Source organism: Pseudochaenichthys georgianus, chromosome 5 (genome assembly GCF_902827115.2).
Source record: "Pseudochaenichthys georgianus chromosome 5, fPseGeo1.2, whole genome shotgun sequence".
NCBI lineage: Eukaryota > Metazoa > Chordata > Actinopteri > Perciformes > Channichthyidae > Pseudochaenichthys > Pseudochaenichthys georgianus.
In genome coordinates this window covers 21812643-22043713 of record NC_047507.1, presented here as the reverse complement: position 1 = coordinate 22043713, position 231071 = coordinate 21812643, and the positions used below count along the sequence as shown (strand labels likewise).

At 40.1% G+C, this 231071-nt stretch overlaps 14 protein-coding genes and 5 long non-coding RNA genes across 32 annotated transcripts; 12 read left to right on the top strand and 7 right to left on the bottom strand.

Moving 5' to 3' along the window:
• Positions 1-11456: 11456 nt before the first annotated feature.
• Positions 11457-22320, bottom strand: c1galt1lb (core 1 synthase, glycoprotein-N-acetylgalactosamine 3-beta-galactosyltransferase 1, like b). Of its 2 annotated transcripts, XM_071203139.1 has the most exons (5): positions 21796-22320; positions 21231-21500; positions 20058-20722; positions 19661-19800; positions 13765-13910 (listed from the first exon to the last, which is right to left on the bottom strand). In XM_071203139.1, the coding sequence occupies exons 2-5, from the start codon at positions 21451-21453 to the stop codon at positions 13865-13867; spliced, it is 1074 nt and encodes a 357-aa protein (XP_071059240.1). In that variant the 5' UTR covers positions 21454-21500; positions 21796-22320; the 3' UTR covers positions 13765-13864. The 2 variants fall into 2 exon arrangements, with proteins under 2 accessions (XP_033938752.1, XP_071059240.1); XM_034082861.2 differs by lacking the exon at positions 19661-19800 and having other exon boundaries at positions 11457-13910.
• A 676-nt stretch (positions 22321-22996) lies between these two features.
• os9 (OS9 endoplasmic reticulum lectin) lies at positions 22997-35870 on the bottom strand. Of its 2 annotated transcripts, none has more exons than XM_034082728.2 (15): positions 35671-35870; positions 35097-35279; positions 31464-31527; positions 31311-31387; positions 29311-29409; positions 28447-28648; positions 28004-28159; positions 27748-27860; positions 27338-27398; positions 27045-27127; positions 25873-26064; positions 25536-25737; positions 24961-25128; positions 24354-24463; positions 22997-24163 (listed from the first exon to the last, which is right to left on the bottom strand). In XM_034082728.2, the coding sequence occupies exons 1-15, from the start codon at positions 35836-35838 to the stop codon at positions 24026-24028; spliced, it is 2016 nt and encodes a 671-aa protein (XP_033938619.1). In that variant the 5' UTR covers positions 35839-35870; the 3' UTR covers positions 22997-24025. The 2 variants fall into 2 exon arrangements, with proteins under 2 accessions (XP_033938619.1, XP_033938618.1); XM_034082727.2 differs by having other exon boundaries at positions 27748-27863; positions 35671-35869.
• Positions 35871-48981: 13111 nt separating this feature from the next.
• On the top strand, positions 48982-63074 carry b4galnt1b (beta-1,4-N-acetyl-galactosaminyl transferase 1b). Of its 3 annotated transcripts, none has more exons than XM_034084099.2 (12): positions 48982-49240; positions 51347-51407; positions 52925-53147; positions 53282-53458; positions 54136-54242; positions 54974-55011; positions 55096-55276; positions 56554-56646; positions 56771-56958; positions 57631-57771; positions 57994-58231; positions 61263-63074. In XM_034084099.2, exons 2-12 carry the CDS (start codon positions 51404-51406, stop codon positions 61478-61480), a joined length of 1608 nt encoding a protein of 535 aa, XP_033939990.1. In that variant the 5' UTR covers positions 48982-49240; positions 51347-51403; the 3' UTR covers positions 61481-63074. The 3 variants fall into 3 exon arrangements, with proteins under 3 accessions (XP_033939990.1, XP_033939988.1, XP_033939989.1); XM_034084097.2 differs by having other exon boundaries at positions 51306-51407; XM_034084098.2 differs by having other exon boundaries at positions 48982-49277; positions 51306-51407.
• A 3140-nt stretch (positions 63075-66214) lies between these two features.
• Positions 66215-106905, bottom strand: arhgef25b (Rho guanine nucleotide exchange factor (GEF) 25b). Of its 4 annotated transcripts, none has more exons than XM_034082580.1 (18): positions 106453-106905; positions 100423-100641; positions 96850-96918; positions 85409-85728; positions 85217-85321; positions 78471-78598; positions 77987-78053; positions 77789-77892; positions 77559-77628; positions 72175-72264; positions 71983-72075; positions 71689-71739; positions 70741-70818; positions 70459-70650; positions 70202-70382; positions 69221-69426; positions 68313-68453; positions 66215-67062 (listed from the first exon to the last, which is right to left on the bottom strand). In XM_034082580.1, the coding sequence occupies exons 1-18, from the start codon at positions 106835-106837 to the stop codon at positions 66976-66978; spliced, it is 2586 nt and encodes an 861-aa protein (XP_033938471.1). In that variant the 5' UTR covers positions 106838-106905; the 3' UTR covers positions 66215-66975. The 4 variants fall into 4 exon arrangements, with proteins under 4 accessions (XP_033938471.1, XP_033938472.1, XP_033938473.1 ...); XM_034082581.2 differs by lacking the exons at positions 100423-100641; positions 106453-106905 and adding exons at positions 97674-97818; positions 97921-97960 and having other exon boundaries at positions 96850-96925; XM_034082582.1 differs by lacking the exon at positions 106453-106905 and having other exon boundaries at positions 96850-96925; positions 100423-100548.
• A 1724-nt stretch (positions 106906-108629) lies between these two features.
• Positions 108630-118483, top strand: LOC117446429 (activin receptor type-1B-like). The gene is given in 9 exon segments (XM_034082585.2): positions 108630-108739; positions 110673-110918; positions 112066-112332; positions 112961-113191; positions 113335-113502; positions 114389-114545; positions 114667-114791; positions 114902-115032; positions 115930-118483. Coding segments are annotated over 9 exon segments (1545 nt in total). The 5' UTR covers positions 108630-108645; the 3' UTR covers positions 116056-118483.
• A 372-nt stretch (positions 118484-118855) lies between these two features.
• On the bottom strand, positions 118856-128782 carry prkag1 (protein kinase, AMP-activated, gamma 1 non-catalytic subunit). The gene is made up of 13 exons (XM_034082586.1): positions 128495-128782; positions 127346-127397; positions 127148-127248; positions 126979-127060; positions 126829-126887; positions 126252-126297; positions 126101-126155; positions 123947-124073; positions 122559-122724; positions 122414-122451; positions 121935-122081; positions 121467-121566; positions 118856-121064 (listed from the first exon to the last, which is right to left on the bottom strand). Exons 1-13 carry the CDS (start codon positions 128501-128503, stop codon positions 121054-121056), a joined length of 993 nt encoding a protein of 330 aa, XP_033938477.1. The 5' UTR covers positions 128504-128782; the 3' UTR covers positions 118856-121053.
• A 1049-nt stretch (positions 128783-129831) lies between these two features.
• Positions 129832-134669, bottom strand: rhebl1 (Ras homolog, mTORC1 binding like 1). The gene is made up of 8 exons (XM_034083201.2): positions 134250-134669; positions 133330-133401; positions 133157-133224; positions 132447-132529; positions 132076-132132; positions 131930-131977; positions 131653-131734; positions 129832-131533 (listed from the first exon to the last, which is right to left on the bottom strand). Exons 1-8 carry the CDS (start codon positions 134299-134301, stop codon positions 131441-131443), a joined length of 555 nt encoding a protein of 184 aa, XP_033939092.1. The 5' UTR covers positions 134302-134669; the 3' UTR covers positions 129832-131440.
• Positions 134670-136208: 1539 nt separating this feature from the next.
• LOC117446657 (zinc finger protein Eos-like) lies at positions 136209-142265 on the top strand. Of its 4 annotated transcripts, none has more exons than XM_034082973.2 (8): positions 136209-136330; positions 137412-137469; positions 137579-137683; positions 137968-138222; positions 138767-138934; positions 139041-139190; positions 139478-139609; positions 140160-142265. In XM_034082973.2, the coding sequence occupies exons 2-8, from the start codon at positions 137430-137432 to the stop codon at positions 140999-141001; spliced, it is 1692 nt and encodes a 563-aa protein (XP_033938864.1). In that variant the 5' UTR covers positions 136209-136330; positions 137412-137429; the 3' UTR covers positions 141002-142265. The 4 variants fall into 4 exon arrangements, with proteins under 4 accessions (XP_033938864.1, XP_033938868.1, XP_033938866.1 ...); XM_034082974.2 differs by lacking the exon at positions 136209-136330 and adding an exon at positions 136761-136836; XM_034082977.2 differs by lacking the exon at positions 138767-138934.
• Positions 142266-144927: 2662 nt separating this feature from the next.
• Positions 144928-146808, bottom strand: LOC117446658 (small ribosomal subunit protein eS26). The gene is made up of 4 exons (XM_034082978.2): positions 146715-146808; positions 145466-145643; positions 145254-145384; positions 144928-145022 (listed from the first exon to the last, which is right to left on the bottom strand). The coding sequence occupies exons 1-4, from the start codon at positions 146715-146717 to the stop codon at positions 144987-144989; spliced, it is 348 nt and encodes a 115-aa protein (XP_033938869.2). The 5' UTR covers positions 146718-146808; the 3' UTR covers positions 144928-144986.
• Positions 146809-147895: 1087 nt separating this feature from the next.
• Positions 147896-150087, bottom strand: fkbp11 (FKBP prolyl isomerase 11). The gene is made up of 6 exons (XM_034083222.2): positions 149732-150087; positions 149582-149644; positions 148825-148912; positions 148662-148695; positions 148429-148499; positions 147896-148146 (listed from the first exon to the last, which is right to left on the bottom strand). Exons 1-6 carry the CDS (start codon positions 149855-149857, stop codon positions 147938-147940), a joined length of 591 nt encoding a protein of 196 aa, XP_033939113.1. The 5' UTR covers positions 149858-150087; the 3' UTR covers positions 147896-147937.
• A 3246-nt stretch (positions 150088-153333) lies between these two features.
• LOC117447170 (ADP-ribosylation factor 3-like) lies at positions 153334-158844 on the top strand. The gene is made up of 5 exons (XM_034083828.2): positions 153334-153408; positions 155247-155499; positions 155601-155711; positions 155795-155919; positions 156430-158844. The coding sequence occupies exons 2-5, from the start codon at positions 155352-155354 to the stop codon at positions 156589-156591; spliced, it is 546 nt and encodes a 181-aa protein (XP_033939719.1). The 5' UTR covers positions 153334-153408; positions 155247-155351; the 3' UTR covers positions 156592-158844.
• A 4435-nt stretch (positions 158845-163279) lies between these two features.
• On the top strand, positions 163280-184548 carry erbb3a (erb-b2 receptor tyrosine kinase 3a). 2 transcript variants are annotated; one of them, XM_034084174.1, is made up of 29 exons: positions 163280-163637; positions 169274-169431; positions 170957-171143; positions 172159-172284; positions 172759-172824; positions 173125-173243; positions 174099-174240; positions 174685-174798; positions 175118-175235; positions 175340-175413; positions 175671-175761; positions 175915-175929; positions 176473-176684; positions 177491-177623; positions 177790-177883; positions 178856-179010; positions 179095-179148; positions 179242-179383; positions 179715-179834; positions 179925-180023; positions 180276-180461; positions 180571-180726; positions 180893-180968; positions 181285-181431; positions 181735-181832; positions 181972-182172; positions 182273-182341; positions 182731-182992; positions 183412-184548. In XM_034084174.1, exons 1-29 carry the CDS (start codon positions 163547-163549, stop codon positions 184215-184217), a joined length of 4311 nt encoding a protein of 1436 aa, XP_033940065.1. In that variant the 5' UTR covers positions 163280-163546; the 3' UTR covers positions 184218-184548. The 2 variants fall into 2 exon arrangements, with proteins under 2 accessions (XP_033940065.1, XP_033940066.1); XM_034084175.1 differs by lacking the exon at positions 175915-175929.
• Positions 184549-185426: 878 nt separating this feature from the next.
• Positions 185427-194500, top strand: pa2g4a (proliferation-associated 2G4, a). Its single transcript, XM_034083459.2, has 13 exons — positions 185427-185625; positions 186973-187101; positions 187254-187359; positions 188087-188156; positions 188267-188359; positions 189696-189759; positions 189932-190010; positions 190148-190226; positions 190339-190472; positions 192678-192772; positions 192860-192987; positions 193080-193133; positions 193224-194500. Exons 1-13 carry the CDS (start codon positions 185544-185546, stop codon positions 193284-193286), a joined length of 1176 nt encoding a protein of 391 aa, XP_033939350.1. The 5' UTR covers positions 185427-185543; the 3' UTR covers positions 193287-194500.
• Positions 194501-195537: 1037 nt separating this feature from the next.
• On the top strand, positions 195538-197222 carry LOC117446720 (uncharacterized). The gene is made up of 4 exons (XR_004552170.2): positions 195538-195597; positions 195698-195724; positions 196204-196226; positions 196909-197222. It is a non-coding gene; the product is annotated as an uncharacterized lncRNA (long non-coding RNA).
• A 1056-nt stretch (positions 197223-198278) lies between these two features.
• On the top strand, positions 198279-199896 carry LOC117446933 (uncharacterized). Its single transcript, XR_004552181.2, has 3 exons — positions 198279-198363; positions 198843-198865; positions 199583-199896. It is a non-coding gene; the product is annotated as an uncharacterized lncRNA (long non-coding RNA).
• A 1085-nt stretch (positions 199897-200981) lies between these two features.
• LOC117446932 (uncharacterized) lies at positions 200982-202609 on the top strand. Its single transcript, XR_004552180.2, has 3 exons — positions 200982-201068; positions 201547-201569; positions 202296-202609. It is a non-coding gene; the product is annotated as an uncharacterized lncRNA (long non-coding RNA).
• A 1168-nt stretch (positions 202610-203777) lies between these two features.
• LOC117447150 (uncharacterized) lies at positions 203778-205395 on the top strand. The gene is made up of 3 exons (XR_004552203.2): positions 203778-203859; positions 204342-204364; positions 205082-205395. It is a non-coding gene; the product is annotated as an uncharacterized lncRNA (long non-coding RNA).
• Positions 205396-206477: 1082 nt separating this feature from the next.
• On the top strand, positions 206478-208013 carry LOC117447244 (uncharacterized). The gene is made up of 3 exons (XR_004552209.2): positions 206478-206567; positions 207049-207071; positions 207700-208013. It is a non-coding gene; the product is annotated as an uncharacterized lncRNA (long non-coding RNA).
• A 7571-nt stretch (positions 208014-215584) lies between these two features.
• Positions 215585-229653, top strand: crbn (cereblon). 3 transcript variants are annotated; one of them, XM_034083457.2, is made up of 12 exons: positions 215585-215779; positions 216298-216505; positions 217062-217186; positions 217326-217528; positions 218978-219127; positions 220701-220863; positions 223427-223489; positions 223595-223679; positions 223822-223937; positions 224982-225046; positions 225861-225992; positions 227435-229653. In XM_034083457.2, the coding sequence occupies exons 2-12, from the start codon at positions 216433-216435 to the stop codon at positions 227616-227618; spliced, it is 1359 nt and encodes a 452-aa protein (XP_033939348.1). In that variant the 5' UTR covers positions 215585-215779; positions 216298-216432; the 3' UTR covers positions 227619-229653. The 3 variants fall into 3 exon arrangements, with proteins under 3 accessions (XP_033939348.1, XP_033939346.1, XP_033939347.1); XM_034083455.2 differs by having other exon boundaries at positions 218975-219127; XM_034083456.1 differs by lacking the exon at positions 215585-215779 and adding an exon at positions 215904-215961 and having other exon boundaries at positions 218975-219127.
• Positions 229654-231071: the final 1418 nt, after the last annotated feature.

The window sequence follows — 231071 nt, the reverse complement described above, 5'->3', positions numbered from 1 at the left end:
TGATCTTATATTTGTCCTATTACACTTGCATAATTTATTGAATTATACAATTTTACCTGAATGTATGGACCTATAGCAGTGTTATCAAATGTATGTGTATACAGTTAAATACATATTTTAAATCAGTTGGGGACACCTGGGGACACCTGTTGAGCCTGATTGTGAGTGTAGCCTACAAAAACCTTTTATATTATAGTGTGCTAATATCTTCTCTATGAAATTCACAATGAGTTGATATGATAAGCTGGAAGTGCTGCTGTGTTTATGAGCAGTGACCATTACAAGGCACACAGTGGAAGCAGGCTATCACAACATCCTTCAAATTAATCTCGACGTGTTTGTATTAATGTAAAGTCATTATCGGGTGATAAAAAAGCTAAGACACACTGTTGAACAAACAGGCTGTGCTTGTTGCGAGGAGTCATACCGATTGAAAGGAGTTTAATTATAACATTGGGGGAGAGAGTATAGTATCTGTGAACCTAATAGATACAAATACCATGCAAAATACAACATTATAAACTTTAATTATATAAAAAGCATTAAACTTGTAAAATAAAAGTGTGGACAGAGGAATTCTATTTTGGAGAACCATTGGTAGAATATGTTTTGAATGTGCAGAAAGTCTCAAAGGAGGAGTGAAGAGTGAATCGTGTCTGTATGCTGACTTAGCAGGGATGTGTACTGAGTAATATGAACACATACATCTGAGAGCCTTTTTGCATTATATTCCATTATATTTTCATGTTTTGAATTGTCATTATTAATTACTATTCATAACTAAAGAAATGTCCACGATACAAAACCTACACCATGGTAAAAACCTTTAGTTGAGGTTTGTCAGAGAACATTTGTACATACAAAGTGTAGGAAAACTAACTCAGCCTAGTTATGTGCAGCCTTTGGATCTGATTTTCATTTCAGAGTGATGGAGAAATCCCCAAACTGCCGCTGCTCTCTCACCTCGCTGGTTGCTTTAATCGTCCTGGTCTTATTTCCTCTGATGTCTGAATGTAAGGTGGACACCTACACATCACTGAAAGAGGTAAGACGAGACACATTGATACACAAAGTATGGTGAGTTATGACCTAATGCTTCACGTAAATGTACTTAACCTTACATTCTGTTTCTTTCACCTGCTCTATTTTATTCAAATGTATCGTACTCTGTTTCATTTGAACTATTTTTATTTTTGTATTATTATTATTGTTATCTCATGTCCTTTATATAATATGTTGCACTGTTGGAGGAGCTCGGGACCTACACTCTTAAAAATGCTGGGTTATTTCTATAAACACATTGCTGGGTTGATTTGGCTGGGTCATAATTATGGGTTATTTGGGTACTGTAAACACACTGGTGGGTTGTTCATGCTGGGTCAAAGGGGTTATTAGGGCTTCAATTGCAGTTGAACACCTGCCTGGGTTATTTTTAACCCAGAGGTTGCTTTATTCATTTTCCCACTTCTGAATCATTCTGGAACCATCTTTTTGTCATTTCTCACAACACAAGGTATGTAACCTATATTTTATCCCTATATTTTACCTATATTTATATAATTATACAATTCTGTAACTTATTGAATCATTAGTAAGTGATTTTGAAAAACCACTACAACCACAACAGTGATTTTTCAAAACCACTAATCAGCCAGTGATTTCACAGAATCACCAGTGTTCTTGCACACTGTAAGACCGAACATTACAAGCTTCTGAAAGCAAATTGATTGTTTTAACTCAAACATTTCAAAAAGTTAATTCACTGCTAATTTTCTGATGACTATGAACTGATTTATTATTGTGTACTGTATACAGTGTTCAACCACTTTGGGTCATATTGGTAATAGTCCTCAAACATCTTTAATGAATCTGTCTGACGTTGGTCTGACGTCATCACGTATGTGCTCCGCCCCCGACGTGCCGACTCCGAGACGTTCTATCCATAGATATATATAAACACTAGATGGCTCACACGCGCTGCTGGCCAATGGAGACCGACGTTGCCACTTGGTCGCCATCTTGCTACAGGCAGTGCTCTCATTCATAACATTATGGTTTACTATTTAAATAACCATAGCTTGCTCAATTTTCAACCGATTTTCAAACGGTTTGGTTTTTTATAAACATCAAAGATGTAGTTATGATACTGCATACTTATAATCATGGACTTTCATATGAAAATAACATTAATCAGATAAAGCAATAGCTATACACACACACAAGGTATTTATATTAAATATTTGCCGGTGTATATATTTCCATTTATTTTATTATATTGTCAATATTTAAAATAAATTATAAATAAATTATAAAATTAAAATATTTATATATAAAAATCGGTCTCATGTTACCACTCTGTAAACCAAGAGTTGTTAATTGAGCAATGCCTTAGCTTGAAGAACAGGGACACAACTAATGACAATAGCATATGTTGGTATATTATTTAGATATTCACACCTTTATCAGAAGAACCAAACCAACATAAAATGTGCTCACAGACAGGCCAGTTCTGTCTAATTTATCACAATTATTTTTTACATGAGATCTTCATATCATCCTAGTTTTGTATTTAGTTTCTAGATTTGTAAACAAATCCAGAACCTTTGAAATATGTTATTGAAAAAAGACCAAGAATAATATAAACTGTACCATATGTCCTTCTGTAGTCCATTTGTGGTTTGTCTTGACTCACCCCGGCTGATATATCACAAAATCCACTGTTTAAATTGTTCCCTATATTGCCCCTATGCCCCTGTAAGGTGTCCTTGGGTGTTATGAAAGGCGGCCCCCCAACATAAATGTATTATTATTATTAAGAAGAACAACTTGGTGTGGTGTGGAGGGGATGTAGGAAGCAGGAGCAGGTGGGGAGAGATGGGGCTTCAAGGTTCAAGGTTATTTGTTTTAAATGTGTCTTGCACACAATAAAATAAAATACAGTATAACACAAAACCAATAAGACACACGGTGACACATGGCACACTAACAATCAATCATCGTCCAGCCTCAGCTTTGGTATTCTTTCACAACCATGTTATGGGTTTATTAGACTGAGCAAACATAAACATATGTGGTGATCCCACGGGTTCTTGTTTGCAGACAGCGGCGATTGGAGCATCCGTAGGCTGCACAAAAGTCCGGCATGGTCAGGTACTTCTGTAAACACAAAGCCAGCAAATTCCTGTATCATAATGCAAGATGTTTTTAACAAGCCAAACCACTTGGAAGAAATCATGTGTAACTTAAGTTATGTTGAAAAGAAAGAGCAGTTCTGCCTCTCCCACTGGTGTAAAGTTGCTGGGTGAACTTTGTAATACTAGGTCTCACTGACAGCCTCTTGTTATTAGCCAGCTAATAAATACAACCACATACACAAAGAAAAGCTGCAATTTCAACATGTCCAAGCATCCTGTATCATAGCCATGCTAATAATGTTTATAATAAACCAAACCGTTTGTAAATCAGTCAAGATTTCAGCGAGTTAAGAGTATTTTTGTGCAGATCACTCACCTTACAACAGCTACCATAACGCGAATCAGAGTAACTGTTGACTGTAGCAAGATGGCGGCCAGTCAGCTACGCTGGAAAATCTCCCATGAGCCATCTATTGTTTATATATATCTATGGTTCTATCCTTCACCAGAGTCCGCCCGCCATTATCTGCTCGCCTCTGTTGAAATCGCTCAAACTTTTAAGAATACTTTGCCCACCGTGCTCTCACTGCCGGAATCGTGATCCTTTTTAGGCCGCACTACTCTGGTGAGTTACGTCTTGCCTTTGCACAGTATTTAAATGATGTGTTATTCATTTCTGCATATAATGCACTTTGTGTCGCATGGTGTGTTAGTTTGATTTGAGCTCTTGTTAGCTAGCCTACATTTAATATCTGCCTCACTTGAAAAACGATTTAACTTACTTGTAAGACAGTATTTGTATATTGTTTTAAGTTATGTTTAACGTTTGTGTTGCAATAGTTTTCTGGAAAAGTCGAACCTAAAATGGCGGCAGGCGGCGCGTTTTCTTTCTTCTTTTTGTTACCGCATGTTATTATTAATTTAGAGGATTTACGTTCATTTGATCCACTACAATGTACCATAACCGTGCGTTCTGCATGTTTGTAAAAGCAAGCTAACTTGAAACACTAGACTTCATTTTTACAAGGTAATTTATACCCCCCAGCGTTTTCAAATACATGTAACTCAGCAAAGGTAACGATCGCACAGTGATGATTTTAATAATTCTATAATATGTGGAATTTCAGCTTTAATCTGATATCTTATCTTGGTTTCGTGAACAAGAACCCCTCGGTACCGACGGCTGCCGGATTTAACAGATTAATAGTCTAGTGTTTCAAGTTAGCTTGCTTTTACAAACATGCAGAACGCACGGTTATGGTATAACGTTAGTGGATAAAATGAACGTAAATCCGCTATGCCTCTAGTCTAAGTTAATAAAACATGCACAGACATGCATGCTGTAACACAAAAGAAGAAAAGCGCTCCGCCTGCCGCCATTTTAGGTTCGAAAATAGTGTTTCTCAGATCATTTTGTGAAAACTTTGCAACCCAGCTAACCTTCAATGTTTTTTCTCTTAATGAAACTGAAGCAACTGGCAGATATATGGCTTCTTCAATCTGGTAAGCCTCACAATGGAGAGAAACTGTGACGCTGCGAGTGAAGCCTCGCAGCGGCGCAACTGTGGCATGCCATGGGCCCCTACACACACGGCGGCGGGCTTGTCTGAAGCTCGACCAACAACCACTTGCATGAATATCCCGCCCAGGACACACAAGCACGCGGTTTGATTGGCTAGAGCTTGTACTGGCATATGATTTGATTGTCACAATGCAGTTTGGCATAGCGTAACGTCACTCCATTCAAAGTGAATGGAGTGAAGTTACGGCCCCTACACACAGCGGCGTGCGTTGACGCTTCTGCCCATTCACTTTGAATGGGGTGACGTCACGCTTAGCCGAACTGCATTGTGGGAGCAAAGCATAGCTTTCATGTGATTGGTTGTTGGTCTATCTTCAGACATGCCCACTGGCAAGTGCCGCCGTTTGTAGGGGCTGTTACGGCCCGTCTACACTACAGCGTCGAGAGCGTCGAAAGCTCCAAGCAGCTCCAAGCTGCCCATTCACTTTCAATGGGGTGACGTCACGTAGCCGCGCTTTTTCGCCGAACTGAATTGTGGGTAGCCGAGCGAGGCGTCTCAGGCGACCCAGGCGACCAGAAGTTGAACATTGTTCAACTTCTGGTCGCCTGGACGCCGGAGTAGCCAGCGCCAGCCAATCAAATCCCGTTTCCCAAAATCTGACAGCTGAAGCGCTAGCCAATCAAACCGCGTCTAAGCTGGGAGAGATATCCCGCCGTTCATTTCTATATTTTCAAAAAAAGTCGGAGGAGAAACTAACTATCGCCGTAGCGAATCACCCGGTTTTGTATGATCAGACCCTCTTCACCTCCCGGGATACAAACCGGAGGAACCAGGCATGGAGGGAGGTGGCAGAGACAGTGGGGGAAACTGGTAGGTTTTCGCCTGTTTGGGGAGTTTATATATATATTGCTCGCATAAAATCCCCGGGGGTTTTTGCTTTGTATGTCGGGGGCGGGAGATTCATGTGATTGGTTGTTGGCCGTGTTGCTTGAATAAAATCCCCAAGCTCCAGACACGCCCAGCTCCAAGCTATTTTTGGAACTGTAGTGTGGACGCTCCGTTACACTGTAGGTGCGCCGCGTTTGGGGGTGCTGCAGCCCCTTCCCGCGTCCATGTTTATTCCACATTGTTACTAAAATGTGAATGAATATTTAGTGCTCAACACTGAAATTATATTTGTGTTGGCCTGTGAATATTGTTACGTTTTCCAATGGCTTGGAAATGCAAATGTTGTGCTGCTGTCTTTGATACAAGGGCAGAGTTACTTGAACATTATAACATTATTATTCCCTTGATTTAAAAGTTAATGCAGACTACATGTCCTCCATTTTCAGAGCCTGTTCAGGAAGAAGGCGGCAAGGAAAGGAAACTGAAGTTCTGGATCAGCTATTTGCCTCCTATGACCTCCAGGTGAGTCGGTTATGCCTCTTGGTGTTTTGTTCTCATACTAGAGTGGATTATCTTTGTCAAAATGTTAATCTCTTCAGTCATGGAAGAGCACTTTCTTGTGATATCAATTGTTGTGTGGTTATACTGTTTAGCATCCAAAGTAAAACAAAGATATGTTCTCACACTCAGGGAGCAAGGTGACGTCCATGTCCGACGTACTGCTGTCCTCCGTGCTTTGCCTGCATATCTGCATGAAGATGACTCCACGTTTCTGAGGCTGTGGCATGTAAGTCAGCATAATAACTGTTTTCAATGTATGTGACAGATCATCCAAAAATATAGTTTATCTTGTTACATTGTTTCAGGAGCTCTATCGCATGTAGACAATTATTTGAATTTTTATAGTGAAAAAAATTATAATAAATGATAGATTGAGTTTGAAAAAGTATGAACTGTCCTGGGGCCTATACTGCGAACCTGGTTCAACCTAACCTGGATATGTTTGAGTTAGCCGGTTGGCTTAATCCAAAACATACGCGCTCTCGCTAAACTCCACTTGATAACCGCTGGTTATCAAGTGGATCGCTCAAGCCAGCCGTGTCCTATCTAGTTAGGTGCGCGTTCACATGAAAGGGGTGGTATCTGGAGCATTCGACCAATCACAAACATGGAGAAGCGCACTGACAGCGCAGCGTCATACTTCCTGAATGAAAAGTGAACTTTAATACTAGTCAAAAATGAAGAAGTTAAACTTTAAACATCCATGACTTAAACACTTTATCCAGGATAAAAGCCACATAGCTGCACCTGCAAGGTGAATACAGCTGGTAAAAGAAAAAGTGTTTGAATGCGTACATTAACAGGTTTATGATATCACTGCCCCGTCTAAAACACGATCTGACTTCAATTACATTTGTCTCGCGTGTTTCGTCAACTTATGTGTTGCTTAAAATAATACTTCTGCATACAGTATGTGACACTGTGAGTGTTGCACGGCCAGATACGGCTCAGCTGACTCAGATAATAAAATATATGATACATTATGAAGTGATATGCCGCGGACTGTACTTAATGTACTCTGATCCGGTTACTTATGTTGTGGCCGATATTTAAGTAAGCTTTCTTAACGCTAATGTTATAATAGTCAGATTGCTCTGAAGATGGGAGGTGATATTCTATTCATGTTCACGTTCACACAGTCGGTGATTTTTGCCGGCCGTCTTTCCTGCGACGGCAGCTTTTCTGTATTTCCTTTCTCCTGTAATATGACTTGATCGCTTTAAACTCCGCACACTGAGCTCTGATTGGTCAGCAGGCGGTGCTTTCACTGAGTTGAGCTCTTAGCCTGCAACCTAACCTGGTCCCGACCAGGTTAGCTGCTTAGCATATATTACCATGGAGATCTAGCCTGCTAAAAAGAGAACCAGCTTCGTAGAGTTTTCCCTGAATTTAGCCGGCTAAGCGAAAATCCTGCTTCGCAGTATACCCCCCAGGTGTCATCAAAGCTTGATTCTGTCACTGAGGTGTTAATCAAACATTATCTCTTGTGTTGCTCACATCCCGTTCAGGGTCTAGTTCCAAGATTTGAATATTGCCATAAGAATTGTAATTATTGTAAGGTACACAATGGACATGTTGAATATAATCTCCCTTTACTTCAACACTTCAGAAGTGTTGAATATGATTTCTACTTTAGGATTTATTTGAAATTAAGCTCTTTAGGTTTCAGTGTAAAAAATGGGCTCACGTGATTTAATAAAATACACAATCATGAGGGCTTTCTTTGCTGCAGCATCAGTGTTCAATACAAAATCATTTCTAGTGTTCCCCATATTTTTTGTGTAGTAGGGAGAGATTATACTGTAAATACATATTCAGTTGCCAGTTTATTAGGTACAACTAGCTAATAGTAACAGTCTAATACAGTGATAAAATAAATCCTACCCATATGAAGGTTATAAATGTTTTTTTGTTGAAAGCATTTATGTCAACTGATTGGTTATTTTGGAGGCTGACGTTTCTAGTGCTGTAACATTATGTTGTGCAATGCTAATAGGCGTTTCCTTAAACCCACATTATGCACAAAACATACGGTTATTTGATGTTATGTGTCGCCGATGTATTTTTCAGAAAACACATTTCTGAGAGAGGCAATTTGGGTAACGTTTATCTGTTCTTGTCATCAGGTGGAGCAGTCTGATGATCCAGACACAGAGGACATCGCGGTCGGACTTCTGATGATCGGTGCTAGGTCAACAGACACCACACTCTTCTGCCCAGAGAGCATCGCTGTTGTCATTGAGGGTAACGGAGTTATGGAACTCCCCACACTGGCTGCCGCATTCATCCTGCTTTTTGCACTGACCTTTGCCCTGCATCTGAGCTACCCAAAAGACTTGGTCAACACTTTCGACTTCACCCAGATAGTGTTGATGGGCCTGAGGAGGGGACCTTGAAGCCCAGGGTGTTGAGCCTGAAAAAGCTTTTGGCAGTTTAATCCTACCAACAAAGTTGCACTTTAACAATCACACACACACACACACACACACACACACACACACACACACACACACACACACACACACACACACACACACACACACACACACACACACACACTGTTCTCCTCTGTTTACATCCTGCTGCTTTACATCTGTGTTCTGTTGTGTTTATTGACAGTTTTGTTACGGTTCAGCTTCAAGTTGAAGGACTGTTCGTAGATGTTGTTTTATACTTTTATATGTATTGGGTCTTTATGGTCCATGTGTTAAATTAATACGCAGAACTGTTCCTGAAAATTGTGTTCACTCATAAGTGATGGTTAAAATACGCACAGATATTTCTCAAGGCTGTTTTTAAGGTGTTTTTTAAATTTATTTAAGTGTTAAATATATTGAATTTGTATTGTGCTAAAATGCATTGTTCTTTTGTAGTGGAAATGGATGTTGGCAATTTGCCAAAGCTGTTCAAATTATCAATAAATGCATTTTTATATATACACGGTGTGTTTGGAGATAATTCATTATACATTATTATTATATTCTATTTAGCCCAACAATGTAGTTAATTTCAATCACTAGCTTGGGTCAAATGAACAACCCAATGTATGGTTTATATTTATTTAACCCAGTGATGTAGTTAATTTCAATCACTAGCTTGGGTCAAATAAACAACCCCCGCACATGGGTTAAAATGATCCAGCCCAGCGTATGGGTTAAGACAACCCAGCGCGTGTTCTGTCCTATAGTGACTCAGCAGCTGGGTTATGATTGGGTTATTTTTTAACCCAGTAGTTTTAAGAGTGTAAGATTGTCATGGCCTTAACTACACTGTAGCTACTGTGCACATGATGATAACACCTTTGAATCTTGAGTCTTGCAATGTTTTGTATTTTAGGCTAAAGACATGGACTATGGCAGCTTTGTGGGTCTGATGGGGCGGAGAAGTGCTGCTCACCCAAACAGTGAGTTATGTTTTGCAGGAAACACCTCTCTTAGTTTCTCACGGACACTGGATTTATTTTGGCAGGTGACATAAATACCTTGATGCCAACAGTTCACATTATTAACCAGAAGGAAAAATGTGTCTGTAATGACCTCAAACTTTAGCGATTTGAATGAATGTTACATCACTTTTTTTGTTATGTGTTTAGTTGTCGGTTTTACAACTTTTTGTTGGTCACGACTCTTTTTAAGATGCTATGTGTTATTATTATCATTATTATATTTACCTCATTCATATTATTATAATTGGTCTTGTCCTTATCTAATGCAGGACGCATGGCGCACACTCTCGCTGATCTGGTGAATCACTGGTGAGTGGCACCTGAACATTAGTATCCTGTGTATCAGGTTGTTCACTGCTGACAGCACTCTGAATAGAGGACTTCTAAGGTGCTGATATATATCATATATAATCCAATCGTATGAGTCTTATTCAAGTTTAAATCAAGGAAATCTACTTTCCTAAATCTCCAACATTATTAAATCATCATGTTCATCACATGGAAGGACTGATCCGAATCTGAAGCCAAAGGAGTCTGCTTCACGGCTGCTGATCTCTGGTCTGCGCTGTGCTACGCTTCCTGGCCAGATTAAACATACACAGTATAAATGTAGCTTCCAGTTTTTTCCAGTTTTTTTCAGTTTTTGTCACCGCTGAGTGACGTTCAGGCACTGTTTAGTTTAAAGCAGGGGTCGGCAACCTTTTTGATATGAAATGCCATTTAAAAAAAAAAAGCAGAGCACACATGTTATGATATTAGGGTCATGCAGAGTGAGATGAGATCGCTGTCCCTTTGAGAGAGAGAGAGAGAGAGAGAGAGAGAGAGAGAGAGAGAGAGAGAGAGAGAGAGAGAGAGAGAGAGAGAGAGAGAGAGAGAGAGAGAGAGAGAGAGAGAGAGAGAGAGAGAGAGAGAGAGAGAGAGAGATGTGGCTTGTGCATGTGTGTGGATGGTTGAGCGACAGTGAGCGAGCGTGTGTATGTTTCTGGAAGTGAAACGAGGCAGCAGAAAACAGGTCTGTGATGTATTTTGTGAAACAGAAGAACAGCTAAATAAATGCAACGAGCTCCCAAGAAGAGCTCGCCTCTCTCCAGTCATTTAAGCTAAAGTGGGTTATTGAACCTGAAGCTTGTTGCTTCTGCCCTCCTCGACTAAGGTCTGGGAGCCGACAGGAAAGTTCAACACACAGATGGCCAGTCCGCCCCTTTGTAGCATATTATTTCGATGAGAGATGAGCAGATCGCCACTGGGCTTTCAACTAAATACCAAATACACAGCCAAGCAAAAACTGCGGCATTTGTACAGCTCCTTATGGGTACTGCAATTAGTGAAGTGCTTTCCCCCGTGGTGAAGCGATCAGCTCTGCACCACGAAGGAAAGCGGCAGAAAGTCACCTGGAGATAAAGAGAGCGGGGCTGCGCTGCGTGCATGGCTTCCTCCGAAAATACAATTTGAATATTTTGCAAACTTATTCCTAGTGTGCCACTGGTTACGGTGCCAATGCTGGCACGCGTGCCAGGGGTTGCCGACCCCTGGTTTCAAGGCTATAAGAGTTATCTGTGTTTGACAACGAGTGACACATTTCTGTTCTTCGTGTGCAAAAGGAAAAGCGTTTCCGTGTTCCAAGGACTATTTACAGATAAGGAGCGGTAAACAGTTCAACTCTCGACTACAGTAGGCTGAGGTAAGCGCCTGTTTAACACTTTCCATTCAGATAAATGAGAAAAACAAATGTATTGCTGAACCTTTTTCTGATCTCGCTCTCTCTACTCGGGTGTCAACGCTTTCTGCAGTGCGACATGTAACGCCACCTTGAAAGTCCTATATTAACCATGCAAGAATTCATTTCTACCGTCACTGGAAAATGATCTGAGATGTAATATCATGTAGAGTAATACAGAACAAATGTACAATCAAATATGCATTTATTTATAGTGATTAAAGTACCATTGATTGAAAATGATACTGCACACTGATCTCATGTGCTGACACTCTCACAAAATCATTTACACACTAAACTGTGTCGACTCAATTAAGACTCCAATAGCAACATAAATACTTTTCAAATATAAATACAGTAATGTACACCTTTCCCTTGGATACAATTTAGATGTAGTAGATTGTCAAGGACTGAATGTGTTGAATTACTAGCATCAGAAACCAGAGGTGGAGGTTTGAGCACCAATCTCAAATTCTTTTTAAAGGGTGCCATTTTGAATACCATGTTGATTTGGTTTAAACTGGACAGGTCCATTTTAAAATAAAGAAAACTGAACATGCTGTGTACTCATGTCCAGAAGGTGTGTAAACACGTACAAAAGGCATGTTGATAGGCATTAAATACCTCGTATCTTAATATGTGAAGGACTACACGAAGTTTAAGTGGTTAAAAACACTATTATAAACACTCAAAAGTGCATTTAATTCTCATAAATTGACAAGTTGTTCTGTTCGAATCATCGCTGCATCCTGCCTGATTCCTGAAGCCAGTTTCTGTATTTGGTAGTTGCTTTATCACACACCCAATTTAATTAATTGTTTGGTTACAAAGTAGTAAAGAACCTGGTAAAAATAGTGTTAAATATACACAATGTACTAACTAAAAAAAACAAAGCTGGTCCACCCAACATTGGAAAAGAAATTCACAACTGATGAAATTAAAACAAAACATTAAAAGTGTCCCTTCCAAAAAGCGGCATCTTGAACAGTAATCGCTGGCTTGCACAAAGGCCATGCTCATTACATTGGAAGGATTCAGGAAAACTATCGTCCATCTGAAAGCATCACTCTCATCATGGTACAGTCACAGTGCTGCTGACGGCTCATACACTCCCACATTTACAAGGCACAAGCTGATGAGTCCTTTTGGGGGAGATGAAGGGAACTGTGAAGTGTGTGTGTGTGTGTGTGTGTGTGTGTGTGTGTGTGTGTGTGTGTGTGTGTGTGTGTGTGTGTGTGTGTGTGTATCCACTGACAGCTTCATGGAGCACGGGTAGATAAGTGTGCAACATGGTTTCATTCCATAAAAGAAAGACATTTGACAAACTGCTTCCTTGTGCTGTGAAGGAGATCCAATCACTACAGATGGAATTTAGGTCAAACTAACACAAGGTCGGGAACACACACACATCATGAACGTTTAAAATCAAATGAACATACAGTTAGAAACAAACAAGAAGCACCCGGATTCGTTACTTCCTTATTACTCATAATGACACCTACATTCTGACCAGCCTGCCTTCAGTCTGACATCATCCCTCTTTGAGAAATCTTTGGCTGGCCTGTTTACATTTCGTCCTGTGGACCATTCATTTAAAACATCATGGTCACATCATGCATGTTAATTAGCCATTGAGAAATAGGAACTAAACTGCTCTTCTGTTGAAGTTAACTTTATGTCTATAGTTTGTGGGGTTTTGGGACGGGTGTCATGTGTTTTCTTGTTCCTTTTCTATAACACTTGAATGCAGCGTGAAACAAGTTTGGGAGGCAACCAATTGTGACGGTTCTGTTCCAAAGAAACTCCTTAACCTAAAGTCAAAAGACTTGTTTGAATGATTGTACAAGGTGAGGCACTTGGATTTAAATGTAATTGAATATGTATGATAATAGCTGTCTTGTTAGCATAAGACATATAATTGGGTCTCATTGTCTTCGAAGGCAGATAGTTATCAATGAAGTCAAACAACCCCAAACCAATGTCTTGCTGCAGAGAGTGTCAGAACAGGTTGTCTTCCGGGGTTGCAATAGTCAAGGGTAAAACAATGGGAACAATTTGAATGAACTGGTTTTGTGAAATACTTGGTTCCCATTCCAGGTTCCCGTGGTTTAAAAAAGTGCTTTAGTAAGTTTCCAAATAAAAGCAGTTTAAAGAAAGCTATTCCAAATTTAAAAAGAAAACGTTAAAAAACACCTAAAAAAAACAGAAAACTAATTTAAAAGACATAAATCACCTCGTATCCCTAAGACCAGTCTTTTGTGCACAATTCACATTAGAGCAGTCCATCAGCAACGCATTCGTATTTGGGGACATTTTAAATCTAAATGGACTGTTTTTTTACCTTCGTATTAACCAGAAACATTCAGAACGGCAGGAAGAGGATCTGCATCCTGTTTCTTGTCAGTATTGGACGGATCGCCCCCCTCCACCATTACTTTCTCCCTGGAAATGAGTTCTTCTTTACTTTCTGCAGCACCCAGCAAACTTGACTCTGAAAAACTGTATCCTAGCGGGACAGGGGGCTGGTAACGGTATCTGTAGCCATAGGCACGCAGGTGATATGTGTAGTACTCCATTAAATACATATGTAATGCATTTACATAGTGGAATGACACGGACACATCCGAGCAGCAGTTTGGACCCTGAGGAGGAAACAGAGAATGTGGTTATGAAAGATTATGGAGACAAATCACCACATTTATGAGCGGTGTTACCTGAAGTAAAGTACCTGTCAACACAATTGATAAATATCACATTGCATATCGTTTCCACACCTTCTTGAACATCAGATGTTCAAGCACTTTTGTTACGCCCCACAAAATGGCCAAATTCCCAGAAATACAAGTACCCAACATGTCTTGGTATGAGAGACACAGACCAAAGTTAATTAATGTTACAACACTGAGAACTTTCAATGATTTCAAAGCCTTGTGGTGAATGTGTGGCTTTCATTGTTACTGTGGCTCATACAGTTTGACCACAGAATATGCTAAGGTCAAAACTCTCTATGACAGCATGTTTTTATCCAGATATATCCAGTTAGAGTAAGAACAAAAAAATAAATAATCCTAGTGCTGGACGGTGAATCTCCAAAATGTCATAACACTGCACTTCAAGCAGCCACATTTCCTCTAAAAGAACTGACAGCAGTAGCAGGAAGAGGGAAAACTATAGGTTACTTACGTAACCCCAGGTCTCAGAGTAACATGAAGTGAGATGTCTCACTATGGGATGCGCCTCATCGCGGAGCAAACAGAAGCATCAATCTCATTACGCCAATCCTGATTGGCTGGTGATCTTGACGTCAACGTCAGGGGAAATCACCCCCTATAAGTAGCCTGCGCCACGACGCATGCGTCATTCAAAATAAGCACCTCTTCTCGCCTTCACCATAGCAAGGAGGGCCGTCTGGTGAGACATCTCACTTCATGTTACTCTGAGTACTGGGGTTACGTAAGTAACCTATAGTTCTCATTCATAACACTCCGTTCGATGTCTCACTATGGGATATTGTAGCTCCCGTATTGCCAGACGAGCTTATCTCGAAGATCACCGATCAACCAGAATTTAACAGGTGGAGTCCCGACTCAACAAGGTGCCCAGCACTGCTCGGGCCACGCTTGGAGCGGAGACGTCCAGCCTGTAAAAGCGGACAAAAGTGAGCGGCGAAGACCAGCTTGCCGCCGCACAGATATCCTGGATGGAAACACCCTTGAACAAAGCCCAGGATGTAGCCAGGCCCCGAGTCGAGTGAGACCCGAAGGTGCTTGCAGATTCTGACTCGGATAGGCCAAAGCAATCGCCTCCACGATCCAGTGGGATAGTCGTTGCTTAGTAACAGGCTTACCCTTGTGAGGTTTAGCCCAGGACACGAAGAGTTGGTCATTAAGACGAAGCTCTTTTGATCTGTCCATATATGTGTGTAAAGCCCGGACTGGACACAATAGATCCTGCTGCTGCTCCCCGGAGGAAACCAGCTGCGGAGGAAATGCCTCAATGTCAATCGGGGTACACGAACCAACCACCTTTGGTGTAAAGGTTTGCGTTCCAAGAATGCAGGGTTGTTGGTTGTTCCTAGAATCTCTAAAAGTACAATGGGAGCCAGAGCCTTTTCTTATCAAGCTCCACATTTGTGGAATCAGCTTCCAGTTTGTGTTCGGGCGGCAGACACCCTATCCGTTTTTAAGAGTGCGCTTAAGACCTTCCTTTTTGATAAAGCTTATAGTTAGGGCTGATTAGATTCAGCCCCTAGTTTTGCTGATATAGGCTTAGTTTGTCGGGGGACATCTTACTTCTTCCTTCTCTCTGTCTGTACCTGTGTATTCTCATGTTCCGATTAACCCAGCTTCCCCACATTTATTTCTTTTTGGTGTATATATACGCCGGGATCCGGAGTCATGGATGATCCTGCGGTCCTGTGTCCTGGATCGCGAGCGCTGGATCTTGAGTCGTGGCTGTGGTCCTGGATCATCGGTCCTGGATGGATATCCTCGTGGATTCATCTTCCTATTATACACACATGCATTTCCAAACATATGGACTTCCTATGTTGCAAATGTATTATCTTTTCAATTTACACACGGCATCTATTGCACATCTGTCCGTCCTGGGAGAGGGATCCCTCCTCTGTTGCTCTCCCTGAGGTTTCTCCCATTTTTCCCTTTAAACTGGGTTTTCTTCGGAAGTTTTTCCTTGTACGATGTGAGGGTCTAAGGACAGAGGGTGTCGTATTGTCATACTGATATTCTGTACACACTGTGAAGACCACTGAGACAAATGTAACATTTGTGATATTGGGCTATATAAATAAACATTGATTGATTGATCGTTTGCCCTGGGGCGAACTGAGTGCATGAGGGATGTACAGACAGTGCATGGATATCACTGACCCGTTTAGCTGATGCCACTGGACGCACTGGAAAAGTCGGGTGTAGTGCCACTACGCATTTCATAATAACCAAAACTCTCCGTACGCCGTGGCGTTCGGGGTTTAGTTTTATTATGAGGCCCATGTTGAGCGGGTGCTTTACGAGGACATTTTCCTCCGTAATCTGACTCCGCTCGGTGGGCTTTATAGATAAAACCCTTCTTTCTAGGAGAGAGAGAACCTCTCTCTCCAGAATATGGGTTGACTCTCTCTGGGTTTGTGAAAACAGATAAATTATAACTGTTTTGAGAAGCCCAGGCAGACGTCGTGAGTATCTCCTGCTGTATGCTCCTTAGAGCCAGCTGGGATGTCACTCTTACGGCTCCGGCCGGCACTCCGCATGCGCGTGGCGGTGGTGCCTTCACAGACCCGTTTATTATCCACCTTTTGAGAGAGGCCGTAGCTGCTCTCAGAAGGGGATTTATAGTTAACGGACTGTTTATTGTTTTTCTTTTCATTTTCTTGAGCTGCGCCCTTGGCCGAAGCCTGGATGCGTCAGCGGAAAATGGTTTATTTAAACAACAAAGATGTGACGTGTTTTATGCGGACTTGAGGATGACGTTGAGGCATCTCTCGAGGCGGCGGGAACACATTCACGGAGGGGAGAAGGAGGGGCTGTCACGCCGCTCGCTTCTTCTTCCTCGACTGCTGGCCGAAATTCTGGGTTGGCTGAGTCTGAGCTGCAGCCGGAACCGGAGATTTTCTTGACCAACTTGCCTTTGTCTCCAGCCTGGGCTGGAGACTCTGGATGGGCTGCGACCTCTGCGTCTTCGGTGTTTTAAACCGAGCAGAGTTCGAGGCAGCTTGGGTGTCGTGAGTATCTCCTGCTGTATGCTCCTTAGAGCCAGCTGAGATGTCACGCTTACGGCTCCAGCCGGCACTGCGCATGCGTGTGACGGTGGTGCCTTTACACCTCCAGCCGGCACTGCGCGTGGCGGTGGTGCCTTTACAGACCCGTCAATAATCCGCCTTTTGAGAGATTCCGTAGCTGCTCTCTAAAGGGGAGAAAATTGGCGGGCTGCTTATTGGTTTTATTGATTTCCTTTTCATTTTTTTGAGCTGCGCCCTCGGCCTGAAGCCTGGATGCGTCAGCGGCAAATGTTTAATGACAGAGGAATCAACCAACGTGTGACATGTGTTTGTGCGGACTTGAGGATGGCGTTTAGGCATCTCTCGAGGCGGCGGGAACACATTCACGGAGGGGAGAAGGAGGGGCTGTCACACCGCTCGCTTCTTCTTCCTCGACTGCTGGCCCGAAATTCTGGGTTGGCTGAGCCTGAGCTGCAGCCGGAACCGGAGATTTTCTCGGCCAACTTGTCTAGTCTGGCCGCAGCGCGCTGACACACAGCTTGTAGGTCCATACTGAGACAGGGCGAAGCTGGTGTGCTATCGCCCGGGAGAGCAGCCATCGCTCCCGGCTTTGCAGCCTGAGCCGATGACATGAAGATGTCGTCTTCCTGCTCATCCGAGTCAGACAGGAGGAACTCAGAGGTATACTCTTCGTCCTCCATGTAGTCTAACTCCAGGACATCTTCCGCGGGTGAAACCCTGGTGAGGTCCAGCCGGGAGCCCCAGCTTGGTATAGCGTGGGGCCCTGTTCCCGCGTTTCTTGCCGCCACCGGATCTCGGCCTGATATGACGCGGGATTCCGGTTCTGCGGGTGCCGCTGTCGGTGAGCCCCAGACCGCAGTGAGGGGCTCCATCTCTGCGGCAGACGCCCCTGTGTCTTGTTTGCCGGTCGGCAGATCAGTGGACATGAGGGGGTCCCGTCCCGACAGGCTAGCTTGTTGTGCTAACCTTCGGTGGAGGCTCTTCACGGTGAGGCGGGCACAATGTCCGCACGAGCCGGGGTTGTCGATGGCCTCCTGGGCATGTTCCAGCCCGAGGCAGGACGAACAGATCTGGTGTGAGTCTGTGCCTGACACTTTCAACCCGCAACCGCAGCGCCGAGCCTCCGAATTCCTGACTCCTCTGGTGTGAGGGAGAGAGGCGTCCATCTCGTTCGCCGTGAGGCGTGGAGAGGGCCCGCTCGTAACAGGTACGTCGAGAAAAAAGTGTTTACCGATCTGTCTTTAATCCGGGGGGAAAAGGACAGCGTGGGTCTTTTTCTCTCAAGGATATTACCTGGTATGGTAATATTCCTGTAATCCTTTTCTCCTACGCGGAAGAGAGAAGAAAAAAGTGTCCTCGCTACCGTGGTGTCGGCAGTGAGGGGAAAAAACACAAGCTAGCAACTGGTGTGTTGCTAACTTGAAGTCAAAACCTTACCTTAACTCCAGAGGAAGAACGGCGAGGTTGACTATAATACTAACTGGTGTGTTAGTATCGTACTCTTCTGCGAGGCAGAATAGGGTAGCCGGCTAACGCCTGTCGACCGAAATTAGCTTTGGTTCAGTCTGTGGACTGTTAAGCTAGCCCGGCTACCATTAGAGATGTGCTCTGAAGCGAGAAGAGGTGTTTGAATGACGCATGCGTCGTGGCGCAAGCTACTTATAGGGGGTGATTTCCCCTGACGTTGACGTCAAGATCACCAGCCAATCAGGATTGGCGTAATGAGATTGATGCTTCTGTTTGCTCCGCGATGAGGCGCATCCCATAGTGAGACATCGAACGGAGTGTTATGAATGAGAACATGATCTGATCTCAATGTGGACAAACTGGATACACTGTAGGGGTGCACGATTAATCGAAAAAAGATCGTGATCTCGATTCATACACCTATGCGATCTCATTTCTAAATTACGGCGATCCTATGACGTCAAGCTGATTTTTTGGGGGGATTTGTTTACATTTTTTAATTATTTTGCTTCTGAATAATACCAACTTGCAATGTCAATCATACTTAAATGATGTAAGGCAAATATACTCTATACATTTAACATTAAAGTACCATGATCGCATGCAAATGGTAGTGTTCTGTCTGTCTCTCCTCCTCTCATGCAGTGTTAACGCTGCAGCCACTGGTGTTGCCAGTTTTTGCGGAAGGAATAAGCAACCAGCTCTATGAAAACAAGCGCAAAAGAACATGAGCACTTTAAACCTATATATGTCGGGTCTACAAGCTCACAACCGCAACAACCATTATTACTTACTACCAAGAAAGATAAGCCCAATTCAGTCACCTGAAACATCGCCAGCGTACGAAGACAATAATACAATACAGTGTGTGTGTGTGTGTGTGTGTGTGCGCGCGCGCGTTGGAGCTATGTGCAACTCAAGGCATATGCTCGAACCGGAGCAGCCTGGACGCTGCAATCATGTTGCTGAGTGTGCTGACTTCTCCTACAATGTCCCGCTGTCTGCTTCCTGCATCAAGTCAAGTGCTCGGCGCAGTTGTGTGGATAGAGCGCTCCTCTGTTTTCATTTAAACGGCTCCTTATATCCGTTAGCGCAGCTAGCTAGCACCAGATGCTAACAACAACAATGCACTAAGGTCTCTCTCTTGCTCGCTCGGACCACACGTACACACACCCTCCCGGTCCTCCAGATGGCCAGTCGGTGCCTGCCGGTGAGCGTGGAAGTGTGGTCTGCCACAAGCGGGCGGCAGGAGCAGGGCTGTCAGCATCAGCTTGTAGATGGTATTTTAAACTCGATGCGCTCTGAAGCTACGGGGCGGCCGTGGAAAAAAAATACACATGCGTTAATCGCGTTAAAATAATTAGTGGCGTAATTTTTATTTTTATTATCGGTTATCGGTATTGGTCTTGAGAAGCAGGAAGTTATCGGTATCGGTTTCAAAAAACCAATATCGTGCATCCCTAGTTAGTATCCTTTCAAACATTAGTAGAACTGAAGTTGCGTCATACAAGTGTGATACCAGGTAAACAGAAAGGAGAAATTGTGCAATGTTTGCTGCACTTGCCTCAGTGATGGGGTAGTAGCAGTAGCTCCAATACCAGAAGCTCTTAGGAAACTTGGAGGTGAGGTGCTGCTCTGGGACAAATGGGTGAAATGTCTCTCTGTGTGACGAGTCTCTGGAGTCCCCTGCCAGCACCCCGACTTTCTCCATGCACTGCCCCATTGCCAGGTCCTCTACAGGGGTAGTGTGAGTGCACACTTTGCTTTTAAATCCTTCGACATATCGCCGCAGAGCCTCTCTGCTCAACACATAGCCCGCTCCTCCACTCATGTAGCCCTGCTTTGTGTAGGGCTTGAATCTTCGGCCAAAGTAAATTGGCTCTTCTGGCGTGTGGTTCGCAAGAATCCACCGCAGGTTGTCTACGACTACGTAGGTGTCATCATCTGCCTTGAGGAACCAATCCGCCTCGTGGGCATGATGCTCATAGGCATAATGGAAGGCCTTGATCGTTTTCCAGTACAGTTGGTCCCGACCCTCCTTTGTATTTAAGCCCACTGTGGGGAAGTCCGGGTCATCTTCAGAGCTCATGAAGATCAAAATATTGCAGTGTCGACTCCACGTGGACTTCACATGACGAGTCTTCTTTTCCAAGTTCGTGGGTCCAGTCATCACCCAGCAAAGAATACGCACCTTTTTGTATAGCTCATCGGCCATGCTGCTGTCCTCACCTAGGAAGGACATATAAACATTAATATGCAGTTGGGGAGCTTATTTGTGAGGGGTTCTTATTACTTTAACAAAAATATTGGAGAATTCTGTCAAGATACTTTCAATCTTTAATTTCTATACAATAACAAATGGATATACAAATCAGCTTAGAAGTTTTGCTACAAGTTAAACTAGTGTGTTTGTTACAGGAGTGCAGATTAGAGTATTAGTAGACTTTTTTTGATAACTTTAGCTGCTTCCTAAGTGCATAAACAAGAAAAATAGCAGGCCTTGTAAAAAATATATTGGATAAAATACTTTGTAGCTAGACTTTACAATAATATCGTTCTTTACTTTAGAATAATTCAGTTTTGTAATACAGAACTGGACAGAATGTACAGAGCAGGCTACTATCAGCCTACAGGCTGAGAACAAGGAAGCTCAAACCTGATAAAGTGAGTCAATATGGTTTGGCTAAAAAAAAAAGTCGTTGCATTATTGTACACATACAACGTCCATGTGGCGTACCTTTATGATGAGGGTGTTTCAGGTTGAAAAGAGCAGACCTCTCCTTCTTCCATACTTTCGTATCTTCGTCATTTAACTGTTGCTGGTTGTCAGCAAGGAATTTATCAGATTGCTCTGTTGACAACATTTTCTCCAACCACACCTGCCGCAGAAACACGTACAGAGTGAGGGTTCCCACAGCGAAACCCGCGCAGAAGGACAGTCTGGACCCAATGGCTTTCATGCTGGACCGGTGTCTCTCTGTCTGTCAGTCGTTCAACTAGGCAGGTGCTGGGTGAGATAATGAGGGAGAAAGACTTATACACGTCACGAGTTTCACTACAATGGCCCAACGTTGGTGACAAGTATCAGGCGCCACTCCCAGTTTTATTATTTGTACAACTTTTGTCCTTGAGACTGCCATGTGAATATCCAAATGTCTGTGTTCTCGTGTTTGTAAAGAACTGTCTTTTTGTTTCCTCATATTCAGCTCCTCTTGTGCTGTTACCTGAATATTCTGTATATATTGTCAAGACATGTTCGACAGACAAACTTAAAAGAAACAAACAGTTAAAAATAAACTCACCAGTGGTATTGCAGACACCATAGCAGCTGGGTGATCTCGCAGTTACTTCATTTCAACAGGAAACATCAACTTTGAAAAGCGAAAGCTGAGCCAGGTTTTGCCTCGACGTTTTTGTATCTCTCTCCGCTCAGCTAGCCACACCAAAATGCTGCCAACAATTATCGCAGCAAGACTACCACAACGCCATATCAATAATCTTCTGGATATACAAAAAACACGACTGATAACAGCAGTTATGGTCTTCAGTTCCTGGCCTTGGTGTTATCGTTAGCTAGCTGGCTAGTCTGTTAATTGTCTCGACACTGCTAACTTCACTGCTAATCCTCCCTGTCGTGTCAACATAGCGGCTAAACGTAACGGAGTTATTCAGCTCACCGCGAAAACTGAAACGACTGTTAAATGGATTATCTCAGCAGTGTAAATAAACAGCCTTCAGACTAATACCAATATAAAAGTGCTCCAAAACGCTGCATAAACTACATCTAACTTATCTGACTGACTGCTGTCTAACGTCCAGTAATAAAAAAGTTCTTCCGGTCAAGTCGCGTTATTTCAAAATAAAAGCGTAAACGTTTCCTCCAGAGAAAATCAATCAACAGCTTCGATTCATTTGTCCACATTCAATATCTTGAATATTCACCATTAAGATCACACACTTTGATAGCTTTTAACCAAACTATGACCTGTAGCCAGTGATATAATAACTACAAGTCAGTTTGTTAATATTATTGTACTCTATACTTCTACTCTATTACATTTCCAAACATATCCACCAAGCAGTATACCACTCGGCTCCATGTTGACACATGTTAAATAATTGCATTTAACATGCAGCACATTTATAATTGTACCAAACTATGAAAACATGGTGTTCCTTATAGTAATATAGTATACATCTTTGTTTGTTAGGGACAAGTTGAAGGGTTTTAAACCATTGATATTTCTGTTTACCTTTAAGTTGCATGAAGGAACTGGATCCTGCATCCCACTCATGAACAAAGTCTGGCTGGTTGTTTTTTACTTGGCAATAACATGCAAGAGCAATCTACATGATCTGATAAGACAAATAGTCGGTTAAGAAAAGCCAATATACTCTTGACGCTGGTTCCCTACGGATCAAATGCCTTATTTGTGTTTGATAAAGTTTGTATTGACTTAGTTACATAGTGACCTTGAGTTTCATAAAGGAGATGCACAGTCACAAATTTGAACACAATTTACTCTGATAACTCAAGCCCCACTTCATTTGTGTTAATATACAACAAATCAAATATCATCAAAAGATCTGCACGCAATAATTATGTACATGTTGAATTACAAGTTATCACAATTATTCACAAATTATACAAAGTCAGCCCTTAAGTACACCTTTGAAGGATCCATAGAAAAGTTTTGTGTGGATTTATTATTTTTGATACGCTGAAACTGATTGAAATTGTTTTCGTTTGCTAAATAACATTCTCATCAGAAATTAAAGTACACACTTGAAAGATTTGACCATCCTAGACTCCTTTTTCTTTTGAATACCTTCAACAACCCAGGACAAATGAAAAGAAACATTTTCATTAAAGAACCTTGTTCTAGGGATATGAAGTGACACAGCACTGTACAGACACTGTAATCCCCCAAATGCAGCAACTGAAAGTAGGAAATTAACTGTGAACTCTTTAGTATTTTTTCGCTTTTTCCATATCCAGACAGGATCAGTAAATACTGAAATGAACAACCTGTGCATACACTCCTCCAGTTTGTTGAGGCATGCGTAAATCCTCCTACCTGTGTCCATTAAAGGTAAGGACTTTGTCAATAGCAACCTAAAAAACTAATGTAAATTATAATTCAACTTTAAACAGTGTGCTGTTGATAACTTCAGATGGAAATGCTAACATTCAGTACAAATTAACTGAAATATAAAAAAAATATGTAGATACTGTCCATCGCCATCTATCAAAACTGAATCCCATCAGAAAGGGGAATAACTTCATTCAGTTGCACAGAACAGCTGAGATGTTGCAGTTTTATCGTGCAACATTAAAATGGTGGCTACAACAGAACATATTGCCTAATCAAGACACAAGGACACATTTTCTGAATGTGCAAATAGGTGAGTTGACATTATCCACCAGGTTTAATAGCAGTAATTTAATCCTTTGGGTGGCTGCGCTTCAGAGTTCTCCTCCCTGTAGTTCTCCACAAGAGTTCACCTTCACAAAAGGTGCACTGAATGATCTCATATGTCCAGGTCGTCTGAGTCAGTAGTGCTGGATGACTGGGACTCCTCCTGGGACTCTCCCCACACAAACCTATAGTTGTTCTCCAACTCCTGCTGCCTCTTCTGCTCTTTGTAAACCTCTTCTGTGCCTCCAGTCTGGAAGATGGGTGGAAAACATGTTTTTAAAAACAACCACAGCCCTACCGACTGAATGCTGAAAATAATTACCTAGCTTACTCTACAGCACATAACTGCTGGTACAGTAAACACAGAATTTCAGAGCATAATTCTCTAAAATAAGGTTTTAAATTAACACCAAAAAAGTAATTATCACTTCTTAAATTACCAGGAGATTTATGAGGAGCTCTCTGAAGGACTTCGTATCTTCTTCAGTCAGCCACTGATCACCTGCGTCCTCTGCATTTTTTCGTGTCAAGATCTTCACCTCAATTTTACCTGATAGAAAAACAGGGGGGAAGGTAGGCTTTCCAGTCAAACAAACGTACTTATAAGTGGCTCAAATCTGTGAAAAAAAACAATAAATCATAATGAAGAATGGCACAAACACAACAGTGGATGAAAAAGAAAGGACACAGATGGACCCAACTTTGTATTTCCCTTTGTCTCTAAGATAAGCTACAGCTATTTCCCGCTACTACGAACTTTAATGTTGCTGTTCTTAAATTAAGAACCTCTAGTGTTCACATCTTTTATCATGATCTTCATAAAAGCATGCATTTGCTGCCAGCATAAACAATTAAGGACCCCTTTCAGGTTTTAAGCATGAAGTTAAGCATCTTCTTAACAGCTTAACTTTGTAAAAACATAGATCTGACATTTGTTGTTTTTTTAAAGAATAGAAAAGTACAGAAATACCATGTGCTCAAGATAACAGATGGAAGAGAGAAAAGGCTGTGAGTGTTTCGGCACTCCCCCCCCCCCCCCCCTCATACCTTCTGCCTTCAGTCCTGCTTTCTCTAGCTGTTCTTTAACCACGTCCTTTATGTGCTGCCACTGCGGGTCTCCTTCGCCCATCTCCTGAACTTTGACCTCCCCATCAGGGCTGCTGCCCGTCTTATACTTAGTAATTTTGATCTTAACATGGTCGTCATCCGCTTGGTCTGGGTTGACGAGACAGAAAGAGGGACAAACAACACAGTTCACCTCAAAATCCCATCAGCAGGGCCACAGGATGGAGGAGGTAAGAGCCAAGAATGTGTAATCTAAACATTTTTGAACCGTCATAGATTTATAATTCTGTGATAGTTTATCAATTTGGATGTAATCACTGATTAAAATCACCCACATATACATCAATGGCAGCAGAGAAAAGACCACTAACTATGCTAAAAAAGAATAATCTGACAACATAAATTCTCTGTGAATCATACTAACTCCATGTGTGCGTATATTTTTGGATGGAAGATCACAACAAACAACTACAGTACATGTGAATGAAACATGAGGAGGATGGAGACAGTGTGTACAGATGTGAACATGAGCCAATAAGGGCAGGAAGCCGGGTTACCTGGCTGTTTTGGGGCCAGGCTGGGGCTCCCCCTGGTGGGGTCGCTGGCTCTTTGACCTCCAGCTGTTTGCTGCTCTGGATCCTGCACCTCTTTCTCTTCCAAATGGTCAAGTAACGTGTCCAGCGTCGTCTCCAGTGTCTGTGTAGCTTGAGTTCGATCAAATTCCCCTTTAAGACCTTCTGTCTCTAATTCCTGCTGAGCCTATAACACAGGAGAAAGCCAATCATGTCAGAGTATTGGTAAATCATGGTGGCAGATCTGGCTTATAACATGTTACTATTGTTCTCTTAACATCAATCTTGGTGTTAACATTTCATATTGTCTCTAGCGGGAAACCTCATTAATGATGTTGTCAAAATCCTTCTGCATTTCCTCCTTTATCTCTTCAATCTTTTCAGAGGGCACTGAGAGGTCCGCAATCTCATCCTCGAAGTCCTGTAGCAAGTGTTCATCCTCGCCCAGCTTCTCGGTTACTCTGCTGCTCTCTGCCGGGTTCTCTCCTTGACTTTTGGCTTGATGTTGTGCTTTCTAAAAAGAAGAAAATTATTGATTTGAAAAACCCGTGATCAGGGGCCTCATTTATAAAGCTTTGCATAGGATTCACGTGGGAAGGTTGCTTACGTAGGACAAAGAAAATAAATACGCACAAAAATATTCCGATTTATAAAACAATGCGCACTCACGTCCTACGCCGGTTCCCCTTTATAAATCACAATCAACTCGAAATGCGGCGCAGTTTTTGCGGGCTTCACGTAACGCCCATATTGGCCTATAAATAGTCAAAGAAACGCCCCATATTAATATTCATTTTGACTGACTGCATGAAGAAGATCGCAGGTAATGTAATGTAATAAAATGACGACAGAACAACAGAGTCAGATTTTGGTTCTTTTGGGGAGGTGGAGACTAATCATATTGTTTGGTGGATGCAGTTTGAACCAGAGTAGCAGCATGGAGGTCGGATCGTTACCAAGATAAATAAATAAATAAGTGATCCGAAATAAGTTAATGACAAATTACACATAATCTTCCTCAGGCAGTGTGTCAGTGTGTTTGTACCGGGGACAGGAGACACCCCCCATGATGAGAAACTGTAAGAAATGATCGGGGAATCCCTCCGGAGTGGAGTCATGACGACTGGATCTACATTTGTATTTTTTATTTGGTGGTTTGTGTTCCAGCTGTCGATCAGCTGTGCGCAGCGTCTCCACTGCAGCATGTGCATCTCAACCCAGGCATTTGTTTAATCATTTTAAGATTGGCTTTAATCAATTTGTGAAAATGAATTCTTCATATATGATAAATGAGAGGTAACATTCTATTTATGGTATTATTCCCACATATTTCTCTCCATTCTGCCAACGGTGTTGCAGTTTCTCGTCCCTCCCGTTTTTTTATAAATCGCAAAGATTGCTTAGAAACTGGCGTATGCCATCTTTTGAGCGTACGCAACGTTTATAAATGAGGCCCCGGTGAGTAGTGATGTTTTAATCTGGGTACGTACTGACCTTCCTGTTACTCTCTTTGAGATGTTGGACAAATTTCATCAGGTCTGCTGGGTCAGTAATGATTTTAAAGTTGAATTTTTCGACTGAAAGAGACAAAAGTGAAGAGAGAAAAGTCAAACACTGAAAAAAAAAGTGTGTGTGTGTGTGTGTGTGTGTGTGTGTGTGTGTGTGTGTGTGTGTGTGTGTGTGTGTGTGTGTGTGTGTGTGTGGTGTGTGTGAGAGTGTGTGAGTGTGTGAGTGTGTGAGTGTGTGAGTGTGAGTGTGTGAGTGTGTGAGTGTGAGTGAAGTAGCACCTTCATCACCCTCATCTATGACTTCATTGTCTGTAAATGAGTTATAGCCGTCATCTGCTGCCTGTGTGTAGAAAACAAAATAAATGGGGTTAGAGTTATGGAGTGGGGAGATGAAGTGACCTACACCCTCTAGTGGTTGAGCTCAGGTTGGAGGAAAAATGACCTGTAAATTAAAGAAAAATATCATGTCAACCACGTTAAGTGGATTCACACATCATTCATTGAAAATGCATCAACTATGTGTCAATTTTAAATATTTACTCCAATAAAATTAGATTTAAAAATATCCTGAGGATTATCCATAGAAGATAAGCAGTGTTTTGACATTGTGAACATGATAAGGCTAGCCAGCTCTTTTATTAAGCATCATTAAAAAAAGGACTACTGACTCTAAAGCTGTATTTCTTTACCTTGTCCTGTTGGGACTCTGTTGTTTTTGAACTCTCAGGCTTTGAAACTCCCTCCCAGAAGTCAGAATCTTCTGCCTCCTCTGACCCGGCCTTCTCAGATAAACCAGCAGTATCTGCTTCAATATAAAAGCACACACAAGGTTTACATTTCTCAAGACAGAAACACAAATGCAGTGCTTATTTTTCTGTTGTTACTTGACATAATACTAAAATACTTTTGATTGTATTTTGCATCTTGTGTAAAAGAAAAGAAAACCTGTATTGTCTGACGGGCCCAGGTCATCACTTGGTGCAGGTGATGTCTCCTCTGCTGTTACCTCCACTGCTCCATCTGCCCCTTCATTAGCAGCTAACATCTCATCGAGAGTCCTCAGCTCCTCTGAGATCTGCTCCACTTTACGCTTTGTGTCCGCTGGGAACCGACAGAGGGAAAGAGGAAGGAGGAGAAAAAAGAGCAATCATGTCACACATTTTTTATAGTTTTAAAATTAGACAGTTGAAGATTTTCTATATCAAACACCTTTTATCCACAAATGTAAGTTGAACATCTTACTTATATTCCTTATTGCTATATCACACCAGCATCACACTGTTAAATACTCCTTTCCCACATTATATCCTGCTCCAACACATTAAAGAATGAAAGCAAAATGTTCCCTATATGCTGCGTCACTGGCCCCCTCATTTTTGTCAACTCACAGACTTGAGCCTTGACGTAGTCCATGTACTGCTGGGCGCTCAGAGCTGGCTGGCACACAATGCCCTGGGGCTTGGCAGTGGACGGAGGCCGCAGGAACGGATGCTGGCAGGTACGACTGGTGTGAACTGTCAGAACATAGCGGCACGACTGAGGCTCGTCCACTCGGGCGATGTAGTCATTAGAGCCTTCTTCACACACAAACTGGGAAAAATGAAGTCAAATGAATGAGTTGTGTTTAGGAAGATCACTTGGTACAACATGAATCATTTTCAATGGGGTTAGAGTTTCTGTGAATCTTGTGTGTGGACTTCTCCCTCATTTATACTTTATGATCACCCAAAAGTTCTTAGAAACAAATTCATTAAGTATATCCAGAATTTTGTTTTTTTGCCATGGCTCAATCTTAAAAAGTCTCTATTAAAACACGTGTGATTTTATTACAGAAACATTGATGAGCTTTGGAGGAATGCGTTTGGTGTCCTGAAAAATAATACACAGAAAGATCATTCATGTGTACACACAATTTATCTTAATAATTATCATAGCCTAATTCTATACCAAATAGTCACAGTAAATGGCAACCAGGCTTTAATTACTTTAGCTATTGCTTCAGAAAGTAAAAACAATGAATACTGGAGTAACAGATACATTTTCTCAGTTTCTGAGATTATTTTTCTTTTTTTCTGCTTCATAACATGTTGCTTTTTGTTTATATTATGTACTTGTGATTTTTCTCTTAAGTTAGTTGATAAATAATTACCCATACTCATGTCAGTGTCATATCAGCCTTATGCACACAACTTCAAATACAGTTTTAGCCAAAGAAGAAGGGTACAAATCTATCCTGGATTCAAACGTCTCACCCGGACTTCAGTCTCTCTTGGAATTCCAATGAGGTCACACTTTGAGCCATTTCTATAGGACTGGCTGTGGTAGCGCTTCAGCCTGTGCTGTTTCGAGACCTGGGAAACAGAAATTATCATGATAAGACTAAATGTGATGCTTCTGATGTTCTTGCACTTCCAATGATTCACAGAAAGTCATCATTACTGAAACCTGTTAAGCCCCAAGGACCCCCTCGGCGGGTACTTTTTTTTTTTAGGATAGAGGGTGTCGTTTTTTTTTCTCATACTGATATTCTGAACAATCTGTGCTGTTGTATTTGCTGTAAAGTGTCTCTACTGTAGGCTATTTTTTTTATATGTACAGCACTTTGGCTCGACCAAAAATAGTTTATAAATGTGCTATATAATTAAAACTTTGATTTGATTTGAAAACAAAACACAAGTCTCATAAGAAGCATCTAAATGACCCCAGAGCGAAAAATGCTAACGGACTTTGGCACAGAACTCAAGATAAAATATACCCTTATTACTTATCGTAGCTGCACATACAAGATATCCGATTAAAGCTGATGTTCCACAGATTATTTAGGTATACATATCGTTACTGAGTGATCCGAACTTGCGACAGGGGAAGCAAACACAGACATCACAACACGTACCTTTACGTAGCTTTTACGGGAGATCGTCTCACCTTAGCTGTCAATCTGATCAAAAGACTTGTTCAATGGCATTAAAACGAGAAAAAACGCGGCTGAATCGGTTAATCCATAGGTTGATAATGTTTCTGTGAAATATTTTTTTTCATTTATAATCCATAATTCCATTTTTATGTCAAAATCGGAGAGTGAAAGTCAGCTTTTGGTTTTGGCTATGCGTCAGTCTCACACACACACACATTACCAAATAAGGAGTATGTGGGAGTTCCCCTCGATTCCATTGGCTCTGACGGTTAGAAAGAGATGTCAATCAGCAAAATCGAGCAAGGGGGGGCCAGAGATAGGTCAAATCCACCCAAATGACCCCAGAAGTGTTTTTTTTTTTGCTAAACCTCTCTAAAAAGGTCAAATTTAACTTGTTTTGCATCAATCTTGATACAGGGTACTTATTATATGTTGTAGTTTGGATTCCTAAAGCTTTTAGTCTACCATCCCATCGTTCAAGGGTGGTTTTCACTATAAGTAATCTTTTTCTTTTGGACGGACACAATCATTTACTGTGTTCAATCTGAATTTACTTTAAGATAAAAACATCTATATTGATTCTGACACTTCTACATCCAACTCACAGGTGTAACCTTGCTTTGAGAAAAAAGATTATTAATTTAACCCTTTCAGAAGGGAGGATATGGTCATTTGTTCTGGGAATGTCATTTTCAAGCCTGAGACCTGAAAAACAGGCTCGGGGCATAACAGGTTAAATCACAAAACACATTATTTGAAGGGCAGGCTTGGGTTGCACCTGCAGCTCTTTGCATAACAAATCACCAGCAGAAGATAAACACTCCTCCTTAGACATGCAAATGTTTAGCAAATACAATAGTGATCTCATATGTTTGTCTGTAGCTTAAAGATGGAGGATGATGAGTAATGACCATGTATTTGGTTGGAAAACAGAGAAAAACTCTTCCTTTCTATCAAAAGAGGTCAGGGACTCAACCATTATGTGATGGGAAAATGTTAAATGAACACCCAAGACAGTTGCATGTGGCGGTTTCCAGTAACCACCACCACATAGGGTTCAACTAATATCATGTAGGGCTATCCTTGACCTTAGAAATTCTTATTCAACTTAAAATACGATAGTTGATCAATTGATGTGTACCCGTAAAAAAAAACCTCTAAAGCACAACTTTAAACTTGTGTTCACCAGAGAGGTGCTTATAGGTCAACTGAAATAAGTAATTTAGCATGAATTTCCTAATTAACCCAAAATAACTTTAGTCTAAAAAGCTGAAGGCCATTTAATCATGCATCTGCTATTTAAATGTAAAAACCACCACAACATTAAGACAACTTTACCTTAGCTGTGTCATTGCTCCAATCAAATTCAGATTCATAATGACCCAGGAAGAGAATGTCCCCTTTGATTTCTGTGTCTGAGGAGAGAAGAACAACAGCCGTCAAAGCGATTCTTGAGAAACACAGATAAAAAACATCAAGGTCGGCTCTTACCTTCAAGGTGGTACTGTCTGATATGCCGACCATGGCAGAACTCATACGTCCACCAGTCCTTCGTCTGCGGCAAAACAAAGACAGCAACGGTTTAATAAACATTGATTAACGGACATATTTTCCTTTTCATTTATAGTACTTGCCCAGTGTCATCTACAGTAAAATTGTTAATGCTATAACAATTTGACATACTCTAACAACTTGTACTGGTGTGTACAACATACTTTCTAAATGTGTTGACTTGTAAGCTAAGTCAATTTGTAGTGCTGATTACAAATGTATATGTCAGGATGGACGAGGACTATTAAGCTAGTGTGTGTTTGTGTTGAAATGATAAAGTCAAGTTGTATGTTGAAAATACTTACAAAATACTGTATCCTCTCAATGCAAGCGCACTAGACAGCTATTTTATATCAACAACTGTACCGTTTAAACAATTAAAGGCTGTATTAAGTTCCTGTTGTATTGATACATCAGGGTTTCCCAAGGGGGAAGAGTCAGCAGATGCATATAGCCTGATCAGCACTTTAGTCATAAGAACATCAGCCACGGTTGTAAACAAAACAATAAAGGGTTTTGGTATGTGAAACATCAACTCTTGTTTTTTTCATGACATCTATTGTTTTAGCTTATTACTTAAAATGAGGCTCTAATGATATACTGTCTCCAACACAATCACAGTCACAATGGCATGGGTAGTAACAGTAGTGGCTTGTTTTAACGCAGCCAGACACAAGTATCTAATGAGGTGTTAAGGACAGTATGTTATTGGGAAGTGGTTTGAGGAACTAATTAATATCCTGCCAGCAACCTGCTTTTTTTAAGCCTAATTTGTTTTGGAACAAAGACTTGGTTCCCTACAGTCACACTAGACAGGAAAGCTTGTTAACAAAAAACAGACAGCTTAATTTCCAGCGCTCAATACCCATGAGTAAAGGAATCAGTGACGCCCTTCTCAAGAACTAAACAAAGTTGTGTAATCTTCAGTTTCCCTTTTGTTCCAACAGCAGGATCTCTGTGGTAGGAACCTTAACTAAACTCTAGAAATTAAACAGTGAAAACATTAATCAGCACTAGATAAACTTACTTGTGTAGCTGATAATGATTTATAAATCCAATCCAACTTTATTTATAAAGCACTTTAAAACATCCAGACCAAAGTGTTGTACAGAGAGATACATACAATATAAAATCACACAGCTCAGCTCACAAAACATGAAAATAAGTATAAAATCACATAAAAGATACGAAACACAAAAACAAACAAGAATAAATGTATCAATTACAAAATAAAAATAAAAACAACCATATAGTACAAACAATAGACCACTGAAAGCAACATTCTACTTGGTCGTTCCACAGTTTAGGGGCAGCAGCAGAGAAAGCACGGTCCCCTCTGCGCTTAGATTTTGTTTTTGGCACCCTCAGGAGCAACTGATCAGCTGACCTGAGAGTGCGAGTGGGCATGTAGCTGTGTCACAGCTCAGCGAGGTAGGGCAGGGCCAAGCCATTGAGGGCTTTAAAAGTAAATAAAAGAGTTTAAAACGGAATCCTCGAAAGAACGGGCAGCCAGTGGAGTGAAGATATAAATCAAGTTAATTGTGTAAAAGGTGCCATACAGAGAAGCAACTCAGTGCAATGAGTAAGAGGAATGTGGTTGTCCTGGAAAGACCACATGTATGAATATGACTCAGTTGTAGTGGCTGTGCTCAGACTTTGTATCCAGATATATCAGGATTGTGTTAACAGCAAATCCAATTGTGACTGGTTGATGTCAACACCAATTGCATTATCCAGAGGAAACTACAAGCACTTAACAGATTTATGTTCTGCCATACACTTGGATATAAGGACTGTGTTTTCTCAATGTTATCTTGAGTTCAGTATTGACGGGAAAACCCAGTTGGAATTGTATGGCATGTATTTTCCTTGTATGTTGAATTACATGCTGAAAGTTGACAGAGGTTGTAATAAAAAGGTTTATCTGGTGTACAGTATATATAGGTTGATGGTTTTTATTGTCAAAATGCAGTGTACAGACTCTACCTTTTTATGCTGTATGCTTCTTTGTTCTTGCAGAAAGTTGTGAATGGATGTGCACTATATCCACTTTCTTTACACCAGGGGGGGTATACTACGAAGCAGGATTTTCGCTAAATTCAGGGAAAACTCCGGCTTTCCGGTCCTACGAAGCTGGTTCTCTTTTTAGCAGGCTAGATCTCCATGGTAACTTATGCTTAGCGGCTAACCTGGTCGGGACCAGGTTAGGTTGCAGGCTAAGAGCTCAACTCAGTGAAAGCACCGCCTGCTGACCAATCAGAGCTCAGTGTGCGGAGTTTAAAGCGATCAAGTCATATTACAGGAGAAAGGAAATACAGAAAAGCTGCCGTTGCAGGAAAGACGGCCGGCAAAAATCACCGACTGTGTGAACGTGAACATTAATAGAATATCACCTCCATCTTCAGAGCAATCTGACTATTATAACATTAGCGTTAAGAAAGCTTACTTAAATATCTGCCACGACATAAGTAACCGGATCAGAGTAACATTAAGTACAGTCCGCGGCATATCACATCATAATGTATCATATATTTCCTTATCTGAGTCAGCTGAGCCGTATCTGGCCGTGCAACACTCACAGTGTCACATACTGTATGCGGAAGTATTATTTTAAGCAACACATAAGTTGACGAAACACTCTCGAGTCAAATGTAATGAAAGTCAGATCGTGTCTTAGAGACGGGGCAGTGATATCATAAACCTGTTAATGTACGCATTCAAACACTTTTTTCTTTTACCAGCTGTATTCACCTTGCAGGTGCAGCTCTGTGGCTTTGATCCTGGATAAAGTGTTTAAGTCATGGATATTTAAAGTTTAACTTCTTCATATGTCTAATATTATAGTTGACTTTTCATTCAGGAAGTATGACGCTGCGCTGTCAGTGCGCTTCTCCATATTTGTGATTGGTCGAATGCTCCAAATACCACCCCTTTCATGTGAACGCACACCTAACTAGATAGGACACGGCTGGCTTGAGCGATCCACTTGATAACCCGTGTCGTAGGACCGTTTAGCGACAGCGCGTATGTTTTGGATTAGGCCAACCGGCTAACTCAAACATATCCAGGTTAGGTTGAACCAGCTTCGTAGTATAGGCCCCTGGACAGCTACATTTATTTGTTTAAAGAAAATCTGCTGGTTATCTTTTAGATTAATTGTTGGTTGCTCATAAAATGTCAGAACAAAGTTACCAAATTGATGTCTTTAAAAATTAAAATATTGGTCCTTATTTTCTGTCATCGAATAGTTGACCAATTGTTTAAATTCTTATACAAACAAACTAGTTTCATACTGCAAAGAATATACTACACATACACAATTTACACCATCAACTATGGATTGAGTGGTCACTGATCACAATGGTGTGGAAGGGTTTTGACTCAGTCACACATTTATTTACACAAGTATGCTTCCTTAAAAAGCCAACATACATAATAGTGAAAGTCGTAGTCAGTGTCTTACAGTTTACATCAAAGACAGCTCTATCTCGGATGGATACAAGTTTGAATTAGTTTCTAAACAGCATATGCATTTGATTATTGGATCCCCCAGATAAGCAGTAGAGAACTAACCTTCACCAGACACTGGGCACTGTGCATTGGACTGAGTAGTTCCGGGATGTCCGGCCCAGTGTACCCCTGTGATTCCGGCTCAGAGGCTGAGTCCTGGTGGAACCGGACGGCCTGGGCTGGAAGTCGACACTCATACAGCTGCTTGTACTTACTGGACACCATCATCACCTCCTCTGCCTTGGTCTGAAGGAGAAACACGGTCAGCTGCAGCTTCTTCAAGTGTGGCAATGGCATACATTTGCACCTTATCCTCTTAACTACCTTGTTTTGAGACTGTCTTCGTGGTTAGTCTTTCATAATGTAAAGAAGTTGCAACTAGCTGAGTGTGTGGGATGTTGTGTTGTGACAGCTGTCAACAATGGTTGCTGCGTAGCTCTCATAGAAATACCTTCAGAATGTACGTGTTCTCCTACATTTAATGTGTACAACTTAAATACAATTTCTCAACTAGCTAAGACACAGGTTATTCAATACTCGCACTAGTAACATTAAAGGAAGATATTGTACGAGAGCTAACCTACTTTATGGCTAGCAAGCTAACGGTTGGTTACCTTCCCCAAGTACCCTCACTCACCTGCCCCAACATGACGGGATCGGGAAGAATTTGAATCCCATATTTCATCTCATTCAGCTCTTCTAGATTCAAGAAGGCTGGGACACAGAGTGGACAAATCAACAAGAAAACATACAATCTGTTTAGCCACCGTACCAAGGAAGCAGCCATGATAGACTCTCTCATCATGCCCCCATTAGTCTGAGAGAAACAAAACACAGAACGCCTGACTTGGAAGCTGCTGATTGGTCGAGATGAGACGTGCTGCTCTGCCATTGGATAGTTTGCATGTCAGTCAATAGTTGAGTGTCCAGGGGTGAGCTTAGTTTACAACACCGGTACAGAGTGAATGGGCGGCGCCTCCACATTTGTGACACAAAAATCACTGGCCCTGTCTCAGGTCGACTATTTTCATTTCCTCGCACCTCGGTCCTCGGTCTTACCGGAAGTTGATTTGAGTCACTCCTCAGTTTAAACTGTGTTTTGTTTCAATTAATGTATCATTTAGTTACAAATATGTGATATATCTGAACAACAAAGTGGTCAAAAATCATTTTATTCATTTATTGGAAACATTTTCATGATCGCTTTTTTCGTTTTATATTTTCATTTATTGTCATTTCCATTCAGTCAGTCATTATGTTTGATTGCTCTTTTTCTGCTGTGTTTATTGTGTTTGTTGTATTTTGTTACTGTTACTGTTACTCTGGCACAACAATTTCCTTCCGGATGAATAAAGTCTTATCTTATCTTATCTTATCTTATCTTATCTTATTAAGTGCTATTAAAATGTTAATGTGCTACATATCCACACAAACAAACAAAGTGTGCAGTCCAATGAATGTTAATCTAACTGGGTTTTGATAGATAACATATCTCTTTTTCTTCTCTCAATTATTTTATTTCTATTGTACACTCGAATCAATATTAATCAAACTATTGTTCGTTTATACATTTTAAGAATGGCGTTTATCTTTTTTGAGAATGAGTTCTTATTTGGTTGATACATGTTTGTGTCAGTAAATGTGTGGCGGGGGTGTTTGTGAAAATAACGGGGACAGGGCTGCTGTCAGACGATCAGCTGTGCGGCGTCATCACAAACGGACGTCGCTTCACGTGACGCTCCGGAGGAAAGGACGTCCCATTGCTCTTAAAACTCATTTTCCTGCTTCTCCTGGTTTCAATAGAGGCTTCTCAATTCTTAAATTTCCCCTCCTCGACTCCGAGGAGGGGAACCGAGGAGAGAGGAGGGGAAGCAGCAGACGTTTAAAGAAATGAGAACTCCTCTCCTCTGAGCGGTCATATTAAAGCGACGTCCGTTCATTATTACGTGGCAACAGCTGCATCAGCTGTCGAGTGTTTTGTCATAGTGCTGTATTTTATAATCTCTGTTACATCAGCTGAACATTGTTCCCCCACATATTTACTTTGAATTAATTGAGAGTGCGGCATAATGATACAATAACAGGCTACAGATGCGGACACACACACACAAATATATTTATATAAATATATACAATTTAAAGTATGAGAGCACTCTCATAATAACGTAACACAATCAGAGACTGGATATATCCCCCCCTCTCTCTGGTCGCTGAAATGGGGAATTGAAATTACGGGCCAAAAGTTGTATTTACAAGTATTAAAAGTAAGCAGAGGACACCAAACCAACTGAGACCCGTCTGTCCGCCGCATCTACGCACTGTACAACACACACATACTCCTACCACCAAGGGCGGACTGGGGGGAAAAAGTAGCCCGGGGATTAATTGACAGACAGGCCCACTTAATGCGCGTCATGTATCGGCCAGCCGGCGACGAAAGTATGTTACTTAACAAAAAACCCTATGCATTTTATGTTATTTTGGACAATTATTCATATAGTAATCACATTACCTGAGCCCTTCAGTTGCCTAGAGCAAAATAGTTACGGCATATATTTAGTGATTTTAATGTTAACAGATCATTAATGCAATAACATTTGGACCCAATTTGCCTGACTTGACACATGGAATAAAACATGGGCCTGCATCCTCAATGTGGGTGAGACAATTTAACAGGGGGTGTGGGCAGGTGGTGGACCTCACCTCCTCTAGGGGGGTCCGGGGGCAAGCTCCCCCGGGAAGTTAAATGCATCAATCTGGTCCATTTTGAGAGCAAAATTAGGGACTAAATCTATGGCAGTCAGTAGGGGCTTGGACTGTGAGCCGTAGGGTCGCCGGTTCAAGTCCCTGACCAGACCTATTTGGAGTGTGGACTGCTACTTGGAGAGGTCCCAGTTCACCTCCTGCCCTGCCGTGGTGCCATTAAGCAAGGCACCGGACATCCCCCTTCCCCCCTCACTCCCATTGCTCCGCGGGCGCTGTACAATAGCTGCCCACTGCTCCTAGTACTAGACTCCTAGTACTAGGATGGGTTAAAAGCAGAGAACAAATTTCACTGTGTGCTGTGTGCTCTGCATGTGTGACCATTAAAGAGGGTTTCATCCCTCCCAATTCTTCTTTTACATTACATTACATTGCATTTAGCTGACGCTTTTATCCAACGCGACTTACAATAAGTACATTCGACCAGGAAGACACAACCTTGAAGAAAACAGAATCATATAAGAACATCAGGTTTCATAGAGCCAAACATTTCAAGTGCCACTCAACTGGCTTTAGATAAGCCAGTCCTTTATTAGTATATAAGTGCTCTGTTAGCAGTTATTTGTTAGTCATTCTATCGCTCGAAGTGGAGTCGAAAGAGATGAGTTTTCAGTCTGCGCCGGAAGGTGTGTAAGCTTTCTGCTGTCCTGATGTCAATGGGGAGCTCATTCCACCATTTTGGAGCCAGGATAGCAAACCCACGTGTTTTTGCTGATGGGAACTTGGGTCCCCCTCGCAGCGAGTGTCTTGAAGTGAATTCTAGCAGTTACCGGAAGCCAGTGAAGGGAGCGGAGGAGCGGAGTGGTGTGGGAAAATTTAGGAAGGTTGAAGACCAGACGAGCCGCTGCATTCTGAATGAGCTGCAGAGGTCGGATGGCACATGCACAGGCACATTCTTCTTCTTCTTCTTCTTCTTCTTCTTCTTCTTCTTCTTCTTCTTCTTCTTCTTCTTCTTCTTCTTCTTCTTCTTCTTCTTCTTCTTCTTCTTCTTCTTCTTCTTCTTCTTCTTCTTCTTCTTCTTCTTCACACCCATATAAAACAGAACTGTAAACAGATTAACTTTTTCTTTCAACATTTATTTGAACAGCAAGTGGAGGCAAAAGTGACTGCACCCAAAACAATAAACCTGCTAGCTATAGCCTAAACTCAGTAACAGAATGTGGGCAACACGTTCTTCTCCACAGCCGCGCGACCTCTGAGTCAGACGTCACTTCCCCCTTTTCTATCCTATGGGTACAGCCGTACAGCCACTCCCCCTGAACCCTGTTGTAACAACATAATACACTTTTTGGGGATGCAGCTTGGGATGTGAGGACATGGCTTAGAAAGGGCGTGTCGCCTTCTGTCCTGCCAGTGTTGGCAGGACATTAATTAAAATGTCGAACTCGGACTTCATTTTACGGACATTTCGGCCAGGGGTGTAGAGCTATATTTGTTTAAGCAGGAGAGTGTGTGCACCAGTCTGCCTTGATCTATGTATTCATGTCTGTGACTCTCACAGTATCTGCTGCCCACAGCTGTTTTATAGGAGGAAAACCTCCTTCACTTCATGAAATCTCTGCAGCACCAGGAGGCAGCGGGAGGGTTAACTCAGCCTCTGAGAAGAGGAGCACGCATAACAAGGTTATTTTAAATGTTGTTTGAAGTAAAATGTTAACTATCCGTGTTATATTCACTTCAGATGAATAGTATCAGAAAATGTCAAATAAGAAACCAAAGTATATCAGTAGGTGATTCTCTTTGCCATTGTTTTCATCTAGTCTATACTTTTACAACAATTACATTCTTGGTTTTGGTGGGCCACCCCAAGATTGTGAGTGGCCCCATTTCAGTCATATACGTTCGTTGCCTGTTAAGCCCCACAACACTTTAGGCTTTAGCCTGTTAAGCCCTGAGCCTGTTTTTCAGAACTCAGGCTCGAAAATGACATTCCCAGAACAAATGACCATATCTTCCCTTCTAAAAGGGTTAAATTAATAATCTTTTTTCTCAAAGTAATGATAAACCTGTGAGTTGGATGTAGAAAAGTCAGAATCAATATAGATGTTTTTTATTTTTAAAGAAAATTCAGATTGAACATGGTAAAAAACTGTAAATTATAGTGTCCGTCCAAAAAATATGTTGTACTTATAGTGAAAACTAACCTTGGATGATGGGTTAGTAGACTAACAGCTTTAGGAATCCAAAGTACAACATATAATAAGTACCCTGTATTAAGATTGATGCAAAACAAGTGATATTTGACCTTTTTAGACAGATTTAGCAAAAAAAACCTCTTCTGGGGCCATTTGGGTGGATTTTCCATATCTATTTTCCATATCTCTCGAAGGGAAATCGTCCTGCACACACTCATGTTAAAAATCTGACATCTCAAAACCGAAAAGCAGATTTATTGCTCATGGATTATCAGAAATCATTCAAAGTGACACAGACACATTGGATTAATATATGGATTAACTTCAGCAGCGTTTTTATCGTTTTAATGCCATTGAAGACCACTTTTGACCAGACTACCACACAGGTGAGCCATGTTAGCGTTTCTAGCTACCTAGCTCCATATGTTTTGATGTGTGTTCTTGTCATTATCTCCGATAATTCGTATAATTGAGTGATAATGAGGGTACCCTTCAATTCTGTGTCTCCTCACGATGTGAAACGATGCGTTGAGATGTGCAGCAAAGATAAATAATAAGGTTTTGTGAGTGAATTTTGGTGCAGTCATCTGTTAGCATTTTTCACTCGTTGCTAATTCAGAGGCTCAGCGTTAGCATTGTGGGGGTTTTTTTGAAAAAAAAATTAAAATGATCAGTTAGATGAGTTTCTTTCCGTTCCATGGATATAAAACATTCATAGTTTATTAAATGAACATGCCCTCAGATACTGTTTTCTGCAAGATATTGCAGGAGGCCCCCGTTACCGGGGTCTCTCGGGCTTAACAGGTTAGTGTGTTAGCTTTAGGTAGCAAAAAACGGAGATATGCTTACCTTTAGCTGTTATTCTGATCAGAATGTGTGTTCAATGGCATTAAAATGAGAAAAACGCTGGAAGACCCGGAAAACAGGCTTGGGGCTCAGTAAAGGCTGGCTTGGCTTCAGGTATAATTCGTCTGTAAACACACTGGCAGATCTATCCTAGTTAGCGTTAGTTTAGCTTGCTAAGCTAACGTTAGCTGATGTCGGTATGCTGGGCTGGTGTAATGCGTAGGCTACTATTAATCACTGCTGTGTGTAATGTCAATTTGCAGAAAATGAAGAGAGAGTCAACAGATATCTCTTCTTATTGTAAGAAGAAGATGAGTAAAGGAGAGACAGAGCTGGCAGGGGAGCAGCAGCATGGGGCTAGTGAGGAGATGGCCATACATGCTAGAAAGTACATGTGGAACTCTGTTTTGTAAAAGTGAAACTAAAACCTAAGTACAGTTTTATTAATGTGATTGTGACCTTTGTAATCATTTAAGTCTTCAAAATAAAACGAGAATCTATGCAGTTTTTCCTCTTCTGTGTTCTGAGGTTATGAGCCGACCATTAGTCAAGTTTGTTTTCATAATGTTCTGTATGCTCATTTCAAAAAAGGGTAACCAGTTTGTTTATAAAGTACAAATATACATTTTCAAAACAAATGGAATACAAGCTATATGTATTACTCTCACCACAGTGGCCTAATCTAAAAGGTGGTGTTTTGTATCATTTATAATGTTTTGAATTTGCTATAAAGGTCAATAATAGATGGTGTTTTTGTGTTCAATCACAGTATGTATTTACCATGTTATACCCCTTGTGTGTTTGGGTCCTGTTGAAATAAAATAGTCATGTTTTAAAAGTTGATTTAATAAAGTCATGTCAATCATCTTTGATCCCAGTGTGACACAAACAGCTTTGTTCAGTCTAAAACAAGTTATAACCTAGAGACATAATATAACTGAAGAACATGTTGTGTTGCTGTTGTGTATTGTATGTGTTGAGAATGCTGAACATTTTGTGCCTTACAATAAAGGAACTTGTTTAAATTAAGCTGTATTTGTCTTTTTTAAAAGGAAAGAACAACTAGCATATATAAAGAACAAAACAATACATCACCAACACATGTATACATAACACAAAACAAGGTTATTTTAAATGTTGTTTGAAGTAAAATGTTAACTATCCATGTTATATTCACTTCAGATGAATAGTATCAGAAAATGTAAAATAAGGGTGCGTTCACACCTGCCTTGCATAGTCCGGTTGAATCGAACCCTGGTGCGTTTAGCCGCTTGGTGCGGTTCATTTGGGTCGGTGTGAACACAATCCGAGACCTCTTAAGTGAACTAAACAACCGGACTCTGGTCCGCTAAAATAGGTGGTCTCGGAGCGCTTGCTTGCGAACTCTGGAGCGGTTCATTGCTGGTGCGAACGCAGTCCGCACCAAAACATAGGAAGCGTAGTATTTACGTGTCACAAGAACGCGGATATCTTCAAAAATCTTGAGCGAAAGAGTCTTTCAAGACATCCGCGGTTGTTTAGTTAAAGAGTGAAGAAGAATGAAGTGTTGAACAGTGTTGTGTAAAGTAAAAATTCTCCGTCAGCTACATAAAAGTAAGAACACCTGTCGTCGGTGAAACGCCCTCCTTACTGCAGAACGTCTCTCATTATATGTGTTATAATGTTTTTTAACGGACGTTGTCTGATTATATAATCATATGCGCGGGCCGCTAGTGTCTGTTGATCTCCAGATTAACAGCAGCATGAGAATAACCTTCCGAAAGTGCCGATGCTCTATGGCGGAGGCTCCGGTAGAAATTGCCGGGATTTGCGCTTTTAGCCCCTTAATGTCTGACCAATGGTTGAACTGCATTTCCGTACACATGACTTGTGTTTAAAGTTTATAGTCCGTTTGAGTTTTGCCAGTGTGAACGCAAACCGAACCTTCTGAAAAATGAAACAATGTAACAAACTGTGGTCTGGTGCGCACCAGAAAACTGACTATTAGGTGTGAATGCACCCTAAGAAACCAAAGTATATCAGTAGGTGATTCTCTTTGCCATTGTTTTCATCTAATCTATACTTTTACAACAATTAAATTCTTGGTTTTGGTGGGCCACCCCAAGATTGTCAGTGGCCCCATTTGGCCATCCCTATGAACAATCTCTGGAGGCGCCACTGCGCAGAAGAACCAGCATTTCAATTATTATAATACTACAAGTGAAAATATATGTAAGTATTGATCATTTGTGTTGTTTGTGCTGTACTATACGGTCTGTTTCTTTATTGTGTTAAGTGAGAAGTAAAGAAAAGCTGTGCTATGAAAGTTAGCTTTTGCTACCTTTAGATCCATAACAATGCAAGCTAAGTAGCCTAATAGCAGGGACAGTTAGCTACAAAGCGAGCAGTGAGTGAGCGTTCAGACACCGACGCACACACTCAAACGGACTCGTGTGCCTGACTCTACCAACAGGCTTTCATGATTCTGTTTAGATATGCAAGTATAGGCCATGATAGCTTATTTTATTAACATGCTAATTTGATATGAAAATCAATGGAGGTTGAGTTAACTTTGTAGGAAAACCTACCGTCCATGATGCCCCTGATAGGCCTGTGACAAACAGCCAAAAAGGGCTTTAGTTTTCGAGATACCGCTCCCGGAGTTAGGACAAAACACAGCTTACTTTTTCCTCATCTCTAAGGCCTCCCATACATGAAATGGATTGTTGTATAACATTGTTTTACTGCAAAAGTGGTGAAATTGATATATAAAGTTATACACCCCAAACTAAAAATAAAGCCTGGCCGTCTGGGGGTTGAGGCATATAAACTCATGTAGATTCAAAACTTGGCATACCTGAGCTCAGGACATCCCTCTGCATTATAGAAAAGAGTGAATATCAATATCTTAATGTAAATTGGAGATACAGTCATTTGAACACATACTTACAATAGGCGGAAATGTAAATCTATGTAGAATGTTCTCTTTACTTTGTAGTGACTCTGACATGAATTGCCATAGCAACACATATGAGGGCTTGTTGGAAAGGTGTGGTTCTACTGAATCAGCAATAATAATTGTGTAAAGGTAGCTTACATACTCATGGAGTTATGTCACTAAACGTATAAGGTGTCCCAAATGGGGAAAATATGAAACAGTCCTAATTAAATCTATAGTATCACCAATTAGTTTTATTTTGACTTCACTTATCAGGGGTGGAAAATATTAACAAATTATCTTGAGTAGAAGTCCCTAAAAGGTATGACAACTTGAGAATTGTTAATAATAATAATAATAATAATAATAATAATAATAATAATAATAACCCATAATTGTTATTTTTTTAAGTAAAATATTGCAACGAAGAGAAAATGCAAGCCTAAAATGCAATAGAACTACTAACGAAGTAGTAGTTGGACATCAGCTCGTCGCGGGCAATGTTGGTGGTCAGAAACTGATCCACTAAGAACTGCAACACCTTGATTTTACTCTCAAGAGGACCATAAGGATACTCATCCACTTCCTGATAGGGCAGAACGTGATGGTACTCCCGGTCACTCTCGCAGTACGCGCGCAAAACCTCCGGCCACGTCATGCCGTCGATAAAATACAGAGTGGAGTTGACGCTGTCTTTGAGGTCGGCGGGGGCAAACGTGGTGTTGGAGGTGTCTTCTTCACGTAGGATGACCTTCAAGAGGGCAATATGTGTCTCTGCTCACATTGTTTATCGACGGCCCAGCAACTCAAGCTTATGCTCCTCATAACAGCAAGTCATTCAGCTCTGTAGAGAATCAAGAAGTTATACTACAGTATTTGACTCCACCTGCTTTATCTGCATCTCATTGCCTACGTGGGTTTCTTCACAAACTGACAGGTAAATCATTGCAAATATTTTTGGACTGTGAAAAGATGGGACCTTGTCAAATAAAATGGCTAATTAGCTAACTGGAAAGTGACCTAGCTTAATGTTTCATTAATGGAACAGAGCCTGTCCAGTAGCCTATATTCACAATAGAGTAGACTCTGTTTCTCCTGGCTTAATTAGTATCACTGGTAACTGTACAAATTCTGAAGTGTATCTTTTTTCTTTTTTTCCAATTTTACCAGAATGGAGAGTGATGTACAAACAGTGGATGCAAATCGTTGTATCATCTGTGGTAAACATTTTGAAAAAGGGAAGAAACAAGATCCATATGTCAAAAATCCCACAGCAGAAGGCCTCCAACGTATACTAAATGTTGCTCAACAGAGAGATGATGATGTTCATACAACTCTCTCTCCATATACAGATGATACACTTTCGTTTAAAATAAAGGTATCATATCATCGATCATGTAGAGCAAACTACTCCAGTAAGACCAATATCAGTGAGCAACAAGTTGCACATGTTGAAAGTGAGAGCATATCTGCATCAGTCTCTTCAAGAAGACTGAGTAGGGTTGATACATTATCGTTTGACATACGAAGAGATTGTTTCATTTGTGGGAGGGTCAGATCAAGACCAGAACCTCTGACAGCCATTATGACTGGTACAGGTAAGAGTACCCGAGACAAGGTCCTTCATGCAGCATCAGAAAGGCTTGATGAAGTTGTACATCTTCGGCTGCTCTCATATCCGGATCTCTTTGCATATGATGCCAAATATCATAGAAGCTGCCTTAAACACTATATCTCTAAACTAAATATAGCAGCTGCCAGACGAAAAAAAGAATCAGAACAGCAGACCAGTATCTATGAAAAAACTTTTATTAAGCTCACTGAACTCATTGACAAAACTGTTTTCTCAAAATAATTGAAAGTGACGACCCTCAACTCCTTGGCTGGGAGGTTTGATGACATACTGAAGACACTGAGGTCTGGGGAAGAAGATGAGATGGTCCAACACACTAAATACAGCTCCTGGAAACTGAAGGAAAAGCTCTTACTGCATTACAAGCACAGGCTGGTATTTGTAGAACGAGCTGGACAGTCTGATTTGGTATGCTCTGAAAGTGTGCCCATGGGATTGGCAATGAGAGCTGTACATCTCGAAGACAAGCCAGAAGAGACAACAGCTTCTACAGCAGACTGTGAGACACAACAGCAAAGTCAAGGTCTCTCTGACAGGCAAATACTACATAGAGCAGTGATCGACTATCACGTCTACATTGCAGCAACTATGTACCAAACAATGTTGACTTTGTGAACTGGTGTGTTGATTCAAATGCTCCCAGAAATTGCGAGACCTGTGACGAGGAACCAGCTTTGAAGGACAATCTGCGTGTCATTGCAATCTGCCATGATCTCATTGCACAGTGCCGTCACATCCATACACCAATCACACTGGGACTTGCCATTTTGATGCAAAGAAGAGGCACTGGCTCAGTGTCAAATGGCTTTACATATACATTTAATAGATGTTATTATTATCCACCTTTTTGTTTTATGTCCTTTTATTTAAAACATTCTTTGAGACTTGATCTTCTGGTTCAAATTTCAATAAATGTAATTTGTATAATCACTCTTTTGTCTTTATTCTACATGAAAATGTTAGAGATTACATTCAAATCTGTTGATTATTCATATCTTCCTCAGGCTAGGAATAGTATGTAGAGTTTTTAATGCTAAATGTATATCATTTTCTCACAGGATATAGAATGAGACAACACAGTTTGTATCCATTGTGTATGAATGCTTCAGCTCTTCAGACCAACATAGTAAGATGTGAGCATGTTCCTAATTGTGTTGGTATGCAGCCTAGGTCAGGTCTGTTTCATAAAGCAAATATGCCAATTTTATATTGTAGAATTTGTAAAAATTAAAGCAGTCTTTAATTGTTTGTCCTAAACATAGCAATATATGCTTTTGAAATGTAACATGTCTTTGAAAAAAAAATAGTATACAGTTTATATTGTGCATCACCTTTAGCTTGAAAATACATAGATGTGTTTTTATTTTATCTATAAAATAAATAAATAGACAGACAGACAGACACTTTATCAATCCCAGATTGGGAAATTATTTAACAGCAGCAGTGTGTTCAGGTATTAAAATATTTAAAGTTGGAATAAAGTATAAACTACACAACACAAGTATAATGCACAGCAATCCATAAGAGAAGTCCGATATGTTCATGAAAACTCCTCAGGAGACACCGACACTAACGTGGCCGAGTGGACTACGGAGTTTGCTGCATGAGTTGCACTGTATGATCTGTGGTGTAGTGCAGGTTCCCAAACTTTTTGTGCCCAAGTAAAAATCTCAAGGCACACCTATTGTGCAAAATAGCCCTTATAACACGTGTTATCACTCATATCATGTAAAATATCTGTAAATGTGCATAATTATTTACTAATGCCAAATAACATGTGACAAAGACAACTATATTACTCATGAAATATTTATTAACGAAAAATTTCAGAAATTAATTTGAAACTTTATCAAATTAGGCTTCATCAAAGTAGCAACACACTCATTTAAACCAGACAGGTCACAACATTAAAAATGAGGCAAAGGAAACTCAGCAGAAATTCAGCACAGAGAACTGTCGATGCAAGGAAGCTGCATTGTCCATGGTCCTGAACTACAAATTATAAATGTAACATTTCAGCAATCAGCATTGAAACATGTGCTATTGTAAATATTTTTGCCACCTTACAAATTAGTGAGATACATGTGCCTGTCGGGGTGCACAGAATTTTGTAATCCTTGGTGGCACTGAGGAGAGGGCCACTCGCAAGTCCTGTTCAACAGAGAGCCGTGACCTCCTGTTGTTCTTCATGTAAATCAGAGTAGAGAACGCCAACTCCAGAGATGGGGTCGTTACTAAAACAATTTAATATATTACATATTACTTTAAAAAAAAAAGTAATATATTACACTACTTCGTTACTATCTACATAAAGTAACTCGTTACTTTACTCGCCAAGCACGTACGAACTGCGCATGCGTGAGTGGCAATAACTTTCCTTACCAGCAGGCGGCGGTAGTGTGTATTTGTAATTCAAAACAGGCAACAACCGAAGACAGAGAAGAAGAACAGACTACGTGATATAAACAAACAACAAATAGCGTGTGCGGTAGCTTCACCTTAGCATGTGTTCTTTGCAGGTGTTTGTTGAGGTTTGACATGGTGTTTACAGCAGTGGATAACAGCTTCTGGCCTAGACACAGTTTGCACCTCACCGTCACATTCCTGTCTATTCTTCGGACGAACTAAAAATAATGGGCATACCTCCATCCCTCGAAAGTTATCACTGACTCAGCCATGTTTATGCAGCACTGCACGTGGAGATGTGGACGCGCAAGTCGCGCAGATTACGTACATATAAACCTACAAAGTAGCCTACTGATATAGTATGGTTGTCACAAAATCCCACGGCACACCCGGACTTGCCTCACGGCACACCAGTGTGCCGCGGCACACCGTTTGGGAACCACTGAAAACTGAGTAGCCAATGAGGACACACCCCTGAAAGTCCCGCCCACCTGGGATGTTTGTGTCAAAATCTCAAACAAAAAATGAGGGAGCGCAAACGAGAAGAGCTGCAGCCAGAGCAAAAGTCTGATCATTGAGAAAGAAGAAACAAGAACTGCAAAGAAAAACCTATGTTAAAACAAAGAAAAAATACTTATAGTTTACATGATTACACAAATGATTTGATTGCAATTCATAGTTTTATTTTTGAAATTTATTTTATTTTGCTTGACTCAGTTCTTTTTCTTCTTTTAAACTCATAGTTTTGCTTTATTCTGAGAAAGTGTTGCTTTATCTTTGATACAAAACTAATCCCATAAATATGGAGCCAGGCTGTCAAAAACATTCACTCACACATTCCCACACATTATACCAGAAATACAAAGACAAACATTACATTACATTTCATTTAGCTGACGCTTTTATCCAAAGCGACTTACAATAAGTGCATTCGACCAGTGCTTTGTTAGTATGTAAGTGCTTGGTTACTACTAGTATCTAAGTGCTTTTTATTTTGTTGGGTTTTTTCATTTTATTGCTCGAAGTGGAGTCGAAAGAGATGAGTTTTCAGTCAAACACACTAAACACAGGGCTTTATTCATGACACCCACACCCACATGTACACTATTGTTGAATTGGTGAGCTGGTCTACTTTTGGAACATATTTCCAAAATAGCATGCATGACTTTGCTGAGACTGTGCATGATTGTATACACAGTGTGTGGAGTGTGGTCGTGTATGTTGCGGTCACATGTCGGACCATGATGAAGCTGCTGCTCGCTGATTGACCGTGTTGAGGTGCGCCGCTCCACCGCGCTGCTTCTGCTGCTGCTGCTGCTGCTGCTGCTGCAGGGGAGCGTCCGTCCACAGCCTGTAGTGCTGCGATGTGCGGTCGCATTATTTATCTCCTGGCTGCTCCATTTTACCACATCTAATCACATTTTCCAGACCACAGAGATACACGTTCACAGGGACGACCTCCGTGCAGACTGGAGGAGAAACTAACACGTTGTGTCGTTGAACTGAGGTGAGCTCCATGTTCTCAGGATTTAACCGGAATAACGGTAATTGGCCTATATGTCTGTTTTCGGCACGTTATTTTTGTCGGCATTTCCGTCTCGGTGACTGTTTCTATACAAGGCAAAAACATGAGAAGGAAAGAAAACCGTGAACAATTGCATGAAAGCAATGTTATCTGCGTTTTGGAGGAGATTATGATTTAGCACACAAAGGAATGTAATCGAAAGACACATCAAGGAACCTTAAGTGCACGGTTTTTTACCTGCCGTCGTATTCACGGTAAGGCAGGATAATAGGCCTGTCTGAAAGATATGATATGCAGCAATTTAGTAATGCAGGACAGATCATCGCATCACTTTGACATTTCTTCTTATATGTAAGAATGCAGGTCAGTAAGGGGATGTTGATCATGCAGAATAAAATGCGGTGATTTAATATTCAGAATTTGAATGAGGCAACAAATCTGTCACGCGCGTTTTGGGAGGGACCCCCAGAGCTCTGAGCTCGAGCATGTCTACAGCTGTCCTCAGAGGCTCGTTTTTAGGTTAATTAAAAGCAGCACTGCCACTAATGTACGTTTATTCTGATCGGCCTCTGGAAATTACCTCGTGACTTATATCATGGCTCACCTCCCTTGATCGTCCGGTTACCGAATGTTAAGGGTGTTTTCTTAACAGCCAGTCATCAGCTGTGCTAGGTAATGCCAGTAAGAGCTACATGTGCGTGGTTACATTTAGCTTCACAGAAAATAGATCAAGGTTAACGTTGAAAAAAAAACGATTGCTGATGATGGTCCTTTAATAATTCCCTCAAATGCTTCCTTTTATTCTATGGTTGAGTTTCTTTATGAATTGTATGGTCTGATTGTGATCATGTATATCTTCTTACACCAATCAGCATTTGAATGGTTTGTTTTAAGCACTCACTTCTTATTACATTTTGCACATTTGAGGATTTACAGTATGTGAAGCATATTTGTGGATTTCTATGGTTTCAACTAATCATTTTTATGTCATGTTCATGTACAGTTCTCTGTTTAATGTGTTGGCTAAGATAATAAGACATCATTATACTGTAACATGCAATGTATCTAGGCAAGAGAAGGAATCCTGAGTCTAATAGTCTGATTAGATAGTGAATAATAGTACTCTATAATCCTATGCGATTGAATGAACATTTCCACTTTAAGACATCCTTTATAGAAATACATGAAAAGATCCACATGCAAATTGCTGCCTGAAGTACCACATGTCTAAATGTCACCCTTTTCTGAGTCGACCCGGTGAGAGAAGTGGCAGGAGTTAGTTAGTTTAATATAAGAAACTAGGTTATCCAAAGCCAACATGGTGTATCCTCCATACAATACTTGAAGATTAAACATTTCCTCTGAGGGATCAGAGCACAGGGCCACAGCAGCAGGCTGTTTGGCTTCTTCTTGTGATCGTATTGATTTTACCTACAACAAACCTAAAACAGTCGACCCCCAAACCCTGCTGAATTTCCCCTGAGGGCTGTAGGACCACTCAACTAGCTAATGAAGCACCATATGGCTGCTAGCCTGGGTTTCTAAGTGACTATGAAATTGCCTCATGCAGTTTTCATACAATGCTTACTTGTCAGTCCCATTATTGTCGACCGGATAACTCAGGAGGGAATTTCTTGAGATGTGCCACAAACGTCTACTTGGACATCCTTCCCTTCCACTATCTGTGATATCTATTTCTGTGTCTTTGCTTAGTCCTCCCAAAGACGATGTGATAGATTTAAAGAAATAAAATGTGTGTGCCAGAGTGATTATGGGTGCAGGACTGTGGAGATTGGTCTGGCCATACAAGACTAAGAATTAACTGATACAAACTTGGTGTTAAAAGGTCACTATGACCTCACATCCGTCCCCTTTCTGTGACAGGATATCTCAGGAGCACCATGAGGGAATTTCTTCAAATTGGCACAAGACTCAGTTATGAACTGATCAAGGTCACTGGGAGGTTTTTGGCCATAAGTCAAGAACAAATGGGCTACTGATGATTCGCTATACTGTATATTCTAATAATGTTTCTTTTTGTTTTCAGATGGGGAAGGTGCTAACTAATTTCTGTGACTATTTACATAGTTTCTGGAGATGCAGGTTCCTACGGAAGATGCCCTTTCACTGACTGGATAGAGGCTGATGGGTAAATATTCATATTGATTAAAACACACATGCTGGGCTGAAGGGAAGAGAAGTGAAGTAATAGGGCGGCTGTGGCTCAGTTGATAGATTACTGGACTTCAAATCAGGGGGTACCAAGTTCGAGTCCCACTGCAGTCAGCATGTCGTTGTGTCCCTGCGCAAGACACTTCACCCCAAATTGCTCCTGTGGGGATTGTCCACAATACTGAATGTATGTAAGTCGCTTTGGATAAAAGCGTCTAACAAATGACATGTAATATACTAATTCTGTATATTATATTTTTGGTCCACAAATGGTGCTGTATACAAATTAAAATGTTTAAACACTTGTTTCAGGTGTTTACAGTAAGTTGTACCCTCAAACAGTTAACAAGAAATTGTCTCTGTGGAGTTTGCAAAGAGCAATTTAGGTCACGCATAGAGAAAGCATTATACAGGATCTTTCTGAGCTGCGATTGTCATTATGTTAATGTCCAGCAAAACACACACACACACACACACACACACACACACACACACACACACACACACACACACACACACACACACACACACACACACACACACACACACACACACACAGGAAACACCCCCAGGGGATCTGACACACGAATAACCATGATGAACCATTTGAAATACATACAGATGTTCATCACATCTGGATCATATTAAAAGATCTCATTGTGTTCTGGTAAGTAAGCAGACATGGCTAGGGATAGAGGACCTTGTGAATGTAAATGTATTTTTATTTTTTTTAACTATCTATCACTATAAAATGCTAACTCTAGTGTACTGTAACGTATGCTAGCTGGCTAATCTTCATTTAGAAGCTAAATCATCAATCAATCTGATTGTTGGTTCTCGTTCTGACCACACTTTAGATGCCGGAATGTTTTATTACACCACAGAGCCACACTGATAGATACCAGCTTGTGCATTGCATTAGTTAATGCATGCTTCAAAATCCTTTTCCCATTCACCCCAAGTGGCTCTATGAATGTAACCACACATAATCTGAGGAATGCTCTGTGTTTCTGGAGCCAGAGCTGCACTGTTCCAGTCTGTCTGGCTTTCTTCAAACAGTATTAAAGATGGGGGACAAAATCAAGATTCTTTTTTTTTTTATCTTATCCTGTTTCCCCGCACAGTCTTAATGTGCTGAGATGACTTACTTTGGAAGATATCTACTTGATTTAAAATGACGCTACTTGCTTACTTACAACATTTTCTGCAACATTTAGCTTATTTCTTTTTTTTATATTACTTGCACAATTGATCCTGCAACATAATCTTGCACTATTTTTTTTCTGTTTCTCCTTGCAATATTTTAGTTGTTTTTTAAATTTGTTTTATTGTTTTATGTCTTAGATATATTTATGTTGCATTGTTGGAGGAGCCTGGGACTTAAGATGTCTGTGCATATGACAATAAAGCCTTTGAATCTTTTACCTGAACTATAATAAAGTAGATATGTTTGTGTGCGCAGGAGGAATTTAAACATGCACATTTCTGCTTCAGGTTTCAGGATGCGCTCCCTGAGAAAGACGGTGTTGCTCGCTATCCTGGTGTCTGTGGTGCTGGTGCTGGCCCTCATTCATTCGTGGCCCACTCGGGCTTACACCACTGTGGATGTGTGGCAGCGATCGGGGTCAATTTTGGAGAGGCATCTAGAGGAGAGGCTCCCAGAACTAGACCACCGACTAGGCAACATCCCCTTTCACGTGAGGGACAATGTGGCAAGGTAATTAATTTTTTTCAATTCTATCTATCTATCTATCTATCCTGTTATTTGTTCCTTATTCAAACTCCTGAGCACAACAGAGGTCAGCTAAACATGATTTCCTCACATGCATGTATCTCCAATGATCCATCCAGCTTGTTGGCACGTAACGGATGCATATGTGAGGGTGAGAGTGGAGGAGTGAACCTGCCCTTCGCCCAGCTCTTGTTCCCGCGGGTGTCGGCTCACCCGCTGCACACCGCCTTCGAAGCCTCTGACCTGGAGGAGATGAAGAGGAGACGGGCCAAAGAGTACAAGAGTTTCCAGAAGAGGTAAGCAGAGATGTCAAATATTGTTGATGAACAAGCAGGATAATGATGGAGAATCATCTTATTGGGGTAGTTATTGCGAGCAGTATTTCAGAAAGAAAGCAACCTACTCAAAATGTTCTCTTTCTACTTGGTATCATTACAATCTGTATAATTAAGCTTTTCAAAGAGGGGTGTGTTCATATACCATTATATTTGTGTTAGTATCTGTTTGCCCTATTTCCTGATTCATCACGTGATACAAAGAGATATAAAAGAAACCTCCCGTTAAAAATATTTGACTCTAATATGCCCACAAAAGGAAACAACTATTTTGAACCTGGCTTTAGCCATTGTTCAGATATCTGTACGGGAAAAGTATGAAAATGAGTACATATTTAATAGGCTGTTGACTCATTGCATATTTAAACATAAAATCTTAGGAAACCTGTTTACAAAAATGTTATTGTCTTAAATGTAATTAAACTAACCAGGGAAGGTGTCATAGTAATGTATTTTAGTTATTTCAACAGAGAATAATCCCAAGTTGTTCAGAAGCTGCTATTGAATTCTCTCTTCACTGTGTTTTCGTAGAGCAAAAAACACTCACTGCATTTTGAGCGTAGTTGTTCCATGCTTGCTGATGTTAGTTGTGTGTGTGCTGCAGGGAGCATCCTGGTGATGATCTTTTCTCCCCTTAGGTCTCAGACACCTGCAGATGTTCTCATTATTGCAGAGGCTAACAATCCCTTACAGTATCCAACGCAGGGGGTGGAGCTTCGTCCCCTAAGAACAATTATCATCCCAGGTAAGACTTCAGACAGACCTGAGAGTGGAACACACATTGATTGCTGTTCAACAGTTAAAACAGATGGTTTTAGATTAGATTATTTAAAGGTCCCCTACTACACTCTTTTTCAACAATATAGTATAGGACTCTTATACTTTTGTATACAAAACATGTCTCTGAAGTGTTTGGCTCGAAAAACCAAACAGATCGTGCTTTGCAGCATCCCATAAACCCCTCTGTTTCAGCCCTGTTTCAAAAGTGCTGATTCTGATTCTAAATTTGAATGAACTGAAAATATGATCAGCTCATTTTCGGAAAAGTTTTTATATAAATGGATCAGGACAAAAAGAAAGAGAATCTTATTTCCTGAAACTTTCCAAATCACTTAACACAGAGGGGACACACATTGATGTACAAAAGACAGGAACAAGTGGATTTAGCATAATAGGTGACCTTTAATTGAGGCATTGGTCACTAAGCTACGACAGCTAAACATATCTAAACCTGGAGATGGCTCATGTGTGACTTATACTGTACCAGTGCTGTGTGCAAAAATAGATTGGATATGGATTCCACTTATCTGCATAACATAAGAAGCATCGTTAACAGGTTTAGCACAAATAGAACAGTTAGTTTTTAGTATTAGGAAACACACAGAGCCTATTTTAAATGCTGCTGACAGTTTGTGCATTGAGTGTCTTAAAGGCTGTAGTAACATAGCCTGTCAATTGTTATTATTATGTTTTCAGGCTTGGCCTTACACGACCTTCCCCGAGACCACTACTCGGTATGTATTTCTATTTTTACTTTGACATACTTTAGATATCTGCTTTGCTTTTAATCCACTCACCATTTTTCCATCTCGCTGCAGATAAACTTCACTGCCATGCTCGGAACGCTAAATGTGGCAGCAGAGGTGGACGGGGTGAAAATCAAAGGTGATAGCGAGATGCACATGACTCTGTCCAGCAGCCTGCTGCCAAACCTGAACCGACAGCTGCAGTTTGTCACCTACACAAACACACTGTTCAACCCCAGCACGGCAGACACAGGTGAGAACAAACGTTCAGTATTTCAGTGCTTTTTTCCCCGCAAAATTTGCCTTAACCTCCTTTTAGACTATTGCTTCGCATAAGTAAAAGCTCCCCAAAACAACCTTTTAGATGATTAGAAGAGTTGATATTCTCTTGTCAGTACATGTCAGCTAGTTGGTTTAGCTTAGCATCAACAAGATGTTCCAACAAGAACCCTTAAATCCTCCACTTCCCTGCTTCAGAAATTCCAAGGGTATCACACAAGAGATCTCCCCATGGATCTTAGAACAGCAAACTCCCATGAAATGTTTAAAAGCAAATTAAAAACCTATCTTTTTAATATGGCTTTTAATTTGGGTTAACTTTCAATTCTCTCTGGTATCATTGTCCATGTTTTACTGTATTTCTTCTGTTTTGCTTTTATTTTACTCTTTTAATTTAATTTGTTTTAATTAATCTTTTAATTTTAACCTATTTGAATTTCTTATCAGCTTTAGTTCAAGGGAATTTCATTAGGATCACAGTAAATGTTTTATCTTGTTCTGTATTTATTTTAATATTGTTGTTATTTTTTCTTTAATAAAGCACTTTGGGCTGCTTTGTGCATGAAAGATGACATACAAATAACGTTTATTATTATTATTATCAAGACTGAAAAGAGGGAGGGAAAGCTTGCCTTACTTTGTCCAAATCTCTATATCTATGGTTGTAAGGTAACAAAATCTCACAAATGAACATGTTGAAAATCCTTACAAAGTGACCAGAAAGCAATGTTATCTTCTAACTCTCAGCCAAAAAGCCAATGAGCATATTTCCCATGATGTTCCACTATTGATTAAAAGGTCAAATATAGATTTAAAGGAATAAAGGGGAGTTTGGACACAGTGTTTCTTCAGTAGGACAGAATGGACATACTACACACTGGCTCTAGAGATGGCCTTTCAGGTTTTAGGTTTCCTGAAGGCCACCTTAATATCTGGGATTAAACGTTGACCCTGACCATCAAATCAGGAGGCAGACTTATATAATAATACAGCCTGTTTGTGCTACTTTAATAGAGATTCACCAATGGTCACCAGGGACAAAGCCTGAGGACATGCAGGACCAAAGTCAATGATCAAATTATCTGTCAACATGTTATATAGCAACCATTACTCCAGTTTCAATATTTTGTGGATAATTAAATGCATTCAGCATTTTGAATGAACAGCCCTACTCCATCAACAAATGCAGAGCGGTTCGTCCCAGTAAGATCCTATCACACAAATTAAATGTGTTTTTGTTGTGTCTATTAGTTCAGTTGGAGACGGAGGGGCATCAAGCCAGCTTCAGTATCAAGATTCAACACGGGGTGACTCCCAAACTGTATAACACAGGATCCAAAGGAGGTAAAACACAACGCCTTTATCTAACCACTGAACAATAAGCCTTACAGTAATAACATATCTTCATTTACTAAAAATAAAAAAGCTAACTTTCCTCTAACGATTGTTTCATCTTCCTTCTCTGCAGAGTACAACGTCAGTGCCCTTGTTACCATAGCGACGAAGACTTTCCTGCGGTATGAAAAGCTTCAAAATCTCATCGACAGCGTGAGGAGATACTATCCTACCGTCACCATAGTGATCGCTGATGACAGCGAAAACCCCCAAACAATTTCTGGGCCTTACATCGAACATTACATCATGCCTTTTGGAAAGGTAGGGAGACTCATAGTGAAGGCTTGTAACCATGGATGTGTAACCCTTGTCCTGCGCGAGGGACATATGGGGGTTTTGAATTAGTAGCCATCAATCACATTAGATGTGCATATGACAAATGTGACAAAGAAATGGGAAAAAAGGGTGTGAGAAGGATTTTGTTTATTTACATTTCTGAATATCTATCTGAGCTCCTATATTAGCTAACTCACAGACACTCATTTAGGACAGAATTGTTCGATTGAAACCCAAATACATGTTATTTTATCGGCTTCCAACAGGGACATTGCTGCTGTATTATGTATTTTATGCAATGGATTCATATCTTCAAGAATCAAGAAAAGATTCCCCTAGAATTTAGTTTACAGAAGAATACTGTGTGTAAAACCAACTGGCACGTTAAAGTGTCAACTTTATCTGACCCTAACAAAATACAATAATCAATGCTGCTTATCATTGTCATAAGGTTACTGTTTCATAACAGTGTAAAATAAATAGTATTTAAAGGGTTACATTTAGAAAATTACAATTTGGATGGAAGTTAGATAAATAATTTAACTCAGTAATAAGGTCAAATTATATTAATATATAACTCTCCATCAAGGAGCAACTTTTAAAAAAAAGTGTTCACTGATCCTTTTTGGTATTCACGCTCTGCGTCGTGTGCCACAGGGTTGGTTTGCTGGACGAAACCTGGCCGTCTCTCAGGTGACCACGAAGTACGTGCTGTGGGTGGACGACGACTTCATCTTCACATCCAACACCAAGCTGGAGAAACTGGTGGACGTCTTAGAGAGAACCACTCTGGATCTGGTGAGAAAACAAAAAGCTTTTGTTTAAAATTACTGTGGCAGGCTTGTGTTCCTGATTCAGTGACATCAATGTGTGTGTGTGTGTGTGTGTGTGTGTGTGTGTGTGTGTGTGTGTGTGTGTGTGTGTGTGTGTGTGTGTGTGTGTGTGTGTGTGTGTGTGTGTGTGTGTGTGTGTGTGTGTGTGTGTGTGTGTGTGTGTGTGTGTGTGTGTGTGTGTGTCCAGGTGGGCGGTGCAGTGCGGGAGGCCACAGGTTACACTGCCACCTACAGACAGACCATCTCCATTGAGTCAGGGGAGGAGGATGGAGACTGTTTACACTTGAGGAGAGGGTTTCATCACGTCATCCAAGGCTTCCCTAACTGCGTGGTGACTGACGGGGTCATTAACTTCTTCCTGGCCCGCACCGACAAAGTGCAGCAGGTCGGCTTCGACCCGCGTCTCGCCAGGGTTGCTCACCTGGGTGAGTACAGGGGAAGAATAATGTTCATATCAAACAGTGAAGAGTGTTATTTGACTATTCAAATGTACAATAACATTGTTGTAATGGCAATTTCGTTCCAATATCCTATATCCTTTTTGCCAATACTTTCACAGGAGAATGTGTGATGCAGTAACAAACAGATGATTTCCGGTCTCGAGTACAGTTTAGAACAGGGGTCTCCAACACGTCGATCGCGAGCTACCGGTAGATCGCGGGCAGCTTTTCAGTAGCTCATCGCTCGATTATCGATTATAGCGTAGTAACGTTGCTTCTTGATTTTTCGGCCACGGCCGGACAATAAAGTTTTTTTATTTTAGAATTCTTTCTGTCACACGAATATAAAATTGGTCGGTGACGCAGAGATCAAGGAACAGACGTGACAGCGGCTGGGCGACACCACACACGGAGCAGTCTGCTTTCTCCAGCAGCACCAGTCAGAACCAACAGCAGAATGACCCGCTCTGAATCAGGCCGCGTCGCTGCGGCTCAGAGACATACAGGGAGGGATTTGTGTTTTTGAGAAACACTCGTTATCGTAATGTCAGGTTTTTGGTGGATTTAATCAAGTCTTGGATTGCAGAGTATGAATGTCCTCTTGCTATTTTCAGTTGATAAATACGCGTGGACAGTTTGTGAAGGCAGGAGGAAAGCTTCCGCGATCACCGTCTCCTCTCCGTTCCTCCAAGCCCCGCCCCCTCCTGAAAATAATGAGCGACAGGCTGACAGTGACCCGAAAGAAACTTTATTATTCACTTAATCACTGAAATATAATGAAGCTAACTTAATCTCATACATTCATGGGATTCATGTAACAGTAAGACAGAGAATGTAAGTGTGCACCCACATGCACTATTTTTGTTTTTATAATGCTGTTGTAAATACTCCTGTTGTGTTCAGACTCAAGTCATGTGTGTGATGCCACATTCAGGACATTCAGTGTCCTTTTTTTAACAGAAGACCGTTGCTAGAAGCTGCAGCTAGACTGCAGCTGTATTAGTTTTTTGTTTTTGAGGATGGAAAAATGTCACACACAGATATAGGGAGGCTAGACCTATACACTTGATTAATTATGGTTTATAATTTCATGTCAACACGAAGAAGAAGAAAATATGGCTGCACTGTTCGGTGTCAATCCTGTGGAGATGGAGGTTATAAATCTCCAAAATCATGTTCAGCTTAAGTCTCAGCAAAACTCACAACATTTCTGGAGCCTTGTATACGCCCAGAAAACTATAAGAACATTCACCAAGCAGCACTGAACATGTCTGCTTTATTTGGTTCTGTATACATCCCTTTGTGAAGCAGCTTTTTCTGGCATGAATGAAATCTAAATACAGAACAAGACCGACTGATGAACATGTAAATGACTCTATTAGTGAACCTAAGTGGGTCCAGCATACACCTGTATGGTAGACTGACTCCATGCAGCGCCATTCATCTCACTGACTGTAAAAAAGGAGTGAATGCACTTATTTTACACACGTGCCATTGATGCTTGCAAGGTGGTGATTAAGGCGATGTATTTACTATGTGGGCCATAAGAAGAAGTGAAAACATTGTAATTTGCTCTTGGACATGTATGTGAATCTTCAGTGATGTACTTACTATGTTGTCCATATTAATATGTGAGAAATTGTCGTTTTCTTGGACCTTGATGTGAAGTTAAGATTTTAGATAAGCTTTAGGTATTGCAATTTCACACAATAGTAGCTTAATTCAACTGATGAGTGCTATGTGAATAAATGTAAGCGATGCGATGCAAGTAGCTCTTGGGCACTTTCATTTTTTCAAAGTAGCTCTCAGGTGGAGAAAGGTTGGAGACCCCTGGTTTAGAATGATGTTTATTGATCGTTTATATTACCAATTAATCACTGAGTGAATGGTTGTATCTTGAGCATCTGCCGGGCTGGTTGAATCGGTATGCTCTTCCTCCTGTGTCCTCGCTCTTCCGGTCACCTATACACCCGCAATACTATTTTGAACACCAAGTGTTCAAAATAGTATTGCACTATAAATATAAATTAAATAAACTGACATGCCAACAACACCCATAACATGGCTCCTACAACAGTCATTTATCAGAGCAGGATGTGAAAAAGGAAGTGTCAAAATGCTACACTCATGTGTGTGCTTGCCCTTATTTCCATTTGTTTGCAGCTAATCTGGGGCCATATTTCCCATTAAAAACACATTTGAAAAATCAAGCAAAGGATGCTGTAAACATCTGCAAACATGTTAAATGTGTGGTTTAACTTGTGCATACTCAAGCAACCCAGCAAGGGTTGGTTACGTACAGTGGTGTGAAATCAAGACAATCTGAATGTGAACTTGGCGCACACAAGAAACAAAGGGAGAGCCTGCAGTGCCGTTCTGATTAAAGACCATGAGACTTAACTGCCTAATCATCTACTTGCTTTGTAATGAAGTGTTTTGGTACAAAAAATAAAGATTCATATCTCATTTTACTTATTGAGAAATTATCTAATTAACTGTTGCAAATAAATTAAAGTGTGAAATGTTTAATTAGCTCAAGTCAACATCTCTAAATCAGTGCTCTGCTATCATTTAATTAAACGAAATGCATTAAATACAATTGAATTACATTTGTATTTAGTCCTCTAATATACCGTTTTCCACTTCTCCCTTATTAACGGTTGAGGATGTTGAAATAAAGTAAACATACTTACATTGCATTATATGATTGTACTGCATAATAAGGAATAGATGTTAAAAGCCAAATATGCCATTATGCAAATATCACAATGATGTATTACCATGATCCTTGCAAAAAAAGTGCTTTTTATTGCGTGATGATTATTGCTATAAACCTTATATATGTGTTTACTATACTTATTAGAAAATACAGTGATACAAGCAGGTAATAATGCACTATGGATTGAGCATCATATAAAGTGTTAGGGATAATTCAATTAGGCAGAATCAATGAGTTGAGTTGAGTTGAATGTTTTTAAATGCATGTGGCTGAATCATTTCCGTTTTCTCTTCTCAGAGTTTTTCATCGATGGCCTGGGATCTCTCCACGTGGGCTCTTGTGATGATGTCATTGTCAATCATGCCACCAAAATCAAACTTCCCTGGACGAGCCAATCAGAGAGCGACAAGACTTACGCCAAGTTTCGCTACCCGCCGGCCTCCTCTGACGCCACACACACGAAAAACGGCCTGCTGTTCTTCAAGAACCGATTTCAGTGTTTGACTCATAATTAGTGTCTCTGTTCTTCAGCCCGAGGGCTCCTCTGCTCTTCATGAGTTGCCAAAGAAGTTCTCCTCCCCCGCCACGCCCCGACAGACAAGATTTAGACACACTTTTGGTTTGCTTTTTACTTGACAACCTTTATTAGAGGTGTCAGGATTCAACATAGAGAAACAGTCAGTGCTAACATATCCTCATCCACAGTATATATTAAAGACACAGATATCAAAGGCTGTCTAGACAGTCACCTGTAGAAACAAACGTAATCATCTTGTTTTCCCAGACCCAGTTCATCATCTTATTTCATTTGATTTGGCTTTACATTCTCGAGCTGTTCCGACACAGAGACCGAGCTTTGGGGAAACTTGACAGGTAACACATTCCCAGACGGAATCCCTTCATTGTCATTCTAGGCTAATGAGCAGAGCAGAGCTACGTGTCCTCCTTCAATTTGCACTATCATCAAAAAAAAGACTGAGCTTGAGAAAAGCAATAGACGTTTGAGGATGACAGCAAAGTGACACTTGCCAGAAAGTGACAATCCTGTAGACACAGCACATACTATAGGTATCCTTTCCACCAACGCCACATGAGGAATGCATTCAGAACTTCTCCGCTCTGTCACTGACGGGTCCTGCCAAAGGTCGGGCTGCTGGCTTGCGGGTGTTTTTATCTCATTGTGTTATAGTTTCGCTAACCCCCCTTTACCCAGAATCTTATGTGTCATTTGTGAGCGATTAATTGCGTCTGAGGAGGAGAGACTTTCAGTCCCATCACCTATGGTGTCAGCTGATGTTTTTTTGTCTTCTGCTGTCTGACACTCTCGACTAACATCTAAAGAAGAGGAGCGCTTCTGTCCGATGCACGTTGCTGAACGGCAAAGAAAGGAAATGCATCTTTACACGCTGCCTACAAGAAAAAGTGCATGTTTATTTTTTCTTATTATCAGTGAAGAAAAGAGAAAAAAACAGCACATTGAGACAGAATTAATCGGCGTTTGGTGATAAATTAACATCTTGAAAGTATGTAGTCGGAGCATGAAAGTGAGACAAAGTCAAGGCGAGACGGAGAAGCTTGAAAATCCTGTTTTTATACTGACTCTTTGGAGAGTTACTGTTTGCCTCATGCCTGAAGGGATGTTGTTTTATACCATGGCCTTTAGATGGTGCCCTTGTATCACCTTATTGTTTCATAAGACCAATTTGTTTCGAAAAGTTATTTGTTATTAACAAAGAGGTGCCAGAGAATTTTGCCTGATGTTTTTTTTTTATCTGAAGATGAATATTTTAAAACAATTTTGATTGATATTTATTTATTATTGATTTTTGTTTCTGAAGCTAGCTGTGTGTATGGGGAATCAAAGTGAAACTTCTTCAGTGACATTATTATTAAAGGTTTTTGTGTAATTGTGTGTTCAAAGATTTGTAATTTTCGGCAGTTCTATAGCTGAGCTGAAAGCATTTTTTGTGTGATATTAATTGTGTGAACACAGAAATGTAACTTGCCTGCTTCACCCAAAAACCACTGGTAGATTTGTCTGGTCACGCCATTATGAGCATTTTTAAATTGATTTTGACTGTTGACATATTAAAATGTCTGTGGAAACGCCTCTTTTATTGCCCTAAATTATGTTGAGGGGTTGGGATGGGGGTCTACATTAAAGTCATAGGTTCCTAAGGCATCCTTGTCCATCTCCAAATGTAGACACTTATTACTAAACCAAAAGCATTGATTGTTGTATTCCTGCCATCACCGCTCATCCTCTAATTGTTGGACTGGGACATATTTACAGGACTCAGTTAATATTCTACGTTTGTGATTTAAGTAAAAAGTAATAGTGTGTGTCTAACAGCTATACAGCAGTTGGCTCCTGCATCGTTTAGTCCTTCGTTTATATATTTGTTCATCACAGTCATTATTATGTGAATATTTGTATAGAAAAGAGGAAGACAACTAAAGCAGAGGAAGCCGCTAAAGGGTCAGTACAAAATAAGAACATGGTCAACGTTTAAATGTTGGTTGTTGTGAGGGAAGCATCTGAAAACACTGAGCCCAAATGGTGCTACTTGATACCTTTATACATACAGTATATGTTTGATACACAAGGATAGATGCCTCACAGGCAGAGGATGTGGGACCCAATGAGGTGAGGCGAAATGACGAACAAGTGGCAAACATCCCCAAAGAAATACATATACACAGTGGCGGCCGGCCCATAGGGGCGCCGCCCCACCTCTTGCCAGATACAAAATAAAAATAAATATTAAATAAAAAAATATATATTTAAAAAATATATATATTTTATATTTAAATTTTTAATGAACAAAGTAAATATCATACAATTAGTATCACAAAAATGTATAATCTACAATACAATCTCGTTTAAAATTGTGTTACGATGTCTAAAATTACTGATAAATCACGTGTTTCCTGCCTGGCCTTGCCCATGGCATTAGTTTATCATTACGGGGCAGAGCCCCCGAGCGAAACAGCAGCAACCAGCAGGTTGCAAAAGTCTCAATAGTAAACTGTGCCGCCAAAACATAATTTCAGCCAATCAGCGCCGTCAAATATTTTGGTCACGTGGGCGCTCACGTTGGCGCCCATGTTGCTTACGTGCGTTGACGTGAGGAGTTGTTTTTTAGACTCGTGAGTGACCAATGTGACACAGTATTTGGATGAGAATGGTGTGCAGGTGGAGTCGCCGGAACCTCGGTCCGCCCAAGAGCTACTCTCCAATCCTTTTGAAAGGAGAAGTTTGGGAGATAAATTGATACTTAAAGACCTTGGACCGGACCAACCCGATTTGTATATATCACAGCAAGCTCAAAAAGACAAAACGTATCAACAAGGCTTCTCACATGGCTAGCTGGATGCAAACAGGTAAATGCTATCTTTTGTTTCACATGCTTGCTCTTCAAACAGCCGGGGACAGATACGATCTGTACAGAAACTAGACAAAAGTTAAACAAGTACAAACCACAGACTGTCTGTGTCATGGAGAATACAGTCGCTGGTTTATTTATGTCTGTATAGGCCGTTGTTGTGAGTGTGCACGGTCGGAGCATATATAGCGTTAGCTTAGCCAAGCTCCATTCAGGGAACAAGCATTCTAAAAGGTTTTTCGCCTGCCGTCTGTCTGCAGACTTGTCAAAGCATTAATTCATGGTTTTTACTAACCGGTATCAGTATGTTGTTACGTCGGCATCATTTAGAAACGTGTATTACAATTTAATCACGGTAAAATATGTTCATGTTGTTGTAGCTGTAGCTCCCGAGCCAGCACGTCTTGTTTGAATGATGTGAGTAAACACAGCTGACAGCTGCGGTGAAACTCGAGCGACTAGAGCATGCGATAGGAGCGTTTAGAGCGAAGCGAATATTCGCATCGCGTCCGGTCTGAACGCAGCATTAAAGCGAGCTCCGCGCTGCACTGAAAACGCGCCATTACATCACCAGAAGTCCTAATTTAAGGGGTCATTTCTCCCAAAAAAATGTGTTTACTCACTCTATCAATAGCCCCACCAAAAATATGTTCCACCAGCCGCCACTGCATATACATTCAAAACAATCAAAAACAAAGGTTTGGAGGCCACTTACATCTCTGTGCCCTGCCCATTGTCCAGCCATGGTCCGTCCATGTTGACCCACTGTATAATATAAAAAACATTTAAATGATATGAGAATTTAAGAAAAAAGGACGGAACATAATTCGTGTTGAGTCGTGCACAGAAGAGAGCAGACAAGACGGAGGTGTTAAGAAAGGCAGTGTGCATGTGAAGCACTTGCACTGCTCCAAAGCACAGTGCTACAGTAAGTGCTAACCCTTTGGGACGTGAGGTGTCAAACAGTCAGACCACCAACCGCCACCGTGTGACCATAACACTTTGTTTGTCATCACAACTGTCATTTCAACGGTCAAACAAACATTCATGATATAAAAGAGGATGATGATGATGATGATGATAGATTAAAGAGTAACTCATTTATAGAAAAAAGCATGAGCATCTTCAATCTCTCCACTAGAGGACGCTTTAGCAACAGTTTGCTGTTCTTAATCTGATAATGTGCAGATCTTTGATTGTACCTTGTATGTTGGAATAAAGAGTCCGTTGTAAAAAAAAGAATTGGAAATTCAAAAAATAGATCAGCAGGCTCTAATCTCCATGTGATTACTCTTTTTAAATACAAATCATGGTTTCCTGCAGAATATTCCACAACAGTCACATCGCAGTAGAATTCATTTCCCCCAAAATGCATTTTCATGCATCCTGAACCAGAGCCTCTATTTGAGGCAATCTCTTATTGAAAAGTCAATAATAAAAAAAACACAACATAACCAGACAGAGAAAAAAGAGACCATAAAACGATGCAGAATGATTACAAAGAAATGCAAAACAACACAAGACACAAAATGTTGCACGACTACACCACATTTTTAGACAGCTACCAAGAGAACCAAGAGATGCACAATGACCACACAGCGAAATGTAATTACAAAAAAAACTTAAAAGATGCAAAAAGCTGAGAAAAGATGCAAAACAACCGAATATATAAGAAAAGTTACTTCAAAATACCTACCACAGTCTGGGGGTCTTGCTCCCATGTGCTGACAGAGGGTTGGGGGTCCTCAACATGTCTGAGCCCAGGGGCCAGTGGTCTCATTGTCTCAGTCATCCAGGACTGTGTGACAAAGTGTTACTCTGAAATATCTTAACGTTTTTATAAAAATGATGGTGACAACAGCATTTCTCTTTCATCCCCTGTGTGTGTTGGGACAGCACAGAGGATCTTTATTGATACGATCCCACATGAGATTATTTACATTCATGATGACAGTGACAGGTGAGCACCTCTGTTTTATCTTTGTTCCCCTTTTCCTCTTTCTGCTCGATTAGGACGGGTGCTTTGTGTAAGTTTGCAAATGTGTTTCGTTCAGATAACAGTTTAACAATGGCAGGGTTAAAATAGCCCACCAACGGGGGAAAAACAGCTATTTGCTAATCTGCAGGGAACCACAGGGATACAGACCTGATTCAGACCCCCGAGTGAAAGCACAGTCTCTCAGTCACTTCAGGATGCAGAGTATGACAGAGGGAAGGGTTTTAAACTCTCAGGGGGAATTTTGTGGAATTGGTCCCTTGTGAAAATATTACAATAAAATCCACCCATTCATTTTCAATGGAAAAAGTTAGAAATGTCTACATATACAATATGAAATACAGTCTCTGTAATGCTTCAAAACCATATTCTAACATCTCATCTGTTATCATCGCCTGTACATGTGTGTCCATGCAGAGTAAACACACGATCACAGTAACGTGTTATAGAAGAAGAAATCCAGGATAGCCAAAACCATGGTGGAGAAGAAAAATCGGAGAGTAATTGGGGATCAAATATGAGGAAGAGAAACAGTGATGCAAGCGTGCCGTGAATCCAACGATGCTGCCTCAGCCGAGGGGCACCTGCTCCAGAAAGGTGAAGCGAGTCTATGTGTCACCGCAGGTCATCACTGCTCGCTCTCTGTCAGCTGACCCAGGTTGTTTGGTTGAGCACCCTCATTTAATGTAGCTGCCTGGACCCTGGCAGTCACACCCTGAGAGAAAACAAACAACCAATTAAACAGCAGTTGATTTTATTGTGCATATTCTTTGTTCAAATGTGTGACACATTAGGATGGAAACCTGGCTTATCGGTGACCCTATCACATTACATCTAGCAATTGAATTGGTTTGTAGAAAAATATTGATTATTGCAGCTTATAAAAGATGTATAAGTTATACAAATGACTATTTTTGTGCTTCTCAAATGCTAATATAATACTAGTGGTTCGAACTTCCAAGGTTTTGCTTGAATATTATTTTCACAGAAATACAATTTTGTTGAGTTGTCACATCCATATGGGTAGTTGTAGAATAAGCTTAATGAGAAACCTGTCTTTAAACTTGCTCTTAGAGCAGGATGGAAACAGCCTGCACACAAAGAGGACAAGAGCCAGATAAGCAATATGTGATCAAACCATTTCCTCCTCCTGCTGGAAGTCTGACTGAATAAGATAAAACAGCAGGTCAGTCAGTTTTCCATAAAGTGTATGACTGAATGACATTGGCTTAAGATTAGATGGACCTGGTTTGTAAAACCTTGCAGAAACAACAACAGGATATTTGACCGGAGAGTAATATCTCCTCATCATTAGTGATTTATTTATTTTATTTATTTAATTGTTTAATTGGCAGGGACAATGCACAGTGATGAACACTTAAAACATAAAAAATGTGTCACGCGTGACAGTGCCAGATTTAGCTTTGAGCTAACTTCCATCCGCAGTCCCTCACATAAAACATTTAAGAAGTTTACATTTTACAAACAAAATACATGAAATGCAAAAAGTGCATAAGAGCAAGAGCAGCATACACAAGTATTTACCACATGGTAATACAATCTAGCAGCAACGACATATCAAGTGCAAGAGCAGATACAAGAGCTACACAAAGTGCAAGAGGAGATGCCCCGGTGTTAAAGTGCATTTAGCGCTGATCGCACGGATGTTTGTTTCTCAACCATTCTTTGAGGTGACCTTTGAAGCTATTGAGAGTGGGACAATCCCGTATCTCAGTTGGGAGGCTATTCCACAAAGAGCTGCCTTTAATGGAGAGGACATTTTGTCCAAAAGTGGTCCGTCTACGGTGGACTTCAGTCTCCTCTGGTTTCTGACCGAGTGCAGCGTGCAGTGTGTTTTCTGTGGATGAATTCCCCTGATCATGACAAACTGCCTTATGCCGCTGACATAGACAAACCAGCTCTATCTGCTCCAAACCTTTGTGTTCTGTGGATTATGAAGTGTACCTGCATGCTGTGCTGGCTGCAGGGTGTCAGGCCATTGAACGTCCCATGGTCGAGGCTCACCTCTGTGCACAAACTGAGCTGCTGGTGGGAGCGAAGAGGAGGGAGAGCTGATCGATGGGTTGAAGCACAGGGACTAGAAAACTTCAGAGAGAATCAGAAATCAGAAAGAAAGTGGATGTCAGAGGAGGAGAAATGTATTAAAGGCTCGAGGGCAGGGGTGTCAAACTCAAGGCCCCTGCAAGCTCTTGCCGGCCGGAATTTGGCCCACAACTTCATTTTATGTCGCACGAGCTTGCAAAGAATATAATGAGTTTATTATACAGTTACATGCCACTTTACAGAAGCACGTTGTCCATAAACTACATTGGACACAATGCATCTCATTTTGTGACACGCGCACTGAAGAGACTTGCAATTATTTGCCCTAGACTTCTGCTTCAGACGTAGTTAGTTATGAAGTTGTTAACCTATTCGATAATAATCCAATGAGGCAATAATGTAATATAATACATTATTTGATATATATTATATATTCATATAGTCTTAAAGTTACAACCGGCCCTTTGAGTTCAACCATAATGCGAATGTGATCCGCGATGACATTGAGTTTGACACCCCTGCTCTAGGGTGTAAAAAGTGAGATTTAATGTCTTTTTCAATGTATCCTCATACAATGGTTCATACGGTATCTGAAAAGTTTTTCATGCGGTATCCTGTGAAAGTCCACAACAGTGTAATTAAAACTGAGCATTAATACAGGTATTATCAGACAGACTGCGTGAGGAAATAATGTGTTTTTAACAATTTAAGCATGTAAACATATTTTGTACGTATGAACCTGAAGATGAGTATGATAGGTCCCCTTTAATGTACATAAATGCTCCAGGGAAGTGTAGCAGCACACTCACCACCTTGGAGGCCGGGCTGTGGTGGGGGCGGTGCAGAGAGGGCAGGGAGGTGTTGTGGGTCAGCAGGCAGGGCAGCCGCCGGCGGTCCATGGACGCAGAGGAGTGAGGTCGCAGGCCGGGGGCTGAAGCAGTCGGAGACCTCATGTTCCTGCCGAGGCTGTTCGACTTGCTCTCCCTGCGCTGGTACTCGATTGGAGACTGAAGGGCTGCAGGAAGAGATGTCACATTAAAGGTCTCCTATTATACTGTTTTTAGGCATATATTATAGGTCTCAGATATATACAAATATGTGTGTTAAGTGTTATGCTCAAAATACCAAACAGATCACGCATTCTAGCCCTGCCTTATACCCCTCTAATTCAGCCTTGTTAGAGAAGGGCTGATTCTGGGTCTAAAGCTTTAAAAAAAAAAATAAGGTGGGGGGGGTGGGAGCTCATGCAGGAGAGTTCTACTCAGATACTCAGCTAAATGCTGCCGTGATCAAACGCCATATCGTGTTCAAAACCACATCAAGGATTATTTCTGAAACAGTATGGAGCTCAAATGCTTCTTCTCTTGCAGGTTTACCACAAGGTGAGTTCCTTTTTATATTTCCCGCTTTCTTACACATGCTCTCTCCAGTACAGGTTAGCTCTGAGTGTTAGCATGCTCGCTAATGTAAACAAAGATCATATTTCTTCCAAAACACGTCGGCATTGTTTCTGATAGCGACGTTTCTGATCCGTGGGTGTAAAGCCAGCCCATATTTCTGATATTACGTCACGTCGGGTGCTGGAGATTTGGGTATGGAGGAAAAGAGATTTGGGTATAAAGGAAAAGAGAGAGGGTTTTGTTTTCTGACACTTTGTGAGTTCCCGTACACACCGGGGACACATATTCATGTATAAAAGACATAAAGAAAGTGCATTTTGCATGATAGGACACCTTTAAGGCAAACTCTTTAATCTCTAGTTTTATTGAAGGATCACTGAGCTCTGGTACCATTAAGGAAGTTCCTCTGAGTCTCTAAGATCTGAACCACGTCATCGAGCCAAGCTTGCTTTATTTCCAGAGATGATGCCTGCATGATGAAGCGCGTCACACTGCCGTCAGTCCCGCGGGAGGTCAGCACCAGGGAGCACGGATCATTATCAGAGCAATCCTCTACGCCCAAACAGCTGACCTGAAGCACACAGGAGACTCTTTACACATGGATACTAAACTATGGATGCATTGAGGATGTTTTAAAACACACGCACCTTGATGCTGTTTTTAAAAGTGTACCCAGGCAAAGACAAGCCCTTTTTCTTATCGATGGGCTCACTGAAGATGACCAGCTGCTCAAACAGGAAGACCCTCCTCTCCTTCCCTTTGGACGGGAAGGGGCTCTCCGGCTCGCTGACAGAGAACGTGTCCTGCTGGAGAAGCTTCCCCTGAGCCGTGATCTTCCCCTGGAACAGTGAGTTGGTCACTAACAGACCTTGGATCAGCCTGCATGTGTTTCATCTGTGATGACGGACAGGAAATGACTCTGCTCTCACCTCAAAACCTTGGAGCCTGCCAACGTTCATCATATCATTACAGCGCTTTGGCACGACGCACATCACCTCCACGGCACTCTGATGGAAGAAATGGAGGGGAATTAGTAAGTGAGAATACTATTTTGTGATTTGCAGACTGAGTATATTATCTTACACATGCAGCCAGTTTATTAAGCACATCTAGCTAAAGCTAATGCGGTTTATTTTGTCAGCCTTGCAATAAACTCTATAGTGGACTATATCAGTGTTTCTAATTGCTTCAAAACTTTTACTGTTAGATTAGAAGAAATGTATATGCACTTAAACTTTTGATCAGTTCATGAATTTCTAATAATTGTTCATAATAGTATTAAAATCAATGTTTAACTACTATATATTATCAGATTCGTAAACCTTTGCTAAACCTTTTTGTCTCTTTCATTCAAATGGATTTATACTTCAAATGCATTCATTAGCCTAATAAAGGCTTTATTAACTCTAACACTGCATTATTTCTCACTTAAGATCCAGTAGATTCAAAAGTTCATTAACTGCTAAAACATGCAAATTAAAGTTTGTATTCATAGTAATAAAGAAACAAAAGCTTGAAGGTTTTACAATTACATCATGCTTCACTTAGTTAAACTAATGACATGTGTTTATGATGCTATTATTAACACCATCATATATAACAACATAACTTGTAAGAATTGATAAGGGTCTCGTTATCTATTAATGACTGACGATTACAAGCCCCTTATTATAACATGTTATCAATCCTTCCTTTATAAAGGTTGTAGTGTATAGTTGTTGTTGTTGTTGTTGTTGTTGTTGAAAGACAGGTGTTCAGTTCAACAAACTGAACCAAATTGGCATGAAGGTAGGATTTATTGCAGGTCTCCGATTGCATATTAGGTTTAAGCTAGATGCATGAGCTGACTGTATTCACGTTCTGTAGTGATCTCTTACCTCCAGCTCCTCAACATCCCGTCCTGCTTTGCTGTAGTACTTCAGGAAGTCCTGGGTGAGAGAGTTTATTTAGAGTTGTTGTTATTTTCAAAAAAGTAAAAAGTGCCCTTATAATAAAACCCAAAGCAGGAAATGCTGCTTGGCGTTGTAAAGCTCTGTTATTGTAGTGGCTACAAAATAGGACAAAGTGTATTGACTGCCACCAGGTCAGGTTCCTCAGAGTTCCTGGGAAGACCTTTGTATATCTTGTTGTTGGTGTGCCATGCATGCAGCAGGTCATGTTAAACATCAAACCTTCAGCAGTAGCTGATACTTCATGATCCTCTGAACGGGTTTGATGAGCAGATCGTTGAGCTGCAGCCTGTGACCCAACTGCTGCCGGAGATCCTGTCAGGTGACCACAAAGATCGATAAGGTTTAAAGTAAAAAGTTCCCAAAGAGTTCCAGTAAAACTGACTGTGGTATATACAGTACAAGTAAACTCACCTCAAAGAAGTTCTCAATGTACTCGGAGACAACGTGCTCTGATTTGGGTTTGTTCTGACAGTAAACCACATACATGTGAAGACGCCGTTCCTGAAAGGTAAACAATTAAGAGAGAAAGATCTCATATGGTGCAGCGAGAGAGTACACATTTGAGGTACTTCACTACATCTCAGAGGGATTAGATATGTCCTTCATTTTGATCTATGTGCATTTATCTGGCAGCTTTAGATACTTTACAGATTACCGATTTGCTTCCCCTTCTTGTCCACTGAAAACATACTGTGTTGGACAGCCTTCTGGGGAAAACCTGGTCTGATTAAGAGAGACGGCATTCACCCTACTTTGAAAGGTGCAGATCTCATTTCGGCAAACATTTCAGGGCTTTGTGGACGTAATCCATGACAAACTGGAGTTGAGACCAGGAGGCAGAGTCGCAGTCTTACACGCTTCTCTGCGCTCTCTCCTAGGCAGTCACCCATAGGAATCCCGAACCCAATAAAATACCCAATATTAGCGGTGTGTGTGTCTGCCCAAGGACAATTTAAGGTAAAACCTAATAGAGGTGTCATACATAATAACCTAATAAAAGTAAATGTAACAACTACTACAGTGCAACAAAACAGGAAGATTAAATGTGGTCTCTTAAACATAAGATCTCTAGCATCTAAAGCAATATTGGTAAATGATTTAATATCAGATTATAATATTGATATATGCTGTCTCACTGAAACTTGGTTGAGACATGAAGAATATGTCAGCATAAATGAGGCCACTCCACCCAGCCATGTCAACACTCATATTGCTCGAGGCACGGGCCGAGGAGGTGGAGTTGCAGCAATCTTTGACTCAAGTTTACTTATCAATACTAAACCAAAATGTAATTATACCTCTTTTGAAAGCCTCGTTTTTAGTCTTACGCATTCGACCTGGAAAACTTTGCAGCCAATCTTATTTGTTACAGTGTATCGTGCACCAGGTCCTTATTCAGAATTCTTATCAGAATTCTCTGAGTTTTTATCAACTTTGGTTCTTAAAACAGACAAAGTAATTATCGTAGGTGACTTTAATATTCATGTTGACGATGATAAAAATAGCCTTACTGTTGCATTTAACTCTATATTAGATTCTGTTGGTTTCTGTCAGTGTAAATAAACCAACCCACTGTTATAATCACACTCTCGACCTTGTTCTGACTTATGGTATTGAAATTGAGCAACTATTAGTCGAACCGCATAATCCTGCTTTATCCGACCATTTCTTAGTAACTTTTGAAGTACTGTTACTAGACTACAAAGCATTAGTCAAAAGCTCTTGCAGCAGAAACCTATCTGTTAGTGCTATAGCCACATTTAAGGAAGAGATTCAACCAATACTTAACTCGATAGCATGTCTGCATGTAGGGGAGGAAACTTATACAAAATGTACACCACCCCAAATTGATCATGTTGTTGATAGTGCTATAGATGCGCTGCGAATAAAATTAGACTCTGTTGCTCCTTTGAAAAAGAAGAAAATAAAACAACATAGATTAGCTCCATGGCATAATGCCGAAACCCGCAAAATAAAGCAAAAGTCTAGACAACTTGAAAGGATATGGCGTTCCACTAAACTTGAAGAATCTCGTTTAATTTGGCATATTACTCTCAATGAATATAAGAAAGCACTGCGTAAAGCGAGAGCAGCCTACTACTCTTCATTAATAGATGAGAATAAGAATAATGCAAGATTTCTTTTCAGCACTGTAGCCAGGCTGACAGAGAGCCACAGCTCCATTGAGCCTTCTATTCCCTTAGCACTCAGTAGTAATGATTTTATGTGCTTTTTTAACGATAAAATTGTTACTCTTAGAAACAAAATTAATGACCTCTTGCCTTCGACCAGTATAGTGTTATCAACAGCTCCCGGAATCGTAAGTTCTAATATTACACTAGATAGTAAACTAGAATGCTTTTCAGCCATTAACCTTGAACAATTACATTCAATGATTCTCTCTTCTAAACCATCAACGTGCATGTTAGACCCAATTCCAACTAAGCTGTTGAAGGAAGTTTTTCCATTAATTAGCACTTCTTTATTAAATATTATGAATATGTCTTTATTATCAGGCTATGTTCCACAATCATTCAAAGTAGCAGTGATAAAACCGCTTCTTAAAAAGCACAACCTCGATCCAGAGGTTTTAGCCAACTATAGACCTATTTCTAATCTTCCGTTCCTCTCAAAAATTCTTGAGAAAGCGGTCGCAAAACAGTTGTGTGATTACTTAAAAAACAATGATTTATTTGAAGATTTTCAGTCTGGCTTTAGAACACATCATAGCACAGAGACAGCTCTGGTTAAAGTCACAAATGATATTCTAATAGCCTCAGACAAGGGACTTGTCTCTATTCTTGTTTTGCTCGATCTTAGTGCTGCATTTGATACCATCGACCATGATATCCTATTGCAAAGACTAGAGCACTTAGTTGGCATACAGGGAACTGCTTTAGGCTGGTTTAGGTCCTATCTATCTGAACGCTCTCAGTTTGTACGTGTTAACGATGAATCTTCCACGCAAACCAAAGTTAGCCATGGAGTGCCACAGGGCTCAGTGCTCGGACCTATTTTGTTCACATTATATATGCTTCCGTTAGGCAATATTATAAGGAATCATTCTGTAAACTTTCATTGTTATGCGGATGATACTCAACTATATTTATCAATCAAGCCTGATGAAATTAATCATCTAAATAAAATTCAAGACTGCCTTAAGGACTTAAAAACGTGGATGACCTTAAACTTTTTGATGTTAAACACGACCAAAACTGAAGTTATTGTACTTGGCCCGAAGAATCTACGAAACAAATTATCTAAAGACATACTAACTATGGATGGCATTAATTTGGCCTCCAGTGAGACTGTAAGGAATCTTGGTGTTATATTTGATCAGGATTTATCCTTTAACGCCCACATAAAATCAATTTCAAGGACCGCCTACTTCCATCTACGTAACATTGCAAAAATCAGGCATATCTTGCCTCAAAACGATGCAGAGAAACTAGTCCATGCATTTGTTACTTCTAGGCTGGATTATTGTAACTCTTTATTATCAGGGAGTACTAAGAAGTCAATCAAGTCGCTTCAGCTGATTCAAAATGCTGCGGCTCGTGTACTAACCAGAGTTAGGAAAAGGGACCACATTACTCCTGTTCTGGCTGCCTTACACTGGCTCCCTATCGAACACAGGATAGAATTTAAAATTCTTCTTCTCGCCTACAAAGCCCTTAATGGGCAGGCGCCATCTTACCTTAAAGAACTCATTATACCCTACTGTCCTACTAGGGCATTGCGTTCCAAGAATGCAGGGTTGTTGGTTGTTCCTAGAATCTTTAAAAGTACAATGGGAGCCAGAGCCTTTTCTTATCAAGCTCCACATTTGTGGAATCAGCTTCCAGTTTGTGTTCGGGCGGCAGACACCCTATCCGTTTTTAAGAGTGCGCTTAAGACCTTCCTTTTTGATAAAGCTTATAGTTAGGGCTGATTAGATTCAGCCCCTAGTTTTGCTGATATAGGCTTAGTTTGTCGGGGGACATCTTACTTCTTCCTTCTCTCTGTCTATACCCGTGTACACTCATGTTCCGATTAACCCAGCTTCCCCAAATGTCTTTCTTTTTGGTGTCTATATACGCTGGGATCCGGAGTCATGGATGATCCTGCGGTCCTGTGTCCTGGATCGCGAGCGCTGGATCTTGAGTCGTGGCTGTGGTCCTGGATCATAGGTCCTCGATGGATATCCTCGTGGATTCATCTTCCTATTATACACACATGCATTTCCAAACATTTGGACTACCTATGTTGCAAATGTATTATCTTTTCAATTTACACACGGCATCTATTGCACGTCTGTCCGTCCTGGGAGAGGGATCCCTCCTCTGTTGCTCTCCCTGAGGTTTCTCCCATTTTTCCCTTTAAACTGGGTTTTCTTTGGAAGTTTTTCCTTGTACGATGTGAGGGTCTAAGGACAGAGGGTGTCGTATTGTCATACTGATATTCTGTACACACTGTGAAGACCACTGAGACAAATGTAACATTTGTGATATTGGGCTATATAAATAAACATTGATTGATTGATTGATTGATTGATTGATTGATTGATTGATTGATTGATTGATTGATGTTGGTTCTGGGTGTTAAAAAACCTGAAGGAGGAAGTGTACCTTTATGGGTTAAGGACATTTTCCAACTTCTTAGGTTAGATAACATTTTTAAAAACCCTCTCTGACCGGCTGGAAAATGCATCATCACAAAGCTGAAAAAGGGCTGTTATATGCCCACATCAAAAATAAGAGAAATACGTTCTCTCAAACGGCGACAAAAAAAAACACATCCAATTAATCCAAACACACCCTATATTCATTTTGTAACAAAGACAGGGCAAAGTTTACTGCACAGGTGATACTTTGAGAAAATATTTGAGTTTGTTTGCTGATTGTACTTACATAGTTAAAGGTTTTGAATGTAGGACTTTACTTCTAGTGGCGTATTTTAAAAGTGTGGCATTACTACTTTTAAGTTAAGGATTAAAATACTTGGTCCAACACAGGTGAGAAACGGATATAGAAAGAATAATCCTGTGCGCTGTTTGGACTCCTCTCAGTTTTGTTGTATTCAAAATCTGCTCAAGAGTTTTTTTGGAGTTTTGTTAAACAAGTGCAGGACCTTTGCCTCATTAAATAGTTCCAGTGACTGAGGAAGAAAGGTTTGATTTGCTGTGGCTTAATTCTGCATGCCACACTACACTGCTTGAAGCGGAAAGAGAAGCTGAGCCAAATCAAAATATTTCCCCTATTATTCTCCAGAAGGAGGTTTTTCTTTTGTAACAATACTGTTGCCTGGTACTGTTATGTACTACCCTAGAGGTTGTTCATGGTTTCTGCATTGAACCCATGTGTTCAGTGTCTTTGAATTCAGCAGAGATTCTGTGTTGATGTTTGTAATTCCGTTGGAAATTCCATTTGCGGAGATCTGTTTCCACTGTGATATGAAATAGTAGGTTTCTCAAAGTTCAGTGTTAAACAACCACTTATGGAAAACAATGAGGTGGTTGTGAATATTTGTATAGAGCTCTGAGATCTGTAATTCCAGCTCATTTTCACAAAAGGAGCCGTCTCTGAGGAGCATCTTTAACACTGAGGGCTTTGAGAGCTGATGAGACTGTTTATTCTGCAGCTGCACTTGCACACAGACTGATCGGTGGGATGAACACACATCTGGATGGTCGGGGGCCAAGGCTTCACACACAGCCAGATCTCTGATCTAAGCGATGGCCTTCAGCCAACTTGAAAACACACCGAGAAATGAAATGTTTCATCCACACACACTAACACACTGATCTGTAGACTCACATGTTTGATGAAGAGCTTGGCCAGGCTGTCGGGATCACACACACATTTCTCCAGCTCTCCCAGGAAATAACTGTGTGACACGAAGCAGAGAGGGTGGAATCATCATCCACACACACTCACACAACCACCATGAAACATGAGGAGCTCAGGAGAACTATGTGTAAACTCTAAGTGATACACACATTCAGACAAACTAACAAGGGAGGGCAGAAGAGATGTCTCTGACTCACTCTTTATGCCACTCGTAGATCTGATGGATGTTTCCAAACACAATCCGTTCCTTCCCTTTCAGGTCCTCAGGAACTCCCTGTTTAGACATGCTGCCCATGTAGCCCTGTACACAAACACACACACGGACACTTTTAAATTGAATGAATTTTGTAAAAATGTTGTACACAGATTATTTGACAGCTGGTGGAGAGACACACCTGCACGATGAGCCCGAGATCTTCCACATACAGCCTTTCTGTCTCTATCAGCTCTGTCAGCACATATCTGAGGGATAGATTATGAAACAGCAAATACACCACAATAAGAAAAAAGTACATTTTGGTTAAGAAAAATGGTATTTGTCCAACATTTTGATAAATACGCTTATACAGTGTGCTTTCTTTCTGATAAGGTTGATACCATTGTCATGTCTGAATTAAAAAAATAAACTATAGCAATGAGACAGTTAGTTAAGCTTAGCATTAAGACTGGTTACGGGTCAAACAACTGGCCTGGCTTTTCCTACTAAATTCAAATATGCCTACTACATGATGTTGTCAGTCTACCCTGAAATTAGTTTAGTGCTTTGTTCAAGAAATGTAAACACAACTTCAGCATACAGTTATACATATGATGCTTTTCGTAAGGAAACACATAAGTGTAAAATGGTGGAGCTACTCCCTTAAAGTAGAGGTCACCTACATGCTCTTCTCTAAGGCAATGTTTCTCTCCTCCTCGCTGTCCACTGCAGCCGACCACTGGCTGGACGAGTCGTCTGTCACAGTGCCGCCGTCTTCCCCGTGGAGAGAGTTCATGCTGGATCTTTGACTCTAAAACACACAAACATGACAGCACAGATTTGTAAGCATCACAGTAACCCCAGTATAGGAATTTGAAAGCAAATGTATATTTGAATATTCGACCCCCAAAAAAACGATTAACCGATAAACCGAAATGTACATATCCTATATAAAAAAAAAAAAATGTGGGGGGAAAAAAATAATATATATATATATATATATATATCTATATACACTGAACAAAAATATAAATGCAACACTTTTGTTTTTGCTCCCATTTTTCATGAGATGAACGCAAAGATCTAAAACATTTTCTATATACACAAAATAACCATTTCTCTCAAATATTGTCCACAAATCTGAAAAGATCTGTGATAGTGAGCACTTCTCCTTTGCCGAGATAATCCATCCCACCTCACAGGTGTGGCATATAAAGATGCTGATTAGACAGCATGATTATTGCTAAGGTGTGCCTTAGGCTGGCCACAATAAAAGGCCACTCTGAAACGTGCAGTTTTGCTTTATTGGGGGGGGTCTGGGGGGGTCCGAAAACCAGTCAGTATCTGGTGTGACCACCATTTGCCTCACGCAGTGCAACACATCTCCTTCGCATAGAGTTGATCAGGTTGTTGATTGTGGCCTGTGGAATGTTGGTCCACTCCTCTTCAATGGCTGTGCCAAGTTGCTGGATATTGGCAGGAACTGGAACACGCTGTCGTATACGCCGATCCAGAGCATCCCAAACATGCTCAATGGGTGACATGTCCGGTGAGTATGCTGGCCATGCAAGAACTGGGATGTTTTCAGCCTCCAGGAATTGTGTACAGATCCTTGCAACATGGGGCCGTGCATTATCATGCTGCAACATGAGGTGATGGTCGTGGATGAATGGCACAACAATGGGCCTCAGGATCTCGTCACGGTATCTCTGTGCATTCACAATGCCATCAATAAAATGCACCTGTGTTCGTCGTCCATAACATACGCCTGCCCATACCATAACCCCACCACCATGGGCCACTCGATTCACAACATTGACATCAGAAAACCGCTCACCCACAAAACGCCACACAGGCTGTCTGCCATCTGCCCTGAACAGTGAAAACCGGGATTCATCCGTGAAGAGAACACCTCTCCAACGTGCCAGACGCCATCGAATGTGAGCATTTGCCCACTCAAGTCGGTTACGATGACAAACCGGAGTCAGGTCGAGACCCCGATGAGGACGACGAGCATGCAGATGAGCTTCCCTGAAACGGTTTCTGACCGTTTGTGCAGAAATTCTTTGGTTATGCAAACCGATTGTTGCAGCACCTGTCCGAGTGGCTGGTCTCAGAGGATCTTGGAGGTGAACATGCTGGGTGTGGAGGTCCTGGGCTGGTGTGGTTACACGTGGTCTGCGGTTGTGAGGCCGGTTGGATGTACTGCCAAATTCTCTGAAACGCCTTTGGAGACGGCTTATGGTAGAGAAATGAACATTCAATTCACGGGCAACAGCTCTGGTGGACATTCCTGCTGTCAGTATGCCAATTGCACGCTCCCTCAAAACTTGCGACATCTGTGGCATTGTGCTGTGTGATAAAACTGAACATTTTTAGAGTGGCCTTTTATTGTGGCCAGCCTAAGGCACACCTGTGCAATAATCATGCTGTCTAATCAGCATCTTGATATGCCACACCTGTGAGGTGGGATGGATTATCTCGGCAAAGGAGAAGTGCTCACTATCACAGATTTTTTCAGATTTGTGAACAATATTTGAGAGAAATGGTTATTTTGTGTATATAGAAAATGTTTTAGATCTTTGAGTTCATCTCATGAAAAATGGGAGCAAAAACAAAAGTGTTGCATTTAAATTTTTGTTCAGTGTATTAAAGGTGGGGTAGGTCATTTTGGAGAAAACCAGCTCGAACACGCTAGAACTTGAAAATACGCGCACATGACCAATGAGGGCACGAGATAAGTTTGTGCACAGATGGAAGGCTGACAGGCAGGTAGGCCATCCAGTTATTTTAGCTGGGCCGGCTAAAATGATTGGTTGTACTTTTTACAGTACCACGGCTTCCACAGATGAAATTTCTTTATGGATTTTTTGTCAAAGCACTTAAGATATTCATTGCTATCGGGATGTTAAGAGCATTCCATGGAATATAACAAAAAGTGTTTCTCTTTCCAGTTTCTCAAACTTACCTACCCCACCTTTAATTTGGAAAAATAAATAAATACATGTTCAAATAAGTATAGAAACCAAGTCGAATTTGTGAAATGTATTGAACTGGTGATCACAGTTTGAACAGTTGACAGCTATAGGCCTACAGCTTTCATGCTTAAAACATAACTTGATTTTTAAATTAAAGAGGGATCAAACACGAACAACATAACCGGTTAGGTTAACGTAATCCTATTACAACAGAGATCAACAACCTATAACAGGGCCTATGCACAGAATGCAGGTATTCAATAATACTCATTCTTGTTTAAGAATATGAGCATGTCTACATGCTCATATCTTAGACTGCACTGTAACTTTTATCTTTTAATGTTTATTTTATTAGCTTTTACTGTTTTTAAATGCCTTTGTCTGAATGTCTTTCATTTTTGTAAAGCACCTTGAATTGCCTGGTGCTGAAAGGTGCTATATAAATAAACTTGCCTTGCCTACATGCTCAGGGGAGAGGCGAGTGCGGAGGCGATTCAAAATCAGGCCAGCTGTAGAGAAGACCCTCTCAGCTGGTGAGATGAGGTTTGAGTCAGCGTAATCGGTGTGTAGGGAGGGGCAGCAGCCATATCATTAGCTATAACTAGCTAGATCTGATGGATTTGGACATAAACGCGAGTGAAGTATAACCGGACGTGAGAGAGAGAGATCAGCATCTGCAGCTCTGCCCGCTGTGAGGGACCGTGAGCGGAGCAAAACACACCTTTAGACCTAACACACTTAGCTATGGCACTGTCGTATACATTGAATTATTCCATTTGATCATATGTAATCAACTTAGGCACCCCTCCCAAAAAAATAAAAAATACAATAAAGATATTCATAACTCATATTCGAATACCTGAAAAACGTTGAATATTCGATTAATCGTTCCCATTCCTAAACCCCAGAGGGAAGAACATTCCCAAGTATTCTGCTTAAGTAAAACTTTGAGGTACTTAACTTGAGTGTTTTCATTTATTACTCTACATTTATTTGATAGTTCCTTTTTAAATTAAGCTTTTTGACAGTACACATGATATGATAAACTTATGAAATACAGTTAAATGCTAAAGATTGAATCAGGGGGTCCTTAAATTGGCCTTTTAGTTCATGCTGGTTCGAACTATTGAGCCTCCTTGTTTTTATATTGTTACTACACTATGTTTTGGCTGAGAGTCAGTAAGGCACAATGCATCCTGGTACAGTTAGCCACTGCCTGTAAAGTCTTATCCTTGGGAACTCAGCTTTGACAGTAAATATATCAAGCACCGGGTAATGTATTTCTTCCATGAACTACATTTACCATTAACACTGATTCGACATTTACATAAAAAGGTTTTGAATTTTAGCTTTCAATGGAGTATCCTGCAATTGTTTAAAGGACCTTAAAGTACTAGCGGTATGTCTGACCACTTGGCAACAACCAAACAAACATAAATCATTAAGCTTCATCTACAGAGGCTAACCCAGGCGGCACACATCTGGAAAAATATATAAAGATGAGAGGGTTCTAATGGGAAAGACATTAGTAGCACAATGTTATGCTTCCTTTTGGAAAGTCATGCCACCCCCTAAATCCCAAGTAACCTGAGAGCTATAATCACTTTTGAATGTCTCTCCTAAGGGGACTGTTGGGCAGGGACATTTGGAAAACAGTATTAGGACTGAGAGATGAAGGTTGATAATAAGCAACATTTGTGAAATGTGTCCAGTCAGATAATAACGTTTGGGAAAACCGACCACAGTATGGAGAGTTATTACATAACAAGTTTACCTCCTCACCTAATAGCAGAATCATTTTTTATGTGAATTTGACTTTTGGCAAACTGTAGCCTCACCACATGTTATGCTCTGCCATGATGCACTACTAGATCAATGGTCTTCAATAGGGGTCTGTGGCCCCATTTTCGTTTTTAATATGTATGAAAATACACATTACAGTAATACGAAAATAACATAATATTAGCAATGATACATTGAGCATTTAATTTACACAAAACCGTTAACTGGTAACTAATTATTACCCATGAATCCCCATGCAATATAGCTATAGCTAGCCAATGCTAAATCTGTGTGGCATCTACAGTATCAACTGCTACATATTATCATTTAAAAAACTTAGCAATGTATATAAAAGAAAGCCAGGATAGTTTCCTTTTTCTGAGCTAAGCTAACAGACATATATTCCCAACATTTGGTTTTAATTAAAAACATTTAGAGATGATAACGCCTTCTACCTTGCACAGCATTTAAGGGTTGAGAATTCAAGGTAAATATAATGCTGAAGGTGTCTATGGACTCAAAATGCTATTGGACTGAGAGAGGCCGAAAGTGAGGACAGTCATTAATCAAGCAGAACAATGTAAAACAATGCAACAGGAACCGGAACAGTCGACAGCAAAGAAAGGAAGGAGACCGAGAACATGCCAAGCAGGAAGTGGAGGTAAACCCATTGCTTCACCTGTGCAACCGCCACAGTCAGAATTGATGTTGACATACAGTACAGCTGGCGAGATTAGAGCTCCCCTAGCTAAATGGATTCTTATTGCTCTTATTTGCTTTGGTGTTGTGACATGTACACTCCTCACCCCCAACCCTTACGATGATTCAGCCCGCCACACGTGGCTTTGCTAGTGATTACTTCCAGATACCGTCTGGAAAAGCCCAGAGGATTGATTCCAGTCCAAATGGTCTTTCAAAGAGTATTCACTGGTGTATAGTTACCAGAAATTACTCATATGTGCTGTTGTGTGTGTGCGCATCTACAAAATATGCAGAAAATGTTGCCGCAATTGTTGGAAGCCAAATGATGTGGGCAAATAAAAAGCCTTTCACATGCTGATAAAACTGAACAGGCCGTAGAGCGACGTGTAAGTTTACAATTCATAGTTTCGCTAATTGAAGCGTATGTGTTACCATTATTTATGACTTGCATTACCTGAGGGTTCGATAATGAGAGAGGCTCCAATGAAATGATCACAACAACTGGGAAGGGAGTGAATAAACTGTTGACAGCACTTGTGACTTGTATAGTTTCCATTCATCATTGTACATTTGTTTCTCTAAACCCTCCCATCTTTTTTGTACTGCTAACTACTTTTATATCTTCTTGTGGACAGACCCAGCAGCTTTCTCTGTTTCTATGATCCAGTTTTCCAGTTCTTTAGATCTTGTATTATGATATATCTTTATCATTGAATGCCTGCCTCCAGCTTGATAAAGGCTGGCGGACTGTTCAAACATCATGGACGATTTATTTATCTTCAATCGAGATATCTATTAATCTCAGACAACTTCACAGCTTTCCATACAACTGCACAGGCTTGGAATTTCGTCATTTTAGGGGCAAGGCCATTTGGCCTTCCTGTTCACATTTTTTTTAAGGGCACAAAGGCCACATGACAGGGCACAAAGGCCACATGACAGGGCACAAAGGCTGTTTGGTTAAATTACGCTGGTCAATCAACATGACTGAAAAGTGTAGCACTAACGTCAACACCGTTTTAATAGCAATAGTGTTTCTTAAACGTATACGTTAAGTTCAGCCATAAACCACATAAGTCAGTCAGGGGTAGACAGTAAGGGTAACATTGTATTGTCACTGGCTCCACCATTGTAACCACTGGCCCGGAGCATTCGTCCACCAAAAAAAAAATCGACTAATAATGAAGAAAATTAACACATTTGTTGCAATAATTTATGCACTAACTACATTACTACTTGTACTACAACATTTTAATCATCAGTTCTTCCTCATTTTCCTCAATTGTTCATATTTGGTTTATTAAAATAATGATATTGTGGTCATTGTTAAAAAATGTCTGCTATTATTATGAGTATTATTATTTGTATAATGCGCTTTCTGCCTTCCTGTCATTAGGCGTTAGACATGTAATGGCTATGTAATTGATTTGATTAGGACCTTCATTATCCTAAACTGCTGGGACATTTCGCCAATACCTTTATATTGTCTACTCTTCACTTACTTGTCAGCATAGGTCGGCATTGATGTACAGAGCCGACAGAAGACCTTGTTTATATTGGCATCATATTGAGAGGTGCAGCCAGTGACGCCTCCTAAAACCAGGAAGTAAGCTGCTGGTTCCCTCGACAAAAAAGCAATGGGATTTCTCCACAGGGTTTTGGAAAATAGCTGGAAATAAGGTCTGTGGAAAACAAACCTGTTTGATAAATGCACGTTTTGTTCAGCCGGATAATCTCCACATGTCTACCCTACTTTTATAATTTTCGAATCATAAATCTAATCGATAGATTATAAAAGGGTTTTAGGACGCGGCACTGCAGCCAACTCCCTGTCACTCCTTTAACTCCTCCGGTGACTTTCTTTTATTTGAAGATTGTTTTGATTGAAATTCCCACCCTGCAACTGCAGTTTGCTGGGACAGATCTTTAAATAGAACAGGAGTAGAATATAATAATAGAGACATTACTGGAGTCTGTGTGTCTCTGCCTTGCAGGAGGTCAGACAGACAGCTCGGACAGGGCGGCTCTGCAGGAGAAGGAGCTGCTGGACTCAACAGGCCATCTTTCCACACCTGTACAACACAAACACCACAACCATTACAAACAAGAACGTATTTCCTCAGGAGAAATGAATGCAGCCGTCTGTTATTAAGCCTCACCAGTGTGTCTGCAGACGGGAGGATGGTGTAGCTGTCGTGCGGTTCCAGAGGCCTCTGCTGAGCTTCACTGTGGGAAAGCAGCGACTGCGGCGGCCGGCTGTCTGACCTGAACATCTGCTTCTCAACTTTCCCCGCTCCTGCTCTGGCATCAGAGCTCAGCTTGCGGACGGGATTGGTGAGCCATTTCTTCAGGGCGCTGACAGGGTGCCGAGATGCTGCAGACGGGGAGTGTGAGCAGGGGCTGGAGCTGCCTGAGGCCTGCAGGGGCACCGGGCCCCCTGATGGGGTGATACTGCCGCCCGCCACAGAGTAGGACTCTGCTGCAGAGAGAGAGAGGAAGAGGGGAAATGATCAGTTAATACACAGCGGCTAATTGTGGGGGACATCCTTATGGTCAGATGCTGCAGACAGATTTCAGCACAAAAATGTTGGTCAATTTCCTGTGTTAATCCCCAACTGTAACTTTAGAATCAATCAATGTTTATTTATATAGCCCAATATCACAAATGTTACTGCCGCTACTGTACCTACCAGTACTACATTATTATAAACACATCTGTTTAAATGGAGATTATATAATGCAGTTTGACTGGATTCATTTGTTAGACATTGTACTCATCAGTTGACTTACTGACCAATGGAGAGTAGTTCAAGGTTCATTAAATTATAATAGTAGGTTTGTTAAGGAATTGTCACATACTCTATAGATAATCTGTTAAACCTGTACATACAGAGTTAAACAGTTGTGTGTAAATATTTAGACATAATAACATACAAATATAGATATAGATATATAGTAGTCTGCAAAGGGGACTATCCAAATAAAGTGTTTTCAAACCAGAAAAGTGGTTTCATCTACAAAAAGGTTAATCACTGTTTGGTGTATAGTCTTTGAAGCAGATTTACTCACTATCGAAACAATGATGGAGTAAAGAGGCAGAACTGAACATTTTCAAGTTTCTTTGTGATGCACTGAGACAAACATTATCTGCATTTATAGAAGAGGCGCACTTCAAAGCAAAGCCGTGAATCTAATTAGGAAATTAAAGCTGGAACACCAATCCAACAATATTAAGTCCATCATGTCTTCAGATGCTCCCTCATTCGATAACTCAGGCCAGACCAACACTGAAGCTGACACTCTTTTTATGCCACAGCTGGATTCTATTTCCAGCTTTAAGACGATGGAAACTGGTACCACACTGTTTTAATCAAGCAACCTAACATTAACATTTCCCTCTGTTCTGCTGATCGTAGCAAAGTGGAATCTTTCAGGAGTCTCATTTTGGACTTTTCCCAGAAGCCACTATTACCCGTCAGCACATTTATGTAAGCTGTAATCATAATAACAAGCTTTCAAGAAGCCAGTGGAAATCTAGGTCAGCCATTTGCCAAAAACGGCCAGATACTGCCATTAAACACAACGCCATAATGACATTAAAATACTCAATAATAGCATCATTTCAGTTCTCCTTTTATTTCACAATGTCCTGCAAAATCTTGCCTAAAAAAAGATGCCAAGACTACTGTTCATGACATTGGTGATGATCAATTGTGATGATTTGTTAAGTATATTTGTCCTGCTAATATGCTAAAAGTTGAGTTTCCTACAAAAATAAGCAGACACAGTGTGTGTGTGTGTGTGTGTGTGTGTGTGTGTGTGTGTGTGTGTGTGTGTGTGTGTGTGTGTGTGTGTGTGTGTGTGTGTGTGTGTGTGTGTGTGTGTGTGTGTGTGTGTGTGTGTGTGTGTGTGTGTGTGTGTGTGTGTGTGTGTGTGTGTGTGTGTGTGTGTGTGTGTGTGTGTGTGTTGAGGTGTGAACCAATGAGAAAGTGTGCTTTTATTCTACACCAATATTATCAAAAGTCGTGCAGACCAGTTTTGATTTTTGCTATATATTTATTAGTTATTTATGGATTTTTTACAATAAAAATGGTTTTGTGTGGTATATTTTCACTTTTATCTTTATTCTTTTATCAATACCCTTTAATATTTTTCACATTTAGTGTCTTATTCTTTTACATCTATGTTGTTTTCTAGCCCTGTTATGACTCCATAATAGAGGAACATAACAACCACTCTACCATCTGTTGAATTGATACAAAAGGCTTACTGCAGGTTTTTCAGCGAACACATCAGCCTTTTCTATGAACTGACGTTAATGGTGTGTAATGGTCATTGTGACGTCCAAACCACTGCTGAGCTAAGCGACTCAGCTTGTCATGTTTGTTTGAGATGCTTATGTAATGTGTCATTTTCCCACACAGCGCAACAGCTGGAACACCATCCGGACAGCAGGGAGTCAGCAGTAAGCCTGCAAGCATGCACACTGTGAATGCATCCTCACATGGACGCTTCATGGACATTAGTAATATTATAAATGTTTCATTATTTATTGAAAGTTATTTCTCTCCTTATTCATTTATTCAAAAATGTGTGCATTTGTTTTTTTAGTACTTTTTAAGTCAGTAGTTTTTCTTTAGCAGGGATGAAGGAAAGTAATTTAGCTTTACTTTGTTCATCGCTCTAATTTCCAACTTTCCACTTGGGAGAAATACATGTTCTCACTTTTCTATTAATATGGTTAATTTACTGACCAATAATAAAAGCAGCTAATGAGCTCGTTGTGCAGGAACTCACTTCTGACACATCTGTTCTAGAAATGCATGTGTGGAGAAATGTTCTATTTTTTAACATATCTGGTGAAACAATGAAAGCTTCTTGAAGTTATCAAAAATAGGTCCAGCAATGTCCTTCTTTCTTGAAAACTGACTAAGTATGATCTACTCTCTGATTAAATCCTCTTGATAACTGTAGCATCAGTGAAGTTATCATCTGATTAGTAAAACAATTTAGTAGGACTAGTAGACCATCATCCACAGACCATATGACTTGGTGTCATGGTATTATTAAATGGGCCCTACTATGCTAATGTTGTCGTTTCATAATTGTATTTTGATCCTCTACTGTGACATGTGTACATGCTTTAATGAACAAAAAGCTCTTTATTTCTCTCACACTGCCTGTGCTGCAGCACCTCTTTTCACCTGAAACCAGAGCCCAGTCTGCTCTGATTGGTTAGCCGGCTGGCTCTGTTTGGATTGGTCATCCGTTTAGAGATGTCCAGCCCCTTATTCTATCACGTACAATGTGTTGGAGCGCTAGCCAATAGAAGTGGGAGTGTTATGAAGTGATGTCACTATGATATGGAAGTAAACAAGGGAGTCCAATGGAGGTGTTTCAGGAGGTGGGGGGGTGCGGTTGGATAGACACTTTTAGCCACTGCAGACCGTTTACATGCCCGATAACCTATATGACACACTACAGTAAAGGGAATACCCCACAAAGCACAGTTAAGAGAAAAGTTAAATATCTCCATATTTATAAATAGCAAGAGAAGGATATTCTAATGGTCATGGTATGTTAATTATGAACTCATATTACATTTGAAAAATAATAATGAATGTATTGTTTACCAAATGTACACCCTGGAAGTCTATCTCCCTCTCTCTGTTAAAGCAGACTCTTCACTTCATCTGAACCCCATACATGGTCAGGGTCAGCAGCAGCAGGATACAGCCGCGTTCACACTGCGGTACTTTTCCCACAAAGGTTCATGCGAACTTAGTTCATGATCGCGTTCACACCAAAAAGAGCCGGTACTAAAAGTAGTTCATGCGAACCTTTTTACCCCCTCGAAAGTCCCTGCTAGAGAGCAGGGACTTTCGAGCGGCTCTTTTTTGAGAAAAGAGCTATATTCCTGATTGGCTGGGCGGATTGCAAACCACGCCCCGTAAAACTCCCAAAAAGTTTTGTGAAGCCGCCATTTTATTATCCTCGCATTAGCATTATTAGCATTAGCATTAGCCCAGCGCAGAAACGCAGAGAGACTAACTTATGGCAACACAAAATAAAACATGGGAGCGGTGGAGATGAGGAGGTGTTGGCGTTCTGGCGATTTACTCGGAAGGCTTCAGTTACTGAAGCCAGTCCCCGACTCCGGGGACTTCCGGCCGGGGACTTTGGGCGGCAGTATACGCCGTGAAGTGGTTTGCAGCCTGCCAGTAAACCCAAAGCAGAAGAAGAAGAAGTGACATCAGCGGCTTCATTTGCCTAATCCACCCCCAGAGACTTTTTCTGGTGTGAACGCGATCTGTACTTAGTTCATGCCAGAGCCATAGAGAGACAGGGCTCTGGTTCATGCGAACTAAAGAGTTCGCATGAACTAAGTTCGCATGAACCTTTGTGGGAAAAGTACCGCAGTGTGAACGCGGCTAAAGAGGGCTTTAAACAGGAAGATGACACTTCACAAAGTGTAAGCATCACTAAAGCCTTACATGTTCAAATGTTTGGGTATGGGATCTTATTCTGTGCATGCTAATGCTGTATGAAACTAGCATTAATGCAAAAAAGCCACATATTTCTTTTGGGGGGGTTAGAAAGCTTGCTTCACTTAATGTTGAAATACTGCCAAGGAAAACACTTCTCAGTCCACACCGACACAGCTAAATCAGCCACTTTCTTGTGGTCTGCATCCACTCACTCAGTTTATCAATCTAGGAGAGTGACAGATTAAAAACTGCGCGCGCGCGCACACACACACACACACACACACACACACACACACACACACACACACACTTCCATCTGTCCCACCCTGTTAAAAACAAAAGTGCATTTCTTATTCACGGACAACCCCACATTAAACCAATGAGTGAATTCATCCCCAACACGAAAAAGGACCTTCAAAAAGGTACAATGTAACATTTCTGCATTAAATTATCTTTAAACGTTTTTTCCGTCTAAAAATATTTTTTTTCAAGCCTAGAGAATTCTGTAATTTTAAACATGGTTACGTCTGTTTCATTTGGTCCCCTGTGATGGAACGTATACCCTATGTGTCAGGGTTGTCTGCCAGAATCTGTCATAACTTGATGTTTATCCAGTTTTAAGTTACATTTTAACAACAATTACATCAGAGAAACAAGCTGAGCAAACAAAAGCTGCAGCCGCATTTGTTAAAGATTATTTTTGGGCCACAAGCGCCTTTTATTATAGAGACCGATTTGAAAGGGGAGGGGAAGGGATGACACAGAATCAAACCGGGGTCCTGTGGGCGGCCAGCTCTTTAAGATTTAGAGGAGTCGCCTTCGTGAGTCCTAAAACATGTTTTTTTTAAACATGAAACTGCTTTATTCAGTATTTTCACTTGTACAGCACTGTGTCAGTTTGTATTGTATGGAGGAGGAGGAGGAGGAGGAGGAGGAGGAGGAGGAGGAGGAGGAGGAGGAGGAGGAGGAGGAGGAGGAGGAGACGTCTGCCTGTGGTTTGTTTCCTGGTAAAAGAAGATTAACTCTGAAAGAAAGCTAACTGGAAGAAGGTGAATGCAATGACAAACTCCCGTGATCCCACGCTAGTACACAAAACTATAAGACCTAGTTTTGTTGTTAATCTTTTAAAAGGAAGAATACTGGGTTAAACCAGGATCAGAACATCTCATGTCCCTGTTTACCGAGTCACCCAAACGGAGTACACTGTATGTATCTCACCCCACACATCAAATGCTGCTGCCAACAGGGTATACCTGCACCTATATTGTTTTTTTTACTTTAAAATAGTAGTGCTTACAACCAATGTTGTTGCTGCTAACTGCTACTACCTGCTACACACTGGCCAGCCGCAACAAATGCATCACAAAATGGTTCAGTAAGTAAACTCTCTGCACTTAACTAACATCCCATCATTTATGTTGCCATATGTGTACAGGTATCAACACAAGTGTCTGCTGTGGTTTGTTTACTCTTTTGACTCTTAGCATCTGTGACCTGGGCCATTAAGAGGTAGATTGCATTTGCTGTAAATTATGACAAGAATATTTATGATAAATGTTGCTTCACATTACATACAAATACATCCTGCTTGAAGACCCAGGAACAGTTTTCACAGAGTGGCAGGATATCTACCCCTCATGCCATCACTTCCTTTTCCCCAAAGCACTGCGGGCTGTTCATTGTGTTCATCCCTCAATGTTGTTGTTTGCTGCTAAAAAAAAATCTCAGCCCACTCCATGTCCCCCCACTGAAGGTCAAGTTAAGGTCAGAAGAAGAGGAAGAAGAGAATGATACATATTAAGAAGACAACCCTTACATGTAAGTATTCATTATATCTATTTTTGTTATTTAAAAATAAATAAATAGAATATCGTTTAGACACTCATCATTTTGCACATACATATCGGCCTATATTGTGTTTATTTCTTTGTTTTGTCAATTTAATTATTATTCTAATTTGCATTTTAATTTAATTAAATCTATATTTCCTGTCTGTATTATGTTCAGCCATTTGTCTGTCCTTTGGGATCATGGCCGTTTGTCATTGGATTCTGCTTCTCTTGGTTCATTGGTTCAGGAGATCTTAACCAGATGCCATTTTATCCACAGAGGTATCCTCATTTCCAAAATGAACATACCTGGTAATTGAAACAGTGAAAATAATAAATGAAGTAGGTTCAAGTTAGAAATCAGTGTTTCTGTTACGCTGTTTGGATGAATCTTAACAGATGTCTTTAGGTTTCAAACAGATATTGAAAGGAGACACTTCAACAAAATATACAACATTGGTCTAGTTGTTATTAGACATTTTAATGTGGAAATGTAACATTTAACACCACTTAATGCAAATCGGGTTCAAATGTAGATATTCCAGCAAACCACCAAATTTGAGCTTGACTTCCAGATAAGCCTCTGTTTATGAAGGAGCTCTGAGGTACTAAACACTTTTGTTCCTGTTAGTCATCATGTTTACTTCTTCACATACTGGCAGCGATGACTTCACACACACTGGTGGACTAATGGATGTTAGTCATGGAAGTTCCTGAGCCACAGTGATGTATGTGGAATGAGACAGTCAGATTTTTTTGGCAGGACTACATTTCCAAGCAAGTTCCCTTAAACATACTTTATCTGGAGGAGGTGTTTCTCTGCCTTTATAAATAGCTGTTGGACATTGTGCCACATTCAATGAAGACATCACAGCATGAAGGAGGAGAAGGGGGGTGGAGGGAGATTAGAAAGCCATACAAAAGCATAGCCCCCAAAACGCATAAAAACCACACTTGAAAATTAAAGAAAAAATAGCTCTCCAAAAATAGCATTCCTGCAACGTGAGGAAGACAAAAGGTAGGAAAGTAAAAAAAGAGAGGCGGTGCAATCCTGACCGTAACTGCTGAGCTTCTTTAAACAAAAGCAGAGTCAAATGTGAAGAAAACACCTGACACCACATTGTGGCCCAAATGAAAGTATGTCAAATGTTCTGTTAAGCATTTTGAAAAAAATAAAAGCAAGGCGTCTTGAGTCATTTTTAAATATTCAACACGTCTATTTGCAGGGTCGGTCAGAGCAGCTCAGACAAGAGCGGCTGTGTAATCACTCCGCAACAACTGGACCAACAGAGGATTTAAGGGACAGGCAGTAATAGGACGTGTTTGTGTCTATGTGTGTGCATGTTCAGAAGTGTGTGTGTGTGTGTGTGTGTGTGTGTGTGTGTGTGTGTGTGTGTGTGTGTGTGTGTGTGTGTGTGTGTGTGTGTGTGTGTGTGTGTGTGTGTGTGTGTGTGTGTGTGTGTGTGTGTGTGTGTGTGTGTGTGTACAACTGGCTTTACCCTGAAGCAGAGTCAGAGTATTGTAAGGAAACAGATCATGAAAAATACATTGCTGTTTTTGCATGTAGTCAAAAATGCATCCTAAATTAAAACAGCAACTAACACTACGTGGGACAAAAAAAGGGAAAAGATAAAAGCCTTATAATCGAATGTATTCCTCTTATTGTATGTTTGTTACGTATAAGTCCAAGCTAACTGGCTTTAGAAACTGTTAAAAGAATAATCCTACAGTAGTAAGAAGCATGAATGATTCATATAAAAGCAGAAACAAAACAGAAATGTGAATGCTTTCATCTGATACAATCTATTATAGCTCTCAGTGATGCGGATAGAGATCTATTCTGGGTCTCATAAATCTCTATCCAGAGATGATATTTAAGTGTGTGTGTGTGTGTGTGTGTGTGTGTGTGTGTGTGTGTGTGTGTGTGTGTGTGTGTGTGTGTGTGTGTGTGTGTGTGTGTGTGTGTGTGTGTGTGTGTGTGTGTGTGTGTGTGTGTGTGTGTGTGTGTGTGTGTGTGTGTGTGTGTGTGTGTGTGTGTGTGTGTGTCGGGGTCTCTGAGTTAGTTATTTATTTGTACCCGTAGGTAGATTCTGTTTGCAGAGAAAAAGACAAGGGTTCCATCCTGACACTAAAAATAAACACAAACAACAGACACACCTCTAATAAAAGGACTAGTACAAGTACAAGTATACCCTGCTCAACCAAATCTCAAAATATTTAAAAAACATTTTAAGAAGGAAAACACTTGTACAAACAAACATGGACATTCAAAATTCACAATTAAATAAATAAATAAAAATAGGCCTCTGTGTGACGCTCCTATGATGTGTTAATGTGTGCAATAGCTGCTGGGATAAAACTGTTTTTATACCGCTTCGTTCTACTCCTTGGGACAAGTAACCTCCGGCCCGAAGGAAGAAGCTTGAATTCTGAAAACAAACAATACTGCCACTTGGAGCTCACTATTTAAAGTATCTGTTGGTGTTTCATGGAGTTTATTTTAAGAAGGATACCCATTGCTCAGCCCTCTCTCGTTTCTGCTGGAGACATGATCAACATTCCAAATGTAGCGTTTCGCAAAAAACACTCAAAACAGTGGTCTCGCCATTGTGCATAAATGTCACAATGATAATGCTACTTTCATGTCCATATGATCTCTGACAAGCTAACCATTTTTACAACCACTAAACAAATACAACCATAATAGTACATACATTAAGATGCTAATATTGCTAAGATGAATCCATTGTGTATGGAAAGGGTAGGAGTAATGTTTAACAGCTGATACAGAGTGTATATTTAAGCTTGTTTTGCATCTACAGTGTAAATGCAAAACATTAATGACTGGTTTATCGGCCCCAATTCAGTAATTTAAGTAATTCTTTAAAAAGCATGATCTCCATCCAAGCACTTGTTTGTTATTTGTTCCGTTTGTGTCCCTTTATACATCCTGTACAGTGAATAATTGTTTTTATTCTGCATTATTTTGTCCTGAATAATGCTGTGATCATGAAGGACACACAGCAGGAAGTATGTTTTATTCCCATAATTAGTTTTTTCTAGATATTTAATGTTACTGACCTCTCATTATGACATGCACAATGGCAATAATCATGCATTAAAATAAGTTTGCAAAAAACTAAAGATTCTTTGGATTTCACAATGACTCAGAGAAACTTCAGCTGATACATAACTACTACAACTACAGTACAATCCCTCGTGAAGAGCCTGAACGTACCTCTCACTCGAACAAAGCAGCAGCCACATTTGCCGAGCAGTTTCCTGAACAGGTGCTGACACCCACACCCTCGCTGGTGCTGACCCCCTCTCATGATGATCCACTGCTGCCGCTGCACTCAAGACTATCAGAAGCAGGCATCATGCTGGACGGACACACACACACACACACACACACACACACACACACACACACACACACACACACACACACACACAAGACCACATACACACAACTATTCCAGTGGTAATACCCGGAGGAGATGAGAGGAACAGTATTCCACAGTCATAATCCAAATCTGAGTAATCCCCTGAGACAAAAACAAAAAAAAGGCTGTTTTATGTCCCATGATGAAATAACAGGGGCGAAATCCAGAGAGACGTTCTCCTCTCGAGCCTCTCTGTGTGGGCAGATTACGAGAGGGTCCCAACGTAAGAGAGGGAGCGACAGAGGCAGTGAATGGGAGGGGCTGTGATGAGAGGGGGGGGCGGGTTGGCTAACATGCTGTACTGCTGTGAGAGCATCTGTTTCCAGCCCCACCTCCTCTCAGTCCTCTCCCCTTCGGATCCCTCTCTCTCTTCAGCCTCTCTTCCCAGCGATCGCCCTGTGGCGTTAAGATCTTTAGTGTTATTGCAATCTTTGGAGTTTTTCCGTGAAATAAACAAACTCTCTCTTTTGTAAAAGATGCATGTTGTGTGTGTGTTTCCAATATGAGTCATGTTTTTTTAATATGTTGTGAGCTTTATTGAGGTTGTATTGTCATGCCATCTTGCTGAGTTTCCATGTGTATTTTTTTTAACTATTATACATAAATAAAACACATTTAAATGAAATGTCCTTGTGTGCTTTAGGGACTGTACATATTGTCCCAAGCAAGGATATGTAGAAGTATTTAAAGTTAAATCTGAGGGGTTTGCTTGGATGATCCCTCTTTAGTCGAGCTAGCCATCAACAATCAACATATGCACACTGCACTGAGGAGCTACCAGAAGTCATACACTCATTTTAGAGGAATTTTAAAAACCTCTCTGTGAAATTGACTTGACCTCTACTCTTTCGCAAAAATGTTAGACAACCAAATCAGGTATGTGTGCACAAAAACCATGCCACTGTCCGTATGGAACTGACTGTGTACCACTTTTCACTAAAACTAAAAGCGGCCCCAGTTATGCAGATGATATTGTACTTGCACTACAATTATGAATCAAATCGGATCAACAAAGATCATCTTTCATCCATGCTTTTTTTCAGCTGGTAAAGAACTTCCCTCTCTCATCAAGAAGGCAGGAGTCTGCTCTTCTTCGTCACTACAGGTACCAAAACATTTCCTCTGCTGTAGAAAAACCAAGGTGCATATATCCCACACGCAGCAAAGTGAGCTGGCAGGATGGAGGCAGACCGGTTTAATCTCAAAACCAAGATTAAGCATTCACCGCTAGATGATCTTCTGAGCGCAGCTGTCCAAGCTCGTGGCAGCCGCTTTGATTCAAGCAGATTTCACCATAAACTCATACGAACCCAAACACAAACAATAACAGTAAAGAGCAAAATATAAATGATAGGAAGAGAAGAATCTGACTATTACAGAGCTGCTGTTTCTCTAAGGCACAAGTTTATTAAACAGCTCCACACACACAGCATAAATCTGCGTCACAGATCGACCAACACAACCCTGGAATCTCATCCACTGAGGACAGATTACAGCTACAAAAATATCAAAATGCTCTTGCTCTCTTGGCCATGGTGTTAAGCCTTTAAAAACTCTGCTGGCATGATGATCCATGTGAGCTGAAAAGCACTGATCTCTCCACAATGTCGGATTACTGTATGTTCATGCATGTGCAGTGGGTGTGCACGCACTTAGTTAGCCACAATTTAATCATTAGGATAATGTTATGTGTATTTTTGTGTTTTGTGTTGCTTTTAAAAGTTAAAAATGTATATTTATCTGTGATGTTTTATCTGCAGAGTGTTTTGAAGTCTTATTTGATTGCGTGATGTGTGACATACGAGATGCACACAGTGTTTAACTGTTTTGGTTTTACCTCTGCCTGCAGCAGCCGGCGTCTTGATGTCCGGATTTTCATCTGACAAGAGTTTCTCCCGGCTGGTGTCTGAAACCTTAAACAAAAGACAGATTCACCACATTTTAATAAAAAAACACCTTCCCCCATTATAAAACCTTCTTTTTAGCTGTGTTAAATTAGTTTGACAAATGAAGGATAAGTTCAATCGAACAGAAAGAGGGTTTGAGCTATATAATTATACCAGTTAACCTCTCTCTCCACCCCTCTCCGAGTGGTTTCTTATCTTATCTGAGGAATGTCTCTGAGAGGACTAAACTGACGACATCAAATCACTGTCTGATGCAGTTTTAAGAATAGCGTTGTTTTTTTAAAGGGCTTTTTTTTGTTGTCCTGGTTACCACCACAGAAACACATTTCTCAAATATGTGTATATTAGAAAAGATTCTGCAGCTTGTTTGATTTTGATGGACTAAACTATTCTGCACCTTGTTGTTATTAAAAGAGAAGCACATGAACTGAATGAAAACTTAAACTCAAATTATAGTTTCGGATAGCATTTCTTATTTAAAAACAAACAAAAAGTTTAGACATTATTCATATTTAATTAACAGGTCTACATTTTTCTAATCTGCAGAGAGGGAAATATTTGACCAAAGCAAGGTTAAGATCATTTTACACAAACAAATGCAGGGAGAAGTTTAAGCATGCAAACAATAATCTTACTTTCTCTTGTTTTGTGTTATTAAACATGGGACTTACTGCATTGCGTGTCACACAGTCTCCTTTTATATAAAATAATTGTGTAGCCCCCAAGAATTGAGGTGTTTCCATCAGACACTCACTTTATCAACCCTGTATCCTAGAAGACGTTCAGTCCTCCCTTGCACTTTTGCCAATGTCTTCATTTTGCTTCTGTATCCTTTCTGTTTGTCCTTCCCGGTTTTTTTGTTCAGTTTTCTTGACTCATTTAAGCATGCATGCCTGATCCTTTAGTTTAATCACAAAAAGTCAGACAGAGGTTAAGAAGCTCTAGAAGAAGGATCTCTGTCGAACTGCTTGACGTCCAACAGAAGAGAAGTCAAATCTAACCTCTGCTCTGCACCAGGTTCTCCTGCGGGCAGATGAGGACAGCTGTTCAGCTGCACTGGGATCTGTCCTCAGGCCCTTCTGGATATAAGGAGGGGTCAATCAGTCCCAACAGGTCCAGCCACGTCCCACAGGTCCCATGGGCTAATTTCAGTCTGCGACTATTCCCAAAGCAGGAGTTTTAACTACCTCCCAAAACTTGAAATAGAGCAGCTCGGACTGCCTATATGATTTCCTTGATTTATTTGTCATTTATAGAAATAGAAACAGAAATGGATTATTTGTTATCAGTTCCTTTCCAATGATGCACTAAACGTCCTAAAACCAGAAATATATTTAAATCTTTTAAACCTCACTACATGGAACGGGACACATTTTTATATTTAAATCTATGCAGTTTGTACATTCCTGATATTCAAGACGCATGTATAACGGCTCATCAGTTTCACTCTATTAGGACCAAACTTTAAAGGCTGAGATCAGAGGCGTGTGAATCGTGTGAGAGATCCCCCCCCCTGTGGTAAATCAGAGAAACATCTTGACTCTGTTCTGTGGAGCGACTTGTTGTTTTTAACTTTTGAGTCTGTCATCCGGCCATCTGTTCACCTCTGAAGGGATTTCATTGTCTGCTAATCAGTCTTAATTAAATAGATTCCTCTGATCCAAGCAGTTTACAGTTAAAATGTTATACATTTACACTTGTATTAAATAAAGAATAATTACTAAAAACTGTTTGTGGTTTCTGTTTTGAACAGAACAGAAAAGGACAGATTTTTGTTCACGTAAATATATTATTATTATAAATATTTGTACACATTAGAAGTGTAACAGTTCATAGACAAGTCGATTAGTTGAATATATTTGGGTTTTGGACTTTAAAAATGCATCTAAAGTACTCCCATTATCAGATTACGTGATTAATCAGCAGATTAATAGATGATGAAATATATATTTTTTGCCAGCCTCTCATATTTGATTGGCAATAATGTGGGGTTGATAATTACATTACATATCATTGTAATTGATTGTTATTCCTCCTCCTCCTCATCAGTTTAACACATTGGAATTAACTTGTTTTTCAAATGCATCAAACAAAGTGAGGTAAGATGTCATGGAACCTCAGGAATCTCTCTTTAGTTTAGCCAATTAAACAAACAGGTTTGCAGGTTGAAGACACACTGGCGTTGTGCTGAAAAGATGTATATGCCATGAGCACAAAGTAATCCTCTGCATTAAGCTGTTGTAAGTGGGATGAGCTGAGCACAGGAGAAAAACTGCATCTCAAAGGCTTCTCCTCTCCGTTATGTCAACACGTCAACATGTGGGATGGAAATTGGTAAAGTAGCTCTATTTACAGGCCGAAAGGGAAACTGTGACTTCTGGGCTGAGCTGAAAACATAGTGGGAGTTTTGGAGGAAGTCCGAAGTCACAGTGTTGTGACAGACACCGAGGAAACTGATCTTCTTTTACAGCTGATTGATGACCCTTTATGGTGAGTTTGTATTACTTATATTTGATCATAGTGAATGTCAGAAACATCTTGACTGATGGAAAATTAACATCGGTCTATGAAATAAAACATTTGAGCTGCAACAAGAAATTAATCGGCAAATAATTTAGAAATTAGATTAAATGTCAAAACTCATTTTAAGCAAAATTGGTAGTAAAAGCTTTTTTTAGCATCTCAAATATGTTATGTTCCTGCTGTTCACTGTTCTTATTTATTTGAATATTAACCTAAAGATTAAAAAGTACATTAATCGATGAAGAAAATAATTGTGAGTTTTAGCCCTATTGACATCTCAACATGTTCCTGGACAACATGGCTGATGTGTGTTTCATGTCAGTGATGCTCTTTATACATTTGGAATTTTACCAAATCATAATTTTGTTGTTTGTTTTCAGTGTCATTAAAAAAACGTGTGTAGTGGAAACACTTGCATGTGACATACACTTACATAAATATGAACTGCATTACAGTTGTCATAGTTTTAACAGTTATGTTGCCTTCAGAACTCAGTAACATAAAAACACAAGTCGAGCAGGACCACATGTGACTGAAGTTATTCTGAGGTGGGCTGTTCCTCATTTAGCCCCCCTGTGTTCAGCAGGGCTTTTAGATGCTGATCCCGTTACTCAACACTGAGGCACACTGAGCTCATACAACCACACCCACTCTGTGATACACACATAACACACTCCTAATCCCTGACTGACAGACTCATGCATTCACTTCTTCAATATAATAAGCAGAGTTTTGACAGATCTGGATCCTTTCAGAAACATCATGTTGTGTTTCGCCAATTACTTCACGTCTACAATAAGGAGAGGATTTTAACTAGTTATTATGTGTAATCTTCATGGTGAAAACCATCAGTTTCCTATCTCTAGGTTGCAACTGATTTTACTTGAGCTGCTAAAGACAATTTCAAGTACTTTGTGCATGACTCATTTCTGATTTCTACTTTCTTGTAGATGTAGTCAAAGGAAACACTCTAGTCTCACCTGTCCTGCTCTTGGAAGATGGCCACTGCAGCGCACGACCCCCATCTGGGCTCCGACCCAGATGAGGACGATGAGTCTCTGTTGGAGAGCGAGTCAGACAGCATCCTCTCTGACGACTCGGTGCTCCCAGACTACACACTGCAGAGGACGGACAGCCGCAGCGAGCCGACACTATATCGAGCATGCGCCCGCAACGAACCCTTTGCTCTGAGAAGAATTCTGGAGAGAGGGGTCACAAAAGAGGATGCCTCAGAGCTGGATATCAATGGCTGGGTGAGAGTCTCATTCATTAGTGTGTACATTCAGAATCTGTAAATGTAGCTCACATTGTCTTGAACACAAACACTGTCATTTATCATTATCGTTGTCAATCCCCAACAGAATGGCTTGATGTTGGCTTGCTGCAAAGGTTTCGTTGATATTGTGTATGGACTCTACGCCTGTCCCTATATAGATATAAATCAGCAGGACAACGAAGGCAACACTGCTCTGATGATCGCATCCCAAGCAGGTAGGTCCTCCCTACACACACATTAACAAAACAAAGTTTAAGTTCAGAGGGATAAACATGGAAAGTACAACATAATTAAGGTGTAACTTGACAATATCACATCCCATATACAACATAATGTGAATTTTAAGACTTAAAAAATACAATTAAAAGCCTTAGGTCCAGAGTGAAAAGGAAAAACAAGAAGTGAGGATACCCGGCCCGGAGGAAGCCCGGGGTCCCCTTCTGGAGCCAGGCCCAGAAGGAGGACTCGTCGGCGAGCGTCTGGTGGCCGGGCTTGCCACGGAGCCCGGCCGGGCCCAGCCTGAAAAGGCAACGTGGGCAACACCTCCGCTTCTCTGTCCCGCGGGCCCACCACCTACGGGAAACATCGATGGGGTCGGGTGCGCTGCCAGACGGGTGGCAGTGAAAGCGGAGGGTCTCGACGGACCAGACCCGGGCGGCAGAAGCTGGCTTTGGGGACGTGGAACGTCACCTCTCTGGGGGGGAAGGAGCCGGAGCTTGTGCGGGAGGTGGAGCGGTACCAGTTGGATCTGGTTGGGCTCACCTCTACGCACAGCGTCGGCTCTGGAACCTTACTTCTGGATAGGGGTTGGACTCTATTCTTCTCCGGAGTTGCTCAAGGTGTGAGGCGCCGGGCGGGTGTGGGGATACTCACAAGTCCCCGGTTAGGTGCTTCGTTGTTGGAGTTTACCCCAGTGGACGAGAGGGTCGCCTCCCTACGCCTGCGGGTTATGGGGGGGAAAACTCTGACTGTTGTGTGTGCTTATGCACCCAACAGCAGTTCAGAGTATTCGGCCTTCTTGGAGACCCTGGAAAGAGTCCTGTATGGGGCTCCTGAAGGGGACTCCTTAGTCTTGCTGGGAGACTTCAACGCACATGTGGGCAATGATGGAGACACTTGGAGGGGCGTGATTGGGAGGAACGGCCCCCCTGATCTGAACCGGAGTGGTGGTTTGTTACTGGACTTCTGTGCTAGTCATGGATTGGCCATAACAAACACCATGTTCGAACATAAGGATGCTCATAAGTGTACGTGGTACCAGAGCACCCTAGGCAGAAGGTCCATGATCGATTTCGTTATCGTATCATCGGACCTGAGGCCGTATGTTTTGGACACTCGGGTAAAGAGAGGGGCGGAGTTGTCAACTGATCACCATCTGGTGGTGAGTTGGGTCGAGTGGCGGGGGAAGCCTCTGGATAGACCTGGTAAGCCCAAACGTGTAGTTCGGGTGAACTGGGAACGTCTGGAGGAGGCCCAAGTTCAGGAGGCCTTCAACTCACACCTCCGGCGGAGCTTTTCGGGCATTCCTGTGGAGGTTGGGGACATTGAACCAGAGTGGTCGGTGTTCAAAGCCTCTATTGCCGAAGCCGCGGTGGGGAGCTGTGGTCTCAAGGTCTTAGGTGCCTCAAGGGGCGGTAACCCTCGAACCTCCTGGTGGACACCGGTGGTCAGGGAAGCCGTCCGACTGAAGAAGGAGGCCTTCAGGGATTTGTTATCCCGGGGGACTCCCGAAGCAGTTGCAAGGTACCGACAGGCCCGAAGGGCAGCAGCCTCATCCGTGGCCGAGGCAAAGCAGCGGGTGTGGGAGAAGTTCGGAGAAGACATGGAGAAGGACTTTCGGGCGGCACCAAAGTTGTTCTGGAAAACTGTCCGACACCTCAGGAGGGGGAAGCAGGGAACCATCCAAGCTGTGTACAGTAAGGATGGGACGTTGTTGACCTCAACTGATGGAGTGTTGGGACGTTGGAAGGAACACTTTGAGGAACTCCTGAACCCGACAACTCCGCCCTCTATGTTAGAGGCAGAGCTGGAGTATGACGGGGGATCAACGCCAATCTCCCGGGGGGAGGTCACTGAGGTCGTCAAACAACTCCACAGTGGCAAAGCCCCGGGGGTGGATGAGATCCGCCCGGAAATGCTGAAGGCTCTGGGTGTTGAGGGACTGTCATGGTTGACACGTCTCATCAACGTTGCGTGGAAGTCGGAAACGGTACCGAAGGAGTGGCAGACCGGGGTGGTGGTCCCCCTTTTCAAAAAGGGGGATCAGAGGGTGTGTGCCAATTACAGAGGCATCACACTACTCAGCCTCCCCGGGAAAGTTTACTCCAAGGTACTCGAAAGGAGGGTCAGGCCGATTGTCGAACCTCAGATTGAGGAGGAACAATGCGGATTCTGTCCTGGTCGTGGAACGACGGATCAGCTTTTTACTCTCGCAAGGATCCTGGAGGGGGCCTGGGAGTACGCTTATCCGGTCTACATGTGTTTTGTAGACTTGGAGAAGGCGTATGACCGGGTTCCCAGGGAGTTACTGTGGGAGGTGCTGCGGGAGTATGGGGTGAGGGGGTCTCTACTCAGGGCCATCCAATCTCTGTACTCCCAAAGCGAGAGCTGTGTCCGGGTCCTCGGCAGTAAGTCGGACCCATTTCCGGTGAGGGTTGGCCTCCGCCAGGGCTGCGCTTTGTCACCAATCCTGTTTGTAATATACATGGATCGGATTTCGAGGCGTAGTCGTGGGGGGGGGGGTCTGCAGTTCGGTGGACTAAGGATTGCACCACTGCTTTTTGCAGATGATGTGGTTCTGATGGCTTCATCGGTCTGCGACCTTCAGCACTCACTGGATCGGTTCGCAACCGAGTGTGAAGCGGCTGGGATGAGGATCAGCACCTCCAAATCTGAGGCCATGGTTCTCAGCAGGAAACCGATGGACTGTCCACTCCAAGTAGGGAATGAGTCCTTACCCCAAGTGAAGGAGTTCAAGTATCTCGGGGTCTTGTTCTCGAGTGAGGGATCAATGAAGCGTGAGATGGGCCGGAGAATCGGAGCAGCGGGAGCGGTACTGCAGTCGCTTTACTGCAGTCGCTTTACCGCACCGTTGTGATGAAAAGGGAGCTGAGCCGGAAGGCAAAGCTCTCTGTCTACCGGGCCATTTTCGTTCCTACCCTCACCTATGGTCATGAAGGATGGGTCATGACCGAAAGAACGAGATCGCGGATACAAGCGGCCGAGATGGGTTTCCTCCGCCGGGTGGCTGGTGTCTCCCTTAGAGATAAGGTGAGAAGTTCGGTCATCAGGGAGGGACTCGGAGTTGAGCCGCTCCTCCTTCGCGTCGAAAGAAGCCAGTTGAGGTGGTTCGGGCACCTAGTTAGGATGCCACCTGGGCGCCTCCCTAGGGAGGTGTTCCAGGCACGTCCAGCTGGGAAGAGACCAAGGGGTAGACCTAGGACCAGGTGGAGGGATTATATCTCTTCGCTGGCCTGGGAGCGCCTTGGGATCCCCCAGTCAGAGCTGGTTGATGTCGCCAGGGAAAAGAAAGTTTGGGGCTCTCTGCTGGAACTGCTACCCCCGCGACCCGACCACGGATAAGCGGGTGAAGATGGATGGATGGATGGAGGTCCAGAGTGTAGGATTTAGTGGCAGCTTATATAATAAACTTGCATCCATTTTAAACTTTTAATCATACAGATGTGTTATGTATATGACTACTTTAAAAAAAATGACATCTCCAAAAACATCAAATTGGCAAAACCATTAAAAAAAAATCAAATTAACTCCAATATTTAGCAGACCCAAAAGGTTTTTGTTTTGCGATTATTCTTTCCTTACGATTAAGTTTTACTTTGTGCTGTTATTTGTTTTAAAATGTAATATTCACTGCAACTTGTATAGCTAAAAACTAGAATATGTTTTAATGAATGCACTCACTGCAAATGGATGTGTGTAAATCCACAAACTGGACCAAATACTGAATTTGATCCAACCAGCATTATTTCAAAAGTCATACATTTTCTGACTCACTGCTGAACAGATCTCTGAATTCTGTGTTTTTCCCTGCAGGTCATATCAACATCGTCATGTTTCTTCTAAACTACTATTCTGGCATAGACACTGAAGTAAGGGATTGTCGAGGTTTCACAGCACTCATCAAAGCGGCTATGACCGGCCGCACTGAGGTAGTGGCTGCCCTCGTCATGGCTGGTAAGTGTTTTGGATAAAATCCTATTTATTTTCACAAGAGCCTTGAGAAACTTGATAGATGTTTTTCATTATGTCTTCAAACCTACAGGAAAATATAGGAATTGCTGGCATCATACCAATACTTTTATTTTAATTAGACATTAAGAGGTGATTTTATATTGCATATTCATAGATTTATAAAGTATACAACTCAGACACTTCTGGACATTTAAAAAATAATATTTAGACACTTAAGGCGCAACTTTTTTAAACACTATTTTTCTCTGATCTTCGTCAATCAATAAAAACAATGTTTGACTTTTGACAAGGTTGCACTTTCCAAAGAGGTATTATATTATTGGATCTCCTTTTTAATCCCCTGACATTAGCTGATTAACCAGGGCCCTTACAACCTTAAATAACAGTTATAGCTCTGCAGGTGAGAATAGCTGAGCGCACGGTTTATCTGTTTATCCATTTGTGTATTTGGAGCCAGATAATTGTCAGCGAGTGAGTGTGGCAGTGACACTGAGGGGCTTATAGGATCCTTCTGAGGACATTATCACATCTTAACATATCCTCCAGTAACCACTGATTTACAAGTCTTCAGGCTGGTTGTAGATTAACCCCATGCAGAGCTATTTGTAGACTGCACACGTCTCCTAAAATCTCTGCCATTCATAATTTACTGTTAACATTCCAGTAGGACTGCAAGTTATGAATGTTTACTTTATTGATTAATCTACTGTTTATTTGCATGATTAAATAATGAATCTTCTAGTATGTTTAATGTAAAAGAGAACTTCAAAAATGTCATTCATGTTAGAGTGGGTAGAGCAAAGCTGTCAATCATAACCTTAATACAAACTGAATTCCATTTATGACCTTTAGTTTCAAGGTCCTGCCAGGACTTTGCCCGGTAATTAAAAATGGTGACAGATTGAGTTGGTCCCTAGTTAATGTTATCTGTACCACATGTCCTTTTCCCACTGTAACAAGTCAAATGTGTTCTGTAAAGAAGGCCTATATGGTTATGTTAATAAGCCTTTTAAATCATTTTAAATGGCTGCATTCAATTAAGTGTTTCCATGTTAGGGTCCTGGGTTTGTGCATTCTAGCTTACTGGTATGATCTGAAATAGAGCTATCATTAATTTGATTAATAGCACCTGCTTTGACATGCCAAAATGTCCGCCATAAAGAAGGTGGTCTTTGCAGTTCAGAATAGCACTAAAAATGAATAGATTTTTTCTTTTCAGAATTAAATGAACCCTTGACTTTGTAATTCATTAAGTCCACCTTCTATATTGCAGGTGCTGACATAGATGCAGTAGACTCCACAAGAGGAAAAAGCTCTCAGGACTGGGCACTGAAAACAGGGCGCTATGAGACCCTGCAGCGTCTCCGGCGCCTTACTTTGCGACCAAAAGCTGTGCAGTTCTGTGAGACTTATATCCCTGAGTGGCCTGAGCTCAACGAGAGGGTAGCCAAGGCCAACACGGGAAAAAGTTCCACGGAGAAAATCACCCGGCGGATCAAAAACACATTCGGATTCAGAATACCTCGTGACCCCGAGGACAACGGAGCCTTGGACAACATGGTGCTCATGACCACCTGTGTCCACAGTCCACTCATTTCCACTGGATGCCGTCCACTCTGCCCTACAAGCCCTCCTGAGCTGGGGAAGAGACGCCTAGCTGTGCCAGAGCTGGTGAAGAAACACCCAGATAAGGAATTAGAAGAGAGATCAGTGTGCCACAGCAACGGCTCAGTATCACACATCAATCCCACAATCCAGTCTGCTGAGTCCTCCTCAATGACGTGCTGTGCTGAGGGCAACCGGCGGGGCAGCGTGCTCGCAACAAAAATTACTACAACATTTATTCCCCGCAGTATGGCAAGAAAAAACAGCGTGTTCCCGTCTGGGTGCATCCCAAAGATCGACATCGTCAGGCCTTCAAATGCAACACCAAAGAAAGAAAAGAAGAAAAAGAAGAAAGAAAAAGGTTTCCTGGAACTTCCCAAGTGGAGATACAAGGAGATCAAGGATGATAAAAAAAAGGAGAAGAAGAAAGCTGAAAAAGAAAAGGCAGAGAAACAAAAAAATAAAGAGAAAGACAACAAGAATGGCACAAAATAAGAGTTACAAAAAAGAGCTGTTCCCTTTTTAGAACAATATTTCAATTTTCAAGGGCTTTTGCCTTTTTTAGTATAGCTGAAGATAAACAGGAGAGAGAGAGGGGACGGCATGCAGCAAAGGGCCACAGGTAGGATTCAAACCCACTGCTGAAAGGACTCAACGAGCCCACATTATGTAAATATTTAGTGTTAACTCAGGGAATGAGATTTTCAAACCAAATGTGTTGGAAACGACTACAAAATATATAACCTATAAACCAAAGGGGGAAAAAAGAGAGACGTTCTCTTCCTATGACTGAATGACCTCAAACAAGCACAGTTGAGTCTCTTTGGGAGGGGTTAGAAGCTTTTAGACTCTAATGTTTAAGGGTTGAGACAAATATTACATATTTGTTTAGTAAGGATAGAAAAGGTGATCCGTGATCTATTGAAAATGTAGAACATCCAAAAGGACTGAAAGGATGTTTTTTTTAATGTTTACAATGTAATGCAATATTTACTTTATTTATGCATTTACGATGTCTACCTCATCATTCACATAAAATACAGGCAGAAGGTCACATACTGTACACCTGCATATCCAGACCTATGTAAGATGTAAAATAGATAAATGTGCAATAGCTCATGTGTGCTTTAAGCACAATTGTTTTATGTATTGTATATTTTGTAAATAGCTAGACTAAAATACATTTTAAATACTGTACAATATTGTAGCAAATATTTATCAAAATGGTGGTTTTGTTTAACGTGTTATTGCCACTTTTCATACATTGCAAATGCCATATTCATATGAAATCTCCTGTGTTTAATAAAACATTGATTCCTTGATGTTTAATGCTTACCTCAATATTTTCTCTTTGGTTCAAATGACTATGTGTAATGTGTTTCTGGCAGTGATTAACTGCACAAGGAGTTAGTTTCCTCTTATCACCTCTGTATCTATCATCAGGCAACTGCTTAATAATAAGAGCTACATTTATGAATGAGTGGATGGCTGGATGGACTTAATTAATAGTAAAGTATATGTCAGTAAGTAAGTAAAGAAGTAAGTAAGTAAAGAAGTAACTAGGTGATAAAGTGAGTAAGTAGGTAATTATGTATCACAATTGTTCATCTATTAATGAGTAGCCTACTTCATAGTTGTTATTTTGTGTTATGTTATGCTGCAGGGTAGCTCGTGGATTTCACCCCAGGTGTAACTAAAGTCATATTTTTTGTGTAATTCACATCATTAAACAGAATATGCAAGGTAACTTACTGTAAGGTACTGAATACATTCAGTGGAGTAAAGTACACGATTTAGCTCTGAAAAAATAGTGAAGTAGAAGTACAAAGTAGCAAAAGGTATAGTGCAAGTCTCCAAAATTGTACTTTAGTAGGCCTACAGTACTTGAGTAAATCTACTTAGTTAAATTACACGATAGATAGATTAGATTAATAGATAGATAGATAGATAGATAGATATACAGATAGACAGGATTGCCCACCTCTGTAACCCCAGTGTGTGTCTGTGCTGCTGCCTGCTGGTGGAGCATGTTAGTAAACTGTGCACTGGCAGCCTGGTTAGCTGTCATCATCAAGTCTCGCCACATAACGCTAGCTAACTTAATGTCTTAATGCCATGAACCGGGAATATATTGATCATGGCCAACCTACGGATTGCTTTAGCCGTCGTGGTTGTTCAGGCCGTCTTGTACAGAAGCTGCGAGGGTGAGTGATTTATTGTTTGTTGTCTTCCTAAGCTGCTGCTTCTGCTGCTGTTATGATCGAGGCGAACGGCTGTGCAGTTAGCTGTTAGCTAACGTTAGCTAGGTCAGCTAGCCTAGCCGGACGACAGATTCAACTGACACCGGTCAACATTCATTTAAATTAACGTGGGTGTTATTAATTAAACAGCTTTCATGTGTATGTGACTATTACACGATATCTCACCGTCTTGCTGTCGCTGTCGAGCTTGTTAGGTTAGTCTGAAACAGCAGCAGTTAAAGTCTGTGGCTCAGCGGCTGTAAACTGGGTTAGCTTTGCTCTCTGTAGTTATTTACCCGCTGTGAACAACATTATATACCTTCCATTTAGTGAGCGTTTAACTGCCTCTCTGCATCACATTAATAATATCTTAATGCTTAAATAATCTTAATGATCGCTCTCGTGTTGCTAATGATGGCACGTCATACATACAATATTTACACTTTTTAAATCTCTAACGTTAAAGGTTTTATTCTGGAAATGATGTTGTGCTTTTATTGTTTATAATATTATTATTATTATTATTATAAAGCATAGCTGTTAATACTAATAACAATAGTAATCGTTTGATAGGTAGTCCTATCATAATGTACACTACCTTGTATATTGTGTATTAAATATACTTTATACTTGTACTTTATTTTCTTCTGCTGATATGTGTATATGTATTTTATTTTATTATTTATTCATGTGCAATGTATTATCTAAATGCTGCTGTTATGAAAAAGTGTGCCAAATGTGTATCAATAAAGCATATTTGATCTTATTTATGAATTTATAGAGCACTTTTCATACCACAAATATAGCTCATGGAATGTGAGAGCTTGTGAAGTATTAAAACGCCTGCTGATTACAGAGCCTGAAATGTTAATGAAAGTACAAATCAGATAATATCTGAAGGGGGCAGGCATCCAGTTTTCCTCAAAGTAAAACCGTCTATATTAAGATCAACTTTTATTATAGTAACGCACAACTTGTTTACCAATGCATTTTTTAAATCACAATTTAAAGGCACCTGTCAGTATCTTGGATGGATTCCTTCGATAAGGTGTTTTTTACAATCATCCCAATGTGGATTAGAGTTATGACATTTATAGCCATCTAAAGTCTGAAATGTCATTCTCATTTAATGTTTAGTTAGCGTTTATCTCCATTATCTTCTTTGGTTGTTTTGACAAACAGCATCTGCCAAGTAGGTGTTGGCATTATATGAGTCATCACCACAGAAGATGTTGTAACACATTAACTCTACATTTCTCCTGTTTCACATAGATGACGCTTCATTTCAGGTGTATATGTGTGGGTTTTCTAGCAAACATTCAGCTTACATGCTGAAATTCTGAAAGTCACATAATGTCTGTGTCTTAATATTATTACTTAATATCATATATTAAGAAGGATCAGTGTGTTGTTTGTCAAATGACAGTCACATCTGGTCATTTCCTCTCTACTTGTGCATGCCATCATAAACTCCCCACCTTTCCAAAGCCCATGCCAGCCTAACACACCCACCTCTAACACTTCCTCTACTTCCTGACCTCCCCACAATCCTCCATCTCTCAGTCCTCACCTCTCTAATTCATATTTGCAATACATCACTCTCTGCTAACTACTTCTAGTTTTACTGGTTATTGTCATATATTGATTCGGCTCAAAAAATAAAAAAAGATCTTTGTGCAGACTGTTTTAGAGCCAGAATGATTAGGCGCCTAATCTAATAATCGATTGAGAGAAACAATCTGCAACTATGTTAATCATTTAATTGTTAAAGTCATTTGTTATGCTAAGATTACAGAAAATTCAGTTTTCAACTTCTCAAATATATGAAAATGCATTTCTAATTTGCACTACTTTGTTTCACACTGTGTTGATTCTTCTGCCACTTTCGTCCCTGCAGCTCTGCGGTGTAACTGCACCACTCCCCAGTGTGAGAGGAATGGCTTCCAGTGTGAGACTGATGGGGCCTGCATGGCCTCCACTTCCTTCATCGAAGGCCAAGAGCAGAGCATCCGTATCTGCATAACACGGGACAACCTTGTGCCCCCTGGACAACCGTTCTACTGTCTCAGTGCAGAGGGCTTGCTCAACATCCACTGCTGCTACACAGACTACTGCAACAGCATTGACCTCAAAGTACCCACAGGTGAGAACTGTGTATCATGTTGTATATACAGTACGACTGGAAACACTTCTTGCACTTGAGTGTTCATGAGCTTGAAATCTTCATGCTAACATGGTCAAAAGAAGATTGTATTTTAGTGTTTAGTGTTCGAACTGCAAGCCGACAGATGTTTTGGAGTTGTTATTACGACTTGAAGAGCTTTCACATGAATGTTCACCGTTCGGAAACTATTTTTCCTTTTATTCCGACACCACATGAATGCAGCACGAAGGCCTTATCTTTCATGTAAATGAAGGTTGAACATATTCCGCCTCCTAATTTGGATTATTTTCAAAATGGATTAGGTTCTTCCTTGGTCCATGGAAGAACTAAACTTCTACCAAGTTTCATGATAATCAGGATTTGTTCAGAGAGACTAACTGAGCTGAAATCATTATCTCTCTCTTGTGTGTTTTCACCTTGAGTTCCACACATCTAACGTCCGCTCATACATGCAGTGTGAGTCAAGCACAGGCAAGAACATGTTTCCTGTTTTCTACACAGTCTGTGACTCATGGTTCATGAGAAGATAAAGGTTTCCTCTGGTTTTGTACAGTGTCCAAAAATATTAATCAGAGTGTGTATAGAGAGAAGAATGTGACTGTGGACACATTGTGACAGGAAATTGTCGACAGTACTCATCCGAAGCATGCCCAAAAACACAAGTTCATATAAAGCTTTTAACTGAGAAGCAGCACTTCATAGACTGGTACAGTATAAATAATGGGACTAATATTTTTAAAATACCTTGTTCACTTCCACAGTAAGTGATTCACGTATTTCACGTTGGATACTTTTTGAATAATAATGGTACTAGACTAGTACAGTCTGAACAAAGTTAGGAATGCTTCAAAATATGAGAAAGGTCAACAAAAGGTATAAGCAGACTAATCAAATGACAGTTCTAGAATGTTGAATTAAAATTCTAGAATGTTGGACACAAATTCTAGAATGTTGAATACGAATTATAGAATATAAAATGACAATTCTAGAATGTTTAATGAATTAAACATTAAATGTTCATTTCATTGTAATTCAACATTCTAACACTGTAAGGTAACATTCTAGAACGGTAATATGTACGGAGTGCCAGATATTGCATTTCATTCTCGACTTTTCTGTCTTTCAGTCACCACTCAGGCAGGACCCGGGGGAGGCTACGGCCCAGATGGGACATGGGGGCTGGTGGAACTAGTGGCTGTGGTGGCAGGGCCGCTGTTCTTGCTGTGTCTGCTGCTTCTGACCTTTATGTTCCTGTATCAGTACCACCAGAGGGCCTACAGCCACAGGCAAAGGTTAGAGGTGGAGGACCCCTCCTGTGATCATCTCTACATGACCAAAGACAGTACCCTGCAGGACCTCATTTACGATCTGTCCACGTCTGGTTCAGGCTCCGGTCAGTGCACAACGTCATAATGTACACTTATCAAAGATCTAAACGCAACACTTTTTATTTCATTCCCATTTTCACGAGTTGGAAAAAAAGAGATTCCAAGTTTTTCTGTGCAAAAGGCTTATTTCACCAATTAGCCAAAATCCTCATTAGTGGCTACTCCTAATTTGCCAAGATAATTCCTCCACCTGACATACTGTATAATATGCATGTAGTGATTTAATACTATAATTATTACAGATATGTGCTATGCAGTTTAAGGGCAACAGCTCTGGGACGATGGCACGCTCCCTGAACTTGCAACATCTGTAGAGTTGGGTTTTGTGATAAAAATGCCAATTATAGAGTGGCCTTTTATTGGACCAGCCCAAGGTACACCTGAGTAATAATCCTTTTTGTTTAATCAATATCTTGATATGCCACACCTGTCAGACAAGAAATGCTCATTTACACGGATTTTAACAAATTCAAATCAAAGTTTTAAAGAAATACGCTTGCTGCATGCAGTCTGTTATTCTTCATTTGAACTTACGAAGAATTCAAGCAAAAGCAAAAGTGTTTTTACTTTTGCATAGTGTAGCACAAGAATATGAAAAGACTGCTGATAACTGTTCTTATCTTTTCTAAGCAGGCCTGCCTCTATTTGTCCAGCGGACTGTTGCCAGAACAATTGTCCTCCAGGACATCATTGGTAAAGGGCGTTTCGGGGAAGTGTGGCGAGGACGTTGGAGGGGAGGTGACGTGGCGGTGAAGATCTTCTCTTCCAGGGAGGAGCGCTCCTGGTTCCGTGAGGCTGAAATCTATCAGACTATCATGCTGCGCCATGAAAACATCCTGGGCTTTATAGCTGCTGATAACAAAGGTGCAAACCTGTTAAATGTTGTATAATGGGAGAATAATTCACAGCTCAGGGTGAAGTGTGTTGTGTTTTTTATGTAATCATTCATAATTTTCAATTACATTTATAATGTTTTGTATATGTCTATATTCCCCTCTCCTGCCCAGACAATGGCACATGGACCCAGCTGTGGTTGGTGTCAGACTACCACGAGCACGGCTCCCTGTTTGACTACCTGAACCGCTACCCTGTCACCACTGAAGGGATGATCAAACTTGCACTGTCAGCTGCCAGTGGCCTGGCTCATCTGCACATGGAGATACTGGGAACACAAGGTGACTGCTTCATTTATAATGCAACACATAAAGTGCTCCTGTTATTCATTTCTCTCTTGTCTCTTTCCTCTCCCCGCAAGGCCTCCTATTTTGACAAATTACCTTAAAGGTCCCATGACATGGCCATTTCTACTGATCATAATTCCATTGTTTTATATTGTGCAATTTTCCAAACTCACATTGGTTTCTAATACAGCATCTCTGTATAGTATGTGCATTCACTCTCTGCTCCTGCCCCCCCTCCCTGTGAGCCCACTGTGCTCTGGTTGGTCAGCTCGCCCACTCTGTTCTGATTAGTCAACCACCGTTACAGCGGAACATCAGTGTTTATGTTTTACAATGGCGTTTGTTAGCAACCAGAAAATGACACCAGTAATGACAAACAGATGAGATGCTGCGTGGGGTCTGGGTGCCGTGTTGGCGGGACGTTGCGGGGCTCGCTGCCCCTCCCTTTGAGGCTCGAGGAGCGGACAGTGTGAGCTGGATTACTGGTGTTGTTTCCTGGTTGAAATAAATAATTTAGCTTAAAGAATTATAATAAAAATTGACTGAACAAATCTTAGTTCACTTTGCCCAACACAACCAGAGCGAAAAGTTTTAACCTTTTTCCAATTATGTACTTTATACTTTTGTTGTGGCTAATATAAATAGTTTCCCTTGTCTTTGTCATCGGAGTTATTTTAGGAAACAATTCTCTAACTAGTAAAGTCAATTTGTTGCTCAAATTGGGGGGTGTTTTTCTATTTTTATTTACCAAACTGATGGCCAAAAAGAATGTTATAGTTTCTAGTTTCTCAATAAAGAGAATCGACATTGACCGTAGCAAAAAAACTATGTAGGGATAAGAGTTCACAATCGTCTGTCATGTACACTTCTGCTTTGGTAGGAAAACCAGGTATCGCCCACAGAGACCTGAAGTCCAAGAACATCCTGGTGAAGAAGAACTGCACCTGTGCCATCGCTGACCTGGGCTTGGCTGTCCGTCATGACTCTGCCTCCGACACCATCGACATTGCACCCAACCAGAGGGTGGGCACCAAGAGGTCAGTGTCAACACCCGCACCTGCAGCTGCTGAGCGTGCTTCTCACAGATATCTTTGACATCTTTTCCAGAAAACACTTTGACACGTATTTACAGACTGAGATTGTTCTTACATCTCTCAGGTACATGGCTCCAGAGGTTTTGGACGAGACGATCAACATGAGACACTTTGACTCATTCAAATGTGCTGATATCTACGCTTTGGGGCTGGTCTACTGGGAGATTGCACGCCGCTGTAATACTGGAGGTCAGACTCGTTTGTTTTTACTCTGGATACTCAACCTGTGGTGTTTTGATATTTGTTAACTACTGAGATCACAGCACTGATCTGACCCCGCCTTTGTCCCGTGTTATCAGGTATCCATGAGGAGTACCAGCTGCCCTACTACGACCTGGTACCGTCTGACCCTTCCATAGAGGAGATGAGAAAGTTGGTCTGTGACCAAAAGCTTCGACCCAACATTCCTAATTGGTGGCAGAGCTACGAGGTATAAAAATGATCGATTAAAGCAATATGTTTTCACTTTTCAAGATCTGACTTATACCAGAATGGTAATTCCAGTTTATTACAAGTTCAAGTTCATTGCTAGGATCTAGAAATGCTTGGTAACCACTAAAGGAAGTCCAAGAGGTTATTAGGTTAAACCCCAATGTTAAATTGCTCTAAAGGTAATAATATCTACAAATTACAAAGACTAGACCTATGATATATATTCTGTGAGTGGTTTACTTTTTTACATTATAGCAAATGTTTCCAATATTCAAACTTAGAGAAATCTAAACTTTAATCAAAGTACCAGTCCATCCTGCAATGATAAACTCCCAACTCCTACTCCTTCTGTTAAATGTTTGCATTGGGAGCTCCCAGTGGCAGAAAAATGACATATTGTGCCTTTTTAATATGGTCATAATTTTTCTCCCAGAAATATTTGTCAAACTGTTTACAGGCTCTCTGCTCTTGTGTGTTTTCATGTGCCGAGGGAGATGTACATTATGGCTGCGCTTGCTCTCCGTTAACCTTACTTAATCTGTTGGCTTTTTTAAACTAGAGCCAGATATATCGGCCAGTATTACTAGATGAAGTGACGCATACACCAGTACAGGTCATTAGATACTGGTATCGTATATCTGTGTCATCTAGTTGCTAGAAATGACAGCACGTAACGATGCAATGAAGTGAGTTATCCTATAAAGCTCTTTTTGAACGCAATTGAATTGAATTTTTTAAGCCAAATGAGTGTTTTGACACAGGAAACACAAAACTCTTTTAAACAAACTTTGAACATTATGCATGGACTTCTTGAGCTACATTTGTGTCGTCATAGCTATGTATACTGTATTACGAGCTATTAATCCTTATCTGCCCCTTCTCCATGTTGTCACAGGCCTTGCGGGTAATGGGCAAGATCATGAGGGAGTGTTGGTACTCGAATGGAGCCGCCCGCCTGACGGCCCTGCGCATCAAGAAGAGCCTCTCCCAGCTCAGCATTCAAGAGGACATTAAAGTGTGAGCTCAGAGAACGAGCACTGAGCACTACCCGACTCCAGACTTTTGAAAACTGAGCACTTTGTAAAATATTTCTCCATTGACACTCCTGCCAGTTTTGAAGCCACTTGATTTCTGACCAACCCTACCTCGCTTACCCAGCCAAACTACCAAGAACACCTTTCCTGTCTTGTCCTCAGCTACTGCTGCCCTTTTTGTCCCTCTCTACACTCCGTACTAACAAGGATCCTTGGGTTTCCTGTGTACTTGTATGCAATCGATTGCAGGACATGTATTTAACCATTTAACATTCTGAAAATCAGTTGCTGATATCTCCTCAAGGTCTCTTCGATCACAGTCGCTTAATAGTTAACACATTTGCTCTTCTTGTGTTTGAAAGGGTGCAAACCGGGAGTGTTTTTAACTTATTTTTACTTATTCTGTTATTCAGATGACTAGATCTTGTTAATATATGGGGTGTTTGTGAGGCTATTGTTCAGGTGTCTCTGTGCCACCTACAACATACAGGCACATATCACTAACTGCTTAGAAATCCTTCAAAGAGAGCTCCATCTGGTTCTGCTACCACTGTGTCGTTTGCTTGTATGCTGATTACCATGAAAGCATGTACAAAGCACTTAGGGCAGTTTGTGTTTTAAAACTTCAAAGTCATAGGAGCTTGGCAACTTGCCAAACATGATTTAGCCTTTGGACCCCTTGCCTGGAGCCCTTTCCCACAAGCTGTTGTAAACCTCAGGTTTTCTTTATGCTATCCAATCAACTCGTTGCTTTGGCTCTTCATCTTAAGCAACATACAGACAAGAACAATGTATTAAAGTAGGATGGGGGGTTGAATGTAGAGCAACAGCTGCCAGGGTCTGTGTGTTGTATTTGTTGGATCTTCTTAGCTGAGACACTGGCTTCGGATTGAGACACTTCTTACATAACACATGTAGAATATTTAAATGGTTGTATCTATCTAAAGCCGCTGTGTTTGATCAACCCCACAGAACATAACCTGCCATGAGAGTAAGCTCGGTGTGCACGACACTCAGATAAACCTTACGTTCTTTGCAGCAGCGAATCCTATTTACACTGTACTATAAAACACGGGATTTTTTTTACGTTGAATCCCTTTTTAAATACACTAACCCTGAATCTGAATCATAGCTTGTTTTTATTGTACATTTTTAATATATTGTCAGAGCATGTCCAATGTTCCTTTCCCTGCAGGGCATATATTTCCTGGCCAAGTATAAATACTGCACATAAACTAGCTGTTTAGGATTATACTAGTGTAAATAAGAGGGTTCAATTGGATTTGATGTCATGTTTGAAATGGTTGAATCTTTTTATTGGTTTTTTTGTTGTTGGAAGGGAAAAACTATCTTACTAACTTGTGTTTTGTTTTTGATGACGATCTACTGTTTGACCTCTGAAATGACATTTGTGTGTGTCACAGCTCTAATGTTGACTTTTCTCTAATAGCCGTCTATAACTGCACAGCAGCGTTTGATTTTTCCCTTCAAAGCTCCTTTTGTTCACCGTACAATACCTCCTGAGTGTGCAAATTGTATGTGGATTTTTTCCATCAATCTAACTAAATCACTGTCGAAATGTTTTGTTTTCAGGAAATAGGTGCACTTTTGTCGTTAGCTGTATGCAAATTCAACAGGTACTTTGTGTGTGTGTGTGTGTGTGTGTGTGTGTGTGTGTGTGTGTGTGTGTGTGTGTGTGTGTGTGTGTGTGTGTAGTCTTTCCCGTGTTATTTATATTTGTATGCTGTGAGTCCCTACGCAAGGCTGAAGGCCACGTGTGCACTACTACTGACCTCGCAGCATTAGAAACCAAATGTTCTCAGAATTATCTCTGGTCATGTCCTCACGTGTTTATTTAAGATCACTCCACTGAAAATGAGAATGTTTATACAAATCACGCCAACCAGTTGCAGAACTCTGCTGACTAGAGACTGTAAGGAGGATCTGACTTTGTCTTTGGGAGAAGAAATGTAACTAAATACTACTGAAATGTCTGAATTGCTGTCTCAAAAATGTGTTTGACCAATACTTTTATTTTAAAAATCACTCTTTCCCTGAATTTTTCAGTCTTTCAGGATGTATGTAAGAACAAAGAGACTGCCCTTGAGACTGTCGCTTGTGGCTGGGAAAAAATGTGTAGATCTACTGTTTGATAAGTGGTTGAGTGTCAACCATGACATACACACTAAAGGGGAATGTCTGTCTTGTCCAATAGTACCTGCCTTACAATGTATAAACTGCATAGTGTATTTAAGGTTGAAATACCTTGCTCTAAGTGTCACCAAGAAAGAAAGAAAGAAAGAGGTTGTTATTCTGCAGGCAGTGAAAGAGACTACTGCATCCATGTAAAAACCCCTTCAGGACTTCAATCATGTACCTTCTAATATAGAGTAATAAATGCAATTGTTTTCATAATTGGTGTGTATTTATTTTACTTTAATCTCGACCAACCAGACTTTAAGTGAAAAAGGTACCAAGGACATTTATCTAACCTGTCCTAAAGTATGACTAGGAATTATATTTGTATGAAATGTATAACATGATGACATAAATGACAATTTTTCATTTTAAACAAACAATAATAACTTCAGTCAGCATTAATTGCGTAACATCCTATCACTTAAATAAATACTGATTCCAATCACAACGCCATTACATGTGTGCGGTCAGATACTGGTTAAAGTTACACACACTTGTATTGCTCTGTATCTAATATTCAATCTGAAAATATAAAAGTATCTCAGACAAGTAACTCAAGTCATAATGTCTCCATTCAAGTCACAAGTATTTAGTGTCATGTCATTTATTTTCTGTAAAAAAAATAATCATCAAAACAGTACATTTAGCCGACTCAAGTCCAAATCACATGGGTCAATATCTCGATGACCAACTCATATAATAAAGTACAAACCTCAAATTTGTATTTAAAAAGGTTGCCATATGGAGGTGATGATGTCATTTTGTTATGTGCTTTTTTCCACTATCTAAAACTGGACAAATGACTTAATGCTGGTTCACCGAACAGTTTAATGTTGCGGTGTGAATCAATTTCACATCAGCTACCTGGTTACATCTTTAGATTAAGGTTATATCTGGTAATATAAAACATTTAACAATAATACCAATTTAAAACAATCTCTTTAATAACCTTTTATTGCTCAACCTTCCAATGTTAATCTCAATGCATATCACTGCATAACTGTGCGTTTACAATTTACATATGTAGAAACAGGAAGTGTGACAGGTTCCTGGCCCATCCTCTTTTGAAAATGGAAAAGGGAAATGCTGGTATTGAGTGATTTTGATAAAGTCCCCTAAATACAATTAACATGAAATGTTTAACTGAACGCAGCAGACATCACACATCACCACTGACTGTGACTGACACAAACAGAACACACTAAAAAGGTAGAAATCATAAAGCAATCAATGCCACAGACATGTTCATTTGACCATTTGTTTTTAGCTGGACCAAACTTCTAAAAACTAAAGCTCATTTGTAGCAATAGTTAAGTCCATTTAACGATAATAATGCCAAAAACCCAAAGTGTGATTAACAAAACGGGCAGAGAAAAAATGTCTTTCTAAAGTCAAATATACAATCCACTAAACATGTTGTCACACATGAAAAACAGACAAAATGGCAAAACACAGAATCCATAAATATCCAGAGCATTTAACGGTCATCTCCTCCAGGATTCATTGATACTGTTCTGAATCGCACCAATGACCTTCTCTTGACAGCCTCATATTATTAAACTCTTCTAAGGCTAGAGTTGTAACGATGAGTAGGCGAGTCTGTTTTGAATAATGGATTAGTCATTATAGAAAGGCTTTTTCAGCCTCTTCAATATGGACATTTCCTGCTTCTCTCTGTTTGTGGATCATGTGAAATTGATTATTTTGGGGTTTGAACCGACAAAACATGACATCTAAAGACATCACCTTGGACATAGAGAAACTGAGTTTTCTGACATTTTATAGATAAAACAAAAAAGATCCATTCTCTCAGCTACATTGTTGTCTGGCTTCACAACTAATTTGATCCAGAGTCCTTATATTCTTCACACCTTTAACATGTAATCAATTGATTTAATTGTTTAAACAATTCCTGGCTTATTTAAAATGTAGTCAGACCGTGACCGGGGCTTTTTCGTTTTACCTGTGAAATCATATTCCATCACAAATGACCAGTGCAGACGACTAGCCGTCTCCTTCAGAGTCTAGAGTTTGTATGATTAATTGAGCTAAACAAAGTGTAGCATTAAGCTAGAGTATAAGAGACACACATACAGATAAATACTTCTGCAACCATATAACCTTCAAAATTAAGTTTTAGATTTTTCCAGGTAACATTTTTGGAATCCTCCAACCACGTCTAAATAATAAAACCAATTGGAAAAACAAGATCATTTTGTCAAGAAAAAACAAATCATTTATGTACAAAGTACAGGACACAGGCTAATGTTGGAACTTCCCAGAACAACAATGCACACCAAATATTAATCTGAAAAATAAACAGTGTTTAAAAGTCTTTGACATAGGCTTTTGTGCATTCATATTCCAGCTGTATTAAAGAAATGTAATTATGCCATCAAAAGGCATGACAGGTAAATCCGTTTTTATTTAGCTAGTGACCGATTATATAATTTAAACTGATGTGAAGGAATTTGTGATAAGAGCCATAATGACTGGCCTAAGATCATGGAGCACAGCGGTGGGAATGATGCCTGCTCAGAGAAGACGGCTCCTCATCCAGAAGTCTTCACATCTCTCCTTGCTTGGAATTTGAGCTTCTGTATGTCTTATGCTACTACCATTTTATTTTGCTGTGTTGCTAAAGCTTTATATTTTAGCAGAGAAGGCGATATATTCACGTGTTAATATAGGAAGTCTGGGTACAGGAGATACACATGCCTGTTCTCTCTCCATTTGCTCTGACCTTCTCTTAAAATTGTGTAGCCTTTCTTGTTTCAGAAACATCCTCAAGCTGTGCCTGTGGACAGAAAATAAAAATCATTACTTAGTTCATCATAAACACATTTAGTAGATATCACAGAATGCAATTTTCTTGGCCGATTCCAATTATCTTTTGTCTGACATGATTTCCATATTTTTTCTAAAAAACTAAATTAAAAGTATACACAAAAAATGTGTTGTAACTTTTCTGTAAAGGAAAATTAAACTGTACAATCCTACAGAGATGAATCAGAGAAAGTATATACTGTGTAAGTTGGCCAATAAACTGTGAGATTTGATAGTAACATTTATATATTCAGGAAACATGTGAATGATTACTTCTTTTTATTGTGTGTATTTATATTATGCTGTTGCTTTTACTTAAAATGAGTCTATTCAAAGAAATCTTAAGAAAGCTACACAACTGTACTGTACTTACACTCTTCCCCATCGGTTAGGACTAATGCCTGGAGAATATCTGAAAGGGAGACTATTCCCTTCACTACTTCCTGCTCGTCCACCACCACCAGTCTGTGCACCTGAGGGAAACACCACAATCAACGTCACTCTCACCTCTGGAAAACTGTATTTCTACAATGGCCAGAAGAATTTATACAGAAACTGATAGAGGACATGCCAGGTGTCAGTAGTTGTGTTGATAACAAAGTGTCAAGTGTTTTGTTTGAGTTTCTATTTAATGCAAAATCAGAGAAAAGCTACTTGTAGCCAAAGGTACTTTCACATGTGTTTAGTCTCCCACTTAGTACTTTCCTTTTAAAACAAATGGAGGAACATTTCGGACACGGTTTATCACAGGGCATTTAAACTCTGGACAGTTATAGCAAAAAGCAACAGGGCCATCAGCCACAAGGCTACTCTGTGACACATGATGAAATCCAACGCTCACCTCGGCCTCCACAAGTCTGTTGATGATGGCCTCCAGGGTCTCGTGCCTGTTGCAGGTCAGCACTCCTTCAAAGTACTGAGAACGGTGCTGCAAGGCTTTTGTCACCGTCAGGTCCAGGTTGTTGTACGTCTTCTCTGCAGCCAGATTCTGCAGCAACACAGGTCTTTAGGTTAAATATGTTACGTTTCACAAAACAGTTTGAAAGAAATACAGTGGCAATTTTAGTCTCGCATTTCAAAATCCTTGTATATATATATATATATATATATATTCACATCTCAAGTAAGCCGGAGTAATATGAAGAAATCCTCTAAAATACTATATGAAATATTGCTAAAATTAATTTGTAAACTGAACATTTTGTACTGTTGGGCAAATCAAGCAAACATTTGTATGTGTTAATCTGGGCATTTGGAAATTATACAAGCATCTTTGTGCATGTAAAATAAAAACATGATAAAAGATTAATAACAACTTACTATAACATCAAATTTTGAGTATATATCCACCACATGACCTGCATGAGAAGCACCATATTAGTTCACAAACAAACAAACACAATTAAAGAGGTCTTTGTCATTGATGCAAAATCAACCAGGGTGTCATTACAAACTGCCGTCATACCTTTGTCATCCACGACGGGGAGCGCTGACACTCGCTGTTCAACAAACATACCCAGCGCCGTGTACAGCGGTGTGTCTGTGCGGACCACTGCTATGTTTTTGAACGTTCCGATGTTCAGGTCCTCTAAGGTTTGTCCCAGGAAAGAGGGTTTTGGCATCTCTGATATCTGGAAACAATAACAAGAGATTGTGCACGCTTTATCAAAACTGAGGGAGATTGGATGTCTATGTAAATATTGTTAGAATTATAACTTTTTCCTTAACTGTAGCAAATAGTCTTTACTCTATACTCATCATCTGCCATTATATTGAATGTATTCAATTAGGGCTGCAACAAACGACTAATTTGAAAATCGATTAATGAAACGATTAATCGACTATTACTGTATGCCTTGCACAATTTCTCAAACGCTCTGATTTAGCCATCAACTTTTAGATTTAGCTTGAGGTTGTTTTAGGCATGTGGAAACTAACAATGAAGACAATAAAGATGAATACTTGATTCAAAAATACATATATTATTAAATTAACTAAACAAAATTAACATTGCTTTTTATTTAAATTAAATAAATAATATTTCTCATCAGAAGAAACAACAATGTTTTAACAAATCGTATTAAATAATCTGATGACAGAACTGTAAACAGAATAGCTGAAACTTTAACAAAATAAAGAGTAACTCTGTTACCTCTAATCATTAACCCATGTTTGTATAATGTAGTTAGCTCCGTGTGGTGCTGCTAGCATACATAACACCTGACGTGGAAAAGTTACTCGTGGATGGAGCTACAGAGCTACTAGAAAGACAGTGGAACCCGGTGCATTCCTCCGTCTGGATGTGGTGCACTTTTGCTAAATGTTTAGACAAATTGCTCGTGTTACCGCCCTTACATGCTAAACACTCTTGGCAAGGAGCATTGTCCACATCGAGACGGGTAACATTTAACCACACCTTGGAGAGCTTCTCTCCGCCATCTCCTCCGTGTGTGTTGCTGCATTTAGCAGCCGCGTGTGTAAACTGCCCCGCCCCCTCGCACACAGACGGGGGAGAGATCTCGTCTGGATTGGAAAGATAGAAAATACACCGAACATAGACGCATTTTTTTGTCTTTTTGCATGTTAGAAACGAGATCTAACAATAAAACACTAAGACTGCTATATAATGTTTTTGTAGCAATAATACATGACATATTTTGAAATGTTTCCAGTACCGATAAAAAGACCGATAACGTTGGACCTTAACGGGGCGTAAAACACACGTGATGACGTCACCAACGAATCGACGACTGAATTAGTTGGCAACTAATTTGGTCATCGATTTTAATCGATTAGTTGTTGCACCCCTATATTCACTGCAGTACTGGTACGGAGCGTATAGAGATAACTTACAAAAAGCTTCAGGAACTTGAGAATCCTCTTGTGAGTGAGAATATAGAGTGTGTTCCCGGTCAGGGGGTCGATGACAGGCAGTCTGTGGATCTTATTCTTCAGCAGGGATGATACTGCATCATACAAACTGAGACACAGAGAAGATTAAAGAGGACTAAGTCAATCAAGGTGTTTTGGACAAAGCATGTTGTAAGATGAAAAAAGTGAAAGGAAAACAATCTAAAGAATAGCAAATAATGTTAGCTTTTCAATTATTGGTAAAATAGTGAGAAAAGTAATCTTTACAAGTGAAATACTAACAGAACTTCAAATCTCCCAGCATCTTTATTTAGATTTAGAAAACTTTGAAACTATTGGAGATATTGATTACTTCATGAATTTAATATGAATTCTACTATCAATCACACAATTGTAGAAAAGCTGCTTGTAGCCTCATCTTATTGTCAGGTAGTGTTTGAACTCTGCCTTTATAAACAGAGACCTTGGCCAAACCAAAAAGTCGTGAAGGAAAATGTCAGACAGCTACATTTGTACAATCTCAAATACCTCATTCACACCAACGCAACTCCGGTTCAAGGTCCGTGCTAGAGCTTTTCAGGTTCAGAACCAGTTCTTCGGTTTAGCTCTGGCTCTTTTCACACCGCCCAGAGTCCGACTGGTAATCTGCTGGTAATGCGTCGTTGCGTCATCGTTTGCGTCACGACGTAAACGTTTGCGTGCTTGCTTCATAAAGCCAAACCGCGCGGATGAAATCAGTTGCATTCATTTCTTATGGCTCTATCTGCAGCTTTTCCGGAGTCATTTCTGTGGTTTAGTTATATTCTTATAAAAAAGTGTACTCGTGTCAATAAAGGTTTTTTTAAAACACAACTGCTTCCGAGGTCGGTCTTATTTCTTAAGGTGGACTGAACCATGAGTGTGGAGTAACGTTGTATCTTTCATTTAAATTAACTGTAACCTTCACCCAGGTATGTAACAGCTGTTCTCAAATGAACACGTGAAGTAAGGTTTAATATTTATAGTTTTATAGATTTATAATGAGGTGATCAACGTGAATGCTCAGGTTCCACCTTAACACGCAGACACGTTGCTTCACCATGAGCAGAAACCTTAATATCTTTCACACACAGTGACGTCACGAGCTACCCACAATGCAACATGCGCCATATACATTTATATAAATACGCCATTTTCCTGGAGGTGCAAATATCCTGGAAGTGCAAATATAAACAGCTAGCTAACGTAGCCAGGCAGAGCGCACTAGGTTCTTTTTCTGAATTAATGACCGAAGAAATCGCTGCATGTCTTCGGATTACATCTCTGGACTTGAGGGGTGTGCTTTAGGTCGTTACCAGCGTAAACTAGAGCTGTGTGGGTTGTCGGATTGCCCTTACAGACTGCCTGCAGATGTATGGAAAAACGACAGTGGCCTTCGTCGATTTTGGCTGCATCTACGTCTAATTTCTGGAAACACCAGGTGAATACCCCACATGTCACAATAATATTATCATGCCAATGCATATATGTGGTATTTTAGAGTTGACTAGATATTGATTAAGGCAATAGACTATGATATTCAGTACAGGAAGCTTAGCAACACCTAGACGGTGTACGGCTGCTTGCACCTCGCGTAAAACGGCAGATACCGGAAGTACGGTGTCGCACTCGGCCCAATACCCGTATGTGTGTGTGAAAGAATATACAGTCTATGGTAGAAACACTGAAACTCTTGTTACGTTTCTCCATCGTTGTGTACAAACTGGATAAAACGCGGGCTTTTTGTTGTTGTTCAGGAGTTGATCTGTCTCTGCCCCCGCCTCGACGTAAGCGTGACGTATGTGGTGCTTTTGCTCTGACCGGACACTTTTTTGGTGCTTGAAACGAACCGGATTCCGGAGCTGCGGTGTGAACAGGAAAACCCGGTGCTTTTCAAGCTCCAGCTCCGAACCGGCCCTGAAACACCGTTGATGTGAATGAGGTAAAAGACATCTGCTGTGAGTCAGGCAACTTTAAGGAGAGACTCTCACAGGCTAAACTATCAGATGCCTCCGTGTGCATCATCTGTGTGTCCAGATAAGAGAACTCAAAACAAAATGTAAATGCATTGAAGTACTTCTGTACAACAAAAGATGAATAAAAAAAAAATACACTCACCTCGCATTGGGAGAAATGCTAACCAAGGGTTTAAAAGAGTCTTGCAGGTACAACTCTATTACAAAAAAGAACAGAAAATACAGTCAAGACTTTCAAAATTCCACAAGTTAATTTAAAGAAGTATATATCATTACATATTAAACTAAATCACCTCGCCACGTTTCAATTTTGTGTTCTTCCAACTCGTATATCTGGACCTAAAGGATAACAAGGAGAGAAAGGGTTGACTTATTCAACAAGATCTGAGAAAGGGCTGCAACCAAAGATCTTGGTAGATAAAGCTGTAGATACATTTAGAAATTGATAGATTAATTGTTTGGTCTATAAAATGATAGACAACAAGGAAAAAGGTCCATCTCAGATTAGGAAAAGTCCATGGAGATGTATAAAAGTCTTGCTTTGTCAGTCCAAAAAAACAAAGACGTTTAGAATGAAAAAGTGAGGAGCAGGAAATCTCAACATTTGAGAGCCTAAAAACAGCCATTTCTGACATGTTTTCATGCATTACTTGAATCTGTTATCAGAGTAGTTGGTGATCAATTTTCTGTTCTGACTAATCATTAAGTCAACTGATAATTGCAGCTCTAGAATCAAACAAGCTTGAAAAGTTCTAAGGTCACATTCCTATTAGATAAAACACAGCCTGACAAATTCATCTTCGAGTTGTAAAATGTTATACCTCATTATATCATTCTAGGTCAGTAACCATTTAGTGTCCACAATCTTACCAATGGAGATTTGTAGTAGCGATGAAGGATGTTAATAAAGTCTGTGATGGTCAACATACCTGTGGAGATGCATGAAGAGAATCAAGTCAAACCTTTATTTCATGTTGTCTTACACAGAGTGAAAGTGTACCAAAGGAAAATTGTCCTTACCGACGAAGCACTGCTTCTTGCTGTCCCACAGAGGCGCTGCTCTTACCCCATTAGAAACAAGAGCAAAAAAGGCTTTCTTCACCTGTGAAATAATTACAGAAAATAGTTCAGTCTACATTAGCCAATGACAGATAGATTTAATTTATAAAATCTAAAGTTTATGTTTTACCTGAAGTGATGTATCGAACACAACAAGTTTGGAGCTGGTAGGTACGAGGTCATAACACCGATGGGACTTCATAAACCTGGTGTACACATTGTGCTCTGGGTCTGAAAGAATGAGAGAGACAATTCAGGACAATTATTTGCTGTTTTTAAACATGACTGTTTCTGACTTTGGTATCAATGTATTTCTACATTAGTTTACCTTCTATGACAGGGTCCTTTTTGCCCTCAAGATCATCAATAGCCACTGGAATCTGAAATAAAGAGATAAAGGTCTTTAACATTCAGTTGTCTGTGTGAACTTCAAACAAGTGAATGTGAAAACTTTAATTATTTAGAAGCCTGCATAATATGGCTAAATAATCCTCAGCTAAGCTAATGTAATGATCCAAAACTGTGCAGCAAAACTTAGGCTAAGCATGTGGTTTATGATTTGAGCTTAGGTGCAACCCTAAACATTGTTACGTTTACGTATAATGTTGTTATAAGCTAACTTTGGAGTAGGGTTAATAATTGGGCAGCTGGGTTAACGTAGAGTGGATCGTGTAGGTAACAATGTGTATGTTGTATGCTTCCATGGGTCAAACCTAACGTTATGTATTAGGTTGTTGTCAAGGTGCATTTATCAAGGTCTGAACATGTTGTGAACCAAATGTTAGTGAGACCTGGTCTCACTAACATTTGGTTCACAACATTATTACCCATTATACGCACTGACTCGTTGATTAAAACTGATTATAGCTAATTAGTTGCAGCTACTGTGCCTGCTATCAATAAGTTTAACAACTTGAGCTAAGCACAACCCTTTACCTGCTTCAGAAATGTGATCCATGGCTATAGTTGTATCCGCAGGTGTAAACGATTAATTTGGCAGTAGTGTTATAAAATAAGCTGAACCTTTTTGGCAAACCAACGGAGAGTGTCCTCGTTGTTGAAGTTATGTGTAAAACGGAATAAACTCCACTTTTAAACATTATTAAAAGATTAGCATTAAGCATTAGCAACAAGCTAGCTACTAGTCTGTTGACATTAAGGAGCCAGTCGAGGTGACTTCATTCGGCTGTGGCTTTTACTTCAGTGGCACTAGTAAGGTTTTATTGTGAATGTATTGATTATATTATTTGATAACTCTACAACGATACCGGGGGAAAGTAAAACATAGTTTTTGCTCTTCCTGGCGGTTGGCTAAAGTTAGTAACAAATGAGCTAACGTTAGATTGAGAACTACAGCTAATTTACTTAGCTGCTAACATTAGCGTAATTCTGAAAGTCAGGTTATAACTAAGGTGAAAAGGGATTAATTACAAAACCGTACAATCTATCCACGCTTAAGTAGGCTAGATACACTTACACACTCCATATTCCATTCACGGTTTCTCCTTCCTGTAGCCGGGTTCCTTTACAGCCGGTGGGATCTTGCAGTCAGAACCACGCAACGAGAAACTTGAATGGCTGGCATTCGTTACCGTAGTTCATGTAGTGTTATCGCACCAACATGTAATATCTGAAGACCATGAATGAATTAACCCCACATACTATAATCCTGTGTATGCCTACCTAGATGCCTTAAAATAATACTGCGGTCAAATCAGCCTCCACTTCGGAAAACACAGTCAAGACAGCCCCACGTTGTATTTGCGGTGCGCGAATATCCTATGCATTACGGTAGAGGCATGGACAAACTGCCTTCAAAATAAAAGCGCTTACTCGGTCAATAACAAATATACCTAAAAAAACATACCAAACATATTCATATATACTGGAGCTTAAATTAAGAAATATGAACTATATAATATGATCAATAATAATTTAAAACAAACTACGTATAACTACCACATTATAACTGAGTGAATGTAAAACTTAAGGATACAGTTATGAAGACATCTGACCATTACATTCATTATTAAAATGTCTATTTCCACTGGGTGACTAATTTCAATTGATGTTGACACCATCTCACAACACTCCTAAAATAACATGACTTTCTGAAGCACAATTTTAAATGTATGCTGTTTAAAATCTCAAATTAGATCTATTGCCCATCTATATTTTGATTATTATTTAATGGAAACTGTCCATAATCAAAGAGTCATTCGAAGTCAATCAAAGACTAATATCACTCCAGGGTGATAGCAGGACACCCCATCTAGTCACTCAGAGAGAATCAGGACAATCTGATATAGAGTTTCAAAATAAAAGACCTTTGAAGTCTCATATATGAATATGAGCTATCATCCCTCCGTTTTTAGATAAGATTAAAACAAAAAGTCTCCAGTATCAAATACTTATTTCACTTCAGGGTGATAGCAGGACACCACATCTAGAGAGAATCAGGACCATCTGATGTAGTTTCTTAAGTTTTACATTCACTCAGTTATAATGTGGTAGTTATACGTAGTTTGTTTTAAATTATTATTGATCACATTATATAGTACATATTTCTTAATTTAAGCTCCAGTATATATGAATATGTTTGGTATGTTTTTTAGGTATATTTGTTATTGACCGAGTAAACGCTTTTATTCTGAAGGCAGTTTTTCCAGGCCTCTACCGTAATGCATAGGATGTTCACGCACCGCAATACAACGTGCGGGCTGGCTGGCTTGACCGTGTTTTCCGAAGTGGAGGCTGGCTTGACCGCAGTTCTAAATAGGCGACCCCTACTGTAATCCAGCTCAAAGACACATCAAATGAGTAACAGATTTATTTATATACAAAACTGTTTACAGCAAGATTTCTGAATTAACATTGACCCACAAGGGGATATTGGTGTCCAGGTGCACAACACCACCTGCACAGTGGTATCAAGTCAACAGAAGGAAAAAAAAACTAACCCTTTAAGAGCACCTTGAGTTATGAAGGGAAGATGAGGGAGTTTGAGGAACTGTAAGGCACAGGACACAGCATCACCAGCTAAATTCAATCATCATTATCAATCAACTACTCAGCAAAGCACTTTTTACAATTACCCACTACAGGTTTAACATGAGGATTATGGGGGGAAATCCATGTTGTGTCATGTTTTGCCAGGCTACAAAATCTAAGGAAAAAAACGTATTAAGGATATCAAGCATCTAACAGTGACCATGCAAGTCCAACATGTGAATTAAATGGACTGCATGCCATTCTGGCTTGGTTTAATCAAGCCAGTTTAAACCATCATATCAAAACCATGAGATCAAAGATAACTGAACTAAATGTGTCGCCTTGAGACACTCGAATAGTCTTACGCAGTGTTAAAGTGTAATTTGAAAAATGCAACTCAATAATGTTCATAATTATAATGCATTTATAAGAATATAATCTACTTGGAAGATTGAAAGGAGAACAAACCTGCACCACTGAAAATAACCAATAGTATCAAACCAATGACTAAGATTCTATTGATATTGTATAAAAAGGCCATAACTGGTAAATACCAAAAATCTATTCCAACCTAAACTTAAATTATTTGAGGGTTGCCCATGATATCTTTATTACAGTCAGTAAGGAGACATTAAACTGTATAAACAACTGAAGAGGACTAATATGCTTAGCGGAAGAGCTTAAAATGTGAGTTTCTAGATATACAAATAGATTCCTCCATCATGAAGACAAAGTTCAAGAGTTCATTGGCGAAAGGTACCTGAAGATAAGTTGAAAAATTACAGTGAGAAAAACTGTGAAACAAGTTCTATTTCTTATGTTCAATTTCCTCCAGGGTCTTTAAGGAACTCCATTTGTAAGAGATACTGACATTGTAACACCACATTTAAAGCAATGTGAACTGTGACTCTCAATCACTGTCAGAAATAATACCAGTCCTTAAAGAATGTTATTTACCAGCCCTACCTTTACATGAACTCAACTAATCAAAGAGTTAGAAGATATAAGCCAATGATGTCTCAAACATCATCTTTAGAAGTAATTGCCATAATACACTTAAAGAATTTGATGCAATTAATTGGGACTAATATGTCTGGAAATATGTTTTTGCTTTCTGGGCATTTGAATAGATGTTATGCCCAGTTTAAGATTACATTTCAGTATTTAAAGAAAGTATTTACTGTCAGTAATTCTTTGTCTAAAACAAAGATTAATCTTGCACTTAGAAAGTTTTCCTTGCGGTTACAATATGTGGGATGGTTTTATCGACTGTCGGGCCAGTTGGCTTGCTATGTAAATCAATCAAGCATCACAATGGAGCAGAAAAGTTCCACTGCAGTGTCTTGGTGTCGGTGAGGTCACGATTGGCCAGCTGGTGAAGTTGTGCCTCTTGTCTTCAGCAAATGAGCTTGCTGATGTCCTGGATACACTTTCACATCACAGCACACTTTTTCTCCTCTGGAGGTCCATTTCCATCAGCTTTCTCCATCTCCAAAATGATCCGCTTAAAAACCTCCACAGCAGTCTGCATTGCAAGAATGTTGTAATCAGTGTGATGAAACATATTGAAATGAAATTCATTTTGTGAATCTTTGTCAGAAGGAGTATGTGGACTGCATCGATTAATTGGAAATATGTCATTACCTCATTTTCCTTGGCTGAGGACTCTATGAATGCAGCTCCCCAGGAATCAGCAAGTTTCTTTCCCTCCTCTGGCTTGATAAGCCTGGCAAAATAGAAATGTAAACTTCAATTACGGAAAATTCCTTTAGTATTTGGATAAACAGGTACTAGGTTAACATAATCCATTTTTAGTTCTTCCGTTTTCATGAAAAATGTCTGACTGTATTATTAATTGTATTTTCAATGACAGTAACATCATGCAGTTTAGATTCTAAATATGTTCAATAATCTTGATTACCTTTCCATGTGGAGATCTTTTTTGTTCCCTACAAGAACAGTTGGGACCCTTTAAAAAATAAAAATGTGTTGGAAAACAAAAACACTTACAAAATAAAAAAAGACCATTTTGGAAGCATTGTATTTTAAAGATCAAACTAAACTTACTGAATCTTCCCAACCATGTCTAGCAGCTTGTCGTGTAGAACCTGTACAACTTCAAAACTGAGCAGGGACAGAAATCAAAGTACTTTTAGAAAAAAATATATACTTATGAACATTTGTTTAAAGAAATGGGCAAACAGGCACCCAATGATTTTGAATACAGCACTGAAATAGATGAAACTGTGGGTTGTCACAATAGTAGTTTTAACCCTTTTAAATATTTTTGTTCTAGGAATAAAGTATCAACAAAAGTTAATTCTGTATATGTTTGAACACATTCCTATCATTAATTGTGAGACACAATATAGAATGTTTTAAGACTAGTAACAGTGTGTTCCTATTCATACAGATATGAAAAAGAAACATCCACTCACCTTTTATTGGAAGTCACTGCGTAGACAAGGACATACCCATGGATGTCCATTGAGTGGGATTGGTGAAAAATTGAGTATTCATCCTACAGACAGAAGGGGAAAAAAGGTATTATAATCTCATTGGGCATTAAAGTTACCAAACACAACACATCACTAAATGGAGTCGCACATACAGGATTACCACTTTAAATTGTACATCCACATCTGAATACTACACAGTTTAGGTTAAGCTCTTTTTGCATTTCTATTCATACCGTTTAAAATGTGTGTTTATGCATAGATGCTGATAAAGATTAGGGTACACTACTTATATTCATATTTTACTATTTGTACAATTAGATTCCAATTTGCGTATGAAATGTTCTGATGTGTGTGGTCCAAACATTTCCAATAACTCTAAAGCCTTGTACAAGTACAAAATCAAAATGTATTGTAAAAATATATAATTAATAATTTCCAGATTTAAAATCAAGCTTTTTATCTAAATAAATATTCTTGTTGTTGTTGAGCCTTTCCCTTTCCTGCTTGCTGCACAAAAAGGGAGGAAAACACAGTTCTACCAGTAGGCCAGTCTAGCTTTTTAATCAACAAAATAAAAACAAATATATATATATATATTTTTTTTTAAAGGGTGACAGTGTCATAAGAATTAGGAAAAAAAACAAGAGCTAAGTGCTTCTGTCAGATATGTTGGTAGATGAAGAACTTACTTGTCCAGCTGTATCAACCAGCTGAAGATTGAAGTCTTGACCATTCACGTTGACCAATTTGTTAAAGGCTGGGGAGAGGGATTAACAAAGATTTTTTTTTATTAGATCAAGCCCTATATATCAATACTTTCTTAGTGGCAATATCTGACGCACAATCTATTAATGACACATACTGTTTTCGATGGTGGGGTCATAGGAGTCAACAAATTGTCCTTCCACAAACTGTATTGTAAGAGACGACTTTCCTGTGAAGGGCAAAGAAACATAACATGGTTGTTGTTGTTGTTGTTGACACAAATACTGTGTCAGTGTAGTAGCTTTCTGAAATATGTCATGTTTGTGTACGGAAACACTATTGTATTAAAAACTCTCAGATTACGTGTACAACCCGATAATAAAGACTAAATTAATTGTATTATTATTATTAAATAATTAACAGATATTAACTAGTGGGGAAGTGATAGTGCTCTTAAGATACACAACCGGTTCTGCTACCACAGCAATCAAAATGTGTGATCCTAAGTTCATCTGTGGGGTCATTTCTCTTCTTTACTGCTATAAAGATTTGTGAATGCTTTTGATGCAACATTGTTGGTAATGTCTTCTTTACATATTATAAATACCGTGATAAAACATGATAAATAAACGGTTAACTCAGAATATGATTAGTCATTAGTGTGGCGCAATATCAGACACAAACATATTTTTAGAATATAAACGACTGATGTTAACTTGCTATGTCTAGTATGGTTAGAGGCTGATTTTCTTAATTTCTCGACATTACATACTTGCTAGACTTCAACCCCCACTACTAGTCTCCATACTAGGATGTCACCGGCTGAGCTAACTTTGTTTTCACACAACACGTTACAAATAGTAACAGATGGCTTTAGGTATACCATCGGATAATGTTAATTGTTAGTGTGGTTTTGTTATCAACTTGCTGGGTAAACACACGGAGCACAAATAACATGGACGAATGTTATCTAGCGTGTGTGGTGTAATTACACATTAAGAGGAAAACAAAGCGTTAGCCTGTTAGCTAGCTAGCTTACTAACATTAGCTGCTCACCAGCTCGTGTGCTTTACTCACCTACAGACCTGTACCCTATAACAGCAATCTTTCGATGCTTTGGTTGAGGCATTTTGGTGAAAAAAGGAGTTCAAAAGGTTTTAATAACGTAGTACGCCACCTAGTTTTACTATCTAAACAAACTTTTATCGCCACATTCGTCTCGCATCACGTGACAACAACAAACTTTTCGGAGCTACCGCTCGAGCTCTCTGCTGGGCCTCGAGCTGGAAGTTCAGAGTTTAAGTACACAAAGTCCAACTCCTATTTATTCAAAAAATCTCTCTCTCTGTGTGTAAAATGTAACTCGACATCGAGCGTTAGTTTGAAATGTTGAAATTGTTGTCCCAACTGAAACTGAAATCGAAAAAAAAGTCTCGCTCAACGCGGTCACGATTAGCGAGTCGAGCTGACGGAAACTGTCATTGTGTAAGCACACCGTCGTAAAAACAGCCAATACGTCATAACTGACACATCTTGTACAGTAGAGGTCACTGTGCGCCCCAGACAAAGCAACTTTCTGACAGACAGCCTGTTCAGACTTTTTCAGTCTTTCCTTCAAGCTCAATCACCGATTAAAATGTGGAGTAGCAGTAAAGGTAGAAAAGTACTTAGATCCCCTAGTAAGAACAAGTTATTATAATAATAATAATAATAATAATACATTTTATTTTTAGGCGCCTTTCATGAAGGACACCGTAGGACACCGTACGATTTGTTATTTGTTATACTACATAGGCTAGTGAAAATAACAGCAACAAAGTATAAGGATCAAGATATAAGTAGTGTACACAAAAATAAAAGTTGGCTACGTATACTTAATCGGCAAAAAGTAAGATTTCAGGATAGGTTCATGTATATCTGTAAATCTGGATTATTGAAATATTTATGCATTCATGTGTTTATGATTTGAATGTTGCGGTTAAAGGAAGGGGTTATTTTTATTGAGTTATGTTATTCTTTATAATACTACCAGGTAGCAAATTGTGAATTATTTCAAGGGATCAAATTTGTTTTATTTTTCCATATACATGTCAATAATAATAACAATTGGACTGCGGCCTACAACATTTTGTTATTTATGGGGTTCTTTTATTAAATCTCTGAAACTGCTATCATGTTGTATCACCAGAAACGAATGACATTTGATAAAGCTTAAAGTACAGAGATTAAGACTTGCCACTAAAGTATATTAACTTTAAGAGCTGCACATAGGAGAATAAGCTGGTTTTTTTACAACTGATGATGAGGAGACATGCCAAATCAATTTCAGAATGCAACTGCACCAAAGCAATACATTTTAAGAGTATTTACAAAATGAATATATTACCTGATTTAAGACAGCATTTCAGCACTGCAAAATACATTATTATTGGCATCGCGAGCTGAAAATATATTGGTCCAATTTATTCATTGACATGTCAAAATATAGGGTCTGGTAATGCAGATGAAGCAGGTGTCCCTCAACCTGTGGCTTCATGCCATTCTTTAGTACAGAACACATTTTGAAAAAAGTATTATCATTGTTTTAAACGTACCAACTGTTATCTGATCTGATTTACATACATTAGAATACCTTACATATATTGCATAAATACATCAAATTAATATGTGTTGTATTCTACCTGGTGTCTCTGTATCTTAAATATTATTATTACTACACATTGTAACCTGTTTTGTCTGTATGAATTTGAGCTGTTGTTTTTGGTTAGTTTACATCAATTGTTTAATCTTTTTATTTAATTTGTTTCTCTCCTGTGGAGATCCATAATGTAGACATGTTCTATATGTTCTATTCATTCAAAAATAACTACTAATAAATATAACGGTAATGTAAAACAACACACATATCGTGTTAGCTGTGTTTGCTTGTGCTAAATAAATAATTAAAGACATGTTGTAAGTTCATTTCACAGTTTCTCGTAAAACATATTCGTGGTTCAAGTGAGGCCATTCACTGTTGCTTTTTGAGAGGCAGAGGTTAGGCATCTGACCGGAAATTGTTTGGATCTGGAGGTAAACGCTGCCGGGGGATGCTGCCGTCATAAACAGGCAGATGAAAATACAGAATAATCTCACTGAAACGGCCCTGACAGGGACAGGTAATGCGACAGTTACTGCGATAACCGTACAACTTCAAAAGTACTTTCTATGATTGACTATCTCCGCTGTACGGTGTTGTAAAAGTCGGCTTCAGTGCTTCAGGGAGAGCTAGCTCGATAGCTCAACACTGGCTGGTTAGCAATTGCATTTGGGAGGGGGTGGGTGCCATAGCAACCGTTTAGGAAACATTGACAGTGGCTAGCTAATGACTAACGTTGGTTTGTATTGCTAGCTATAAATACAACCTCGTAAAGACTTGGGTGTCCATTGTAGTGCCATTAATACTATTAATGTCACAAGTCAACGTTATATCCCTTGCGTCATCTCCCACATTACTTAGCTTTAACTTTGCGACATTCTTTTCAATAAACTGCCGAGGATGGCAGACTGATGTAGCGTTGTAGTGTGAAGTTTAGCTAACGGTAATTTCACATGCTAACGTTAGCCACAGAGGCCGACCCATAGATTTAGGTCACCTCAAATCCACCGTTATGTAAACGTCAAAGTAAAGGCTATCTTTCTTGATCACGATGTGTTTATCAGACATGTCTCAAATGAGCACAATGTTAGATTAGCCTGAACATTAGCCTACTTTATTAATGTTGTCATTGGTCAATGAGCTGATCTGTGGCTGCTAAGGTTTGAGTTGACGCTAATTTAGCTGCTAGTTAACTGTTGTCTGGTTCGATTACTTAACAACTCATCTTCAGCTCATATATTTGAAGTGCTAGTAGCTAATGTTGCAGTTAACATTGGTGCAGTTCACGATGTATTTCTTGAGTCAAGTTGCACTGACAAGTTTGTAGTTAGCTGACATTCATGTGTGATATCACAATATCTTTGTATTATAATCCTAAACTTCTCTGAATTAAGTTTTCATGCCTTGTCCAAATGACTTTATAAGTGTATCAGGGGTTATATTTTACCCATGTGATGTCAAGTTTGACCTAGGCCTGTAACTACTGAATGTTTACCTGTTGTATTAATAGGGGTTGCACAACACACGTTGGGCTAGATGTGAGTTTTTTTATAGAGATAATTCAGATTGATTTTTAACATTTTGCACAACTGTCATTTCAGTATTCAGCTTGAACTAGTATGGATGTTGAAGACTGCAATGTCCCGTCTTGCATTTCAGGTAAGACTCCTATCTTTCTCTTAATTCAGTTTTAACAGTTGTACATACTTTCATTAATTAGCACGTGGTTCAAATGACAGATCTAGCTTGTGCCACTTCTCTATTGCAGCTAGTGGAGACTCTTCAATGGAAAGAGAGTTTTCTGGGGCTCTTGGAGGAGCAACAGTGAGCACCCCAAACAGCAAGGATACCTCCCCTAGTCGCTCACTCAGTGGTAAGTGAGTAATGGTTATTCACCTCTTTTTAAGTTCAAATGTCATCCTATTCTTTGCACTGTGAAACCAAACCATGATAAATAGAAAGCCAACCAAAAGTATCAGCTTCTCTCAGATTTATACTAGCTGAACAGACTACGGCTTGTGAAAGTATACGGTGTCCCTACTTTTATCACATAAGTAATGGCAAATAAGCACACTGTTGTCTCTTTCTCTTAAATCTGGCGATATGCTGGTTAAAAGTATTGAACAACTTCTTTGTGTTTGCTCTTTTCCTCTGTAGCCAACTCGATTAAAGTGGAGCTGTACAGTGATGAAGACCCAGGCCGCAGTACTGAAGATGAAAGAGGGGAGCGGCTAGAAGAAGGGGGTCCTGATCTGGGATCTGAGGCTGTTGGAGGCTACAGGGAGCTCACCAATCCTGAATCCATGCAAGCTGGAGCCACCAGACTTCCAAATGGAAAGCTCAAGTGTGACATCTGTGGAATGATCTGCATTGGCCCTAATGTTCTCATGGTGCACAAACGCAGCCATACAGGTAACTGATCAGTTCAGTTCAGATAAGTCATCTCTGTGAGAAAACATTTGCTTTATGTGAAGGATATAAGGTCAGACACATGTCCAAATACATAGCATGGATGTTGAAAATAAATATTGTGTTTTTCTTATTCACATAACCTTCTACACACATTGCTGTGTTGTTGCCATTCTGTACTGAAGTACTGAACAAATAATAATAATTTGTGTTCTTTGCCAAACTATTTACTGGAAGAACTTGTCTTAAAGCCATTGTTTCAGCTTGATGAACAGCACATGGAAGTTTGTGATATTACCCTGAAATGCCAGAAATAAGGTTACTGTTCCACTCCATTTGTGGGTGAGATTATTTTTACAAGAAATCAAAGAGTGATGGGAATGAAGAGGGAATTGTTAACATGAAGAAGGATGCTTTCCAACCTCTTTCTAACGCCAACAATTATATGAGTATGGGTCAAGGGGATTTAGTCATGGAAGGAAATTAGACACACGTTATTTTAGATGTAATCCGACCATTTGGATTGATGGGTTCGATCTATCCCCAGGTGAGCGACCATTCCAGTGTAATCAGTGTGGCGCCTCCTTCACTCAAAAGGGTAACCTACTCCGCCACATCAAGCTGCACTCAGGGGAGAAGCCCTTTAAATGCCCCTTCTGCAGCTATGCCTGTAGAAGAAGAGACGCGCTCACTGGCCACCTTCGCACTCATGCCGGTAGGACGGGTTCAAGGCTGATAACAGTTTTTCTTTTCTTTATGATAGCATACAATATTGTGACACTAATTTGCCTTTAATTTTTTTCTTTATACTCTCTTCCCAGTATCCTCTCCAACTGTAGGGAAGCCTTATAAGTGCAGTTATTGTGGCCGCAGTTACAAGCAGCAGAGCACCCTGGAGGAGCACCGTGAGCGCTGCCACAGCTACTTACAGAGTCTGGAGTCACAGCAGCCCTCCAGTGCGCATAATACAGGTACAGTTTAATTGAATTCACGTAGGTGACATGTCACAGGTAAACAACATTTCCACAGATAAGATAGTAACCAAAATCTAAACATAGTGTCGTAAACATTTTCCAAACGGATGTAAATCTAGTGAAATGTAGTCTACAGTACCTCCTAAACAGAGCAATGAACACAACCTCTCACTTAGTTGCTTTTTTTTCCAAAAACCATCGTACAACTTAAACATTTGGGATAAATGCTGTCTGGGTAATAAGACACCCCCCAAATAACATTAAAGTTTGTTTGTACTCTGCAGGAGAGGAGATGAGAGAGCTAGAGTTTATACCAGACGCTCTACTGAAACCCTCCTCAGACAAGATGGCATTTATCGATCGTCTTGCCAACAGCATCACCAAACGCAAGAGATCCACACCTCAAAAATGTGTAGGTGAGCATTTGGTCTCAGTGGACAGGTTGAGGAAACTAAAAGTCGCATTAATTGGTTGAATTGGAAACACATACAATAGTACTGATCTTTTTCTTCAAGTGATTTCTATGTGCCCAAGCTGCATGATTGGCTGTTGATTCAAACCAAACTACAATGTGAATCAGAAAGATATGCACGATGAATTGATGTTTATTGATTAGTTACACACATCTTGTGCAGGAGATCTCTGGGTTTTACACAGGAAATACAGACTCTGAAAAACAACATATTAAATGCTTAACAGGAACATTTGTATTATTTAAAATCTTATACAAAGCACCATCATTTAGAAGCTTTTTAATCACATTGACTCTAGATGGCACATTCTGAACTTAATTATATTAAAAACATTTTGGGAGGAAATACAGAATTTGAGTTAGAATTCGAACCTCCAAACTAATCATGGCATAAAGAATGTTACCAAATAACTTGGCAGGCTGTTCATTTACCTGGACAAGATTTTGGACGTATTCCACAGATTTCCACAGTACATTCTGTTTCTCTTTTGCAGGACAGAAGCTCATACACCTCAACCTTGCAGATGCACCTTATGAGCTCGGCACTGGTTTGGATAAAGACGGGGAGATGCACGCGGAGGACTACGAAACCAGACACTTTACTCATCTGGGAGGAGAATACGCAGGTGTAGAAGGTAATGGAGGAGGAGGGGTGTCGGACACACTGAGGCCTCTACACCTTCCCACCACTCACCCCTCATGTTTAACAGAACTCAGGCCGCTCCACAGCTCCGTGGCTCTGGGCGCCAGACTGGACTGCACGGGGACTGGAGCCGGGCTGCGAGCTGCGGGGGTCGGGGGTCGGGAGGCAGCAGAGGGTCACGAAGACCTGCATGCGGGTCGAAGTCTTGCAGCCTCACCTAGCAACGGTTGCCATGACTCTACAGACACAGAGAGCATGCCAGACGAGCCCTGCAACAGTACCGCTCCGGCCCTGCACAGCAACAATGGCCATCATCTCCCTCACTCCAAAAACCACCACCCAGCGCCTCTTCTGGTTCCACATCGCAGGAGCCGGGACAGTCCCAGCCGCACCAAAGACCGGGGGGACGGAGCTCTCCCAGTTCCTGCCCTCGCTCCAACCCCAAGCTCCCCCACCGCGCCGTCCTCCACCTCTACAGAGGCGTTTCGAGTTGTAGACGGGGAGGGAAGAGCTGTGCGCTCTTTTCGTTGCACGCACTGCCGTGTGCTTTTCCTGGACCATGTCATGTTCACCATCCACATGGGCTGCCACGGTTTTCGCCAGCCTTTCGAGTGTAACATCTGTGGACACCGCAGCCAGGACCGCTATGAATTTTCTTCACACATCGTCCGAGGGGAGCACATTCTTGACTGAGGATGGTCAGCCTGCTTCATCTAGGGATATTTTTACACTGAGACAAGGACCTGGCTGGGTTTGGTCTGCACACGGGTTAAAGGAGACGCTAAATACATGAAACTAGGCGCTGGTACGCATATCCCAGGATTAATGGTCAGCTCATATGTGTGTTTTTTAACACTATAAGCGTGGTCCTTTGTACTTTTAAATGCACTTTGATCAATTAATCAATTAAAAAAGCACTTTTAATTCCTTGTAGATAATGAGACAATGCACTTTTTCATCCGCAGATGTGCCTTGCTCAAAAGTTCAGGATTCAAACCTGATGCATAAATTACAATATACCAATCTGGCTTTTGTCCATAACCTGAAAATTCCCTTCTTGTGCACTTTAACAGCTCAATAAGAAGTGAATAGGCTCACCTACAATATCATCTGTAGAAAGGTCAATGCCTTGTACTAAAAGCACTTATTTATTTAAATGATTCCCTTACAAATGTTAAGTTCTACAGAGTTTTTACAACTTGGGGTTGCCTCATGAAATGCTTTTTATAATGTAAAAAAGTGCAGACCAAACTCAAAAACCAGGTCCAAGTCGAATAGAGGATTTTGAGGGGTTGTCCGTGAATAAGAAATGCACTTTTGTTTTTAACAGGGTGGGACAGATGGAACTGAGTGTGTGTGTGTGTTTGTGTGTGTGTTTTTGAGATGGTGATATGACAGAACCTGTGTGTTATGGAAGTTAATTGAATGATTAAGGTAGAAAATGAAGGCCTTTGTGTGAATGCCGTGTGGCCCAATGTACGAAATGTTTGTTTTTTTCTCTTCTATTACTGCTTTTGTTGCACTGATACCTGCCAGAATACTTTAATTATATTAAACTATTTTATTGAATACATTAATGACCTGCACATTTCTCTAAATGAGAAAAAAAGGTTTTCCCCCCTCTGGGAAAAGAGTACGAGTATCACTGCCACAATTGTAGAGATTACTGAATAGGTTAGGGTCTTAACAAGTCTTTAACATTTGCTCTTCCATCAAACTGCACACCAACACAAATCTATTTATATTTTCTAATTATTTTTGATGTTTTTATCTTATTGTGCCTTTCTTCACCTTGATCATATCTTGTTGACCAGAATCATGTCAGATCATTGTTGGTGATTTTAAATAACTTAAGTTACAAAATAAAATTCGTTATTCAAGTTTTTCCAGACAATAGTCCACATCTTATAGCTTTGCACAATATTTATATTCTCCCACTCTTCACTCCCTCACGCTGATTTTCATTAATGTGAAAAAAACACTTTTACTAATTTATCAAAGACTAACGGGCAAGGCTTTTGCTGCTATGACATGAATACGTGCAGTGGCAGTTTAATACGTCCTCACAGGAAAAACGTTTAGATATTAGATTTTATTTGAACACATTTTAGTCCACAGTGAAAAGGGTTTTTCTTTCAAAATGCTGGTTATGATCTATGATATAACCTGTATTGGTAATAAGGTGCAGAAATTAAATGTACGTTAACCCTTATGTTGTGTTCGGGTCTCCCGTGACCCGTTTCAAGTTAAAATGATATAATAACTACGCTCTAGTTTTTTTGATCGGAACAAGGCGTCGTGATATCCTCCACAACAGCTATATAAACACTACAAAACTAATTTTGACCATTTTAGCCAAGTCTGAAGGTCTCTAAAAGTGCATAATTTGGTGTTCGGGTCTGGGGAGACCCAGCAGCATTGTTGTGGGTCACTGGGTCAAATGTTGCCCAATCAAAATTAATCTTTGACTTTAGACACCTCACCCCCTTCATCCACTGTAACAATAATTGTACGCAACATGCACCTGGTCTCCCATCCCTCTGGCCCCCCTCCCCCCACGGGAACTCCACCTTTCTCAAAGAATATGTACACTAACACTTGAACCTGAACTCACACATGCACGTGGGCAATATGTGGTGTAATGTGTTTTGGGCCATAAAATAAAATTACAACAAGATTGTACGGTTACGAATGCATAAGTAATAATTGTTTTTGTGTTTTGGACTGAGATAAATCATGGGTCAAAATTGCCCCGCGAACACCATGAACGTTAACAGCTTTCGAACACAACACAAGGGTTAAGAAAGATGTTTCACTTTCAGCTCTTGATTCTGTTTTGACTGTTTAAATGGTAAAACAATAGAGATAGTGGTCAAGAACTCCTTGTTTATATTTCAGATTCATCTCCATGTTCTCAATCTAAATAGTCACTCAAATAACTTTAGGACAAACTGAGACATATTTTTCAGAGACCCACTGATATCTAGATTTCTAAATTTGTATATATTGCCCAAGAGCACCTTTGCAGATTGAACAAAATCCACTGACCACTCAAGGCTTTAAGTGTATACTTAGGGATCCTTTCTAGTGTTATGAATGATTCCATGGATTTCTCATAGGATGACATGTCTCTTTATCTTCTAATCTCAACCAAAGAACCACTTCTTTCTACTTTGAAAATGACAGTTGCAAAAGGGGGAAAAAATGCATCGAGTAGGAATAAGAAAGAAACGGCAAGGTAATATTTTTGTTTTTATTGCTCCTTTATTTAAACCTTGTAGATGTTCAAACAGAATACTTTCCAGGAGGTATCTCCACTTAGCTTTACAGAAGACATCTAGAAAAGATCATTTGGAGATTCCTTTTCAAAATAAATAAACTAAGTTTACCCTATATGTTCTTTTGCTTTAACAATTGTAACAAATTATGAAGTGGAGTTGTACTTGTTTTGATTAATGGTTAGAAATCTTATTGCACAATACTGTATGAGATTTTAAAGGGAGCGTCAGGTGTTGACACAAAGCCCTGTGGGCTTCTCCCCATTACAGAAACACATTTAAATAGGTGGACAAATATTTCACTTCTAAAGTTGTAGTTTTATTTAATATTCAAATTAACTTGCCTTAATATAAAAATATAGACTGAGGTCATGTCAGGAGAGAAGTCTGCAGTAAGTCAAACATGGCAGTGAAGCTTGAGATGCAGTTTGCTGCAACCTTACTTAGAAAACCATTGACATCACTAATGTAGATGGTCAACACCAAAGTAGTCACTGAACTTGACATCAGTTTTACTTGGACAAGAGCTTAGACCTATTGACTGGATCCAACTTCACTGTATATTGGGATTTAGGCCAAGGCTTGTAGTTAAACAAGGCCCAGGTGTGATTATTCTGTTTAGTTGACTTGGCTATTGTGCCTTATGTATTCTTTTGCCCCCTGCTCATTACAAAAGATCACATTGTTTTTCCATCTTTGACCTGAAGAAAGATATTTATTAAATTCATTATGCATAAGGGTTTTGGGAATGCAGACTGCCAAAGAACCAACTAGATACAGTGTGGAACATTCTGAATTTTCAGCTGTTTTGTCGACCTCAAGTGTGACTGATCTTGTACAGAAATAGAAAACTACTTGGCTAGCTCTCAAAACTGTTCATTTTGTTCTCCAAAAATAAGCAAACTTGTTAGAAAATGATCTGCTCTTTTCTGTGGAAAAATGTAAAGTTAGGGGTAATTTTTCTTCTTCATGTGCAACACTAGACAGATATGTGCTTCTAAACCTGATGCATGCAAAACAAATGCTGTTCGCTCCCCAACCTTTGACTTTTAGACACAAAGCTAACCAAATAAATCCATGTATAGACTGTACTACTAGAAAACTAGTTATGTGTTCAATTTGCTTTGTTGAATAATTTCTTCCCTTGAGTTTTATCATATTTGTTAACCATCCCATACCGTTAATGGTTTGATATTGCTTTAAATAACTGCAGAGCCTTTTAAATTCCTGTAAGTTTTGTACTGTAAAAAGGTTTATTCCAAATAAAATACTTGACAGGCCTGTCTTTCCTGAAACTATCCACAATTGTGAGTTGAGAATAATTGACACCACACATTCAAGTTTTTGTAAAGAATTTTTTGAATTTATTCTTCAGATGTACAGCATCATCCAATTCTGCTTTACATGGGCTTAGGAGGGGCTCTTGGTGCACCGGCCTGTAAAGAAAAAAAGGGAACATTTAGACTTCTCATATAGACCCTTCTCACAGTGGACAATGTGACTTGTCAAACAAAAAGAAAACCCCATATCTGCATTCATTCAGCTGTGCCAGTTTCAACACCTGTGCTAGACCTCCTACTATTGGTCATAATATCTACTGTGACTAGGACTAAGTGTAGTTTGGCAGATCCAACAGTTAACGCAACAGACTAGTAGAAAGTACTTACCGCGGGCCTGAATCTGGGAGGTGGGGTGCGGTCTTTCCTTGCCTCACAAGAGCGGTTCCTCACCACCTTACTGTGGATGGCACAGCTGACACAGTAGTGGAGCTTCACGTAGAGTTTGGGCAAAACGTAAGCTGCAGGGTGAAAGATTCAGATTAGGACAAGCCACAAGAATCAAAAAGACAATTTATGATGCAAACGGCATGTTCTCTTACAGTCAAAGACACTGGCCTCTGAGATGTCTCTCACTGCCGCGGCCTCCACGATGTTTCTAATGACAAACTTCTTGATGGCCTTATCCTTGGGCACACAGCGGGCACAGTTGGTGCAGCGGATGGGCTGCACATGGCCACGACCCTTCTTGGCACGACCGTTATTCCTCCTTTTCTTTGTCTGTAAAACAAAAATCAGAAGAGTCAGAGACATACAACCTAAAACAGCACAATAGCTATGCTTCTATTTAACAAAACAACTTAAGTACCTACAATTGGCATCAAAGTCAAGCCAAAGGTCTGCTTATGTTTAACATTAAAGAATTTCCCCTTTTAAATAAAAATAATTTGTCCCCAAGTGAATTGCAAAAAGTATTGATTTTTACCCAATACAACAACTTTTATCCTACCGTATACAAATGTAAGTACCATTTGTAAACTTTTTTAAATATCTTGCATCGCAAGTGTAATTTGACAACTGTTGGCATGCTGAATACAATGTTTTTTGGTTACCGTGTTTGCCTTTTTATTTAATTTCCTAGCAATATGTTATTTGCATGCACAATACACGAAGTAAAATTATATTCAAATGAAGACCTATATGGCAATTAACCTTTTTAATACAGCACCAACAGTCCCTAATCCCGGGATTGGTCAATCAATTGCCAGTCTTCCAATACATATTTTTTCCCCAACAGGCTTTGAGCAAGATAATACGTCAACATTATCTGAGAATAGCCCGTACACTTAACTAATCATAAACGCAATGCAAATATAAGATGGTGGGGGGAATTAACCATAATCGTGTATCTCTCCTAAACCGGGCTTTGTATAGTGTTGTATATGCATGTGATGGCAGCGGTGCCTCAACCCGGCAGCCATTGCACCACACGTAAAACAATAATAATTTGAAGCTTTTGAGTTATGTCTAACTGACACATTGGTTCACATCGTCGGCATAAAATAAGATATATAATGAATCCACGCCACTTTGTGGTGTATTTCCACATATTAACATCATCCTTCGCTGTTTCACAGGAACACATGCACAAAACTGTTAGCATGCTAACAGCTAGCATAAGGCCCCGACTATTTTTATTAATACATTCGAGTGACATTTGTGGACTTTTTCTACACATCATTGTATAGCTATGTCTTTAAATGGGAATAATACTCAATTACGTGTGATAATTCGAATAAAATGACAGTAAATTCAGTTTTTGCCACACGGCCGCCGCTGAAACACACTCACCATGTTGCACGGGAAGCTGGAAAGAGGACCGGAAGAGGTTGTACCGCCAGAAGTAGGGCCATCCGCTCCGCCCTCAAGATATTTATTTCAAAAATACAATCTTGTAGATGCCCTATGTTGTTTATTTTTTTCTACAGAATAGTGTGTTCGAATTGAGTGTCTAAACTAAATAAAAAAAATGCACAAAATAACTTAAGAAAAATAACCTCATTCTTATTTTAATCGCGGAGGGATATCAGTGTAGTGAACGTTTTCTTACCAGCGTAACGCGAGTGAGAGGAGTTCATGGGTGGAGGCACACTGGCAGTGCCGTCGAGCACCGCCGTATAGTAAAACAAGCCCACCTATGTTCCTTACTCTACTGAGAGCCATAAAGTGCGTTAAAATATTATTTATTTCATATCATAAAGATAAAGTGAGTTTCACACTCATTTTGCGATTGGTTCACGTCCCGATCGGAGTGAGCTGGTAGCTGGAGAGTTGCCAGTTCACCTCCAGGTGCCCTTGAGCAAGGCACCTAACCTCGAAACTGCTCCCTTGGCACTGGGTACCTGGCAGCCTCTCTGCACTGCCACCTCTCCTATCTGCATGTGGTTGTGTGTGCGTATATCCTCTGTGTTTGTGCATGTATATCCTCCCCTGTGTGTGTAATGTGTGGGGAAATAAATGTCCCTGCAGGGATTCATAAAGTGTATCTTCTTCTTCTATAAATGTACAGCCAATCATTTCATAGTACATTCTGCAATGTTCGATATTTAAGGATGCCTGTTTATTTGTTCAACTTCAAAAATGACAATTGAATTCCAGACTTGAGTCAGGTTACTTGTTGAAAGTGAGGTTACTATGTGGCAATGTGATCACAGAAGTATGCACTACATTTACATACAGAAATAATTAGCTTTAATAATGTAACTTTAAGGAAAACATAATCTTTATGGATATATGTTACCTATCTCAAGATGGAAGGCTTATTGTGCATGCTGTGTGAAAGGTTGATAGAGAGACAAACTGTAAAGCTTTGGTTAATAGCTTCTCTGGTAAGAGAAGTTTCAGACCATTATAACTTACCCAGGATTAAAAGACAGTGAATTTATACATAATTACAACATTTCCTATCTTAATTCCCAGAATGGTTTATACACAAAGCCAATTCAGATTAAATAAAAATAAAGAACACCAAATACAATTAAAAAACTTTATTTAAATAGTTTTGTGGCTTGTCCTTATTTCTTCTTGATCTTCTTATCCTTTGACTTCTTTTTGCTTGGCTTCTCTGCATTGGCCTTGTTGTAGAGGTAAAGGCCCACCAGGCCCAGCAGAGTGGGCACCAGAGCCAGACACACGAGGGGGAGCACGTCCGTCACCATTTTCTGCCATGGCGTCTGCTGTGTCAGAGAAACAACCTCCACCTCGAACTCAAGGACAGCGTCACCTAGGAGAGATCCAACTCACGTTTAATGTGTTTTACTTTTTTGTTTTACAAATGAAAATGAAAAGTGAAAAAAGAGATGAGACTTTATTAGTCAGCAGGTGAAAAATTAATTATTTAATTGTTTGCACTTCAGTGTGTGCGTACATTCGGTTCACAAATAGGAACATATACATATATAAATAAACAACTAATGAGACTTATTATTTTTTTGTTCATGATTGTACATTTTCACCAAGCCCTTTGCTCATATGTCTGTGTGATTTGTCTGCATGGGTTCAGTACCTGGAATTGTAGGAGGGTAACCTTTTTTTCCATATGCGAGGTGAGATGGAATAGTGGCTTTAATTTTTTGCCTAAACGAGAAAAAGAGAACACAGTTACAGGGGAAGAATTTCTCATATTCCATCACAAAATTATAAACTATAGTAGTTTTTGCAATGGCTTAAGGCTGCATGCAGACAAGTAAATCAATTGATAGGCTCTTTCTTTCAAATGGACCTTCACATTTTACTTACCCTTCACACACGCCAACCAAGCTTTGTTCAAGACCTGATAAGAAAATCACACAGAGAAATTCAATCAGCAAAGCGAGCACATTCCCCAGCACACTCAACATGTTGCAGAACTCTCAAAAGTGCCACTGATTGAGCAACACACAATGATTTACTGTTAATTTACCAGCAATAACTGTCCTCTTCCCCAGCTCTACCACAAGCGGGTCCACGGATAGTGACGAGTCGATCACCTTTCCATCCAACAGTTTACCCTGGATAGTGAAATATACATGGTAACGTGTGAGATGGTGACAGGAAAGAACAACACTAAGATTGGAATGATTGATTTGTTTAAATGTATCAACTCGAGAAGTTTGAGTATGCAGCCTTTTAGGAGGTATACTTGACTACGTTATTCTTCAAAGAAAATATAACAACATATATAATGGATTCTTAATATTGTTATAATTTTATCTACCGAACGATTAGTCGATTCATCTATAAAATATGTGTCTGATGAATCACTCATGACAAATAACATTTAGACTGAGTTTTCTATTTCCTAAAGATCAACATGTGTGAGCCTCCAGAGAGCCTCCTGTAGGCCTACTATAAGAATGCCTGGATGGTTGGGCTTTATTGCTGACGTGTTGCACCGCCCCATCACTCCATAGTAATAGCAGCACACGAGACAATCCCAAATCAAACGTAGGCCTACTGCTTGACAATAAACCACAATCTGCCCCATTTTCATTTCGAAAATGCAGTTCTGACAGCTGCTGAACCCAGATCTGTCTGTAATACATAAACACAGCGGGTTCCCATGGTTCATGCAGACGGTGCCACATAGACAACAACTGCTTTCGTCAGCAGCTGGGTCCGCTTCCCTGCGATTTATTACAAAACGCAGACATAACGGATTGTTGTGTCCGTTGTCTTACCGTGTAGTGGATTTTCAACGTATCTCCCATTCTGGAAAGTACAGAGCAAGTTTCGGGTTGCACCTTTGGGTCAGAAGAGTTAACTGTTAACACTGTTGCATATATTTGGCAGTGGGTGTTATTGCTGCATTGTGACTGTGTCTGGCTCACCAGGGTCTCCACCTGCACCTCCTCGACATCATTTTCGTTTCCCTGCGAGAGTCCACAGGTGAGAACTGCCAGGAGCAGCAGGAAAACGGTGCTCTTCATCGTGAACTTCTGGAAAACAGCTGCCATCCAAACCAACAACTTCCGTGTTCAGGCTTCTTCTGCATACAGCAGCGGGGGGAGAGCGCGTGCCCCTGTGTGTCCAAAATGGCTCAGTCCCGAGTAATGCTGATGTGTTATTATGCTGTAGTGATAAGGACTCGCGGCCCGTGGACGTTGTCCCAACACCTGGGCCTCCTTACAGAGTCCGCCTCGATCATTCCGCCAGCATCCCGTCAACCGCTGGGGGGAGGGGGGTTGCAGCGGTAGCTCCGCAGAGGCGCTGGGGGGCAGTGCTCTGCAGCAGACTGTCAGCTCCTTTGCCTGTGAGTTATCTGTGTTATTGTTTGAAGCCCCTCACTAACACACTGATACTGACTTCAGAAGAGGACAGCAGACAATGTCAAATCAGGTGAAAGCCCATAATAACAAACATAGTATTTCGCTGTCATATTAAATGTGTATGGATAATAAGGGAACAATAACTTCAAGGAGGAAAAAGAAAGCAGACATACAAATATTAAATTGTCAACAAAAAAATACCTCATACCCAATAATTATCATTATTATCATAATTATTATTATTACTATTATTAGACATTTTATTATTATTATAATGTTTTTTACAGCTTTCAGGTCACCCAAGTACACTTTACAAAACCAGACAAGAGATTATACATAGTAAGAAAACATAATGTGCAAATTAAATAAAACACACATTGCGTGGTCATTTACAAAGTTGACAAATTAGATGATCTCAAACATGTCCACTAAGTTGAGACCTATTTTCTTCCGCTATATTTAACGATTCATCACCCTCTTTTTAGTTTGAGTGTAATGTATGAGTGCTGTCATGACTCCTGTCAAACAGAAAACCTCGATGACTTACTAACAAGATCATTAAATGTCAGCAACTCAAGTAGAGTAGTGATTAATCAACCTATAAGAATAGCTTGATTAACAAAGATTGGAAATGTATAAACACTATTTATTCAAATTTCTGAACTACAACTCTGTTACTCTCAAAAAGCCAAACTTGTACCTGCAAATTGAGATATAATTTTTGTAGAGTCTGTGCTCATTCCATCTTGTCAACTGTGTTGTTTTCATCTATAAATGACTTCCACTCCCCCTCGCTTTATTTGCAATAATGACCTGCAAAGCAGCAGAGCGGCAAACATTTGAACCACCAACTGTCTCAAGTCCTCTATTTGCCAGGATGCCTTGGAAGTATCATTTGCGCAGCTTGCAGTATGTGTGCCACATGCTCATGTATTAGATAAACAATACATTTTTATGACAAACGTTAGTATAATCTCAATGATATGGTGCCAGCTAAACAAACCTAGTCTGGTCAGTGCTAGGCAAAATGCCATGGTGTTGCTTGCTCAAGCATTGTGCTGCTCTTTATTTCTGTCCACTGAATCCTGGTGAGCAACAGTGTAGCACAGTGTGTCAAAGCATTGTAAATGTGTGGTGAATGTTTACTTAAATGTCTGAAATAGCAGTAAAATACAGATTCCCTCTTTACAAATAGGAGTAGGATCAAGTACATTAAAATGCAAAACATCACAGTGCAGCACAAAATGTAAACTAATGACTCATCTTTTTATGCAAAATACAAATAAAGCCTGCTTCCCCCTCAGATAACAGAACTATGCATAGCAGCATAGTTATACTTTGCTGGTAAAACAAACAGTAAGTCATTTTACGTTACATGATGTTTTATTTAGCTGACAATTTTATCCCCAGCGACATACAATAAGTGCAATAAACCGTGACGATACAAAATCAAAACACATCCTTGTAGTGTCATAAAGATACATTTGTATTTGTTTTCACGTACCTTGTTTGCCCCCATTGCCACATTTACCTAATGTGTTAAAGTTCTCTTTTTCATATAGGCGACTATAAGATTTTCTGTGGTTTAAAAATAGTATAGTCTATATCACCTAATTATTTACATTAAGGATTGCATGATTATTTCTATTCAGAAACTTTTATTTTGTTCCCCATTTGTGGATAAAAATATTGCACTATATGCAATTCTGAAGATAATTTCCTGAAGACGAACTTAATTTAACTTAACTAAACGTACTTGATTTCACACAAAAAACAGGAACTCTATACAACAGGATGTCAAGCTCAGTAGCAATTCAAATCAGCACATACATGACAATGATAATTTCGACTGAACTTGATGCTAAGTGGCATACAGCTAATTACAATGCACTGAAGAATGCTTTCAGCTTCTGGTCATCTCTTGGAAAACCTCCTGTGTGTGTTCAAGTGGAAGCTGGTGATGCTTCTCAGCATTTTGAATTGAAATTGATGCCCTCAATGCAATTATACTTTATTTAATTTTAAAATACACTATATTACACAACATTGCAAAATGTGTATATTTTGTTTCCTTTTTTGTTATGTCATGGGCAATAATTAAAAAAATATTTATTTTATTTAAAAAGAAGTCGAGAAGAATGACCACACCATTTTGTGTATAGGTGTCCATGACTAATCAGACAAATTAAGGAAGTAGTATTTGAGTCTTGGGTGGTTACAAACATGGCCCATTGAAAACAGAGAAACGAATATAACTGTTATGTGTTTGGAGAAAGAACACATTTTTCACCAGAGGTCATTTATTGGCACTACTTATTATTAATTTGTTGTTAAAGTTATGTGAAGAGTGATATTTATGTTATTGAAATTGAACTAAAAAAGAACTAAAGCTTTAGCAGCATGTTGTGTTTAACCTCATCCTTTATTTCATTGTTGTATAAGTGAAAAACCAAAACACTTACAAATCAGAAGTGAAGTGACAATGTTCCAAAATAATTTTTAAATGTGGCAAATCTTTATCAAACCCAAATACAATCCTGCTTGTAAAAAAGACAGTCAACCAGAGATGGAATCTTATGTACCTACAGTATATAAAAGTAGAAGTACCAGAGTGTAGTAATACTCTGTTCAGTAAAAGTCCTGCAGTTAAAATGTTACTTAAGTAAAAGTACAAAAATATTGTCACCTAAATAAACTTAAAGTAGGCCACCAAAATTAAAAGTACTCATCATGCAGATTGGTATATTTCAGAATAAGATATATTATATGTTTTGATTATAATTATTGATGCATTAATGTGTTTAGCAAAGCTGGTAAAGGTCAGCTAGTTTTAATGACTTTGTATACTGCAGGGTAGCTTGTGAATTTTCTCCAGGTGTAGCTAAAGACTTATTTAAGTGATGATTCCCACATCATTAATCAAAATCTGTAAAAGCAACTAAAGGTATGGAATAATTGTAGAAGAGTAAAAGTACACTATTCACATCTGAATTGTTGTTGAGTAGAAGTACTCATAAGTAGCATAAAAGGGAAATACGCAAGTAAAGGACAAGTATCAAATTGTACTTAAGTACAGTACTTGAGTATATTTACTTCCCCACCTCTGCAGTCAACCTATACTATGCAGGGTACACAATCAAGGTTTGGCTTTGACATCAAATCTCGCGAGATCTGGTTCACTGCTGAGTTCGTCTCGGAAAATACCGTGAGACATAGCAGCAGAGGAAAACTCGGCTAAGGTAAGTAAGGATACTGGCACCATGCACCCAGATAACACACACGCAGGTACCACCAGGTGATTAAATATCTTTGTGTTTAATGGCTGCCTTGTGGCGGCTGTGTAGCCTCGGTGCTGTCCGCTCTGTGGCTGCGGAGGGCGGCTCTCTGGCAGCAGGATGCCCGCTGAGGAGGGGATATAATCGGATGGATGAATGGGGTGGATCGGGTAGTTAGCTAGCGCATCGATAAAGCGATTAAAGTTAAACTGGTAAAGAGTTTACATTATTTTAGATAATGAGGAGGTCGTTAAACTTGGTAGCTGAGATTAAGTGTGCTTATTCGCAAACTGAAGCAGTGAGATGGACGGCTGGTAGCCATAACGTAACCGTGTAGCATCCTGCTGCAGTAACCTGAGTCCCCCGGAGCTGAATGAACATGATCAGGCCGGTATATCGTGCAGTAATCACATGTATATGAGCTCACACTCATACCTGTGAACGCACCTGAGAGGAGAGGATCTGGTGTCAGGCAGTGACAGGTGTGGCGGTCCTCTTCAGCACCATGGACAGGGCTGAAGCTAGTCTCAGTTCTTCTGGAGACTTTATTTATTTGTATTTTATCCTCTCTGTGTTAGCTCAAATGAGTCTGTTGATAATCTGAGTCCTTAACTGGCGTTGTAGGATGAACATGAAATATAACTTCTACACATACTGTTAAATGTAGAGCATTTGCAATTTGTAGATATGCCAGAATGTCAAAACATATTACATTACATTTAGAAAACATTAGTTGGGAACATTAAATATAACCTATAACACAACCCTCTGCATTAGTTATAGGTATCCTATTCCATCTGTGACAAATATTTGCTGTGTTGAAAGGCAACATACACATGTAAACTACCAGATAAATACATTAATACATTGAAATCAAATCAATCTGATAATCAGGCTTATAGCTAGTAAGAGGACTTTTTCACTTTGATAATTGTGTGCAGTTCTACTCTTAGAGAATGTTTTTGGACTCTGGAATGAAGCTTTGCAGTATATTACATCGTATACAGATATCGTGTTTTGCAACTACATATCTTTTGCATATCTATAAGAGTCGTCTTGAATGTTGCATGTAAAGGGGAAATTACTAGACTGTCTTTGGTGTTGTAGTATTTTTGTTTACCCACTTATTTCAACATCACTGATGTACAAAGAGATCATTAGATTTTATTTTCTCCACATCACCCAGCCCTTTATATAAAAGCATTTTACTCCTAAATTCTGCTGACACATAAATATGCACAAATGTTTGTTGCCGATACAATAATCAGAATGTTGGACAAAGCTGCAGACGTGTTGTTCTGTCCGTGTTTTAGTCCAGGTGGTTTTATGGTTGGGGATCAACTGAATGGTTTCAAGCCAGGCCTGTAATGTAGGACATTTTGAATGTGCTCTGAGGGCATGGCATTGTTGCAAGATCACATTTGAAGGAGAAAGAAAACAACGAGAAGGGTCTGAACAGATTGTGCTGCAGCCTGGAGTCTGACTGAAGGCAATTAGCATAGCTTGCACCTGTCTTAGTGTGGTGCATGTAGAAATCAGAGATCCTTTATTTGTTCCACAGCGAGGACATTTACATAAAAAGGTGACAGTTTCTGTCATGACTCATGGTAGTGCATAAGATCGTTAAAAGAGCAGGAGTGTGTCCTTCTTTGTAATTTAACAAAGGCCTTAAAGAGCATGTCATTTATTACTAATCATCTCTTTATTCCAACATGTTTGTGAGAATCATTCATCTGAATTCACAATGCAATATTGCATTAAACATAAAAGTAATAATGTGTATTTGTTCTGTTTCTTTTCAGCCCCCCTTTTTAATCAAACCTTGCTGGACAAGTACACATTTGTAAAAAATCATCTTTGATCAAGGTTGTAGCCACACACTGAAGTTTCAGAACCTCATCTGAATCATGGGGAACCTTTTTGGGAATTTGCTGAAAAGCCTCATAGGGAAGAAGGAGATGAGGATCTTGATGGTGGGCCTCGATGCTGCAGGAAAAACTACAATCCTCTACAAACTCAAACTGGGGGAAATAGTCACCACCATCCCAACCATCGGTAGGTGCTCAGTCAAAAATAATATCTGTTGCTAATTATTGTCATATAAATGGACCGCCATTTTTGTTTTACATGTTGTATGACCCCACTCTTATTTCCAGGGTTTAACGTGGAGACAGTGGAGTACAAGAACATCAGCTTCACTGTGTGGGATGTGGGCGGGCAGGACAAGATCCGCCCCCTGTGGAGACACTACTTTCAGAACACACAGGGTGAGAAGAGCTAATCAAACGCTACTTTCCTGTTCTTCCTCAGAAAGAATTAGAATGACGTTTTTTATGTTTGGCTGTTTCAGGTCTAATCTTCGTGGTGGACAGTAACGACAGAGAGCGTGTGAATGAAGCACGGGAGGAGCTGATGAGGATGTTAGCTGAGGACGAACTGAGGGATGCAGTCCTCCTTGTGTTTGCCAACAAACAGGCAAGAAACTATAAACTGTTCGGCATACGGTATATACACACTTATTGTACATATTGCATATAAATTGACACAAATGTAGTGTTGTAGTGGAAGATCAGTCCATATCAACAAAATAGAATTATACTGCTATAATCATTATTGTCTAAATTAAAAGATGATAATAAGCAAATCCCTCGTATGTGTAAACTTGGTAATACAATCAATTCTGATCTGAAATACCTTAGTTGAATGATGAAAAGCTTACAACCCTCTGGAAGTCTTTGATGGAAAAGAATATATACATAGTTTCGTTTGTGACCTTCTATCCTTTATATCAATTTATCACGTTTACAATATCAGTCAATATCACCATAATTAGATCTGTTTCAAACCAAAACCATACACACACATCTGCAGAATAAACAATACTTGCAATTTTAACCTAAACTAAAATGGAAGATATTTGCTTTCGAGTCACACAAAGCCAGATGACTGACCCTTGACTTCTCTCACCCTCTCGTGTCTGAACAGGACTTACCGAACGCCATGAATTCCGCTGAGATCACAGACAAGTTGGGCTTACACTCCCTGCGTCACCGTAACTGGTACATCCAGGCCACCTGCGCCACCAGCGGAGACGGCCTCTACGAGGGTCTTGATTGGCTGGCCAATCAACTCAAGAACAAAAAATAAACAGGAACAAGCAGCTGTCCAACTTTCTATTTGTTCCTGGAACGGGGGCTTCGGTTAGGTAGGGGAGATTTGATCAATAGGTGAAAAGCAAGAGTCATGATTTAAGGGATATTTTAGGCTTTAATTTTCAGTCTGTTGAGCTCTAAGTAGTTAACCTGTTAAGCCCCATAGCCCCTGCCCGAAACTGTGTCTTAGGGCTTTTTAACATTTAACAAACTATTAATGTGTCATAGCCACTTAACGGGAAGAAACTCAGCTAACTGACGATATGAACAATTTTTACCGAAACAAAACACAACTCTAACACCGAGCGTCTGAATTAGCACTAAGCGAAAGAGTACTAACGCACTTAGCACATAACTCACTGTAGAAATATGTTATACTTCATCGGATCTGCACAAACAAGACAAAAAACTTGCGGCAGCGAAGGCAAAACCAGACAACACACAACTTAGCTTTACGTAGAAAAAAACGGCAAATACGTCGTACCTTTGCTGTTTCTGATCAAAAGTTGTGATCAATGGCATTAAAACGCATAAAAACGCTGCTGAAGGTTAATCCAATGTCTCTGTGTCACATCATAACATTTCTGTCAAAAACTGAGTTTTCATACAAAGTGTATGAGAGCTGTAACCCAGCTTCCGGTTTTGGGCATGCTGGCTGCACATCACTCCCTTCACCAATGGTAATGTTTAGATGGATTTTTAGGAATTTCCCTCTCGATTCTATTGGTTCTAACGGTTCAAAAGTGGTGTCAATCACCAAAATTCGACCAATGGGTTCCAGAGACATGGCAAATCCACCCAAATGACCCCAGAAGTTGGTTCTTTCTAAAAAGGTCAAATGTAACTTATTTTGAATCAATCTTGATACAGGGTACTTATGTTATAGTTTGGATTCCTAAAGCTTTTAGTCTACTATCCCATAATTCAAGAGTGTGTTTCACTATAAGTAATGTTTTTTATTTGGACGGACATTTTTTTACTATGTTCAATCTGAATTTATACTTTAAAATAAAAACATCTATATTGATTCTGACTTTTCTACATCCAACTCACAGATGTAACCTTGCTTTGAGAAAAAAGATGATTAATTTACCCCTTTTACAAGTGAAGATATAGTCATTTGTTCTGGGCATGTCATTTTCGAGCCTGAGACCTAAAAAACAGGCTTGGGGCTTAACAGGTTAACAGTGCTTATTAGAAATTGATTCTCATGTACTTCATATAATCGCACACATACATAATGGACATTAATCACAAGCAATCACAGCACACACTTGCTTTTCCTGTGTCCACCTCTTGTCCTTAGGTGCAGTGTACTGTATGTTTGTCTCTAGGTGCTGAAACCAAGTCTCCACTGAGTCAGCAGTGAGTCAAAGATGACTTCTGGTTGATGTATTTTGGTTTCATCTGTCAGCTGTCCATACAAACAACTGCTCTCTGTCAGTTGCACTTCCTGTTTTTTTATGTTTTTCTAACAGAGCCATATTTGGGAACAATCACAGCTGATGCATGTCACCCTAATTCTACATTTCAATTTGTGAGCAATGCTGAGGCACTTCGATACTCAGATAAAGTGTGTAAATGTGTGCGAGTGTGCAGACATTCTGTGTGTGTTTGTGCGAGTGGTCAGTATTATTGGAGAACAAATTCAACAGGAGAGGAGTTTCCCCTGTCCCTCTTACTGCTTCATTTGTGAAATGTTTCAATATCTGTGTCATGATTTTACTACCAATGTTTCTGAAGTGTCAAAGTCGCCCTTTTAAAATGTTTTAAACGCACAAGACATTCTCAACCGCCTGCATGCGTACTGGTAGATCTTGCTGACATTTTTGCAAACCTTTCCATCCTGGGAGCTGCATGCACGTCGATGCTGCTTGTAGACGTTTCAAACTGCTCTCATTGTGTTCTGATGCTGTTTGCAGTAGGATGCCCATACTTACAATCGACCATTATCTGCATTTAGTATCAACATGCGCTGAATACAGTCAGCTTTATCAATTTTGTCAATGTGAAAGCAGTAAACAACACACACCACACATGACCTGCTCAGCTGCTGCTTATCTGCCTCCGTGGGCTGAGTACTCAATCTGCGTCAGGTTGCTCTCTGTGTTTTTGTCTCAGAATTGCATATCGGGGGGTAATAACTCACTGTTACTGAATGTGAATATTGTTGATGAGTCTATAAATGGCTGTAATATTTATTTGACATGCATATTGCTTTAGTTCAGTGATTATTATGTGAAAGAAAGCAGGGTAATCAGAACACATCCACGACGTGTGTCACACCTGAAATCAGCAGAACCCACAGACCTACGTCAGTAAAAAAACTTCTCGTGTGCCATACATGGGTACTACTACTCGTATAACAGTGACAGTGCAACATACTGTAAATCCACCCGAACATTGTGCATCTTTTGCATCTATGTTAAATCAAGAGTTTAATCATTTGGGTTTTGTCCTTATATGTAGAATTGACTTCTATTCCCTTTCAGCTTAATCGGTTCTGATTTGGAGTCACATATATTTATCTATAAAGACTGATTTAATGTATTTCTTAATTCCCTCATATGGTGGGTTTTATATCATCATTTTAAATTATTAGGTTTTCGTCTTTTGTTTTATCAGTTTACTTGATTCTTACTCAGCGGTAGATTTATTTGGTTGTATTTGGGGTGTAAGGAAACTTTGATGTAGACTGTCTGTGAAACAATGATAATCAGTGCAAACAAAAACATTAAAATGATTCATTCTGTACCGTTATAGTTACACAAGTAGATATACAAACGGTAAATAACGTGTTTCAATGCTGAGTGCAAGGAGACATCTGTATGTGATGTAAGACCAGAAGAAAAGTCCTGCTGTATTACAAATAAACCACTTTTCTGTACGACCTGTCTCATCAACTCAGTGTTACTGATTAATTTCCCATAAATATATTCATACCTCATATTTTACATTTATGTTTACAAGTGACTGAAAAGAGAATATCTGTGACACGCTTCCACCAGAAGAGGGCAGTCTGGTTCAAAGCATAAAGACAGCATCTCTACATTTTACAAATCAAAGTTGCATGTAGCTTTTTTTAACCTAATTCTTCTGATTAGCCCTCTTTAACAGCAAAACAAAAAACATACTCAACTTTGTTTTATAGCCTACTTCATGACTTTCCTTTGCGACCCAAACTGTAAAACTTGGATCTATACAATTGAATTTCCACAGCACAAGGCTACTCTCTTAAAACAATTGAAAATGTAAATGTTTAATTTGTGATTATTGTTATTATGTTGTACTTATGCACCAGGGCAGTCTGTGGGACCTTAAACAATGAGGACAAATAAAGCCACTATCGACAAACTCTAGAATTAAAGGGGAAATACCATTATTTTCAGACTCGCTGTTTGCTTGCGTAGTGTGAAATGTTTAGTCCAGAAAATCAATTTTGCTCTACAGAATTTATTATTGGGAGGGTGAAGCATCCACTTGAAGCCAAGGTTTAGAGCAACTAGGGGATTTAAAACACCTTCTCAAAATAATAGAGCATGTACAAATATTAAATAGATTTGTGGTACATTCTGATTGATGAGTTGATATTAAGGCAATTAAGAAAGGACAATAAAGTGGCTTTATGTCAGATTCCTGTGTCTTTTGTTGAGGAATGTGCAAAGTTTTGCAAAAAGTGCCATGTTGGACTGCTTGGGTCAAAACAGAAAATATGTTCAGAGTATTGGAGACTGATTTATTGTTTTAGCAACTGTTGGTGATTAACTGGCGTGTTGCGCTGTGGATAGAGCCTTGGTGTTGGGATAAGGGGAGCACAGGTTCAAACCCCACTGCAGTCAGCATGTTGTTGTGTCCCTGGGTAAGACACTTCACCCCGAATTGCTTCTGTGGGGATTGTCCACAGTGTAAGCCGCTTTGGATAAAAGCGTGTAACAAGTAACATGTAATGTAACTGAATTATTTCTGGGTAAAGTTCCTTACATTTATGACCTCAGCATCTTCACTATATATGTAATGCACTGTCTGTCTATTCTTTATAAACATTTGGCATGGTAAGGACAGAGAACAGCGCCATCTTTATGTGTTTCCCTGAACTTAAACAGGCTGTTTTGTGAGAAAATACTTCTGAAAAAGACTTCCTGGTAGTGGTGAAATATTAACCTTTTGTTTTGAGAACTTTGTTCTCCCTTTCAAATGACACTGACTGGAACAAATGTAAAAGACTCTTTTGTTTAATAGGCATTTTTTGTCAGATGTATAATTCTATGTAATTTAACCTGTTTGGGTGAGAAACGATATGTCTGAAATGTTAAGTGTGTGTGTGTGTGTGTGTGTGTGTGTGTGTGTGTGTGTGTGTGTGTGTGTGTGTGTGTGTGTGTGTGTGTGTGTGTGTGTGTGTGTGTGTGTGTGTGTGTGTGTGTGTGTGTGTGTGTGTGTGTGTGTGTGTGTGTGTGTGTGTGTGTGTGTGTGTGTGCGCTGCTGTGTGTGTGTGTGTGTGTGTGTGTGTGTGTGTGTGTGTGTGTGTGTGTGTGTGTGTGTGTGTGTGTGTGTGTGTGTGTGTGTGTGTGTGTGTGTGTGTGAGATAGACTTGAGCAGCAGGCAGAGTCAGTTTCTACAGAGCAGTTGAGCTGGCTCGCCCACTCTTATGGACAGACGATGTTTGCATAAAGCTTGAGTGACAAACTAACAAGATGTCGAGAGATAAGATTTTCAGACCAAACCACATATTTCCTGCTGTGCAACTTGTATATAATAATACTTGTGCGTCAAGTAATTAGCTGACGCTGTTTTGCACAACTCATACACACATAAGTCCAATGTACATCAGTCAAATCACGGTGCAATAAAATGATTCAGCAATCAAACAATCTTACCTTACCTTACCTTACCTTACCTTATCTAGGGCTCCAGAAAGAAGGAGTGGAGGGGTCAAAGCGCAATTGTTAAGATAACAGATGTAAGAAAGCTTCCTTTTGTGTGACACACAGAAGGAAACTGATTAAATTTTTTGGGAAAGTGTGTGTTGTTGTTTTTAGAGGAAAATTAGAGGGGATGTGATTTTGTTTTTTGCTTCAGTCAAAAAGATCATTTATTCATTTGATTTGGTCATTGGCAGAGAAGGAGGGTGACTCACTGTACCGACTGTAATGATACATCCACTCTGTATTTGCCTTTTCACAGTGATTGAGCAAGTACATTTTACTGAATGCAAGTTGTTATTTACTTTGATGTATTTTACTTGAGTATTTCCATTTTCTGCTACTGTAAACTTCTGCACCACAATTCAGAGGCAAGTATCGTACTTTTACTACATTACATTTACAACTTTGGAATTTCAGATCAAGATGTTAGTAATTTGTCTTTTAGGATATGCCGATTAAGATAAGTTTGTCAACATATTGAATTAATCACACTCAGTCTCTTTACGTCATGTTACCAAAAATCACACACATGGTTTCTAGCCTTTATCCTGTCATCCCCGTCGCCTTGAAGCCGAAGGTGCCATGTTACTGGGGAAGTTTATGGCACGTCATCCTAATTTCTCTCTGTCCACATCCCTCTCTGATTTTACCTGCCAAACTTTTTGATAAGGGCAAAATGTGACAGACCCGAAAAAACGATGTTAAATCTAAACTAAATCTATGTTTCTATTTCATCAATTGTAAGTCCTTTGTTAATTGTTCTTGATGTACTATGAATACTCTGCTGGACATGTTGTTGTATTAGCAGTGGGTTTTTTCTTTAGCTGAGAATGTGTTGCCATGTGTAAGAGCAACATTGTTATTGAGTTTTCTTTTGTCTTAGGGTTTTTTGCTATTATAGCATAGTGATAGAATAGAAGGGATGAAACCCCTCTTGGTCACACATGCAGAGCACACAGCAGGCTCTGCTCTGCATTCCTGCACCAGGAGTCTAGTACAAGGAGCAGTGGGCAGCTATTGTACAGCGCCCGAGGAGCAACGGGAGTGGGGGGTGAAGGGGGTTGTCACTACGGCAGGGCCCAGGAGTAGAACTGGGACCTCTCCAAGTAGAAGTCCACATTCCATATTTAGGTCTGTTCGGGGACTTGAACCGGCGACCCTACAGCTCACAGTCCATGCCCCATACTGACTGTGCCACTGCCGGATACATATTATATATTACTGAAATGAATTAATTCTTGTTTCTTTAAATGTTAATCCTGGGTTTTAATACGTTGCCATTTATTTGCGGTATGCGCTTTCTGTTTAATATGGAATGCTTTTACTTTGAAAGTATAGTGCTTTTTGATAATATTACTTTACTGTAAATTACAAACCCCCTCTGCACTAACATCCAAAGCCTTCTGCATCCAAACTTTGTGGGCTTGCATAAAGAATGAATGACATATAAAACATAAAATAAACAACATATTTAAAATGATTGATTATTGACACATAAGTTATAACCCTGAATCAACAACATGAAACACTTTTTGTTAGGACTTTTGTGACTCGTGCATCCATCCACTTATATTGGATATTTCAATGTGTTTTAAAGGTGTGCATCGTGTGTCCAGATGTTGTTGGTGTTGCGGCTGCTGACAGGCCCTCCCAGTTAAATCAGTGCCAGAGAAACAGACGCTCCGGCTGCTGATTGGCTGAGCTCTGGCTCCAATCACTGAGCTGTAGTGATTCCTCTCACACGGGCCGGAATAGGCGGCTTGTAAAGTTACGGCTCAGTTTCATGTCAAACCGAGAAAACAGAAAACAGGTTTTCACTACGGAGTGAAGTTACCTTTTTAATAAGAACAAAGCGAAGGAAAGGAAGAAAAAAGAAAATTTGGATTAACTAAACAACCTGTTGTTTTTAAATGGACTGTCTCGGAATAAAACGATCGATTTTGTAATGAGACAGATCCAAACTTTTTATCATCGATGAGATGGACATTTTTATTTAAAACGTCGCCGGTTTGGATAATCTGAGTGAGGATGACTGCCCTGATGAAGAGGAAGCTGCAGCAGGTGCTGTGCGTCCTGCTGCCATGTGCTCTCACACTCTGCAGCGCGCAGACAGAAGGAGGTGAACACACACACACACACACACACACACACACACACACACACACACACACACACACACACACACACACACACAAACACGAATCCTCTTTTGTTTCCAAAACCATCACTTTGTACACTGAAGTATCCCAGAATAAATGTTAAATCCCAGCGAACGCCTGGATTAGAGCTGTTCAGTATGCAGGGGGTTAGAAAACACCTGTCCTTCCTCTGCCACCGCAGACACGAGAACCTGTTCCGCAAACGTAGAGCTTGTTTGCTATGAGTCACCTGCACCTCTCCCACGACTGTGTGCTTTCTCGCGTTTGTCTCATTGTTACGTCGGTGTAAGGTTGGGACAGACGAGCCCAACCTTACACCGACTGTTGATTGACAACTACAGTCAGCCCAAAAGATCTCAAAACTTTACCTTTGATTTGTCATTTTCTCAGTATAATGAGATATGGAAGAAATAGTCAGATGTATTAGTTAAATAAAAGGAGCAATACCACAATGTGAAATGATAAATACTTAATCCTGCTTTAAATTGTAAAAGTGCATAATGTATTAGCGATTAAACTCATACTCATTGGAAAATGAATCAAATCCTCCTGATCGTGTGCTAATTGGAAATCTTTTGTATATTTTCTTTATAATGATAAACAGATAATCAACACAGTTGCAGATTCGTTTTAGCTTCATATTTTAGTTAATAGAAATGAATGGAATGAAGTAACGAGTGCAATACTTCACTCTAAAATATAATGTATAGTCAAATTAAATCTTCAAGTAGCCATAACAATTGTTGTCGAGCGCAGCACTCAAGTAATTGTACTCAGTTACTTTCCACCACTGAGGGTGGTGACATGTTAGAGGCAGAGAGGTGTTGTGATTTGAATCTCAGCTAGACTCTGTCCCCTGGCTGCAGGTGAAACAAGTGACACAGTGAGTTTGAGAGAAACAATGTGAACACCAGATCATTCATCTTTAGCAGATGATGCTCAGGCGACAGAGCCTCTGGCACCTGAGCTTAATACTAAAATCACAAAAACACAGTGAATAAATAATCATGATCACATGAGAAGTAACATTTGATTGAATAGATTGTACAAAGTTACTATTGCAGTTAATATTCTCTTTAATCCATTACAAAATAAACCCTGTTTGCTTGATGACTACTTAATGTCTTTCTAATAAAGAATTGGGAATTTCCAAAGTATGAAAGTGACATTTTCTGTCATCGGTCCTTCTCCTTAATGAACTGCATTTGTTGTGCAGTGAAAGAGGTTGTTGTTGTTGTTGTTGTTGTTGCTGTTGTTATGTTGGTGCAGGACGGTGGACCTGTATACCAACCAATGTTACCTGCAGCCATAATAAAATAATTCAGGATAATATAGTTTTTTAGTTCAGTGTATCTCGTCAAACTTCAAAGCCAGTTGTCATTTTAGATGCTTACTGCACTTTCATGAAAGAAGCAATTGGAGAAAACTATTTTACATAGAAGAAGCATGATTTCACCCTGAAAACACTTGTATCACTTTTATTTTCAAAGTTTTCAGTTTTCAGTTTTGCCAACAGGGAGGATAGGTTTTTTCCACATATGTCATCATGACTTTAAGAGTCAAGTTGATGTCTCAGATGTGAGATATTTTATGTATCAGATAGGGCTTTGCTTTACAAGTGTACGATGCCTCAGTGTACAATTTGATTTACCATCAAGAAAAACAACATTGGGTGGAGCCTGTTTGATTTGCTTCTGTACATTTACAGGTGTGACATCCAAATAACAGATGCGTCAAAAAGCAAATATGCTGCCGTTCCTGCTGCCAAAGAATAATGTTAAGCAACTCTCAGTCGGCGTCATTCTGATCGCTGCATGCTGTGAACACACTAACAACTCTTACAGGTTACAACCATTGTAAACCAGTGAATGCTCTGCAACATGGAATAGTTCATGTGCTCAGGTGTCTGTCTTTGTGTTTGTGAGCGTGCGTGCGCGCGTGTGTGTGTGTGTGTGTGTGTGGTGTGTGTGTGTGTGTGTGTGTGTTGTGTGTGTGTGTGTGTGTGTGTGTGTGTGTGTGTGGGTGTGTGTGTGTGTGTGTGTGTGTGTGTGTGTGTGTGTGTGTGCTCTCTTGTGAGGTATGCAGTAATCTCTGGCACAGCCTGTGCCAAGTTTCTGTTTACTGCAGTCATCGTCTCAACCGCTTTATTCAGCTTGTTTATCTCCTCCTCCTCCCTCCTTTCTTTTCTTTCTCTGCCTTTTTGAAACCCTGTTAGCAGGGAATGAACATAACAGCCTAACCTGATCTGTGTTATGTTTCGTCATGTGCTATGTGACACTTTAGTGCCAAGGACAATGAGACCATTTATGCCCTGAGTTTATGTGCTGTGAATAATAGTTAGCGAATGGAATAAGTAGGAAAGTGGACTCCATGGTGAGACATAGATCGATGGGTCGCACGTCTTGATTCATATCCTACACTAGTTTTGCAGTCTTTCAAAATAGGGCCATTGTTTGCATGTGTGTTTATTGACTCTAAACCCTCCACCCCATTCCTTTTTTCTCCATCATCCATCTGCCAACATTGAAAGTTCTCCTTTGACAGAAAAACCCACTCAGCCTGTTGAGATGTTCGGCCTCCACAGCTGCAGCCTGTGCATTGTCTGTATGGCTGACATACCACTTTGTCTCAAACATGTGTGCACACCGGTTTGTCCCTTCTAGTAGGTTGTGCTTAAACTGTATGCATACTGTATGCATACTGTATTGGTGGAAGGTTCTTGAACATACGTGTGCAGGTGTTCATGAGTATTTCCCAACAGGCAATTCAAGCAGTGTAGAGTCAACAATTCGTCCACTGATAGATTAACTAAGGTGGGGTAGATAAAGGGCTTCACCCTTGAGCAGCTCATAAACTGTCATCATTCCAACTGAATGGCTTTTAATGAAGAATGAGACGTTTCTGAAGCATGTTAGTCATTGCAACTTGATGTGATAACCCTGACTTGTCCCGTGCTACAGCGTGCAGAAGTATAAATGTTAAAGAGTTCATGTGCTGGTTTCTTAAGGAGGGCTCCCGGGATTTCAATTGCATGAAGTTGATCGATATGCAAGAAACAGATTTAAAAACATGGTGAAACTCGATACAGCAGAGGCCTAGATATTCCAGTATGTGTGGTTCAAGGTGTACAAGAACATGACTTGAAGATACTCATTGGGTCTCTGTTATGCTGCATATATGTTAAATTGTAAAGACCAGAGTTATTTCAGAAAATCATACATTGGTAAAAGGAACAAATAATATAACTAATATAGTGCAACATTTCAGCAAAAGCAACCACTTTTGGATGTTGCATCAAAATAGTAAATTAAGAATCTTTTAAAGATATTTCGTCTCATTAAACCCAGATTAACACTATGGTGTAGGCCTTTTTTACTTAGGATAAGCTCCCTTCTTAAACAAACTGCAGGCTACTGTTGACTAAACTGAGTGTGTGAAATCATCGGAGATCATCTTTAAAGGGTCAATTCACCCAAATAACAACAACATATTTATTCCACTTCCCACAAACTGTCACAAATCATGGACACACTATTAAAATACCTCCCTTTGAGTCTCCTGCCTCCACTCCAAAAACGCTGAAACATGAATTTGGGCTTGTGCTGCTTAACGTCTCACAATGTCCCGAGAGTAGGAAGTTATTTATGGAAAGACAGTAGAATAAAACATTCTAATCACCACTTTAGTAATGAAGTGGTGGAAGGACTTTCCAAAAGTTAATGAAACCAGTTATGTATACACCTTGCAGGGGGGGGGGGGCGTGTATGTGTTTTTGTGATTTGAGAGAAACCATCCTTGAATATGTTTTTTGGTGCAAAGCCAGTGCTTGTAAACCCGATGTTCTCAGAAACACAATAAAGCGACTCTTATCAGGACTTTATGGACATAGGACACGCTCGTTGCACCGTCTCTCCCTTAAACACACACACACACACACACACACACACACACACACACACACACACACACACACACACACACACACACACACACACACACACACACACACACACACACACACACACACACACACACACACACACACACTCAGTGCTGTAGGTTAATAATGATTAGCTTTGTTATGCCCTTGTTGGTCCTGTTGTTCTTCTGAGCTCTGTATCGACTCCGATGACAGTTGGAGGAATGTGTTTGTGAGTGTGTCGACTTTACTTCATGCGTGTGACCTGTGTGGTTAAAAAAACATTCCTCACATCTTTACTCAACAGTACAACAGAATAACAAGTTAACAAGACTGACTGATGCATGATGCTTGGACTAAGGTTAAAGACTAAGTTAAAACAAATAACGAAAAAGCAACAAAACTAGAGAGTCGGGATGGGATCACACCAGTCGAAACCCCAAATCGAGCCACGGGCATTAAGTTGGGAGGCTAAGACCCTTTCCCTTTTCTTTCGACCCTTCATTTTGATTTCAACTACACACAATTTTGCAACTGAATGGTAAAAATCTCTTTACGGGCATGCAGATACTTTTAGTTTAATTTGCTCAGGTTTTTAGGCTAGATTAGTCTCTGAGATTCATGCCATCATACCAAGCGCTAACATAATGACACTAAACATGTTGAGGAAATATATAAAAAAACAATATTTTCTGGAACTTATGTCAAACTTAAGTAAAACTAAACACATTGTGAAACAAACTGAACTGAAATTCAGTCAAAACGTAAAAAAGCGGACATATTATGATTGTTTGTCACGACATTACACAAGTAGGCCTAATTGTTAGTATTCTCAGGCAAAGTATTGACATTTAGATTCACAGTCATGTTTAATGCTCTGCCCTCCTCTTTTCTCTGTGCTGCTTCTCTGCTGTCTGACATTTGAATAGTAAAGCAGCCTTCCAGTGACGCTGCATGGCTGAACTCCCACAGCTCGTAAACAAGGCCTTGTATGTTTCTCTCACAGAAAACGGCCCTGTGTACAATCCCCAGCTTGTTTCAATCTGTTACAGTACACTCATTGATAGTGTGCATGAACACAGTGGAGTGTAGTAAGGCATAAAACAGTCTTTATAGGGGCTTAATCTAGTCCTTGATTTAACAAAATATCCATAGTTACTTTAGTGTGTACACATATGGAGAATTTGTTCCGGTATTTTGTTGTTCTCAATGTATCACAACAAAGCTGAATAAATACACGGGCTATTAAATGTATCTGTAAGCCTATATAAATATAAATAAATAAAACATACTGAAATGTGATCATTATTGTAGTGTTAATAGGGTTGCTGTGACTTGTTGTAACAAGTTTTTGGTAGAATAATGTGTTACTATGCCTTCATCAGCCATACTATACTGTAGCTCGTTGGTAATTTATTTACAGACATGTCCATTCATTTTATTTTATTTAAATGTCCATGTTGGAAACACAGAAACAAACTCCAGTCATTGTCTCTCCAGTTAGAAATGTGTGTTGTATGTATTTACCCTCACAAATCTGTTTTTCTGCCAATTCATTTTGTTTTTGTTTTTTAATTTTAATTAGATTATGTATATACATCACCAGGTTTATCTTTTAAATGTGTTTCTAATCCAAACATATTGACTTTAACAAGAGTTAATTATTCACTTTTACAGTGAAGGTTTGTTCTGGCACCCAAAATGGTCTGAGCACGACGGGAAATTCAGAGATCCAGTACAAGCTGATGAAGGATATTTACAACGGCTGTGAGATAGTGATGGGCAACCTGGAGATTACCATGATGGAGCACACCAGAAACGTCACCTTCCTGCAGGTGAGGCTTTGAACTAGTGGTACACCGAGCCATCGATTTGGGCTGATTAATGCCATTTTGAGGTCATCTGCTTTATTTACTGTATTTCAGGAAACTACACCAACACTTAGTATTTATGTAAGTTTACCAATGTCCATTTTCTCTCAGAAACAAGGAGAAAATAATATATTTCTTTGCTACATAAAAACAACAACAAGAAATGGGATTTTTAGAAGGCCATTAGCTCTTGTTATATAATTGGTCCTAGGAACCGGAACCAATTGTGTGTGTGCTCGTGTTCTCCGCGGAAAGGTAAACAGTTGTATAACCATGCCTCACACATGTGACGTTGCTGAATGGAGTTTGATTGGAAACGCTGTTGGAGTTTAATGGAAAAGAATCCAACTAACTAATAAACGGAATCAGAGGCCAAATGTGAACTTTTGTATCGGACATCAAACAAGGTAAACAAGGTCTGTGCGTAATTAACCACAGCAGTACAGCATCACTCCAGCGGCTAAAAACGTCAGTTAAACCTTAAAGGCATCTTGTATCAGCGGCTGGCAAATGTTTCAATAATAGATTCCAGAAAACCGCTGTCGACTAATACTTTGAGGCATCATCGCACGTGTACAGACTTTCACAGATGTGTCACTGAGAAAAACTGCATGGTAACCAGTCTGGACAGGGATATGGATTAACGTGATGCCAAAATACTTCCCACATCTGAGTTGTTTATCTCCGTCCACAGGGGATGATGTCTTCGTCTCAAATGAACAATGAGCTCATTTATGTCCCCTTCCAAGTCCTTTTCTATTAATCTCTTTGAATAATCGCTGCACCACCGTCATGGTTACTGACAACACAAGAAAAACACACCTCTCCTGCCAAGTCATGACTCTGATAACAATCGCCATGACTAACAATCAGAGCAAAGGTGTTTGTTCTTCTCTTCTTTCTATTACTAATAGAAAGAAGAGAAGAACAAACACCTTTGCTCTGAATAGTGTTTATAATTTACGCATCCTTAAATGGCAATTTCTGAAAACAATTACATTTATGATTTATTTTTGTTGAGTTGAAAACTTATTATTCCCAATCATTCCAACATTGTTAGAGAAATCCATTATTTGATTCAAGGTAAAGGTCTGTTTAATTTGCTGTATGTATCCCTCTCTCAATACATTTGTATCCAGTTTAAAGCCTCATGTTTACAATACATCAGCTGTTTTAACTGACTGAAGGATGTTAGTCATCAGACATATATGTCTTAGCAACAAGGGGCACTCAAACAGCATCAGAGGACACTTTCTGTTTCTTCTCTCTGTGATTTTACTCGTTTTAACCACTGCGTATGTTTGATTTGGAGAGGAGACATCTGCAGATAATTTGGCTACTGGTACAACCCTTCTGATTTATAAATATTCCTTGCAGAAGCTGACTGCAATGTGTGCCACCAAACTCTGCCTTACTTGTTGTTTTAATAGAGGAAAGGTCCAAATTGTGTGTTTAATTTATCTTTCTTCATATTTGTTCCTCCCTGCAGTCTATCAGGGAAGTGACGGGCTACATCCTGTTCGCGGTCAATGAGTTCAGCCGCGTGCCTCTGAACCAGCTGCGGGTCATCAGAGGCAACACGCTGTACGAGGGGAAATACGCCTTGGCTGTGATGGTGAACTACCAGAAGGATGGGCAGCACGGCCTGCAGGAGCTGGGCCTGACTCACCTCACAGGTACATAGGAAGTCACTCGGTGTGTGTGTGTTTAGGTGTCCGAGGCTGCAGGGCAGCAGGTGACTGGTGAAGTGCCTCTACCTCATTAATTCGGCCATCTGTGTGTGAGTGTGGGTAAACAAAAACATGTCTCACTGAGTTCAGAAAAAACAAAAGAGTGCACTGATTCATGATGACTGATGTTAAAAGGTCAGGTTAACCAAAAAACACTGTTGCCTCTGGTATCCAACATTGCTTGCAGATTTGGAAACATTAGTCTTGTCCACTGTCCCAAAGAAATTGAGATGAATGGAATTGTGTTAGTGATGCTCAAAGATTTTAAAAAATGACATCTGACAAAAACTAAACAGCATCCTCACTACTATGTTAATCCGCATATCTCGCTGCAAACACCTTACACCTTGGAATCATTTTGTAAGCATTTTCTAGATAAAATATTCTTTGAATGAAAATGTTAACACTGCATTATGTTTATCATTCTAGACCAGGACACACAATAACAGATTATCGTGAGTCGTGACCAAATAGCAATATTATCGTGGTATATCTCGAAAGTTTGGGAAATAAGGTAATTGAATACAAATATCATTCAAATATCAAATTCATCGTTTACTTTTAATTAATTTGTGCATTTTGTCTCTTTTATGTGCAGTTATTTGCACACAAAACACAAGTAGCCTATAGATGAATAAAAGCAAAATGATCAACATTTTGGGAAGTAAATATATATGTTGGTGTGTTTAAGTGTGGGTGCATGCAGGAGTTGAGATAAGGAGGTATTCCTGGTGACTGTTGGAGCTCACACACCTACACACTGCAGCCACACCTTCAGGAGGGCGGGGGGCTGCAGCAGCGGTGTGTGTAAGTGATGTGAAGTCCCAGGAATGTCTCAACTGCCACTGTAACATGAGTGCATTTCATGTATGAACTGTAGTAAGGGATGAGTCATGGGCGCGCACGGGCTTGCTCTGCTAATTGTCTTTTTGCCATTTAAATGTTTGTGTTCCGCCCACAGAGATACTGGAGGGAGGAGTCAAAATCATCCAGAACAAGTACCTGAGCTACGTCAAGCAGGTCAACTGGCTAGACATCGTGAAGGATGCAAAAGCTGAGATTCTGATCAAGGACAACGGGCCTAAAAGTGAGTAGAAAGGGTGACAATAAGACATATTACCTTACATTTTTATGTTTTATGTCTAGGAGTTACGCTTTGGTCTGCTTTACAATGTTAACATGCATCTACTGCAGAAAGGCTGTCACAAGGAAGAGGCTAAAATGAGAGCCACACACTACTGATGATAGATAGTAATAACATAATAAATATTGATTATAGAAAGGTCATTACTTTACCCCAAAGTCTGACAGAATAGATAGAATAATTGAGTGAGAATATAATGTTATTTAAAAAAAATGTTATCCCATCTCACAGCTCACTCATTATTCCTTTTTGATTTGTTTTAATATCTAAGATGAAAGTTTCCCAGGTTAAATTGTAAATAATTAAAGCCTCTTGTTGACCCAGACTATAAAACATGTATTTATTTGCATAATGCTTTATTAATCTACTTGCAGAAATACTGAAACTGATGAATGTGCTACATTTGTTTTTTCTTAGAGCTTTGCAACGTGGCATGTGGAGACCTTCCATGTTGGGATGCAAGAAATGACACATGCCAGATCTGTGAGTGAAATCATCATCACTTTATTTCCCAAGCAACAAGCAGTTCTGTAGTGTGGGGGTTTTCAAGCATTTCAATCAACTCCATGTTTATTGAATCAAGAGAGAATAATAAATACACACTGGAATCCCCTTGTTTAAAACCATGTTAAATAGAAATGTGTTAGATATTTTGTAAGGAAAATAGATTTCTTTATGCACTGGGCATTTTTGAGATTTCGGAGGAAAGAAAATATTAAAAGAAAAAACAATGTAACCACTGCTGCAATAAATTAACAAATGCTCGTACACTCTCTGTTTCAGTGACCAAGACCGTGTGCGCGCCTCAGTGTAACGGCCGATGCTTTGGTATTAACCCGAGCGAATGCTGTCACATCGAGTGTGCGGGAGGCTGCACAGGATCTCTGGATACAGAGTGCTTTGTGAGTCTGCTGCTTAAAGGCCTTTTTACACAGGGCACATTTCGACATGTCACAATAAGAAAAAGAGGATCTCATGATTTGACCTTAAGGGGTATACTGTATATGAGGTCCTAAAGCAACTGCTCCATTATCTTTATCAAATGCACACATCGATGCCACCAAATGAAACAATAAAAATACTACAAATAAACTGGAATTAATATATATAAATATAAATTATTAATATATACACAAAAAAAGATAAGATACATATATACAACCTTCAAATTGCTTTTTTAAATCAACATTGCTCTGCACACTTACTAAAGAACATTTGTGTGGACATCTCAGTTCATTTGTAGTGCTGCGTGAGTATGACCAAAAGTATGTGAGTAAATCTCACTGTAAACTATTTAATCATCACCAAACTCGGTGTCATTGTGACCGATCATAACTCAGCTTTATGCACACACATACATTTAGCATGGTTTAAGAAACGGGCTCGGTGTTACAAGACGGGTCGAGGGGTTTGGCGGCACCGCTGCAGACTCTCTGCACGGAGGAGCCCGGGCGGTGCTGCCGCTCCTGATCGGAGCAGAGACACACGTTCACTAAGCCGAAAAACTATATCTGTAACAGAGATTTGCTATTTTAAAGTAAAGTCAACACATATCGACCCTAAATATAGTCTATATTAAGAACGAGAAAAGTTTTTAACATATATATAGTTCTTTGTAAACATATGACAAATGTGCGAGGGTGATCACGTCAGAGCATCGTCCTATGTGCCGGGGCTGAGCCCAATTTAACCCCTGGACATAAGCACCTGGAGTATGAGCTGTGTTGCTGACTTTGCTGTCTGTGTGACGTTTGCAGGCCTGCAGGAACTTCAACAACTCGGGTGCCTGCGTGCCTCTCTGTCCGCAGACCCTCATCTACAACAAGCACACATTCAAACTGGAGCCCAACCCCAATGCCAAGTACCAGTACGGCTCCATCTGCGTGGCCCAGTGCCCCCGTGAGTCCACACACTCATCGTCACACACACTCGCAGGTCAAAGTTGATGGTTCCCCAGATGCTTTTGTATACATATTTTATTAGTTAAAGAAAATGTGTTAAGATTTGTTTACAGTTTTTGAAGTGGCAGGTAATCTGTTTCCCCAGTAGATTATGGATGATGATTGATTCTTCTTTTTCTTAAGTATTCACATATTATATATAGAATAAGCCTGTCATTGGCAGACCATCTATTTGTATTGTCTATATATATTTTGAGTTAGGGGCCTGCTAAATAATAATTTCTTTCTACCCTTGCTGCCACTTTCCTGCCCTTTAATGTTTAAATAGAGTTGTATTTTGACTGTGAACAAATATAAAACAAATGAAATACTACTTGTATATTACCCTGGTCATATATGTTTAAGTCACTTATTTGAGACTTACCTTGTTTCTTTTTCACAGTTAACTTCGTGGTGGATGAAAGCTCATGTGTGAGCAGTTGCCCTTCTAATAAAATGGAGGTGGAGAAAAACGGATTTAAAAGATGTGAATCCTGCGGAGGCCTCTGTCCAAAAGGTGTTTAAGACAACTGAACAGTCCATTTCCAATACATGGATTAAATAATATATATATATATATGTATATATATATATTTGCAAGTAAAAACTCTACAGTAATATAAATTATTATGTGTAAGCAGCATGTCTAGCTGCTAAATGTTGAGCTGATTTGAGTTACTTTACTGTGCAGTTGGCTAGTTAAAGCTGCAAAAAGATTCATCAGATTTGTTTGTTGCTCATGTATTTTGTGTGTAATATCTTTAAAGTTAAATAGTAGTAAATTGAATATCTGCTGGTGGTTTCTCACTGACATTGCTTCTTTATCCTCCTCTCAGCTTGCATTGGCACAGGCAAAGAAAAGATGCAGACGGTAGATGCTCAGAACATCGACAGCTTCATAAACTGCACCAAGATCCAGGGCAGCCTTCACTTCCTGGTGACTGGGATCGAAGGGTAAACTTACTTCTCATTCGTTTTTATAAAATAAAACAAAGCTTTGAGGTATTTAGTAGGTAAAAACTGCCTTTGCAATAATTTTCTCAACTTTCTTTCTTTAGTGATGCATATAACGATGTACCAGCCCTCGATCCAGAGAAACTGAAGATCTTCAACACTGTGAGGGAGATCACAGGTGTGTGTGTGTGTGTGTGTGTGTGTGTGTGTGTGTGTGTGTGTGTGTGTGTGTGTGTGTGTGTGTGTGTGTGTGTGTGTGTGTGTGTGTGTGTGTGTGTGTGTGTGTGTGTGTGTGTGTGTGTGTGTGTGTGTGTGTGTGTGTGTGTGTGTGTGTGTGTGTGTGTGTGTGTGTGTGTGTTTAAACTGTCACTGTATTTTTACATTATGTCACGTCACAGTGTTTGCAATCTGGAACAACACTGTTTTTATTTTCAGACATCCTCAGTATCCAGTCGTGGCCTGAAAGCATGTCTGACCTGTCTGTCTTCTCCAACCTACAATCCATTCAGGGCAGAAATCTTTTCAAGTGAGCCTGTTGTTTTTAGTTCTAACAATGGTTTTGCTTTGTGAGTCATGTTACTATTTTGTTGTTGTATTTCTCATTGCATTGCAGACTCAACGTTCTGATTGTCTTGTATTTATTTGTTTTCTTGTTGTGCCTCTGTTTTACCGCGTGTAGAGGAGTGAGCAAAAGGTACAGTTATTATTTCACATGCCTGCCTCTAGCCATGCACAATATTTCTATTTAAAATTACTTTTCTTGGTTTAAGAAATTATTAAACCATAATATTCATGAGCATTTTTGGTACTGGGTATCAGGTGGTGGGGACAACTTTTAAAATGTTCTCCTGGTTTTCACGCATGCTCTTTCTTTTGAAAATCATCTGGTGTTTGGCTGGAAAATGTGGGTGTCTGCTGGTTGTATTCTATGGAGTCAAAGAAAGCCCTAACAATTGGAACCTTTTAAGCAACTGAACACGTTATTGCTATGCTTAATAACTTTTATGTTTAAGCATTTCAATATTTTATTCTAGAACAAATAGCTTGAACAATTAGCAATTTAAACACAATGATTGTGTCCATAATGATTAATAATACTCGTATTATTGTTATAATAATTATAGAAAAACGGCTTATTCAAAATCTGTTTCTATGCTTCCATAGTTTTTAAAGCAATATAAAAACATTGGCATTATTATTCTCTTACCCAGCATTTATTCACTCCTCACTTTTTCAGGGGCTACTCTCTCCTGGTGATGAAGATCGGCTCTTTGACCTCCCTGGGGTTACGTTCGCTGCAAATAATAAACGACGGCGGCGTCTACATCACAGGAAACACGCAGCTCTGCTATCACCACACCGTTAACTGGACGCGTATCTTGAACAGCGGCTCTCGCCTACGGAATAAACAAATCGACATCAAGGAGAACAGACTGAGAAATCAGTGTGGTGAGTGAGGAGGGATCTTTTCATACCCCAAAAAAGTTTATTTGTTTTAAAGTACACAGTGTCATTAATATGATATGGTGTATTATGGAGGTGTGTGGCGTAGCGGGTTGTCCGTAGGTGTTCGGATCACGGGGTCACAGGTTCAAACCCCACTGCAGTCGTTGTGTCCCTGGGCAAGACACTTCACCCCAAATTGCTCCTGTGGGGATTGCCAGTATGTTAGTCGCTTTTGGATAAAAGCATCTAACGAGTAACATGTAATGTAATAATAACATATTAATTTCTGTAAATAACAACAAAACATATTGTAAATATTATATAAATTATTAAATAGATACATTTAAAATATAATGAATTGACAATGAGAATACAATAATAACCAAGGGGAAACAAGTGAGCAATGATTTATATCATCTCTTTTTGAGATGAATGTTTTTTTTAATTAATATTCTGACTATAGAAGAGTAGAGTATGTGATACATGTTGATCAAATGTTTGATAATCTTCAGGTTGAATACCAAAGATAGTTGAGCGGGGTTTGGATTCAATATGGTTTTCAAGTATTTGAGTAAAAACACTGAATATGAATCTCGAGCTTTGGAACGGGGTGAATCAGTTTCAGTTTTTGTTAGAGAATATTATTTATTTGTATATGCTTTTAAAACAACCAACATCATATCACATAGTGAAACACACAAAACATAGGAAACTACTTAAACTATTAAATACAATTAGAAAAGAATAGTTGACACCAGTTACTTTGTCAGTGTTAATGATGATAATCTCCTTTTTGTTGTTGTCTGTAGTGAGTGAGGGCCATGTGTGCGACCCCCTGTGCTCCTCTGATGGCTGCTGGGCCCCGGGGCCAAACCAGTGTCTGTCCTGCAAGAAGTACAGCCGGGGAAGAACGTGCGTGCCAGATTGCATGTTCCTGACTGGGTGAGTCTTTAAAGAATAATTAATCAAATGAATAATAAAAGCCATAGTGTTTGTCTTAATGTGAGTAATGTTTGCTGTGGCGGCGGAGCCGTCCCAGGTGTTTCAATCTTATCTGCAGTCCGCTGAAAGAATTACAAAGTGATTGACTGTTTCGCTTTGATTGCAGAGAGAGGAGGGAGTTTGCCTCTCAGTCAGGAGAGTGTATGCCCTGCCACCCTGAGTGTAAGGTCCAGGAGGGGAAGCAGACCTGCTTTGGCCCGGTATGATTTCATCTCCTCACTGACTAACAACTTTAAACAAGAGGCTGAATAGCTGCGCTGCTTAACACTGATATTCCCAATACAAGTTCTTGAAGATCAAGAATTGTGTTATAAAAGCTTGTTGCTGCCCCCTAGTGACCTCATACTCCATATTGCCACTGACTTTGAAACATTTTCATCCACTTGGCTTCAGGGCTGCCACTTACAATTATTTGTATTGTCAATTCATCTGCCTATTATTTTCAAGATTTTTAATTTGGTCTTTAAATTGTCAGAAAATGTTTAAACATTTCTCAAAGTCTAAGGTGATGTCCTTAAATGTCTCTTTTTGTTGGTCCAAAACCCAAATATCTTACCTTTTTAATATGATATAACACAAACCGTTTCTACAGTATAAACATCAAAATGTACCTCAAGAACCAAAACTAAAAGTACTTATTCTGCAGAGCAGCCAATTTCAGAAAGATATGTTATATTATTGGATTATAAATATGAATCCTTTAGTGTGTTTATTACTTTAATGTTGCAGCTGGTAAAGAGACTTTTTGTAATACTGTATAGCCTGTGGATTTATCCAGGAATGTAACTATGATAATACAAGATACATCATTTGTTACAACATTTAATATCATTAATCTCAATTTTCAAAGTAGCTAATGTTATCAAATCAATGTAGTGGAAGGAAACTACAATAATTGCCTCTGAAATGTAACGTATAATATATATATACCTAAGTTTATAAGTGATAGTGGATAAGTATGATGTCGTAGAAAATGGAAATACTCAAGTAAATGACCTTGCCTAACAATTGTTCTACTGAACAGTACTTGAGTAAATGTATTTAAATTCTTTACATCAATGAAAATAGTTACCGATTATTTATCTGCTGATCTGCTCATTAATTAGTCATCAAAATGTTGCATTGCTACTTTTCTTTTGTCTGTCAAATAAAGCCTCCTTTCTCCTCTTCAGGGCGCAGATCAGTGTGTAGCGTGTGCCCGCTTGCAGGACGGCCCGCACTGCGTGTCCTCGTGTCCCGAGGGCGTGATGGGAGGAGAGGAAGTCATCTTCAAATACGCCAACAAGAAAGGCAGCTGTGAATCGTGCCACAAAAACTGCACCCTAGGGTAAAAATGAGTAGAGCTTCTTTCTCTGTTTTCATTTCGAAGCTCAGATTGTGTTTATTTCAATCTGACCTCTTTTCTGTTTAGGTGCTACGGGCCAGGAATTGGAGAATGTCTCGGGACAGAGCGCTTTATTTCTGGGTAAGTTGCTCCTCTCTAACTAACATGTTTTTATTTGTATTTTAATTTATTATAAAGTAATGAGTCATCCTTTCTCCCTTTTCACCTCATCAGACAATCGACCACAGCCATCGTACTGGGAGTGATTGCCCTGCTCTTCGCTTCATTCTCGATTTTCGTGCTGACTGTTTTGTACCGCAGAGGTCTCGCCATCCGTCGTAAGCGAGCCATGAGGAGATACATGGAGAGTGGAGAGGTCAGTCAGAGTCTTAGGTCATCTAGTGCAACACTAAGACATTCATACAGAATAGGGACAGCTATAAACAGGAAATCGGTCAACCAAAAATTAAGAGTTCAATCACTCCCACCACGATTATACACTCGCCTACCAAGCATTTCTGTTATTCTTGATTTTAAGAAAGGACATAAATGTTGGGCATATTTTTTTTTAATTGTGTCAGTTCATCATTCAAGATTAAACCAAATCTCTATAGGTGCAATGTGTTAGTTATTCCTGTTCTGAACAGCTTCACTGGAGCTTCACTTTGTTTGCATAGTTTGACTAAAGGTGTTTTTTCTTCCTGCAGAGTTTTGAGCCTTTGGATCCGGGAGAGAAAGGAGCTCGGGTCCACTCTCGGATCCTGAAGCCGACCGAGCTGAAAAAGATCAAGCTGCTGGGTAACGGAGTGTTTGGAGCCGTCCATAAGGTACTGGGGATTGTGGAAATAGTCTTTTCAATCCATGCACAATTGATTTTCATCAGGTAATTAACACATCTATTTGTATTTACCTCACAGGGCATTTGGATCCCTGAAGGTGATACAGTGAAGCTTCCTGTGGCCATCAAGACGATTAACGACCGCACCGGACGACAGACTTTCTATGAGCTGACAGACGTAAGAGAAAGCATGAATTATATCTCCTGTATCTAAAACTCACTGATGGTAGGCCCAAAATGTGGCTCCCAAAGGTTGTATAGCTGGCTACTCTGAGGAGTCAATTTGCGTTCGGAAGTTTGGTTCATTTTGTTATCACTTATAGATTGTAGGGGATTGTATCAATAGACGTCTGAAGATTTGCAGTGGAAAACCTGAATTGACAGTGGATATGTCTGACCTGTATTTATTTTCTCTGACTGTCCCCTGCAGCACATGAGGACCATTGGGAGCATTGACCACATTAACGTGGTCAGGACTCTGGGGATCTGTCCCGGGGCCAGCCTGCAGCTCGTCACGCCGCTCAGCGCTCAGGGCTCGCTGCTGGAGCACGTCAGGAACAGCAAGAACAAACTGAGCCCACAGAGGCTGCTCAACTGGTGTGTTCAAATCGCAAAGGTAAAGGACCAACCCTTTCATTGTTTGTGTGTGTACTTGTTTTTAACCACAGCTTGGTTCATTCCCCTGATACCAGGAGCACTTAAAGACGTTTGTCCTTTCTCATCAGGGTATGTATTACCTGGAGGAGAACAGGATGGTGCACAGGAACCTGGCCGCCAGAAATGTTCTCCTGAAGAATAATTACACCGCCCAGATCTCAGATTACGGCGTTGCAGACCTGCTTTACCCCGATGACAAGAAGTACTTTTACAACGAGGTCAAGGTGTGTAGCCCAACAGAAAATATATGATACTCAGTAATTTGACCAAAGTTCATCAAAGAGACTTTGACATGGATTTATAATGCCCTCTGCTCCTGTTTACTCATATAAGACTCATATGTTTTCACTGGAGTAATCAATATAGACAATTCTCTGTTTATGTCTTTAGACTCCAATCAAATGGATGTCTTTAGAGAGCATCTTGTTCCGCAGATACACACATCAGAGCGATGTCTGGAGCTACGGTGAGTTTTTAAACCAGGTAGTCCCAAGCTAAAGTAATATTAAGTGTTTATGAAAACCTTTATTTATGTTTAATGCCACACTAAATCTTTCAGCTTGCATTTTTTTATTTCTATAAATAGTGTATCTTGTTTGTAATAGTTTGTCACCACCTCAATATAATTGTGAACTTTTAATATAATGCATGTGAAGGCTTAAATAAACCCTATGCAGTACTTTCTGCACTGTATTGTTATTTCTTATATCTTGTGTTTATGTAGTTTATTTTTTAAATGTGCAAATAAACTTTAGCTAAACAAAACGTAATCCTTCATGTAGGTGTGACAGTTTGGGAGATGATGTCCAATGGTGTAGAGCCGTACACTACGATGCGTCCTCAGGATGTTCCTGATCTGCTGGAGAAGGGCGAGCGTCTGTCCCAGCCTCAAATTTGCACCATTGATGTCTACATGGTCATGGTCAAGTGTGAGTGTCTTCTTCTATTCTTCTTTTACATCTGGTCTGATCTACTAATTAACCGAAGCAACATATGCCTTTTAGCCATGCTAGCAGCAGGATCTAGGGGGAGCAATATTGGACTGTTGGTCAATTCACCACTTTGATCTCAACAACTATTTATCAGAGTTCCATAATATTTGTTACATTCATTATCCCTGCAAGATGAATCCTAATGACTTAGGTGGCTTAGCGACTTTTCATATTGCGCCAAAATTATTTCATTTTCGTGAAATGTCCTGACTAAATTGTGTTCTTATTTTTTATTTACAGGTTGGATGATTGATGAGAATGTCCGTCCAACATTTAAAGAGCTGGCAAATGAATTTACGAGAATGGCAAGAGATCCGCCTCGCTATCTGGTGATCAAAGTAAGAACGTTGTTTGTTTATCAGTAACCATGCAGTTTGTATGTCTGTTTTTTTCTAAGTTTTTTTTTTTTTTTACTGTGGTGACTGAGTGAGAGTGTAGATGCAATATGCTAATTAAAGTCTCACCTCTTTTCACCAGGAGGACTGCACCCTGCAGGACCCGCCCCCGGATGAAATCGCCCAGCGGAGCGCAGACCTGGACGACCTGGGCATTGAGCTGGTGGAGGAGGAGGAGGAGGAGGAGGAGGAGGAGGAGGAGGTGGATGGTTTGACTCTGGCCACCCACTCCCTTTCTCAGTCTAGGAGCCTCAGTCGCCTCTCAAGGATGGACACTCACAGAGTAAGAGTTGTTCTTACTGTTGAATTTATGTCCAGTTTATATTTAGAAATGTGTTTTCTGTCAACACCCTAAAGACTGACTTCTGTCTTTTTTTGTAAAGGTGATTATTACATCATCAAACATGGCTGGATACCTGCCTATGACTCCAGGATTTGACAACCCAGGACAGGTAAAACCGGCTTTTGAGGTGTTGAAGTATAATATGTAAACTTTCTGCATAAAAATATAGAAGAAACTGACTAAGGTGGTGGTGAAGACAACAACCTCCTTGATCTCACGCCTACTTCATAACATCACTAAAATCCATTGTTTGTTATTGTTTTAATTGGGAGTCCTCTAGAGGCAAAACATTACATATTTTGTGTCAGGCAGGTGATATTCGTCTGCACACACTTACAAAAATAGCGACATATTCCCTTAAGTCCCTTTGTATGTGAACTGTTTTTCATTTTTTAATGTACATAAGCCAAACATTTTTAAAGCTGTTATCAACATCATCCAATTGTCCTTCCTGTTGCCATTTTAGTGATGCATGTGTGTTTGTGTTGTCTTGTGTAGGCCATGTGGCAGTCGCGCTCTCGACTAAACTCAGCCCGCACTGTGTCTGAGAGCTCGGAGGGCTGCGGCCCGACAGTGGAGCTGGAGATTAATGAAGACTTTTCTATGACCGGGAGCCTGAAGAGACGACGTCAGCGTGAGGACAGCGCCTATGTCTCACAGAGGGACAGCTTTTCCGCTGGGCCTCCAGAGACACCATCACCAGAGATGGATGAAGAGGACCAGAACGGATATGTTCTTCCTGGAGACAGCCCAGGCAGAGGTGATAGCACTAATCAAATTTGTTCTCTATTCAAATTATATTGTCAACCATCTTACATGGAAAATTGCTCTATATGTCACATCCAACTAAAGGACTTAATAATTCACGTGTAGGGTATTTAATCTTATGTGTTAATCAAGCCCATATTGCCTAGCCATAATAAAACAGAACTTATTCTAGGCATCTCAGCAAAAAAACTTTATTTTTAAAACACTGACTTGGAGACAAGTCAACAGGGAGGGCAGAAATGCTGACTAATTCTGGGTTTTAACACTCATTCTTATGGCACTGTAATTCACCTGCGCATTTGTATTAAAAGGCTTGTCTTGTAAAAAAAGACAGTGTATCCTCATTATGTGTTAACTTCCTTACACAATATTCTAATGAAAACCTTAATTTATAATTGTTTCCCTTCTCAGATACATTACTTTCCTCGTCTCGAGCTGCTCCTGGCAGGATGAGCAAGTCTCATTCAGCGAGCCTCCTGGACGACCCAGATGAAGAAGACTATGAGTATATGAACAAGCGGACGTGTCTAACAGCTCCTTCACCCAGGCACAGCAGCCATTTACTAAAGCCCAACAAGAAGCGCACCTCCTCCGTGTCGTCACAAGCGACAGCGTGCTCAGCTGACACCACATCCTCAGTGGAGGTCAGGGGGGCTCACACAAGAAGCAATTACGACTCTGATTCAGAGCTGCAGGGATCTGATGATGTAGAATATGAATACATGGACATCAGGGGTAGTGAAAAAGATGCAAGCCCTCCAACGCCTGAGCCTCCTCCTCTTCCTCCTCCACCTCCTCCTCCTGCACCAGCAAGTATGGTCAGAGAGGTGGAGGGTGAGGCGGGGGAAAAGGAGGATGAATATGTGGAGGACAGTAACTATCATTACACAAACAGACAGCCAAAGCTGCGTCAAGCTCTTCAGGACAGGAAGGAGCTGAATGTAGAGGGAAGGGACGAGGACGAGGCGTATGAGTATGAAGACATGGACTCCTTTGCTGCCCTGCTGCCTGGAGACGCTGTGGTGTACCACAACCTGCAGAGGGAGGGGGAGGGAGTAGTAGGGGGCACAGAGGCACATAGATCGGGGTTTGAACCCAATGTCAAGGTGCGAGCTGGAGTCGGGGTCGGGGAAACAGCAGCCGCCGACAGATCTTTTGACAATCCTGACTACTGGCACAGCAGGCTGTTTCTGAAGTCCAAATCAGTGCCTACATGAAGAACGTTTTTTTAATCTCATGAACTTCACTTTGAGACATTTTCATGAAGGACCCAACATACAATCAAAAGCCATTATCAATGTAGCCTATGACACATTTTCAAAAACCCAACATGCGTGACTTTTTCACAGCTTGTATTTTTTTCTCAGACCAATGTTTTAGGGCATTTTCCAAAACTAATAGCACTGAGTGTTGAAAACTTTACAGGAACAGATTACAAGCTATATTTTTCTGTTTACATTTTTAAACGAACAAAGATTTTTCTGGAGAACAAATGTGTTTGTTTGGAGTTTGGACTTTTTTGTTTCGAGACCTCTTTTAATGATGATATATGCAATACATTTTCTACTCATTAAACATATTTTGAATAACTATTATGATGCACAAACTTTTTATTTTTGAATTTACCTATATAACATTAACATGTATACTATGTGAATTGTAGGTGCGTTTCCTCAGTCAGGTCTAATAATAGACCATGAAAGGTAATTCTGGACCTTTTCAGCAGCAATGTCACAGTGATTTTAGGGGGAAGTTGTTACTATGGTTGTTAGGTCACAATGTCCATGTTTGCAGGACCCAACATCATGCTTTTGAATTCAATGTTATTTGTCTTCCCATTGAAACTATAGTTGGATCAGAATTTGCTATGTGTTTTGCAGTGTGTTGTCCTTGATTTATTTTCTCTGCTTTAACTTAGATTGTCATGCTCAAATTGTATGCTTTGACTGAGATATACTGTTGCTCACACAGATTTCCCCTCCAGGCCATCTCGGTTTATTCATAAAAATGTAAATTTTACTGTGAAAAAACATGGACTGCTACAAATGATCTATTGAATGCTGAGGCTGAGAACAAGTTGGTAACTGTTTACTAATATATTTACGAATGAAACAGATTATTATCAGATTATTCTCACATAACAGGGAATGTCTGTGGGTCAGTGACCTTTCTGTATCATTGTATTCAGCCTAATGCCTACAAATTTGATGTTGAATTAATCTGAGTGTCATTAAGAAGCTGAAGCTACATTTTTGTAAAAAGAACAACAAATTGAAAGGTAACCTATGTATCATCTCCATACAGCTAATTGTGTGATTAGGACGTCACTAAACACAGCCAATGCCACATGATATTTTTAGCATAACTGCTTATTTAAAAAGGGATGATACATAATACATCCGTTTTTGGCGGGTCGGCATCGCTGTGACGTGGAAGGGGGCGCGGCTTGGCGAGCAGCGGGAGGCCGTGGTTAGCAGGATCCGTCAGATCAGTGGCGCGGGGAACCTTCACTTTGCACGAGCGACTGAAACTTCACTGCCAAGATGTCTGACGACGAGAAAGAGCAGACCATAGCAGAGGACCTGGTTGTCACCAAGTACAAGATGGGTGGTGACATCGCCAACCGTGAGTACAGTTAAAGAAGTAGCCGTTGATGCTGCTCTCTCCGGCCTGCAGACAGCTAACGTTAGTTTCCCCACAGCAGCAGCAGCAGCAGCCATGTGGTTAACATGCGAGCCACACACATGCTGTCCTCACTGGCTACCAAACAGGCACAGCTGCTTTACTCTTAGCTAATGCTAGGTCCCCTTTCACTGTTCATCAATGTTGGCGTTTTAGGCTTTACTGGAGGGAACTGCCTGTCTTTAGACTAAAGTGAGATGCTAACTAGCTAACCAGCTAGCTCAGCCTGTTGCCCAGTGCTGTCAGCTTAACATTAAGATAAGCAAAGGCTAAAAGATAAGCAGGCAGCAACTCTAACATTACTTTTATGTGCAGTTTTCCTCTTGACATCACCAGTATGAACTCTTTATTTTCCTTGACAGCTCATTAATTTACATTTAACTAACAAGCTGATGTATCTGCTGCACTAATAATAGTTTCACTTGGCATGTTATTGTAACGTTATTCATGGGAGATTATCGTAAATCAGGCGTTTGATTTTTCTAGGTCATCATTCAATGCACATACAAATAATGCCTTGTTTATTTGTGATTTGGAGTGGTAGATATGAATAAAATAAAAGTCTCTACAAAATATTTACAAAATTATATTTTGAAAGATTAATTAATAATAATAAATAAATCACTCTTTATATCCATATCAACAGTGATATGGATATAAAGAGTGATTTATTAATAGAACATCTTGAACCATCTGGTTAATTCGGGAAATGACTTCACTTGACTGTAATGCAGCCTTTAAAAAAACAACAACAAAAAACAAACAAACACTTGAGCCATATTAAAGGTGGGGAGGTAATTTTGGAGCAACCAGAAACTAGCTCGAGTGCGCTAGAATTTGAAAATACACAGCCGGAAGAAATCTGCTACTTCCTTACAGAGCCCCTCCTCCAACACACACGAATGCGCACATGACCAATGAGGGCACGAGATAAGTTTGTGCACAGGTGGAAGGCTGACAGGCAGGTAGGCCATCCAGTTATTTTTTAGCCTGGCCGGCTAAAATGATTGGTCGTGCTTTTTACAGTACTACGGCTTCCACGGATTACATTTTTATGGATTTTTTGTCAAAGCACTTAAGATATTCATTGCTATCGGGATGTTAAGAACATTCCATGGAATATAACAAAACGTGTTTCGCGAGCCGGTTTCTCAAACTTACCTACCCCACCTTTAAGATAATAGAAAGATAAGACTTGTTTAATTCTCATCTTATATTTCAACATCTCATTACTGCTCCACGTGGTTCCTATTCTGAATCTCATATCAATTTTCTCTGTGTGTCACCCAGAGGCTCTTCGCCTGGTTGTGGAAACAGCCATGCCCGGGGTCTTGGTGCTCAGCCTCTGTGAGAAGGGGGATGCCTATATCATGGCTGAGACTGGAAAGGTCTTCAAGAAGGAAAAGGAAATGAAAAAAGGTGAGCCAAAATTGAAACTAGTAGGAAGGCTGTTTTAATTCTGGTGGACCCAGAAAGAGGATTCCAATTGTTGATTCTCAGCCCTGTTTTCATGCTAAACTTGTGGATGATTTCCAAATGAAGACATGGTGGTTTTCTTTTCCCTCTTCTAGGCATTGCGTTTCCCACCAGCGTCTCAGTCAATAACTGCGTTTGCCACTTCTCTCCCCTGAAGAGTGACCCTGACTTCACACTTAAAGATGGAGATCTGGTCAAAATGTAGGCACCACTCTCGGCAAAAATGTCCCCCCTGTTCTCCGTTGTGTCTCGACTCTGCCAGTGTGTTGTCCGCCCTTCTTTCTATGTGCCATCTTGGCTTGTATGTGGGGGTTTTCTCTTGGCTGTTGCCTGTCTGCTTCATCAGTAAGCGCTCGTCTTCCTGTCTGTCCTGTGTGGCAAACGACAAGTAAGGTTGGACATTTTTAGAACAGGGGTTTTTCGTTTTTTTTTTGGTATGTTAGTTTTTATGCCCATCCAACTGCTCGATTCCAGTTATCACATTTTTATAAATGTTTTGCTTTGAAAAGTCAGCTCAACTTATTTGTTGTATTGCCACTTGTGTTTTCGTCCTTTTGTATCGTTGTTTGTACTTTGTGTGTATTTGCAAGGTTGTAAATATGTTTGTTGTTGTTGCCTGTGGTGATGTGGTCATACAATATGTTTGTATGTTTCACAGTAGTCACACACTCATAGCCTAACCTTCTGTCTGTTCAATTTATTACAGTCTCTAGTGCTACTACCTTGAATTCACAATAAATCCTTCAATATATTCCAGCTGATGTAAAGGCAAAACGGAATTCACCTTTCAGTATATCTAACATTTAATGGCCTTAACAGATTAAATTGTTATTTGATATATTTTGTTTTTATATCTTCCTGCATCAACATACGTTGTCTACACAGCTGGACAGCTCTCATCTTTTCTTTTCTTCTTTTCTTTGTGTAGAGATCTAGGGGTGCATGTCGATGGCTTCATTGCCAATGTTGCCCACAGCTTTGTGGTGGGAGCCAGTAAGGTGAGCTCCTGGTTTAGAAAAAAGAAAGGAAACTGTTTTAGATACACCTTTGGTGTTTTATAGATAAAGACATCTTTAATTCGCCTTCTCTCTGGGTCTCATTCCTGCAGGAGAACCCCATCACAGGCAAGAAAGCTGATGTAATCAAAGCGGCCCATCTGTGTGCAGAAGCAGCTCTTCGCCTTGTTAAACCTGGAAGCCAGGTACGTGGAACAACTTCTTCACAGGCTCTTCTCCATATCAGAGTCCTGCATCGGGTACCCGACTGGTGACCCGCAAAAAAAGTGATTAGCGGGTGGTATTTAAAAAAAAAAAAAAAAAAAAAAAATCTGGGTTTGGTTCTGGGTAAACAAAGAAGATGCGGGTCAGTTCGCAGGTGTTGCATAATACATATATAAAAATATATCAACATCAATCTGCTGCTGAGCGCGCCACATTCAAAATGGCTGAGGTGAAGCTCTCTAGCGGAGGATACAGCATTGTCAATATCTCTTCCTCAAGAGCGAAATCCAACGTCTGGGAGGCTTTTGGTGTCATCCTAGATGGAGAAAATAACCAACATCCTACGCTTTTTGAGCCAAATACGCAACTGACGGGTCGGGTCGGTTTGCGGAACAAATTGGCAATATGTGCGGGTGGCGGGGCGAGTTCGGTATTGCACGTCGCAGGTGCGGAGCGGGTCTTGAAAATCAGACCCATGCAGGACTCTGCTCCATATCAGCCATAATGATGAGTTACCCTCTCTGCAGTGGCTCCTTAAAGGATTAAGATAGGAAACTGTCATACAGCTGGTCATTTTTCTACGTGTAAGGCAACATCAGATAGGGCTGCTCGATTATAGCAAAAATCATAATCTCCATTATTTGGTTCAATAATTGATATCACGATTATTAAAAAACAATTATCCATTTACTTTGAAAACATCAATTTATTGGAAAAAAAATATTTGAACAGTATGTTTTTAACAGTTGATTACCCTGAACTTTAAGTATAATTCAACTGAAAAACCAATACAAAAATAATAATCGTTTTATTTCGATTATGTTTAATAAAAGCCCAAATCGTAATTGCGATTTAAAATACGATTTAATTGATCAGCCCTAACATCAGGCTTGTCTCAGTCAGTAGGGGCTTGGACTGTGAGCTGGTTCAAGTCCCCGACCAGACCTAAATAAGGAGTGTGGACTGTTACTCGGAGAGGTCCCAGTTCACCTCCTGCCCTGCCGTGGTGGCCTTGAGCAAGGCACCGGACAACCCCCACAGCTCCCCGGGCGCTTTGCAACAGCTGCTCACTGCTCCTAGTACTAGACTCCTGGTACTAGGATGGGTTAAAAGCAGAGAACGCATTTCACTGTGTGTGCTGTGCTCTGCATGTGTGACCATTAAAGAGGGTTTCATACCTCCCAATTATTAATATTATTAAACACAATGTAACACATAAGCATGGATTTTCTCTGATGCTTTTCCCTCATTTTTAATTGCTCAGTCAGTGCTACACTGTTTTTTACGTAAAATGTAATGTGCATTTTTCTGTCTCAGAACTCAAAAGTGACAGAAGCCTGGAACAAGATCGCCAAGTCGTTCAAATGCACACCAATAGAGGGTGAGTGTCTTTACAGCCTCTGTATCTCAAGTGTTCACATTTACATGATCGTGGTTCTTTTTGTATCTCTTTACAGAACAATGACTTGTAGGAGTTCTTAACATGCAAGTGGGGGATTTTCTTTTAATCTTGTTTTAATATGCGTTATTTCTTCCCGGCCTTTTGTTTAAAGGTATGCTGTCTCATCAGCTAAAGCAACACATCATCGATGGAGAGAAGACCATCATTCAGAACCCGTCAGACCAGCAAAGGTACATTTAGTAATTGTTTTGTACAAAAAGAGATCTGTGGCTGTGAATCATCCTAAATTAATTAACCGTACCAATCTTGAGTATGAATGTACAAATCTGTTAACCAAATGTTTTCACTGGCTGCTGTTTATTTTCAGGAAGGACCATGAGAAGGCGGAGTTCGAGGTACATGAAGTCTATGCTGTGGACGTCTTGATTAGCACCGGAGAAGGGAAGGTCAGTGTGCTCTGTGGTTACTTAACCCATATCTGCAGAACGTGTATCTAAAAACTCTTTTTGTGTTCAAAACAGATACTAATAATGTTCACCTTCTGTCATTTAAAATTAGGCCAGAGATGCAGGTCTAAGGACCACCATTTATAAGAGGGACCCCAGTAAGCAGTACGGCTTGAAGATGAAAACTTCCCGTATGGTCTTCAGCGAGGTGGAACGACGCTTTGATGCCATGCCTTTTACTCTCCGGTATGAATCCAATTCTATTTGTAACTACAAATATACAGTTGCAAGAAAAAAATTTGAACCCTTTGGAATTACCTGGATTTCTGCATAAGTTGGTCATAAAATGTGTTCTGATCTTCATCTAAGTCACAACAATAGACACACGCAGTCTGCTTAAACTAATACCACACAAACAATATGTTTTCATGTTTTTATTGAACACACCATGTAAACATTCACAGTGCAGGGTGAACCCCTAGGCTAAAGACTTCTTCAAGAGCTAATTGGAGTCAGGAGTCAGCCAACCTGGAGTCCAATCAATGAGACGAGATTGGAGGTGTTGGTTAAAGCTGCCATGCCCTATAAAAAATACACACCAGTTTTGAATTTGCTATTCTTAAGAAGCATTGATGTGAACCATGCCTCGCACAGAAGAGCTCTCAGAAGACCTACGATTAAGAATTGTTGACTTGCATAAAGCTGGAAAGGGTTACAAAAGTATCTCTGAAAGCCTTGATGTTCATCAGTCCACGGTAAGACAAATTGTCTATAAATGGAGGAAGTTCAGCACTGTTGCTACTTTCCCTAGGAGTGGCCGTCCTGTGAAGATGACTGCAAGAGCACAGCGCAGAATGCTCAATGAGGTGAAGAAGAATCCTAGAGTGTCAGCTAGAGACTTAAAGAAATCTCTGGCACATGCTAACATCTCTGTCGACGAATCTACGATACGTAAAACACTGAACAAGAATGGAGTTCATGGGAGGACACCACGGAGGAAGCCACTGCTGTCCAGAAAAAACATTGCTGCACGTTTGAAGTTTGCAAAAGAGCACCTGGATGTTCCACAGCATTACTGGCAAAAAATATTCTGTGGACAGATGAAACCAAAGTTCAGTTGTTTGGAAGGAACACACAGCGCTATGTGTGGAGAATCCAAAGGGTTCACATACTTTTTCTTGCAACTGTACATGGGCAACCACCTGCTCATATTTTAATAGGGATTGAAGTTGAGTATTAACCCTCTGAGCCCTTAAGCACACCAGCAGGTTTGAGAAGCATTTTTTCTTCAGAAATCTGACGAAATTATACCTATTCACACCCATAAACAGACAGATCACGCTATCCTCACATTATTATGAATAACTCATTAAAATGTTGCCAACAAATAAACAACCAGCCTTGTGCTACTTGGTTGCCTTGATTGACTTGGCTGAGAGGTATTAACAGGATTCCCGCGGGTTCTTAAAAAGTCGTACATTTAATAATCAGAATTGAAGGCCTTAAAAAGTCTTAAATATGATTTAGTAGGTCTTAAAAATGATCGGATTTGAAAGGTACTTCTGTGTTGCGATCACGTCTAACTGTGTTTTGGGGGAAATGTCCGGGCTGCAAAGTAACCAGTACGGTAATAGCCTTTCAATTCCCCCCAACAATTTGTATTGAAATAAATCAACATGGAACCAGTAATCACTAACTTTGCATCCCCCCGGCCCCTTATCGGAGAACACCCAGCTAGTAACCTAGCAACCAAGCTTCAGCTAGCGAGAGCCCGCTCGTGAACCGTTGCACCGGTGTTATGCATGCCCGCCGAGATATGCATGCACCTCGCGGGAGCGAGTTCTTTTTTTTCCTGGCACACAGTTCTGTGTGCTGTTATGTTCAGTCATCGTTCTTATGTTGAACGTGAATTCATTTACTTTGAAATAATTATGGGACGTATTTCTTCTTTCATAGCAATTTTCCTTCATACTTTCTTGCTATGAAATAGGTCTTAAATGCTATTCAAAGTTGTCTTACAATTGAGTTGGTGAACCCTGCAGGAACCCTGATTAAAGATGTACATATCGGTTAATGACTTTATCCTGTGGAGCCCTTTTTAAAAAAAAAAAAACTAATATTAGTAACACTTGGAGTGCTTGGAAAAAATATCTTGTGTAATCCATATATTCAACATTTTTGTTAAATAAATTATGAAAGAAATCCAACTAGAGTATTTTTGATAAATAAAAATGATTATGAATCTGTTGAACTGACATTTTGGGATTGTGTTCTACTTCTAACAATGATTCAGCTGTTTCTAGAGGTGCAGGACTAATGTTGAAAACAATAGGCCAATATAAGTAAAACATTTTCCAGGAACAATAAAAGCCGTGAGACCGCGTGGGGTTCAGAGGGTCAAATATTTTTTGGTTTGAGCATTTTCTTTATTCCACCATTATTGTCAATCAGGGCGTTTGAGGATGAGGCCAAAGCCCGACTGGGTGTGGTGGAGTGTGCCAAACACGAACTGCTTCAGCCCTTCGGTGTGCTACACGAGAAAGAGGGTGAGTGTTCACCTCTTATAATGCTTTTGTTTTTTGACAGCTTTACTTTTTATTTACGTCTCCTTCCTTCTGTGTCTTTGTTCTTAGGAGAGTGTGTAGCTCAGTTTAAGTTCACAGTGCTGCTGATGGCCAACGGGCCTCACAGAATCACCAACGGGCTCTTCGATCCGGAGCTCTATAAGTCAGAGCATGAGGTGCAGGACGCAGAGCTGAGGGTGAGATAGTTAACTCACTTCTATATGGCATACTTACAATCTTCTTTGTCACACACATTTTTAAACTAAAATATCTCTGTCCTTTCCACCAGACTTTGTTAGAGAGTTCTGCAAGCCGTAAAACACAGAAGAAGAAGAAAAAGAAGGTAAATTATTTTTCTAACAAGGAACCCTCACCCCATTGACCTTGCTGTCTTTTTGCGTCCCCTCACTGCTCTCTCTTTCACCCTATACAGGCCTCAAAGACAGCAGAAACCGCAACTGGACAGCCAGCCGAGGAAACGGAAGCCGTAGAATAAATAAATACTGCCTTTCCATACACGGAGGACCCCAAAGAGAAGCATGAGAAAACAACAAATTGCCCCAAACTCTCTGCCCGTTACACACCTTTTCTTTTCTTAATTTCAACCGAGGAATTTTAGATCCTACATGGATGCTTAACCCTTTACTGCACTATTGAAAAGTACTGTGTTGCTTTTTCTTCTCTAACCTCAGTAGGAAATAAACTATATTTGCAAATAGTTTTACATCTTTGCAAAGACTTGTTGCCAAATGTTATGTTAGCGACAGGTGTTTCTTTGTTGTTTTTTAAAATATTTTGTCCTCTTTGGTTTTATCATATGCATCTGAAAATGTTCTTTCAAGTTACACTGACTCTTACAGTGGGCGTAAATGGATCAGCTTTATTTTTTTTAACATCCAACCAGCATTATTGGATACAGACAGATACGTGAATCAAATTCTTAAACTTAGTCTTCCTTTGTCTAAAAGAACACGTTTCTCACGAATTTACAAAAAGTTATATAAACATTTTTGTATGTAAACAAAGAATCAGTTATAATGAAATATTTCTATATTTTACTGGAAGGTTTACAAGCTCTCCGTCACCTTAAGTGTAAGATCAAGTGATGACGGTGAGTTTGTCATCCAGTTTATTGTGAATATAAACTTGTTTTTTCTTAAGTATATTATGCAGTAAAGGGTTAAATTATCATTTCAAACAAAACCATATCGACACTTGACAGTGAATTCATCAACTGTAATTGAAAAGTTGGCTTTTGTGTATGTAGTCAGGGTTAGTCTTCCATCATAGGCCTTACAATTCTTTGGTTAAATCTACAATGTTTCAACCACTTGACTCTTAACACAAAGTATTACCTGAGCACAAGACTGTAAACAAGCAAAAAACATACCGTATCAGTTTGACGTTGGGGATCAAAACTGCTATATTTACTGCCATCCCCTTGAATTTTATGAAAAAATATATACGTTCTAGTTTTGAAAACGTTTTTTCTATTGATGACATCTGCTAATTTCTTTACTACGTCATAAGCCTTGTGAAAACTGAAGTGGGCCAACTTCGAAGGTTTTATGGGTCTCTTCAGTGGACCATTAAGATCCTTAAGGTCTGAGTTTGATTTCGAGGTCTGGGTCTTGAAAGAAAGTCAAATCCTGCATTGTAGCTCAATCAGTGGGCAATGAACATCTAAGGAAATAAAAACATTTTCATACATTTCTGTTGGGTTTTTGCTGTGTTTTGTCAAACTTCAGTATTGGAAAAAGGATTAGCCCCTTATATATAACATGTACTAATCTATTTGGGATAGAATTCGTAACATCTCAGTATGTATTAGGCCATGTTGGGTGATTATGGTAACATTATATATACATTTGATTTGACTTAAAAACACTGACATTCCTGTCTTTTTATATGATTGATTTTCCAACAAATTTACCAAATAATGATCGCTAATGATATCACAAATGTAACCTCTGCTATCATTATGTTAGTGTTTTGCATACAAAACATTTAGTTGATAATACAATGATGACAGTGTACTTTATTCTTAACATTACAAATAAAAAGCACAGAGTAAGTCAATCGTACATTGAAAAATAAACAGAACAATTATAGGAAGCTATAGATCAGCTGATGAGCCTTCACATGTGATTAAAAGGAAGATAATAGTCTGGCACCTTGAAATAATAGTTGCATGAAAAGATCAAGAATAAACCTTATCTCATTTCTAAAGATTTTTATGTCATTATTTAGAAAATAACATAAAACGTACAGGCATAGCCAATGTTCAAAGCTTTTATTAGTCATAGGTACATACAGTGAGTTATGAGGATGAAAATCTTAGGTCCCAGGCCAGCGCAGTTAATGCTGTCTGTATAATAATAATAATAGTTATTATTATAATAATAATAGTTATGAGTAATATTACTATAATTATTTTTATAAGTAGAAGTATTTAAAAAAATAAATTAACAATTATAATTATAAGTGAATTCTCTAGTTAAAGATAGAGTGCTTGTGCTTTCAAAACAAAGCACAAGGTCTATTGATTCCAAAAATATTATACTTGCTTTTGTTAAAGGTCCTGAAAGCTGTTCCCAGTTTCAGTATATCGTTTTGAAAAAAACAAAACAATTTTTATTTAAACTGGGCGCCATATCCTATTTAAACTACATTGACGTTCCTTGACTACATTTCCCAGCGATTGTAAGAAAAACAACAGTTGGCGGTTGAACATGACGTCATTTTGTGTATAAAAACCGCCCTCGCTCTTCGTCCCATCCTCTTTCCATTGCTCTTCTCGCGCTGAGGTACGTTGAACATTTTAACTGCTATCTGAATCCAAACGAATCTTTATGTTTTACAAGTCATCCGCAGTTACTAATAATTGTATATGTATTGTTTTCACAGAACCTTCTCCTCACGATGAGAGCCAAGGTGAGTTGACCTACCTGTGTTGGTATATTAGTGTTGATCTTCTTCCTGTCCTAGACAATGCTGCTAGCTAGCACATTAGCACTGCCTGTGCTGCTTTTTCTTGACTTAATAACTAAAAACGTTTGGCTAGACAAAGCTGTTTCTTCTGTAGTTATTCTAACAATAGCTTATCTTCAGTTTTTACTTCTAATTGTGTTGAACGATGTGTGAAGGCTTTTGGTGCAGGAAGGCCCGCTTCAGTACATGCTAAAATGCTAGCTGGGGAAGCCCTCCTTGATATCCTGTCTGTTACTGAAAGGAAGAAGTAGTTTGGTGACTGACTTTTCCGCTTTAATGTGTTCACCGTTATAGTCAGCACTGCAGTATGTGGTTGCATTAGTATTATGAGGAGCATGCAGTCAATAAGTGGAAGGACACACATGGCCCAGTGAATGCACTTGCTATGATGTTGAGCTAATACATATTTCTCTTTCTTCCAGTGGAGGAAGAAGCGTATGCGCAGGTAAGCAATGATTCAATTTATTTAATACAAAAACTAAGTTGCTAGTAAATGTTTCATATGATTTTTATGCATGCTCTATTGAAAATCTGAGTTGTGGGGCTAAACAAATTCAGTGAAATTATCATAGTAGGTGCAACATGTTATAAAAGTGTTAATATGTTGTGGTGATAAAATCCAGAATTACTAAAGTTTCCAGTTCTTTAAAAAGACATGCACCATTATATGGCAATGAATACTTTTATGGAAAAAAATCAGTCACATTGCTTTCACAACAGATTAATTTCAATGTCTGTATTAACAGCCTATTCCACAGACATGGCACTTGGCTACACTAAATTATTCATGTTGTAGATAGATCCAAATGGGGATCTAAGTAATTACTTTCATTGTGCACCTTTTTGAATTAAAGTTACAGCTCAATACTTTGAAAAGGCCTTATGCACTGTAATTCCTTTTTTGAATGTGCTGTCAAAAACAGGTGGCATTTCTAAAAACTTTTTTCCTTTGGGCTGACTTAAACCTTGATAAGGGATATTATACCTTCCCCTAAATGTAGTGTTGTAACTTAATTGAATAGGCAATTAAACCTATAAGGTCACTAAGATGTCAAGTGTATTCTTAAATGGCTATTGTACATTAACTTGAATATTTATTGACCTGCTGTATTTTGTTTCTTTAACAGACTGAAGCGTAAAAGGAGAAAGATGAGGCAGAGGTCGAAGTAGGCCCTCTTCTTCTTCAGCTGTATTCCCATCGGAGCCTCCCCTGATGACTGAAGCATGCGGCTGAAGTGAAGCCTCCAACAGTGGATCGAAGGCCTACACCTGATTTCTGCTGACTGTGCGCCTCATGGAGCCGGCTGTGAACGTCTGACTGGACGAGGCTAAGATGCTGGACGACCTCCCGACATCAGAATTACAGCTGCGTTGTTAATGGACCAGAATACAACTGTCACGTGGTGTATTTAACAATAAATGGAACACTGTTAAAAATTGAGCCACGGTTTCAGTCAGTTTCGTTCTCAGTTCTTTTAGCTGCTATTCCAAGGTCTCAGTAGCTTGGTCTGAAACATGGCTCTGGCATGTGTCAGTCATGTTACCAGAGTCTCTTTTGGTGTGTGAACTAAATGCAGCCTGCTAAGAGTCTGGAACCAAGTGTTAAAAACATGAGTTTACAATTACCTTAAATTAGTGAGACTTGTGGTACAGCTCCATAAGTGAAAACTCTAAAGGCTGAGATAAAGCCCAATACATGTGTTTTACTAAACACAAGTGGCTATATATCCATTTAGCTGCAGTATATGTAAGATTAATTTGGCTGAAATGCAATAATCAAGGAGAAGTCTTGGCCTTGCAAATTATACTTGTATTGCTGTAATCCCTTTTAACATATAGTTGGGATATTATTTTGCTCCAGCAGCAGTGTCAAGCATTACACAAAATGGGCAATAAGGTACAAATATAATAAACCTTCCACCTCCAATTTAAACACTATATTCCTTGTCGAGTGAGCACTTAGGTGTGTTCACATCAAGGACTTTCTGTGAAACATCAGATTGTGTCTCACTTGAGTTTGATTACTGTCAAAAGGAGCACTGGATGCCACTTCAGACTTTACATGTTCTAGTAATGTGTTATGTATAACCTCTTTAGTAAAACACATTCTTTAACATCAGCATTATCCAGGGGTTTACAAACAAGGAGGGATAAAGAGTTACTGAAGGTGGAGCATTTCAATATATTATATTTCTTTGAAATGCATGATATGAAATACACCTTTATAACGTGTATATATGTCGCCTGAATTGGGGATTGGGAGAGTGTACATTGGTAAAGTAAAATGTAACAACCAAATAATTGGCAGGGTTTCATATTGTAAGATCATTATTGATTTCATAACACCAATGAAAAGTAAGAATACTGACAAAGAAACAATGTAAGGAAATTAACATCACAGTCATCTTAATAGCCAATAAACTCAAAATAAATTCAGTTTAAATTATACAAAAAGTGGTTAGGGTTAGGGTTATATTCATTTTTTGTATAAATACCGCCCTCACTCTTCGGCACATCCTCTTTCCATTGCTCTTCTCCCACTGAGGTACTCACAGAACCTTCTCCTCACGATGAGAGGCAAGGTGAGTTGACCGACCTGTGTTGGTATGTTAGTGTTGATCTTCTTCCTGTCCTAGACAATGCTGCTAGCTAGCATCTCATTAGCACTGACTGTGCTGCTTTTTCTTGACTTAATAACTGAAAACGTTTTGCTAGACAAAGCTGTTTCTTCTGTAGTTGTTGGAACAATAGCTAATCTTCAGTTTTTACTTCTAATTGGGTTGAAAGATGTGTGAAGGCTTTTGGTGCAGGAAGGCCTGCATCAGTGCATGCTAAAATGCTAGCTAGGGAAGCTCTCCTTGATATCCTGTCTGTTAATGAAAGGAAGAAGTAGTTTGGTGACTGACTTTAATGTGTTCATCACCTTTTATAGTCAGCACTGCAGTATGTGGTTGCATTGGTATTATGAGAAGCATGCAGTCAATAAGTGGGAGGAAACACATGGCCCAGTGAATGCACTTGCTGTGATGTTGAGCTAATAAATATTCCTCTTGTCTTCCAGTGGAAGAAGAAGCGTATGCGCAGGTAAGCAATGATTTAATACAAAAACTAAGTTACTAGTAAATGTTTCATATGATTTTGATACATGCACTATTGAAAATCTGAGTTGTGGGGCTAAACAAATCGAGTCGACTGTATCACAGTAGGTGCAAAATGTGTTAAATCTACTGACTTAGTTGTATGATGATGAGAAAAATCAAGACTTCCAAAAGGATCCAATTCTTTAAAAGACATTGTACTTTATGTCAATGAATATATTTATGGGGGAAAAATCAATAGTCGCTTTGCTTTTACAACAGACAACTTGATTTCAATGTCTGTATTAACAGCCTATTCCACATACATGGCCCTTGGATACACTCACTAAATGATTCATGTTGTAGATATTTCCAAATGTGGATCTTAGTAATTGTGCACATTTTGACTCAACCTTACAACTCAATACTTTAAAATGGCTTTATGCACTGTAAAGCAGTCGGCCTCATGACTTTGAAATGTAAGCATTCATTAGCTTTAATGAGCTGTCAAAAACAGAGCTGACGTTTTTAAAAGCCATTTTCCTTTGTGCTGACTTAAACATTGATAAGGGATATTATACCTTCCCCTAAATGTAGTGTTGTAACTTGATTGAATTGGCAATTAAACCTATAAGGGCACTAAGATGTCAAGTGTATTCTTAAATGGCTATTGTACATTAACTTGAATATGTATTGACCTGCTGTATTTTGTTTCTTCTAACAGACTGAAGCGTAAAAGGAGAAAGATGAGGCAGAGGTCGAAGTAGGCCCTCTTCTTCTTCAGCTGTATTCCCATCGGAGCCTCCCCTGATGACTGAAGCATGCGGCTGAAGTGAAGCCTCCAACAGTGGATCGAAGGCCTACACCTGATTTCTGCTGACTGTGCGCCTCATGGAGCCGGCTGTGAACGTCTGACTGGACGAGGCTAAGATGCCGGACGACCTCCCGACATCAGAATTACAGCTGCGTTGTTAATGGACCAGTATACAAGGGTCATGTGGTGTATTTAACAATAAATGGAACACTGTTAAAAATTGAGCCACGGTTTCAGTCAGTTTCGTTCTCAGTTCTTTTAGCTGCTATTCCAAGGTCTCAGTAGCTTGGTCTGAAACATGGCTCTGGCATGTGTCAGTCATGTTACTAGAGTCTCTTTTGGTGTGTGAACTAAATGCAGCCTGCTAAGAGTCTGGAACCAAGTGTTAAAAACACGAGTTTACAATTACTGTAAATTAGTGAGACTTGTGGTACAGCTCCATAAGTGAAAACTCTAAAGGCTGAGATAAAGCCCAATACATGTGTTTAGTCAGTTACTGGTAGAGCCAGTGTTTTACTAAACACAAGTGGCTATATATCCATTTAGCTGCAGTATATGTAAGATTAATTTGGCTGAAATGCAATAATCCAGGAGAAGTCTTGGCCTTGCAAATTATACTTGTATTGCTGTAATCCCTTTTAACAGATAGTTGGGATATTATTTTGCTCCAGCAGCAGTGTCAAGCATTACACAAAATGGGCAATAAGGTACAAATATAATAAACCTTCCACCTCCAATTTAAACACTATACAACTTGTCCTTGTCGAGTGAGCACTTGGGTGTGTTCACATCAAGGACTTTCTGTGAAACATCAGATTGTGTCTCACTTGAGTTTGATTACTGTCAAAAGGAGCACTGGATGCCACTTCAGACTTTACATGTTCTAGTAATGTGTTATGTATAACCTCTTTAGTAAAACACATTCTTTAACATCAGCATTATCCAGGGGTTTACAAACAAGGAGGGATCAAGAGTTACTGAAGGTGGAGCATTTCAATATATTATATTTCTTTGAAATGCATGATATGAAATACACCTTTATAACGTGTATATATGTCGCCTGAATTGGGGATTGGGAGAGTGTACATTGGTAAAGTAAAATGTAACAACCAAATAATTGGCAGGGTTTCATATTGTAAGATCATTATTGATTTCATAACACCAATGAAAAGTAAGAATACTGACAAAGAAACAATGTAAGGAAATTAACATCAGTCATCTTAATAGCCAATAAACTCAAAATAAATTCAGATTAAATTATACAAAAAGTGGTTAGGGTTAAGGTTATATTCATTTTTTGTATAAATACCGCCCTCACTCTTCGGCACATCCTCTTTCCATTGCTCTTCTCCCACTGAGGTACTCACAGAACCTTCTCCTCACGATGAGAGGCAAGGTGAGTTGACCGACCTGTGTTGGTATGTTAGTGTTGATCTTCTTCCTGTCCTAGACAATGCTGCTAGCTAGCATCTCATTAGCACTGACTGTGCTGCTTTTTCTTGACTTAATAACTGAAAACGTTTTGCTAGACAACGCTGTGTCTTCTGTAGTTGTTAGAGCAATAGCTAATCTTCAGTTGTTACTTCTAATTGTGTTGAACGATGTGTGAAGGCTTTTGGTGCAGGAAGGACCGCATCAGTGCATGCTAAAATGCTAGCTAGGGAAGCTCTCCTTGATATCCTGTCTGTTAATGAAAGGAAGAAGTAGTTTGGTGACTGACTTTAATGTGTTCATCACCTTTATAGTCAGCACTGCAGTATGTGGTTGCATTGGTATTATGAGAAGCATGCAGTCAATAAGTGGGAGGAAACACATGGCCCAGTGAATGCACTTGCTGTGATGTTGAGCTAATAAATATTCCTCTTGTCTTCCAGTGGAAGAAGAAGCGTATGCGCAGGTAAGCAATGATTTAATTTATTTAATACAAAAACTAAGTTACTAGTAAATGTTTCATATGATTTTGATACATGCACTATTGAAAATCTGAGTTGTGGGGCTAAACAAATCGAGTCGACTGTATCACAGTAGGTGCAAAATGTGTTAAATCTACTGACTTAGTTGTATGATGATGAGAAAAATCAAGACTTCCAAAAGGATCCAATTCTTTAAAAGACATTGTACTTTATGTCAATGAATATATTTATGGGGAAAAAATCAATAGTCGCTTTGCTTTTACAACAGACAACTTGATTTCAATGTCTGTATTAACAGCCTATTCCACATACATGGCCCTTGGATACACTCACTAAATGATTCATGTTGTAGATATATCCAAATGTGGATCTTAGTAATTGTGCACATTTTGACTCAACCTTACAACTCAATACTTTAAAATGGCTTTATGCACTGTAAAGCAGTCGGCCTCATGACTTTGAAATGTAAGCATTCATTAGCTTTAATGAGCTGTCAAAAACAGAGGTGGCATGTTTAAAAGCCATTTTCCTTTGGGCTGACTTAAACATTGATAAGGGATATTATACCTTCCCCTAAATGTAGTGTTGTAACTTGATTGAATTGGCAATTAAACCTATAAGGGCACTAAGATGTCAAGTGTATTCTTAAATGGCTATTGTGCATTAACTTGAATATTTATTGACCTGCTGTATTTTGTTTCTTCTGACAGACTGAAGCGTAAAAGGAGAAAGATGAGGCAGAGGTCGAAGTAGGCCCTCTTCTTCTTCAGCTGTATTCCCATCGGAGCCTCCCCTGATGACTGAAGCGTGCGGCTGAAGTGAAGCCTCCATCAGTGGATCGAAGGCCTACACCTTATTTCTGCTGACTGTGCGCCTCATGGAGCCGGCTGTGAACGTCTGACTGGACGAGGCTAAGATGCCGGACGACCTCCCGACATCAGAATTACAGCTGCGTTGTTAATGGACCAGAATACAACTGTCACGTGGTGTATTTAACAATAAATGGAACACTGTTAAAAATGTACCCAAGGTTTCAGTCAGTTTTGTTCTCAGTTATTTTAGCTGCTATTCCGAGGCTTCAGTAGCTTGGTTTGAAACATGGCTCTGGCATGTGTCAGTCATGTTACTAGAGTCTCTTTTGGGTGTGTGAAGCAAATGATCTAAATGCAGCCTAAGACTCTGGAACCAAGTGTTAAAAACATGAGTTTCCAATTACTGTAAATTAGTGAGACTTGTGCTACAGTTCCATAAGTGAAAACTCTAAAGGCTGAGATAAAGCCCAATACATGTGTTAAGTCAGTTGCTGGTAGAGCCAGTGTTTTACTAAACACAAGCGGCTATATATCCATTTAGCTGCAGTCTATGGTCGTAAATATTTGGCAGTATTCCAGGAATAAACTCTTGGCCTAGCAAATTATAACTTTCATTGCTGAAATTCCTCTTAGATAGTTAGGATATTTTGTTCCAGCAGCAGTGTCAAGCATTAAACTAAATGCTTTTAAAATTGTGCAATAAGGTACAAATATAATAAATCAACATTAGCGGCAAGAAAGGAGAGTAAGAATAAAAAGTGACATGAATTTGCAGCTTGAATTGTGCTAACCTTCCACCTCTAATGTAATACACTATACAACTTGTCCTTGTCGAGTGAGCACTTGGGTGTGTTCACATCAAGGACTTTCTGTGAAACATCAGATTGTGTCTGACTTGAGTTTGATTACTGTCAAAAGGAGCACTGGATGCCACTTCAGACTTTACATGTTCTAGTAATGTGTTTTTACAAAATCTTTAGTAAAACACATTCTTTAACATCAGCATTATCCAGGGGTTTACAAACAAGGAGGGATCAAGAGTTACTGAAGGTGGAGCATTTCAATATATATTTCTTTGAAATGCATGATATGAAATACACCTTTATAACGTGTATATATGTCGCCTGAATTGGGGATTGGGAGAGTGTACATTGGTAAAGTAAAATGTAACAACCAAATAATTGGCAGGGTTTCATATTGTAAGATCATTATTGATTTCATAACACCAATGAAAAGTAAGAATACTGACAAAGAAACAATGTAAGGAAATTAACATCACAGTCATCTTAATAGCCAATAAACTCAAAATAAATTCAGATTCAATTATACAAAAAGTGGTTAGGGTTAGGGTTATATTCATTTTTTGTATAAATACCGCCCTCACTCTTCGGCACATCCTCTTTCCATTGCTCTTCTCCCACTGAGGTACTCACAGAACCTTCTCCTCACGATGAGAGGCAAGGTGAGTTGACCTACCTGTGTTGGTATATTAGTGTTGATCTTCTTCCTGTCCTAGACAATGCTGCTGCTAGCTAGCATCTCATTAGCACTGCCTGTGCTGCTTTTTCTTGACGTAATAACTGAAAACGTTTTGCTAGACAAAGCTGTTTCTTCTGTAGTTGTTGGAACAATAGCTAATCTTCAGTTTTTACTTCTAATTGGGTTGAAAGATGTGTGAAGGCTTTTGGTGCAGGAAGGCCTGCATCAGTGCATGCTAAAATGCTAGCTAGGGAAGCTCTCCTTGATATCCTGTCTGTTAATGAAAGGAAGAAGTAGTTTGGTGACTGACTTTAATGTGTTCATCACCTTTTATAGTCAGCACTGCAGTATGTGGTTGCATTGGTATTATGAGAAGCATGCAGTCAATAAGTGGGAGGAAACACATGGCCCAGTGAATGCACTTGCTGTGATGTTGAGCTAATAAATATTCCTCTTGTCTTCCAGTGGAAGAAGAAGCGTATGCGCAGGTAAGCAATGATTTAATACAAAAACTAAGTTACTAGTAAATGTTTCATATGATTTTGATACATGCACTATTGAAAATCTGAGTTGTGGGGCTAAACAAATCGAGTCGACTGTATCACAGTAGGTGCAAAATGTGTTAAATCTACTGACTTAGTTGTATGATGATGAGAAAAATCAAGACTTCCAAAAGGATCCAATTCTTTAAAAGACATTGTACTTTATGTCAATGAATATATTTATGGGGGAAAAATCAATAGTCGCTTTGCTTTTACAACAGACAACTTGATTTCAATGTCTGTATTAACAGCCTATTCCACATACATGGCCCTTGGATACACTCACTAAATGATTCATGTTGTAGATATTTCCAAATGTGGATCTTAGTAATTGTGCACATTTTGACTCAACCTTACAACTCAATACTTTAAAATGGCTTTATGCACTGTAAAGCAGTCGGCCTCATGACTTTGAAATGTAAGCATTCATTAGCTTTAATGAGCTGTCAAAAACAGAGCTGACGTTTTTAAAAGCCATTTTCCTTTGTGCTGACTTAAACATTGATAAGGGATATTATACCTTCCCCTAAATGTAGTGTTGTAACTTGATTGAATTGGCAATTAAACCTATAAGGGCACTAAGATGTCAAGTGTATTCTTAAATGGCTATTGTACATTAACTTGAATATGTATTGACCTGCTGTATTTTGTTTCTTCTAACAGACTGAAGCGTAAAAGGAGAAAGATGAGGCAGAGGTCGAAGTAGGCCCTCTTCTTCTTCAGCTGTATTCCCATCGGAGCCTCCCCTGATGACTGAAGCATGCGGCTGAAGTGAAGCCTCCAACAGTGGATCGAAGGCCTACACCTGATTTCTGCTGACTGTGCGCCTCATGGAGCCGGCTGTGAACGTCTGACTGGACGAGGCTAAGATGCCGGACGACCTCCCGACATCAGAATTACAGCTGCGTTGTTAATGGACCAGTATACAAGGGTCATGTGGTGTATTTAACAATAAATGGAACACTGTTAAAAATTGAGCCACGGTTTCAGTCAGTTTCGTTCTCAGTTCTTTTAGCTGCTATTCCAAGGTCTCAGTAGCTTGGTCTGAAACATGGCTCTGGCATGTGTCAGTCATGTTACTAGAGTCTCTTTTGGTGTGTGAACTAAATGCAGCCTGCTAAGAGTCTGGAACCAAGTGTTAAAAACACGAGTTTACAATTACTGTAAATTAGTGAGACTTGTGGTACAGCTCCATAAGTGAAAACTCTAAAGGCTGAGATAAAGCCCAATACATGTGTTTAGTCAGTTACTGGTAGAGCCAGTGTTTTACTAAACACAAGTGGCTATATATCCATTTAGCTGCAGTATATGTAAGATTAATTTGGCTGAAATGCAATAATCCAGGAGAAGTCTTGGCCTTGCAAATTATACTTGTATTGCTGTAATCCCTTTTAACAGATAGTTGGGATATTATTTTGCTCCAGCAGCAGTGTCAAGCATTACACAAAATGGGCAATAAGGTACAAATATAATAAACCTTCCACCTCCAATTTAAACACTATACAACTTGTCCTTGTCGAGTGAGCACTTGGGTGTGTTCACATCAAGGACTTTCTGTGAAACATCAGATTGTGTCTCACTTGAGTTTGATTACTGTCAAAAGGAGCACTGGATGCCACTTCAGACTTTACATGTTCTAGTAATGTGTTATGTATAACCTCTTTAGTAAAACACATTCTTTAACATCAGCATTATCCAGGGGTTTACAAACAAGGAGGGATCAAGAGTTACTGAAGGTGGAGCATTTCAATATATTATATTTCTTTGAAATGCATGATATGAAATACACCTTTATAACGTGTATATATGTCGCCTGAATTGGGGATTGGGAGAGTGTACATTGGTAAAGTAAAATGTAACAACCAAATAATTGGCAGGGTTTCATATTGTAAGATCATTATTGATTTCATAACACCAATGAAAAGTAAGAATACTGACAAAGAAACAATGTAAGGAAATTAACATCAGTCATCTTAATAGCCAATAAACTCAAAATAAATTCAGATTAAATTATACAAAAAGTGGTTAGGGTTAGGGTTATATTCATTTTTTGTATAAATACCGCCCTCACTCTTCGGCACATCCTCTTTCCATTGCTCTTCTCCCACTGAGGTACTCACAGAACCTTCTCCTCACGATGAGAGGCAAGGTGAGTTGACCGACCTGTGTTGGTATGTTAGTGTTGATCTTCTTCCTGTCCTAGACAATGCTGCTGCTAGCTAGCATCTCATTAGCACTGACTGTACTGCTTTTTCTTGACTTAATAACTGAAAACGTTTTGCTAGACAACGCTGTTTCTTCTGTAGTTGTTGGAACAATAGCTAATCTTCAGTTTTTACTTCTAATTGGGTTGAAAGATGTGTGAAGGCTTTTGGTGCAGGAAGGCCCGCATCAGTGCATGCTAAAATGCTAGCTAGGGAAGCTCTCCTTGATATCCTGTCTGTTAATGAAAGGAAGAAGTAGTTTGGTGACTGACTTTAATGTGTTCATCACCTTTATAGTCAGCACTGCAGTATGTGGTTGCATTGGTATTATGAGAAGCATGCAGTCAATAAGTGGGAGGAAACACATGGCCCAGTGAATGCACTTGCTGTGATGTTGAGCTAATAAATATTCCTCTTGTCTTCCAGTGGAAGAAGAAGCGTATGCGCAGGTAAGCAATGATTTAATACAAAAACTAAGTTACTAGTAAATGTTTCATATGATTTTGATACATGCACTATTGAAAATCTGAGTTGTGGGGCTAAACAAATCGAGTCGACTGTATCACAGTAGGTGCAAAATGTGTTAAATCTACTGACTTAGTTGTATGATGATGAGAAAAATCAAGACTTCCAAAAGGATCCAGTTCTTTAAAAGACATTGTACTTTATGTCAATGAATATATTTATGGGGAAAAAATCAATAGTCGCTTTGCTTTTACAACAGATCCAAATGTGGATCTTAGTAATTGTGCACATTTTGACTCAACCTTACAACTCAATACTTTAAAATGGCTTTATGCACTGTAAAGCAGTCGGCCTCATGACTTTGAAATGTAAGCATTCATTAGCTTTAATGAGCTGTCAAAAACAGAGCTGGCATTTTTAAAAGCCATTTTCCTTTGGGCTGACTTAAACATTGATAAGGGATATTATACCTTCCCCTAAATGTAGTGTTGTAACTTTATTGAATTGGCAATTAAACCTATAAGGTCACTAAGATGTCAAGTGTATTCTTAAATGGCTATTGTGCATTAACTTGAATATTTATTGACCTGCTGTATTTTGTTTCTTTAACAGACTGAAGCGTAAAAGGAGAAAGATGAGGCAACGGTCGAAGTAGGCCCTCTTCTTCTTCAGCTGTATTCCCATCGGAGCCTCCCCTGATGACTGAAGCATGCGGCTGAAGTGAAGCCTCCATCAGTGGATCGAAGGCCTACACCTGATTTCTGCTGACTGTGCGCCTCATGGAGCCGGCTGTGAACGTCTGACTGGACGAGGCTAAGATGCCGGACGACCTCCCGACATCAGAATTACAGCTGCGTTGTTAACGGACCAGAATACAACTGTCATGTGGTGTATTTAACAATAAATGGAACACTGTTAAAAATGTACCCAAGGTTTCAGTCCGTTTTGTTCTTTTAGCTGCTAATCCAAGCTCTCAGTAGCTTGGTCTGAAACATGGCTCTGGCATGTGTCAGTCATGTTACTGGAGTCTCTTTTGGGTGTGTGAAGCACACGTGACCTAAATGCAGTGTAGTGATTTGTGGCTGCAGCCTGCTAAGAGTCTGGAACCAAGTGTTCAAAACATGAGTTTCCAATTATCTTAAAGGTGTCCTATCATGCAAAATGCACTTTTTTTAAATGTCTTTTATTCATAAATGTGTCGGAACTCAAAGTGTCAGAAAATAAAACCCCCTCTTTTCCTCTGGAGTTGGGAGTGAGAATGGGTTGGTACAACAGAGCTGATCCAGATTTGCATCTGACGTAATATCAGAAATGTGGGCTGGCTTTACACCCACGGCTCTCAGAAAAAATGTGTGACGAAATGGTCTTTGTTTACATTAGCAAGCATCGCTAACACTCAGAGCTAACCTGTACTGGAGAAAGTGTGTGAAATAAAAAAAAAAAAAAGGAACCTTGTAGTAAACCCGCAAGAAAAAAAGTATTGAGTACCATACTGTTTCAGAAATAATCCTTGAAGTGGTTTGGAAAATGATATGGCGTTTAATCACAGCAGAATTTTGCTGCATCTGTGCAGAGCAAACGGCTCGTCAAAGACCTCACCGTTTGCCTGGGTGCTCAAAGGGGGGCGGGGCCATCAGCTACAGTTACAGAATCAGCACTTCTCTAACTGGGCTGAAATAGAGGGATATGAGGGATGTCTAAAATTCATGATCTGTTTGGTATTTTGAGCATAACAGACATGTTTTTTATATATTTGTATGAGACTCATATATGCCTAAACATATCATGATAGGAGATATTTAAATTAGTAAGACTTGTGATATACAGTTCCATAAGTGAAAACTCTAAATACATGTGTTTAGTCTATGCATTGCTGTAATTCCTCTTTTTTAATAGATAGTTGGGATATTATGTTCCAGCAGCAGTGTCAAGCATTACACAAAATGTTTTAAAATTGTGCAATAAGGTACAAATATAACAAATCAACATTAGCGGCAAGAAAGGAGAGTAAGAATAAAAAGTGACATGGATTTGCAGCTTGAATTGTGCTAACCTTCCACCTCCAATTTAATACACTAAACAACTTGTCCTTGTCGAGTGAGCACTTAGGTGTGTTCACATCAAGGACTTTCTGTGAAACATCAGATTGTGTCTCACTTCAGTTTGATTACTGTCAAAAGGAGCGCTGGATGCCACTTTAAATGTTATAACATCTTTAGTAAAACACATTTTTCTTTAACATTTGCATTGGGTTTACAAACTGGCACGGATGAAGACTTACTGAAGGTGGAGAACCACAAAATGAAATATATATTTTTTATTTTCTTGAAATGTATGATATGAAATACACCTTTATAATGTATGTCGCCGGGATTGGGAGAGTGTACATTGGTAAAGTAAAATGTAACAACCAAATAATCAGCAGGGTTTGATATTGTAAGATCATTATTGATTTCATAACACCAATGACAAATTAACAATATTGACAAAGAAACAATGTCACAATTAATATCATAATCATTTTAATAGCCAATAAACTCAAAAATAAAATTCAGATTAAATTATACAAAAAGTGTTTTGAGCTCCTGTAACTCAGAAAAAAGTTTTCATTTTAGACAAGATCAGATCCTTTTGGATTTTGCCTGAAAGAAACTGTAGAGGGTTCTCAATACTCAAATTTCCCCTCCTCGACTCCTCGGTCCTCCGGTAGTGACCCGGAAATGAATTTCAGCGCGCCATTTTGAAGGACATCTAATTTCTCTAAATGCACACCGAGGACCGAGGATCGAGCGTCGAGGAGGCTCTCTGGAGGAGCTATAACCGAGGATACACCAAGCCCCCAGGAAGTGCGCCGGACTCAGATGGAAATATTCGTGCTGGCCAAACGGCGGTACTGCACATCCGTTTGGTTGCCAGGCCCGGAAACACTTTTTCCCATTGACTTACATGGGGAAAGAGCAGTCTGTAACTCGTTGGATAATTTTTTTTAAACTAAATAAACAACCCAGTATGAACACTTGTATAGCCCTTATTAAAAACATTCGTTCCTCAAGTTGTAAAAATGTGCTAATAACGTTATTCTGAGAGTTATTTCCCTCGGCATTATGAACGCGCATCTAACCCACGGGACCGCGCTGCCCGGCAGGTTCATGTTACGTGTTCAGCACTACATGAGTTTCTCTTTACCCATGGATGCACAATAACAACGGACCCATATCGCCTTACGGCCCGTCCACACAGCGGCGTGCGCTGACGCTTGCCGGCGGGCGTGTCTGAAACTCGACCAACAACCAATCACATGAATCTCCCGCCCCTGACACACAAGCAGCGGTTTGATTGGCTAGAGCTTGTACTGGCATATGATTCGATTGGCTGACGCCTCGTCGAGGCGTCAAAAGTTGAACATTGCTCAACTTTTGCAGTCAGCCACGCCAGCTACGCTCCACGTCGCTTCCCACGATGCATTTTGGCTAAAAGTGACGTCACCCCATTCAAAGTGAATGGGGAAGCGTCAACGCACGCCGCTGTGTGGACGGGCCGTTACTGCCAGCCCACGGAGCTGTAATAATGGATATATTGCACATGTTTGCTGTAATTCATCATTTGTAAAATATTATACTACATGGGCTGTATGATGTAAATCTTGTACCGTAAATGTTGTATTAAATAAAGTTAATATTACCGACGTAGATTAACGTTCCTGTAGCTTCTTATTGCACTAACAAGCTTATTGCACTGTAATACAGTGAAATAATTCTTTCATGCTAAATGAATCTCTGTTGGATATCACTAGATCCTGTTACAGCATAATAGAAGTACATAACGATTGATGGCACATTAGCATAATTACTAGCTAGCCGCTAGCTGCTAACTGCATAATAACAAGCCATTACCATGCTGTCATGAACGCACGGTGCTGTTACGTGTACGCAAATTGACGTGCTTGATGTGAACGAGCATTTTGGTTAAAGTTGCGCATGCGCTATGAGCGCACATACGGGTACTTCTCAGGCATGCCGGGTAATCTGTGACGTTTCACTCTCTCAAAAGTTGGGCCATTTTATCATCATGCGCTAATGAGCAACTCTCATAGGAATGAATGAGGCCCCGCCTCCCACGCTGTATCCGGGGCTGAAGTCGAATAGTCCATTTAGCTTAGGAACCTTCCTAAAGGAGTGAAATGACCCGGAAGTCCCTCAGTGGCAGCCATGATAAGTGCCGTTCGAATTCTCTAGAATGATGAGAATGATAGGAAAGGAGGTTTCAAACTTCCTTTATAACCTCCTTTAGCTTAGGAACCACTGGACCTCCCTAACCGACAGGAGAAGCGAAAATGCTGCCCCACAATGCCTTGCAGCCGCAGCATTTGCCGTCACTCAACAGTCGGCCGTTCACGGAAACAACCGATTATGACCGAGAAATGATATCATGAAAGTTACGGTGCTTATTAAAGGGGAAAGGAAACACCAATTACAGTTATAATATTCCGGTAGTTTATTCATTTTACAATGGATATTGATCGTAATATTTATTGTATATTGTGGTGACTACCTATTTAACCACTGGGACATAATTCAAACCTGGAACTACAGTTGCGGTTATTGTTCCCACACGGACATGTTATGGGTTACCTATAAATAGGTGTGCCCTCTTGGCTCTCTCTCTTGTCGACCCGGGCTGCGACCCGACAACATGTCCTTTGCAGCTTGTGATTAAAGTTCCCTTTTGTACCTTCGATGCACCGCCTCTGACTCCATATCTCTCGGCACTACACTGGTGACCCTGACAAGTCTCGAGAAGTTTCCGGGACGGACCCGAACACGGCAAAAGGAACTCATGTTTCTTTCTCGAAATGCCGGGGATTTTTGGAATCGTCCGTGGCTGCCACCGGCACGCGGACTGAGGCTCGGTGCGCGCCCCGCAGAAGAGCTGGGGACGTTGCTCGCCGTTCCCGCATCGGCTTTCCAACCAGCAGGAGGACGATGCACGACCTGCTCGACCAGCAACCCGATTGCTACCTCGTGGGCTTGTTTCTTCGGGGCGTGCGGCTGCACGTCCAGGCTGCGCTAGCTGACGACGACTAGCGGCTAACCACGAGGGGCTAACGACAGCTAGCAGCTGCCCATGGCTGCCAGCTAGCGGCTAACGGCTAGCTGTTAACGGCTGTCGACATATTTTTGTTAACATCTGACTGTTGACAATTTTTTTTCCGGTGCCGGAAAGGAGGTTCGACCAGCCGGTTGACCTCATGTGGACACTCTCGTTTTTTTCACCACCTCGACGGCGGTTCCAGACGCCACTCACGGTGTCATCAACGCTTGGGTGGTGCACTCCTGGACCCCGTCTCGCCTCAACGGTTTTGGACGTCGCCCATGCTGCCATCGGCCCGTGGGTGGCGCGCTCCGGAGCCTGTTTGGCCTCTCCTGCCTTCCGGGGATATCCAGACGCCACTCACGTTCATCGACGCCTGGGTGGCGCACTCCTGGACCCCCTCTCGCCTCGACAGTTCCGGACGTCGCCCATGCTCCATCGGCCCATGGGTGACGCGCTCCGGGACCCTGTCTGGCCTCTCCTGCTTCCCGGTGATGCCTCAGCACCTGCTGAGGACTTCATGCCCGCCGCCGCGGCACGTCTGCCTGCGGCCGGGTTGTGCTCCTTCCTCCCGGGGGGACTGCTCCTCTCTTCCGGGGATACCTCGACGCCTGCCGAGGACTTCATGCCCGCCGCCGTTGTGCGTCTGCCTGCGGCCGGGTTGCCCTTTCTTCCGGGGATACCTCGACGCCTGCCGAGGACTTCATGCCCGCCGCCGTTGTGCGTCTGCCTGCGGCCGGGTTGCCCTCTTTCCTGCTGGGTTCTCCGCAACACCTAGTGCGGCCCCCTTACGACGGCCCGCCCTCGGTGTGGGTGCCCTCGCTCTCGTTAGGGCCCCTGCCCTCTCCTGCGGCCCCCTTTCGTGGCCCGTTCCATGGCCCGGTCCTCACCTGCGGCCCCACCTTCCTCGGCCCTTGTGGTGCTTCCTCCACGGACGTGGGGATATATTTTTTTTTTTTGCCATGTTTGAATTCTGGGGGGGCTTGTGTGGTGACTACCTATTTAACCACTGGGACATAATTCAAACCTGGAACTACAGTTGCGGTTATTGTTCCCACACGGACATGTTATGGGTTACCTATAAATAGGTGTGCCCTCTTGGCTCTCTCTCTTGTCGACCCGGGCTGCGACCCGACAACATGTCCTTTGCAGCTTGTGATTAAAGTTCCCTTTTGTACCTTCGATGCACCGCCTCTGACTCCATATATCTCGGCACTACAATATGATATTACTCGCCAAAAGAAAATGAATTATCCGCGGGCCGGGTGGGGAATTCCGGGACCAGGCCGCCGCCATTAGGGGAGTCCCAAATGGTGACGTCACTGGCTGTGTTTTCGCTCCACCTGAAGTCAACACAACGTAGCAGATATGGCAGCGATGGAGGAATTTTGCAATGAGATCGACGTTTTGAACGATGAATTTGACTATTCGTCGGGAGATGACATTGATGTGGAAGCATCTACAGTTACCAGGCATCCCATGGCCTATGCTTATGAACCGATTCGGTCGAATAGAGTGGCATACGATCCGGAATAAAAAATTTTAAAAAACACAATGCTAACAGTGAGCCTCTGAATTAGCCCCGAGCGAAAATGCTAACCTATTACTGCACCGAAAATCACTCCTAGCTCCCTTATTACTTATCCTAGCCGCACATCCAACACATCGTTTATGATCGCAAGGAGACACAGAATCTAACGGTGCCCACCTCAACACTGAAAGATACAAACTCGCGAGGTTATCCACAAAAACGTACATCAAAACAAGTGGCGCTAGGTACTAACATACGCCAGGCTAACGGCTTACCTTCCTCATTGTCTGGTCTAAACTGGTCTTCAATGGCATTACAACGATAAAAACGATGATGTAGTTAATCCATAGGTTAATATCCAATGGGGCTGTGTCCCCTTTGAAATGTTCTGATAATCTATAAGCAATACAACTGCAATTCCGTTATCTGCTGTCCGCTCTGTGCGCTCTGGGTCCTGCAATACCATCCATCAATAGCAATACTAGCCTTTTTAGGGCTGTTTTCGACAGATGAGCGTGTGTATGCCAGTTTAATTAGTTGAGCTATAGAACACCCCCAATTCTCTATTGTACGTCATAATAGCTACCATTTAGTTTGGACGCGATTGCGTTAATTAATAAGGTCACACTGTGTCAGTAAATACATGTGTGAGCTAGTAATCTGGTAGTGCTGCAATATTTACCTCTCTCTCGGCAGCTGAAGCAACTCGTTTGGTGGCTCGAACTTCACGTTTGTTGACACTGTCATTGTCTTACGCGGCCGACGTGCTGGGACGGTCGGTGTTCCCGACTGCATACGTTGAGAAATCGAATATTGTGGGAACAGATCCTGGCTTCAAATCCAATGTTTTGTATTGAACCAGGCATCCAGACTGGACTTTGAGCAGCTTCTCATCCTTTAGTGGCAGCCTATGGAAATGTACTTCTTCCTTCTTTGTATAAAATCCATTTGTGCAGCCTGGGGCAATACAATAAACTCCTGACGACGACCGTTTTCTTGTAATGTAAACTACTGGTGCATTGCACGCCATGTTGTTTGTTATTGAGCTTTGGCCCAGGAAGCCGTACCCAATCAGTGACGTCACTGGGAAAGTCCCGGAGCAATGGAAGCGCCCATGGTCATTAGGCACATATTTCAAAAAGTAAATTCGCGTATCTCGATCGTTTATATTGGAAATAGACTAGATAAATACATTTCCTAATGGTAATATTGTCGCATTGGAAAGCAGTTTGAAAAGTGTTTCCATTTCCCTTTAAGCATTTTAAAACATAGGTGGTAAGTTGCCAAAGTGCTTTGTTTTGAACGTTCATCAGTATTATAATCAAAAAGAGAAATATGAACGTTAGTTTTTACTGAAATTATCAAATAAAGTCAACATTTCACAGTCTTTACTGAGCTGTGTGGGGTTTGTTCAACTTTTAAAAGATGTTTGAATGGTGATATACACAGTGATAGATGTTAAGGACTAACGTTTATAATAAATACATTTGTATTGATTTTAAGATCTTTAGTTCATACAATCATACGTATTGGGATCATTGGTATTAATGTGGACCGGAGGGAGAGGGTGACGACTCTGACTAGCATAAGTTTCACTTTCCTTTTTTATTTCAATTCCAACTTTGGTCATGAAGAATATGTTTCTCTGTTGTCCACGTTCATAAAGCAAAGCAACAGCATCAGAGCACGGTGTAGAGTCTCTAGATGAGTTTACAGTAGTCCCTCGTTCTTATTAAACATCCATGTTGTAGTCCGCTGTATAGAAAACTGTAGTTTCCATAGTTCCCCCACAGCAGCAGCAGACGCACATTCATGACGTCCGCTGGCGCATCATAAACACGTCGGATAGTGAAAGTGCATTCGGATTCTCTAAAGTACCGCAGTCTCTTCTCCTAAATCCTTTTGAATTCTCCTGTCCACTATCCCTTAACCCCGTGACGTTTCACTCAGAGGTCAAGGAATAGACGATAGGGTTAGAATTTAGGAGCTGATCTTTGGACTATTCTACTGCAGCCCCGGTTAAATATCAGAACTGGCAATCATGACAAGATCAAGGAGATCTAGAACAAGGTACTCAGAGTAATACTCATCTAAATTAATCATACCGAAAGGTATAAATGTTGTGCTACAAGTTAAAGTTCTATATATAAAATAAGACAACTATGAATAACACTAGTATACAAATATTAGCCTTCATCAGCCCCCTGTTCTTCAGCACAACAAGTACCCATCGTGCACAACGGAAAAATAGTGTATGTAATATTATTGGATTATAAATAGTGATGCATTCATGTTTTTTTAATTTGACTAATTACGCAGTTGGCTGGCTTTTAAACGTCACCAAGGGATTAATACAGTTTATCTTGAAGTATTATTACCCATGATACATATTTTACATCTTGAACCTCAAATGTTACATTTTCAGAGTATCAAAAACTGTCTGATAAGTAGTCGTACTTGTAAGTATTAGAACCTCAACATTGTAATTAAATGCAATACTTGAATATATGCACATAGTTACTTTCCGCTGTGATATATTCTGGCTTGTGTAGTTGTTTTATATACTAAGCAACTGTTTCTTTCATTAGGCTTTTTCAATAAAAAGGAGCCTGATAGTTGCACCCAGTTTTAAGGAACGTCACACATCGCGAGGGGGCGCTCGAGCTTCTCCTTAATGTTGTACATCGAAGAAGAAGAAGACTCAGCATTGTAAACACAGCGATATGGCTGACGAGAGGGCTGCAGAAGAAGACAACCTTAACGACATTATGGGGAACCAGCTGCAGCTTTTACCAGGTAACGGTGCCCCTCAGCGGGGGACAGGGTTACCTGCCGGGTCTCATCGGGGCAGCGTCCGTCTCCCCGTGCTGCTAACTGCGAGCTAACTCTTCCTCAACAGGCCACCGTCACACATCACACCCTCACTGACTCATTTTATAGACCTCACACTTTGTTTCGTTTTACCATCAGCGTGGCTTATTAAGAGGATAACGAGCAAAAATAAGCTCTCCAAATGTGTTAGTGATTTGCAAGCCACACAAACAATTTACGATATATTTGACAGTGTTGCAATCAACAAGGCTAAACACAAACATAGCTAACAATCTATATAAGAGGTATTTTATTACTTAAGCCATAAAGGCATTACACTGAAAATGATGAGGGAACGATTGCTTTTCTATCAAATGTCCTTCCTTAATTGTATAATTTACCGCTCCTCCATGCCCATTTGCACTATTGTATGTTTTAATGGTGTGTAGACACATATCCATTCAGGTGCACAATAAAGTAGATCTAATCTAAAGTTGCAGCTGCACACTAGACTCACCACTGTGCTTGTGTGCTATGACAGATAATGAGGAAGAGGAGGAGGGAGATGACATAGAAGATGACATGGAGACTGAAGAACGAGACAGTGAGAGGACAGAGAAGCACACCACCATCAACTTTGATCCCAGTCTTCCCACATCACATTCTGTGAGTCATGCCACTTTTATTTCTACAGATAATGACCCAAATGGAGATTTTTTAACATCAATTACTAATTGATCATTCAGAAGTAAGTTAGTAGCAGCTGTTGTGGTCTGGTGGTGTTGACTGTTTGTTGTGCTGGCAGTACCTGGGCTCAGACATGGAGGAGTTCCACGGCCGTACGGTCCACGATGAGGACAGCTGTCAGACCATCCCTGTGCTGCCTCACACGGCTGTGATGCTGGTGCCCGGCCAGACGCTGCCTCTGCAGCTCTTCAGGCCGCAGGAGGTCAGCATGATGCGGAGCATCATCCAGAGAGACCGCACCTTTGCAGTGCTCTCACACAGGTCAGTAGAAGTACACACTGCACTATTGGCAGATAAGGCTTTAAAATGAAATGTCCCGGCCAGTAATGAACATTTCCTCTGATGTTACATTTAAATCAATATACCATGTTTTTCATATAACCTTAGTTTTAAATAGCTTTCTTATTTTGCCCAGTCAATGTTTTGCAATGTCTGCATCTACCAGTAAGCCATTACATGAACATGTGGCACTTTGATACCGATTGTTAGCTCCATTTCAGCTTAAAACTGGAAGTTATCTGCAACTAGTTTAGTGACAATACAAATAACTATGTAGCTATTGGAAACCAATGTCTGATAAATAGAGAGCCTTTCTTAGTATGGCGTTTCATATGAAGGGTTTATTACATATGAGCAGTGGTGTTTTTATATGTACAAAACTGGTGGGGCACGAACAACTTAGATGTGTATATATAAGCTTCTGGTGGTTTTTTAAACACGTTAAAAAATAGCTGTAGGCTACCCAATATCCGACAAAGAGAGAGGGGGAGTGTCAAATGACATACTGTCGGAAGCCGCGAATGAAGAACACGGAGCAACACTGTCAGCACATACATTTACGTACACAGCGTGGGGATGTCATATTGTAATGCACCTTAATACATGGAGTAAAGGGCACCATCACAAAGCAATACTTAACAATAACAACACCTGTAATGCTTCAGCATTAAAACACCATAGACTGTAAATATAAGGAAAACACAGACACTCATCACAGAGGTCACAATATCAATCGATCCAGCAGAGCAATAGCCTATAGGCAAAACATAGAAGATCAACAACATATGACATAAAATGAACTTACCAAAGCTGAAGTAGATGGTCAACTTCATTCATTTTCTTTCTGTTTTACTGATTTTAATTGCTATAAGCTGCTCTCTCTCGTCTCCTCTTCACAACTACACTTTTCGCGGCACACGTACTTACAGCCAATCAGCTCTGAATTATGAGATGACGTTTTGGTGGGGGTTCCAACACTTTGCCCCACTGGTGATTTTTTTTGCCGCACACATTGAATAGAAAAATACTCTGAGCATGCGCAGTGTAGTTTTCACAGCACCCATTCATTTTGACAGCAGAGAGAGGGGCTTGCCCCACATCGCTTTACACGGCTCAATAGGCACACTGTAGACACTAATTACAAGAACGCAGACTAAAACAGCAATGTACAGACAAATTAGATGACTAAACATGATCTTAAAATATATTTTAAGATATATTTATTTTGTATATTTTTTGAATTATTATTTGAATTACTTTCTGCTAAATAAACTAATGACGAGTCGCCACTGCATATGAGGAGAACTATTTAGCTTAACTGTCTAAGAACCTCAATCTCATAGAAGTAAAACACTTAATGACTCGGGTATCCTTTTAAAAATATTCTTGGAGTGTCATTGTAAAAGGTTTATTTGGTATCTGTTTCAGCAGCGATGCAGGTGAGCCGGACGCAGAGTTTGGGACGACAGCTGAAATCTATGCATACCGAGAAGAGCAGGAGTATGGCATTGAAACTGTGAAAGTGAAAGCTGTGGGAAGGCAGAGGTTTAAGGTCCATGAGATAAGAACTCAAGCAGACGGGTAAGTTTAATTGCGTCTTAAACCATTGCAGCAAAGGTTAGGACTAAATACATGTGCACATTTTAATGAGAGCTTGAATAGATAAATAAAAATGTTAACATTATGTTGTGGTCTTCATGTTGTGAGCCTGTGGCTGTCTGCAGGAATCTGAGCCCTGCAGGTATTCATCATCGAGGCATGGACTGATTTAAACAGGAATATAAGCTGAATGTTATCATCTGCTATGAAACATATTATAAGACAGAAAACCAGCAGCAGTTTAGACTAGGACTCCAAATCAGTGGATCATCTACGTATATGAGTGTGCCTCTACATTCATTTCTTCAAATTGAAAATATTCAATCTCTTAATTTGTTCTATAAAAACAATTAAGATTAACTTTGAAGTTTCAGTTTCTTACATACTGTACGTGATGCGTATTTACACACCAAAGTCGGGACTTTTTTCAATGCGACTCAGTTGGTGCTCTTATAGTTCACACAGCTAGAGGGCAGACTAACTATTCACAGTCATCTTCAAAAAGTAAAGAGAATAACATTTAAACTATTTGTTTGTGGAGTTACTTCTTTACATTTAAAGATTCCGTTTTTTGTACAATAATAATTCGTTGTGACTTGTTGAGGAAGGGTTCATTCTGTTTGTTGAGTTATCCTGCTTCATGCTCTCGAGAGGGTATAGTTTATTTGTAATCATCTGTGTGGTTTTTAAGTTGAGTCCTCTTGTTGGAGGGTACAGTAAACAACGGAAGCATCTATGGAGAAAAGCTGCATATTAAACCACTGTGGTTGTGCTATATATCATGATTACTTACATCCTCCACCGTTCAGGAAATCATTGAGCTTTAAAGTCCATTAAACTTGATCTCCATACAGACATATTTCCCTCTGTCTTTAGTTGCTGTTGTGTAATGAGCATACATCGATTGCCATAATCCTGTTGACCTTGTGTTGTGACCCCAGCAACCATAGAATTGAAGTTATTGCCCACTTACAGGGGATCTGCTGTTCTGCGCTCTGTGTTCTGTACATAGCCTTCTCTACCTCTCTGTCATGCCTCTCAAACATTTCTGAATGTGCAACCTTTGGATGTTGGATCCCTGAATAAAAAGCAAAAAACAAACATTTAAAAATACCTTTCTACTGCCATCATATTGTGGCAGTGTTGTGGATTTATTTGCTGTTGTTCATACATAAGAAAGAAATGATTGAAGTGAATGATGTTGTATGGATTTATTCTTGTACATGGTTACACCTGAAGATTTTTATTTTGTTTCTCTTGTGATGTTGCTTAGTGAACGTTTGTTTGTCTGAGCTCCACAGTGTGTGTTTGGTGAAGTATTTCTTATGGCTGACAGAGAAATTGTACAGACGCCGGCACCTTTTTATGATCATCTACCCGTTACAAACATCCTGTCATACACCTGATAGCATTTAGCCATCACACCATTTGTTTATTCTTCTGCTATTCATCTGCTTTGTTTCACTCGCCATCTGTTGCTCTCTTTCACATTTCTCTCCCTGCTTATCTTTCTTTCCCTAACTTATGTTTTTGTCTCCCTTGTATATTACATCAGGATCAGACAAGCCAGAGTACAGATCCTTCCAGAACGAATCCTTCCAGATCCCCTCTCTGCCGTGCAGATTGCACCCCTCACCAGGCTCAACATGCACCCCTCCTGCAAACCCCCGACTCAGACCTGCAAGCAGGCCCAGCGCTGGTGGAATAACTACCAGCAGGTCAGACACAAAAACACTTGCAGTACACATGTGCCGCAGTAACATGCAGATTCTTTTGCCATTACATACTTTACAATAACTTCATTCTCCATCATAAGGAAATGGAAATGGGCCATGACAGCTCTGGTTACACCAGGGGTGCCCACACTTTTTTGGCTGGTGAGCTACTTTTGAAATGACCAGCTCACCGAGGTCTACCAACCAAAAATAAAATCCCAAATTGCAAGGGTTGCTGAATAACACGTTTTATTTATACATGGGATAACTACAATAGGGCTGCAACAAACGACTAATTTGATAATCGATTAATGAAACGATTAATCGACTATTCGGACTATTACTGTATGCCTTGCACAATTTCTCAAATGCTCTTATTTATTTATCAACTTTTAGATTTAGCTTGAGGTTGTTTTAGGCATGTGGAAACTAACAATGAAGACAATAAAGATGAATACTTGATTCAAAAATACATATATTATTAAATTAACTTAACAAATTGTGAACAAAATTAACATTGCTTTTTATTTAAATAAAATAAATAATATTTCACATCAAAAGAAACAACAGTGTTTTAACAAATCGTATTAAATAATCTGATGACAGAACTGTAAACAGAATAGCTGAAACTTTAACAAAATAAAGAGTAACTCTGTTACCTCTAATCATTAACCCATGTTTGTATAATGTAGTTAGCTCCGTGTGGTGCTGCTAGCATACATAACACCTGACGTGGAAAAGTTACTCGTGGATGGAGCTACAGAGCTACTAGAAAGACAGTGGAACCCGGTGCATTCCTCCGTCTGAATGTGGTGCACTTTTGCTAAATGTTTCGACAAATTGCTCGTGTTACCGCCCTTACGGCCCGTCCACACAGCGGCGTGCGCTGACGCTTGCCGGCGGGCGTGTCTGAAACTCAACCAACAACCAATCACATGAATCTCCCGCCCCTGACACACAAGCAGCGGTTTGATTGGCTAGAGCTTGTACTGGCATGTGATTCGATTGGCTGACGCCTCTGCCGAGGCGTCAAAAGTTGAACATTGCTCAACTTTTGCAGCGAGCCACGCCAGCTACGCTCCACGTCGCTTCCCACGATGCATTTCGGCTAAAAGTGACGCACGCCGCTGTGTGGACGGGCCGTCACATGCTAAACACTCTTGGCAAGGAGCATTGTCCACCTCAAGACGGGTAACATTTAACCACACATTGGAGAGCTTCTCTCCGCCATCTCCTCCGTGTGTTGCTGCTTGTAGCAGCTGCGTGTGTAAACGGCCCCGCCCCCTCGCACACAGACGGGGGAGAGAGAGATCTCATCTCGATTGGAAAGATCAAAAATACACCGATCATAGACGCATTTGTTTGTCTTTTTGCATGTTAGAAACGAGTTGGCGACACTAAGACTGCAAGATAATGTTTTTGTAGCAATAATACATGACCTTTCTCTTTCTCAACTCGCTACTCGGAGGGAAGTCGCTGTCATATGCCTTGTGAACACTCTGATAATGCCTCTCCACGTTACCTTTCTTTGGCAGAGTGACGCTTGCTTTACAAATAAGGCAAATAACCTTTGAATGTGACATCACAAACAAATATTCTTCCTCCCATTCTGGGTGGAAGTGGTATGTCTTTAGCTTTTTGCTCGGTCCCGCACTCATTTTGTTGTTTGTCTCTTGTTTGTCTCTTTAACTTAATTTGAGTTTTCCCGGCACTTGACTGATTTTGTATCGCTTTGCATTTAACAGACTGGAAAGCGATAGGTCGCTTTTTCTGTCAATCAAGTAAACTCCTGAATTAAGTGGCAGGGAGGGATCAAAACCTGTTTTGTCTATTTTAATGGAGCTGGATTTTTTTTTTTATGAATGACTACCAGCGGTCGACGTACTGGGCAACTCTGGGTTACACCAACTGATAATATTTAAAGGAGCCTTATCATGCACATTTCAGGTTCAGATTTGTATTTGAAGCTTCTACTGTGAGATATTTACTTGCTTTAATGTTCAAAAAGCTCTTTATTTTTCTCAAACTGCCTGTGCTGGTGCACCTCTTTTCACCCTCTGTCTGAAACCAGAGCCCAGTCTGCTCTGATTGGTTAGCTGACCGACTCTGTTGTGATTGGTCAACCTCTTAGAGATATCCCACCCCTTAGCCTATCATGTACAATGTGTTGTAGCACCAGCCAATAGAAGTACACATATTACGTAGTGATGTCACTAATGTAACTGAAGTCAGCAAAGGACTACAATGGAGGCATTACAGAGGGAGGGGGGATTTTAGCCTTTGCAGACTATTTACATTCACACAAACCTACATAACCACAGGGAATAACACTTAAAGGGAGACCCAATAAAGCATAAAAGGGCCTCTTTAAATAGTTTTGGGCTTTTAACCTGTGGAAGCCTGGGATTTTCAACATGTAACTCTTGACACAGGAACATTGTCGTGGGTGTGATGTTTGAAAGTCCACATACTTTTAACCATTACGTGTATTAACAATGTGGAGAGCAGAGGGAAACTGTCAAATGAAGATAAAGTTGGGTAATGTGTCGTCTGTTGTTCCTCACAGAGGAAGTTTCACTGTGCCAGCCTGACGCCATGGCCACCCTGGGTCTACGCACTCTACGACTCTGTGAGTACTGCGGCCCGTGTGCACTGGAATTTCCTCCATAGATAAACATAATATAGGAGTGAATGTAAACCATGTTCTCTCTACCTCCTGTGTACCACCGCACAGGATTCGCTCATGAACAGAGTGAAGAAACAGCTCCATGAATGGGACGAGAACCTGAAGGATGACTCCCTCCCTACGAACGCCGTAGGTCAGCCTCTGTTCTATGTGTTACAGATGGATAGCAGACGCGTTCGCACATGCGCACGTACGTCTCTTTGTTTGCGTTTTTGTGCTCCTGTCCTTTCCTTCCTTTCATCCCTGTCTCTGCCTTTCTGTCTGGTTTGTGTCAGACTTTTCCTACAGAGTAGCGGCCTGTCTGCCCATAGACGACGCTCTGCGGCTCCAACTGCTGAAGATCGGCAGTGCCATCCAGAGACTTCGCTGTGAGCTGGACATCATGGACCGGGTAAGGAAGGGTCACCACCAACCCCTCACTACTGCCCCTTCCTCCTCTGGCTGTGCAGCCATCCTGTCCCTCACTGTGTGATAAGATTGGCTGTTCCTACTGTACTTCTTTCCCTTTTTCCTCTGGTGTTCTTTGGTATATCAACTATGCCTGTCAGGGGATGTTTTGCTGCGATATTTCAGTCTAAACTTGGCCATCACAATGTAAACTGTTCATAAACAATTTAGAGTAAGTAAAGATTATTTGAATCACTAGTAACAGAACAGATCTCTAAGAAACAAGCAGTATACATGATCTGTTTGTCACTTTGAGCATGGTGATTTTAACTAACCAAACATATCATCATGTCATTCACACAGCAGAACAACGTTAATGTATATTTAAGATCTCGTGCTTATTTCCTCAGCACCAGGACCTACATGTTTTCTAATACCTGTAATAAAAGTGTCATCATGTCACCAAGCAAGCTATTACCAGATTAAGATGACTAAACAACAATTTAAAAAGAAGATCACAAACCAATTTTAGTTTTTGATGTGCTGAAAACAGCACTTTCTGCCCTTTTTGTATAATGATTTACCTACATAAAATATATTTGGTGATTTCAAATAAAACTCAATTTTGTCAGATACCTGAAATAAATGTAGAAATATTGTCTCACTGCAGATTTCGAAGGAATAATTCAGCATCATAATCATTAATTAAATCTACCAATCGATTAATCATTGCAGCCCTAATCCCTTTAGCTTTAGGTCAATGTGCATTTTAATGTTATAAAGACAGGAAGCACTAAGTACTGTTGTAAAGCTGTCGCCGGACGTTTCAATTGCTTCTTTAAAGTGCCTGCTTATTATCTGCTCTTTCCATGACGTCTGATTGCGGGTAATATCCTCCTTTTCTCTTTACACTCTTACTGGACACACAATTTATACCTGACTTTGTGTCAGCCAGCTCTTGGTTCTTGTGGAAGCATAAAGGATGGATTATTATAGCATCGTCAGTGAGAACAGTGACTTTTGACACTTCATTATCTCTCCTCCTCAGTGCACATCACTGTGCTGTAAGCAGTGCCAGGACACAGAAATCACCACGAAGACTGAGATCTTCAGGTGAGGACATCTTGTGCATGTTGTATTCATCTATCAAATGCTTTTAAGAGACGGTTGACACATTTAAAGAGAGAAAACTAGCAGCCTGAATTTATTTTTTCTGTTTTGTTTTTACCTTCAACACAATAATAACTGCACATAAAAGTTGCATTTAAGATTGGAGTTACAAAAACATAATTGGTCCTTCACACTCTGATTTGTGCACCAACACTCACACACTGTTATGTAATGTAATTTCTTAACTGTCTATGACGTGTTATGGTTAATGTGTTTGTCCAAGAGTCAAACACAGTGGCTCTAACGCCGATGAAGCTGTCCAGGCCCTAGCTCTACGTTTATAAGAAGAGTGCATTAACTGTTTTGTCTGAGCACATCCAGATAATCAGAGTAAATGAATGATTATGTGTTTAATATGATTTCTAAGTATAGAGACTAACAGAACTGCATACCTAGCTAATGCATTTTCAATTAGGGACCAAACCAGAAGTGAAGTGCAGTAAAATGCTGCATAATAAAGTGACTGCAAATGTGTCTTTTCATGTGGTTTTAATCTTGACAAGTACCTGTAAGATTAAATAATCACCTTGTTGAATGCTGAAAACAACATTTTCAAATCTCAAGTCTTAGCTTTTAGTTTAGTTTAGTATTTTCATAATTAAAACACTTTAAATGCATGATTTATTTTAAGGAGGTTTGGTTCCATTTATTTCTTTTTTATGGAGTCTCTAATCAGCTTCTGGCTGTTTCATTCCTTCATCTAAAGGTTCATTCGGGTGTTTTTGCGTCAAAATCACTGATGAAATATTCTCTGCAGCTTGTCTCTGAACGGCCCCATGGCTGCATACGTCAACCCTCACGGTTACGTCCATGAAACGTTGACCGTCTACAAAACCAACAACCTCAACCTGGTGGGCCGGCCATCCACGCTGCACAGCTGGTTTCCAGGGTAACTTTGCAACACTCATGGCATTAAGCTCACACTCCTCCCTCGGACTCTCTAATAATGTAACACCTAACGCACAGTGAATGGACTTAATCAGACCTCTCACTGTGCCTTTCAGTGCTTTTAAAATGCATTTTCATATATGTGAGACAAACCTCTGACCCATTGCACTGGGGGTCTCAAATAAGCTTTAATTCCATATTTCCCTAACTGTGTGGTGACATAAAGTGAATACATTGTCTTAAATCAGAAGCCTTTGGCCTTTCAGTGTTGCATCAATATCAAAAGTGTAATTTCTTATCAATAGGACATCACTTTTTAGTGACCTGAGTTCATTGTATGATGCCAGTCTTGTGTAGAGAGCAGCAGGGGAAAGATATATCCTCCAGGCTCTTTTTTTCTCATCATAAAACACACACCATACACTAATCTGAGAAGATACTGTGAACTTGCGTCAATAATATTGACAGTGAGATATTCGATTTATGCTTAAAGAATAAAACTGAACTGAATTGTGTAGTATTTAACGTTGTGTAGATCAAGTGCTGCAGAAATGTCTGCTACATTTAGTTGTTTGGTTTGTAAGGGAGTTTTTGAAATCATGGTACACTTTGCCATAGGTTTCTTATTGCATTTAGAAAAAAACATTAGAAGACAGCATTAAGTATTTTCAATGAATAAAATATATAGATACAGCTTTCAGTTGTAGGTATTTATTAGTGTCTAAATGATTGTTTCTGAATGACACATACTAAGTAAGTGCAAGTATGAATTGTGCATAATGGGTTGCATTTAATGAATGGGAAAAAAAGTCCTTTTTAAAGGGATATTTCACAGAAAATACATGTTTTAACAATCATTACTCAGGGACCAATTTAAAAAAAAAAAAAAAAAATGTAATTCCCATTGCAAAGACAAAATGGAAACACACCTCTGACTGCACTGCCAAACATTAGCATGCCATTTGCACATCTTATACATCATTTTGTGCAACATTAGCCCCTTTCTTTGTAACTGTGTCTCTCTCAACGCTGTTTCAGAATTTTCTAAGGACATCTTGATGCTTGAGGATCAGCCGTGACTGCTCAAACGAGCCACACTATTAACTCTTTTAAATACTAAAACATTACAATTTAAACCCCCTTAATTAAAAAAATAGTTTTGCCCACTGTTTGAGTTTCACTGTGCGGACTGATGCATGAGTAGTTTTACTCTACAAGGCCGGTTTAACATCAAGTTTGTAAGCCATTTGCGTCTAAAATGCCACAGGTGTTACGAGCAAACTTAAACCTCCGGAGCACACACTGAAGACTTACTTTCCAGGGAATTAGACGACATCTTGTGTCAAATGTTCATTGGTTCTGTACTTTTTAATAAGGTATAAGTAATATAATAATGTTATATATCTTGTCTCTAATAAATATTGTGCTCTTCTTTGCTCTCAGCTACGCCTGGACCATTGCTCAGTGTCGCACCTGTGGGTCTCACATGGGTTGGAGGTTCACCGCCATCAAGAAGCACTTGTCTCCGCCTCGCTTCTGGGGTCTGACCCGGTCGGCCTTGCTCCCCCGCATCCCCCTTGGCGAGGTGGAGGAGGGGAGAGAGGGCTCTCGCCTCTTCTGCCTGTGACGACTCACCATCATGTATCGTCAATAAACAACAACAAAAACCCTACAGACCCCCAAAGCCTAAATCTCCATGCACTTTCTCACTACAATTACTGTCACTAATCACAGCACCTGTCATCCATGGCAGTAAATACATCATATTAGTGGAAAGGTCAGTTAGCCTTTAAATGGCACTCAATTTAGACCAGGAGGGAACTATTGTCCTTAAAAGCTATTGAGAAGTGGAGGCAGCAGTTAGACAACTAAGTGCATTGAGAGAAAATGAGGGGGAAAAAACAGAGCAACAACAGATTGCTCCATAACACATTTTTAGAAACCTAGCTTGGAGCTGGCTGATCTGCACCGCTGTCCATCTGATTCCATGGTAGCTGCAGACGTACACAACAACAAAAGCTATGCTTAATGCATCATTTCCCTTCCACTAATTTCCTCTGTATGATGGAGAGGTTTTCTGCATGCAGTTGAGATAGAGATATCTGGCTGATATGTTTCTGATTTGAGCTGCTGTGGGTCAGTGGAGGAGATGAAAGGGGACTTGTTTCTGTAAGGGTATATTTTGAATCTAGGAATCATATAGTATGTATTTTTATATGCCAGAAGATTGGAAAGTTGCTATTATCACAAAAAACGAGATGACAATGTGTGAAGTCCCTGAGATAATCAGCTCCAGTTTTGGGCCCATTGTCCTGTCAGATGATGTGCTCTGGAAACAAACAAGAAAACATTAGAGTAAACCTGGAGTCTAATGAAGGACTGTTTTTATAAAAAGGTTAAAGCTAGTTAACACAGAGAGTGAGAGGAGCATTTCTATTTAGTTTGTTCATGTTGTATGGCATGTTAAAATGTTGTGCCTACGCCCCAGAGTCTTTTGATAAGTTTAATGATTCAATGAGCCACAGAGGAATGAAATATTGTAACTGATGAAAGGTGTTTTTTGTTGTGTAGTCTCGCTGTTTTCAGGATTTTACATCTTGCGATTTTTGTTGTAAGGCGCTGGCTCATGTTTGTATAAATGTATCTGTAAATGAGAGGCCGTTAGCATAGCATTTGCTTGTTGTGTTATTTAACTGTTGTTCTACTGTTTGTAGAATTGGATTCTTAAATCGCACATATCTACATGTCTTAGAGAACAGAGGGGGGGGGGGAACCTTGATCGCAATAAAAAAAAAAAATCTAAAAGTGAAGATGTTGGTTTATCTAATTAACTGTTTTTGAATGTTTTCTCAAAGGAATACATTTTGTCAAGGGGAGTCATAACTACTGTTAAAAAGGTGGTAGCTGTCAATACAAAAAATATATGATGTAAACCTTATTGCCTATAAGCTAAGCAGTATGTCACACGGGTGTACATTCCTGAGTTTTGTTGACACTCAGTGAGGGAAATATTGACTCTAATGATAAAGGATAATGACTCGGTGGTTTCATGCAGGGACTTTTTCGGATTAATATTTTAATTAATCATTGTTTTGTTATCTTTCCTTAAAAACATATTTCACGTTGCACCCCTATAACACTGGGACTCACAGGAGCAGGAGATATTCATTATTTTTAGTCCGGACATTCTTCTTGCTTCTACCTGCTGCAAACATTACCTCAGCCTCTCGCAATTTAGTCAGTTTCAGTTGTGTTAGCCATGGTGACTTACTTGAGGCAATTTATTAGATTTTTTGCAGCTCTATCAGCAGCCAGAAAAAGCTTCATCTAACTTTTATTTTCAAAAATGCCGTTGAGAAGACCTGGAAATGGACTTTAATGGACCTCTTTAATTTTTGCATTTCCTATTGTACCCTTCAGCAGTTGCATATCGATGTGTTTCATGAAGAAAGATAACAGGTATAATCAAAAAAGTGAATGTCTCTTTTTGGTTATAATCTCTGTAATACTGCTTATTCAATGTTCACCAGGCTGTCAGACTTTCATTCACCTCAAACAATGAAATGTACGCTTCACAGAAAAATTGAATTTCCCGTTTCCAAAGAAAGCTGTTTTCCATGACAATCAGTGTATAAAAGAGTAAAAATAAATATGCAGTTCAAGAGGCATCAATTTCAGATAATTCAGATAACGTGTGTGTGTGAGAACATAGAGACCTTGTTGAGGTGATGAATGGAGCTTGACAACATGGGAATAATAGTCCTCTGAGAATTTGTAAATCTTCACATATACTGGCAAATTGAGATATGCTTTTTTGTGTGCTTTCTCCAAATAATGAGTTTGCGGTGTTTTCATCATTTTGTGCAGATAACGTGGGCAGCAGATCATTGTGTGCCGGCAGTGATAGTCTAATGAGTCTCCGAGTGGGAACATCTGCACATGAGGGTCCTTTAGAGAAGAGCATAATGACATGAATATTGTTTAGGACATGCAACCAGCCGTAAGGGGGTGAAAAGTTAGGACGATTCTAAGGACCCGTGACTGACAGGGGCCCAAAGAATTTTAGAACATTAAGAAAAAAATGTTTAAGTAACCAATGTGATATCTTTTCATGGGGCCCAAAATCCCTGGCGGCGCCCCTGCATGCACCATGTGACTTCTCAATATTTATTATCTAAAATGCTAAATACTTTTTTCCGTGGCATTTCAAGTTATGTTTTGGAATTTAATAGCGTTTCTTTTTTCATTCAAATACAGACTAGACTGTGGCAGTCGAAGACAACCTTCGGAACATCAGTCATAATTCCCCAACATTGGCATTTGAGTTACCCATGTTTTGTTTGAAAGACTTCTGCCTAAACAGTAGGCAGGCTACTGACCCCTGTAATTAAGTGTTGTTGGGGGAGTACTATATAGTAAGGTTTAAGCAACTTTCTTTTTTTTTTAAATCGGGACTTTCATCCATTATTTGATTCATGCATTCACTGTCACTGAGAGAAAAACTATTGATTACAAAATGGTCATTTTATGGATGAACTTTAACATACCACCTCTTTGGTTGATGTCAATTTGGTTGGTAAACATAACATGTTTCCCATAACCATTTCAAACCACAAATCAACCGAAGTAACGCAGCTCTAAGTGAATATTAATTATACTTGACTTAAAATGTTTGACTTACAAGAGCTCAACACTTCCTCCTCTACTGTACAATGTTTCTGCAACAGGAGATAGTATAATGATGTTGGCAGAGAAACCATAGGTAATGTAGTTTGTTTCTCTCCAGCAGCAGGATATTGGTTTAAGCCCTCATGTTGGCAAACATCTGCCTCATGTTGTCCTGGAGCAACTCAGTGTCTTCACCCGTTTACCAGTTTTTACATGTTTTTCAGTCTATGGTTTTTACACCTTCAGGGCTAAAACAACCAAGTGCTCTGACTTTTCCTTTGGAGCGAGATTACCAGGAGGATTGCTTACAAGCAATTGCACTGTGACAAAATATCCTCGACTACACAACATGTTGTTATAGTTCGCTGCTGAATATTTGGGTATTTGGTTTGTCACAGAGTAGGTGGTTTTT

What these genes read in the sequence shown, in the direction of transcription:
- c1galt1lb (XM_034082861.2), bottom strand. Translation starts at nt 21,453, where the DNA reads ATGAAAGCCATTGGGTCCAGACTGTCCTTCTGCGCGGGTTTCGCTGTG. An exon ending in GAAACACCCTCATCATAAAG is followed by an intron (nt 20,723 to 21,230) that starts GTACGCCACATG and finishes TGTCCTTCCTAG; the next exon opens with GTGAGGACAGCAGCATGGCC. An exon ending in GCTACTACCCCATCACTGAG is followed by an intron (nt 13,911 to 20,057) that starts GCAAGTGCAGCA and finishes TTTCCTCCTCAG; the next exon opens with GGTCCAAACTGCTGCTCGGA.
- os9 (XM_034082727.2), bottom strand. Translation starts at nt 35,838, where the DNA reads ATGATGAGAGAGTCTATCATGGCTGCTTCCTTGGTACGGTGGCTAAAC. An exon ending in CTACGTCAAGGCTCAAGTCT is followed by an intron (nt 28,160 to 28,446) that starts GTGAGTTGACAA and finishes GTCGGTTCCCAG; the next exon opens with CGGACACAAAGCGTAAAGTG. An exon ending in GGGCCCGTCAGACAATACAG is followed by an intron (nt 27,864 to 28,003) that starts GTTTTCTTTTCT and finishes TTTATATTGAAG; the next exon opens with CAGATACTGCTGGTTTATCT.
- b4galnt1b (XM_034084099.2), top strand. An exon ending in CCCCAGCACGGCAGACACAG is followed by an intron (nt 55,277 to 56,553) that starts GTGAGAACAAAC and finishes TGTGTCTATTAG; the next exon opens with TTCAGTTGGAGACGGAGGGG. An exon ending in TAACACAGGATCCAAAGGAG is followed by an intron (nt 56,647 to 56,770) that starts GTAAAACACAAC and finishes CCTTCTCTGCAG; the next exon opens with AGTACAACGTCAGTGCCCTT.
- arhgef25b (XM_034082580.1), bottom strand. Translation starts at nt 106,837, where the DNA reads ATGTCGATCTTTGGGATGCACCCAGACGGGAACACGCTGTTTTTTCTT. An exon ending in GTTGTCCTCGGGGTCACGAG is followed by an intron (nt 100,642 to 106,452) that starts GTATTCTGAATC and finishes CCCTCTCTCCAG; the next exon opens with AATTCTTCTCAGAGCAAAGG. An exon ending in AGTATCAGCTACTGCTGAAG is followed by an intron (nt 71,740 to 71,982) that starts GTTTGATGTTTA and finishes TCTCTCACCCAG; the next exon opens with GACTTCCTGAAGTACTACAG.
- prkag1 (XM_034082586.1), bottom strand. An exon ending in TCAAGTTCCTGAAGCTTTTT is followed by an intron (nt 122,725 to 123,946) that starts GTAAGTTATCTC and finishes TATTGTTTCCAG; the next exon opens with ATATCAGAGATGCCAAAACC. An exon ending in CCCCGTCGTGGATGACAAAG is followed by an intron (nt 122,452 to 122,558) that starts GTATGACGGCAG and finishes CTTCTCATGCAG; the next exon opens with GTCATGTGGTGGATATATAC.
- rhebl1 (XM_034083201.2), bottom strand. Translation starts at nt 134,301, where the DNA reads ATGCCTCAACCAAAGCATCGAAAGATTGCTGTTATAGGGTACAGGTCT. An exon ending in TGACCCCACCATCGAAAACA is followed by an intron (nt 133,225 to 133,329) that starts GTATGTGTCATT and finishes CCCTCTCCCCAG; the next exon opens with CCTTTAACAAATTGGTCAAC. An exon ending in CCTCAGCCAAGGAAAATGAG is followed by an intron (nt 131,534 to 131,652) that starts GTAATGACATAT and finishes CTTGCAATGCAG; the next exon opens with ACTGCTGTGGAGGTTTTTAA.
- LOC117446657 (XM_034082973.2), top strand. Translation starts at nt 137,430, where the DNA reads ATGGATGTTGAAGACTGCAATGTCCCGTCTTGCATTTCAG. An exon ending in CTCCAGTGCGCATAATACAG is followed by an intron (nt 139,191 to 139,477) that starts GTACAGTTTAAT and finishes TGTACTCTGCAG; the next exon opens with GAGAGGAGATGAGAGAGCTA. An exon ending in CACACCTCAAAAATGTGTAG is followed by an intron (nt 139,610 to 140,159) that starts GTGAGCATTTGG and finishes TCTCTTTTGCAG; the next exon opens with GACAGAAGCTCATACACCTC.
- LOC117446658 (XM_034082978.2), bottom strand. An exon ending in AGAGGCCAGTGTCTTTGACT is followed by an intron (nt 145,385 to 145,465) that starts GTAAGAGAACAT and finishes TTCACCCTGCAG; the next exon opens with CTTACGTTTTGCCCAAACTC. An exon ending in CTCCCAGATTCAGGCCCGCG is followed by an intron (nt 145,023 to 145,253) that starts GTAAGTACTTTC and finishes TTTTCTTTACAG; the next exon opens with GCCGGTGCACCAAGAGCCCC.
- fkbp11 (XM_034083222.2), bottom strand. Translation starts at nt 149,857, where the DNA reads ATGGCAGCTGTTTTCCAGAAGTTCACGATGAAGAGCACCGTTTTCCTG. An exon ending in AGGTGCAGGTGGAGACCCTG is followed by an intron (nt 149,645 to 149,731) that starts GTGAGCCAGACA and finishes TCTGACCCAAAG; the next exon opens with GTGCAACCCGAAACTTGCTC. An exon ending in GAAGAGGACAGTTATTGCTG is followed by an intron (nt 148,696 to 148,824) that starts GTAAATTAACAG and finishes TTTTCTTATCAG; the next exon opens with GTCTTGAACAAAGCTTGGTT.
- LOC117447170 (XM_034083828.2), top strand. Translation starts at nt 155,352, where the DNA reads ATGGGGAACCTTTTTGGGAATTTGCTGAAAAGCCTCATAGGGAAGAAG. An exon ending in CACCACCATCCCAACCATCG is followed by an intron (nt 155,500 to 155,600) that starts GTAGGTGCTCAG and finishes TCTTATTTCCAG; the next exon opens with GGTTTAACGTGGAGACAGTG. An exon ending in TTGTGTTTGCCAACAAACAG is followed by an intron (nt 155,920 to 156,429) that starts GCAAGAAACTAT and finishes GTGTCTGAACAG; the next exon opens with GACTTACCGAACGCCATGAA.
- erbb3a (XM_034084174.1), top strand. Translation starts at nt 163,547, where the DNA reads ATGACTGCCCTGATGAAGAGGAAGCTGCAGCAGGTGCTGTGCGTCCTG. An exon ending in CAGCGCGCAGACAGAAGGAG is followed by an intron (nt 163,638 to 169,273) that starts GTGAACACACAC and finishes TCACTTTTACAG; the next exon opens with TGAAGGTTTGTTCTGGCACC. An exon ending in CTTTCTATGAGCTGACAGAC is followed by an intron (nt 180,024 to 180,275) that starts GTAAGAGAAAGC and finishes TGTCCCCTGCAG; the next exon opens with CACATGAGGACCATTGGGAG.
- pa2g4a (XM_034083459.2), top strand. Translation starts at nt 185,544, where the DNA reads ATGTCTGACGACGAGAAAGAGCAGACCATAGCAGAGGACCTGGTTGTC. An exon ending in CAAATGCACACCAATAGAGG is followed by an intron (nt 189,760 to 189,931) that starts GTGAGTGTCTTT and finishes TTTTGTTTAAAG; the next exon opens with GTATGCTGTCTCATCAGCTA. An exon ending in GCCATGCCTTTTACTCTCCG is followed by an intron (nt 190,473 to 192,677) that starts GTATGAATCCAA and finishes ATTGTCAATCAG; the next exon opens with GGCGTTTGAGGATGAGGCCA.
- crbn (XM_034083455.2), top strand. Translation starts at nt 216,433, where the DNA reads ATGGCTGACGAGAGGGCTGCAGAAGAAGACAACCTTAACGACATTATG. An exon ending in CCAGCTGCAGCTTTTACCAG is followed by an intron (nt 216,506 to 217,061) that starts GTAACGGTGCCC and finishes GTGCTATGACAG; the next exon opens with ATAATGAGGAAGAGGAGGAG. An exon ending in GGTGGAATAACTACCAGCAG is followed by an intron (nt 220,864 to 223,426) that starts GTCAGACACAAA and finishes TGTTCCTCACAG; the next exon opens with AGGAAGTTTCACTGTGCCAG.